Below are 284,206 nucleotides of genomic sequence, written 5' to 3' on the forward strand. Positions count from 1 at the left end.
CCACTGCTCCCGTAGCCAGAAACCCAGGTACGAAGGTCTCGCCATTCTGCATACCCTACCTCTTCCTTAGGGGCCTTACGGTTTTGGGTCTTCCTACCATTTGACCAGCCAGGCTCCTTTTCAAACTCCTCCTATTAGGACCATACCTTCTGTGGCAAACTGACCACCCAAATATTTGCAGATTGCAATCTAACTACCTACAACCATATTTTTGCCAAACATTTTATATCTGACTGCTCTTTTCCACTAAAAACAAAGGTATGATGATTTGCAGAAGCATTTTGTGTTTTCCCAATTCCCAAGCTCATCAGCAGAGAAGCTCTGAAGCACGAAGGCTCACACCCTTATTTTAGGCTTTCATAGTCAGAGAGAAACCAAACTGTGTACACAGGGGAGAAGCGCTACAGTTATTACACATGTGTCTCATTATCCCTAGTAGAGTATCGCACTGTCTGTATCCTAAATAAGTGTTTTACCAAAAACAAGTACCATAAAAACACTAAATGTCCCTTAGTTTAACCAAGTTTGTTGTTAGTAAGGGTTTGCTATTTGTTTCTTCTTCTTTGCTTTATAATTGTTTTCCTCCCCCTGGAATACTTTGATACTTCTTACTCATTCATATACTTAAAAATATTTATTGGGCATCGAGTCTGTGCTAGATACTGTATAAAGTGCTGGAGACACAGCAGTGAACACACCTGCCTTGTGGTGACCACAGTGTAATTATGTCTGTTGCATGGCACTCCCGCTTATTGTTCAATAAGCCTTCATTTGCTTATGTGTCCTAAGTGTCACTTCACCTGGGCAGCTTCTGTGACCTTATCTGAGTTAAATAAGGCATCCCTATTCTCCAGGCCCCAGGCATCTTGCCCATATATCATATTGGCGACCTCCCCAAAACTAAGATCCCTGAAGAGCTGTATCCTCAGTTGGAAAACAAGAAAAAACCCTAATCTACAGAGGGAAAGGATAAAGATATCTGACTGTCTTCACCTTAACTATGGATAGAATAGAAAAAAAGAAAACAATTCTCCTCTGCGAATTCCTAAACAAGTTTGCAAGCGTATTGTGGGGAGCCAGAATTTCACACTACCTGTGTGACGCAGAAAATCCTGAGCTAAAAACTATGACGGTGTTCACTTTAGTGCCCCCAGGAACCCTATATAAGCAAAAGTAAATCTTTTCTGGATATTCTACAGATAAGGTTCCAAGAAATATGACCTCATAATAAATTATCATCAAAAACACAAGGAAATAATGAACTTCAGAATAATACCTGCAATGACTGCAAATATTGTAGTTCAGATACAGAATATAAAGAAAGTATATGTGGGACATTGATATAAGGTTCCTGGCACAGAGCTCCTTGTGATTTCTTGAGTGATAGGGGTAAGAGGAGTATATTTTATTATTCATAACAAGTTCCTTTTCATCACACCTGAGTTTAGGCTAATGAGGTGATTTAAGGTGTGGCCCCTAGACAGCCTCAGGATGGGGCTGATGCCAGAAAGACCAAATGATTAGAGGGTGGAACTTTCAGCCCCACCCCTGACCTCCAGTGAAAGGAAGGGAGCTGGTGATTAAGCTCTATAAAAAAAAATTTCTTTAGAGAAATAGAAAACTTTACTGTATGTGTATAAAAGGATTATTTAGTTGCCTTACAAAAACTTTTGAACAAGATTTGATGAGCTTCTGGTTTGGTGAATGCATCTATGAGCTGGGATAGTGGTTCCCCCAAAAATCCTCAGAGACAGACGCTCTTAAGCTCAGGAACCTTCTGGATCTCACCCTATATACCTCTTCATTGGTTCATTTGTATCCTTTATAATATTCTTTACAATAAACCAGTAATAGAAAGTAGTGTATTTCCCTGGGTTCTGTGAGCCATTATAGCAGATTATCAAACCTGAGGAGAGGCTCATGGGAACCCCTGATGAATAGCCAAGTCAGACAGAAGTGTGGGTAACCTGTAGACCCACTACTTTGAATTGGTATCTGAAGTTGTTGTGGGGGGCAGTCTGGTGGGACTGAGTCTTGGGCTCCACACTAACTCCAAGTGGTTAGTGTCAGAATTGAATTAAATTGTAGGACACCCAGTTGGTGTCCACAGAGAATTCAAGAACTGTTTGGTGTGGAAAAACCACGCATTTGGTGTCAGAAGTAGTATGAGTAGATAAACAGTTTTTTCTTCAGTATGTTTAATATTTTTAAAGGAATTAGAGGAAACAAAAATAATAAGGGAATGAGAGACTGTCAAAATTCACCAGGCAGATTTTTGAAAAAAGCCAAATGAACTTACAGACTTAAAGAACACCGTTATTGAAATTAGAAACCCAAAGGACAGGTTAACCATCAGATTTGACAGTTAAAGGGAGAATTAGTTGACTGAAAGATCATCTGAAGAACTTGCACAATATAACACAGAAGGACAAAGAAATGGAAAATATGAAAGAGGTTGAGATGCATGGAGGGTAGGCTAAGAAGATTCAACAAATGTCTAAATAGAATCCAATAAGATGATATTAGAGAGAATGGAGGAAAGGCAATATTCAAAGAAATAATGGCTAAACATTTTTCAAAATTGATAAATGTCCTAAATTCTGGAGTACCAAAAATTGCCATGTTGAAAAAATAAAATGAAATCCACACTTAGTCACCTGACCTTAGTGAAAGGTCAGGATATCAGAGAAAAAGAGGGGATCCTAAAATTACAGCAAGAAAAGACAGATTAATCTTCAAAGAAATGACAATTTGGCTGACAGCTGATATTTCAACAGCAACAATAGAAGTCAAAAGACATCAGAATGTGTCTTCAGGGGCAGCCAGATGGCTCAGTTCATCAGAACACCAGTTCTCAACAACAAGGTTGCCAGTTCAATTCCCACATGGGATGGTGGGTTGTGCCCCCTGCATCTAAAGATTAAAACAGCAACTGGACCTGGAGCTGAGCTGCGCCCTCCACAACTAGATTGAAGGACAACGACTTGGAGCTGATGGGCCCTGGAAAAACACACTGTTCCCCAATATTTCCCAATAAAAAAAAAAATCAAAATGTATCTTCAGAATGTTAAGAGAAAATTGACATCAACTCCAAATTCTATATTCAGTGAAACTACATTTTAAGGATGAGAATAAAATACAAACATTTTCAGGTAATATAAGATTTGAAAAATCAGATAAAATTCATATTTAAAAAAAGAAAGACTTTACTACCAATCCAACAAATGTTCATTAAAGGTAATGCCAAAGGATGTGTACATATGGAAAAAGGAAAGTAATCCTAGAAGGAAGATCTAAAATGCAAGAAGTATTGGTGACCAAAGAGAATTGTAAATATGCTATAAACCCAAACAAACATTGGCTGTCTAAGATAATAGCAATAATGTCTAAATTCAACTATTACTGGATAATTTTACATATATTGGGAGAAGGTGAATGGAGTTAAAGTATATTCTAAGGCTTTGTGTTGTTTAAGGGGATGCTAAATACATCAAGTTTATAATTTGTTGAGTTAAATATGCATGTCAAAATTTCTATGTAATCACTAAAATAAATAAAACAATATGTAAAATTTCCAGTTTATTACAGGGAATAAAACAGAATGGGAAGAACTTAATTTAAAAAAATGGATAAAAAATTTTAAGATCAGGACAACTTGTAAAATAATAGCAGAAATAAATACAATATATGAGTAAATACAATATATGAGTAATAAATATATGAGTAATTACAATCAATGTGAAACTATTACCTCTTCAATGAAAAGGCAAAAAATGTCAAACCAGAGTTTTTAAGTGCAACTAAATGTTATGTACTGCAGACATACTTAAAACATAAGAACACAGAAGGGTTAAACTTCAAAAAAAAAAATATTAAAAGTATATATATTGGGCCGGCCCGGTGGCTCAGGTGGTTGGAGCTCCATGCTCCTGACTCCAAGGGCTGCCGGTTCGATTCCCACATGGGCCAGTATGCTCTCAACCACAAATTTGCCAGTTCAACTCCTCGAGTCCCGCAAGGGATGGTGGGCTCCGCCCCCTGCAACTAAGAGTGAACACAGCACCTTGAGCTGAGCTGAGCTGCCTCCCGGATGGCTCAGTTGGTTGGAGCGCGTCCTCTCAACCACAAGGTTGCCGGTTTCGACTCCCACAAGGGATGGTGGGCTGTGCCCCCTGCAACTAGCAAAGGCAACTAAGACCTGGAGCTGAGCTGCGCCCTCCACAGCTAAGACTGAAAGGACAACTTGACTTGGAAAAAAGGCCTGGAAGTACACACTGTTCCCCAATAAAATCCTGCTCCCCTTCCCCAATAAAATCTTTAAAAAAAAAAAAAAGTATACATATTTGTCAAACTCATGTAGTATACACATCCCCTAAACTTCATCAGTGTTACTCATACACAATAAAATGTGTGCACATAGGCATTGAAAGACATGTACAAAAATATGCATATCTGCATTTTTCATAATGGAAACTTAAGTAGCTATGAATGATAAATAAATTCTAGTATATTTATACCACATAATACTACACAACAATGAAAATGAACAAACTACAGCTACAAGTAACAACATGATGAATCACATAAAAATAGTTTAAATGAAGGAAGCCAGACCCAAACACATACTGTATGATCCCATTTAAATAAATTTCAAAAGCAGGGAAAACTAAACTGGATTTACAAGTCAGGATAGTGGTTAAAGAGGGAAGCCTTTTGGGGGAAGGAAGGAGTTAGTGATTAAGAGAGGAGTCATGAGGGAATATTGCACATCTTAACCTAGGAGAGGGTTGCATGAGTATATTCACTTAGGGACAATTCATCCAGCTGTATTCTAGGATCTGTACACTTCTCCGTATGTATTTTATTCTTCAAAAAGTTCAAAAACAAAATCCCATGTTGTTTTATTTTTAATTAAAGCTAAACATAATTATTTCTCAGAAAAAAACAAAACTAAACCATCACGTTTAGGGATACACATTTAGGTGGAAAACTATTTTTTTAAAAAAAGGCCAAGAAGTGATTCATATAGAAGTCATGGTAGTGGTTCTTTTGGGAGGAAGGACAAGAGTGCGTTATCTGGGTGCTAAACCATGTTCTATTTCTTGAGTGGTGGTTACATCGGTGTTTGTATTATTCTTGAGCTGTGTATCTTTGTTTTGGGCATTTTTATATATGAATATTTCACAATAAAAGTATTTTAAACAAACTTTAAAGGAAAGATAACAGAAGAATGTCTTCATGATTCTTAAACAAAATAAACTCTCTCACCACAGGGAAAAGATTGATAAATTCAGCTGCATTATATTTAACGCCATAAAGAGTGAAACTCAAGTCAAAGAACTGGAAAAGTTAGTTATAAAGCATTTAACCAAAAATAAAAGACTATTATCTATATTATATAAAGAACTCCCTGAAATCAATTTTAAAAATTTAAAAACAGATAATCCAATATGAAATTGCTCCCAAAAAACCCACTTTTTCGTATAGGTTCTGCACAGAAGAAAAAATCCAAATGACCAATAAATGCATGAATAACATTCAACCATATTAGTATCCAGAGATAAGCAAACTAAAATGAAATACGACCACAATACACCCACCAGAAAGGCTGAAATTAATGTCTGATAATGCCAAGTGTTGGCAAAGATGTGGAGCAATAGAATCTCTCATTCACTACTAGAAGGAAGACAATTTAGCATTATCCACTAATTTAAAGACATAAAAACTCTAAGCAATTCCACTCCTGAGTATATACCCTGGATAACTATGTGCACATAGGTACCAGAATATATGTGCAAAAATGTTCACAGCTGCATTGATTGTAATAGCCTGAAAATGGAAACAGCACAAAATTGCAGCCACAGAAGAACGTACCATACAATGTACGTACGGCAGTGAAAAAATGAGTGAACTAGACTAAACCTATAGGTAAGAGCATGGTTGAATTTTATTATATAGAAGGTAAATAAAATACAAAAGAAGCATATAGTATGGCTCTCTTATGTAGTTCAACATCAGACAAAACGCAACTATACTATTTGGAGGTACATACATGGGTGGTAAAACTACAAAGAAAAGGCAAGCAACCGATTACCATAAAAGTTAGGGTCGTGGTTTATTGCTAAAGGAGATAGGAGGTAAGTATACACAGGACCACAAGGGGGTGAGGGGTGTTCTCAACATCCTATTCATTGACTTGGTGGTGGTTACACAGGCGTTTGCTTTAGAATTCTTGTTTATACTGTACATTAACAGTTCCTGCCCTGATTTTACATGTTTATTTTTCAGTTTAAAAAGTTGGAAACAATGAGGAGCTAAAGTAGTAGTAGCTGAATTACCTTATTTACTCCTGATGTTCAACTTGGAAGTATTGATAAATGCCCATAGTTTAATGTCCAGAGAATACATTTAATAGCGACTTTGTGTCCAAACACTGTCACTCTATCAGATAAGGGTATTTATTCTTTTCACTTACTCAGAAAACAACTCAGCTTTGACAAAGATAGAGTGAGCCAGCTGTAAAACAAAAGGACACTAGTTTTTCAGATGGTGGGCAGAACAAGCATGTGACAAAGGAGTACACAGAGATGGCTGTGGTAGACAGAATAATGACATCCCGAAGATGTCCCCGTTCTACTCCCTGGAACCTGTGAATGTGTTAGGTTACATGGCAAAGGGGAGTTAAGGTCGCTAATCAACTGATCCAGAGAGGGGGAGATTATCCTGGATTATCTGAATGGCTTAATGTAAACACAGGGTCTTTATAAATGGAAGAGGAAGGCAACAGAGAGGTTGTAGTGATTAGATGTGATGAGAGGTTGGAGAGACTGACTCAACCAGCCATTTCTGGCTTTCAAGAGGGAAGGGGGAGCCAAGGAATATGGAAAGCCTCTAGAAACTAAAAAGGCAAGGAAATGGATTCTCTCCTAGAGGCCCCTACATTTTCGCCTAGAGCCCTGATTTTAGCCCAGTGAGACCCAAATCAGACTTCTGACCTACAGAACCATTAGATAATACATTTGTGAGGTTTTTTCATTTTTTATTTTGGAGTAATTGTAGATTTACAGAAAAGTTGCAAAGATTGTACAGAGAGTTCCCAGCTTCCCTTAATGCTAGTACTTAATGCCTTCTTTTAAAAACAGACTTTAGAGCAGTTTTAGGTTCACAGACAAATGGAGCGGAAGGTTCAGACTTCCCACACAGGTCTGCCTCCACATATAAATTTTCGTTGTTTTACGCCACTAAGTTTGGGGCAATTTGTTAGAGCAACACTAAAAAACTAATACAACAGCAAATAGCATTTTTAGGAGGAAAAAAAGAGAGGTAGATGATTGAGGGATACATACTTGTAATATGCTAAAGAAAAATAAGAGAATAATTCATCCAAAATTCAGTATAATTGTTACTTCCAGTGAAGGGTGTGAAGCACATCGGTGGGATCCCCCAGGACAGGGCTGTCCTAGCCTGTAAGTCACTTCTACACGAACTAGAAAAAGGATCGTTCTCTGGGCAGATGAGTCAGAAAACAATAAGCTAGCGGCAGGCAGAGCCTTTGCACCAAGGAAAAGGCCCCATTCTCCAGGAGGAAATCTCCCTCCGCTTGGCAAGGACCTCTGTGCAGTGCCCAATGTGCACCACAGTGCTGGATGCCCCACCACGGACCTTCAGAGGTTTTGTAATATCCTACTTCTCAAGCTAGGTGGACAGTACATGGGATTTATTTATTTTTTTGAATTTTTGTGAGTTTATTTGAGTCAAACTGACAACATATGCCAGGGAGCAAAATCTCAAATGCTCCCACATGGATTTTGTTTTTCATAATTATCCTTCAAACTATGTCTATATACACGATATACTCTTATGTAGATACTGTTCACAATTTTAAATGTTAAAATATTCAGCAATGTGATGAAATGTAGTACCATTGCATCCCATGCAGACCTTTGGCACCATTCCCCCTCTGTGTGCAATGTAAAAATAGGGGAGTTCTGAAGGATATTAAACTGATGCTTTTCTTAAGTGCGTGTAATCTCTTTTCAGAGTTGGGGCATGTTATCCAAAGGCAGGAAAACAAGATCCCCCTTTTTTCAGCCCCACCCCTATCTTAAATAAAAGGTTTTGTCTGTTTTCTCACCCAGATGTTGTGCACAGTGGTAGGAGCTAAATGTGCTAACCACAGAGAAGTTGGTGGGCACCTGTAATCCAAGAAAGCTCCCTGAGACCTAAAGAGGAATTTCATTGTTAGGAATCTGGCGTATCTGATAAAATCTGACATGCTGACCAGAGAGGAAGCAAAGAGACAGACAGATGAACTCGGAAGGTTATGTGCCAGCCCAGGAGCCTTGGAGCCTGAGGTACTGCAACTCTGAGACTGCCTTGACTATTCCAAGGAAGCCCAGGACTTGACTGTCTTTAACAGTGTACCCTGGGCAGGACAGAAGGCTACTAACACACCTCTCCGTTGCTCCCATGAAGTCCTGCTATTTTCAGGAGAGGTCACTTGGGTTCACTAGTCCAATAATCCAAGCCCCAAAGCATAAAGAGATGTTTCGCTTCTTACATACAAGCTGTTTACACCCTTCCAGAGCTAAGGAGTTCTTGGCTCCATCCAACTATGGTGTTGGATCTAAACAAGTCCTCACAAAGGGACTGAGAGTTGGTCTAATTCATACCACCACCATTTTTTTAATAATTGTTTTTCAAATACAGTAAGTCCTTGCTTAATGTCATCAATAGGTTCTTGGAAATCGACTTTAAGCAAAATGATATATAAGCCAATTTTACCATTCATATAAACAAGAGTTAAGTTCCTATGGCATATTTCTGGTGACAAAAACATCACCAAACTTCTAAATAAAGACCTCCAACACTTCTACTATTAAACATAGACATAAATGTGAGCTATATACACATTTAAGAAAGATTAACAGGGCAGCCGGATGGCTCAGTTGGTTATAGCCATGAGCTATTAACAACAAAGTTGCTGGTTTAATTCCCACATGGGATGGTGGCCTGCGTCCCCTGCAACTAAGACTGAAAAAAAAAAAAAACGGCGACAGGACTTGGAGCTGAGCTGCATCCTCCACAACTAAATTGAAAGACAACAACTTTACTTGGAGCTGATAGGTCCTGGAAAAACGCACTGTTCCCCAATAAAAAATAAAAATTTTTAAAAAAAATTAAAAAGATTAACAAAAACAAGTAAGATAATTATTTTCCAACAGGCTTATTCCAGTTCAGGGTCAAGAGTGGCCTGAGCCCATCCTGGCATATCAGGGTGTAAGACAGGACCCATGCTGGACAGGATACTCTTCCACTACTCACACGCACACACACACACATGCTGGGACAACTTAGACACCCCAGTTCACCTCACGTGCACATCTTTGGGATGTGGGAAGAAACTGGAGTAAGCGGAGAAAACCCACACAGACCTGGGGGACATGCAAGATCCACACAGAGAGTGGCCCTGGCTGGGAATCGATATTTTTCCTCGGTTTTGTAATAAAACAACATCGAACAAATGACGTTGAGGATCTGCTGTACAAAAATGATATATAGTCATTGGAAAATTTCAAAAAAACTAGAAGAATAAAGAATAAAAGGCAAAATTCTCTCTTTATCCTGTAATCCTACTCCCTAAAAATAAATTTTATAAGATATGTACTCTCAGACTTCTTTTCACACAATTATAAAATGCACACACTCACACAATTGTTTTTCTTAACATAAGTGGAATCAGACAATAATGTTCTATAACATGTTATTTACACATAATATTCTATAGAAATCTGTCCATATTAGTAAATTTAAGTTGTTGCCAGTTTTCTCTACTAAAAACAGTAGTGCAATAAATATTTGTATACTCGTATATATTTGTGTATAACAAATTTCAAAAAACAAAATTGTTGAGTTAAAGATTAACATATTTAAAATTTGATAGATACTACCAATCTACCTCGGAAGGGCTTTATGAACAGTATAGGAGAATGACTATTTACTTAAACTTTCACCAACAGTGGATATTATGTATATTTTTGCTTTTCACCAATTTGATAAGCAAAAACAATGGTGCACATTATTTAACTTGCATTTCCCTAATTACAAGTGAGATTTAGTATACTGTATTTTGTCACGTATACTGCACTTTTTTGCCCAAATTTGTGAGGGGAAAATAAGGATGCATATTATACATGGGTAGTACTAATTCCATATCTATGTAAAGGTTTTTAATTCTTTTATTTATGCCTATGAGTTAAAAGTGTAAAATTAAATAAATAAACGCAAAATTCTTTTATAATACAAAAAGCAAGTACCTAAATATAAACAAATAAAAATTTGAATTAAAAAATTAAAACAAAAGATTTTTCCCCCTGAAAGTTTGGGCCAAAAATGTGGGTGCGCATTATACACTGAAAAATACAGTATTTTTTATTCAGTGAATTACCTATCCATCACCATTGCCTGTTTTTCTGCTTACAACTTCCTTATTTTGATCATAAGAGTGGCTGCTATATATTGAGCACTTGGTTATGCGCCAGCCACTGCACTAGATGCTTTAAAATATTTTTTGTCTAAAACAACCCATTTTGCAGGTGAGAAAGAGGAGAAACATATAGAGATCAAATTCAAACCCTGTTCGTTTTTACTGGTCTCTTTTACTCTAAGGCTGCACTTTCTCCACTATATCACTCTACCAAAAAGCCTCATTTTACCCACACGTGGAAACACCAAAAGGAAGTGACTTACCCAAACCCTCACAGCCTCATAGCTACGCATATGTCTCAGTCAGGACCACTGGAAAGCTTTTCACCACCCTGGTCTTCCTGGAAAACAAGGTTGAAAACTGCCAAAAGACTGTTCGGGCAAATATATTGGATTTGACTGCCTATTATCTGTGTCTTTAGAGATAAAGAACCAACCCGAAGGACAAGGGTCGAAGATAAAATAGAAACACCAGGAAACATGGAGACCTTGCCCCCATTCCACCATATCACAGTCAGAGCAGAGAGCTGATGGCCAGACCAGTCAGCCCTAGGAACGTGTATGGTTTCCAGTCTCTTCCCAACACCTACCAGCCATGCTAATATTTTTTTAAAAAACCCTGAGGATGGACGAACTATCAATCACCAACATGAGCAGCAAACAGTCCGTTTGAGTTTTTGCTCTTTCTACAATCAAGATGTTTATTTTATAGTCCTTTTATTGACCCAGAATGAAAAGTGTCCCTAAGAATTTCACCTCTGTTTTTCTCAAATGTAATTAACGTAATGATTCTCCTATTTCAAGGCAGTTAAAGTGGGTCACAGAAAAGGAGCCACTTTCCCAGGATTAGGTAGCAAAATGGAGTAAAATTTCATTCCCTTCAACTCCCAGAATCTCATCCTGTGAAGTACAGGAAATGTAATTTTCGGATTTTATTGTTCATGTTTATCATAATCTTCAAGAAAAGGAAAAAAAAGGAGGATGGGGTTTAAATGTCTAAGAAACTGCCAAACTCCCTTCCAAAAGCATTACTTAAATGCCTATGTAATGAGTTGGTAAGAGCTTGAAGCAGGGTATGTGTAGGTACATCAAACTAGTCTTTCTACCTTTGTATAATTAAACCTTTCCAATAATAAAAAGTTGTTTTTGTTTTGTTTTAAGGCCTATGTGTCACACAGTGGGCTGGGCACTGGAGGTCCAGTGAATAGAACATAGTTCCTATTCTTCTGAGGAGCAAAACTCCCTTTCGTTATCATGTTAACATGTTACAAAACATTTTCACATGTTTTATCTGGTTCATCCTGCAAACACTATTATGATTGCAAATTCAACCTGAAAGCCTCCTACTTTTCATTCTTCATTTTCTTCCTGGTCTTTCTTTGTTCTCTGTGATATATCTAATCTAGGGAGGGCCAGATCTCTAACAGGGAGGATTGTGGTTGGGGGTGGGAGGGGTGAATGAGACCAGCATGGGGAGACCTTTATCCTATGGGCGGAGTTAGTTTCAGGATGCTTCAGACAATATTATTAGAATCTTAAATGCCACCTCCACCCTTTTAAATACTTAGGGTGAGCCTTTCACTCACAAAATCTTCCTTTGAATTCAGGGTGATTCTCCTATTTCAAGACAGTTAAACTGGGTCACAGAAAAAGAGCCACTTTCCCAAGATTAGGTGGCAAATGGAGTAAAATTTCATTCCCTTCAACTCCCAGAATCTCACTATGTGAAGTTCAACCATGAAGGTTAGAGGACTGATGCTTAGAACTAAATTATGTTTCAAATCAGATCAATCGCTGGCTCCACAGAGCTGCCTAAGTAATTCATTTATTTTGGAATTCTGTCACCCGCTGCTCTCAGACTCCACAGGATATGTTCTGCTTCAATTCTTTTTTAGAAGTTTCTACCTAATAATTTTTTCCCATGTGGTTGTAGGGTCCTATTCAGGTGTACAAATGTTCCCTTCTTAACAAGTTAGCCCTGAAAACTTCTTCAGAGAGTTCAGCCATACTGGGTATACCCTCTTGCGTCTTTGTTGTCTAATGCTTAAGTGTGAGAAAAGGAGCATGAGTTTAAGCACAAAGATTAGTCTGGTTGTCAAAGACAAGCACTCACCTATTATCCCCACCTCGTCCACAATTACTTCCCCTTCCAGCCTCAGTTTCCATATTTGCACACAACCTAGAATCCAATGCTTCCTCCCACCTTCCCAGGAAGTTTAGACAGATTTTGATGTAAAAGGAAGGCCAAAGATTCTCCAAGTCCTTTCAGCAACACAGCTGAACAATTGTTTCTTTGTCCAAAGGTCTACACCAGTCATGACAATGCAGACCACATAATTTCCCAGGACGGAGGGAGACAAAGTAAAAGGCAATGGACAGAGGTGAGATGGCTGGAAAGATGCCTCAGTTTCCCCCATCATCACTCCTCCAGCTTTGTGGGGGAGCTATAGAGGCAACCAGCCTGACTCACAACCACCGCTGCTACTCCTGGGCCAAAGAGGGTTAAGAAGTAACACACTGCTGGGCCCCAAGGTGGCAGGATGACAAGCATTATGGGATATAGTCATCCTGTATGACTGGCTGGCTTTTCTCTCAGCTCCTCGGAGTTTAGCATCACATGTTCTCTCATTGCACACATGGTCCCAATGCTGAGAATCCTAGTTGCTGACAAAGGGATGGGGACAAAGGGCCAGACTAGAAGACACCCCTGCAGCCCCAGGTAGAAGAGCTGGCTCAAGTTACAGGACATCGAACTGCTCGAGAAGGGGAACCTGAGATTTTCCCCAGTGGCTCTAAGTACTTGTCTAAGCACCGTCCGTTGACAGCAACTCGCTGTATTAGCCATGCTACCGGAAGGTTCCATACAGCCAAGTGAATGGCCCGAGAAAAAAGCTCCCATTATCCCTAAAACAAGCCCACTTCACTTCCCAGCCTCTGGGAGAACACCAAGTAAGGAGAAGGACAACCAATGAAGTGCGGGAAGAAAGCATTACCTCACCAGGGTGAGCCCCCATTGGCTGACATTACTATGGGCAAGGCTTTCACGAGAGTAAATTAACCCTCGTCTGGAACACAGACCTCACGGGGACCCCTTGCTCCCCTACTGCTCCTTATTTTCAAATTTAAAAAAAGGATGGATGGGGAACAATAGACTTTTTCCTAACATTTTTCTTAAGCATACGTAGTGTACAATGGTTATAAGAAGGTTTAGAACTCCTCACCCCAAAAAATTATTATTTGGTGACTTTTGGATGAAAAAGGAGCTACCTGCAACAGATTCATAAGGGAGAGTCAGAGAAGAGGAGGCAAAGTCAGTCTTGTTCTAAATCTGCAGTGGAACTGTCAGAGGGACAAAGACCAAAAGGAATAATAAAAATCAAAACACTTTGGACGAGGGGCCGGCCCGGTGGCTCAGGCGGTTAGAGCTCCATGCTCCTAACTCCAAAGGCTGCCAGTTCGATTCCCACATGGGCCAGTGGGCTCTCAACCACAAGGATGCCAGTTCGATTCCTCGAGTCCTATAAGGGATGGTGGGCAGTGCCCCCTGCAACTAAAAATTGAACACGGCACCTTGAGCTGAGCTGCCGCTGAGCTCCTGGATGGCTCAGTTGGTTGGAGCACGTCCTCTCAACCACAAGGTTGCCAGTTCGATTCCTTGAATCCCACAAGGGATGGTGGGTTGTGCCCCCTGCAACTAGAAACGGCAACTGGACCTGGAGCTGAGCTGCGCCCTCCACAGCTAAGACTGAAAGAACAACAACTTGAAGCTGAATGGCACCCTCCACAACTAAGATTGAAAGGACAACTTGACTTGGAAAAAAAAAAGAAAAAAGGCCTGGAAGTACACACTGTTCCCCAATATAGTCCTGTTCCCCTTCCCAAATAAAATCTTAAAAAAAAAAAAAAAAAAAAAAATTGAAAAAGAAAAAAACCACTTTGGAGGAGATTGGCAAGAAACTGACCTTGTTTTTTTCTTTTTTTAAGATTTTATTGGGGAAGGGGAACAGGACTTTATTGGGGAACAGTGTGTACTTCCAGGACTTTTTTCCAAGTCAAGCTGTTGTCCTTTCAGTCTTAGCTGTGGAGGGCACAGCTCAGCTCCAGGTCCAGTTGCCATTTTCTAGTTGCCGTTTTCTAGTTGCAGGGGGCACAGTCCACTATCCCTTGTGGGAGTCGAACCGGCAACCTTGTGGTTGAGAGGACGCACTCCAACCAACTGAGCCATCCCAGAACTCAGTGGCAGCTCAGCTCAAGGTGCCGTGTTCAATCTTAGTTGCAGGGGGCGCTGCCCACCATCCCCCCTTGCGGGACTCGAGGAATTGAACTGGCAGCCTTCGGAGTTAGGAGCATGGAGCTCTAACCGCCTGAGCCACCGGGCCGGCCCTGACCTTGTTTTTGAAACATATTTTTTTGCAGCTATCATCATAGCTACAGCCTCCATTTTTAGTGCAAGCTGCCAAAAGATAGACTCTTTTGGTTTTTTTTTTAAACCCAAAAAGTTCTAGTTTATGACTTCAATCCTATAATGAGCAAAGCTCTCAGTAAACCCGTCTTCTTGCTACCAAACCCCATGTTTCATAGAACCAAGAACAAAGGATTGCTCTGTGTGTGCTTCAAAAACGGCATTTACTGATTAAAGTCAGGGGAAAGGAAGACACATCTTCTAAGACTGACTTGTTTCCATGAAGCAGAAGTTATTAACACTCATCTAAGAACTGATTTGCAAACAAGGCACGAAAACCACTCATTCCAAAGACTGAGAGCTGAGTATTTGAGGAGACAGTCCTGTTTTCACTGTAGGCAGAGGTTATTCTGGGATCATAATGTTTTATTCTAAATTGATTTAAACTTAAAATTGACAGAATGTAGCAGAGAAGCCTGTTGTGAGTTGTTGTTCTTGTTTTCCTAAGGGCTGAAAAACAGCTATTTCTTAGTGAATGAGGCTAACCCACTGACTGGTTCACTCACATTACAGTGTCACTCACACTCAAGACTCCTTCCATTTTGTGTCCTGGCCCCTTGGAGCCCAGCCCAGACTGCAGCCAGCAAGTCTCAAACATGTCGGAACTTGTGTTCAACTCTTCAAACGAATTCTACAATACAGCAATTTAACCACATTAAAACAGGACTAAAGACCGAAACCCTCTGGAAAGAATGAATTCTGGCTTGGAGAAATCCTTGAGCAATAAATTGTGCAGGGTATAGGCTGTGAGGAAGAGACCCCGAAAAAAAATAATTATTCACTTTGGTGATCATATCCAAGGTGCCTCGCAAAGCCTTTTATCTGTGACACCTTTGCTCATTCAGCTGATCTTTATTCAGCACTTCTCCATGGCTGGTGATGTTTTGATAAAGATTCATCTGCCCTCTTGATTCAAGCTTGGCTTCCACCACTTCTAGAAACCTGTTATAAAAGATAGCTCAGTGTTCCCTCGTGCACGCTTCCTTAATAATTTTTACCATTTGTTAAACACCTATTGTGTGCCCAGTACTTTCCCTACATCAGAGGTTCCCAAATGTTCTTTGTTCACAGAGTCACAGTGTCTAAGTAAGTTTTTCCATCATTCCCTTAGGCCAAAAGAAATACCTAACAGCTCCATTTATTAAATAATTAAATCCAAACAACTTAAAAAGCATTTATGTATATGCTAACAACATAGTTGTTTGGGGGAAAAGATGATACATGTAAATTAAAATAAAAATATTATTTTTTATTCTTAAATAACCACAATTACTTATTCATGGGATTGTGTACCTAATGCACACTGCTCAGTTTCTTAATCAGATTGGACACCACCACTCCACACTCATTTCATGTTTCATGTTGATTTTTCACATGGTACTTGCTTTAAATCACACTGGAAACCCAGCTTTGTGAAGATACAACATAAGGCATCAAGGAATGTAGCACCATCAAATGTTGAAACTGTGAACTACCTCTTGTACCCAACAGGTGTCACTGTATTTCCCTCAAAACAATTTGCACTATCCTGTAGTGGTACCCATGTGAATTCACTACAGAGCCGTAGGGCATCTCAACACAGTTTGGGAACCATGAACATACACTACTTCATCTTTACACCAGACCTGCTTTGTAGGTACTACTCCAATTTTATAGATCTGGGAATTAAGACTGAGGACATTAAATAATTTACAAAGTTCACATAGCTAGTAAGTCATGGCACTGGGATCTAAACCTAGGTCTGCCTAACTCAACACCCACATGCTCTCCCTGTTAGTCAGACTACTTATCTCACCACCTTTACAGGATATAAGAATCACAGACCACCAGAGCTAGACGGGATCTCAGGGATGACCTATTCCCAGCACGCTGGTTTTGCCGATGAGAAAATCAATGCCTAAGAAGGGAAATGATTTGACCAAGACATGCACTGGTTAAAAGCAGAGCTGGAGCACAGGCCAGGTACTATGTTAAGGGTTTCACGTTTATTACCTATTTTAATTTAATATTTTTAAGTAATTTATTTTAAAATACATATAGAAAATGGCATATACATGTATGTATGTGTATATATATCTTTACAAATAGTTACACAGAAAAACCCATGTATCCATCACACAGATCAAAAGGCAAAACAGTACCAGCATCTCAGAAGCTCCTCTCCCCACTCACAGGCCTCACCCTCCATTTTAAAGATGACTTCTATCCTGGCTTCTATAATCATTTCTTCATTTTTCTCTATAATGTTACCAACTGTTGCCATAGGTATAAGTAACACATGGCTTAGACAATAAACAGCTTCCCTCCAGAGCCCAGCGTCCTGCTCCAGGCCTCCCTGCTGCTCAGCAGCTCTTATTCAGACTAACCTTCTCTCTTCCTGGCAGATCCTCTACTTCCTGGATCCCTCATCCAGTTGCTCTTGAGAAACAGGGCATGGGAAGCAAAAAAGAAAAAAGTCAAAACTATATATTTGAAATGTATTGTGTCTGCAAATTTCGTTTGGCTCAGAATAGAATTTTATGTTAGAAATCGATTTCATGGGATTTTTCAAGGCATTTCTCCATTGCCGTCTATCTTCTAATGGCATTTTTGAAATGTTTGATGTTATTCTTATTCCTGTCCTTTTGTGGACGCCCCGTTTTTCCCCTCTGGAAGCTTACAGGATCTTTACTTCATGCCCGGTTCTGGAGTTTGAGAGTGACGTACGCTGTGCTCACTACCTCGGTCCCCCTTCAGGAATGCAGACTCACTCCTCCAGCTTCTGGGAATGCTGCCATGACCCTCAGCTATCAGCCCTGTTTGGAGAATGCCTTGGCTGAAGAAAACTTCCAGGACCAGCCTGTACCCAATAATTGATAACATGGATGGTCTGAAGGCCCAGCTCCCTCACCTCAACTGGTAACAATTCTGAAGGCCCATCCCAGCTCTAGAGCTCCCTGTGGGTTGTCAGCTGAGGTCTTCACTGGGCCTGTGTCAGAGCCCAGCTTCTTCCGCCAAGTCCTATTTCCTTTCCCTTCTTTCGACAGGCGTTGATCCCAAGAGCACTCTCTTACAAGTGTCCTGTCTGCAACCCTCCATCTCGGAGTTTGTCTCCTAGAGAACCCAACATGCAACGACAGCATACCTCTCTGTGGGTCTTATTTTCATTCATCACGTTGAACAATCAAATCAGTAGGCCCCATATTATTGCTAACGCTTGCCTTCACTGTAAGTATGGTGGCATTATGCCCATTTTATAGAAGCCCAAACTCACGCTTTGAAAGCAAAAGAACTTGCACAGAAAAGTCAAACAGGTAGTCAGTGGTTGAAAAGGGATTTGAAACCAGGTCTGTGTTAGTGCAAAACCAGCGCAGTGTTTATTTCTGGAGTGGCTGTGGGAGTTTAGGTGACACACATGAAGTCCCAGGCTTTCTGAGGAAGGAAAGAGGAGCAGACATCAGAGCGAGTGGAAACACAGGAGCCAAGGACATGGCATGAACACAGCCATCCATATTCTCTCAGTGCAAGCCATTTTGTTCCTGTGGGAACAAGCTGTTTCTGCCTGTTGTGCGTCTGAAGGATGCTGTACCTTCAGATACCAGGGCATCTGCTCAAATGCAAGCTGAGCATTTCTACACCAGAGGTTCTGATAAATATTGGGACAGGAACAACTGGTAAAGAGAGAGACAGAGAGAGAGAGGGAAAATGGCGAAACAGCGGTCCTGTCTAGTGCTTTCCATTCCTGACAAAGATTTCATATTTAATTCTATTGCCAACAAAGCTCATCTGATATTGGGAATATTCCTTCTCTCTAGGCCTCAGTTTTTCCTTTGTAAAAATTAAAGGGTTAAAATAGATAAATCCCATGGGCTTGAAAAACTTCACAAATAACTGCATAACTCTTTGAATATCTATTCCCAAGACACAGACTGTCATTTGACAAGTATTTGTTACATGCCTGCTATGAGCGAGGCACAGTTCTAGGCACTGGGGTTACATAAGTGAGCAAAACAAATGAAAATCCTGTGCGGAAGGACCTGGCACTGCACTATAACACTTACAGAGTGCTCACCGTGTGCCAAGCAGAGGTCTGAGCACTTCACACACAGCAGCTCGTCTAGTCCTCGTGACATCTGCATGAAGTAGGTACCATCCACATCATCCCCATTCTACAGATGAAAACAGAGGTATAGAAAAGTGAGGGTATTAGTCAGTCGCAGAGCTGAGATGTGAACGCAGGCAGGCAGTCTGGCTTCAGGGTCTAGGAGCTTCTGTTATGCCTCTGCTAACTCTCAAAAAGTGCAATGAAACTACTTTCAAAATTCATTGGTTTTGAAATTCTTGCCAAAAGATGATGACCTTATAAAGCTGGCATAAAAGGGCAATTTCAAAACAGTATGTACTTAGATTTACAACAGAGAAACAGTTTCTATTCGATATTAAAAGACTGAGAGACAGAAATCATTCTTTTAGTAGCCAAATAAAATTCTGAATAGAAATTATAACCACATATAATTCCAATACGATTGTATAGGCTATAATTTAAATGAATATAGTGCCCGCTGAGAGCTTTGAGAAATTTATTTTTCTTACTAACTTTCTTCTTTTTAGTTTACATATTCCTTGAAACAATCTGACAACTAGGAACAATAATCTTCACTTTATTCTGTACTTAACAACTAATAACTATAATACACTGTTTGCTGATGTTAAATGTCACAAAAGAATCTGTAAGAAAGGAGGGTCTGTGGAAGAACTTGCTGGTCCCTGAGCCTTTGGGTGCGCCCTCTGGTGGTAAGATTGGTTCTGCCCAAGTTCAGGGCAAGCTCCAAGAGAAAGTCCGGATGTTAGGTAGCCTGGACAAATTTCCAGATTGTTTCATCAGGGCTGGAAGGGCTCTTCCATATCATCTTCTCCAGGTACCCTACTTTACAACTGAGAGGAAACTCAGGCTTATAGGAGAAGGGAGTTAATGACAGATGAAAAGCTAGAGCCCACATCTGATGGGATGATAAACTGTCCCAGTTTTCCCCAAAGGTGGGACTTTCAGTGTTAAAATTGGGTAAGTCCAGGGAAAAATGGGATGAGTTGGTTACTCTTCCTCTTGGTCCTGGCTGTCCACTGTTTTTTAAAAATACGTATTTGAGGAAGTAGCATCATTCCCTGCTGGTCCCAAGCTCAGGAAGAACCTTTGTCTGTTTCCTCGAACTTCCCTTTCGACTTCTACACAGAATTTTTAAGACCGTAACCTCCTGCTTTTTGCCCATTTCTCTTTATCCCCTCTCCGTTGTTTTCTCTGGGACAGCTGAGTTTGCAGGGCAAACAGGGTTATAGTCATTTCGCAATTAAGAGGGAATGATTTTTATCTCTAGAAAACCAAGACTTCCAATTTCCACTACCAAATGGTCAAAATGATGTCCAGAGATTGAAGCAGTACTGCTCACATCACATGGAAGGTAAGAGCGGGCCTCTGAGGAGGAAGACAGCTCCCGAAAAGGTGTGATTTCAGAGCCAGAAAAGTCTGTCACTATCCTCTATACCAAATACCTCTTCTTCCTACTGACTCAAGCCAATAATTCCATCATCAGTTTCATTCCTGCAGCTGAAGCCAAACAAAGGCTTTACTCTTCTAAAATGCAAATTCCCCTTGCAAAGGTTATAAATCAGCTGTCAATCTCTCCACACGAATGACTTTCTCAAGAAACTCCGACCACTTTCCTGCCTTTCCAATACATTCATCCTAGTCTGTGTGTTCACAGTTCAGGCTCACATGCTCATGCAGTTGTTAGAGACCCTTCGACAGCCTGCATTTCCTCTGCATACACTCCCTTCCATATCCCCTGCAGGCTGGGGACATCTCTCTATCCAGCCCCCATCATAGGGCCACATGAGAGCGACATCCCACAGGATAAAGTCTACACTCCTCTGCTTACTTGGGGAGACCTGGCTGATTTGCTAAAGGGTAAGCTCTGGAGGCTGGGGCCTTGGTCTGTTGGTTCACTGATATGTTCCCAGCACCTACCCTGCTGCCAGGTACACAGAGCTGTTCAAAAAATATATGTGTTGATCAACAAACTGACGCAACTCTTTCTACACACATTTATCACCTAAGACTTCCTGGCTGGAACCCTCCATTCACAAACTTGAACAACTCCCTGACCTGCTCATGCATTCAATGGTCAGAATTGCCTGTTGAACCTTGGTTCTTGCACTTTTTACTCTGGGAACTCCCTGACTGCATGTCCATCCTCCGTCTACCTGTCTCCAAGTCCTGTTTCTGCCGTGAGCCTTCCTGAGAACACCAGCCTGCCATGACTGCCCTTTTGCCACACAGCTACAGCGTCATCACTCGGCTGGCCCTCACTCCCCCCTCAGCTTACGTTGTCCTGGGACTCCGCACTTCCTGGGGCTGCAGCCTGACTCTATTCATCTCCCTTTCTTTGCTGGTGTCGCTTCACTGAGAATCTGTCTTTGGACCTCTGCGCCTTTCTCTCAATTCCCTCCTCGGATGCCTCATACAATCTCACAGCTTCAACTATTTCTTCTCTGCAAAAGACTCCCAAATTTAGATCTTCAATAATATGTCCTTTCTCCCCAACTTCTGAGCCAAGTTTCCAATGACCAACTAAACATTCCCACTGGGCTCTTCTACCATCACCTTTCTCACCAAATGAAGCCCTGACTTCTCAGGCGATACCATCACCCTTCTCCCCAGTCACACAGGCTGGAAAATGCTGAGACTGAGGTGCGCATTGGGGATGAGGGAGAAAGGTAAATTAAGTACCAACAAATCATCAGTTCTTTTTGAGAGAGAGATCTCAATCTTTCTGGCCCTTCCCCCAATTCATTGTCCACACAGCAGCCAGAATGATCTTTTTAAAATGTGAGTCAGGTTCCCCTTACTCCTCAGACATATACTTAAAACCCTACAATGACTTCCCATTGCACCTAGAATAAAGGGGCCATGTGATCTGGCTCTGTTGCTCCCCTCACCTTTCTCAGCTCTCTCCTGGACCCCATCTAGATCTCAGAGCATTTGCCCTTGGGGTTCCTCTGCTAAGGAGCCTGCTCCCCCTAGTCTTTGCATAGCTGATGCCTTGTCTTTAAATACCTGCTTTACTTTAAACTTAATGCCTAAGTATTTTGAGAAATATCAGAAGGGCTACTTATTATCTTCTATATACAAGGTTATAGTTGAGTTTGTACCTGAAGTGACCTGTGTCCACCCTTCTATCCAGTTCTTGTTTGTCCTTCAAAGCCCAGCCAATATCTCCTCCTGCCTGAGGCCAAGTCCAGACATGAATCCCATGGAACTTAGGGTCAGAGCCATCATTCAGTACTTGTCAGACCCTCTCCTACTTCAGTATTGTCAAGTTTAAAAACGTTTCATGTATATTGTTATATTTTCCAGATATAAATTTCTTCTGAGAGCAAGGATCATTCTTTGTATCTTGAATAGCAGCAATCCTACTATACCTAACATATTTCTTCAACACTTTAAGATAATTACTTAGGAGTGGCTGGATGGCTCAGCTGGTTAGAGCACAAGCTCTTAACAAGGTCGCTGGTTCAATCCCCACATGGACCAGTGAACGGCATCCTCCACAACTAGATTGAAAACAACAGCTTGAGCTTGGAGCTGAGTCGCTGGTGGGCGACCGGTTTGCTCAGTGGTTAGAGCGCAGTGCTCACCAACTTGACTTGGAGCTGAGCTGCGCCCCCCACAACTAGATTGAAAAACTACGACTTGACACCCTGGAAAAACACACTCTTCCCCAATAAAATTAAAATAATAATAATAATTTTTAACCTAATGGATATATTAAATTGTAATAATTTTAAATGAGTAATAATTCACATTTGAAAATCAAAATAATATAAAAAGAAGTCTCGCTTCCATTTTGTCCACATCTACCCATATCCTACCTACCTTATCTCTGAGCCTATAGAAAACCACTTTTATTAGTTTCTCATGTATTATTCCTGTTTCTTTATGCTAATACGAACAAATATTAACATATATTTTTCTTACTCCCTTCTTTTTTTACATTTAGTTGTTATGTCTCCTTTTTTTCTTTTAATTTATTGGGGTGACAATTGTTAGTAAAAATTACATAGATTTCAGGTGTACAATTCTGTATTACATCATCTATAAATCCCATTGTGTGTTCACCACCCAGAGTCAGTTCTCCTTCCATCACCATATATTTGATCTTACTCCCTGTCTTGATACAAAAGGGGCACACTCTTCACACTGCTCTGCACCTCACTTCCTCACTTAGCAGTATGTCCTGGTGATCTCTCCATAACAGTACATAGAGAGGGATAGTCCTGACTACTGTTCTAGGGCCTCAGAGTATACCATTGTGTGGATAGTTTATTTTATCCATTCTGTTGCTGGGTTGTTTCTGTCTCTTGCTATTATAAATAGTGCCCCAATGAAGAATCTTGTACATGTGTCATTTCGTACTTGTGAAGTTGTATCTGCAGATAGCTTCCCAAAAGTGGTATTCTGGAGCAAATGGTAAATGCATCTATAATTTTCAAAAATACCTCCAGATTTCCCTTGTCAGAGGTTATGGCATTTTTGCATTCCTTTTAGCAATGGGAATGAGTCTGACTATTTCTCCACAGGCATACTAACATGGCATGTTATCAAACTTTTGGTGTTTTGCTAGTCTGATAGGTGGGAAATGGTACCTCAGGGTAGTTCCTATTTATATTCCTCTTTTTGTGACTGAACTTGAACATCTTTTCATATGTTGAAGTGTCTTTTTTTTTTTTTTTTTTTTGACCTTGAATGGTCTATCCATGGCCTTTGTCAATTTTTCTATTGAGTTGTGGTCTTTTCTCAGTTTCTATACTATATTAGGTAGATTAGCCTTTATCTGTAATATGAATTGCAAATCTTTCCCCTCAATTTTTCATTTGTCTTTTGATTTTACTTATGGTATAATCAATTATTTTTTATGAATATATAAATTACCATAGCTCAATTACCATAAAAGAAACCAGAAGAGTTTTTAAAGATCAATTTTAAAGAGAATATCAAGTTCAGAGAGTTTTATTGGTAAGTTCCATCAAACTTCCATGAAACAAATAATTTCTATATTATTATATTTTTAATTGTGGTTTAAAAAAACATACATAACATCAAGAGAATGCAAAGACAAGCCACAGACTGGAAGAAAATATTTGCGAAGGACGTATCTGATCCAAAATATAAAAAGAACTCCTAAAACTCAACAGTGAGAAAAACCAGGCATCTACGGAGTCCTGGAAGCTGAAAGAAGCAATGGTTACAAGGAGAGCAGACCACCCATATCAAATACTGCTGTAGGATCAGATAAAGTGTGGACTGAGAACTCACCCTGGATCTGACAATGTGGAGATCTGAAGTAGTTGCAATGGAATGGATGAGAGTGAAGGACTAACTGAACTACGTTTAAGAGAGAAGGGAAAGAGAGAAATTAGAGACAGTACGTAGGGAGAACTGTTTCAAAGAGTTTTGCTATAAAGAGAAGAAGAAAAATGGAGTGGTAGTGGAGAGAGTAGTAGGATCAAGAGATGATTTTTTTTTAATGGGGGAAAGCTATTTTTATATGCTGATAGAAAGGATCCAATAGAGACGGGAGAAGTCAGGGATGGGACCTGATATTGACCTAGACTGACTACTCTAGATAGAACTAGATAGAAGCACCCTTCATCCATTGCCTCAGAAGAGAGGTTCTAGCGCATAGATACAGCTAAGTGGATGGAAGTGGTGATGGAAGCTCATGCAAGTCCTCTTCTGATTGTTTCTATTTTCTCAGTAAAATAGAAAGTAAATCGATTGAGAACGAGAATAAGAGAGGAGGAATTAGAGATCTGAGGAAAGAGAAGCTATGAAAGAGTCATCTAGAGAGTGGGAGAGTAAGTGTACTAAGGAAACAAAGTAGGAATGCTGGGCAGTATTAAGAGGCCACTTTAGGTTAGTGGTTATGATTGTAAAGTGAAACCAAACAGCATGACTATGTGTTTCTCTCCAGCCACGTTGTTATGCAATTATAGGAATGGAGTAAGCAAAGAATTGGATGTGATCAAGGTTTTATAAAAAGAAATAATATAAAGGTTGGAAGATGAAGTTAAGGAATCCTCCTAGATAATAGAACAACAAATTTTTTTTTAAGATGGAAAACAGGAAAGAAGAGATAAAATGAGAGGATCAGTCCAGGAGGTTCAATACCCACATACGTACACACGCAACAACTGTAGAAAAAAAGAACATAGAAAATGAAGGGAAAGAAAGTATCAGAAATAATACAAGAACGTTCACCAGGACAAAAAGACATGTTTACAGATTGGAAGAATCCATGAGTACTAAATATAAGAAATGAAAAAGTTCTACACCAAGTCACATCATTGTGAAATTTCAGTATGCTGGGAATAAAGAAAAGTTTCTAAAAGCTTCCAAAGGGGTGGGAGTAGGGAGAGAAGAACAGGTTATCTATAAAAGACTAACATTCAAAATGGTATAAGACTTCTCAACAGCAACATTGGGAACTAGAAGACATTGGAACAATGACCTCAACATTCTGTAGGAAAATTATTTCCAGCCTACAATTCTATTCCCTACCAAAATAGTAATTTTTTAAAAAAATTTTAATATCAATCAAATGAAAGTAGAATAACAATTTTCAGACACGCAAGGTCTCAAAAATGTTGCCTTCTATACACCCTTTCTCAGGAAGCTACTGAAATATCTATGTTGTCCACCAAAATGAGGGCGTAAAGAGAAATAGAAAGACATAGGGTTTAAGAAACAGGATGTGCAACAAAGTGGAGAAGCAAAGCAAACCCCCATCCCGATGATGAAAGAAGATACTAAGATGACAGCTGTGCAGTGTGTAGAGAAATAACTAGGGCAGATTGGAGCAGGTCTGAGCACTAAATGTCTTGAGAGGTATTTTAGATAAGTGGCAGAGTTTGGGGTTGAAGTGGTGATAATTACATAGAAAATTAAGCAAACAACAGAAGAAAACTATTCATTCCACAGAAAACAAAAAGACTTGTAGGGAAAGAAAAGTAAGCCTGGTTTATATTATAAATATGATTTACATGATTATAATGTAAACACTGAATACTGACCTAAGTAAAATTACTATTTAACTATATTGGGAGATGGGAGGATAAGAAAAATGCATTTGCATTTGGTGGGTGAGGAGAAAAAAGAAAGGCAATTCCTCATCTTCATGGTGGGATGTCAATAGTTACCTAAATACCTAAAATTGACAAATGAATAAATAGGATTCAAATAGGTTTTTCAGAAATACGGAGGTAATACTAATAGCATCGGATAAAAAATTGAAAGTTGTTGCCTCTTAAGAGGAAAATGGAGATAACAGTTAAAGAGGACTGTTGCTTTTCTTATCAAACCTTATAGAACTATGAACACTTACAGAACTAAGAGAATGCTTAATTTTGATTTAACATAAAAATTAAGAGAAAACAAGGTAGATTGATATGTAGTGTCATAGAAAGGGGCCCATGATATAAAAGTTTAAAAATCAAGTTGAGGAATAACAGCACAATTCTATTTTTAAATTATACTATAAGCATTTGTATATGCAGAGAAAAAATCCACACTAAACTGTTCATAATGGTTACCTACAAGAGAGTGGGATGCGGAAGACTCTCATTTTTTACATTATGTATTTCCATTTTATTTATTTTTTTTATTTTTATTTTTTGTAACAAGCATGAATTACTAGCACACTTTTTTTAAGCTCATTTGTTCACGTGTGCACATCAAATATTTGTTGTTTGGTTGATAACTTTTTCAATTATCCACAAGCACACTGCAAGTTTTTCAAGGACAAAGATCATTTTAGGAGCTTTACTGTGTACCCACCATAGTGCCAACCCTGAGCGGGCTACCCATTAGGCAGGTGCTCAATAAAGGCTGAAATTGCAGTACTGAATCCCCCAACAAAAAGCCTGCCGTACCATTCACTGCCACCAGATGGCAGGTCCCTATCATAAGTCTTCTTCTATGGAATTGCCTCATTATTGTCGCTGGCCCTCCAGCCTTCCCACAGAGTACTTTATCTCACTGCAACTTTATAACTTATTGTTATAAGCAGTTTTATACTTTTCTCTCTCAGAACAGACTAAGAGCTCTGTTCTGAGGATAATTCATCTTAGACCCATAAGTGCTGGGTACTGGCCTGAACTCAGTAGGTAAATATTTTTAGAATGAACAAATGGATGTGTGGCTGAATATTTCTCTGAAAACTAATAAAATCCCACAATTATCTCCATACTTTCTTCCCCAATGATCAATCAAGAATCATTAATTGGGAACTTCTGGGCCCTATCCAGTGTTCAGAGATGGGAATTTAGAATGGAAAGAATTAAAAAATATAATAAAGGGGTTTTAGCTCACTGAAATCTCTCCTTGGAGGAGCGCCTCCAACTCCAAACCTTCTTAGGCTGATGGTGAAGATGTAGCTTCTGCCATCAGGGCACCTCAGTCTAATGGGAGAAATATGCTGCTATCCTTGGAGAGAGCCCGCATGGTTGGGACTGACAAGTCCTAGCCCGAGGAAGCTTCCAGATTGATGAAGGAAACACACCTTCAAACATGAAACAGATCTAGTCATGGCTTGCAGACTATCCCCTCTAATGTATCACAGCCCTCACAAGCCCATGTGTTCAACTGACCACCAACTGCTCCCATTTTCCACTCTGGGGGGCCTCCTCCCTTCCTCCCTATACCAGGAACCCTGGATCTGAAAAAGAAAACTAAAGTATCCCCCTCTTCTTTCCCTGGGCATATTGTTGAGGAACTTTGCAAGTCACTGAGGCTAAATTGGGGGCCAAAGGGAGGGTCAGGAGCTCAAGCAGCTGTGGCATTTGGACTGGGAGTCAAGTATCCCCAGGGGGTGGGAAGAGACAAGCTTCCAGGGAGGAGGGGTGGAGACCAGAGATTGAAAATCCCTGAGTTATGCTCAGTGTCACAGTTCCAAAGAATATGCATGGAGGCTTATTCTCCCCCTTCCCACTCCCACCCCCCCTTATCTAATTAGCAGGGGAGTGTAAAAAGTCAGAAATCCTATCTCTTCTGGCATTCTCCAGCCACCTCCACCCTCCCACTCCACTCCCACCCCTACCCCCACCAACTTACTCTACAGTCTAGCAGCCCTTGTAGGCTCAGAGCCCTGGAAAGAGCCTGGAAAAGAAATGTGGAGAAACCAAGGCCTTGGGGAGTTCAGTGAGAGTGCACATTTGGAAACAAGCCTCGGCCTGCCATGCACACCATCACCCTCACACAGTGACCAACCATCCCAGTTTGCCCAAGACTCTCCCGATTTAAGCCCCTAGAGTACACCCCACAGGAAAGCCCTCGGTCCTTGGCCCAAACTCACTGTGTAACCCTGAGTAAGCCCCCTCTCTCTGGACCGCAGGTACCTCCTCATAAAATGGGACCATCTAGCTCAGACCCCTTAGGCCATTCTATGAAGAGCCTCTAGATTTCCTGAAGCTGGGCACAGCAAGGGTGACGCTGGCTTACTCCTCATTAATTAAAGTCCTTAGTGCTTCCATAGGCTCCCGGGAATCTCAACATCCTGGAACATTAATGGTGGAAGGGGACTTTGGGATTATCTGGTCCTTCCTCCTTTCTAGCTCTGTTTCTAGAAATACATGCATTTATTCACTGTATTCCACTTACCACTTTCTGTCCTACATTACATTACGGTTAGACACATACCTTATCTTCTACTTACTAGATTCTAATCTCCTTGAGGGCAGGTAACAAGACCTATGACTCACAAGTATTAAAGACTTATACGTGATTGGAACAGATATTTTATGTTAAATTCCACAAAGAGATCTTCTGCACTTTATCTCCCAGTGGCCCAGAGGGAGGACACAGGGCTCCAATGGTGTGCTGGGAGGTAGCTCCCGGCTCAGAGATCTGATTGCTAAATTTTCAGGAATTTTGCAAACTGATTGTTAAACACAGCCATCATTAAAAATTAAATTATATAAACTTACAACTAAATTATAATAAAAACAAAGATAACAAGTACTCAAATTTCATCACTTCCTAATTATTTTACTACATTTTACCATTATCTATACTCTTAAGGTTATTTACATCTATTATATCTACGTGATAGAAATACTGTATAATGAGGGGCCCACCCAGTGGCTCAGTTCCAGAGGCTCAGGTGGCTGGAGCGCCACACTCCTAACGCCGAGGTTACAGGTTCGATTCCCACATGGGCCAGTGAGCTGCACCCTCTACAGCTAAGATTGTGAACAACAGCTCTCCCTGGAGCTGCCATGAGCTCCCATGGGTTAACGTGTGCCGCCATGAGCGGCCAGCTGGCGAGAGCTGCTGTGAGCGACTGACGACTGGCAACCGACTGCCTCAGCAGGGGGTGGGGGGGCACAAGGCTCCTAATACCAGCGTGGGCCAGGGAGCTGTGTCCTACACAACTAGACTGAGAAACAACGGCTTGAACTGGAGTGGAGGGGGGAGGTGGAAAAGGGGGGGGGGAAGAAATACTGTATAATGATGCGCGACTGTTCATCTCTTCCCAAGTCCACACTGGTTGTTTGAAATTGGTTATGGTGAGAGTATTTACACCACGAAAATCAGCAAACACTGCCAGCCATGGCTTCTGTTACACGAAAGGTGGTTGTCAAACATCTACCAGTACATCACTGGTTCAGAGACACTATTCTGTCTGTCTTATCACAGTCCCACCCTATCTCCACTGTCATCTTCTGCTCTAATCTTCAATTCCAGATTTCCATGCCAGGAAGAGAGAAACCAAGGGTTGGATCATCACTTAAAAACTAACACGATAACAGAGCTGGGGGTAAGGAAATGGATGCACAGGTTGGCTGTAAACGATGTATAAACTCCAGTGTGGAGTGCCTGTCTCCGGCTCTTCTCTCACAATGAACGACTTTCGTGACGTCCAGCACAGAGGTCTTGTGGAGACAGAGCCCCAGAGGACTCTGAAGAAAGCATTGGTCGTCCTCCAGGTATCCAACTTACAGGTCTATCCTGATGGCCAACTGAAGGATTCAGAGATAAGATGATTCCCATGCTGACAGACATTACTTCCCCATTTCTAGCCTACACTCACCTCTGGGATTAATAAATTCTGCAAATCTGAAAATTAGGATTACAGCATGCAAGAGAGCTGGGGAAATCTTCAGAGGTCATTCAATGTTCCACATTGTCCCGACTCCCTCATTTTACAGATGAAGAAACTGAGTCCATGCAGTAGTTTATAGCTTGCCCAAGGCCACACAGATTAGGGGCCAAAGTCCTAATGAGAGCTCCCAATACCTGGCACACGGGCCTTTCCTCAACATCTTAAATTCCTTTTAAAGAAATATGATCTTTAGAGAATCTGAGCAGGAGCAAGTACAAAGCTTGCACACAAAAAGCACACTAACTTCCCATCTGCTTCCTAGAAAAACAAAGGAACATTTTCATAGAGTACCCACTGAATGCCAAGTGCTATGGGGAACACAGAAGAATAAGACCCAGTCGCTCAAACACAGGAAGTGAATTTGAAGTCATTCCTAAAACTCTTTCAAGGGAAGGGACTACCTTGGGGTTTATGCTAACCCTTTTCTGATCCCACAGTGAGTGATATGGAAATCAACCCTGCCGTCTTAGGAAGTAAAAGTTAAACATTAAATTCTGATTGGGAATCCTAGGGAACAGAAAAAAGCCACTGACGCAAACTCAGTGGGCTTTTCCCAAGTGACTCAAGTCTTAGACACCTCTTTTCCCCAAGGAGAGAAGCCCACAAGCAAGCAGAGGAAGAGATCACTGGAATGAAGACATTAGTCCATTAAAGACATTTTGCATTTGTGACACTTGCGCCCATCTCACTAGAAAAACGAAAAAGGAAAAAAAAGACATACAGAATAAGAGCCCAAATTTCTTACTATTAGTTCAACATATCTAAAATTACTCCATCAAATTGCCATAAAAATTTCTAAACACTTTCATTTCCATACTTATCTTCCCACAGAACGATAACAGTTTGCAGACCAACACCAATCCTGACCCGGCCTTTGAGTGTATTGCCCTAAAAAGGCCTGGGGACTGCTTTGCCCCAGAACTCCTTTGGTGGGGAGATGTCTGAGACCTTTTTCTCATCCAAGTCAGGTTTGGGGTGCTGAGAAGTGATCTGGATATCCATGGTCACAGGGTAATGAGTGAGGACTGTGGCTTCCTGTTTGTACTTGCCTCAGAATCTCTCCAGTCTGCCTTCCCCAGCTCTAGGAAAGAGCTTCACCAACCAGGGAAGATCTCCACCCCTTCACTGTAGTCTCCAATCCTACCTAATGGTGCCTGGGGTCCCTACTAGGGATCACAAGTTCATTCATTTGTTCGTTCCTTCATTCATTCATTCATTCATTCATTCATCTTCTTAGGCACTAAGAATAAAAACTAAATCTAAAAGACTGTTTCCTGCCTAAAAAGCTGGTGTCCTTGCAACAAAGTGGTATCTCAAAGAAAGCCATCAGTCTTTTCAAATATAGCCCTGGGTGGTCCAAAGGTACAAGCAGCTATCAAACTGGAGATCTAACCCTCAAACACAAAATGATAAACCTATTAGAAATGAAGGAAATTTACCAGAACTTACTTTGGTAGAATGTGCTAGAACAGTCTTACTTTGATAGACTGTTTCAGAGATGGCCTCTGAAGTGTTTCTGCTTTATGTCCCATGATTCCATGACTCTACAATCACCAAGGGAGGAGGCAGGAATAGTGCACTTGCTTACTTGGGTAAAGTATAGAATTATTAACACCTTAGGTAGGAAGGCAGGACAAGGAATGGGGTCTGGTTGTCAGATGAGGACACTGTAGCTCTAAGGGACGGGTGATCTACTTTCAGGGTTAGGAGCCTCATCTGCTCCAGGCTACGAGATTCTGGAAACAAGTCCTCAGGAGGAAACAGACTTAAGTCTGACTTAGAGAGGAAAGAAACCTCCAGGGGATGGAAAGACTTCAGACCCTCTGTCAGCCTGGGAGGCAAGAAAGGCTGCAGGGGCGGGGTGGGGCGGGTGGGGCAGGGAGGGGCGGGGCTTTCCTTGAGGCTTTGGGCTGGGTCCCTCCTCCCTGATCCCCCATTGGGGCAAAGGCTCCTGCAGCCGGGCCTGTGAGGGACAAATGAGAAGAGCTGTTGATTTTTCCCCCTTGGCCATTCAGAATTTTCCCACATAAATACTGAGAAAGACACTGCCCTCTTCTTACTTTTTCTCTGGACTTGTCCCTGGGCTGAATCGGGTCCCCTAAGGGTGGGCAGTGCCATGGGGGACCTGTTTATGCTCAGGGTGACTATGGGCATATGCTATGTCACCTTAAGTGCCTCTGCCTGGTAAGTCCTTTCCCCCACCCCGTACTCCCTGCCAAGGAAGCCCCCATTCTCTCATCCCTATTTACCATTGCCTTACTTTTTCTCTTTTTGGTTAGGTCAGTGAACAATTTCCTGATAACAGGTCCTAAGGTAGGATGGTTTCCGCTTCTGTTTTTACCCATATGGTTTCCTACGGGAACTCTTTTGGGGAAGGAAGAGGGGAGGGGAAACAGTGCCAGAAGTCCCCCACCCAGAGGAATCCACGATTGTTCCTTAATGGAGAGCTAACCCATTTGCATCCTGCCTTGTCCCCCAACCTGAGCCAGGGCTGAAGCTCACAGCCCTTTTCCCTTTGCCAGGCCTACCTGACCTACACCACCAGCGTGGCCCTGGGTGCCCAGAGTGGCATTGAGGAGTGTAAGTTCCAGTTTGCTTGGGAACGCTGGAACTGCCCTGAAAACGCTCTGCAGCTCTCCACTCACAACAGGCTGAGAAGTGGTAAGTTTGTGTACCTGTACAAGGGGGTCTGTGTGCATGAAGGTGGGCTTGCAGTAAGTTGTATGTGGAGCATGTATGTGCACAGTGAAATGAAAAAGTTACTAGTGATCTGCTGACCTGCCACTTCCTGGCTGTGTGACCTTGAGTGACTTACTTCCCCTCTCTCAACCTCAGCTTGTCATTTGGTCAATAAAGCCAGCTCTATTTAGCTCACCAGGAGTATTATAAGGGTTAAATGAGGTGAATACAAAGATATTTCTACACAAATGGAATAATTATTCTACTTTTAATGCATGCCTGTATTTGTGTGTTTGTACATACTTATGTGCTCATTTGCATGAAATAAAAATGCAGAAAACTTCTGTGTTTGCAGCTGCTGAGGGAGTTTCCCATCTGCCCAGCTCTCACAAAACCCCAACAGAGAAGCTGGGAGATCCCAGTGAGCTGTGCCTCAGGTGGTGTGTGTGTGTGTGTGTGTGTGTGTGTGTGTGTGTGTGAACTTGTGCAGCTGTTTGTAACTATGTGTAACAGATTGCATAAACGTCACTTATGTTAGGAATAATAAAGAGTTGCCTGAGAAGAGTTGGGGGAAGGAGTAAAAAAGATGAGGACAAAAAGAAATATCTCCCCATGGGGTATACAGACAGAGTGGGGAGTTTGTGGAAATGAAATGGTACATGTTTACAGTTTAATAAGATACGAGCTCAGTAAGTGATAGCGTTGATCGTTATAATTATTACATGGCTCTAGCTTCATGTCAGAAAGAAGAAAAGGTCCTTCTCGCTTTCCTAAGACAGCCTCATGGCCCTGAGTCCTCACTGCCGGAGGACCAAACGTAGTGGCTAATGGACAAAGACCCAGGCTGGGCTTCAGGAGGAGAGTCCTGGTCCCGACACCGCAGTTGGTGAGGCAAGCGGCCTTGCTCTCATCACTCTATCTCTGAGTTTTACTTTCTCCATCTGCAGCATAGGGGTGCCCGAATGAAATAAGAATGAAGTAAAGGAGATATGCACTGTTCTCTCAAGTAGAAGAGCATTCTCTTAAACCCAAAGAAGGCAGGGGTCAGGGGAGAGAAACAGCACTGCTTTTCCATAGCCTCTGCTTTGGGTCATCAGGGTCAAAGTCTCCAGTGCCCCTTTTCTCTCCAAAGCCACCAGGGAGACGTCCTTCATTCATGCCATCAGCTCCGCTGGGGTCATGCACACCATCACCAAGAACTGTAGCATGGGCGACTTTGAAAACTGTGGCTGTGATGAGTCAAAAAATGGAAAAACAGGTAAGCTGGCCGCTCTGATAGGAGGAAGAGGTGAAGGGAGCAAAGCTGAGTGCAGGCCAAAATCTCCCAGGGAAATGCTGAGGGACACAGCTCCAGCTCCCTCAAACCCCTGAACTCCAACAGCGACCTCATGGGTGGGAACTCCTGGACCTAAACTCTCCTGAGACTTGAGCCTGGGTCCCTGATGCCAGAATCAGCAAGCAGCACTGAGCCCTAAAACCAACACGGCATCTAGGAATGAGGAAGCCAAAGAGTTTAAAGCAAACCCTCATATTTCAGGCTTAGAATGGCTTGTCCATAATCCAGAGCTACTCAATGATTTGTCACCTAAGAGACTTATTCAGATTTGTCACTAATGAGGGAAGAGGTGACTCTTAACAAGACTTGTAGGATAATGGTGCAGAATCCAGACCGTCCAAGCTGCCAGGAACCTTTGAGATCATCTGGGCCATTCCCAGTGTGCCTACTTTTACTATGGGAATAGAGACTAATTGCCTAGAGCTGGGAAGTGCCTGATGGGTGGACAGTTAGTTGGCTTTGGGAACAGGACTCCCCCCACTTACACCAAGTACCTCCATTTTCCTGTCTTCCCTTCAGCGACGGTTCTTGGGGATGGCTTGGCTGTGTCAGCCAAGATGACTGTGACTTCTTCTCCTGGGACTTAGCAGGGAACTGTATGCAGAACTTATTCTTTCCTTACGTGTAGGAGGCCATGGCTGGATCTGGGGAGGCTGCAGCGACAATGTAGAATTTGGGGAAAAGATCTCCAAACTCTTTGTGGACAGCCTGGAGAAGGGAAAGGATGCCAGAGCCCTGATGAATCTCCACAACAACAGGGCAGGCAGGCTGGTGGGTATAGGAGTTAGCCAGTGAGCCTTCAGGCTCAGTACTGGCAATGGCCTCACATCTGTTCAGCCCTTCACAACTTACCATGAGCTGTCTCATATCCACGTTTCATCCTCACACTACCCAGCAGGACTGGGATGGCTACCCCATTCTCTGGATGACAAAGCCAGTTAAGGCTGAGCCAAGCGGCTTAGCCAAGGCAATATACCTAATAAGCATCAGAGCCAGGAAATGAACTCAGATCTTCTGGTCTAGTCCTCTTACCACTAAACCTTGTGCTCTGGCCCCTCCACAGGCAAGTTCTGAGAACACAGAATAATACAAAATCAAAGCTTTGCTTCCGCGACTTAAATTTTTAACCCTTTCAACTGTGTGTTCTAGGAAATTAACAGGGGCTTATTATGCAGCCCCTGTCCTAAAGTTAGTTAGTCTGGGCTTCAAGGCATTGGGACTGATCTAGGTTTCTCTAGAGGGTCTAGTCTCCCCTAAGACTTCTGGTGGGGTGGCAATCCCTGAAGTGTTCTGAACTCAGATCTGGAAGCAAATTGGACTTAGAGGTCAGAGCATAGGAATTTCCCCTTTGAACCTATACCTAGATGTCCTGGTTCCCCAGGACAAGGGGAAGAGGTTTCCAAGGCAATTACAACCATGGGTAATTGCCTTGGGGCAGGGGTTCAGACTCCAGGAGATTTCTTCCCTCTGGGAGAGGGCCCAGAGCACAAATCCAGACCCCCACAAATACTCTAACCCCGAGCTTCAAGACAATAAGAGTGCCTATGATCACCTTTTTCTTTACAATTTATACAGTACTTTCTTGATCATTCTTGATCCAATTGGGCAGATAAAGAAACAAGCTCAACAAGTAATGAAAGTTGGGCCTGAAGCCTATGTTTCCTGATTCCAGTAACCGTTTCAGGACTTGCCTGGCTTTCCTTAAGAATCACTCAGGGACACTAAAATCACCAATACCGAGGCCTTTAAATCCTTGAACATTCTAATTGAGAAGCTCTGAAATAGTGCCCAGGAATAAACATTTTGCATGGGCTTCCCCAAGTAATTCTGATGCTCTTCCAAAGTGAAGCAGCACACCTCTAAAGTATCCCATTGAATGCCTAGCCTTTGGTGTTCCCTACCCACAGCCATTCTCTCATTTGTTCTCTCCCTGTGAAGGCAGTGAGAGCCACCATGAAAAGGACCTGCAAATGCCATGGCATCTCAGGGAGCTGCAGCATCCAGACATGCTGGCTGCAGCTGGCTGACTTCCGGGAGATGGGAGACTACCTAAAGGCCAAGTACGACCGGGCACTGAAAATCGAGTTGGATAAGCGGCGGCTAAGGGCTGGGAATAGTGCCGAGGGCCGCCGGGCACCCACTGAGGCCTTCCTTCCTAGTGTAGAGGCTGAGCTGATCTTTTTAGAGGAATCACCAGATTACTGTACCCGCAATTCCAGCCTGGGCGTCTATGGCACCGAGGGTCGGGAGTGTCTGCAGAACAGCCACAACACATCCAGGTGGGAACGACACAACTGCTGGCGCCTGTGCACGGACTGTGGCCTGCAGGTGGAAGAGAGGAGAATGGAAGCCACCAGCAGCTGTAACTGTAAATTCCAGTGGTGCTGTACAGTCAAGTGTGACCAGTGTAGGCATGTGGTGAACAAGTACTATTGCACGCGCTCCCCAGGCAGTCCTTTGTCCAGGGGCAATGGCAGTACCTGATAATGCCCCACGAACTCACTTGCATGACAATGGAGGGGATACAGCTTCTCTCCTGGAGAGAGGAGATTTGAAAACAATTGGAAAATCACAGGGTTGGTGTGATATAATTCTCTTGATATCTGCCATACGTGGGGAAATTGAGGCCCAAGATTATACAGCATATTCTTGGCAGAGCTGCAATGGGAACCTGGGCTTCCTAACTTGGGCAGACCCCATTTCATCTTCCTCCAAGTTACTTCCTGGTCTCTGTGCCTGTACTTTTATACCTTGTGTGGTTTGGTGCCATATCCAGAGGGACCCGGTAAGTGTCAGACTACGTTACACCAGCTGTGCTGCTGAGCATCAGAGGGAATGGAAGCAAAAAGTGAGAGTCCTGTCCAGGCTCCTGAAGGAGCAAGCTTCCCCTACTCTGGCTCCAGAAAGACCAGCTTGCAAGTTCACGCAGATAAGTGGGGCAGAGACCAGGTACCTGGGAGGATTTTAGGGTGTTGGGTTTTTCACCTGAGTGTATGCACTTTAGAAGTTCTTCCCACCCAACCCTGGGGAAACCAGGACCCAACATTACCTGAGGACTTTTCCAGCTCAGAAACCACCTCTGGAGCCATGGAAAGGGGATAATAGTCGTAGTAAGTGGACAGGGGACTACAATTTATCCAGACAAGCCTCCCCAAACCCCCGAGAGTTTTCTCCCAAAGAGCTGTAAAACGACTCTATTTTGTTATTTTCCCAGATTGGGAACTCAACTTTGTTTTGCAATAAATGCTTCTAGAATATATATATATATATATATATATATATATATATATATATATATATATATATATATGGCTGAGAGCTTTTATTTTCTCTTTGGAAAACTTAGAATCGGAAAAGGAATAAGAACCCCTGCTCTTGTATCCCTATGCACATGGCTAAGGGAGAAACTGAACTATCCAACCCCCCTGGTATCAGTGTTTGACAGATAATAAAACTGAGACCGAGGAACTGGCCAATAGGTAAAGAATCCAGACTCCCAGATTTAGAAGGTGTTATTTTAATGCAACCTAAGCAACTTGAGAAACAAGGGAGCCCTTTGAACTTGAACCATATTCAAAGTGTGTTTACTCTCTTAACTTGGGCTTCCTGGGGTGTCTGTACACCAAAGACCTGGGCCCCAGGGCAAGAGACCAGGAAAGTTGTGGATTCTACCGTCCTCATTTGCACTTCTACACCTTCCACTGGCGATCTTTGGGGGAGAAGTAGTTTTCCATAAAGAGAGCCCTGGGGGCACAGTCACTGGTCTAAATCTGAGCATCTCAGCCTTGGGGGTGTCTCCTCTGCGAGCACCCTGCAGGGAGGAGGTATTTTAGGTATGTGAATAAACAAGTAAAATGACTGATCACCAAGAGTGGGAAAATGCTCTCAGCTAATGTTTTAAATGAGAAAACAATTTAAATATTCAACAGTAGGGCAAACTAGTTATATTATGGCCCCTATAATGGAATACTAAGCATTAAAATATTCTGGAGAAATATTTAGTAACATGAAAAACATGCATGATATAATTAAGTGAATAAAGTTTATTACAAAACACCATGTGCAGGATGAACCCAATTTTGTTTTAAACGATATAAAAATACTTGTTAACAGGTAATATCAAAATAGTGGTTTATTTTTCTTTTTGTGTTTTTCTGTATTTTTACATTTGGCAACAATAAATATTTTTGTCACCAAAAAGAATAATTTATTTTTTTAAATGCCTACAGGGAATACCAAGCCTTTTTTATTTTATTTTTTTGAATGAAAGGAAGGTAAAATGTTCATTAAGGAAGTTGGCATCTCAAGAGAAACCATGAGCAGGTAGTTTGAGAGTCCACTCTGCTCTCTATTACTTCTGGTGCATTTAAAACGGCCACAAGTGCCAGAAAGCAGAGACAAGAAGAAATCCATAAAAATTTAGCCTACATCAAAAATAATGGAAGAGGGGCGGCCGGTTGGTTAGAGCGCGGTGCTCTTAACAGGGTTGCCGATTGGATCCCCACATCCCATGTGAGCTGTGCCCTCCACAACTAGATTGAAACAACTACTTGAGTTGGAGGTGATGGGTCCTGGAAAAACACATTTAAATAAGTCTTTTTAGAAAATGGAAGATTTCCTCTGCCTCCCTCCTTCTAAGGAAGGTAACACACACACACACACACACACACACACATTAATGACAGGAAGTGTGTGGGCATGTGTGTATTTGTAAAGATAGTAGAAGGGGGAGTGCAAGAGATACTATCTAAGCACAAAAAATATGGTAAAGAAATTGGTAACCAAAAGGAAAGATTATTTCCCTGCCACTCAGAGAAACAAAAACACATAAAATTACCTGGCCTTGAGGTGAAACCCTCAATAAACACATAACAACCATGAAACCTGAGTCACGCTAGGCAAATGAACAACCTAGATTTTCTGTCTTTATTCCTAACTAAATCTCCATCCAAAGAACCCAGATAACTGATGCTTTGACATTTTCCCCAGAACCTTGCTGGGACTCCCAAATAATCTTAGAGGGTATTTTCAGAAACAAAACCATCCCTGCTGCCCTGCCAAACTGTCATTCAAGAATATGCCTTGTGTTTTCTGGGGGTTTATATCTGAGGTTTTCACTAATGAAACCCAGAGCAATTGGGAACTCCATGAAAAGTTAGCCTACTTCCCAAAAAAGCTCATAGTCCCACTCCTTCCAAGCCTCTTCCATTCTCATTCATCTTAACCCTCGTGGCAATCACATCAACCAATCTTCCCAAATGGACCCTGGGCCAGAAACTAAAGGAATTCAGATTTCTCTACATCCATCACCTTCTTGTCAGGGATTCGTTCCAAGGCATTACAGTGTCATTCAGACTCATTAGTTACCACCCTACACCCCTTGCCTTTTGGCTCATCCTTAACAAACTGACTGTCCTTAAGGTGACAGAACAGTAAAACCCCCACGTTCAATAGGTTCAGGACCCAAGACAGACAGATGGGACACTATCTGATGGTGGATCTTAAAGAATTGCTGAGAAAGGACTCAATTCAATGAAAGAAACCTGTCCATGAGCCTATTCCCATATTTCAGTAAATCCAAGCACCACTTCACATCACCTGCAGAACAGAAGTCTGTATTTTCTCAGTCTAGATTAAAACGGAAAATATGCTTATGCTTATCAGGCCCCTACAAAGCCTCTTCTCCTTTGCCTCCTTGCCTCTTTGCCGCCTCCTCCTCCTCCTCCTCCTCCTCCTCCTCCTTTCCATCTGACCTTTGCTGTGGGTAGAATTAGAGATGCCTAAGAAAACCCTGCAGCCCTTCCCTAGAGCTCCTACAGTCCCCTGTCAATTCCCTCAGGGCTTGCTGGTGGGTGATCATACAGGTAAGAGTGAAAAGGAAGTAACTAAGCACCTACTAAGTGTCACATACATAATGTATACTATCTCCTTCTATCCTCAGAAATAGCCAATTAAAGTGTTACAATTATCCTCCTCTTAGTACTGAGGAAACTAGCTCAGAAGCACCAAAACTAAAATTAAATATAGGGAGATGGATTTGAATTCAGGCCTTCTGCCACATAAACCCATAATCTCTTATACATCATTTACACTCTGGGAGCCCAAGGATCTCTGGCTGATATTAACTGTCTTGACGGCTTTGTAGAGTGACTGCTATTCATATGCAGTGAAAGGTGTCCTCTTCCTCCCTCAAATAGGAGAGTCACATTTCTCAACCCTCCTCTAGAATGAAGAAACTTAACTTTTGACTTGCAAAGGCCTTCCTTAGAATGATAAAGCAGATAGCCTGGCCCCTGCTGGCGTGGGAGGGCTGAATCCTAGTTCTCCGGGGGGTACTCAAAGAAAAAGGCTAACCTTTAGGGTCTATATTAGAGGTCAAAGTTTCAAAGAGAATGTCAAAGGAGGGGTGTTTATTTTAGAGGACAAAGGAAGGAAAAACAGGATCCAGAAAAGACAAATATCTAGCCCCAGATCATAAACTACTCATAACCCTTGATCACAAAAGACAGTGACTCAGAGCCCAGATAAAGATGTTTGGGTTGGGAAAAATGAAATGAAAGCAAGGACCAGAGCAAAGACTTCTAGAAGAGGTTAAAGACTTTTGGGTAGGACTAGAGCTCCAAACCACGTACTCCTGAGGCATTCCTACCACAGGAGGAAAGCGAGGTGTAGAGGAGGAAAGTATCCTACCTAATATCATCAAGTGAGATAGCTAAAGAGATAACTAGACTCCAGGGCCCTCAACACTCCCCATGGCTGGTGCTCTGCCCACCCTGTCAGGCTGCCCTCTTCATCAAGAAAGGGATGAATGATGACCAATGGGAAACACTAAGGAAATTAGGCCAGGCCTTTAGGAAGCCTGACTATACCTGGCCAGTGAGGGAATAGGGACGCTATGGGTAGTGGAAGTGGGGACATGGGCAGGGGAAAGGCCTGGTGGTACACTAAGTGCCCAGATTTATTCCCACTTTCCTCTCAGATTCTCAGATACCTGTGCAGACCTGTAATGGAACTTGGTGATCCTGGGAAGATCCCTTATCTTTCCTTCACCAGGAGCTTCTTGCAGTCTATATGAGATCATTTGATTTAGCCACTTTCTTCTTAACAGGAGAACTCCTAATTCACAGCTGAAGGAAGAGGAGCACATTGTATACTCTGTTTTGAAGACCACCAGGGAGAAGGAAGCTAGTCCTCCCCTGCCTGGGATAAAGTGCTTATGAGGACATTTGCTGCACGTCTAACCTGCATCCGCGCCGCTGTATCTTAAGCCTACAAAACGTTCTAGGACCTCGCATTATGGAGTCAGGCATTCAAAACGTCTTTTCTCCAAGCTAAATAACCCTAATTACTCCAGTTTTTCACCAGTTCCCTCTCACACTCTTTTTCCTAGACTGTCTCCAAATGCACCAACTTTGGGTTTCTGTGAGGAGTTAAGTAAGAGGGGTGTGAACCCTTCTCAATCCTTAACTGCCATCATTTCTTTGCCTTCAACTATCTGAAGAATCTACCTATTCTTGGCTGTTACAGAGCTTTGATTGCCCTATTAGGCTCCACTTGCATTTCTCCCTGGTCCATGTTCATTTCTAAACCCCTCCATTTCAGCCAAGGAGCCTTGCTTCTCAGCTCCATCAGCTGGGACCTCAGTCATCAAGGTCCTCCTGTGCTGGGGACTGGCAGTGGTATAGGGGCAAGAATATGAAATTGACAATCAGGACATACTTCCTTGTCTGCTATCACCTGTGGAGAAGTTACGTACTCTAAAACTCTGGTTTTATTTCCTTGCTGATGACTCCTAAATCCTCATCTCTGTGCAAGCTCTAAGTACCACAGTTCTAATGTTTCATTGGCCATTTCTACTTGAGTGACAATGGATTTTCTCTTATGACATCTCTGTTTCCATCAGTGGTCTAATGAAACTTTGAGGGACCGAGGCTTACTTCTGAGTTATCCTTGATTCCTCCCTCTGCTCAACTTTTCATATTTAGTCATCTTTCTTTGGTTTGGCCTCCAAACCTATTCCCTCCTCTCCTTTACCTTTTCCTCCACTCTGGACTGACTTGTACCTTGTACCTGATTTTTGTACTAACTCAATAACTGGTATTTTGCCTCTCAACTCTCCACCTAACACATTGTTACCATATTTATCTGACTAATACATCACATTCAATTCATCATCTGATTTAAAACAAACAAACAAACAAACAAACAAAACTTGCAATGTCCTAGGGAATAAAATCCTAATTCTTTGGCCAGACATTTCAAGTCTCCTCAACTTGACACTATCCTACAGTAAACATTAAAATGTTTTCTAGGGGTGGCTGGTTAGCTCAGTTGGTTAGAGCATGGTGCTGATAACACCAAGGTTGCCGGTTCGATCCCCGCATGGGCCACTGTGAGCTGCGCCCTCCTTAAAACACTAAATAAATAAATAGATAAATTAATAAATTATTGCAGACGAAGTGTCATGACAAAATTAGTGGAGTTCTTATAAAAAAAGTTGTCAGAGAAGGCTCTCTGTGAAGTTGACATTTAAGCTGATACCCAAAGGATGAATAGGAACCAGTTGCAAGCGCTTCAGGAAAGGATATTCCAGAGAGAAGCAACAAGGAATAAGGCACAAAGCAGAAAACAGCTTGGGAAAATTCCAGGAAACGATCAAAGTTTGAGGTCACTAGAGCATGGTTTGTATGTGGTAGCATGAAATGAACTTAGAAAAGTATGCTGGGGCCAGATCATGCAAGATTCAGTAGGTCACAATAAAAAGTCAGAATTTTGTTCCAGAGAAATGAGAAGCAATTAAAAGATTTGAAGCAGAGTGGTGATAGGATTTTATTAACCTCGTAAGAAAACTCATACTGGCTGGTATATGGAAAATGGAGAGAGGCAAGCATGGAGGCCTGGAGACAAGGAGGCAATTGCATTAGGCCAGGCAAGAGCTGATAGTGGCTTGGACTAAGGCAGGGACAGAGTGCATGGAGAGAAGAGGGAATATGAACAGTATGTGTGCAAGAGGTAGAACCAACAAAATTGGCTGATGGGTTAGATGTTGTGAGTGAAAGAGAGGGATCTAGGATGACTTCCAGTTTTCTAGCTTTAGTAACAGAGTGGCAGATGGTGCCATCTACGGACCAAGGCAAAATGAGAGAGGACCAGGGTAGGGCTAAATGAGAAAATGGGAACCAAGAGTTTCATTTTAGGCATGTGAACTTTAAAATTTTTCTGACATTCAAGTGGAGATATCAAGCAATTAATTTGGGGAAAGCTGGCTAAACAAATTAGAGAAGAAATATGAGATGGAGATACAAATTTAGGAGTTAGCAATTATATAGTTTCTGAAGCCATGGGAGTAAATGAGATTTCCCAAGAAGAGGAAATGAAGGGAGGAGGGCACAGGTCCAAGTCCTAAGAAACCCCACACCTCTCTCATTGCCCAATGAGGAAGCTGAGCAGATGAACTTCTTCTTGATTCTGGGAATAGACAGGTACAGACTTCTGGAACGTAGGGAAATAGATAAGCTAATCTTTGTGGGGGGCCTCCATCACTATTCATTCAATGAACGCCTTCTGTGGGTCAGGAACTACTATGTTAGATGCCCGTCAGGGACATAAAGATGAAGGGACATAGTCCGTCTCCATCAAGAAGGAAAGCACACCTGTGCCCATAATTATGTGGTGTGATGAACACTCTAACGGAGGTGTGTACAGGTGCAGTGGGAACACAGGGATGAAGGCAGCCAATGTCTGTCTGTCCCAGAACTGAAGGAAAGCTCATCCAAGTAGTGAAAGGTTCTGAACATTAATTACAAGGGAGTTCTGAAGCCAGAAAGACTCCCATCTACACCCACTTCTCTTTGTTTCTGTTTTGTTTTACAACACAATTTGTGCTTTCTAGGATAAATGTAAAATCATGACAGGTTGGTGGGGGTAAAAATAGACGCTTTGGTTCTCTGACCATTGACAGTAGAGGACTGCCCTTTCCAGTGAGCTTTCATCAGGGGTGGGGTGGGAATGGGGGTTAGAGGGAAACATGGAAGGAGAGAGTGGTTTATTGCGGTTCACAAAAAAAAAGCAATAAAATGCTTTGCCCTGAGCTGCATAAGGGTCATAATCGGTATGATAAGCTATCATTTAACATGAGGAGGAAATTGAAGTTTCATTTCCTTGCTTTTGTGGCACCCCTTGAATTGGGTTGATGACACCATTCAGTTGGTCAGCATGAGGCCTGCCTTACCAATTTTGTTTTGCAAAACAAAGCCAGTCACGGTCAAACTCAGTTGGTCAATTCCATAGATTAACACCAGAGGCCCCAGGAAAGCAAGACATCTGGGATAGCTCTGGCTGGGAAAAGATGGGGTTAATCCTGGGCCAGCTTGGCAGGGAGCTCCATAAGATCTTTCAGGCCCCTGGCACCCTCCCACTCCTCACCCCTCCATGAGCTTCCCACACTCACCAGGGTCCTGGGGTTGACTCTAAACGATCTCCAGAGTTTGAAGGACAGGGCTGGGCTGAGGGTATGGATGCACTTCTCTATTCTGTCATATAATCCTCAGCCTGATTTCTTTAGACCCAGCAGTACGGTGTGATAGAAAAAAATCTAGCTAGAATTTGTGTGAACACAAACTGGAAAGAATAAATTTTCTTTAAAACATGAAAATAATACAAAATTTCTCCTAAATTCTGGGCTCCAATAGGTATACCTACACAACCCACAATCTAAAAAAAACCACAACTAACAAACAAACAAAAACAATGGGGATGAAAATATCATTGAAGCTCTACTGAAGAGTCAGGCATTTTTGTTGCCTCTGGCGAAGATATTAGAAAACAATTATTTATTCTCTTAGAGGATGATCCAAGTCCATTCCGATTCCTCTTCATGTCCAGAAGTTGCTGAAAAACAGGCCACTTTAGAGTAGATCACAATCTGTACTTTTCAAAGTTCCTATTAGCTAAGAAAATTCCATTATTCTCTCTTTCTGAATTCTGATATTTCTGGTGAAAAAAACAATTCAGCAAATAACACATAAATACTATATCAAAGAGCCAAGAAAATTTGCACATGCAGTGAAGTTGCCTGAATAATAATGGATTCATCTCCCAAAAGGAGATTAAGGTAATGTGTAATTTTAGTTCCCTAAAGGTTATCTTACATATTTCCCAAAGGATTTATTCCTGCAGTCTTCTGTGACTATCGATCCAATTTAATTTTCAGGTAATCAAGGAAGGCAATTTAGTTTTGTGGGAAAAGTGATGCTAATTTTGCCACATATTTTGCTATAATGCCATGCAATTTACTTTCTGGGCTTCAAAATCTTTATTAGAAAAAGAAGTGGATTGGATTAGATTGCATTAGACATTCACTGAATTTTTAAATTCTATTCTGAGACTCTTCTAAGTTTCTCTATCCTGACAGTTTTGGCCTTCCTATGATGTCTCATACCAACTGCCATAAAGAATAAATTAGAACTACTTCTGGTTTCTAGAAACCGATAGCCTGCAAAATAGCAACAGTCAGATGTTCTTCACATACATATGGTCTCATGATTAGATTTCACTAATTTGAATTTTGTGCTGAAGAAGCTTATTTGTATATTATATTTTAAAAGGGTTTCCTAATATTGACACCACAGATAAGAGTTCAGGTGGAGGTTTCTAACTGCCTATGACAACAATGTTTTCAAATACTGCTTCTCAAGGGGCTCCTGACAAAATGAGTGGCATTCTGGATGTGAGCCAGGAACCTGGATCATCAACCATTAGCTTAATATGTGACCTTGGGCATGTCTCTTAGCTACCCTGAGCCTCATTTGCTATATGTATAAATGAAAGGGTTGAATTAGGTGGTTTAAAATTAATTGGCAAAGGTTTTTTTGGGTTTTTTTTTTTTTTTGGTGTTTTTTTTTTTTAAGCAGATGAGCAAGAGCCAAGTAGTGGTTAAGTGTAAATAAAGGCATTAATGCCTTATGGAGAACGAAAGGGATTTGGTGGCGCTTCATGAGTGATGAAGGAAGAGAACTTGTGATTGTCAGCCACAAACTGCCATAGCATAAACTGAATAAAGCTCCAAGTTCCACTCCCTTGACTTATACACAATAAATCCATTAAATGAATGAACTTGATTTGTACACAACACTTAGTAGTCCCTATGAGGAAAACAAGAAGTTTCCCATGTCTTTGAAAAAGCACCATGAAGTAATGGAAACGTTTGAGAGCCAAGTATAATTAGGTCAAAAGCCTGGCTCTCATAATTCCTAGATATGGCCTCTAGATCGAACTGCTTAAACCTCAAGATTGTATTGAGAATTAAATAAGATAACATAGATGAAATTGCCTCGGTGCTTGGCATATAATAGGTAACAATAGATAGTAATACTTCCATTAATAATGGGAACATAATCCATACGTAAATAAGTTAAAAATCCATGACGTAAATAATAATAGCTAACATCGACTGAGTGCTCCCTCTGTGCCATCAGGCCGTGTTCGGTACTTTCACATACACTATTACATTTAATTCTGACAACAACCCTGCAAGATAGGCACTATCATTACATTATTCCCAGTTTATAGATGAGGAAACAAAATCAGCGAGTTGAAGCAACTTTTTCCACAGTCACAAAACTGGGAAGTCATAGTTAGGATACAAAGCTGCTTTGCTGTTTCCAAAGGCCATTTCAACATACTGTCCACGACATTATTTCAAAGGTATATATTATTAAGCTCCAGAGAAGTCAGAAATTAAGCATATGAATAAGTAGGTCACAGGCACAAGAAATAAGCATGCATTAGAGCAAAATTACAGGAAATTACCTTCTAGGCTAGGAACAGTATAAGCATAAAAGAGGAGTGTCTTCCAGGGTCAGTGATGAGGGGGAGAGGAGTAAGGGAAGAGAATGGCTTCAGCAAGTGTCCAGAGGTAGGAATGAGCAAGGAGAGCAAAGAGGACCACTCTAGCTACTTCAGTGCCCACACAGGCAGGTTCTGGGGAGACACGGTTGGAAGGATAAGCACCGGCCAGCAGGTGGGAGTCCTGAATGCCTGATTACAAATATATAATATTTTTTCACCATATTAGGTATACACTAGATATTAAATAAGTATTTGTTGACTGGCATAGAGAGAATTAATTTCAAACCTAGCTACCCAATGGAAGTAGGAAACTTGGTTTCAATACAGGCAGTACCCATTCAGTTTGAGTCTCCTGGCCAACCAGACAGGAAGAACGCACGTTAGCACACTGTTTTAAACACCTTCACTCGGTGATGTTTCATAGTTTCAAAATCTTCATAGCAGCTCATATGAAGGTCAGGAATACCAAATTCACCTGAAACCAATATAATATTGTATGTCAACTATATTTAATTTTAAAAAATGAGTACAGTTTACAATTAACAAATGCAAATGATAAGATGCAAGGGCATGGAATCCAGTGAAAAGGCCAGCTCAGGTGGCTTAGGAGAGCCCAGGGTCAAGCTTCAAAGGTAGGTAACTACTGAGGAGCCAAGAGGGCAGAGCAGTTGGGGGTACCCCCAACCTATAGGAAGGTGAAACAAAGGGTTTGGCTTCCTACATACAATAGTGTGTTCAGGTTGGGACCTACCATATTAGCAACAGAAAGAGGGATGTAAAAAGTGATTTCACCGATGGGATAATATCCCTAACAATATTACTATTTTACTTGATTTAGTATACTGTTTCTTACCATAAAGATCACAACGATTTCAAACATTACCTTTTCTTAAACCAACCCTGGGAGGCAGGAAGGAATTCATAATGGTTTGCCATTTAAGTGTTGAACTTGTATCGCTGAAAGGTGCAAACAAGTGAAATTAGACTAGAACTTGGGGGTCCTATTAAATATAGTATTTTAATTGAACATTAAAATGAAAACTGAAGCTTTAGTCAAAATTTTCATTGGGGATGTTTAGTCTGTAGCCAGTCATCGGATGGTTAGAAGTTTGGCATGACTAATTCCTCACAGTCCATTTGCTAAATGACACATTATAAAAACAAGCACCGCTGAAAAGGGATGTGCTTGTTTCCAAAGCCTCAACCTCATTGTAGACTGACTGTTTTATACTGGTCCTTGTCTAACCATTTTAAGGTGCAAGAGGTTCTACCACATATATACGTTAAAGACTCCTTGAAATGTTCTCACATTGGCAAGGACCAGAAACGAGTGATAAAGTCCAGAGAGGTTGTCATCCTGGTCCCAACATGAAGGCCACCCAGAAGGATCAGGATCTTACAATCCTGATTAAGATTTACTAACCCCTGAGATGCTTATTCTTATAAAGCAGCCTAACCTCTCCATCCCCCAGTTAGAAAACTTGTGTCCAGATCCCAGAAGAACTGAGAATGCTAATTAGGTAAACTCAGTAGAGCTGTTTCAAAATAAAAGAGCTGAACATTGAGATCCAAACTCTGATGATAGTTTAAAGAAGGATCCAGAAATTTTAGTTTAGGTTGACATATTGTTGGTAGCTTTGTGTCTTGCAAGGGCTTTGTCTGTTTCATCTAATTTGTTGAATTTACTGGCATAAAGTTGTTCATTATATTCCTTTATTGTCCTTTTAATATCTGTAAGGTCTATAATGATTTGACAATATTGAGCTCAATGAGCAGAATGGGTTTGAAAAACAAAAAGGGGTGGGGGAGTGAGGAATTTGAGGCCACTTTTGATGGACAATATGAAGCCATAATTTTCCAAGAAGCATTCCCCCCACCTCCGCTGAGAATTGCAGATGAGGCAAGTGGGAAAAAAAAAAAAAAGGAATTTTTTTATGGTTCTAGTGGTGGGGCTGTTGGTCTGATTAGCCGCCCATTTGTCTGCAAGTTGCGTTCTCCTCCCATTCCGTGCTCCCTGCCATCACGGCACAGCTGCTGGCCAGGAAGCCTGAGGAAGGGCTCCCTCTGGAGCTAATGGCAGTGGCACTTTGGAAAGTGCTGGCAGGGGGTGGGCTATAAAAAACAATTTGGTCTGGGAACAAAAGGCATCAATCACAGCAGTGTCATCAACCCTTGATTTGAATTGGGGGGAGAGAAATTTCTGGGTCATGTTGGAAGCAGGAAAGGAACAGACATCAGTTTACTTAGTTATCTCCCCTTTCCAGCAGACTAAAGAAGAGTCCAATTAATTTAATAAGAAAGCTATGCATGACTGTTCCACAAAGATCTTTTGCTTTGGTGATGGACTTTGGTGAGGTGGGAGAAAGCTATCTCCTTCACAGTTGTTATGTGAAATTGCCAGAAATCACAGGACTCTGCCTGTAGAAGTAAACTTCTCTGTTAAAGGCTCTCATCAGCCTGGGAGTTTCTGAGATTTAATTAACTTTTGGAAGCAACTATTAATCTTAAATGAAAGGTGCAAAATTAGTATAAGGAATGTTATTAGTGAGGGGACCAATACAAATAAAGAACCCAAGAGAAGCTCCTGAGGTCACAGAAATAACAAACCAAGAAGAGAAGAACTGAGCCATCTCTGAATTAAAAAATCAAAGCTTGGGGGCCGGCCTGGTGGCTCAGGCGGTTGGAGCTCTGTGCTCCTAACTCCGAAGGCTGCCGGTTTGATTCCCACATGGGCCAGTGGGCTCTCAACCACAATGTTGCCGGTTCAACTCCTCAAGTCCCGCAAGGGATGGTGGGCAGCGCCCCCTGCAACTAAGATTGAGCTGCCGCCGAGCTCCCAGATGGCTCAGTTGGTTGGAGCACGTCCTCTCAACCACAAGGTTGCCAGCTGGATTCCTTGAGTCCCGCAAGGGATGGTGGGCTGCGCCCCCTGAAACTAGCAACGGCAACTGGACCTGGAGCTGAGCTGCGCCCTCCACAACTAAGATTGAAAGGACAAGAACTTGACGGAAAAAAGTCCTGGAAGTACACATTGTTCCCCAATAAAGTCCTGTTCCCCTTCCAAAATAAAATCTTAAAAAAAAAAAATCAAAGCTTAATCTAAATAGTTCTTATAAAGAGTCAACTGCAAAAGAGAAGTTGTAGTATTTCTGAGCTGGGAAAGAACTTCTCAAAGGAATCTGTGACACTTTCAAATCAAGCTAATCTGTGGCATCCTTAAACGAGGGCAGGTAAAACTATTACCTGGGCTCTCTTCTTTAAGCATGATTCCACTCTTCAAGCCCCCAAGTAGAAGCTGAGGTAGGTATGCCCAGGTTAGGTATGTTCCATATTTCTTGGCTAAGTATAAGAAGACTCGCAAGTAGCCTGGAAAGGGGATCTTCACCCCAGACCTAAACTTCTAAAGAAGTAAAAAAAATCTAAACTTCTGTTTAGTTTCAAGTCATAAGAGAGCTGCATACTTGCTTGCTTTCTTCTTTGGTCACCTTGAGTCCTGGAGAAAGGAACTAAATGAAGTGATATATGTAGATTAACAAGGATACAACACGCATTCAGTGAAGAAATGCATCAGATCACCAGCACTTAATGATGACAAATGTGTGTGCAGTACATACAGTTTATGTCAGAAGGCACTCTTCTCTCGTTTCTAGTTACTTAGGAAATAAACAAGAAGGCAGTCTTCTCGTTTCACTATTCACCCTATGCTACACTTTCCAGTTCTGGCCCATGAAATAATGACTTCAAATGTGTCCAAAATTAAATAATCCTATGGCTAACTACCGTATTTCCCCGAAAATAAGACCAAGCCGGACAATCAGCTCTAATGCATTTTTTGGAGCAAAAATTAATATAAGACCCGGTCTTACTTATAGTAAAATAGACCGGGTCTTATATTAATATAAGTAAAATAAGACTTATAGTAAAATAAGACCAGGTCATATAATATAATATATAATATAATACAATATAATTTATATAATAGACCAGGTAACATAATATAATATATATAATAGACTGGGTCTTATATTAATTTTTGCTCCAAAAGACGCATCAGAGCTGATTATCCAGTTAGGTCTTATTTTCGGGGAAACATGGTATATTATTTTCTATTTGCACGTTTTTTTGTCTATTCTACCTCCAAAATACTTCTCATATTAGTTTGTTTTCTCTATTTTTCCCTCCAGTAAAAAAACCCACAAAAACAAATGGCAGGTCTGGGGACTGGAGCTGACTTCCAGTATGGAATTTTTCTGCCATATACACTACTGCCTCTTTTTTCCACAAGGGGAAGCTCTTGTGGTGGAAATGACCTCCTAAAGCTGGCACACTGGAATCCCATTGTAAAAACTATTTGCTTTTTCCCATACAGGTATTGCTCAAAATATAGCAATCTATTATTTATCTTAACATTTATCTTAAGACTCTAGTTTGTCTTCCCAACACTGAAGCTAAAAGTGTTCTGAAATACAGCGGGCAGACCAGTCTCAGGAGAGGAATACGTCCAAAAATTCAGACAAATGTCAGCACTGAGAACTTGTAAAATATCTTGGCCATAGATAGCTTAAAGAGTCTATTAATAAAGAAGTATTGCCAACCCTTTTGAAATGGACCTCCATTAAGACATTTATCTTTTTACTCCTTAAAAATAACTACAAAAGCAGTAACATGAATACTGTAGAAAATTAAAAATGTATCTAAGCAAAAACAAAAGAAATAAAACAGCATAATGTCACCATCCAGAGACTGTAAATAACTTTTGCGTGGCTACCCTTCTACATCTTATTCTATACGTGCATACACACACACACACACACACACACACACGCACACACAACCTTTAACCAAAGTGAGATCACACTGTAAACATTGCTTTGTAACATGTTTTTTTCAGTTAATAATCTTTACCTTCCAAGGCAATAAATTTTCATCTCCCATTTAAATCTTCCCAGTTGTCTCAAAAATATCCTTTGTAGAGTATCTGCCTAGACCTGGGTCCAAGCAAGAAACAACTATTGATTCTGATTATACACCTTAAGTCTCTTTAATAAAAAATAGTTATTCTTATGATACCAATTTGTTGAAAAGACCAGGGCAGCTGTCCTGCAGAACATCCCTTCTTCTGAATTTTTCTGGCTGCTTCTTTATGGTTTCCATTAGGTCGCCACTTTATCTCCCATACTAACGTATAATGGAAGTTTGGCTTAAAGAAAGGTTTGATCATTTTAAGGTACACATTTTTGGCTGGAATGCATCCTAGATGATTAGTATATTTCATTTTTTACCAAATCAAGAGCTCTTTAATAGCTGAATGACTCCTATCAATTATGTGAAAATCTGCCCCCTAGATTATGGTGATGATAGTCAAATCTTTACTCTTTTTCCCCCAACCTCATTTATGAATAGTTTTAAAGTACAGCAAAGTGGAAAGAATAGTACAATGAACACTCAGGTGCCCTAGTCTGAATAATTGTTAATATTTTGCTAACTCTGCTTTATGTATACATGTAAAAAATTATTTTTTTACTGAACCATTTAAGTTGCAAACATCACAAACTTTATCCCTAAATATTTCAAAATGCATCACATAACTATAGTGACATTCTCCTATCATGGCCATATTATTTTGACACTATGAAATTTAGCAATTATTTCATAATATCATCCAATATTTACTCCATATCTAAATTCCCTTGTACCCACAAAATCTTTTGTAGACTTTTAAAACCAGGATCCAATCAAGATCTACTCATCACATTTGGTTAAGATGTCTCTTTAGTCTCTTTTAACCAGAACAGTTCCTCCCCATTTCTACTTTTTGTTTTAAAATAACATTGAGTTTTTGAAGAGATGAGGTCGGTTTAAGTATATACTCTTAATAAAAGTGCTTTACAACCTGGATTTTTTTAAAGAAAGTCAATTAAAATTTCTTTTAAGAAATGATCCTTTTACTTTTTTTTTTTTAAACTAGTACCTCATCACAAAAACATAACTGGGAAACACTAACCTCTGGACTCTTTGGTAGAGTGACCGATCGTTCCATGTTGCTCAGGGCTGAGGGGGTTCCCAGGATACAGGATTTTCAATGACAGAACCAGGAAAGCCCCAGGCAATCCAAGATCAGTGATTGGTCACCCTTGGAGGGCTCTTATTAAAGTTGAGGAAATAGTTATGTAAGTGGTTGATTAAAATCATAACCTGGTTCTGCCCATTTTCATTATGTCAAATAATTAGTTATATACTTACATATTTTAAACTAAACTGTCTGAACTGTGCATTAATTACACATCTAGACATAGGATACACACTTGGGAAAATATAACTAAAATTCCATGTCTTACTCCTCAAACTTAAAGCAAAATGTCATCATATGCATTCTTTGTGCAAACTTGCTGGGAGGAACACAAGAAAAAGCACCCAGCTGCTTCAATCACCTTCTCAGAGTTTTCCAAAAAGTTCTGAAAGATGGAAGACCATCTCTGCTAGAGAAAGGAAACTTTGAAGATACAGCAAAGCAGACAAGGCCCGTTATAAAAGAGAAATGAAAACTTATATTCCTCCTCAAGGGCAAACAAAAAAGAAGTTCAAGGATCCCAATGCACCTAAGAGGCCTCCTTCAGTCTTTTTATTGTTCTGAATATTGACCCCAAATCAAAGAACATCCCAGCCTATCCACTGGTGATGCTGCAAAGAAACTGGGAGAGATGTGGACTAACACTGCTGGTAAGCTGAAGGAAAAATATTAAAAAGGTATTCTTGCATAAGGATATGCGGCAAAAAAGGGAGTCATCGAGGCTGAAAAAAGCAAGAAAAAGGAGGAAGAGAAGGAAGATGGAGAGGATGATAATAAGTAAGTTGGTTCTAGTTGTCTATAAAGTATTTAACCTCCCTGTGTACCACTTGCTCCTTCTAAAGAAAAAAAAAGAAATATAAGGCTGTGTAAGACTTGTTTTTAAACTGTACAGTGTCTTTTTTTGTATAATTAACATACTATCAAATGTGTTCAATACTAGCCCTGTCCTGTTGGTATTTTCAATAGCCACTAACCTTGCCTGGTACAATATGGGAGTTGTAAATTGGCATAGAAGTTTAAACCAGACTCTTGGTACATAGGACAAATTAGTTATACATGAGGATGGTAGCTTTTTCACCTTCATTTGTCTCTGATGCATCTTATATGAATTCAGTGCTGTTCTATTAACTGAATACCACTTTGTAATCACACACAAAAAAGTTGCAGTTGTTCTGTTGACATTCTAAATGCCTCTAAGTAAACATAATTTTCTTATTAGAAAAAAACTCATTTCCTAAACCTGTATTTTAACATAGAAAATGTTATCTACTGCACAAAACACAGTTATTCTTTTAAAACTTATTTTTAAGAAATCATTTATTTCACATGTAGTTACTTAAACCCTTAGGAATCATGGTTTGTTTGTTTGTTTGTTAAGTAGAAGCATGCCTTTTATAATGAGATCATTCATGATTTGTTCTTTGGAGGACTTTATTTTAATTAAGTTCTTCTTCAATTGGATGGTAACAAAGTTTAGGTTTGTTAGGATTATTTTTCAACAGCCAATCAGCTAGCCAAATCTATGGACAAAAGAAAAAAACCTTCAGTTAATAAATGTTAAATATTTTCTACAATATATATTACATCAATTTAAAACTTAAAACAGTTTTCAAAATCAGTTTATAAATGAAAGAAAATGACCATTAAAAAGTTAAACACAAGATGGTCATGGGGGTTTGAAAATTAATTTGGGGAACGTACAGAGGGATAGTGGATGGGGGGAGGGGGGTTCACACAGTGTGAGGGATATAAATGATAAACGTCTAAGTTTTGCTTTGTCTTGTGCACCTGAAACTAAAAAAAAAAAAAAAGTTAAACAGTAAGTTTTACATTATGCAAATCAGAAAGGAAGAAGTAAAACTGTCCATTCACAGATGATATGCTCCTATATTTAAAAAAATCCCAAAGAATTCACAAGAAAGCTAATATAGCTAATAAATGAATTTGGCAAAGTTGTAGGTTACAAGATCAACACATAAAAATCAGTTGTGTTTCTATTCTATACAACAGCAATGAACAAACCACCCAAAAAGGAAATTAAGAAATCACTTTCATTTACAATAGCACTGAAAAAAAAAGTATCTAGGAATACATTTAACTAACTTGTATATTGAAAACTATAAAACATTGCTGAAATAAATGTAAAGATCTAAATAAATGGGAAGACATCTGTGCTAATGGATAAGAAAGACCTAATATTTTTAAGAGGTTAAGATGTCAATACTACCCAAAGTGATATGCAGATTCAACACAATCCCTATCAAATTTCAAACATTTTTGCAGAAATGGGAAAGTCAATCCTTAAATTTCTATGGAATTTCAAGGGGCTCTGAATAGCCAAAACCATCATGAAAAAAAAGAACAAAGTTGGAGGATTTTCTGACTTTGTTCTTCCCAATTTCAAAATCTTCTACAAAGCTACAACAATCGAAACAGTGTGGTACTGGCATACAGATAGACATATAAACCAATGGAACAAAATTGAGAGTCCAGAAATAAACCCTGACACATAGAAAAATTAATTCAAAATGGATCAACAACTGAAATATACCAGCTAAAATCATTAAAATCTTAAAAGAAAACATAGGAGTAAATCTTCATAACCTTGCATTTGACAATGGATTCTTAAATATGACACCAAAAGCATGAGTAACAAAATACAAAATAGATAAATTGGTTTTCATCAAAATTTTAAAACTTTTGTGCATCAAACGGCATTACAAGAAAGTGAAAAAACAACCTACAGAGGGGGAGAAAATATTTGCTGATCATATCTCATAAACGCATAAAGAACCCCTACAACTCAACAAAAACAAATAAACAAAACAATTAAAAAATGGGCAAAAAACTTTAATTTGAAAAGACCTTTCTCCAAGAAAATATACAAACGGCCAATAAGCATATGAAAAGATGCTCAACATCATTAGTTATTAGAGAAAAGCAAATCAAAACCACAATGACAAACTGTTTCACGTCTACTATAATAATAAAAATGAAAATAGAAAAGAACAAGTGTTGGCCAGGATGTAGAGAAATTGGAACTCTCATACATTGCTAGTGGGAATGTAAAAAGCAGTCACTGTGGAAAACAGTTTGGTGGTTCCTCAGAAAGCTAAACACAGCAATTCCACTCTTAGGTATATACCCCCAAAGAATTGAAAACAGATGTTGTACACCAATGTTCATGCAACATTAGTGTTTTTAACTTACATCTAATACTAATGTGGGTGGGGTGAAGTCGGAATTATACACATTGGTGACCCCGATGCAAACTGACATGGCCCTTTAAGAAAGAAGTATGATAGTATGTATCGTGACCTGAAAATATTTACAGTAGAAATGATAATGCAAAAAGAGGCAAGACAATTCGAAAAAAAGTAATTGAGAGGTTTAGAACTACCTGATTTAAAAATATATTATAAAGCTTTAGTAATTAAAGCCATGTGGTACTTTCAGTGAACAGAGATATAGATAAAAGAAACAGAAAAAAAAATATACAAAAATAAACCCAAATGCATGCAGGAACTTTAGTATATGTTAACAGTAGAATCTTAAATATATGAGGAAAGCATGGATTGTTCAATAAATGATTTTGTTCAATTAAGTAACCAAGTGGAAAATAAAATAAAATGTGGCTCCCTATGTCATTCTCTATAGCAAAATAAACTCCAGATGGTCAAAGGAGAGATAAATGAGAGATAAAAAGTACTAGAAGGCAACATGAGAGAATATTATTTATAATCTTAGAGCAGAAAATCTTTAAATATGACCAGAAACCTAGAAGCCATAAAAGAGCTCAATTCAACTAAATTAAAATTAAAATATATCGTGAAAATAGTCAAAAGACAACTGATAAATTGAGAAAAGCTACTAAATCACAAAAGGTTAATTACAAAAGAAGCAAAAGAATGGAAAAGGTAATATAAGAAAAATAATATAACTATTAAAATAATCTCTATAAAATATATATTTAAATATAGCAACATTTATGGGATATTTGTTTACGTATAGTCATATAAAAATAAAGCCTGAGCAAAGGAAAGGATTAGAAAAAAATAACAATAGCAACTAATATTTGAGCACTTATGCACCAGACACTTTGACTAAGAATTTTACATGCATTTATACATTTAATCCTAACAATATCCCTACTAGGTAAATAGGTACTAATATATCTACCTTTTACTAATGAGAACAGAGAGACTCAGAGAGAGGTTAGGTGTCTGGAGTGAGAGTTGAATCCTGGCAAAATGTCTTCAGAGATCATGTTTAAGAAATGGAACCAAGGGTATCTTTTTCTTCTCTTTACATTTTTCAGTAGTTTCATGTTTCTTATAAATAAACATATTATTTTCACAATGAAAAAAAGTTATTAAAGAAATAACCTATCTTTTCTTTTTGGTAAGTGACAAAGCAGGAGAGATTAAATCTTTTGTCTTCCAAAGGGGATTTCCTTTGAGAATGGTGGTAACAGAGGCTAGACATATTATTTTGGTCGAGCTGGTACTGAAATAACCTTACCTGATTATCTCTGAGTCTTCAAAAGGGTGGGAGTACCTGTAAAGAAGGCCCTGGATAACATTGGGCCCTGGGCAACCATCCTAGGTCCTCCTACCTAACCATTCTCCCCCTAAATGAGCAACGTTGAGGCATCAAGGGATGTGAATAAATGTAACTTTTCTATTTAAAAACTTTAGATATCATGACAAACAAAATGTTGAACAACATTTAAATATATATGTAATTTTATTATTTGATTATATAAACTATACACTAAAACAATGCTCAGCAATTAAAGGATGAATAAATGAAAATGCATTTAGAAACAATGTGTTTTAAGAGTTAAAACACAAGAAAATAAGTAGTCAAAAGTCATACATAAAGTTTATATTAAAAAAGAAGTATATAAAATGAATAGGTTTTAAAACGATTCTCAAAACTTTCAGTTTCAAAGAATACGATATTTTAGATATGAAAACCATAGACAATTCATTCTTTAGTATGAATAAAAAGATTTCTTACATAAGGATCCGCTGGTTTTTGCTTACAAAGCTCTGTAAGTCCTTCAAGTAGAGTTGGTGTTACATATAAATTTAAATAGTCCTTAGCAGCTTGTCCAACTGGAATGGGTTCAACAATCACTGAAAATACAAATGTATTCCCATTAAAGCTAACATAAATGATGAAATATTACACAGTCACTCAAAAGGATAGCTTCAAAGCAATTTTAATGGCATGAGAAATGCTTGAAGTTTTTAAGGGAACAGAAGTAGTTACATAGCATAATAATTTGTTCAAAAATACACAAGCATACACAAAAAATAGTAAGACTACTTAAGACTGGCAAGAAACTTATCAAAATACTAATAATGATTCTGATTGTTTTCTTTTTTCTTTTATTAAACTTTATTGGGGTGACAATTGTTAGTAGTTACATAGAGTTCAGGTGTACAATTCTGTAATACCTCATTTATGCATCACACTGTGTGTTCACCACCCAGAGTCAGTTCTCTTTCCATCACCATATATTTTGATCGCCTTCACACACAGCTGCCATCCCTCTCCCCCCTTACCCTCTGGTAACCACTAAACTCTTGTCTGTGCCTATGAGTTATTATTTCTTTACTTGGTTGTCTTGTTCTTTTGTTGTTTTTCAGTTTTACATGCCACGTATCAGTGAATCATATGGTTCTTGGATTCTGATTGTTTTCAACTATATTCTTTTCTGCATTTCCATTTCCATGTTTTTTACAGTGAATATTATAACAATGTTATAAAAAAAGAAAATATTAATGAATATGTAAAATCGGAAATTAATTTCAACAATTCTTGCCAACAAAATGGCAGGCACTTTGCAAAGTGGTACAGATACAACAGTGAATTAGACATAGTTTTTGCTCTTCTAGACTACTGAATATACACATAAAATCTATGTCTGTCTATATAACATGTAGACATGTTATATATTCCTGCTCTTATTTTTCAGGGTTTTAAACAAATTATATAACTTTTGGGAAATTTTTGTCTTTTCAGCCTTATTTGAACTCTATGTAGGTAAACCAGATTTGCAATACAACACAAAATATATTTTATAAATATTTTATAAGTCTTATTAGGTCTTTTGAGGTTGATCTCCATCAGTGTGTTGCCTTTGATAAAGATGAGAAAGGGAAGCTACTGGTCCCAGGTCCAAATCCTCAATGGCCCAAGAGAAAGAAGGGTGGGAGGATAGATTTCTGTATGACTAGTGTACAGGCTCAGTCTCAATGAGACTAGGACTAATAATGGGAGTCCTTTGCCAGGACATCAGGAAAAACTGGAAGAAGCCACAGGTCTTCAGTAAAAGGTTTCTCTATCATTCTCATTATAGCACACCCTTCATATAATTATTGTTTAATTTTGATTATATAAATGTGTCATCTGTCTCTTTTACTTCATAAGTTCCATGAAAGTTAAGACCATGTTTATCATATTCACTGTTGCCTGTGCCCAGGCCCTCTATAGTATTTTAAAAATGAAAATCTGATTATGTCACTCCCATCCTTAAAATGCTTCACTGGCTCTTCATTGCATTTATAGTCAAGACAGAATGCCACACCATAGCCCATAAGACCATGTGACTTCTACTTACTTCCACAGCCTCATCTTATGTTTCTTTTACCCCTGATCTTTTAGTTTATAGAATGTGCCATGTTCTTTCCTGCTCATGACTTGAGCAAATGCTGTTTCTTCCACAAGAATGTTCTTTCTTCTCTTTGTTCTGGTTAACCACTACTTATCCCTTGGATCTCAGCTAAAAAATCACTTCCTCAGTCACTTAAAGTCTATCATGATACCCTACAAGTGCCTTGTGCAGCACTTAACATACAATAACTATTCAATGATTTGGGTCATTATGGTTTACAGGCTACCTTTCAAACACTAGACTGTAAAATCCATGGGAGCACAGACCTGATCTATTTTTTGTAATTTATTTTTTAAGTTTTGAGGTATAATTTCCATATCATAAAATTCACCCATTGAAGTACACAATTGTTTTTTTTAATTTATTGGGGTGACAATTGTTAGTGAGATTACATAGATTTCAGGTGTACAATTCTGTATTACATCATCTATAAGTCCCATTGTGTGTTCACCACCCAGTCAGTTGATGACAGCCATTCTGACTGGGGTGAGGTGATATCTCATTGTGGTTTTTATTTGCATTTCTCTGATGATTAGTGATGTTGAGCATTTTTTCATATGTCTATTTGCCATTTGTATGTCCTCTTTGGAGAAATGTCTCTTCAGGTCCTCTGCCCACTTTTCAATTTGGGTTGTTTGTTTTTCTGTTGTTGAGTTGCATGAGTTCCTTGTATATTTTGGATATTAGCCCCTTATCGGAGGCACTGTTTGCAAAAATCTTCTCCCATTCAGTTGGGTGCCTCTTTATTTGTCGATGGTTTCTTTTGCTGTGCAGAAGCTTTTAAGTTTCATATAGTCCCATTTGTTTATTTTAGCTTTTACTTCCCTTGCCTTTGGAGTCAAATTCATAAAATGCTCTTTGAACCCAAGGTCCATAAGTTTAGTACCTATGTTTTCTTCTATGCAGTTTATTGTTTCAGGTCTTATGCTTTAGTCTTTGATCCATTTTGAATTAATTTTGGTACATGGTGACAGATAGCAGTCCAGTTCATTCTTTTGCACGTGGCTATCCAATTCTCCCAGCACCATTTATTGAAGAGGCTGTCTTTCCTCCATTGTATGATTTTAGCTTCTTTGTCAAAAATTATCTGTCCATATTTATGTGGTTTTATTTCTGGGTTCTCAATTCTATTCCATTGGTCTATGTGTCTGTTTTTTTTGCCAATACCATGCTGTTTTGATTATTGTAGCCCTGTAGTACAAGCTAAAGTCAGGGAGTGTGATACCTCCAGCATTGTTCTTTTTTCTTAAGATTGCTTTGGCTATTCAGGGTCTTTTGTGGTTCCAAACAAATCTGATGATTTTTGTTCTATTTCTTTAAAAAATGCCGTTGGGATTTTGATGGGGATTGCATTAAATCTGTATATTGCTTTGGGTAATATGGCCGTTTTAACTATGTTGATTCTTCCAATCCATGAGCACGGAATGTCTTTCCATTTCTTTGTGTCTTCTTCAATTTCTTTCAAAAATGTCTTATAGTTTTCAGCATATAGGCCCTTCATATCCTTGGTTAAGTTTATTCCTAGGTATTTTATTCTTTTTGCTGCAATTGCAAAAGGAATTGTTTTTGTATTTCTTTTTCTGAGATTTTACTGTTAGTATATAGGAATGCAATGGACTTTTGTACGTTGATTTTGTAGCCAGCAACTTTACTGTATTCGTTGATTGTTTCCAATAGCTTTTTGGTGGAGTCTTTAGGGTTTTCTATATATAGCATCATGTCATCTGCAAAGAGTGATAATTCAACTTCTTCATTCCCAATTTGGATGCTTTTTATTTCTTTCTCTTGCCTGATTGCTCTGGCAAGGACTTCCAACACTATGTTGAAAAGCAGAGGTGATAGGGGACAGCCCTGTCGTGTTCCTGAATGTAGAGCAAAGGGCTTCAGTTTTTCACCATTAATTATGAGATTAGCAGAGGGCTTGTCATATATGGCCTTTATTATGTTAAGGTATTTTCCTTCTATACCTATTTTATTAAGTGTTTTAATCATAAATGGATGTTGTATCTTGTCAAATGCTTTTTCTGCATCAATTGATATAATCATATGATTTTTGTCCTTTATTTTGTTTATGTGATGTATCACATTGATGGATTTGCGGATGTTGAACCATCCTTGTGCCCCAGGGATAAACCCCACTTGGTCGTGATGAATAATCTTTTTAATGCATTGTTGTATTTGATTTGCTAGAATTTTGTTTAGGATTTTTGCATCTGTATTCATCAGAGATATTGGTCTGTAGTTTTCTTTTTTTTGCGTTGTCCTCACCAGGTTTTGGTATCAGGGTAATGTTGGCCTTATAAAATGAGTTAGGGAGTACTGTCTCTTCTTCAATTCTTTGGAAGAGTTTGAGCAGGATTGGTATTAGATCCTCTTTGAAGGTTTGGTAGAATTCACTAGTAAAGCCATCTGGACTTTTGCCTTTGGGAAGGCTTTGGATGACTGATTCAATTTCGTTACTGGTGATTGGTCTGTTTAGATTTTTCAGTTCTTCATGGTTCAGCCTTGGAAGGCTATATGTTTCTAAGAACTTGTTCATTTCTTCTAGGTTATTGAATTTGGTGGCATATAGTCCTTCATAGTATTCTTGGATGATCCTTTGTATTTCTGTGGTGACCGTGATAACTTCCCCTTTCTCATTTCTGATTTTGAATTTTAAATGCTTTTGTTAATTAGTGTCTTCTCTCTTTTTATCTTAGTGAGTCTAGCCAAGGGTTTGTCAATTTTGTTAATCTTTTCAAAGAACCAGCTCTTTGTCACATTAATTTTCTATTGTCTTTTTGTTCTCTATTTCATTTAGTTCTGCTCTGATTTTTGTTATTTCCTTTCTTCTGCTGACCTTGGGTTTCATTTGTTCTTTTTCTAGTTCTGTAAGGTGTAACATGAGGTTATTTATTTGGGATTTTTCTTGTTTCTTGAGATAGGCCTGTAATGATATAAATTTCCCTCTTAAAACTGTTTTTGCTGCATCCCCAAAATTTTGGTAGGATGTATTTTCATTGTTATTTGTTTCTATGTATCTTTTGATCTCTCCTCTAATTTCTTCTTTGACCTGGTCGTTCTTTAAAAGTATGTTGTTTAATCTCCATGTATTTGTGTTTTTTCCTGCTTTCTTTTTGCAGTTGATATCCAATTTCAAAGCCTTGTGATCAGAGAATATGCTTGGTATGATTTCAATTTTCTTAAATTTGCTGAGGGTCTCTAATTGATTTTTAATAAACGTTTAGTCGCACAATCACCGTAATCCAGTTTTAGAACACTTCAATCACTCCAAAAATGTTTCCTTGTGCCCATTTGCAATTTCCTGCTCCCATATCCACTCCCTGGCAACCACTGAGCTTTTTTCTGTTTCTAAAAATTTGCCTTTTCTGGGCATTTCATATAAATGGATATTATATGTGGTCTTTTGTGCCTGGATTCTTTCACCTAGCATAATGTTTTGAGGTTCATCCATGTTGTAGCATGTATAAGTAGTTTGTTCCTTTTAAGTAGTATTCCATTGTATGGCTATACTAAATTTTGTTTACCCACTGATGTGCAGTTGGATTGTTTTCAGTTTTTGAATATGTTAAATAGTGCTGCTATACAGGTTCACATGTGTCATTATGTAGATGGAGGTTTTCATTTCTCTTGAGTGAGCAGATTCCCCTAGGACTAGAACTGCTAGTGGAGTTACCTGGTAAGTTTAACATTTTAAGAAATTGCCAAACTTTTCCAAAATGACTAACATTTTACAGTAATATAAGAAGATCCCAGAAATGCTATATCCTTACTATTGTTTATGGCCATTCTAGTGCATATGCCATGGTATCTCATTGTGGTTTTAATTTGCATTTATCCAATGATTACATTGAGCACTTCATGTGCAGATTAGCCATTCATATATCTTTTTACAAAATGCTTACTCAAAATTTTGCCCAGCTTTCTTTTTTTTAAGTCTTTTTTTTTTAAATAAATTTTATTGGGAAATATTGGGGAACAGTGTGTTTCTCCAGGGCCCATCAACTCCAAGTTGTTGTCCTTCAATCTAGTTGTGCAGGGCGCATCTCAGCTCCAAGTCCAGTCGCTGTTTTCAATCTTAGCTGCAGGGGGCACAGCCCACTATCCCATGCTCAAACCGGCAACCTTGTTATTGAGAGCCCACGGTCTAACCAACTGAGCCATCCAGCCACCCCTCCAGAAGCTCAGCAGCAGCTCATTGTCTTCAATCTAGTTGTGGAGGGTGCAGCTCAATGGCCCACGTAGGAATCGAACTGCAACGCTGTTGTTCACAGCTCATGCTCTAACCCACTGAGCCATCCAGCAGTCCTTGCCCAGCTTTTAATTGAGTTGTTTCTCTTATTACTGAGTTATAAGAGTTCTTTGTACTCTAGATACAAGTGCTTTATCTGATATATGATTTGCAAATATTTTCTCCCAGTCTGTGGCTTATAGTTTCATATTAATAATAATAGCTTTTGAAGCACAAAGGCTGTGTTTTTTTTGGAGTTTTCTTTGGAATTTTAATGGAAATGATTCATACTAACATAGACTTCAATAAAATCAGTGATTGTATTTCAATCAAAACCTAAGGAGTCCTCCCAAAAGGAAAAGAAATATAAAGAAGGAAGAAAAAAGAAACCCTGTAAAATAGAAAATGGGGATAATAATTGGGGAAGTCCATATTTTAAAGCCACTAGGAAGCAAACTGTATATTGTGTTTTGCTCAAAAGGCTTCTAATTTTGATGTAGTCCAATTTATCAATATTTTCTTTTATGGATCATGCTTTTGGTATCATATGTAAGAACTCTTTATCCAACTCAAGTTCATGAAGATTTTTTCCTGTTTTCTTCTACATGCTTTTAGCTTTTATGCTTAGGTCTATGATCTATGTTGAGTTAAATTTTGTGTATGGTGTGAAACAAGAGTCTAAGTTCTTCTTCTTCTTTTTTTTTTTTTTGCATGTAGATATCTATAATAATTGTCCCAGCATCATTTGTTGAAAAGACCACCCTTTCCCATCAAATTGTCTAGGCACTTTTGTCAAAAATCAATTGACCATAAATGCAAGGATTTATTTCTAGATTCTCAATTCTGCTCCGTTGATTTACATGTCTATCCTTATGTCAGTACCACACGGTCTTACTTATTGTAGCTTCACAGCAAGTTTTGAAATCAGGTTAGTGGAAGTAACCCAACTTTGTCCTTTTTAAAAATTGTTTTAGCTCTTCTAGATCTTTTGCAATTCCACACAAATTTTAGAATCAGCTTGTCAATTTCTACATAAATGCATGAATGAACTCTGTTAGGAATTGCATTAAATTTACTGATCAATTTAGAGAGAAATGCCGTCTTGACAACATTGACTCTCCTGATCCATAAACATGGGATGCCTACTTATTTAGATATTCTGTAATTTCTCTCAGCAATATTTTGTGCTTTTCAGTATAGAAGAACTGCACTTCTTTTGTTAAATTTATTCCTAAATATTTTATTGTTTTTGATGGTACTGTGAATGAAATTATTTCCTTAACTTCATTTTTGAATTATCTATTTCTACCTCATTTATTTTTGCTAACCATTTATTATTAGTTTCAGGCACCTAGGGCTACACGAATTAATGAGAGAATAATGAGTGTTTCCACATTTCTTACATAGATGAATTTTCACTGCACTTTATTAATGCTTTTTAATTATATTTATAATTTATATATTGCATTGTATATTTATTTTTATAGACTTTTAAAATATGAGCATCTTGACAGCAGCAACATCTTCTTGTCTTTATATTTATTAAGCTGGTAAATTTATTGAATGATGGAATATAACAAAGCTTTGAATTAGCCAAACCTACTTAAAAAGGGAAGAGCACTACTTTTTTCAAGGGTTAGGAACATATCTTTGAGTATCTTTATAACTTGCTTTAGCTACTCATCATATAGTGTTTCGCACATAGTTCTTGACTGACTGCTAAACAAGACCGAGCTCATACCACAGGCTCTGAGAACTTTAAATAACTTCATATTTCCACAGCAGTAGATAATTAATAGTTTATATTTATAGAGGATTAATTAATGAGTAAAATCAAAAGCAATCTAAAATAACAGTTTAGGGATATAACCCAATGAGTTCCAGATAGATCTTCTACTTAAGATAAAGTGAGTTTGTATCCTATTTTAGTTAAAAGCTAGAGGAAAAGTCTAATTCACTACTAGAACTAAACCTAAAGCGCTACCACATTAAAAAGAATCTCATGTTTGAGATGTGCTTCAAACTGATATGGAAGCAGGAGAAATAGGAGTAGGGGTTATAGATGAAATAAGACTGATCACAATTGTGGAAATTAGTTGATTAGAGATTTATTATACTATTCAGTCTACTTTTGTGTATGTTTGAAGTTTTCCACAGTAAACAGTCCTGAAGAAAAAGATTATCTTAATGAAATGGATCTATGGCAGAAATTAAGATCAGTAAAAATAAATAGACAGGGGCCGGCCCAGTGGCTCAGGCGGTTAGAGCTCCATGCTCCTAACTCAGAAGGCTGCCAGTTCGATTCCCACATGGGTCAGTGGGCTCTCAACCACAAGGTTGCCAGTTCAATTCCTTGAGTCCCGCAAGGGATGGTGGGCAGCGCCTCCTGCAACTAAAATTGAACACGGCACCTTGAGCTGAGCTGCCGCTGAGCTCCCGGATGGCTCAGTTGGTTGGAGCATGTCCTCTCAACCACAAGGTTGCCGGTTCGACTCCCGCAAGGGATGGTGGGCTGTGCCCTCTGCAACTAGCAACGGGTAACTAGACCTGGAGCTGAGCTTCACCCTCCAAAACTAAGACTGAAAGAACAACAACTTGAAGCTGAACAGCACCCTCCACAACTAAGATTGAAAGGACAACAACTTGACTTGGAAAAAAGTCCTGGAAGTACACACTGTTGCCCAATAAAGTCCTGTTCAAAAAAAAAAAAGTAGGCAAACCCTTTTGTATACAAGTATCTACAAAACAGTTTTTGTTTGTTTAAGAATCAGGACTTTTAAATCTCCAAGACAGTTTTCAGTTTTGAGTACATCTTCTGTAGAAAATACTAAGGAATAGGTCTAAAGGAGTTAGAGAAAAGTAACATGCAAAAAAAAATTCAAAACTACCCGATGCTTTCCATTTTTTTCTTTATAATGAAAATCCCCAAATTTTCTTTCTGCTCTAAAATACTGAAAACAAACTAAAAATCTCAGTGTTGTCCTTATTATGCCCACTTCTAAAAGATTTACAACCTCTATAACAGGATGAAAACAAAAAAAAAGGCCTGAGAATTATTAATTTCACAAGTACATGAGTGTTTGTCAGGAAATAGTAAACTGTTAGAGAAAATGGTAAATCAATCATAATTTCTGAGGGAGATTCTTTTTTCATGTGTAACAAACTTCACTGATGCATTTAGGATAACCAAAAGGAATTATGTAACACAGAAGAGAAACCCTAAATACATCTCGTCCAAGAGAAAAGAAAAAAAAAAGTAAACTCTCCTCAAAAGATTTCCTAGAAGGCACAATTTAGTTGTGAGGGAAATGTTGAGTTTTCCATTCTTGGTTTCCAGTTTTTAAGTAACTACAACTTGAAAGTATGAAAAAAATATTGGAGAAAAACCCTGTTATCTTTCTTCCAATCTACATCCCAAAATAAAAGAAAAAGCAAATAATAAGGAGATAAAATTGACTAATTAGTCATCTGTAACTCACCGCCAGGAAACATGAATCGAATTTCTCTTTCTGCTGTGGCAAAATCATTACTCCCATGAAGTGCATTCCTTAGGTCATCTGTGCCATAAACTGCCCTTAGACTAAAAAGCAAGTTAGAGATGATGACCATCCAACCTGACATCCTTTTTTTACTTTTTACATATGCATTCTACTTAGGTATTTTACAGAAGCACTGCCACTTCTCACATATGGAGGTGTTAAGCTATTTTGAATTTAAGTTTAAATCTACCAAGATGAGGGTCAAATATATTTAAATCTACAGGAGGAATACACTGGGAAAATAGAAGTTGTCTCGGTGAAAAAAAGGTGCTGTTTTGTGAGAAGTGAAAAAGCAAGGTATTCAAAAGTGCAAGAACTTAATGTCCTCTGGCTTCCTGACGTTAATGATAATGCTGAAAATCTGGATTTCTGGTCCTGTGTTAATATTCTTTTAAAATACCATACCAATTTCCCATGAAAAATCCTACTGCAACAGCAGTTTAATTCCAGGATGAGAGAGTAAGGTTAACCAACCACAAAGCATTCTCTGAGGCCTTCTGTTGTACTGGTATTAAGATAGACATTTAATAGTTAAAACATGAAATGGACCTCTCCACCCCTTCACCCTGCCCCCACATACAGAAACAGTGGATTTAGGAAAACTTTCAAATGAAAGGAAATTCCTATTACAATGAATTCAGATTTTTTTCATTTTCATAGTTGTATTCTATTTTTCCCCTAAAAAAGTTACCTGTCTGGATGTGTCTCCTTAGCTACTAAGCTATTACTTGGTCCCAAAAGTTCTTTCCAGTAAGAGATGGCTTTATGTCTAGCTAATATCATGGCAACAAGTGGTCCAGAACTCATGTAAGCTGTTAAATTGGGGAAAAACATTTTCCCGTACTCTTCCACATAAAAGTTACTACATTGCTCAGGGCTGAGATGTAGTTTTCTTCTCTATAAGAGAAACAAAGTCAACGAAAGCATTTAAAATTCAATAATACCTCAGTTCAATAATACCTCATTAAGTCATTAAAACTTGAAATTAGTGCCAATCTGATTATACACTTAAGATTTACTTTTGTATTATGAGGAAAGGGTGAGATAAGAAAATTGCAGGCTATAAATAAAATTATAAGAATTATTTAACCTATTTAAGAAAAACTATTCCTGTTTAGCAGCCTCCTTCAACATATGGTTTGTTAATGACAAATTCATCATATCTCCTTTTTAAAGTAAAAAAACTCCAACCATCAATATTTTTTTGGTATGTACATTAAAGTAACAAAACCAGACTTTAGAATTTTCCAAATTCATCTTTTCCTATCTATTTGTGGCATTTTCCTATTTATTGTGAAATTTTCCTACATTATTTTAGGGAGCTGATCTCATTGTGGTACTGAGAAATAACATGCAGTATAATAATGCAGTAAACAAGATTTTCACTTGAACATGAAAGCTGTGTATTCTTTTTTTTGTTGTTGTTTAAGGAGGACACAGCTCACAGTGGCCGATGTAGGGATTGAACCAGCAACCTTGGTGATACCAGCACCATGCTCTAACCAACTGAGCTAACCGGCAACCCCAAAAGCTGTGTATTCTTTATTCCGTTTCTGCCATAAATACGTTGATTCGCTGTGATCTTAAGAAAAATTAGGGGCCGGCCCAGTGGCTCAGGTGGTTGGAGCGCCGTGCTCCTATTGCCGAGGTCGCCGGTTTGATTCCCACATGGGCCAGTGAGCTGTGACCTCTACAGCTAAGATTGTGAACAATAGCTCTCCCTGGAGCTGGGCTGCCACGAGCAGTCGGAGGTTGGCATGGGCTGCTGTGTGCTACCATGGGCTACCGTGTGCCACCATGAGTGGCCGGTGGCCAGCGTGAGCTGCCAGCAACCGGTGAGAGCTGCCGTGAGCTGCTATGAGCGGCCGACCAATAACCGACTGCCTCAGCTGGGGGAGCGCAAGGCTCATAATACCAGCATGGGCCAGGGAGCTGTGTCCTACACAACTAGACTGAGAAACAACAGCTTGAACTGGAGTGGAGTGGGGAAACGGAAGAAAGGGGGTAAAAAAAAAAGAAAAATTAGTTGGCATTAAGTTTCTCAATTTGAAAGATTATGAAATGTTTTGGACAAATAAATGTTATTTTCTTCACAAATGAGAGACTATGTGAATGAATCATTAAATTTTAAAAATCATAGAAGCTGAGTCAGTCATTCTTCCAATTGGAAAGCATCATACTTTCCCTAAAAGCAGTTAGTGAATGCTTTTTTAAAAAATCATACATTACTACTGTTTTTTAATTCCACTAAAGATAGATCATGAGGATAAAGGCTCAAAATAGAATAGAGGGGTTCAAAGTACAAGGAGACATCAAGGAAGACTTCTGGCTTGGAATAAGGATGATGAGACATGGAGATAATAAGTCTCAAGATGAAGGCTACATGTAATAGGCAGAAATCCATCTTTCTAAAATGGGTTAGAATTGACCTATCTCTTAATTAAAGTCCCTTCTGAAACTATCATTGTGTCCTCAGGTTTCAGAAACTTGGTAAAATTGCTTGGTTTGGAGCAAGCGATATAAACTGCCCAGAGCAAGAAGCATGGAAAGATGCTTCCTTACCTAGGTGGGTCAGTCAGAGCATTGCATGAACATTTCTACTGGACAAGGATAACACTCTCGCCAGTCAAGAACCAGTTACTATTAAAAAAAAAAAAAAACAGTTCCAACATCTGGTCTCATACTGAAATTCATATAGTCAAGAAATAGAACAAATTTGAGAAGTTACAAATAGGTTTAATATAATCCTTGATTCTATTATTTAAAATTAGGACATGCTAGTATTTGTGATTCTTATGCATATTGGTGTTGGTTTTGTTGTTGTTGTTGTTGTTGTTGCTGGGTTAAAAAGTAAAAATCTCTTCTGTTGCAATATAAGCCCTTATCTGACACATGCCTCTCAACAAACGGGAAGCTTCCTTCTCAGGTATGCTAGCTAATGCAGCACAATTATAAAAATTAAGGGCTCATCTTAAACTAAAGTTAATACTGAATCAAGGATTTCCTTGGTTACTTTAAAATTAGATCAGGTAAAGTTTTTTGGAATTTAGATGAAGAGTTTCACAAAGAGAAGCAATAATATTAAGTAATAACAGAAAGGAACAATTAGCTTGTAACAAAGTAAAGACTGCCACCTACTGAAAGGATATATCATTTTTCAGGTTTTCCCTAGATGGGACAAGAAAGCCTCAAGTTCAATGGACTCCCAACTAAAATAAAGCCTACTTTAAAAGCATACTATACAAAGGACAAATATTATATGTTTCCACTTACATGAGATATCTGGAATAGTCAAAATCATAGTGATAGAAAGTAGAATACTGGTTACCAGGGGCTGGGAAGAGGGATAAACAGAGAGAGAGTGTTTAATGGGTACATAGTTTCAGTTTGAGATGATGTAAAAGTTCTAGAAATGGATGGTGGTGATGGTTTCACAACTATGGGAATGTACTTAGTTCCACTGAACTCTACACCTAAAAGTGGTTCAACTGGTTAAGTTGCATGTATTTTACCACAATTAAAACCAAAAAAAAGCACACAATACATCAAGGCCTTCTTTGGTCTGAAATTTATTGCTCACTAGGTAAAATGCAAAATGTTAGCATTTATATTAAATTTTCATTTATGATTAACACTACCACTTAAGTATGTCACTAATTCTTTTTAAAATATGGACTTTTTAAAACATAAATAGGTTATCTTATTCATATACTTCATTTAATTTTTTTTCTAAAATTAAGGAATAATACACTTATAGGGTTAAAAAGTTCAAAGCAATATAAAAAGATACGTGCTGAAAAATCTCATTCCCATCCCTGTCCATGTACTATTCTTGCCCTCAATAGGCAAACATTTTTTAATGCTTATTTATCCTAGTGTTTCATTTTGCAAATATTAGCAAACATGAATATATATTACTTTTTTATTTCTATCACAAAAGATTGCTACACACTACTCTACATTTGTTTTTCCATAACAGGGCACTGAAAGGTTCCTTATTCTTTTTACAGTTAGTTGCACAGTATTCAATTTGGTGGCTTTGCCAGGGTTGATTTAACCGTTCTGCTAATACTGGAATGTTTTCAATCTTTTGCTGGTAAATAAACAATGCTGCAAAAAGTAACCTGTATATATGTCACTTGATATTAATACACAGATTATGGGTGGAATTCCCAGAAGTAGGACTGCTGGGTCAAAGGGTAAATAAATACATCTGTAATACTGATAAATCACTGTCAGGTTCCTTTCTATGGGGGTTGTGCCATTCACTTTTACAATTTTGCCATATACCGCAGTAGCTCAGTGTCACTTTAATTTGTTTTTTTCCCCACTTATTGAGAATCTTTTCATATTTTCAAGAAGCATCTGTTTTCTTTTTCTCTGATCCTCCATATGTTCTGCCCATTTTCAAATGAATTTTTATCTTTTTCTAGGAGTTCTTTATATATTAGGGAGATTAGCCCTCTGTCTGCAATATGAATTGCAAATCTTTTTTCCAAGTTTGTCATTTGTATTTTGACTTTGCTTATAGTTTTTATTTGGCCATGCAGAACTTTTTTAAGTTTATAATCTTATTAATCTTTTCTTTCATAGTTCCTAGACTAAGTCATAATAAAAAAGGCTGTCCTATTCCAAGAATAAAGAAACTCATCCATCTTTTATTCTAGAATTTGTATGGTTTAATTTTTTAATATTTAAAATTCCAATCCATTTGAAGTTTATCCCGGAATAATATAGTATCATACTTGAATACAACTTTTTTTTAATGGCTACCTAGTTTTCCTAACAACATTCATTAAAAAGTTCATTTTTACCTGGGTTTTTTAATGACTATATTAAATGTTTTCTTATAATTTCCTGTAAATTTTTCCTTACATTTTCTTGTACCATCCTTACCCTCAGCCTCCACCTATCCTAAGTTCAACCAAAATCCCATCTTTCCTAAAGACTGAAATTTTCTTTTTTATTTTTTAAAACACTGATTAAATAAGTAATATAACCCTACATAAGAGACTAAAAACCAAAATTTCAAATCAGGATGGTACAAAAAAGGAAGATTAAATATACTCAATTCGATTTGATAATCTTTATTCTTTTTACATTCATTTTCAAACCTCTACCAACTGCAGAACAAGCGTAAGGCTTAAAACATTAAATGTTTGTAATAAAGGAAAAGAATTCAAAAGTCTTAAAGTCCATCAATAGAGGACCAAATAAACAAATTGTGGTTCATCCACACAGGGGTATATGACACAAAAGTTAGGAAGAATGAGCTGCATTCAAATGTAATGATCTGAAATTGCTATCTGAGGGACTTTGTAAACGGGGTCAAGGGTGGGGCATTGTCCTATTTTATGGGGGAAAATGTCTGGGAATACATAGAAAAATCCTGGAAGAACAGAAAGTATTAAGTTTTTGCCTCTCTCTGGAGACTGGGATGTGGTGTGGGTGAGGACAGGTGGAGGGAAAAGGAATTTTATTTTGCATTTTATACACTTTTTTTTTTTTTTTAAAGATTTTATTGGGGAAGGGGAACAGGACTTTATTGGGGAACAATGGTCAAATTGTTGTCCTTTCAATCTTAGTTGTGGGGGGTTATGTTCAGCTTCAAGTTGTTGTTCTTTCAGTCTTAGTTGTGGAGGGCGCAGCTCAGCTCCAGGTCCAGTTGCCGTTGCTAGTTGCAGGGGGCACAGCCCACCATCCCTTGCGGGAGTCGAACCGGCAACCTTGTGGTTTGAGAGGACGCACTCCAACCAACTGAGCCATCCGGGAGCTCAGAGGCAGCTCAGCTCAAGGTGCTGTGTTCAATCTTAGTTGCAGGGGGCAGAGCCCACCATCCCTTGCGGGACTCGAGGAATTGAACTGGCAACCTTGTGGTTGAGCCCACAGGCCCATGTGGGAATCGAACCGTCAGCCTTCGGAGTTAGGAGCACGGAGCTCTAACCGCCTGAGCCACCGGGCCGGCCCCCATTTTATACACTTTTGAAGTGTGACAAAACTTTTAAATACTATCACACATAACTTTTATAGTTAGAAGAATAAACCTAAATTTAATGCTAAATTAATGCTAATACATAAACATTGAAAAAAAGGATCAATGAGAGAAAAGAACACAATGATCATGCCCAGAAGTTACCTGAACAATGGTGAATCCAGATCTGAGAATAATATCTTGTATCTCCTCCTCTTTGTCAACAATATCTGGTTTGATAATGGCCAGAGTTTTTTCTACATATATCTGAGGTGGGGGCATCGACAGCTCCATTGTGGGTTTTCAGGGTATAATTTAAGAGTCTTGACAGGTACCAACTGCAATGATATGCAATCCCAACCTCAAATTTAATGTAATTATGATTAAGAACAGCATTATTAGTCGCTTGATTTTATTCATTTATATAAACTCAGAAACTGCAATCTTTTTCTATAAGCAGTGTCTGAATACAGGCATACCTCGAAGATATTGCAGGTTCTGTCTCGATCGCAGTAAAGCGAGTGTTTCTCTATTTGATGGTGGAGAGTCTTGCTTTCAGTTTGTAAAACACGCAATACCTGCAAATCGCATAAAGCGCAATAAAATGAGGTATGACTGTAATACGATTTCTATTCTGCGCGTAAACTGTGCCTTGGGTTTTCCTAAACATTTTCATGAAGGTGGAGAGGCCCCAGGGCAATCCCAAGGCCTGGGACTCGCGCAGACTCTAAGGCAGCAGCTGGAGGCAGGTTGGCAACTCTCCGCGATTCTCCAGCTGCAGGTTGAGCGGCCCCGCCCCACCCCGCCCCGCCTCGCCCCGCCGGGACGGCTATTGCATAGGGTCAGGTCTGGTTGGAAAGTAGGATCCCTAAGTCCCTGGACCTCTCCCGGCTGCACCCGCAGATTCCGAGTCCGACCTTCCGTGGAGTACTCACCTCAGCACTCACTCCTCTGGTGCGACCGCAACTTATTGCTAGGAGACCCGAAGCCCAGGTGGGGGACGGTGGCTGCAGAGGGCCAATCCCAGCAGCGTTACTTCACAGCCTCTTACCGGTTCCTTTCAATCATGAAAGGGAGCCAGCCACCGGTAGTTTTATTCCCCTTAAGAATCTTAGAGCACTAGACGTTTTCTTACATTTTCCTCATAATTTATCTTATTTCACCCTCCTCCTCATTTTAAGGATGCTTCAATTATCTCCATTTTATAAATGATGAGACAAATCATAATCACCCCTTCCTCACCCCACCCCATCACTTTCCAGACAATATAAGTAAGAAAACCCATGTCAAATATCTTCATTTCACCAGATGATGCTATCCCCTCTATTCCCAGCTTCTGTAATCATTAAAAAGCAGTCTTCAACTTGTGGTATAACATTTATTTATAGAGCAGTAATAAGAGGTTTAAGCTAGTTACCTCTAAATTAAGCCTATGGAACAAAAAGATATGGGCAACATTTATGGTATAACCCCAAATCACAGCTTTCCCCTTTTCCCTTATATTTTGTCCGCAGGCACCTTTGGTTGTGAGTTAAGGCCTTATTATTAGAAAAGACAACAGGGAAATGATAAACAAGTGCTGGGACCTTCTCTGGGTCCGAGTCTCAGTGAGAGGTCCAAAATCCAGAAAGGGTCAGGGTAGCAGCTCCAGGTTAACAAAACAGGTTTTCCATCACGCACTGGGTTGGCTGATTTTCATTCTGGACTATTTAAGTCTCTTCTTTTGACTAACCAAGTACTCAGCACCTATAGGGTCAAGGCAGAAGCAAACCATGAGGCTTAAAAGCTACAGAGGTATGCATGCAATTTTATTTTTCTGCAATGAGATCTGACGTTTTTTCCTTTAAAATATGATGCTACCCAAAAAAGAAACCCTCAGATGTTTTCTGGTTACTGTGTCTTATCCCCCTATCAATGGGACAGTGTGAACATACATTAATATCAACAGATGTAGCAACCAAAAAACGGACAGTGACTCCAGCCTCTGGTTTGCATGTTTAGCCCTCTGGCTTGAGGCTCTGGAAGCAGGAGCTCCCATTACCATTACAGCCCTATTCAGAGTTCTTCAGCTGCCTGCCTTCCTAGACTACTTTGCTTCACTATTAACGCTGGTTCTACTGAGGCTCCAGGTTTTCCAAACCAGTACGTACAAGGTTAGTCCTTCAGAGCCTTGAATCACCTCTAAATATAAAATCTGGGAACACTTCAACATCACCCTTCTTCTCACACTTTCTAAATCAGGTTCCAGAGATTACACTCCTTTTTCGTGCAACTCTCTACATACAGTACCTGAATCTGCTCCAAGACTTCTCGCTGCATCTCCACAGCCATATGGTACACATGATGATCAGAGTCATTGTACATCACAGCATTTTGGAACATCAGCATCAGGTCCCGCTGAAACTGTGCCATGGTGCGAATCCGTCCCTTAGACAGATTCCTTTTCAGGGTCGTTAAGTCCATGGGTCTACAGGTGGCCAAGAGAAAGCAGAGGAAATCAAACCTTCATGTGGAACATGTGGTAACCTAATATGCTTTCTTGGAGAACCAGCTCTTAATGAAAACAATCCCCAACAGTTAATTAAAAAAGCAACAGCTTTTTTTAAAAAAAAAAATTGGACTGCTACTACTTACAATAGGCCAAGCACTATGTTAGGTAACTTTATATAATAACTCCCATAAACCTCGTGAGGGAACAGAGATCTAAAGAGTGTAAGTACTTGCTCAAGGTCACACAGCTTGGATTCCAATTCAAAGACAGCCTGACTCCAGAATCCACAGGCCCAGCCACCACATTCTACTACTACAGGAGTAGTGGTGACCCCAGGTACTAAGGTTGTAAAGAACTCCAATGATCAGTTTGTCATATGATAGTTAACGACTGTTTACAACGTGTAACCATATACTAGGCATTAACATACTTCTCTTATTGCATAATCAAAAGCTAGTAAGTTTTTTTCTCCTTTCATGGAGATGAAGAGTGAGAATCAAGCAAATATTAAGACAAATTATTAATGAGACACAGAAAGTGGGTATATAAGAGAAGGCACAGCAGTGTAGAAACAGAACTGAATGGGGAGGTAAGAATCTGGGGGTTAGTTCTAGCTCTGCTAGGCACTGTTATCACAGACAAGTCATGGTCACCTCTGAGCTTTAGTTTCCTCGTCTATAGAACAAGTCTGTCTCCAAATGTCCTTTCCTGACCTTTTATACTCTATTAACACACTGGTTTGTGACAGTATTTTAGATGAAATATGCTATAAAAATAAAAAATACTGCAATCAACCAATGTTGGTCACATCATTTGGATTATTATCTTTGGCCTTAGCATATGAGTACCTATAACGGCCAGAATGAATACAGTGTTCCTTTTAAAGTTTTGCTCCAAAAAACTGTCAAAAACTACCAAAGGCTAAGATTATAATGGATCACATTACTTAAAAATCAAGACTGGAAAAAAAAGAGCCTATGTTATCCTTGTGTTCCCTGCATTCCTTCTCAAAAGCAGACTGCACACCATAACTTTACAAACTTGTTCAGCTGTAAAATACATCTTGAGTTTGTAAGTAATGTAAATGAAATAAGAAATAATCTAATATATGGGAAATAAAGTAGGAAAAGACAGGTGTAAAAGCAAGAAACCTTTCTTGACCCCTTTTCCACTGACCTTTTCACCACATCCTTGTATCCTGGGGCCTGCCTTTCTGACACAGGCTTCAGAAATGGACCGCTGAACCTGTTAGGGGACAAACCCAGAATGGAAGAAGAAACCCTGGAAAGTCACTCTAAATAAGAAGAGTGTCTGTGAACACGAAGAATGGCTTGGAGACGTACCTGTGACTGGCAATCGTCCTCCAGACTGACAGGATAGTCTTCTTAAATAGCAAGTGATCCTGAACAGGCTCGCTTTGGCTTAAATCAGACCTATGGGATAACACGACATAAAAGAAACAGTAACTGCACAAAGGGCATTCTGCGTCCCCCAGGTGGAAAGGAGGTTTTCTCAAGACACACTGCTCCTAATTAACATCTGAAGAAATGTAACACCATAAGAATACGAAGATATTTAATGCTTCCATAAGGGATGCCAAACTCTTGTTCTCTTACTGATCACTATAACCCAATGAAGTGGTTACCTCTTATAAAATGTATTACAAATCTACAATTGCCTGGGCCTTTTGGTCTCTTGCTGATTTTGCTCTTCAGCACCTGTGACTCTAAAGAACTGGTCTATGAAAGTAGTCTTTGTTCACTGATGTTTCCCAACTGCCTGGCACATAGTAGAAGCTCAATTAAGTTTTTGATAAATGAATCTGGTCCCGTTTTATGCAGAAATATGCCACATTAATAAGTATCTCTCTCACCCATGTTTCCAGAGAACGAAATACTTGATTACAGATTCCAAGGAATTCTCTTACATTTCATCTGAATGCCACACAATTAAATATTTTTCCTTTTCATTCTCCTCTGTATAGTAATCTTTAAAACACCTAAGAAAAAGTAATTTATCTTCATGGACCTTCCTTCTCTGGGCTAAACTGTCGAATTTATTTAGTTTTTCTTCAGAGGTGCAATTGTTCAATGTTTTATTTCATTTTGTAATTTTCCCAGTTGGCAAGTTTTCTATTTATTTCAAAGTTAAACATGAGGTTACACTTCCCACTTTACCCACTGTACTATTTTTCTAAATGAGTTCTCTTCACACCTAAGGTTTCACATCCTCATTTTGCTTTATGTACCATATTGTGCACATCGATCTGAGCACAACTCACATATCATTTTATCTTTCTGCAATTTGAGCAGCTCCACATAACTATTCATTTTTGCCATGTAATATCTCACCTGCATCTAAATTATGTACCACAAAAATCAACTTTTCCTTAAACACAGAACCCTATCAGAACAAGGAACTTATAAAGCCCCCCCCGCCAAACCTCTTCGTTTCTGATTAGTCAACCAGAATGAACAATAACTCCTTGGTACTGGTGCAATTTAATTCACACATCCACGCAATAGATATTTAATAAGTTTCCATTGAAGAAAGAATCCCTTGCCAAGTAACTACAAGTAAAAGTGTGGGAGTGGAAAGGACCTGCAGACTGGGAGTGATACTCCAAAAGCTCTACTTCCTTTTAGGGCTGAAGAGTCAGTACAAACTAAGGGGAGCCAGGAAAGAGGGGCCTGGAGAAAGTCTATGTTCCAAAGTAGTTTTAAGCTTCCCTGTTGATAACACAGGAACTCAGCTTTCTACCTCCCCTTAAGCAATCTGGCCAAGCAGACTCAATTACTAATATCGATTGCTTTATTTATAAAGATTTCATGTTTAACCTAAATTCTGAGATGAGTGTGGAGTATACCATTCAAGATACTGAAATGTCATGAGATAAAATGTCCCAGATTAGAGATTTCCTGTTTTATAGTCATCATATGCCATCTGCTCATACTTACACAGCGAGTTACAGAAACGCAAAGGAAGCAATTCTTCAACAACCTATGGTTCAAGCTGTTATTTCATTTGTGTAACAAAAATTTGAAATCTGCTATTAAAAATATATATGTATGCATGGTTCAGTGTAAACCTTGAACCAAAAAAGGCTAGAATAATTATTGGTTTGCCTTCCCACAGATACGTGGGTGGACCTGGGATATAATAAAAGAAAAAAACCAGTTCATGTTATCTTCTCTAGTAGATATAAGACCAGGCCCAGAAAAGGAACTATTCATCAAAACAAAAATAACTTTGTTTTCTGACTTATTAAAAAGAAATTCACTTTACTAAAAAAAAAAAATTCTAAAATGTGCCCGTTAGCCCCATAATTACTTACAAAAAGATGAGATACCTACATAAACAATTTCCCAAGATTTGTGAAAAAGGAACAAGGGAGATCGTAACTTCAAAATAATTTTTAATTTCAAGTTAATTGGAGCTGTTTTAGTATTTTTAAAATGAAGTATAGTTTGTATAATATTGGACATGAGGGACAATCTGACTCAGCAACATTTCCTAAGTAAATAAAGATAGTAATTAGAGAGAAGGATTATTTATGAAAGAGATTCTTAATGTTGATGAAACAGACTTGTTTTATAAGAGAAAATCATATAGACTTCTATTTATACAATAACATTTTATTTAGTTCTATTTCCAGTGTTTTCCAACTTTAATTTCCTCTTTCAATTTATAAAAGTAATTCATGGTAACAAATTTAAATAGGCATAAACAGAGGTGAAAGTACAAATCTTAACACCCTTGTGTAAATATCTGTACTTACCGCTTTGAGGAGGGAGCGTGGCTGTAAAGCATATCCACCAGAGGAGCAGCCTGGACGCTGAAGCCAGCGGCACACTCACCTGTGGAGGGCCGGTCTTCCATCTCTGACACATACCCTTCACCCTGGTCCTCCCCTTTGGATTCTTGCTGAACCTCTCCCTGGAGTTACCAGGAAACAAAGAGAACTTTAGAAAGAGATTTACTATCGGCAAAGTCATTTTACTTGCATGGAGTATATGAAGGCTGACCTTAAGGTGAGAAGAGGTCAATTGTATAAAGCTATAAAAGAAGTTAGAGAAAGGTGATTTAACTAGACCTAAGTCAATGAATTCTTGCCAACAATCTTGCTGGAGAACTCTTAACATGGTACCCCCCAAAAAAAATGAAAAAGCAATATACTCAATTCTAGATGGATGCTGTATTCTTTTAAAACTGTTAATTAATGAAAATGGCATTCTAAATTTTACTGATTGCTTACTGAGCTAGGGACTACACTAAGTGCTTTACATGAATTGTCTCATTTAAACCTCAAACCTTTAAGGTAGGGGCACTATTATTCCACTTCAGAGAAAACTGAGATTCTAAAATGTTCACTAACATGCCTAAGGTCACACAACTAATTGGTGCTAAAACCAGGATTTGGATCCTGGTAGTTGAACTCTCTGGAGTCAGCCTATGTGCTCTAACCACTCTGCTCTGCCTCCCTGTGCAGAGGACCAATCAGACAGCTGGTTTGTTATTCACTAACCTCTTCATTCTCTGTGGGTAGTTCCTGAACTGCACAAGTATCTGAGGGAGCTGGGGCCACCTGTGGCCTTCCATTTTCTCCCAGTGACTTCTTCTCAGCTACCAAGGGGTCTGCCTTGGCTGAAAGTTCTTCAGGATCTCTGCAGGGCTCCCCTTCTCCTTCAATAGCTTCAATTTCCCTTCTTTCTTGTTGTCTGGTACCAGATGAAGGGCAGCAGCCTTCACATGATTCTTTGCTGCTAATGCATAATGGCTCCATTAAATAAGCTACCTGCAACCATAGTCTATTGTTAGATACATAGGAACACCAAGGGAAATCATCATCTACGTATCAATGATGTCACGATTACAATGCCACTGTGATTAAGTCTGAGATGGCAAATAGGTTAATTCACTCCATCACTTAAATTTTATTAAATATCTTATATACACAGATTAGTTGCTAGGGACCTAACAGTAAGAAAGATAGGTATGGTTCTTGCCTCTTCCAGGAGCTTATGTTCTAATTTTTCATCTCAAGTGTCAACTCTGATCAATTGGGAGTGACTAGCAAACTACTGAAAATTTTGTCTGCTACAATGCTGATAGAAGTGGCAACATTTGAACTGGATTCTTGCTGATCTTGGCGTAGGTTCTCCCAAGTGTGTGCAGTTGCTTCATAAATATAAACCCTCTGTCCTATTGTTTATTTCTGATACTCAGCCCATAACCAGGGTAATAAGGACACTGTAAAATACTGCCTTGAAGTCATATAATAATCTTCAAAGAGTTTGGGCAAGTATCACCTCCCATGACTCTGAAAGAATGAATTGCAAGAATACTCTTACAAGGCAGCCCTGAATACAGAAATTTCACTTCCTATGACTCAGGGTCCTAATGACTGGGATTTTAGAGTATTTAGTCAAAAGTACACATTTGGCACATATTTTGTGTTAGCACCAAGTGCTGAAGACACAGCAGTGAACTCAGTCCCTGCCACTGTGGAGCTTCTATTTCAGTCAACAGTATTAAGAATGGCAGAAATATGCATAGGTAAGCATTCTCTTCGAGCTTGAGACTCTCCCTACTTTGGAAATAATGGCTCCCATTACCTCAGAGAGAAAGTGGAGGAGATTCTGACTGCTGACTTGCTCTGCCTCTTCCTGAGACTCCTCACTGCCTCCGTCCCCCACAAGCAGCTCACTAGGTGCTCTCCCTGGGCTGCTTTCCTCTAGTTTCTCAGCCCCTGGCTCCTCAGTTTCCCTCCAGCTGCCCATATCAAGATCCAGACTGGAGTCCCAAGAGCTGAAGAGGGACCTGCAGTCGTTGCTCAACTCAGAGTCATTGGGATAGTCTTGTTCAGAATCCAACCAAACCCATTCACGCCCCATCTGTAAATACACAGAAAAAAATGCATTAAATTCACTCGAATCAATATTCCTAAGGCATTTGCTTCTCACAAGCTCAGTAGAAAGACAAGGGGCCAGAAATTTCTTTCTACTCATCAAGTGTAAAAGCTAGCTAAAGGGAGACATCAAGAGACAAAATGATCTCTTGTCATAAGGAATAAAGAAAAAGCCCATGTCAAACAGTATAATAAAGATTACCCAGTAAGTATTTTTGCGATTTCTTCATACTCCAAAGAAGGGAAAGAACTGGAGCATAAAGAGAATCCTCCACCTCAAATCACCTTTAAACTGCAAAGCAATAAATATGAGGGACAGGGGATATTTTCCTCATCGTAGACATTCTTAACCTATCAATCATTAAATCTTCAAAACATACTTTAAGATTACGTGGTATCCTTCGGGTCATACCCAACTCTCCCTTCTCAGAATGAGAACGGCAACATCAAGTTTTGTAAATATCTTCAATGCCTTAATTATACTACACTATCCTGGTTTTCTTACCCCCTTACACCTTTCAGTAAATTCATCATCTATGTTCTTGCTTGGTCCTCTGCTTCATTAATACTTCCTTTAAAAAAATATATACTTTGAGGTTTCAAATTTAATTTCTATTCAGGTGGCGCCCAAATCTCTCCACCTTTACTTCTTATGTGCATTCTGGTCGCATTTCTCTACGTACCCAAAAGTCAATGCCCTTTTGGTCCCCTACCACCTGCTTCAACTCAACATTTCAAAAACTAAAATCACTTATCTCCAAAATAATTTGCTCTCCCCAATTTCCTTATCACCATCAACACTATTTTCTTGATCCTGTTTTGACTCTTCCTTTTCTTGTATTCAGTAGGCAAGTCCGCATCTCAATTTTCTTCCACAATTTTTCTCACTGCCCATCCTTTGTTCCTGAATAAATGCCATAGCCTCCTGTTCAGTTTCTCTATCTTTAATTCAATCTACTTTCAACAAAGCCTCCCTATTCAAGGCTTTATAATAGCGATCATCTCGATACAAATTTGTCTGCAAGTCCTCCATAAACTCAGCCCATTCTGTCCTCTTGGCCTGATACCTGTATTTCACAATTCCTTAATACGATCCCTGTTCTAGTACTTGTCTGGTTACAGGCCCCACCACAGATGCCTACTTCAACTTCGCCTGCTGAGCTCCTTCAAACCACCTTCTCTATCAACCCCAAACCTGTCTTTTAATGGACCTCCTCCGCCACATGCTTCTCCAACTTTTAGGGCTTCATTGCTTATACCACATGCATGTTTATAGGTTGCCTGGAGAATATACTGTACTTAATTTTCTAACTCCTGGACTGAACTATTTTCTATCACCTCACAAAGACCATTTTCTAGCTCCTCAGCAGCCTAACAAGCTTTAAAAAGTTTTATTTAAATCTAAAAGATCAGTGACTTCTATTTATCTTTCTTAAACACATCTTTCTCAAGAAGGCTCAAAGTATTAGACAATACCCTATTACAGTAATCTCCATCTCTTTATATTAAAAGGCTCATAAATAGTTCATTTGACTCAGTTAATTTTTATTTAATAAGAGCAATTGGAACACAGGTGATAAATTTGGTAACTCTTAAACTGAGTTTAGCCTTCAAGTAACGTTATGAATTCTAAAATACACAAGAACCCTAATCATAGAAATAGGTAGGAAGGAAATGGTAATATACTGTCCTACAAATACCATCTGCAAAAACAGTATTAAGGACAAAAGTCCTAGATGAAGGCCAGTGCTACCTATGTCCATACTTTAATCTTCTTTAAGCAATGCCATGAACAGAACTCTGAAAACCTTTAAGTTTTCCCAAATATCCAAGAAAAGCTTAATAGGATAGTCTTTATTGCACAATACATTATCAATTCAATCTTGGTTACTTACCTTCTCCGAGCTGTAGCAGAACAGCTCATGTTTTAAGACAACTTTCCCTAACTGTATTTGCACAAATGATGAAAGTTATGCAGAAGAAGTCACAAGGTACACACACACACACACACACACACACACACACAGAAAACACCAAAGGCCAGAGTTTTCTTTCCGAGTTTATTGTGTACACACACACTTCACAGGTGTTTTTTTTTTTTAAAAAGTCTGTACACTTCACAAGACAATACAAATTAGCTACAATCTGCTAGCTACACATCAGGACATTAACATAGCCCATGACTTGTGCCCTAAAACAGGCAATTGTGTTATTCCAACTCTCTGAGAGAGATTTTCCCAGCTCATGTTGCATGGCCCAGGTGCCTCTTCTTCTGTAACTTCCACGTCTGGAACTGGGCCCACAAGCCCAAGCTCTATCTTGTTTACTTCTTTTCCATGTTCAGCTTAATGAGGGTACTCTGAGACTTCACTTTTTCATCTTCATATCTGCTTCAATGGCACAGCGGCGCCCTCTGGTACCCCCATCCTAAATGACAGGCAGACAAAGAAAGGAAATATGAGTGTGTTGTTTTAAAAAGTGAGAGAAGGTATAGGGATTTGGTTTTTTTGGGGAGAGGGGAATCAGCAGAAAAATCCAGGAAATGAGGGATGTATATGTCTTCCCATACAGTGGGCTAAAAATCACCTGGTAGTAGTTTGTGAGAGGATACGTAGTACACAGTACCTTGTTCCTGCCCACTACAGAGGTCACTGGAGTTCACCGGGGGTCCCACAGAATGACTATTAGTCATCCCACCCAGCCCCCAAATTATGTGCAAAGGAACAGGAAGAGTAAAAGGAAGGTGGGAGAGTCAGAAAGGGCAGTGGATAGGGAGATTCTTGGCTAACATACCTGTCCAGCTGTCGGTCCCTATAAGAAAGGCCTTTCCTGCAGACTGACCCTGGCACTAGTTCCCTAGCACCTCCTGACAGTTGTTTTCCATGAGATCTGGACAATCAGAAGGCTTCTTTCCATCTGCTGCTCTCTCCCTGTAGCCCAGCTCCTTCCTCTTGGGCAACACTTTGCTGTCTTCAATAGATAAAAGGTCCTATTAACCAGCTTTGCAACAGCCAGCCAGTAGCTTGGGAATCCAGTCACTGTTGCAGGCCAGTAAGAACGGAGATTATACTGTTCTGTCTGTGGTACAGGCTGAGGCCTGTAGGCAAGAGGAACTAGTGAACATTTTTGCTGGGCCAGGCCATTTTTACATTTCTAACATGCAAGGACTCTAGAATTTTTAGAGCTCACAAACACAAGTTGCCTTTGAGGCAACAGTAAGGACAAAGATGCCACCTTACGTTTGTAGAACACTTTAATTATTTTTCAAGCCAGTTCCATACCAATGATCTCATTTTATCCTCACAACATCCCTGTGAGGTAGGCTGGACAGGTACCTCATTGTATTAGTTCCATCACAAAGATGAGGAAAGCAAGGGTCCATGAAATAATCCAGGCAGTTTAAGGTCATGTGGTTTTCTAGCCTGAAGCCCTTTTCATTTGATCATGCCTCAGTACCCCATAATGAACAACACAGAGTCAGAGGGTCGTTCAATTCATGAAGGAAAGAATAAAAGTCTTTAGTTAGCTTTACTAAGCTTATCTCTAATTCCACCAGCCACTACTGTATGCAGTGGTCATTTTTATGGACATCTTTATCTTAAATTTTACTGAGTGTCTGTGCATCAGGAATCAGTCTTGCAGTTTAATGTTAGGGGAAAAGAAAAAAACTATGTGCTGAGTATCTGCCAATACGATGAACACTTTTTAAAAGCCAGCTAGTTGCTGCTGCTCTGAACAATCTTCTATTTGTAAGAAAAGAATTGGCAAAAGGTGGAGTCAAGAAACGAGGAGCAGGTGCATCCTACATCCTTATGAAGAATACCTCATTTCAGCCCAGTGAACTCGTAAAAAGTCCCTACCCAGCCCACACACACACACATGCAGAAAGACAGGAATGCAGAAGAGAGAGTTTCTTACTCAATGACCTGAATAAACAGAAGTTCATTGCCATAGTCTGCATGTTGGATTTCCCTCTGCCACCCACCCCCAGCAGGAGCTGAGAATCTCTGTGGCAACACCACCGCTTGCAGCCATTCAATACTTACAAAGAGAGAGAGAAGGAAGGCGGGAGAGCCCATGGGGACACTGTCCTGTCAGAGGACAAACAAACACTGATCAGGTTCCACGGAAACTCTCAGCCGCAAGCACCCCAAACCTCAGGACAGAGACACAAGCACCACACACACCGAGACAAAATTTTAAAACTCAAGAACAAGAGGAAAGAGATCCAAAAGCAATCTGGCCATTATGCCTCTGGAACGGGACCTGATGGTCCCCAACTGCTGCAAGCTGAGTCATTCCCCCACCTTGAGAGCACTGTCCCAGAGGAATTAGTAATCCGCTCCCTCGGCTCACAATGTCTCCCATGTGACTAGGACTTCCAGTTACAGCAGGTCTCCTCTGTTTGTATGGGAGAAACCACCACCATTCTAGGATCTATATGTACACCATTGGAATACAGAAGCCTGGCAGTAACATAAGGTTCTTTGGATGCTTCAGACTTCTAGCACTGGCACACAGGCCTTTCTTGGGCTCCTCACCTTCTCTGAAGCATCCTGTTTGCGGGTAGAATCTCTCCCTCGAAGACTTTTAGCACTGATCCCAGACTCAGATGTTTGCATAATCAACTGTGTGGCCAGGAATTGCTGCAGGGAGAAGAAACACAGTTGGCCCTAGACCTGATCCAGTGGGGAGGAATTAAAGACACCTTAGGTTTTGTAAATAGGACTTCATATAGTATCCTTCTGCAATCAGCATTTCAAATACTTCTTGACTGATTAGAAGTTTAGCATACTAAGTTTAATTCTAGTTGTGCATGCTCAAGAATTGGAAAATGCCTAATAGCTCAACTTTTTTTCTTCTTCCTTTTTTGCTATAATATAGGATCAAAATCTCTATGCTCTGAGAAAGAGAATAAAACTAGATGAATCGGGGGTGGCCGGTTAGCTCAGTTGGTTAGAACATAGTACTAATAACACCAAGGTTGCTGGTTCGATCCCCACATGGGCCACTGTGAGCTGCGCCCTCAAGGAAAAAAAACAACTAGATGAATCAAAGATCATCAAGTAATTTAAGTAACTTGGCAAACTCTGCAGAGACAGACCACATCCCTTCAAGTTCAATATCCCAAAGGGTACCTGGTAATGCAACTACATGACAGAAGCAGGTTATCTGTGATGAAAAGGGAGAGGATATTTGTTGATTGTCTAATATGTAGATACTTAACGTAATCAAAAATATACACTCACCATTTTATAAGAATTTTATTAAAAAAACTTCAGGAAACTTGCCCAAGAAAGGTAGACTATTCTCACAGCTCTTTTACCAAACAAACCAACATGAGAAAACTAACATAAATCCAACAAGAACAAAATTTCATGTTCCTAACTATTCCAAGTAAAAGCCACAGCACCCCTTCCTGACAGCAATATGAATCATTCCCTTATTTTCATTTAATCCTTGCTAAAACACTAAAGGTCCTCAAAGTACCTGGATCTGCTCCAGGACATCTCGCTGCATCTCTACAGCCATGTGATAGACATCATGGTCTGAGCTATTATACATTACAGCATTCTGGAACATCAGCATAATGTCACGCTGAAATTCAGCTGTGCTGCGGATCAGTCCATTTTCAATGTTTTTCTTAATAGTTGACAAATCCATAGGCCTGAAAAAAAAGGATTGGTAAATGGCAGCGGAGAAAGGAAGAGGACTCAACTGGATCCCTGAATATATTATTACCATATATAGGCCTTCTCATATATTCCTTCAGTCCCAACTGCCAGGATTCAAATACCAACCCCTCACCCTGAAACATGTACTTAACCCAAAAAACAAAGTCAGTCTGTATAATAAGCACTGAGAATGGTAATAACAGGGGTTAATTCTTTTAGACTATTATTGGTCATCCAGCCACTGAAATGATCAGTTTAGTACTTGATCACCTTTACTAAACTGATCTTTACATCAAAAACATTTGCTTTAAACTTACTGTCTAAAGCAAAATCCACTAAGACTGGACAATTTACAATCCAGAGAAGTCAGCATGCTGAATGGATTATGGCTTACCTCTGCACAATGCTGTGGTAGCCAGGTGCTATGTCATCTGTAACTGGCTGCAGGAAGACATTGGCATACCTGTCCAAAGAGAATAAGGTGCTATTACTGGCTTATCCTTCAAAAGCACAGGTGAGGGAACTTGACCTAAATAGCTAAAGGTTGTAAGAGCCACTGCCACCAGTCTTATATATAAGCCTACTCAGACTTTTTTCTAGTTACCAACAATGAGGAGGAGCAGGAGAAAATGTTCCTACTAACTGGTAAAGCCCGCACTCACCTGTGATTAGCTGCAGCTCTCCATACAAGCATGATGGCTTTCTTCCAGATTTTCTGTGCCTGAATAGCCTCCTGGTCCTCACTACAGACAGAACTGAAATAAAAGAAATACGTAAGTAGTTCTACCTGTTTGACAAGGCCTAAGTCAAAAACAAAAACAAAAAGCCCTAAATATTTCTTGTCAACTACAGGCATATCTCGTTTTATTGAGCTTCACTTTACTGTGCTTCATAGATATTTCGTTTTTTACAAATTGAGGGCAAGACCCTCCTCCACCAGCAAAAAGATCATGACTCGCTTTATTGCAATACTCAGTTTACTGCACTGGCCTGGAACCAAACCCGCAATATCTCCGAGGTATGCCTGCATTTGTTCCAAGCCAAGAAAGGGAAGATGAAAAAGTAAGATAAAAAAAAAAGATCCTCTCCTACTTCTCACCTTCACTGCCTTGACCTCGAAAAACTTCAGATACTCACAACTGTGAAGAAGCAGGGCTGCTGGGGATGGAGTCTGCCAGTGTGTGGGACTGCAGCGTAGCATTGTGTATGCTAAAGCCATCATCACTCTCGCTCACAGGGGGTTCATTATCCATCTCTGACAAATAGCCTTCTCCTTGATCTTCTTCCTTAGGCTCCTCTAGGCTGGCCGCTTCACTGACTCCATCTTCCTCCTCATCCTCACCTGGGGCATCCTTAGACACAGTGTGCTCCAGTTAACAAATGTAAGCACAGCTATCCAGCAAAGCGTCATTATAACATGATCTGGCTTTTGGGTCAGATCAGTTCTAGAAAATGGCCTCACACTGCTTCCTGACTGAGCCCTCTATCACTTATACTACCATCTACTTACAGACACTGATCGATGAAGTAAGTGAGAACCTGGACAAAGAAAAGACCAGGATCCTTTCAAAAGGAAGAAAAAAAAAAAAGCTACTTAAGACCAAGCTAAGAGGTGTTCCTTCTTTCCCCTGCTCTTGAGAGGAACTGTGACCCTGGGTACAAAGTTATCAAAAATAGTTTTTATTTTGTGTCTTATCTGATGGAGCAAGCTCACATCGCATTGTTTTACATCTGTTTGTTACTACTGCTTTAGTAATTCTAAAAAGAAAATTTTGGATGATTTTCTCTGGATAGTATAATTAATAACCTGATTTCTTATGTTTCCCTGGCTCTGATATCCCTATTCACTTCAAATCACTCGGAACGTATCAAAGCTTTTTGTGCAGTATATGCAAAGAAAGGTCTGTGGTGATGTTCACAAACTCTTTCAGATGGGAAGCACGTGTTGCCATCGACTGTTCTCCCACTGTGCCTGACTGTCCACTGCAGCTTTCCCCATGCAACTCCTTAACCAGTCTCATCTCAGAGAATAAAGATGCCAATTTACTGAAATTCATTAAAAAGGTCGTGCTATAGGGAAATCTAGTCACACAGCAAGAGGAATAAAGAAAAGTCTGAAATACCTTTATCTGGCTTCCAAAAATAGTCCCTGATTCTTCTTTCAATGAGTCTGCAGAGGAGAGAAAGACTACCTGAAGATTTTTCCACCTTAGCCTTCCCCTTCCTATGGACATTAATTCCCTGCAGCTCTCCTTTCCATGCTGACCTATTCTACCTCTCCTACTTGCCCACAACCCACAATCCCTCAGCAGCCAAAGCAAATGATTTCAACTTAGTTACAGAATACAGATTTCCTGGCCTTACTATTTACCTGACATTTCAAATTTGTGCTGAGACTCTCCCTCTAAAGGATCTTCAATGGGATTTGAGCCTTGTGATGGAGACAGCATGCTTTCCGGGGATGCCTGAAGACCAAAAAGAACAAATACCTTAAGTACTGGTAAATCACTACTTCTTACTTACACAATTTTATTCTTCAATGATAATAAGGCTATAGAAGAAATTCTATGTTCTACCCATGTAATATTCTAATGTGTACTGTAACAGAAAGAGGACATGTATATACCTATGCTAAGAACCGGGTCTTATATTAATTTTTGCTCCAAAAGACGCGTTAGAGCTGATGGTCCGGCTAGGTCTTATTTTCGGGAAAACATGGTACGTATAGCACTGATCACACCAATGGGCTTTAGATACATTAAACATGTCAGAACTCAGGAATGCAACAAACAAAACCAAAGGCCTAAACTGTCACTTCTTTCCTAAGGTGTAACCCTCCATCCTCCCAGCCCTGATCTTAAATACCTCGGTCTTCACAGTTGTAAGTGGAGTCTCATCGCCTTTCCCACTGGAAACTTCTGCTTCAGCAATCTCTCCATTTACAGAACTTCTGGGTTCCTCGTCTAAGTCCTGACTCCTGAGTTCTGGTGGCTCCATACTTGTGCCTGGAACAACTCCAGCTACGATTTCAGCCCCTGAAATGCCTTGTTCTGGTTCTGCAGGTTCCATTTTGATCTCAACACTGGGTTCCCTGATGTCCACCAGTTCATGGATTCCTTTGTTTTCTGATTCCTCAAAGTCCAACCTCTCTTGCTTGACCGTCAACTCTGGTGCAGGGAGAGCTACTTGCTTGTCCCGCTCCTGCTGAATAGGGTGTTCCCAGGGGCCAGGCAGAGACTGGGGATCATCATTCTCTTCACAGAAAGACAGTGCCGCTTCCACTGCCGCCACATCCAGCACTTCAGGATGATCATCCACCTGTCCCATAATACACACACTGCTGAAGTCACAGAAAAAGCCAAGAAGCCCAAGTCCCTCGATTTTGTTAGTACTAAATGAGATGGCCTAAACCTGCAGCTTCTCTCTCCCCCTTCTCTATGTAGTAGAAGCAACCAATGGACAGGCACCTGTCCTGTGTGAACCAGTAACACAGGAATGGTTGGGGAGAGGACTAGTATGTCAGTACCAAAGGGTTTTGGAACTATAGAGATGGAAGTTGGCAGAAGCAGTAGAGTTGTTTATGTAATTGTTACTACGAGAAGCAAGAAGAGGCTGAGGAGAGAAGCCTATATAGGACCCATGAGATTCTTTTGGGCTGTGCTGAATAGTTACCTTATCCTCAATGATGGCAATGATGTCTCCAACAGTTTCAAAGTCCAGCTCTTCACCTGTGTACGACACAGCAATATCCATCTTCTCAGCCAAATCTAAATCTTCCTTCCCATCTATGCTGGGAGGCTTTGATCCTCCAGAAGCCTCTGCCACTCCTGATCGGAAACATTCTTCTTTGATAGAATTGATGATCATGGAGATTTCACTGCTATCCATGGAAACAGTCACAGTATGTGGATCCCCCACAGCCTCCATGGGAACACAAGTGTCAGGCTGACTCACTGAATAACAGGAAGAGAAAATCACCTCAGAAGCTTATTTCGTACCATGTGACCACCTGGAGATTACACCAAGGCTGCAGACAGATGTCAAGTACTCATACACTAAAGCTCTGAAAAAGTTCTTACATCTACCTATGTTTTCTTCTGTTTTATCTAGAAAGTAAGGTAGGAACACATGTTCAAGCCCACTTCAATGTGTACACTTAGCCTGTTTCCCCCAGCACGTAAATGCCCACCCACTTCTTCTCACATCTTGTTTTTTCCTAAGGTTAAAGATGGCAAATGTCCATGGAGAACAGAACAGAAGCGTCTGAATTGGAGCTGATGCTCTTGGTCACCTGTCTCTAACTGAAGCTCAAGATGAAATTTTGGACCTAGAGGCTGCTCAGGGCGTGGGTAAGGGACGCACCTGGAGCTACACTCTCAGGAGTGGAGACAGCCGGAGCAGAGGATGGTGCTGGCAGCGCAGGCATCATGACAATGGTAGCCTGGGACACAGACTCTACAGGGGGTGGCACAAGTTTAACTGGAGGTTCACTGGCAACAGTAGTGAAGGAAGCAAGAGGTGTGGTGAACTGTGTAGGACCAGCTTCTAAAAGCCGGGAAAGAGTGGGAGCACCTAACAGACAAAGAGGTACACAAAATGAGGTAAGAAGGAAGCACATGTACAAGAAGCAATAGCCACTTTAAGACTCAACCAAGAAAATTTTTAGTCTCGAAGGATGAAAGCAACTCCTCTGTTGAGTAAGTTCATCATCTTTATCCTTACTTTCTCCAACCTTACTTAAGATCTTCTGCTAAGTTAGGAATGACCCAAAATACTGGAACACACAATGTATATGAAAAATGGGTGGCAATTTTTCCTCAGAAAATTAAACATAACAACAAATTGGTATGAATAAATCTGTCACTTACACTGAAGTTAAACGTGTCCACACAAATTCAATATGCCAACATTTAATATGTTTGGTATTTTGTCAAGTTTATTTTTTGGCTTTACATTTTATACTTAATTCTCACTATAGCCTTGTAAAGTATATATATTACAATTAATAAAAGAGGAAACTGAGGCTCAAAAGTTACCTATCCAAGGTCACAAAACCAGTGTGTGGTGGGCCTGAGACACAACTCCAGTTCTCCTGTTCCACACCTTAACCCCCATTCCATAGCACCCTTCCATGATTTTGCAAACCCCAGAAAAGCAGCCTCACTATTAACTTCACTAGGCCTCTCATCAATATCTATGCTGTGGTCATCCAGGGCTATCAATATTTCAAAGGTGGAATGGATTTAAAATCTGGGACACAATGCGGTTTAACATCAATGTAGCTCCAAGGTTGGGCTTTAAATCTAGGATTAACAGTTACTTAGTAACAAAGGCTAGAAACCACAAGGGCCATCAATGCCAAGCTCAGTATCTCTGAAGTAAAGTAGATAATGGAAAAGTGGTGACTTACCTGAGGCAGCAGGGGAGGCTGCAACAGTGCTGGGGGTTTGCTGCATCTCCCCACCATGTATCATGGGAAGGACCCCGCCTACCTCCAGGAGGACACCTGTACTGTTCAGGTGTCCAGAAGCCATTTCACTCTCATTTACCTACCAGGGAAGAATAGAGGTGAAGGCTACACTCAAGCTTTCCTTTACTACCACTTCCCAAAAAAAGCTCCAGCAGTTGACCAAACTTCATAAAACTAAAGTTAATATCCAAAGAGAATAATTTTAGACCCAAGGGAAACTCTAATTTTCAAAACTTTTAACAAGAGTTCTCTGGAGAAGAGAACCAAAATAACAATGGTTTCAGATACCTCAGGACCCAAGGATACTATCAACTTACTGTGTTGGGTTTTGTTTTTTGGGTTATTTTTTTTCCTTAATTAATGTTTAATTAGGAAATCTATTCCTGTTTTGAACTTTTTTTCCATGTCATATTTTAGGTCCCAGGCACTCCCTTCCAAAGTACTAAATCACCACAGCTCTCAAACACCCACAGAAGTCTCCATACCAGTCTGGGGCTAGTAGGCAGGAGGCTGCCCTTCTTCAAGAGCTCTGACAGCAGAGGGGAGGGGGGTGGAGTTGCTTTCTGTCCAAGCATCTTTTTCTGGGGTGAATCATCTGTTACTGGGGTCATGGGGGCTTCTAAGGGTGCAGAGCCTGGAGGAAGGGTGTCAGGAATCCCAGGAAACGAGGTGACTGGGGTACTCGGCAAAGTCCCAGGGGTTACCTAAGAGACAACAGAGAACCTTTATCTGACTTCTCAAACTCTGGAAGGTTCCCTACGAATCTGGATGGATTAGTGTGTCTAACTATTACTTTATTAGTCCTGAGAGGAATTGCCCAGAAACCCTCTACCCCTCCTGCTCTCAGCCACACCTTTCTTCCCCACAATTTTTTCTTTTACACTCTAACCCACAATGATCCAACCATTCTGCCCCACCTTCCTTTTACAATCTCCTTACCCACTACCAATATTATATTTACAAGGTCACAGTCCCTTATTTTAGCAGGAATTTCATAAGACTAGCACACTTAACACAATTCCTTGACATAGTCTTTTACCTATCTCTCAAAAGGTCAAAAGCTCTATGTTTTCAGGTCCATCCTTATCTTAGAGCACAAAACAAGGTAAATTAAGTCTTTAGTATTCAGCCCAAGAGAGGAAGTTGCCTCTAGGCCAAAAGTGGTTTCCTGATCACTCAGCTCTCTGCTGGCTTATTGCCCCTTTGCTGATTAATTCCTGCAGATGGAAATATACTCACCCCAGAAGTAGCCTCTTCCATAGTGGTTGCAGTCAAGTCCCCAAGTGGATAATCATTTCCTGGGGAGGCAGAATCTATAGGAGAGCGGACCATCACAGTAGGTAACCTCCGAGGGGGTGTTTTTACTGCTTGACGAGCTAGAACATATGAGAGAACAATTTCTAAGTCTTCAAGATTAAATGAATGAAACCAAACACTCCCTGACTATTATATAATAAAGGACAAATAGGGATGTTGCATTACTAAAACAGCATTATGAGTTGGACTAGAAAGCTTTAAACACTTCTACCAGTAAGGCAGGAAAACTCACCTAAGGCAAATTCTCACCCTAAGCAAACGTATTTAACTATTCAACTATCCCAAAGGTCCTTAGAGTAGGAAAGTGGTTTAAACACCTCTCAATATCCTCTTCAGCAACTTATTAAGATTCTGCTTTTAACAAGAGGGAAAGACCTCATTAGCTCACAGCATATATTCCTAGTTACAAAAGCTTAAGTCCCTCCCCTTATCCAGTGACTGAGCTAGTGTCACTTTTGACACACCTTTGACTTCTAAAATCTTAATTATGTTCACTGTCTTATCAAGCCTTTATGTCCTAAAAGATCTAGTGTGACCTGAGCAGAGCTCATTTTCTAAGTTTCTTCCTGGACATAAAAGGATGTTTTTATTCTGGTAAAAGAGATGATGACAGAGAAAAGTGTGCAAGTAAATTGGAATTAGTAAATTCTGTTACAAAATATTTTTCAACTGTCATTAGCATGCAGTACTGTAGTCAGTTGCTAAATAGTCACTAGGTTCAGCTTACCCTGATATGCAGCATCTGTAGCCTTCCTCTTTACTTCTGCCTCTTCTTCCTCTAATTTCTTTTTCCTAAAGGGGGAATTAAGGGTTAGATCCTAGCCAGCTCTAGCTCCTCCACCATTCTCAATGCCCTCAAAAGGAAATTTTTTGCCACGCTAGCACTTTCTGGATGAAAGGCCTAAAAAAGAAATCCTTATCAGCAAAACAGGGAATTTCGAGTGTACTGCTTAACTACCAGTTCTTCACCCACACAAACTAGAGCCACTTGTAAGTTAGAACAAAGTCATGTTCTCACATTGAAATGTTCCATCACATTATCTTCTAGAACTCATTGCCCCCTCCCAGCTACCAGGCCACTCTGCAGTTTTGCCCTTCCAGAATCTGTCAAGTCTAAAGGAATGACAGATGGAGGAAGTAAGCCAGATAACTCAAGGAGAGAAGGGGGTAAAAAGAGAGAAAGGAGTATAGATAGAACAATATAATATAACCCACATCGCAATGTCATTGCAAAGCTCATCCAGTCTGCTGTCCATGTGCCCAGCTTGAATTAGTTCTGCATCTCTTTTCAGCCGTCTGTAGGAAGAAATAATAGGTAGACTGGGTTTTTTAATCTGCTATTTAAAAAATTCTGAGCAGTATTAGAAGTCAGCCCCCTTTGTCTCTCCCAACCAATTGGTATCTCTCTGATAAGTACCTATATTTTTCCTGGGTTTCCTTTATTACTTTCTTTAGTTCCTCAACTCGTTCAGCAGTCAGTTTCCGAACAATGACATCTTCAACAGTTTCTACCACTTCTCCCTTTTCACCCCGTTTCCGTCTGTGGAAAATTAAAATAAACGCATACATACTTGAGTAAGAAAACATGTTTCTACTCCCATGTGCTTTCTTTGAGCTTTCTCTACCACCTAACCACAGGTAACTTCTCTTATACTTTTTTTTTTGCGTAAACCCTGTTGTTTATTGTGTGCAAGTATATACCACAGTATGGCCTCCCCCCAGCACAACCAGAAATCAACATAAAGAAACAAATATACAGTGAAAGACTTTTGTATTTAGAATTAGCCAACTGGACTCCGTGTAGGTGATCCCAATGTTGGCAACATCCAACGCATCATAGTCAGGTGCCAGGGGAACATATGTCTTCTTCTCTCCATCAGGCCTGATCCGGGTGTTGACCTTGGCCATGTCAATGTCATAAAGCTTCTTCACAGCCTGTTGGACCTGGTGTTTGTTGGCCTTGACATCCACAATGAACAAAGTGTATTGCTGTCTTCTATCTTCATGGCTGACTCAGTAGCTAGGGAGAATGTGATGATGGCACAGTGGTCAAGCTTGTTTCTCCTGGGGGCGCTCTTCCAAGGATATTTAGGCTGCCTTTGGGGCTGCAGTGTCTTGGGCCTTCGGAAGGTGGATGACATCTGGATCTTCTTTTTTGTGTGGCTGTGGACACCTTTCAGGACAGCTTTCTTTGCCTTCAAAGCCTTTGCTTTGGCTTCGGCTTTGAGAGGGGCAGGGGCTTCCTTCTTCGCTTTTGGCGCCATCTTCGTGAAAAGGTCTCTTATACTTTTATCATCCAGTAATATGAACTGATAGAAAACCAGACTTCCTCCGTAAACACTCTCCACTAAAAAGACTTAACTTAAATACCCGGCTTTGTACTCACTTTGGGGTCTCAGTGGTCTCTAGAAGTTCGGAGTACTGGGAAGCACAATGCTATGTGAAAAAAAGTGAAAATAGGATGAGCAAACCTGGAAAGGAATGACCTTTCAAAGTTCCAACATACTAGACTGAGGTTCAGAGAGGGGAGTTATATGTAACACGAGTGCTTTCTAGAAGAGCAAATTATTTTGCAATGAAATCAGATCAATGGCAAATATTTACAGCTAATATCTACTGAGTAATTACCACATGGCAAGGCACTGTGCTAAATGCTTTACAAGTATTACCTCAACTGAATCTCTAAAACAATCAGGAACAACTTTATCTCTACTTTACAAAAGAGAAAACTGAGGATCATGGCCCAAAGTTTTTAAATGGAGTCATCATACGACCTAGATCTGTCTAAATCCCAAGCTTGAGCTCTTAACTGTTACGCTACATTGACAACAATAGTTTGTAATACAAGCATATACTGATGGATTAGCAAACAAGGGAAAAGTATTCTCCTCTTCACGGTATTAAAAAAGCCTTGTGATTAAAGGGCAGGGACTGGAAGAGAACCCACTTCACATCTCAAAGACTGTTCTCAAAGAGCACTTGCTTGGGAACTTACTTTTTGAGAGAACCAGTCTGGAGGGCGGCCAGGTTCTGCAAATGGTTTGATTGCTCTGCTAACTGATACCCTACAAAATAAGAAAAGCCTTATGACACAACAGGAAAAAATACAGAGGAAAAGTACCCTGAGAGTTCAAGGTTTGGAGTAAAAACCTGCCACTGAGAAGCATACTGGAATATGTGACTATGGAAAATGACACAAGGACTTGAAAATCATTTAGAGGGAAAGAGTCATTGCTAAAGTTTTCCTAAGTGATATATTTCCTGGGTAAAGCGAAGGTATTAGAACCTAATAAAGCATCATTTCTGTTCATTTGGGAAAATATTTTTATATTGATTTTGTTTTTTTAGAAAAGATATGCCTTTTGAAAAGCAATCTGTAATTAAATATTACAGACCCAAAAAAGTATTTTTGATCCACTAATACAGCTCCTAGGAATGTAATGTAAGAAATAATTTAACGAAGGAAGCAAGCACCAAGAATGCACCATGTAGACTTGATCAGATTGATGAAATTAGATTTTTTCCTAAATGGCTGCAAGAGGTTGTTTAACTTAAGGCATTTCAACTCTAAGAAAGAGTCCGTAAAAATAACTTTGAAATATATATGATATGGGACATGTATAACATACTAATAAAAGGTGACATAATTTTCTGCTATGATGCATCATGCAACCTTTTTAGAAGTTGTAGGTATAAAGACTAAGGAACAGGCAAAAATGAAAATAGTTCCACTGGAATGGGATCAATGAAGAGTGTACAAAGGCTTCAATTGTATCTGTTTAAGAAAATCTGAAGGAAACATGATAAAATATTAAGATTTATATTCAGGTTATATCCAAGTACTGGGTACATGGCAATCTATGTTATTCTCCATACTTCTCAATGTGGGTGAAATATTTCATAACTTTAAAAAGTTTTAAAATTTTGTGTTGGAATAATGGTATCAGAGCTCCTTTCCTTTACAAAAAAGTTTACTTAACATTGTTATACAGGTAGCTATAAGCAAAAAATAAAGTTTGATACATAATTTACATCTTATACTGAGAAAAGCCCCAAAGGGATCAGATTTAAATGTTTAAAAAAATTTAACCATGAAAGTACTAGAAGAAATCACAGAAAAATTTTATAATCTCAGACCAGATAAGAACTTTCTATTTATAACACAAAATCCAGGGGCTGTGAAAGAAAACTATTAATAAACTACATTTTAAAAGTCTTAGTGTAAAAAATGTAAGCCATAGCCAAATGGCACATTGCTTTCAAAAGAATGCATCAGGGGCCAGCCCGGTGGCTCAGGCAGTTAGAGCTCCATGCTCCTAACGCTGAAGGCTGCCGGTTCGATTCTCACATGGGCCAGTGGGCTCTCAACCACAAGGTTGCCAGTTCAATTCCTCGACTCCCGCAATGGATGGTGGACAGCGCCCCCTGCAACTAAAATTGAACATGGCACCTTGAGCTGAGCTGCCCGAGCTCCCGGATGGCTCAGTTGGTTGGAGTGCGTCCTCTCAACCACAAGGTTGCCAGTTCAACTCCCGCAAGGAATGGTAGGCTGTACCCACTGCAACTAGCAACGGCAACTAGACCTGGAGCTGAGCTGCGCCCTCCACAACTAAGACTGAAAAGACAACAACTTGAAGCTGAATGGCACCCTCCACAACTAAGATTGAAAGGACAACTTGACTTGGAAAAAAATCCTGGAAGTACACACTGTTCCCCAATAAAGTCCTGTTCCCCTTTCCCAATAAAATCCTAAAAAAAAAAAAAAAAATGCATCAGACAGTTCAAATGGCTAATTTCCCCAATATATAAAGAGCCCCCCAAATTAAAGACGACTAATAAACACACGGAAAAATGGCAAAAAATCAGTTTACAGAAAAGATGTGGCTCTTTAACACATGAAGATAGTTAACCTCATTCATCACAGGATAAATGCAAATGAAAAATATGAGAAATATTTCTCACCTTTTATAACATTGCCAAAGATAAAAAAACACCTAACACATTCTATGAACCAGGGCACAGAAAACAGATACTCTGATATGTCACCAACAGGAGTATAAATTCAAACAATCTGAATACAGCACTTTGAAATATTTATCAAATTTTATAAACTCATATATTTTTTGATGCAATAATTCTTTCAGTTTATCTTTATAGCCATAAAACAAAACCATGCATGTTAAAAAAAAAAAGGGATAGATTTTCATATAGAGATATAAAACAATCTATAAAACATAGTACTAATTTAGAGAGAGGAAAAAAACAGCAGCAAGGTAAAAAAACAGTATATAACCATTTGTGCTTAAAAAAGAGGGGTAGAAAGAAAATGTATGCACATACTTGCTCATATATACAAAAGTAATGCTGGAGAAACACAAGAAACTGCTAACACTGGGAGATGAGGCACAGTAATGGGAGGAAGACACTGTACCATTTTGAATTTTGAACCTTATGACTTAGTACTTCCTCAAAAAATAAATACAATTTAAAATTTCAAAGTGTTTTATACTATTTTCCTAATAAAAATGTGACGAAATACAAAATTGCATTGTACTTCAAACCACTTAAACTGGTGGTTTGTTTAAAAGAGTTCAGTTTATAATGGGGGGTACCCAAAGAATGTATACACGACCTGTATTCATCTTTTATCAGTATATATTGAGTATTACAATTTTAATAAGTTTTTTTCTTTCCTAAAATGTATATACATTTTTTTTAATATCCTCTGTATTTGAGCTGAGATACATTTAAGTACAATCCGAGATTTATCAAATTAGTGTGATTCATTTTTCCTTGGGGTTTACCATTTATTTTGACTCAAGAACAGCTGCTATCTAGAATATCCTGGTTTCATCTTTGAAAACTTATTTTGTACATATGTAAAGTTGCAGAAATGCTAATTGTGACCAGTAATGGTGATTTGGAAACTCATTTGAATGGTTAAAGAAGTAGAGATACACCATATAAATACCATGTGTACATTAAGTAATTATAAGGCTTAAGACAATTAAAAAGTGTCCTTAGATCCTTGGGGGGGGGGGGGGAGAAAAATGTTAAAAATGAAAAAGAATGTATGTCCCGGTAGCAAAAAAGATTGGAAACTTACTATCTGGTACTTAAAAAGAAATATCTGGTACTTAAAAAGAAATATTGGGGGGCAGCCGGTTAGCTCAGTTGGGTAGAGCGTGATACTCGTAACACCAGAGTTGCTGGTTCGATCCCCGCATGGGCCACTGTGAGCTGCACCCTCCACAACTAGATTGAAATGACTACTTGACTTGGAGCTGATGGGTCCTGGAAAACCACACTTAAATAAATAAAAGTTAAAAATAAATAAATAAATATTGGAGTGTCAAGAGAATTCAATAAGCAAAGAATAGTCTTTTCAACAAATACTGGGTACTGGGACAGTAGATATCTACACACAAAAAAGACCCCTGCTTTGGAATATACACAAAATTACCTCAGAATGGATCAAAGACCTAAATGTGTAGAGCCAAAACTATAAAGCTCTTAGAAAACATAAAAATAAATCGTTTTTTAGCTATGACACCAAAGCACAAGCAAAAAGAAAAAATTGGACAAGTCAAAATCAAAAACTTTTGTGCTCTCAACGATACCAATCAAGAATGTGAAAAGACACACAAAACAGGAGAAATATTTTCAAATTATCTGACAAGGGATGTATGTCAGATAATATATAAAGAATTCTTTAAACTAAGTAATAAAAATAAATAATCCAAAGGATCTGAGCAGACATTTCTCCAAAGTAGATACACAAATAACTAAAAAATACATGAAAAGATGCTCAACAACATTAGTCGTGAGGGAAATGCAAATCAAAACCACAATGACATATTTCATATCCACTAGTATGGCTATAATCAAAAAGACAATCATGCTGTTTAACATACAGAGAAACTTGGCCCTCATTTATTGCTGGTGGGATTGTAAAATTGTGGGGCCACTTTTTGCAGTTCCTCAAAGTTAAACACAGACTTACCATGACCCAGCAATTCCACTCTTTTAATTCAGAGACTAGAAAACATATCAGCACAAAACCTCATACATAAATGTTCACAGCAGCATTAATTATAATAGTCAATAAAGTGGAAACAACCCAAATGTTCATCAACTGATGAACGGATAAACAAGACGCAGCACACCCATACAGTTACGTACTTATAAAAAGGAATAAAGTACTAATACATGCTACAATACAAACCTTGAAATTATAATGCTAAGTGAAAGAAGCCAGTCACAGACCAACACAAATTATCAAGATTTCATTTATATGAAATGTCCAGAATAGGCAATCTAGAAAGAGAAAGTAGATGAGTGGTTAAGCAAGGTGGAAAGGAGATTGTAGAGTGACTGATGGTTGCACAACTCTGTGAATATACTAAATTCTGTGAATCTACTGGGCTAATTTTATAGTCTGTGAATTATATCTCAATAAAGCTGTTAAAAGAAGTAGTGCCTAAAGGTTAGTATGATTAACTATAAGCTTCCATTAGTATAAAAAAATACCCAACAGTTTCAAAGACCCAAGAAATCAGACATCCTAGATACCTTACCAATTTTGATCTCCACTCCTCATGACAGAAGACGCTAAACACAGCTTCTCTCGGATGGACCATGGTTCTGTGGGGCCAGTACTCAGCAGCTTGTGTTCTGAAAGGAGAGAGGGCTTACAGGCAACCACTGAGACCCTAGTTCTAAGCCTCAAAGGGAAACCTAAACACCTAATACAAAACATCCCAACTTGTACGGACAAAGTGAGCTACTATCACCAAATATTGATTTTTCACCTCGCTAGTAAAATATCACCACTGGGGTGGTACCTATTCACTGCGTGTGAATTGCACTCCGAGCATCTGGCAAAATATTTTTTGTTCATGACTACTCTGCTTTATATATATAAAAAAAGAAAATGTCAGATTTAAGATAAAGCTGTATTTCCGAATGGCTCAGTTTTAAGAATACGTACCTACTTTATCCCCATTTGAACACAAGGGTTTTTTCCCCATGATTCCCAGCGGCCACTCCCCTACTGCCCCGCCTCCTTCTTAGCATAAACTTGTTTACTTTTTTTCAGTAACTCACTACCCATCCCCCCTTTAGTCGTCGGGCCTAAAAGACATTTTCAATCCATGAAACCGAGGAAAATGGCTGAGATGCAAGAAACGCAATTTCCCCAGTGGCAGAAAGGGCTCTTGGTTAAAACATCCCATTTCTGTGGAAGACAGGGTACGGGCCTCACAAACGTTGGTCAGAATATGAATGGCTCTCGGAGATATGGGCTGCTCCGTACGGCTCACAACACGTCTTCGTCTGCACGCCCGAGTCTTCCAGAGCACCTTTGTCGCTCACCCCACACCGCTCCCAAACATACAAGGATTCGCTGAGCTGCTTCTCTCAAATCTCCGCGGCCTCCCTGAGAAACAAGACCCTACAGTTCCGGACGCCCCCAAACATTGGCCTTCACAACGCCGACGAGCGCAGGTCGCTGAAGACCATGGGCTCTCTGGAAAATCATTTATCCTACTCCCTAAGCGTGTGACAGAAATCTAGTGCCTGGCCTCGGCTCTACAAAGGCCTTCCACGCAAAAGGAGCGCAGATACTTACTGCCCGTTCCCGCCGCCATCTTGGTCTCGAAGTCTCCAACCCTCGAGGACAGACAGCCTGGTAAGGCGGAAACCCGAAGAACTCTGGGCAACAGAGTCCGGGCGTTTGCTTGCGCTGCTTCCTGGGAAATGTAGTCCCCATCCGTCACCCCGAGAAGAACCAGCCCCGTAAACCAGTTCTCTTTTGCGCTCCTGGGAAGGAATGTGCTAAAGAAGGACAGAGGATGGCGGCTGAAGCCTCAGGACTTCCTTTTGGGTTTTTAGCAAAGAAATGCCTTACGGTTCAAGAAAAACTGTTAAGCGGGAATTAAGTGACCCAACCCCAAACTCCCAACAGTTGGTAACCCGGACCCACTTTAGAGTTGAGAGGTCAAACCGGAACAAAGTTTCTTCCAGTCTCGCCTGCCCCCTTTCCTTGTGCTGATTGGTAACTGCAGGCTTCGCTGTCTGATTGGCGGAACGAACGCAGCGCGTAATTTAAAACATTGTATCAGTAACAAAGGTACACTTCGTGGGGGAAATTGTGCTCTCCTACCGCCAAAACCCGGGTTCCGCGTCGGCGTGTGAGAGGGCTGGTACCAAAGGAGGAATAAGTGTCTCGTCTTCAGGTGAGTGTGCGACTGTGCTGGATCCCAGCTGGGGTATTAATTCTTGCCATCATTGAATAGGCTTTCAGAAAGCCGAGCTGCCGCCATCCCTTTTTTCTTAATACCTCTGTCCTCACTGTGGGCCTGGGGCGAGGCTGGAGAAGGAGCCTAGGGCTACTGACAACACCTCCACAACACGGATAGGCGAGGCACCCTACTTGGGGCATGACCTGCTTTTGGAGCCGGTATCTGTTCATTCCTGTTAGAGGTCGAAATGCCACCTCAAACTGGATTAAATGATTAACTCCTTCTCTTATCCCCTTCCCCTCTGGTAGTTGAAGGGAGAGGAAGTAGGGATTCAGGCAGAAACCAAAGTGTTCTGGGACAAGGCAATTGTTTCTTACCTAGAATTTTCAGCCCCTCTGTCCCTTAAGGTCCTCCTCCCTACCCACTCTTGTCTCTTTTTAGACCTAAGCTGCCCCTGCTGTCATGTCGCAAGGGATCCTTTCTCCGCCAGCGGGCTTGCTGTCGGATGAGGAGGTCGTAGTCTCCCCCATGTTTGAGTCTACAGCTGCAGATTTGGGGTGTGTGGTACGCAAGAACCTGCTGTCAGACTGCTCTGTCATCTCCACCTCCCTGGAGGACAAGCAGCAGGTAAAGGAGTTGGAGAGTGGCTTGGGGGGCAGAAAGTGATATCCTCAGCCTACTAGTTGTCCATACTGAAAGTAGTATAAGGTCACTAGCTACTAAAGGGTCTAAGAGATCAATTCAAAATTAAGAGCATGACAAGTAAAAAATGTAGAATTGTGTCTATAAGAGCTGTTGTTTGCATTGCATTAATGAAATATACTCAAGTGCATATTATCAGTTAATCCTACAAGGGAAGGATGATGGTTATTTCTCCTTCACCATGAGGCCCAGACACCAGATCATACTTCCTTTAAGTAGGTGGAATGTACATTCAGGCTTTAGTATCAACTGTAGCTTCTATTTGTGGAGCCTTTCTGCTAGGCTGGGGTTTCTCATTATTGACACTTGGGACCAGATAATTGTTATAGGGATCTGTCCTGTGCATTGTACGATGTTTAGCAGCATTCCCGGCCTCTACCCCTAAATGTTAGCACCTTCCCTTTTGTAACAACCAAGAAACCTGTCCTGACATTGCTAAATATTCCTTTGGAGGGAAATGGCCTTGATTGAGAACAACTCTACTCAGAAAGCTCATCTTTTGTAGAAAAAGTTTCATGAGAGTAGAAGCCTTGATAATGTCCCTCGTTGTGGACTACCAAAGCCTCTTAGAGTTCCTGGGCCATAGTAGGCAGATCTTTAAGTATCTGTTGAAAGAATTAGGTGGGTACTGGTATTAACCCCATCTACAGATGAGGAAAGTGAGGCAAAGAATTCAAAGAACTTGTTCAAGTTCTCATAGATGGGATTTGGACTCAAATTCAAGTGTGTCTGCCTCCATAGTGCTTAACTACTGGAATATCATATGCTGATTTTCATCCCAGTCTCCAGTTCTAACTCAGATGACGTGGCAAATCAGGTTTGCAGGATACTGAAGAGACAGGAAGGTGATAAAGTAGTGAAAAAGTCCATGTGAATTGGAATGATTATGGAACCAAAGTGTAGCTGCGCAGACATTTGAGGTGGAATGAGGGTAGCGTTAGCATGATTTCTAGGAACTGTGCTATGCTTGCCCATCTGCTCAGAGATAAGTGCTGAGATTAATCTATAGTTCCGGCCTGAAATTCTGCCATAGGTTCCATCTGAGGATACGGAAAAGGTGAAAGTATACCTGAGGGTCAGGCCCTTGTTACCTTCAGAATTAGAACGGCAAGAGGATCAGGTGAGTGTCTGAGGAGGGAGAGTTCAAGCTGGAACGATGCAGTACAGAAGGTTTCCAGGAATGTTTCCTTCGGTGTCAACTGTTTTCTCCCCCTTCTCAGGGTTGTGTCCGTATTGAGAATGTGGAGACCCTTGTTCTACAGGCACCCAAAGACTCCTTTGCCCAGAAGAGCAATGAGCGGGGAATTGGCCAAGCCACTCACAAGTTCACCTTCTCCCAGGTATGGAGTTACTGGTTGTGGACAAGGGACCAACATGTAGGGCAGCTTTATTCCCTTTAGAAGGAAAGACTTTTATTTGATTGTGAACTCCTTATATGTGTATGTCTATATATTGGGGGACCCTTGTTATAAGCTAGTCAGTGTGACAAGTACTTTATGTGCATTAAGTCACAACAACTCTATTATTTTCATTATTGTCCCTATTTTCCTGACAAGGACACTGTGGCTCAGTGAAGGTAATGTTGCTAAAGCCATGTAGCTAGTCAGTGGTAAAGACTTGACTCTATTAGGTTGGTGCAAAAGTAATTGCGGTTTTTGCAATTATTTTTAACCTTTTAAACCGCAATCACTTTTGCACCAACCTAATAGATCCACCTATCTCCAAAGCCCATGCTTGTGACTATTGTGTTGCCCATTGTTTGTGCAGCATTGGACTTAGTTGAGAGCACTTCTTAAGTATTTGTTAATTTAGATGAAAGGTGGACTGGTTGAGTCCTCAGTGCTTAGGGAGCAGCTGGCAGCACTGCAGGATGAAGCTGCTTGAGTATTGTCCAGAGCCAGCCACCGAGGAAGAGATGCATCTGCTAGTTCTGCACAGGAGGCAAGAGGGAGATGAAGGATGGGCCTCTGAGAAATTGGGTCTGTCTCTAGATCTTTGGGCCAGAAGTGGGACAATCATCCTTCTTCAACATGACTGTGAAGGAGATGGTAAAGGACGTACTCAAAGGGCAGAACTGGCTTATCTACACATACGGAGTCACCAACTCAGGGAAAACCCACACTATTCAAGGTGAGTAATAGGCCCTACAGGATTGCTGATTGACCTGTAATGATACAGCGGTACCTCGGTTCGAACGTCTCCATTGACGAACATTTCGGTTTACGAACGCCGTATATTTTATGGACCTATGGTATCATTAGATAGTAAAATTCATGCTAAATTTGCAGTTTTAGGGGTTGATTTTAAAGGTCTGGAATGGATTAATCTATTTTGCATTATTTTCTATGGGGAACCCATGCCTTGGTTTTCGAACGTTTCAGAACTCGAACAGTCTCTGGAATGGATTATGTTCGAAAACTGAGGTACCACTGTATTGTCTTTGCCCTCTGGTGCTGCCAGCTGAGGGAGAAAGGCACTTGCCTCAGCTATCCATCTTTCACATGCTTCCAGGTACTGCCAAGGATGGAGGGATCCTGCCCCGGTCCCTGGCTCTGATCTTCAATAGTGTCCAAGGCCAACTTCATCCAATACCTGATCTGAAGCCCTTGCTCTCCAATGAGGTAATCTGGCTTGACAGCAAGCAGATCCGGCAAGAGGAAATAAAGAAACTGGCCCTACTAAATGGAAGCCTCCAAGAGGTAAAGTATTAGTGTCCACAGATGAGGGGATGGGGGACAAGTCTCTGGAAAGTTTTGTATTATTTTCTCCCTGGGCCCCTCCAGGAGGAGCTGTCTACCTCCTTGAAGAGGAGTGTCTACATTGAAAGTCGGACGGGCACTAGCACCAGCTTTGACAGTGGCATTGGTGGGCTCTCCTCCACCAGTCAGTTTACCAGCAGTAGCCAGCTAGATGGTACGTACCATGACTGGGCTCTATGCCAAGTAATAATAGAAACCCACTCCCTGCTCCCATCAGCTGCGAGGGGTACAGGTAAGAGGTTGCAACCTGAGCTCTGCCTGCTGAGGCCCCTGCAGGCCAAATGGAAGGTGGACTACTTTATCCTGTACATCTGCTTCTTCCCCAGAAACAAGTCACCGATGGGCACAGCCAGACACTGCCCCCATAAGTGTCCCTGCAGACATTCACTTCTCCATCTGGATTTCCTTCTTTGAGATCTACAATGAACTGCTTTATGACCTGTTAGAACCACCTAGCCAGCAGCGCAAGAGGCAGACTCTGCGGCTGTGTGAGGATCAGAATGGCAATCCCTATGTGAAAGGTATGGGAAAGCAGGGAGGCTGGCCATGAACCCCGGAAGGGATTTGGGGAGACTAGGAAAAGTTAGGTGCTCCCATCTTATGTATGTTCTTCTCTCCTTGGCCTTAGATCTCAATTGGATTCATGTTCAGAATGCTGAGGAGGCCTGGAAACTCCTGAAAGTGGGTCGTAAAAACCAGAGCTTTGCCAGCACCCACCTGAACCAGAACTCTAGCCGTAGGTGAGTAGGTTGTGAGTCAACCCTTCACTGTATTCCATGAAATACTAGTCCTCTGCCTGGGTATGGAAGATGTGCAATGACTTTTCTCTTTTAACTTCTAGTCACAGCATCTTCTCCATTCGGATCTTGCACCTTCAAGGGGAAGGGGATTTAATCCCCAAGATCAGTGAGTAAGTTTTTCCATTTAGAAATTTGGGTTTCTTGGCTATAAATGGTAGTAGGGGGAGGGGGAGGGAGGTCATCAGAGGAATCACTTCTGTTAGATTCTTGCTCCCCTTCCTTGGGTAGAGATTCTTGGTGGGTTCTCCCTCTCCAGAACTATATGAGGGGTTGGGGGACCTTATGTCAGATCCTGTCTGTCATTTAAGGTTGTCACTCTGTGATCTGGCTGGCTCAGAGCGCTGCAAAGATCAGAAGAGTGGTGAGCGGCTGAAAGAAGCAGGAAACATTAACACTTCTCTGCACACCCTGGGCCGCTGTATTGCTGCCCTGCGCCAAAACCAGCAGAACCGGTGAGCTTAACTGAAAGCCTTGGGCTGGGATGGCCTGGAGCTCTGTGATTTACTAAGAAACTTCCTGGTCGCTGGGGATGATGCTAGGATACCCAAGGGCTGGAATTCTGCTCACAGCCCTGTTCTCTCTGATTCCCTGCCAGGTCAAAGCAGAACCTGGTTCCCTTCCGTGACAGCAAGCTGACTCGAGTGTTCCAAGGCTTTTTCACAGGCCGAGGCCGCTCCTGCATGATTGTCAATGTGAATCCCTGTGCATCCACCTATGATGAGACCCTTCATGTGGCCAAGTTTTCAGCCATCGCCAGCCAGGTAAGAAGCTGTAGTAGAGGTATGATGGTTGTACTCATTTTGGACTGGTACCTTTATTTAAGAAAGCTAGTACGGGCTAGTTATGGATTCAGTTACGATTTTTTTTCTCCTGCTAGCTTGTGCATATTCCACTGGTGCAAATGGGATTTCCATCACTACATTCATTCATCAAGGAACACAGTCTGCGGTCATCTCCCAGCTCAGAGACAGGAACTAAGACAGACCTAGGCCTTGATGACGACATTGAAAATGAAGCCGACATCTCTATGTATGGCAAGGAGGTGCGAATGCAAGAAAGCTTTGGTGCAGAAACTTGATGGCTACATTTCCCATGCTGCCCTTCAGATGGGCCTGTGCCTTTTGGGGGGTCAGCTGATGAACTCTGACCTATGTGTCCCTCCTAGGAGCTCCTACAGGTAGTGGAAGCCATGAAAGCACTGCTTTTGAAAGAACGGCAGGAAAAGTTACAGCTGGAGATGCACCTCCGTGATGAAATTTGCAATGAGATGGTGGAGCAGATGCAGCAACGCGAACAGTGGTGCAGGTACCAGCTGAGTGACCCCTCTGGTTTGTCACCTGGACCAGAGAGTGGGAAGTAGAGACTAGGATGGAGTTGTGCCTCCAGATCTGTCCTCCAAGCTCAGTCTCAGAATCATCACTCACTTTTCTTTTCTCCTCTGACAGTGAACATTTGGACACCCAAAAGGAACTATTAGAAGAAACGTATGAAGAGAAACTAAAGATCCTCAAGGAGTCACTGACGAGTTTTTACCAAGAAGAGCTTCAGGTGCGTTCCCGTGAACCAGCCCCAACTGGCTACTCGGTTTCCTGCTGCCTGCAGTAAACAGATTTTATAAACTGGTAGGGGCAGGAATGTATAACTCGCTTTGCTCTAGTACCCCTAGTGCTCTATATGTGTTAGTCTGTGTTTGGTGAATTTTTTAAGGGTCTCATTGGCCAGGAAATGATATAAGTGCTAACAAACAGGCTTTCAGGATGTATCAGGGAAGGTTTTTGTCCCATTTTTCAGTCACCTGCTCCTGCAGTGTTTGTCTGACTGTGGGTGCCTTCTGCTTCCCTCTTAGGAGCGGGATGAGAAGATCAAAGAGCTAGAAACTCTCGTCCGGGAAGCCAGGCAACAGCCAATGGCCCATCAACAATTAGGGTCTGAATTGTCCCTACGGCGCTCACAAAGATTGGCAGCTTCTGCCTCCACGCAGCAGCTCCAGGAGGTTAAAGCTAAACTGGAACAGTGCAGAGCAGAGCTAAACTCCACCACTGAAGGTGAAGAAGGAGAGTGGGCAGGAAGCATAACTGGCTCAGGAAGATCTGTTCTCCAAACTTGGGCCTTTTGACACCAATTCCAACATAACTTCCTTAACTCTGAGCTACATTCCCCCTCACCTTTCACTCCAGGATGCACGTGCCCTCACTTTTTATATTTGCTGCAAGCTATTATTAACTCAGTTAAAGAGTTAAGTCCAAGGTTAGAAAGCCTACATATTGAAGTTTCTTGTTTCCTTCCCTCAGAGCTGCAGAAATATCAGAAAATGTTAGAACCACCACCCTCTGCCAAGCCCTTCACCACTGATGTGGACAGGAAGTTAGAGGAGGGCCAGAAGGTAATCAATCGTCTGTCTATTACCAAAGCTCTTACTACCTCAGGCCGTTTTCCAACGCTATATCCCTGCCCTGGTTCGTGTGAGGATAAGGTGTTTTTTATGCACAGTCCTGGAGAGTGGTGACCTCACTTGTCTGCCTAGCCTCTAGTTTTACTTCTCTATGAATGGCTGGCTGACTCCTCCAGATCATGATGGCTGGTTGATCCTGGCCAGCTTAGTTACTACTCCTCCTTTTTTCAGAATATAAGGCTGCTGCGCACAGAGCTTCAGAAACTTGGCGAGTCTCTCCAATCAGCAGAAAGAGCCTGTTGCCACAGCACTGGGGCAGGAAAACTTCGCCAGGCCTTGACCACTTGTGATGACATCTTAATCAAACAGGTTAGGACAGCTTACATATCCCCCTCTTCCATCAGCCCACTCCCGAATATATATGAGAAGGAATGAGGAGCCGAAGAGAAAGGTAAAGATTTTCAGGCTAATCTTATAGTGAGGGGAATTCCTCTTCTTTACAAAATAAAAATGACTAGTCACTGTGCTAATTTATAGGCATTTTCTCTGTTACAACAATCCTAAGGTAGATAGTATCACATTTCACCCAAGATGCTTAGATTGTAAGAAACTATTATTTTATCTACCACTAAGACAAAACACTAACAATTAAGCTATGACATTTGTCATCAGTAAATACATCCTGATTCTAGAGATATTAAGATGTAAAAGAAAAAATACATCGTAGACTAAATATAGAAACAGGAGGTTAACTTATTCAAGCTCATATCACCTTGTTAGAAAATGTCTTTTTATCCAATGCTGTTTGAGTCTTAAATACTCCCTATTCAATTATAAGCTCTAACCTTAAAGAGTTAATCTTTATAAAAATAGTTTAGTAGTGGATGACATGTATTACCTTGCCTTCTTATTGCTCTAATATATCAGACATAAATGTTTCCTGTAACTCTATTGCTCTTCCTTAGGATCAGACCCTGGCTGAGCTGCAGAACAACATGATGCTAGTAAAACTGGACCTTCGGAAGAAAGCAGCGTGCATCGCGGAGCAGTATCATACCGTGCTAAAACTCCAAGGCCAGACTTCTTCTACCAAAAAGCGCCTTGGTGCCAACCAAGAAAACCAGCAACCAAACCAACAGCCTCCAGGAAAAAAACCATTTCTTCGAAACTTACTTCCCCGAACACCCACTTGCCAAAGCTCAACAGACTGCAGCCCTTATGCTCGGCTCCTGCGCACACGGCGCTCCCCTTTACTCAAATCTGGGCCTTTTGGCAAAAAATACTAAGGCTGTGGGAAAGGAGAGAGCAGTCATTGCCCTGAGGTGGGTCAGCTGCTCAGCTTAAGAAATAGGTCTCTTTTAAGCTTCACCATGTATACCTGGAACTCTATCCAGCATGCAATATTCAGACACTAGTTGTCCCCCCTCCTGTAATATAATCACCTGTGTAATCTCACACTTTTTTACTTATATGGTTTCTATGCACACAAAAGTTATATTAAATAAAGATACTGTTCACATTTTTATTTGAATTCCAAATTTAGCAAAATCATTAAAACAAATATAAAAAGGCAGAAAAGTTTAAAATCAAACACCATTCAGGCCCATGGGAACCTTGCACAGGAATGGCAATAGAGAGCAGTAACTAGTGTACTGCAACCTAAGAAAGCTTGGAAAGAAATGAATTCAAGGGACATTAGATATTCTAAACCTTCCTTAATATAAAATGAAGTGAGTGGGTAACTTGTTCTAGAAATAAGAACAAAGAAAGGCTAGGCCTAGAGCTCAGACTAATCCATAGCATCTACTGTACAAATTCATTACAGCAGACATAGTATAGTCATAGCATATTACCTCCTACTGAATATAGATGCACAGGCCTGAAACCCTCCAAGAGCACATCCAAGAATGATTCCCTTTACCTTGTCTCATCAGATAAAGGCTGAAAAGAAATTCTGTTGGGAGATAGAAGGAAAATAAACAATCACGTCAAAAATACCTATTGAAACAGACCAGCTTGAAGTGAGTTTATTCTTATCTGTACAGTCACCAGATATTCCCAAATGTCCATGAAATTATCTGTAATCCTGTCTCCTTGCTTTGCTTTAGTAGGGGTATAGATAACTGTAGACATCTCATGCCCTCAGTGGAGCCCTTCAGTTCCGTGCTCACTGAGACTCTTGCCCCTTTTTTTCAATCTCATTCTAGTAAGTTACTTCCAATTTGAAAGCTTCCAGGAGACTTTTCAAAACCATGTTTTGGAAGAATGTCTCCCTAGAGTAAGAACAAATGTATAGCTTCACTCCATTTAAACCCAATCTCTAACATCAGAATAGTCACACTTAGCAAATCCAAGAATGACGAGGTTATGTCTATCCAGTGCCCTGACCTTCCCAGGGTATCCAATGCCCCTACCATCAACAGAGGGTAGAATGGCAGACTTCTCCCTTGCTCACCTCTCTAAAGAACTCTTCCACTCCCAGCATCATTAAAACTTTGTTCTGTAGCCTTGCCTGTGCTAAAGTGCTATTAAAGGGACATTTTGCGGCGCGCTGGGCGTCTGGGAAGAAGTCCAAGATCTGTAGCCACTCTGAACAGAAGAAAGACAGAAGTGCTTCTAACTGGCAAAAGACAATGTCTCTTCCTGCCAGGATTCTTCTGTCTACTCTGAAGGTGATTCTATAAACTCCCCAAGGAGCTGTTTCCATCTGATAAAAAGCTAGGGCCTTGGAAGAAGACGTGGCCATTTTTTATATGGAGGTAAGGCTCTGGCAATGTGGTTATCTTGAAAGCAGTTACTATGGTGTGACTGAAGACAGGTTGAGTGGAGAGACTCTGCGTGTGGGAGTGTTGTTAGCAGACAGTGAAGCCGGGAGGAAAAAGGGAGCAGGCATCTCGGTGGAAGGAATCTCGCCTTGGTTCCGAAGCTGCAGGATTTGCCGGAGCAAGGCCTTACCTTCTTCCCGGGTCTGAAACAAAGGCAACTGTTTCTAAATATGGTCAAGGCTGGTCTAAAAAACAGGTTCTAAAATACTGATGTGTAAGTTCCACAGATCAAGGTAGCCTTTCCACTTACTTTCTTAACCACTTTCTACCCTCAGATCACGGTAAAGATCTTATTTCGAGCCTAAAATCCAAACCCTTTATTAAAGAATTGATACTCACATCATTGAATGCACAACACTTTTGGGCACAAGTTGAAGCTTCATCCCACAGCTTGCACTTAAAATAGTACTGTGCCAGATAGCGGAAAGCAGTGCTCTCCTCCAAGTGTTCCACTATTTCCTAGAGAGGGAAAGCAGGAATGACTGAGGTGGTAAGAATAAGATTGGCAACCCAGTTCTACTCATACCCCACACACATACCCCACAGGAATAGATATCTTGGATATATTTGATGTAACATTGGGCAGCCTGTTCTGACTCAGTCAACTGTTCATGAAGCCTACAAAAGAAATTGGTCTTTAAGCACAAATCAGAACTCAAAACAAGCTAGTGATAAAAAGTAAAAGCACACAATTAAGACCAAAAAAAGACAAAACTTAGACAAGTACAAATTTTGACATAAATGCCACACTGGGATCCAGAATTAGTGCCCAGATGTGATGGTTATTTTATCAAAGCTTAGAATAATTAACTCTGTTACTGGTGATGGAGGGAGAGTTAGTAAATACTTAACGATAACACACCTTTGTAGAAATTCTCTGGTAATACCAAGTGAGATTAAAAAAACATACCAAGCAATTTAGGTTTTTTTCTAAGAATCCAGAAAAGAACTGGCAGGAATGAAATCACATTTAAGAACTTCTTTGTTGACTATTTCTGAGTTATTCCTTATTTTCCTGGTCCTTATTAGGAGGAGATCAATACTTAAAGTAGTTTTCCTAGACTGCTCTGACATGAAAATTTCATTTCATTTCGTTCAATTCATTCTTGGCTCCTTGCCTAATAGGAAAGCAATTCTCCCTTCAAAGAGAAATGGCATTCTCTAGAGTCAAGACGGCTAAATTTCCGGACCAGTATACATACACCCTGCAACATCCCCACACTCATATAGACTTTAGAACATGCAGGACCCACCATACCAGAGAAGCTAAGAGAAATATCAGTAGCATTTCACTCCTTTCACTCACTTTGCGAGTTTCACCAGAGCCATTTTCTCCACATCGCCCACAGCGTAAGCTCTCCAATAACACTGTCAAAAAAATAAACTGGTCACTCTTTGACCAATGCCCCATGTGCCATGACTAATCACATAAAGGCTCACGTCCTACAAGCCTCCAAGAACTCCATATCTGCAGGATGCAATGCATTTTCACTAAATCTGATAGGTCCAGGCTATATACTGACATTCCCACTGATGATGTCACCCCCACTTTGTTTTTTAGCCCATGCACCTCTAAATATTCAGATTTCCCTATGTAGATATACCAGAATGAAGGAAAGTTAGAGCACAGATAGCCCAATCCTTCATCCGAACAGCAGATTTCCACTCAAATTCTCCAGGACCCAATTTCAGGTACCTTTTTGGCTTCCACTAGCTGATTGAGTTTTTCATAACATTCTCCTAAAGCAACCAGCATACGAGAATCATTGGGCCTGAAAGAGAATAGGAACAGGCAGTTTGAGCAAGGACTTTATAGAGAACTAGAGTCCTCCGGTGAGGAACCACCGCCATCATCACTACAGTCGTCCCCACTTGTCCGCAGTTTCACTTTCCAGTTTCAGTTACCGCAGTCAACCGCAGTCCAAAAATATTAGGTGGGTGCAAAAGTAATTGTGGTTTTTGCAATTATTTTTAACCTTTTAAACCGCAATTACTTTTGCACCAATCTAATAAATGAAAAATTCCAGAAATAAACAATTCTAAGTCTTACATTGCACACCATCCTGAGTAATGTGATGAAATCCATCCAGGATGTGAATCATGAATCATCCCTTTGTCCAGTGTATCCACACTGTGTATACTATCTGCCAGTTAGTCACTTAGTAGCCGTCAAAAGGAAAAGTATCAGCCCTTCCCACAATGAACACTGTCAAGTGGCCAGACTTACCGAAGCTGGTGGGCTCGTCTGTAATAATAAAGGCAATAAAATGGCATCTTAAGGATTTCATAGGTCTGCCCGAGGCCATACCAGGCTCTGTAGTCCCGCTTATTGACCTCAATGGCATGTCTAAGAAATGGAAAAGAGACTGGTAAGAGGGCAGAATCAAGGTTAGTGACTTGCAGGCTCAATAAAGGCTCCTAACATCACAGCCACCGGCTCCACCTCACCCCCCACTAGCTCACCTATAAGCCTGAATAGCGGCAGATGTGTTCTTCATTTCCATGTACTCATGTCCCATCAGTGTCCAGGCCCCAAGATACCGAGGATTCAATTTCAAGGCTCTCTGGAAATATAAGGCTGCTTTCTCATGCTGAGAACGCAAACTATAATAATTGCCTGATTGAAAAACAAAGCAAGCAAACAAAATATATATATGCACTTATACGGTGGGAAGTTCGCAAACTTAACTGTCCCACCCGTGTATTTGTGTGCGTGTGTGTGTGTGTGTGTGTGTGTGTGTGTGTATAAAACTAGAAAGGTAAAAATAAAAGTCTACTAAAATAGACGGCACTCCTCAGAGTGGGCATGAAACCATAACCCATTCCCCCAAAGTCCTTGCAGAACAGCCAAATTGTACACAAGGGGTATATCAGCATTCCCTTGGGAAATATGTATCATCTATCACACAGTCTGGTTTTTTTTTTAAAAAAGTATTCCCTAACACTGCAAGTTTTTCTTCATTTTATTTCATCTGAATATAGCATTTATACACATATTTTCTTAACAAAGGGTAGGAAATTTCTAGTTAGCTCTAGATTGGTGGTTTTCCAACAATATTCCTGGGTTCTGAGGACGTACCTCAAGGGTGAAATAGGTAGTTTTGAACTCCTTTCTCCCATGGAAATCAAAGCAGTTTTATTATCATTGGTCTTAAAAAGAGCAAGTGAAATATTTTAGGATTCTGTGAAAGCTTTTATTTGAAGAAAGGGTTTAAAAGCCATCTGTCTTATGTCAATCGGTAAATGAATAAACAAAATGTGGTATATAGCCAAACAATGGAATACTAGTCAGCAATAAAAACGAAAGAACTATTAATACATGCTACAATATGTATGATCGTCAAAAACCGCTAAGTGAAAGAAGCCAGACAATAAGGCTAAACACTGCAAGATTCCATTTGTATGAAATTTCTGGAAAAGGCAAAACTATAGAGATAGAAGATAGATCTGTGGCCACGAGGGGATGGGAGTGGGACTGACTGCAAACAGACCCAAGGAAACTTTTCGGGGTGAAGTGATGTTCTAAACTGGATTGTGGCTATGGTTACACAACTGTATAAATTTACAAAAACTCAGGAACTATAAATTTAAAGCAGGGGAATTTTATGGTGTGTAAATTATACCCCCAAAAAGCTATTTTTTTTAAAAAAAAAGAATGAATTAGAGCTATACCAAGACTTGAAGGGATTTTTTTACAAGATGTTGTTGAATGACAAATGTAAAATGTGGAGAAATGTATATAACAATCCTATTTTTGTAAAGCAAATATCCCATTAAACTCCACATATGTGTATATACATTTTTATGTGATATGGAACATACTAACATAAGTATCTTGAAGGAAGAAGGGAGCAGCAAGCCAAAAAAAACCCTGCACTTTAAAATATCTCCTTTATGTATAAACTGCATGTGCATAAAAAAATAAAAAGGTAAGTTTAGCTGTATATATACTAACTTGCAGAGATCATGATATACTGTCAGGTGGAAAAAGCAAACTGCAAAGAAATTATATGATTCCATTTTGATAAAAACCAAGTAACAAAACCTCCATATATGTTTTTTTTTTTAATCGGTCTAGATTCAGCTGTTAGTTTGATGCAGGAGAAATCATTTATAGCAATTGTCTGTATCCTATACCTGATCATTTAAGTTCAAGTTCATGTTCACTATACTAGGCAACTTACATTGTTATAAGGACTTTGTATATATTAATTTATTTAACCTTTGCAATAAGAGAAGCTTCTACTATTATCACTTTATGAATGAAGAACTACAGCACAGAGAGCTTAGGTCCAAGGTCACTCAGCTAGTTAGTAGCAGAACCAAGATCTAAACTTAGGCAGTCTGGTTCCAGAATCCGAATCTTAACTATGCTCTATGCTGATACATACATACATACATACATACATACATGTCTGCATCTCAGAGATTGGAACTCCAGAAAAGACAAAGAAGGAAGCAATCAATTCACATTAAGCCATAAAAGCAGAAGAAACAACTAAACAAGTATGAGATTCTTGTCATCACTCTATTCTTAAGTTGTTTCATTCTCTCTTAGGTCTTCAGTTTCTTTTTTTCTGGGGAGAAAGTGAAAGTTCCTTTCACGTCCTCTGAACTGGCTTTAATGTGAAAACTGAAGTGTATTTTGTGTCATATTTAATGTTTCTTAAGTTTTAGGGTAGGAGGGCTGAATTCAACAGACATATATTGATCATATGTCAGGAACTTTGCTGGGCATTACAAATATACTGAGAAAAAAACAAACACAGTTCATTAAGGAGTTCACCTGAAATGATTATTAAACGAACAAGAAATTCCTAAATCATTACTCTTCATATGTATGTCTCCTTTGATTTTAATTGGTTTTAAGTCAATAGGTTAAAAAAAAGAACTGCTCATTATCTCCCCTCTTGATACTACCTCTATTTCCTTTCTTCATGTAAAGGGCATTATTATCAATCTGGTTACCCAGCCACCAATTCCTGTTTCTTCTACTTCCTAAATATCTTCTAAATCCAATCGCTTCTCTCCATTCCTCCCAACAATACCTCCTCATCTTAGGCTCTCACCAGCCCTAGACTGGATTATTTCAAACGCCCCTAGTCTTGCCCTTTTTCTAATCCTCCCAGCACATTGTCTCCAGTCACCATTTAAAAATGAAAATCTGAAAACTTTCATCCCTCTCTGGTTTCAAATCCTTCAGAATACTCCTACTGCCTTAAGAATAAAATCCAAACTTTCCGCAAGACATAAAAGGCTCTTCAAGCTCGGGCCCCTTTTTGTACATTCCCACCTCCCACTCCATGCTTCAGGATGCTGAACAATTTCCAGCACAATGTCTGTTTCCCACTTCAATGCCTCTGCATTACAATGCCCTTCCCAAGTCAATCTTCTTCCTTATTGAACTGTTTCACTACTGCCCATCCTTCAAGCATCACCTTCCCTAATGTCAGACTGGACTACATACCTTTCCTATGGACTCCCTTAGCATCCTACATTTACTTCAATCACAACACTCGATCCACTATATTACAGTTGTTTCCTTATTGGCCTTCCTCAACAGGTAATTAGGATATGTACTGCAATACAAAGCACAGTGCCTGGCATTCAGAAGATGCTTGAAGGTGTTTTCTGAATAAATTGGAGTTCCACCCTCACCTTAATGGACTTTATACTTTATTCATAATGCCCTGATACTGAAAAGGTCAGTTGTTCCTACTCCTACCTATGTTCCCATGGGACTTACTACGTCTTTTTAATGCTTATTTCCCATACTAGACTACAACTTCCTCAGGGGCATGAAATATTTATTGAATGATTAATAAACTGAAACTCTATCAGTTTATTAACAACATCCTGACCTAGAGAGGTACGAATGTACGATCTTGATGCAGTGTCACCAAAGACCCAGAAACGGGTATCTCCCTTTCATCTCCGGGGAACCTAGGCTTTCAATAACAACCAACCAAGCTTACATTTACCCAGCAGTGGCCAGTCTTCTGTTTATGTCAACTGATTATCAGGCACACTAGTGTGGCCAAGTACATAGGACCATGGTTCTCAATGTGGGATGATTCTGACCCCAAGAGTTATTTAGCAATATCTGCAAACATTTTGGATTGTCACAACTGGAGGAAGGGATCTAATGGCATCTATAGGTAGAGGCTAGGGATACTGCTAATATCCTACAATGCATAGGACAGCCCCTCACAAAAAAACTGCAGCCCAAGATGTCACTAGTGCCAACAGTGACTGAGACACCCTGATACAGAGAAACATTTCACAGGACTGGGAATTCTTACAAACATTTCAGTAACACTAAAGTTTAAAATATACACACTTTTGATACTCACTTTTCCACTGTTTATGACAGAGGAATAGTTGCACAAACATGCAAAAATAAATGTACACATACTCAGATGTTTCCTGAAGCAGTTTTTATATTTACAAAACATTGGCCACAACTTATATAATAGAAAATAATAAAAATGATGGCACGTCTACATAATAAAATACTCAATAGCCATCAGAAATACAAATCTAATCAAATATATGGTGATGGAAGGAGAACTGACTCTGGGTGGTGAACACACAATGTGATATATAGATGATGTATTACAGAATGGTACACCCGAAACCTATGTAACTTCACCAACAATCGTTACCCCAATAAACTTTAACTAAAAAATAAATTAAAGGGGCCGGCCCGGTGGCTCAGGCGGTTAGAGCTCTGTGCTCCTAACTCCGAAGGCTGCCGGTTCGATTCCCACATGGGCCAGTGGGCTCTCAACCAGGTTGCCAGTTCAATTCCTCGAGTCCCGCAAGGGATGGTGGGCTCTGCCCCCTGCAGCTAAGATTGAACACGGCACCTTGAGCTGAGCTGCCTCCCGGATGGCTCAGTTGTTGGTTGGAGCACGGGCTCTCAACCACAAGGTTGCCAGTTCAATTCCTCGACTCCTGCAAGGGATGGTGGGCAGCGCCCCCTGCAACTAAAATTGAACACGGCACCTTGAGCTGAGCTGCCGCTGAGCTCCCAGATGGCTCAGTTGGTTGGAGCCTGTCCTCTCAACCACAAGGTTGCCGGTTCGACTCCCGCAAGGGATGGTGGGCTGTGCCCCCTGCAACTAGCACGGAAACTGGACCTGGAGCTGAGCTGCGCCCTCCACAACTAAGACTGAAAGAACAACAACTTGAAGCTGAACAGAACCCCCCACAACTAAGATTGAAAGGACAACAATTTGACCATTGTTCCCCAATAAAGTCCTGTTCCCCTTCCCCAATTAAAAAAAAAAAAAAAATCTTTAAAAAAAAAATTAATTAATTAATTAAATAAAATGTAATATTTAAAATGGAAAAAAAAAAGAAACAAATCTAAATGTATTAACATGAAAACATGGAAAAGATATATTGTTAAGTTAGAAAAAAATGAAGTTACAAAGCAATATGTATAACGACATTATTTTTCCAAGAAAATTGTATGCACACACCCACCCACACACACACTTTTTAGTATTCACACAGAAAAATATTCTGGAGTCATGATCACTAAATAATCTTGGGAATCGGATTACGGTGAGCTTTCACATTCCACGGTATATAATTTTGTTACCTTTGACACTTTCACAGTGTTGGTATTTTTACATTTATATTACTTACAATAAAGAGAAATTTTAAAAGAAAAATATAATGACTCTTACCAATTACACAGCACGTTTCTACACGGTATTTATCAATCTCACAGAGGTTGTGAGCCAGATAACTCAACTCAGATTTCATGCTCTAGAAGAAAAGAGAAAGACAATCTAAGCATGAAAAAGGAAACGCCTAAATTACTTTCCTTGTAGCTAATGCAACTGGATGACAATCCAACCCAGATGAAAGCACAAAAGAACTTAATCAAGTCCAAGTAAAGGAAGCAGCTCACCCTGACATAAAGAAGGTTGGAGAATGTGTCCATATTTTCAATCCTGTAAGGGTCTTGTTTCCTTAGCTCATTAAAAATAGAGAGGGCTTTGTCGATATCTGCAGAAAGAAGATAGTTCAGGAAACACAGTGCTACTTCAAGGTTGATGGTATTTTATTTTGTCCTTATTCACTCACCTCTGATATTGTGATAGGCAACTGCAATTTGGGAAACAATATATGAGCTCTTAGAGAAGCCCACATCAATGAGATTCTGATACTTTTGCAGGGCCTCCTCTATCAACTGCAACTCTGTGTATATATGAGCCAGAAAAAACTCTTTCATCCAGGTGTCTGGCAGAGACAGGAACTTCAGCTGGCAGCAGGAGAGAGAGGAACACACTTAATATACTTTGGCCTCTCCCAAATGAACATGAAGGAACTATTTTTATTGTCTAAAGGTCTTTATCACCAAAATTTTATTAGAGCACTTAACAATGAACACAAGGCAGTTCAGTTATTAGGACTTACAAGCACAATAGGGAGGAATGCCTAATTGAGGAAGGCTTCAAAGAAAAGATAGGATTTGAGGTGAGTCTTGGAGGACAGGTAGACTTGAATAGAAAAAAAGGGAGAGGAAGAGTAAAAAGACATTCTAGGTAAGGGCAACGACATAAATAGAGGAAAAGGAGTCATGATGAGTGTGGGCAGAGAGGATAAAGAAACGAGCTTTGTTTGAGGGGAACCTTTGTATTGGGAAGTAGTGGGAAAATAAGACTGAACTGGTAGGGTGGGTCCTATGGTGCAACAGTAAATGGGATGCAACAGGAAACCATGACATTTTTTTTCAAGAGAATGACATGATGACATGGATGATTTAAGAATAAACTTGGACATAAGGAATAGAGTCACTGGAACTGTAACAGCCATATATGATGTCAGAGGGGTAGTAGATTGGGGGAGGGCGGGTTATCACTTTGTGAGGGGTATAAATGTCTAACTATTACATTGTTTTGTACTCCTAAAACTAATAATAATAATAAAAATAAGCTTGGAAACAATATGCAGGGTGGCTTGGAAATAAGAGTGTAAAAATGGGAAAGCTAGAAAGAAAGTATTACTTAGAAAGAATCCAAATTGGAAATGAAAACCAAGATGGCAAAGGAAACCAAGAGAAAGACATGCAGAAAGAAACCATAGCAATGTCTAGTGACTGAGTAAAGGGAGATAAGAGACAAATATGACTCTAAGGCATTAAGACTGGGTGTCTTGAGAAATGGTGATGCTAATGAGAGTCTATTAAGTTGGGAGGAAGAACGAGAATCTAGTAGGTAAGATGAGAAATTTGGTTTTGCGTATTTTGAGTTCAGACATAAAACAAACTTTCAGTGAAAATCTAGTAGGCAATTAGAGATAGGTGAATACAAGTAAACCAAGATAAGATTTCAGACATGGATTTAGTAGCATATATCATTATTGGGGGGAAATTAATCAGCTTTTGGCTCTTTAGAGCAAACAAAAGGAAATGTGTTATCACTTTCATTAACTACTGAAGAACAGCAAAGTAAACACTATAGACAATGTTCTCTAATAATGACTAATAAAATATTACAGTTTATAAAGCAATGTCATATACATTATTTCATTAATTAACAAATCTTTAAATCTTTAGAGTCCTATGAGAGCTCAGCAGACTTTAAAAATGTTTTTATGGGGTGGTTGGTTAGCTCAGTTGGTTAGAGCATGGTACTGATAACACCAAGGTTACCGGTTCGACCCCCACATAGGCCACTGTGAGCTGCACTCTCCTTAAAAAAATAAAATAAAATAAAGTAAAAACGTTTTTAATACAGTTTTTGCTATCAGAGAAACCTTTACTATAGCAACTTTGGAATTAGGAAATTATCATAGCATTTGGTCTATAAAACAAGTTACAGTAAAACTTAAATGTGAAAACATGAATATGAAAAGATACCCTAGCACAAGTGGATGCAAATCCAACAGCAACTACCGAACAAGAGCTAGACAGGTATCTTTCAATTGAAGACCTGAATCCCAACAGTAAGAGAGACTAGAGAAGGAGCAAAGAGCTAGTTATAATCAAAGGCTTAGCAAACCTCTCTCCCCCCACTCCATTATTACAGAATTACAAAGACGTGGAGCACAGGGTTTTTCACTTAGCTCATCTCAATTTACCATCTCTTTGTCTGTAATCAAGTTACAGAGTTCTAGCCAGGCTCCCCAATGCAAAGGCAAAACATGAGTAGCCTCCACAAACACATCAATGGCCTCTTTCACCAAGTCCAGTTTTCGAAGCACAACACCATACCTAGGAAAGAAGGATTAATCACAGAAGTTAATGCTCTATAACATCTCTCTTTTACTCAGGAGAATATGTTATAGAAAGTTCCAAATTACTCTAACACTTACAGATAAAGGCCAAATCCATCAAGTTCCCGAGCCTGGTGTTTTTTGCTGAGCTCTACTCTCAATTCTCTAAGAGCCTCATTTTTTACTTGTCCTTTTTCCAGAGGGCCTACAAAAGAAACAAAGTCTCTGATCTAAGAGAAGACTGCTGGTCTTCATTTCATAGACCTAGATAATCCCTTTGGCATCAACCAGTTACACTTGAAACTTCTAGCAAACACTCACAAGTGCTCAATGATATCTTACACAATTCATTTACTTTATTCCAAAAATCACAACTGGTAACTGGTCTGCAATCATACTTTGTTAGGCTCACACAGGTTTTGAAAATTTTTGAATTAGTTACCAATGTTTAAAAATCAGAAGCCTCAACTAAAAATCTGAATTTCCAGCTTCAGGATACAGAGAATGGGGTAGGGCCAAGGGAAGAAAGCCCTGACCACACCAGGCCACAAGGCAGCCCTCGCTGGAGCTGGGTGACAACCAGCCAGTTGTGCTCTCCAATTTCCAACAGTCCTCCTCAGACCATTTCACACATTTATATTACTTGTCTGGCTCCTGTAGGCATTTGTATGTGCAACCCCTGCTTTAATCCTAAAAGTAAGAGAAAGAAATTCATACCTAGGCTATCAACTGTTTCATCGTCCTTCTTCTTTTCTCCAGACTGTAAAAGAAAATCATCAAATAGGTACTTTTTCAGTTTATTCTGAACTTGTTCTAAAACTAGCAGCCTGATTCTACCTAAAGGGTCCAAGTCCAACGAAAATGGCACCTCTCATTGGTCACTAATTTTAAACAACTATTCAGGGGCTCCCACTGGTCAAATCTGGAATAATTTGAGTACAATAATGAATTACAAACAATTGCAAATATAGGAATCCTTATCTGATACCACATAAACAGAAAAACAAATGGAGAAGGGAAGGGAAGGCTCTTGGTTAGAGTAGAACGCCAAGTGGTGAATAGTAAATGGAAAGAGTGCTGAAGAAGAAAATCATCATTTTGCAAGATATAAAGAATACTTCAGGGCCAGCCCGATGGCTCAGGTGGTTGGAGCTCGATGCTCCTAATGCAGAGGTCATCAGTTCGATACCCACAGGGCCAGTGAGCTGCGCCCTCTACAGTTAAGACTGTGAACAGCAGTTCTCCCTGGAGCTGGGCTGCCATGAGTAGCCGGAGGTTGGCATGAACTGCCATAGGCTACCATGTGCCGCCAAGAGTGGCAGGCTGCCATGGCGCCCCTAATACTAGCATGGGCCAGGGAGCTGTGTCCTACACAACTAGACCGAGAAACAACAGCTTGAACCGGAGTAGGCGTGGGAGGCGGAAGAGGGGGATTAGGGGTGTGGGGGGAGAGAACTCCAAATCAGGAATGAAAAAAAAAGAATACTTCAGGTAAGAATTAACAACGGATTTCCTGACTAATGCATATTTAAGTTGTTGACTTTTTTTTTTTAGCTATCACAAATAATACTTCAATGAAAAGCCCTGTATATATATATCTCTGTGCACATAATGAAGTATTTTCATTGGACAAGTTTTTTAAAGTAGAACTGTTTGGTCATAGTATTCCAAATTGACATACTCTGCCAAAATTGACTTCCAAAATGGCTGTACGAACTTTTACTCCTAAAGTCAGGTCTACGGCCCCACACCTTTGTCAATAATGAATATTATCAATATTTTTAACATTTTTTTATACTATCATTCTTTTTATTTTACTTCTGACATCTTCTTTATTATTGTAAAGTATAAAGTACATTTACCAAATAGATTGTTGTTAAGCTATTTAAAAGATTTAACTTTTTCCACTTGGTTCTAAATGTGGATGCTTCACTGAAGGTAAATGGCCCTCACCAGATATCTAGAATACATGTACAGGAAATAGGCTTTCTTGCTATTGCATCCATGCAGGAAATGTGCTGCCCGATCATACTCTTTAACATCAAAGTAAGCCTTGGCCAGGGTGTAAGCATCCATATCCTGGGCATCCTCCTAGAAAAGAGACAAATTTATGTAAGTGGTTGGGAACAGGACAACAAAAGTTCTAGTCAAAGAGGCATATTCATTAATTCCAAGATGTAAGAAAAAATAATTATGTTCCTCCTCCCAAAAACCTAATAGATTTATTTATCTACTTATTAATGAAGTAAGGTCATAGAACCTTTTTTTTTTCCCAAAATAAAAAGTTGGGGAAAAATGAAACTTTAAAAAACTAAACCAATACACCCAGAAACTTGTATTGTTTCTGCAAATGTAGTGGGAAGTTGCACAGGCTTTAGCATTAGGGACCTGGATTCAAATTCTGACTCCTTGATTTCCTGGTTTCATGACCTTAGTAGGGATGTTAACTTCGCTTCCTTGAATATTCATGTCTCCATCTGTAAAATGGAGCCAGTAACACAGATTCGATATGAGGAAAAAGTGAAAAAGTCATGGAAAATGTCTGGCATATTTGATATTCCCTTCCTTCTCCAGGCTTTTAGATTCCTACATAAATGCAATATATTGTGCAGTTATTTATACTTTTTGTATTTCAAGAAAGTTTTGGTATGTTAGTATCGCAAAAAGCATAGAACACAGCTATTAGTCTCTACGTAAAAAAATGCATATTTAAGTTAAAAACATACAATCCCCCCAAACTCTAGAGATAAGTTGACTAAAACTTTAATAATTTAATTCTCCTCATTCTTCTTGCCCCAAATATTACCAGCACAAAACTAGAACCAAAACATATTCAGCGTTTTTTTCATTGGATAAACATGTCTTAACTGTGCCCATTCAGCTTAGGATTCTGGTGGCCCTTTTCACATCCACTCACTATTTGCTTATTTCTTCCCCTGCCCTCTCTCACCTGCATTATACCTTTTGGAGTAGGAAATAGTCATTGTTTTTAAGTGGAGGTAAAAAAAAAAAAATCAAGAAATGGCATCTTTGGGAATAACGAAATGGGTTATGACGAAAAGGATTCAGACTGCACAGACTATGTAAACATATGTACTACAGATCATACATAAAACATATTCATATGTCATTTAAGTCTCTCAATAGCCCCATACAGTACATACTATTAACCGCATTTCACAGATGAGGAAACTATGGTTCAGGAGGTTAAGTAAGTTGCCAGTGTGGCTGAGATCTGAACACAGAGCTGTCTGAATCCAAAGCCAGTTTCGCTCTTCTGTAAAAACCTTTGCTTCTTCTTATCGTTAGGAATATTGTCTACAATGGGCTACAAAACCAAAAGGCTGAAATCTTAATGACTGTTTACTAATTCTCTCCAGCTTAAGAGCACCACCAAATCCTTCGAAGCTCAACAGAACCACTCATATAAAATCGCTTAAAGCACCCAGTTCTTTAAATGCTTGAATTTCCTCTACAAACATTCCTGCTAAGCAGTCTGCTGCTCCCCTCCAGTGACAGGTCACTCAGTACCTCTTGGGTTGATGGGAAGCGTTTGCTGTGAAGAAGTCCTTACCTCTGTAATAGGCGGAGGCGGCTGCAGCTCGGCCAGAGGCAACGCCGGAAGGGAGAAGGCCAACTCCGCGGACCTGGAACACCCCCGCAAACTGAATCAGCTCCACAGGACCCCAAGAGTAAGGATCCAAGCCCGGTCCCTTCCGACCCCAACATCTCACCATTTGCTACTGTGCAGTAGGCCACGCTCCCGGGTAAGGCCGGCGATGAGTAGCAGCTGCTTTTTAATTTCTCGCAAATTTGAGAAATCGCCGCTCGCTGACAAAACCTGTACCACCGGAGCCGTCAGGGCCACCGGGACTACAGAGGGGTTCGCAGCCATTTCCCCGTCTCGGCCACTCCAGCCAATCACCAGCGACAATACTAGCTGTGCGTCTGCTCCCAAAACGTCGGCCTGTTATTGGTGGGCTCTTGCTCCAGAACAACCAATCAGAGACCTCTCTTCTCTGTACGTCACTAAGAGGCCGGGAAAGAAGAGCCAACTACATTCCCGATTGGCCAAGAGCTACTGGGGCGGGAAAGTTAGAAGCAGGAAAGGGAGGGGAAAAAAGACACGATTTCTCCGCGGGACAGAGAATATGTGACTGGGAAGGTGGCGTGGGAGTAGGGGGCAAGAAAAAGTGCAGAAGGTGGAGTGCCCTGCACCTTAAGGGTGATGTGATTGGATGAAAGATAGAAAGAGTGTAGTTGTCAGCAGATCCTCTGCCACTGGATAACCAAGTGATGCATGTGTCTAGCAAAGATGACCCGTATAGTACTCTGGATTTTTTCTTAAAGTAGGGAGATCTATGGCCACAGGTGGAAAATCCTTCCTCTATTATCCACCCTCTTTCTTACTCCAGGGTGGGAAAGAGAGCTAACATTAACTGAAGGTTTATCCTGTGACAGGTTGTGTACTTTTACAAGCATAATGTAGTTTAACCCTTAAAACACCTAGTATATGATATTCGTATCATCCCAATTTTACAGATTAAAAAAATGGAAGCTCCAAATATATGGTGATGGAAGAACTGACTCTGGGTGGTGAACACACAATGGGATTTATAGATGATGTAATGCAGAATTGTACACCTGAAATCTGTGTAATTTTCTAACAATTGTCACCCCAATAAATTTAAAAAAAAAAAAAAAAGAAAAAAAAAAAGGAAACTCAGCGAGTTTCTATCACTTCCAAGGAGAGTCTAGATTATAACCTAGCTCTAACTCCAAAGTCCAGTGTTCTTAAACATTACATAAACATTTTCAATTTTTTTGTTTTTAGCCCTTTTGTAATATGATTTTACCAATTCGTTTGGGAATTTTTTGAACTTTTTGTTATATGGAAGTGATTTTAGGTAAAACATGTGTTTTAGATGAATATATATTATTAAAGATTGTATTACAAAGTCAACTTTATTGTACCATAAGACATATTAAGGCAAAATTCTTTTTTCTTGTTTCACAAGTAATGCACACTTTATATTCATTTTAAATTTAGAACTTAAAAAGCATTATTTATTAGCAAATACAAAAATTACCTTATACATCTACTCGTGTATATTCTGAATATAAACCGAATAAATACACGTAGAATGAAATGTAACTGTCTATGGTGACAAGGAGAGAATTCTGAGATATCCAAAATTAAATTACAGTAGGCCAGATGGTGGAAAAAAGATAAAAAGGGGTTAATCAGTTAACAACTGCAGTGCAAAATCAACGTAAGACTGCTTGCACTCAGTGTATTTTGGAATTATTAAACTAACTTCCAGGTGACTATTTCTGAAATTATCTAAAAAGAAAGACTAGCCAGGCACTGTGGAATCCCAGGAGCCTCTGCTTCTTGTTTACACATGAGCTTTAGGGACTTTGGTGCGGAGCCTATTCCAGAACTAACCCCATTCACCTTCTCCCATCCCCTTTGTCTATAGCGAATGTAAATCCTTTCAGAAGTTTACATCTTCTCCCCCACTTAATGTTATAAAAACCCTTGCAAAACTCCGAGATGGCATGTTGTCTTTCCTACATAGCCATGCTGCTGGTGGTTTAGACTCCAGGCGCCAAGACCGGTCTTTTTTTGCTAGCCATGGCCTAATAAACCCTTTCTTTTAAAAAGACTTGAAGCTGTGGAAGTTACATTTTTTGTTTAACAATGGCATTATAATAGTCAAATAATGCTTTTATGATTTGTTTAGAATTCTTCCTTTTCTCCTTTAAAATATAAAATTGTTTATTTTTATAATTGTATATAATTTTATTATTTTTAGTTTTTAAATAAAAAAAAATAGAGGGCATTTCAAGATGCTTTTGGCAAGTAATACTCTACAGATGACACATTTTGGGTGTAGCCAGTCTTTTCTCCCAAAGAATGAAAAGCTAAATTGGATATAATTTTCACAATTGTTTTTTTACAATTTTTAAAATCATAGTTGTTCTGACAGTATCATTACTTTGTGTTATGTTTTTCTTTATGTAATGTTATATAATATTTATTCCTCCCCCACCCTTCCCCACCACTCCCTGCTATTACATGGACTTTGTAGCTTTCTGTTTTATTACACATTTTTTTCTATTACAAAATAATGTATGATCAATACAGAAAACTTGAAGAATACAGTAACCATAAAGAAAAAATATATACCACTACATACCTATTAGAATGGCCAGAATCCAGAACACTGACAACGCCAAATGCTAGCGAGGATGTGGAGCAAAAAGAACTCTCATTCATTGTTGCTGGGAATGGAAAATGTACACTTTGGAAAACAGTTTAGCAGTTTCTTACAAAACTAAAACTCCTCTTGTATATGATCCAGCAACTGCACTCCTTGCTTGGTGTTTACCAAGGGAGTTGAAAACTTATATCCACACGAAAAGCTGAGTAGATGTTTATAGCAGCTTTATTCATAATTGTCAAAATATGGAAATAATCAAGATGTCCTTCGGTAGATGAATGGATAAATAAACTGGTCCATGCAGACAACAGAATATTATTCACTACTAAAAAGAAATGAGCTATCAAGCCATGAAAAGATGGAGAAAACGTCAATGCATTTACTAAGTGAAAGAAGCCAATATGAAAAGTCTACATATTATATGACTCCAACTATATGACATTCTGGAAAAGACAAAACTATGGAGACAGTAAAAAGGTCAGTGCTTGCCAGGGGGCAGGGTGAGATGAATAGGCAGAGCACAGAGGATTTTTAGGACGGTAAAATGACTCTATGAGACTATAATGGTAGATACTCGTACATGTCATTATAGACTTATCCAAACCCATGTACAACACCAAGAGTGAATCCTAATGTAACTAGATCCTAATATAAACTAGACTTTAACACTTAAGTTCACCAATTATAACAAATGCACCACTCGGTGGGAAATGTTGATAATAGGGAAGCTCTCTGCATGTGTGGAGAAGGGACTATAGGGAAATCCCTGTACTATCTGCTCAAGTTTGCTGTGAACCTAAAACGCACTAAAAATATAAATCCTATTAAATAATTGTAAATAAATACAACATTATCGTATAACTCTCACCCAAATGAAATCACTGGTTTCTGTGTTGTTTTCACCTATCTGTGTACATAGCTTCATGCTGTCTTGTTGCCCACCTTTGTCACCTGGTAACTCACTAGGAGCATTTCCCCAGGATAATAAATAATCTTCTACATCATATCCTTAATGGTTTCATGGTAATCCATTATATGGATGTACCATAAATATACATAACCAGCCCCTTGTTTTGGACTTGTATCTTATAATCATGATTTTTGAAGCTATATAATACTCAACTGAGTAAAAATAACATCATTTATTTTTTAATTTTTCTCATTGTCACATATTTATATAACTATTGACTTATTTTAAATCACAGTACATTGAGCATCTTTGTGCACAAAACACTTTTTTCTTTAATATTTAGGATTATTTCCACAGGATAGATTCATTAAAATAATGGTGGAGTTTTCTCATTCTGAAGTGTCCATTTTATTGAACAATTTGGAGGACAAGTACTTATATATAAAGATAAACATTCATGATTAGAATGAAAAATTCAAATGACTTTTTAAAATAACAATTTTATTGAGATGTAATTCATATACCGTAAAGCTTACATTTTGTGAGGTTTTTTAAAATTTAGATTGGGGAACAATGTGTTTTTCCAGGACCCATCAGCCCCAAGTCAAGTCATTGTTTTCAACTAGTTGTGGAGGGCGCAGCTCACATGGCCGATGAGGGAATCCAACTGGCAACCCTGTTGTTAAGAACTCATGCTCTAACCAACTGAGCCATCTGGCCGCCCCAAAGTTTACCTTTTTAATGTGTACAATTCAGTGGTTCACCACTATCTAATTCCAGAACATTTTCATCATTCCAAAAAAGAAACCCCATGCCCTTTAGCAGTCACTTCCCATTCTCCCTTGCCTCAGAACCTGGCTATAGTTTCTCTTTGTAGCATTAGTTTCTGAAGCCCAAGAGATTTCTTTTCCTATTTTTTTTTTTTTTTTAAGATTTTATTGGGGAAGGGGAAAAGGACTTTATTGGGGAACAGTGTGTACTTCCAGGACTTTTTTCCAAGTCAAGTTGCTGTCCTTTCAATCTTAGTTGTGGAGGGTGCTGTTCAGCTTCAAGTTGTTGTCCTTTCAGTCTTAGTTGTGGAGGGCGCAGCTCAGCTCCAGGTCCAGTTGCCGTTGCTAGTTGCAGGGGGCGCAGCCCACCATCCCTTGCGGGACTTGAGGAATCGAACCGGCAACCTTGTGGTTGAGAGCCCACTGGCCAATGTGGGAATTGAACTGGCAGCCTTCGGAGTTAGGAGCATGGAGCTCCAACCGGCTGAGCCACCGGGCTGGCCCCAAGAGATTTCTTGATGTGCTAGATAAGATTTTTTGATTAGATGAATGCAATTCACATATATGTTCAAGAAAATTTGCAGAATTATCATTTGTAAACTCCTCATTAACTTTCAACATCAGGTTCCTTATGCTTGGAGTCTTTAACCATTATCCATTGTGGATAAATTTTTAATGTATATATAACTCACAATAAAACACTACAACAGTGAAAACCACCATGGAGGCTTCCAGTGTCCAGCTGAGTAATAAACAGATTCATGCTTGTCTGATCACCAGGAACCACCTCACATTTGTTCTTTCAATCACTCAAGACTCACACTATTTTTCTTTTCAGAAGGAAAATACTTAAATAATTTTTATTTGTTAAATGTTTAAAAAGTGAAAGTCATAATTACCAACTTTAATGATGTGGACCCTCCAACACCTTTGTGAACCCCTGAACGCCACTTTTTTGCCCCCCAACACCACCAATTTCCACCCAATTCAAACGTGTCTCATTTCAAGCTAACATTAAGTATCTTTTTACCTTTCTTCTCCTCTCTCCAGAGGTAGAATGGTGGCAATGATAAGGGTTCTGTATTAGGAGGCAATGGAGTGTAGAGCTCGAGAATGTGGGCTCTAAGCCATACAAAGGTTCATACCCGAACTCAGCCATTAATTACTACCTCATGATCATGGAAATATCACTTATTCTATGTCCTTTAGATTGTTCATTAATAAAATAAGGATCATCAGAATTCCTGCTATTCAGTTGGGGTGAGAACTCAATGACATAATCCATGCAATATACGAATAACAATTTTTACCGTATAATAAGCACTGGACCCTGAAAGCTATTCTTGAAAACTTACTGTCTGCTGAGATTTTTACATATGTTATCACTAATTCTCGTGATAACACTCTAAGGCAGGTATCATTATCCCTATTTTACAGAGTAGCAAATAGACTCACATAGGCAACTTATCTGAGGTGACCTCAAACTCTGTCTAACTAAACCCCATATTCTTCCACTACATTTTCATAATGATAAAAAAATTAATAATTCATCTTATTTGTGTGTTTTGCCATTATAAAGAATTTTCAAATGTTCTTTTACTGACTCCTGTGAAGAAGACATCATTTCCATTTTTGGACAGATAATAAGACATATTTTATAGAGTTGCTATGATGATTAGAGATATGAGCACTTAGTGGCCATTGCTATTTCTACAAGGAGACAGACAGCATGGTTTAGGGATTACCCAGCTATTCAGTGGTAAAGAAACCAGGACACTGTGTTTCGAATTCAAGCCTCTTCCCCCCTATATAGCTGCCATCTAGAAGCAGCCTAGGTATCCAGAAGAGCTGAAAAACATCATGGTCTGAACACATCTGTGCAAATCTCCCCCACCCCCATTCTTCTACCCACTGGACCTCAGTTTTCCCCCTTGTAAAATGGTACTGCTGGGCAAGATGACTTCCAGGATTCCTTCTGCCTCTGATAATCTCTAATTGGAGATTGGGACTCTGATTGCCTCTATGAATGACATCCTCGGTTTTGGTTTATTAACAGTAGATAAGTAAAAAGGTAGTGATGCATGAGGAATTAAGAAGTCATAGTTATGGCTGGGATGCACATTTCCTCTCCCAGGGGAAGCCTGTGAGCCCCTTCCAGAAATCAGGTTCCGTTTAAAGTCAGAGACCTCAGTCTCGCCTTACCTCATCTACTTTACAACCAGGACCCTCCCCTCTGCACGATATTAGACAGATCCCTTGAAGGGGAGGAGAGGTGAGAGGAGACCAGAGTTCTAGCCCCCTGTCCCTCGGCAGATCTCTACACTTTAGTCATAGATTGTATTTTCACTTGTTTATGTCTTGTCACTGGTCAAAATGCTCCCTCTTAAGTGTGCACAAGGACACGCAGCCAAGCTAGCCCAGCAAACAGCCTCCAAGCTCAGGGGATAGTTCTCCGAGAGCAGACATTCACCCATACCCTGCTGCCCTGTGGCCCCATCCAGTGGCCCAGACCCAGGAAGGGAGATGACCCTAGAACTTCATTTCCCCAAGAGGGTTAGTGTCCTTGGCTTAACAGCACACCAGCCAGGGACACACTTGTAGTAAGTGTTCGATAAACACTTGCTGAACTAAATCTAGAGTTCAGGAGAAACTGCACAAGTACACAGCTGTTATTAATGACCCTGCAGGGAAGAAAATGTAACCTTATCAGAGAAAGAAGAAGAGAGGAAAGGAAATGTTTAACATTCACGTTAACTGATTACTGAGTACCTGATGTGTCATTTCTTCTGATCCTCATAATAGTCCTGTGTGGTCAACTACTAACCATCACTGTCATCACCCGTTTTACAGTTGGAGAGCTTCAGTGACTTGCATAAAGCCACTGCTCGTACAGAATAGAACCACAATTTGGACCCAGGTCTCTCTGATTCCAAAGTTCATGCCTATTTCTATTATACCACAGAGTTCTTCTATCGGAAAAGAAATTATTTTATTTGTAAAGATGTATGTACTCTGATGTTCATTGCAGCATTATTTATGGTGGCAAAGACATGGAAACAACCAAAGTGTCCTTTGATAGATGAATGGATAAAGAAGATGTGGTACATATACACAATGGAATACTATTCGGCCATAAGAAAATATGAAATACTGCCATTTGTGACAACATGGATAGACCTTGAGATTATTATGCTAAGCTAAATAAATCAGACAGAAAAAGTCGAGAACCATATGATTTCATTCATATGTGGAATATAAAACTGAAAGCAGGGGCCGGCCCGGTGGCTCAGGCGGTTAGAGCTCCATGCTCCTAACTCCGAAGGCTGCTGGTTTGATTCCCACATGGGCCAGTGGGCTCTCAATCACAAGGTTGCTGGTTTGACTCCCGCAAGGGATGGTGGGCTGTGCCCCCTGCAACTAGCAACGGCAACTGGACCTGGAGTTGAGCTGCACCCTCCACAACTAAGATTGAAAGGACAACAACTTGAAGCTGAACGGCACCCTCCCAACTAGGATTGAAGGGACAACAAATTGACTTGGAAAAAAGGCCTGGAAGTACACAGTGTCCCCAATAAAAGTCCTGTACCCCTTTCCCAATAAAAAAATCCTTAAAAAAAAAGAATAGAATTATTTAAAAAAAACCTGAAAGCAACAAAGGAACAAGATAAGCAAATAAAGAAACAAAAACTCAAGACACAGACAACAAGTTAGTGGTTACCGGAGGGTAGATGAAAATAAAAGGGGTCAAATATATGGTGATGGAAGGAGAACTGACTCTGGGTGCTGAGCACACAATGTGATATATATATAGATGATGTATTATAGAATTATACACTTAAAACCGATGTAAGTTTACTAACCATTGTTACCTCAATAAATTTAATTTAAAAATTTTAAAAAAGGAAATGCTGGAGCTGAATAACTCAATAAAAGAGATGAATAATGAAATAGCAAACTTAGGAAACAGAGCTGACCAGATGGAGGAAAGAATTAGTAATATCGAAGATAGAAATCTGGAAATGCTACATGTGGAAGAAGAGAGAGACTTGAGAGTTAGAAGAAATGAAAGAACTCTACAAGAACTATCTGACTCTATCAGAAAGAGCAATATAAGAATAATGGATATACCAGAAGTAGAAGAAGGGAACAGAGAGCCTATTCAAACAAGTAGTTGACCAGAACTTCTTCCCAAACCTAGTAGCTATAAAATGGCATAGTGCAAAAAGAAAAGAAAAAGAAGGAATTCTTTAAAAGGAACAGAATGGAAGAGAGAATGTAAAAAAAGGAGAGGAAGGGAAAGAAGGGAAGGGAGAAGGAAACAGATTGACAGTGTGTGTCACTTGGGGGAGGCTTTTAAAAAACTGATAATGTTCTATTTCTTAATCTGAATAGTGGGTCATTAGTGTTTCTTTTAATATTCTTTAAAGTGTACTTACATACTGTATGCTACATATAAGCACACCTATATACTGTATATGATACAATATATCTTATTTCACAATTTAAAAAAATAGAAAACAAGAAGACTAAAAAGTAAAATATTCCAAGAAGAATTAGAAGTTGCTAAATACAACTCTAACCACAAGCTTGTCACATACACAACTTCAGTCACGTGCTGTCCCACCTAACATTCTCCAGCTGCTCTTGGAGCGTGTGGTAAGATAACTATTGACATACCTGAGGCCTTTCTTGGGAGGCCTTTCTTGGGAAAAATTCGGTTGCCTTCTCCTGCTGTGATTCCTGCTGTGGCCAACAGATGGAGCCATTCCCTCCCTCCCTACTCTTCAAACTGCTTAAGCAGAAAAGCTGTTGCTTAAAAGCTTTGTAGTCCAGGGATGGGAGGACTCTGGCCATTGCCAGACACTAGAGGCCAAAGAAGGGTGAGGGCTGACTACTACCAGGAAGAATTTATTACATATAAACCCAGTGAGGACTGAAAGAACAGTCAGTTCCCAGCAGGGTTTCAGCATTATTAATATTTTGGGCTGGTTAATTCTTTGTTGGGGCTGGAGGAGGGCTGTCACGCGCATTGTAAGACGCTTAACATTCCTGGACTTTACCCACTAAATGACAGTAGCATGCCCCTCTCCTAAGCTGTGCCAACAAAAAAATGTCTCAGACATTGCCCAATGTCCCCTGGGGTGGGCAGAATCACCCTTAGTTGAGAACCACTGGTTCACAGATATTAATGGTGTTGGGTTAGGGTTTATATAGAATGGAGGATGTACTCTGAGGGCCACCTGCCCCCAAAGCCCAGTTACCAATGCTTGGGAGTTGGGGGAAGGCCCTTAACACAAGGAAACCAGCAGCCCTCACCTGATGAGTAGGAAAAGCTGAGGGAGAGAGCACGTGTGGAGTTGAAACCCTCATAGTTAGGATTGCTCTGTAAGGTGGGAATTATTTTTATCCACACTTTAAAGATAAAGAAACTGAGGCTCATAGAAATTAAGCAACTTGCCTGAGGTCAAACAGCTAGGAAGTGATAGAATTGGGATTCCAACCCAATCCTTATCTCCAAAGCCTTATGCTGCAACGTTGAGACTCCTGAAAACTTATCTTTCATTTATTTATTTATTTATTTATTCACTCATTCATTCATTCATTCATTCATTCATTCATTCATTTATCCATCCATCTGCTTATTTAACAACTACTTACTTAGCTCCCACTATGTGCAAAGCTCTGGGACTAGAGAGACAAATGAAACAGTCAATCCCTACACTCACGGACTTTGTTGTCTGTCTAGTGGAAGATAAAAACAATAAATGATCATACAGGAATTATTCAATAACAGTTATGATAAGAGCAGTGAGAAAAAAGCTTAGGGAGCTATGTGTGCTAGGATGTGGGCAAAATTAAAAAGTTGAAAATACAGATGGACATTAACCTGCCTCCCTCCCTGAAGCTTGGGAAAGGTCCTCTGGGGACAAAAGATATGAAGATGACAAGGCAGCCTGAGCACAGGGGAAAAATGTAATTTTAATAGCCGTGATGGTCATCTAAGCTATTATGGCCCCATCTTCACTGATCTAAGCTCATACTTAAATGGAAATTTACTTGAAAAGCCCTTTCTTTGCATAATGGAAAGGCAGACTTGTCCAATTCCATCTCCCCAAGGTAATGGCCCCAGGATATAATGGGAGGCCTCCTACCAGCCCTGCTTATCACGGGCTCACAGCCTGGGTATCCCCCTTCTCAGTGTCCTTCATCTCTGTTACTCAATAAGGTCCCCCTAAGGATGCATCACCTCCAAGGTCACTGCTGAGAACTGTTAGGAAGAGGGAGAATTGTCAGGCTGACATCACCGTGTTGCTCAACCTCTTTATCTCAGGAAGATGATCCAGAAAGTCTCCCTCTGCAGGGGCAACAGGCTGAGCCTGATGGCAGCAGGCTTCCCACCTGGCAGGCCAGAGAGGTGGCTTCTGCTGGACAACCACAGGACCCCACACCCAGGCCACCCAAGGTTCCAAGCTGGGTGTGGCTCTGTCTTTATCCAACCTGACAACTCCTGCTTTCTCTCCCGCGGAGAGGGCTAATTCAACAAAATTAACAATACCACAAACATTACAAAATCCAGAGAAGAATCATATGTTTGTATTAATTAACGGCCTGACATGCCTCAATAATCCATTTTTTTCCCTATGATTTAGGCTGCGAACTTTTTTTGTTTTTAATTTGAACCTTTCGCTTGATCAACCCTGACTCACAAGAACTTCCTTTTGTTTTTTTTGTTCTTGTTTTTTGGTTAAAGTACAAGATGTATACAATAAAATGTAAACAGTGTACTGATTTTAAGTGCACAGTTCAATGATTTTGTTACATCTGCACATACTCATATAATCACCACCAAGATCAAGATACATGTATTTTCAATCCACAGTTGGGAATCTGTGTATGCAGACAACCGACCTAAGTTATATGCAGATTTTTTTACTTCATGGTGGGTTGGCCCCTCATCCCCATTGTTCAATGGTCGCTGTAGAACATTTCTCACAGGTGTTTACTCTTATTACAGCTTTATTCCTAATAATACCATTATTAGCATTACCTGAGGTCCAGGTCTTGGGCTAAGTGCTTTATATACATACCGTCATTTGATCCTCGCAACAGAGTACTACTGTCATCTCCATTTAAAAGAGAAAGAAACTGAAGATTTGAGAATTTTAATGCCTTGTCAAAAGTCACCCAAAGAAGCAGGTGCCAGCCTGGCCCTTGAACCCAGGTCTGTCAGACTCCAAAGCCCACATATCTAAACACTGCTTTACCACGGGACACCTACTGGCACCACTTCAAAGTAACCTACTGTTTCCTCCATTTTTGTTTTATTTTGCTCACGTTCTCCAGAAACCTCTGGGCTCCCATTTAAAACTTGGATGGCATAATCTCCACTCTCAGCATACCCCCTCCTGCGAGCTCAGTGCCTGATTCTTGGCCCCTGAGGAAGACATCAGAGGACCCTGTATGAGCCCACGTTTCTGAAGGCCACAGTCACCAGTCTGGTGGGCCTGTGGGACCTCCCTGAGAAAACAGCACACTTCCCCAGCGTCCACAAGTGTAGAAAGCCCAGCTCAGAGACTAGCTCTTTATCTGGAGTCAGAGTGGAAAAATTATGGGCTTTGGAGTCAGATCGTCTTTGGTTCAAGTCCTGCTTCAGCCATTTCCTAGAAGTGACCACGTGCAATGTATCTCTTAGAGAGTTCCCTCGACTGAACTAGGAGAATATTAAGAAAATCTTGCTCATAGGGCTGTTCGGAGAATGAGATGAGATTGTGCTGTGCATACGGTAGGTACACAAAGGTTGTTACATTGTCAACAGGCACAACGGCAGGCATCTGTCCACACTTGCCAGATTACCAACTGGGTCCAGCTCAGAAAAGAATCAACCACAATACATTTAGGAGAGGTGGTAAATGAAAACAAGGGTAAGGGAGAGGAAGGGAGCCAGGAAGATGAAAGATCTGGGCAGAGAGAGACTGAAGTCCAGATTGAAAGTCCTGAGCCAGCACCACAGACTCGGAATTGAGTCTTTGCTGAGGTGTCCTGGCTACTGAGTGCTTAGGTCTCCCAGGCAGCTCATCGCTTGCTCCTACCTACTCAAACATCCTCCTGGTTGTTGGAGCCTAATGCTCCTAATTTTGGAGCCCTTATCTGCTTTCCCCTGGCTCTGTCCTTGAAGTTGAATCTGGTCCCAAATTTCCAGTAAACACATTTCCACATGAGTGGCCTTATGCTGAGGTGGCATCTAGCTCAGTCCAGGTTCCTTCTGCCAGGGGACACACAGAGACAAGCAATACCCCGCCTCCCCCACCACCACCACCACCAGGCCTCAATAAGAAAAGTGAATCTTCTCTCTCCTGCCTCTCTAACTTGGAGAGGCTGACAAGGATAAATCCCCTCCCATCCACACTGACCTAAGAAGAAGAAAAATCATGAGTTCCCATTTATTGATCCACGCTGGTGGTGGGGTATATGTGGTTGCCCAGTTGCCCAAGTGACTAAGTGCTAATTGCTTTGCCTAGTTTTTTCAAACCCTCGCGACAACCAAAGGAGGGCAGTGTTATTTCCTCCATTTCATGTGTGAGAAAACTGAGGTTTTGAGAAGTTAACAGCCATGGCACAAAGCCAGTGGGTGGCCAAGGCAGGATCCAAACCCGGGTTTATCTCTAAAAAAACTTGTTATCTCTAATACCTAGTACATTTCCATTTGAATTAAACTTTTGTAGTAAATGCTAATGTGCCAGACTCAGAAATGAAGAAACCAAGTCTCAGAGAAATTTAGCAATGTACCTGCAATCACATAATTTTTCCTTTGCCTCGTTAACTCTGCTAATCTCCCACATCCCTGTTGACTGCCCTCAAGAAGCCTCTCATTTGTTGCCTCAGATTGGAGCTGATTGAGTAAGTGTCCCATCTGCCTGTTTGCTCCCCCATGGTGCCTAATATGTGCCTGGCTGTAGCCTTCAAGCTTAGTCAGTGCATGATGATTGAAACTAATCCCAAGTGACTGCCAGAGTGCCTCCTCAGTCCCTGCCTCTGAGTGTCCCTTGGGCCCAAAGAAGGGTGATGACCTCAGATTGGGCCAAAGGCAATAACCAGAGTCTGCTGCATCTAGCCTGGGGGAGCAGCTAGAAGGCCCCAGAGCAAGTCTGATTTAATCCCGTAATGGAATGTGATTCAGATAAGGCTTTTATCAATCCTTCCTGGACTGTGGGGAAAAAAACGACTGTCCCAGAATCACGGAGGGATGCTTGGTGTCCTGGGGCCGTCAAAGGGTCTGTGAAGGCCTGGCTCCACTGGAAGGCCTAGGGGAAAGGAGAGGTGTCAAGGGACACTCAGGGGTATCTGACTCAAATTTTCATGACTGAGGGAACAAGAGGGAGAGGAGGAGGATGGGGAATCCTTATGTTCAGGTACAGAGGCCATCAAAATCTAATAACACTTAAAATTATAACAATAACAGGTATTATTTATTAGGCACTGTACTAAGCATTTAAATGCATTCCCATCAAGTCCTTACAATATGCCTGTACAGTAAGTACTATTATCATCCTTATTACAGAAGAGGGAATCAGACTCAGTCAGGTAAGTTTCCTGCCCAAAGTCTCCGGTTGCTAAAGAGGGAGAGATGGGATTTACACCTAGTCCAGTGCCCTCCATCCTCGCCGCGGTGCCCATTGCCCAGACACAATCACTCTCTGCCACACACTCCTTCACTCCCAGCATCTTTGTTTGCCAGCACCTCATTTGCTTCCTTCCTCTCTTCCTGGAAGAATTCCAGGAAGCTTTATGTAACCACAAGCCGCAGGCTTCCCATCACGCCAAAAGGGAAGAAATAAGGGATAAAGCAAGGGGAACTGACCAATCAGGAGCAGAGGGGCTACATACCCCCACCTCCCAAGCCCCAGGGGCAGCCGCACCAAAAGCAAAGTGAAGACTGGCCTTCTGCCAACCACTTTCTCTGTCCCTCGCCCCCTCCCCTAACCCCAGCCTTCCCACTCTCACTTCTCATTTTTTCTAGATCAACTTTACTTTCCGGGCCCTTATTTCACTGGTCTTGTTCCTCTAAGAACACTTCTAAGTACCCACTGTTAGCAATAGACTAGGAATTCACCTACCTTGCCAGAGAAGAACATGTACAATGCAATATTAATAGTCATAACAGCTAACACTGAGCACTTACTATATGCCAGTCACTTTTCTTTCATTTTGAGCTTGAAAATGCAGGCAGAAAAAGCAGTAGCTTTTATGTCAATTACAACGAGATTAAGTCAGACAAGGCAAAGGATTCAGAATGGGCCAAGATCGGGTTTCAAGCTATGCCTCAGTTGTATCCGAATTATTTTGAACTAAAGGCAACAAAGACCCTGCAGACTCTACAGAAACTTTTACTGCCCCCGCTTCACTGTCTAGAAGAATTTAAATAAGGAGCCTAGCCCCGCAATGAGTGAAAACTAGAAATGACTTTTTACCTATCTCTATGGCAGAACAAACTAACAATTACTGAACACTTGCTCACCCTGCAATTATCTTCTGAAGCCCCGAAGTGCGTTACCTCATCCCTAACTCAGAAGGTCTTATATACCCATTTTCCTTTTTCGTCTCTGAACCTCTCATGTATGTGAGGTCTCTGAGTCTCTCAGGTAGGTGGGGTTCCCATACATATGTATGTATCAAATTTGGCTATTTTCTCTTGTTAATACGTCTCATGTCTGTTTGATTATTAGGCCACCAGAAAGAACCTTGAGGGTAAAGAAACGTTTCTTCCTCCCTCACATAATATTCCATAAGCTTTCTCTATGTACTAGGTCCGGTACCCTCTCAGGAGACAGAGGAGCATGGCAACAAAGAACGTGGACTCAGGGCTCAGGCCAATTCGATTCTGAGGTCAGCCACATCACTGACTAGCTATGCATTTAGAGAAAGCTATTTCTGAGTCTCAGTTTCTTCATCTATAAAATGTATATAATAACAGTTCTTATCTCCTAGGCTTGTTGAGAAGATTAAAGAAATGATGTGTGTAAAGTGCTTAGCAAACTCCTTGGCCCCTAATAATCAATCAATATATAGCAAATATGATTACTTGTTAAAATAACGCTCAGGTGAAATAGCTAAATAATGACAAACTTTTTTTTTTTAAGCTCTTCAGACCTAAGCAGAATTTTTTTTGTTTTTCAATTACATAGTTGTAGCTGATTGGACTTAAAACTACCGTACGCATTGGGACCAACAGGTCAAGGGCTTACACGTCGCTCTGCCTACTGCTTGGAAGAGTCTTTGGTAGGAGCTGTTATAATGGAAATGGAATAGAGATGAGCACATATAGATCTAAATACCTGGACTTGGGCATGAATTACCACTGAAAGAGCCAGAGGGGCAGCATTTCTGCGTTTGTTTGCTTCATCTATTCGTTTTCTAGGGCTGCTGTAACAAAGTACCACAAACCAGGTGGCTTAAACAGGAATTTATTGTCTCCAGTTCTGGAGGCTGGGAGTTCAAAATCAAGGTGTCAGCAGGGCAGGTTCCTTCGAAGGGCTGTGAGAGAAAATCTGTTCCAGGCCTCCCCACTAGCTGGTGGTTTGCTGGCAATCTTTGGCATTCCTTGCCTTGCGGAAGCATCACCTCCATCCCTGCCTTCATCTTTACATGACATTCTCCCTGTGTGCTCCTCTATATCCAATTATCCCCTTTATATAAAGGACACCAGATGTACTGGATTAGAGACCACTCTATTCCAGTATGACCTCGTCTTAACTAATTACATCTGCAGTGACCCTATTAACAAATGCGGTCACATTCTGAGGTACTGGGGGTTAGGACATCAATGTATGACTTTGGGAGGACACAATTCGTGTCAGCATTCCTTGATTAAATTCATGGCCTCAAACTTTTGTAAATCGAAGAAGTTGTCAGTGTTTCTTCCTGTGGCCATGTTGAGCTTCTAAGTCCAGGAACCCGTACTCTCCACTCTTCTCATCTGTTTTCTTTTCAATACTTCTCCACCATTAGAATCCTTTTAAAAATCACCATTTTTACTTTCTAAAACTTTCAAACTGCTTTTCAGTCCTGTGATGACCATACTGAGGGCTCAATGTTAATTCAAAAAATTGAATAGACATGAAACTCTGAGAAAACCACAGTGACCATGACCCAGCCCCTCCCCTCGTAAAACTACTACTAGGTCAAGTGAATACCAGAGGATTTACTTTAATTTTAGAGTACTTTACTTTAAAATCTGGCTCCAGCAGCAAGCCTTGTCATATCTTCGCAATCATACTAGCTAATATGTCAGGCACCAGGCAATGAATTTTACATGCATTATTCCATCTAATACTCAGATCTACAGCATGAAGTGGGTACATTATTATCCCCATTTTACTGATAGGGATAATAGACGTTTAGAATTGTACATTCTCAGATAGCCTTTCCCCCCTTTCCCTGTTTCTTTATCTCAATGTAAGTGCTCTTAACTCCACCAATCCTTAGTCTCTCAACATCCTTTTAGAAACTACATGATCATGTAATGCAGTTTTTTGGAGAACTTCCAGGTGCTGTTGCAAATCAAACATTTTGGGACTTTCAGTATAGTTACAAAATTTCCAAGAAAACATGGGGAAAAAAAGGTTTGTGATTGACACTCTGTTTCATAACTGATCTCACTGATTTGTGCTTTCTAGTTTACTGAGGTAAGGGTGTGTATGGAGTATATAAGGTCATTTCTAAGACGACCACTAAAGTTTTTTTAAGAAGCATTTTTACCTCATAAAGGGACATGTTGCCCTTATCCTAGTGTAGTCTCTTTTGATTGTAAGGAATAGAGATGCACTTATGCTAGTACAAGAAAAGTTGAGGGGCGGCTGGTTAGCTTAGCTGATTAGAGCGCGGTGCTCTTAACAACAAGGTTGTCGGTTTGATCCCCACACGGGCCACTGCGAGCTGCACCCTCCACAACTAGATTGAAACAACTACTTGATTTAGGGCTGATGGGTTCTGGAAAAACACACTTAAAACAAATAAAAGTTTAAAAAGAAAAGAAAATTTGAGCATTATTGGTTGGGTGCAGACTGCATAGACTCCAAAGACAGGAAATCAGCACAGCTAGGCCTCATGGAACTGAAACATCATCAGGAACAGGGCCATTTCCATCATTTTCACACAGAATAAAGCTAAATCATCCATAAATTGTATACACTTCAAAATGGCAGTACTAATTTTGGAGTCTACATGATTTCCCACAATTGATTGGTTCACTTCCCAGGAGAGGAATCTGATTTGTCCTGCTTAGGTTAAGTGTTCATCCCTGGTCCAATCAATAGTGGTTAGGGGAGAGGATCCATGGTGCACACTTGGCTGTCCAGGTCTAGCTTTTCGGCAGGGACTATGAGTGAGAATAGTTCCTAGAGAAGTGGACCATGGGATGACAAAGCAAAACATGTATACCAGCGAGTTCTGGAGACCTGGTTCCCCAAACGCCCTATTTTGTTCCAAAATATTAGCTGGAAGATAAATTTTTGAATAATTTTAATAATGGCTACCATTTCTTAAACTCTCGCACCAGTAATTAATTTAATCTTCACAACAACCCTTCCTGAGAGGCATTATCATTCCTACCTTACAGATGAAGAACCTGGGGCTCAGAAAGTTTAAGTGAGAAGTAGTCAAGTCACTAGAATCAGAACCTGGATCTGTTTAACTCCAAATCCTGTGCTTTTAACTTCTAGGAGCAGGAGACTTATGCTATTGTGGTAAAAAGCAGTTTTCAGCTGCTGACCGAGCTTAACATCATAACCTCAAATATATTTGTAAGGTCTACAAACTTCCTCAAATGGTATTTACATCAATGACTCATGTGAACCCCCAGCAACCTGTGCAGTAGACAGGGCACTCAAATGAAGTGCCTTGTCCATGGACACAGGTGGGATTCCCAGCCCCAGGTTCTAGGCTGTGGGGGCTGAAGACCTGATCTGCTCTCTGCGGTTGTTCAGTCATCAGGGACAGTTTCTGGCCTCCTGGTTCTTCCGAATCATTGGAGATTGTGTAGGTTAAGAAGCTCCTCTTCCCAAATCCCATTGCCACCCTGAAGCACCCATCCCCAGCAAACTTCAGCCTCTGTAGCCCCTTTGCAGATCATAGGAGATGGTACCCCCCTTCCCGGCCTCCCCTCCAAGTTCAGAAAGGAAAGCACAACAAGGATTTCTGGTTCAGGGAGAAAACTACCTCCTTTACACTTGGCTTCTTTTCCATTAAGATTGAAAGCTGCAAATCAATCAGGAGAAAATTGCCCTCGGGAGCGTTGAGCAGACATCTTTGCTCAAATCAGACTCTGGATGCGTGTGTCAAAAGTACCTCACACTCTCATTCATTGCCAGCCAAGTCTCTGGGGCAGTGCAATTGATTTAGGAGCATTCACTCAGATCTAACATTCACTGCACACATCTTCTGTATATTGTAGCTGTGATCCAACCATATGATTACTACTTCTCACTCACTGGTCCAATGGGTAAGGTGAATCTACAATGTGATAAGGAGAATGCTAGGGACAGAGCTGCTGTCCTCCACACTCCAGGATCACGGAGCTAAGAAAGCTGAAGGTACTAAAAATTCTCCAGATGTTAAGGGGGTGGGGGAAAGAGCTATCATAGCACTTCTACCACATGCCAGATGTTTGGCATACATTAGTTGATTCAGTCTTTACAATAACTCTAGTAGGTAGATGCTCTTAATACCCTCATTTACAGGTATAAACAACCTTTTAAGTATGGAATATAAAATTTGTTAAACAGAATAATAAATTATGAATAGATTCTATGAGGGGATCATTATCTTTAAAACTAATTCCTCTCACAGAAAGGACCTGGGAAGAGCTCTCTGGGCATGGTGGTTAAATGGTTATCACTCTCTTACTGCTTGCCCCACTGTCATCTTCTGTAAGAAACTTTAAGCGTACTTTTGTGGTCAGACAGATCTGGATTCCAATCATGGCTCTTACGGTAATCAGGAAAATGAATTCACTGTAAGAGTGAATACGGAGAACTCAACACTGTGGCCACTCAGGTGATGGAAGAACTTAGAAGCCAAACAGGGGAACATGAGGTTACCCAGAGATTAGCAAGAGCAGGAAACCACTACCACTCCTGGTCTGGAGGCCAAAGGAAGGAGAGGGATTCAGAATGAGGCAACCCCTGGTGTGCCTCTGTGGTATGCAGATTGTTTTGAAGGAAAGGTAACCAAGACCCTGCGGGCTCAAGAGAAACTTACCCACCCCTTAACTATCTAGAAGAATTTAAATGAGGGGCCTGGGCTGTGATAAGAGTTATCACCAGAAATAACTTTTTATGACCTTTCTCTATTGCAGGGCAAACTGCTAATTACTGAACATGTGCTCTCTCTGCTATTACCTTCTGAAGCCCCAAAAGGCCTTACCTGATCCCTAGTGAAGAATGTCTTATCTACCTCTCTTTCCCTTTCTGTCTCTGAACCTCTCATGTATATGGGGTCTCTGACTCGCTCCTGCATGTGGGGTTCCCACATATATATGTAATTAAATTTGGTCATTTTCTCTTGCTAATCTGTCTCATGTCTATTTGATTATTATACTAGCAGAAAGAACCTTGAGGGTAGAGGAAAGTTTCTTCCTCACCCACACTGCCAAAGCTGGGGGTATCCTGGCTCCTCCTGTCCTCAGCCCTTCAAATCTTGTGCCAGTGACTCCCACTGGTCAAACCCAGACAAAACCCAGCTAACAAGGAAGCCTGGGAAATGCAGCCGGGTGGGAGAGGGAATGGGGGTAGTGGGAGTGGTCCACTGTGACAGAGCATAAGAAGGGGAGCAGTGGATCTGAGGCCAAACAGCCAATGATGGGCCCAGCTCTTGCTAGTTTCAAATTCCTCCTTTATAAACTATTTCTATTTCACAGGGTTGTGGTGAGAATTAAAGGGGCAAATCTAAATAAATGTTAGCACAATCCTTGGCATGCACTGTGGAAGCAGCTGTTAATTTTTCCCAGATGGGAAAACCAAGATTCAGACAGGTTCGGTGATTTGCACAAGGAAACAGTTCCAAGGCTGGGAGAACAGGGTGACCTTGGGCAGGTCACTGCATTTCTTTGAGGCTCAGTTTCCCCAACTCCCTGGGTTACCGAGGGGCTTCATTCTTCCTGCAACTATTTACTAAGCACCTGCCATATTCAGGGCTCTGTGGGTCCAAAGCAGGCCCCCACAATTCTTGCTCTCTTGCAGATTACAATCTGGTTCTGAGAAAGACATTGACCAGAAAGCCGTACGAGTGATGCCGCGATAAAGGCCATGAAAAAGACGTGAGTATTGGGAGGATGGGTTACACGGTGGCCCAGCCTAGTCCGGGCTGCTTCCCTGTGCTAAGTTCGCTGGACCTGAAGGAGGAGCGGAAGCGGGCTTGGTGAGGAGCCAGTGCAGAGTGCGCTGGGGAACAGCTCAAGGAGCATTTTGAAATGTTTAAACGGGTGACCCATCCATCGTGCCTCCAGTCTCCCCAGGGTCAGGTTGCGTTATTCTCCCGGTAGGACCTCCTGAATTCCACGCTCCGCATCCTGCCCGTCACAAGGACTCCGGACGGCACAGGCGAGGGTGCCCTTCTTCGGTACCTGCCCTGCCTGGCAGAGCACCGAGTCCTGCCCGGGCCACGGGACCCAGGCACAGCTCCCGCGTTAGGCGGCCCTGCGTCCCGAGCGGCCGCTGATAGTCCGCTAATGCGTATCGAATTTTTGTGGAATTCGGCCCATCGCCCGCGCAAAAAGCGCAGCGGCGGCGCTGCCAGAGCCTCTTAATTCCCTTTGCATCGATCCCGCCGTTAATGACATAACGTTCTCCCCTAATTAACTGACAACTGCATTTGGCCGCGCGCCTCCCCCGCACGCCGCCTGCAGCTTGCCCACCGAGATTCCGCAGGCGCCCAGGAGCCCGCGCACTTGCAGGGCGTGAGTCGCTGCAGTTACGCCCTAACTAAACCCAGGGTGTTGCGACTGGGGTGGGAGCCGGAGGGAATAGCCTTTCAGGTTTTGGATGCCCCTGCCATCCTTACCAGTCCAAACACGTTTGCTGTTATGTTGTTGCTGACTGTGTGTCAACACTGGGCAAAAAGCACTTAACATATTTTAGCTTATTCCTTACCACGACTCAAGAGGCAGAGAGGAAATTGGAGCTCGCAGGTGGAGGAGGAACAGATGCGGTGACCAAGGATATGCAGCAAACTACTGAGGAAGGTGGGACTCTCATCCGTCATACCCAACTTTGTGCCTTTAATTCCAAGGCTACCTACTACCCTCCAACATGTAACTGATACTACACTAAATACGGTATGAACTACCGTGTTTTGGGGAAAATACGACCTAGCCGGACCATTAGCTCTAATGCGTCTTTTGGAGCAAAAATTCATATAAGACCCGGTCTATATTATATTATATTATATTATATTATATTATATTATATTATATTATATTATATTATTATTATATTATATTATATTATACCGGTCTTATATTAATTTTTCCTCCAAAAGATGCATTAGAGCTAATGGTCCGGCTAGATCTTATTTCCGGGGAAACAGTACCTGCAAGCATGATATACTAAGGGTTTTGTGGTATGGTTATAATCTGGGCAAGACCTTTTCATACGCATTACGGATAACTGAAATGATCTGGCTGTCACTCACTGTTTTACTCTGATTCACTCTTCACCCTGGTTTTCCTGCCTTTATTTTCATTTTGTTGTATTATGTATTCTTTTTTATAAGCCACCTCAAATCTCTTCTGGGATAAGGCAGGATAAGAAAAATATATACTTAAAAATTAAACAGATGAAATAGCATTTCAAGTGTCTGGCCAATAAGTCATTAAGTTGAATTGGCATTTGAAGGTGAGGAAACTGAGGCTGGGCGAGGTTCACGAATTGTTCCAGCATGGCAATGACACTTCAGGACTGAAAACTCTGTCTGTGCTCTGTCTGCCATCTCCTCTTTTCTTCCACTTGCTGGGAGTCACCTTCCCACCCAAGTTCCTGAGATCTCATACTGTCCACTTCCAGCAGGAGAAATCCAGATTTGGCCAGTCCCTAACACCCAACAATTAAGTAAATATTTGGTCAGTAAATCCCCCAGCCAACCATTTCCTCTTCCTGTCTGACAAACCTATTAGGTGCCACTTTTGAGAAACAGGGTCCATGTTTTTCTAGATCAAGAGACTGAAGTGTGGCAAGATTAAGCAATTTGCTTGAATTCACCCAGCTAGTAAGTACAGTTGACCTTTGAACAACACAGGTTTGAACAGTGTGGGTCCACTTATTCATGTATTTTTTTCAATAAATACCTGTTGGAGTCACAGATGTGGAGGCCCAACTGCATGCATTGATCTATGCCATTTCCTATGGGGAACCTGAGCATCCTTGGATTTCGATATAGGGGGGTTCCTGGCACCAATCCTCCTTCGGATACCAAAGGACAACTTAAGTTTATGGGGAGTCACAAGATATATCCAGGTTTCTTGCGCGGGGGAGGGGGCAGGGATGTTAGCCTCCCTAACCCCCACATGAATCAAGGGTTGACTGCAGTTTTGCTGAGAGTCAAATCCAGATCAAGCTGGATCCACTTTCCAGTGTACTCTTTTCACCACAACATGCTTTCATTGAACCAGAGAGCTGCATTCCCTAAGACGTGACATGTAATTCCTGAGGAATTAAGTATATTTGATTTGGCCTAGGAGGGAGTTCATTTCTGGGCTCCCTCACCACAGACCTTCCCGTATGGAGAAGGGGGGGGGCTTGGATGCCAGCCTGAATCTGATGGTCTCTTTCAGAAGACACAAGGAGGCTTTGTGATGGAGATTGTTAAAAGGGCACAGGCAGAATCTGCCTGGGGCAGTTGGGAAATGAGGCAAATTTCCTAAATGTCATGCCCACCACCACTGAGAGGGAGGAATGAGGTGACCTCCCTTCTGACATCCCACTATGGGATACTGCCCGTCTCTATCTGTTGAGCTTCTCTTTATCCTTTGAGATCTTCCTAAAATGTTGCCTCCTCCATGAAGCCCCCCACGATGAATTAACTACACCTCCCTCAAGAGTCTCATAGGCCCTGGATCACAGGTGCTTTCACAGTGTGCACACAGCCTGCTTCAAATCCACTTGTCAGTGATTAGCTGTGTGAACTTAGACAAGATTTAACTTCTAGACATCTGTCTCTCCATCTGTAAAATGGGAACAATAGTGCCTGCCCTCAGAGGGCCATTAAGAAGTTTAAATTGAATTATGCATGTGACATGAAAAAATATTACCTATGTATATTCATGGCCGAAATCTCTCCTCTGAGAAGCATGGAGAGAGAGACAAGACAGAGTCTTTAGGGGTGGTTGCTTATGTATACAATACAGAGAGACAAATGGGAACAGAGAATGTTAAGTTTTGCTGTGTATTTTTTTAGACTGTGACAATATTATTTAAACTTTTTTCAAATATTATGGGATCAAATATATGGTGATGGAAGGAGAACTGACTCTGGGTGGTGAACACACAATGGGATTTATAGATGATGTAATACAGAATTGTACACCTGAAATCTATGTAATTTTACTAACAATTGTCACCCCAATAAATTTAAAAAAATAAATTATTTAAAAAAAAGAAATATTATGGATGCCAGATTGATACCACACGGAGATGAGACCATGAGGCAGTTCAGTTTTAAAGAGGATACACATGTAAAGCTCTTACTGCAGTGTTTGAGTCGTACCAAGGGCTCAAATAATGATGTCTCTCACTATGATTTGTCTCCACCACAAAACTGGTCTTCGTCTTTATGCCAACTTATTGCCTGCCCTTCCCAGCCCATAAGTGCTCAACAGGAAGAAGCCTTCATGGGAAACCAAAAGCCAACCCAAGTCTGGGAAGACCAGACTCTTAGAACAAATGCCCTGACACTTCAGCTGACCACAGCAATTGGTAGTGGGGGTGGGGTGGGGACAGCTCTGCTGGTGTCCCTCCGTGGGGGAATAGGCTCTCTCTTCCTGTTTGTCACTATTCCCAGCCCAGATACAGGCTCACTTCATCCTCTCACCTACATACACTGATCTCTGTGCTCTGGAATGTCACCAAGGTGTCGAGGGGCCATGGAGCTCCCCGTGGCCAGGGATCCCAAGCATGCCAGGCCAGAATCCTACATACCAGTTCTTCAGGACCCTGCCTGCTCCAAAGGGCGGGCTTTCACAGCAGCAGCTCTGCAGCTGGGTGTGCAGAGGAGACCTCTCCCTCAGGACTGTGGGATGCGGAGATGAGTGAGAGGAAGACTGGGGGGGCGGGGAGGGGGCGGGGGGGGGGGCAACTTCCTTCACAGAACTTCACTCACAGCAGACCACTTGTCCCCTCATCCCCAACACTCCCTGCCTTTTTCAGTCTTTGCATTTCCTCACTCTGATCTCTGGGGTGCCCTCCCCCATTTCTGCCTAATACTGTAAACCCTACTCACTCTAACAGGCCCAGCTCAAATACCTTCTCTTCCCGGAAACCATCTCTGCAGCCTGAAAGAGCTTCCTCTGACTCCATGCCCCTCATCGTGGCCTCTACTGTAATTTAGGAAGTGGGGGTCTCACCCCAAAACTGGATAAATATGATGTGGGTCAAAGAGTGTTCCTAGGAAGATTGAGGTTTGATTTCTGGATCAGCCACTTGTTAGACCTGTAACCTTGGACAAGTTGCTTGGTCTCTCTAAGCTCCCTGGTAAAATGGGAGAAATAAAATAGGATAGTTCTGAAAAGTAAATGAGATGATGCTCATTAAGCTATTAGCAGGGTGCTTTGCACACATTCAGCTCTTAATGTTAGTGATGATTGTCTCTGTCTCTCTTCCACCCTCACACCCACCCACGGTATGTCAGATAAGGTCATGACCAGCTCAATAGCTGAAGGTGGAATTTTACTGTAACAAGTCTGTCAGGTTCCAGATGTGAATAGGCTTCCACCTGAGAGAAGCAGAGATGCTGAAAAGAGACTGGAACTTCTGAGAACCCAGAGGTCCCAAGAGAGGATTGAGGGTGAGAGCCTATGGTTGTTGGTCAGATGGGCTATGTATAGAGACAAAGATGGAACGTTATCAGACAAGGATATAGCAATGATTTTGTCAGGGAGGAAAAACCTTTTCGTCTAACCTCTTAGAACTGGGGGCCTATGAATTAAGCTAACAAAAGACAGATTGATGGGATAAAAGGCACAATTTTTATTAATATTTACCTGCAAAAAAGAAGTAAAATTCAACTAAGACTCAGGGTTAGACTCGGAGCCTTATATACACTTTTAACAAAGGAAAGAGGGTTTGGGCTCCAAGGGAAAATAAATTGTGGGGAAGTGACTAGGAAATATACGGGGGAAACTAATGGAAGGTAAGGGCTATTTAAGTAATGTCTATTTATGCACATTCCTCTTGGAGTTGACTTCCCATCTTCAGTTATGCCCTGCTTTCTGGCAGATAAGGGGAGGGCAGAGAACTCTTCCCATCCCTATTGATTCTCAATTGCCCTCAAATCAAAATAATCCTTATGCCCATGTGGCATGTTTTGAAACCTTACTCTTCAAATGCAAGGACCAAAAATCTAGCAAGCCCCACAGAAGCAAAGCCTCCATCTGCAGCCATAAGGAACCTCCACTCAGATCTAGCTCCCAAGGTGGTTCTCAGAACCAAAGGAGCCACAGCACCTGGCCTGTGTTCATTCCGACATTCCCATCCCTTCAGAGCATCCAAGAAGGAAGCTCAGAGATGACACTCTGAGGCCAGGGAGAAAGCCACAAAAGAAGCAAAACTGGATCTCAGGTGATTGAGATCCACCCCTGACAAGAGCCTCTGCTTTTTGGGTCTTGGTGAGCCACAGTCTTCTCTGAGAACCGCCCTCCACTAATAGGCCTGGGGTCCTGTAGTTATGTTAGTAGCACGTGGATCCGTTTCCTTTACCCAGCTAACAGACCTGGGATGGACCCTCAACCCAGAAAAGCCAATCTAGAACCTGTGCATAGACAATCAGATTTTCTGTGAATTTTGAGTGGGGATGAGAGCTCATTTACCTGGAAAGTCATGCAGAGGAAGTAGGTCTGCAGAGAGAATGAAGTAGATGGTCCATGATGTCTAGAACTTCAACAGATGGGGCTCAAGATTGGTTCATGATTCACCAGTTCCAGCTCCCCCAAGGTCTGGCTGAACTTCCTGGATTGGGTTGCGTGACATTCCCCTTTTATTAAGTAATTTCAATGTTTCTGTTACTAACAGCCAAAAGGCCTTTGGCTCCATGACTTGTTCAAGGTTCCTGGCTTCCATCCTGGAGTTCAGATCTTGAATAGTGAGTCTCCCAGGGGCAGCCCCACGTAGAATTCAGCCCACGGTTAGAGGCAGAGCACCACTGTTGCAGGGCTGGGAGCAGAATACATAGTACCCACAGATCCCCTCCCAGAAGTAATAATAATACCTTTTACTGAATGTTCATCCTGTATCAGGCACTATGAGTATTATAATTATTTCCAGTCCTCAAAAACAATTCTGAGTGGTTTAAAATGTGTTTACTATTATCTAACTTAAATATACATGGAGCTCAAAACAAGCATAAATTCCTCATGCTTATAACCTTTTATAGAAATAGGAAGCCAAAAGATTGCCAACCAAAACCATTTAAATTGATATAAACATTAGCTGATATTGCCAGTTTTTTAGTTAAATAGTTGATACTGTATTTATTAAAAACAAAGCAAACAAAAACTGTAACCCTTTAAGTTAGGTATTCCTATTGGCATCCCCACTGTAGATGAGGCAATGGTAGCTCAGAGAGGTAAAGAGTATTTCTCAAGGTCACACAGCTGAGTTTTATAATCAGCCAGGATAACTGAAGCATCCAGCTGCCCATACTTTGGGCCCAGCTGCCAGAGTCCCGGGGCTGCCCCTTCACTGAAATGGCAGCTCATGAGTGGGCAGGAACAGATCTTGAAAAATACTCACAGCTTGGCACAGAGCAAGTGCTTGTTAAAGGCTCACTGACTGAATGAATGAGTAAATTTGAAGATAGTTGTTTAAAAGACTGCTATAATTCAGCACTCTCCACTTACCAGTGCTGCCAGCAGCCCTTCCCACCTTGTTACCCAGAAGCTAATCTAATGGCATTAACCATCCCAGCCAGCCAGGATACCATTAAAAGTTTCAGTCCAGCCACTGAGCCCCCACCCTGGGTCTTGGCTCTGGGCCCTGGTCTGGTTGTTTACCAGGAAATTTGGACCTTCTTCAGAGAAAAGCACAGATGACCTATTAGTCTAATTCAAGCACTTAGCGAGGAATAACTGTACCATTCACACCCTCAGCCCTAGGCTAATGGAACCAAAGCAAATGGAGAGGACTTCATGGCTCAGAGATCTTCCTGGGAGGGGAAGCAGGGAAGGTCTGGCCGGTGCCCCACTGGGGTTTGCAGGCACACAGGTTGTCTGGGCATTTCCCAGGACAGGGTGGGCTATGCGGATACAAGAATGTACAGGGAGAGGCTTCCCTATTCCATCCACCACTGTGGCAGCTCCTCTGCACATTCTACCCCTGGTCACTTCCTCATTGCCTTAAAACTTGCCTGGGAGAAAAATGGAAAGACAACCAAATATCCATCAATGCAAAACTTGTTAAATAAACTATGTATGTAGAAATACGCATTCATACAAGTCCATCTTACGCAGCTAATGAAAAGGATGATGTAGCTCAAGCTCTACTCATGGGCACTGAAAGATGTGCATGACAACACTTTGCTATGCAGGGTCTGCCTCCACTTATGTAAAAGGTATACATACCCACAGATTCTCATATGTGCAAGGAGCAGGTCTGGAAATTTGAGAGTGAGATTTTTAAAGACTTTTACTTTTGCCTCGATAATTATTTATATCATCCAAATTCTCTACAAAAACCTTATACTATAATTGCTAACTTTTTTGCGTTCTTACTGTGTGTCAGTCACAATGCTTTCATATGGATTATCTCATTTATTGGGAGGTGGGTTCTATTCTTTTTCTATGTTACAGATGTGGAAAATGAGGACCGGAGAGGTTAAGCCCAAGGTCACATAGCTAGTGACTGACAAAATCAAGTGTTGTTGGAGGATTAGAAGAATTAATACATGTACGTGCACACAGTAGGGGCAAAGTAGTACCTGGAACAACAACTGAGTGTTGTCATTATGATTATTGTATAGCACTTATCACACTGCACTTTAATTGACTGTCTCATCTGTTCCCCTGCTCTGGTTTGTGAAAGACTTGAAAACAGGATCTGAGCATTAATACCTTGGAATCTCCTGCATTTACCACAGTGCCTTGCAGAGCCAGTATTTATCAGGTGCTTATGGAAAAAGTGAGTGAATGAGTTAACAGACAAATGTCCACAGCTCGGTAAATATATTCTTCCAGCTACTTTGCACTGGTGGCTGTTTCCTCATCCCAGTGAGATCAAGGCCCAGTCTCCTCTTTCCTCTGGCCCCCTTTATAATGTGGAGCAGACCAATCGCACAGGCAGGTGCTCAATAAATGCTGTGGCTGACTAAGGACCCCCTCTCTCAGCTGCTGTGACAGATCCCAGGCAGTATCCCAAAAGTGGCTGGAGCTGGGAGAGATACCAGGTCCACAGCCTCACATAAGCTATTTTTAATTCCAACTCCATGTCAAGTACACAGAAAGGCTGAGAAACGTGCCTGAAGTCACACAGCAGTTGGTGGCAGACTTGCTGTGTCTCCCGGTCACCTGGTCTGGGTTCTGTCAAATCTCTGGTTCTGTATAAATTCACAATGTGAGAAAGGAGCAAAGTTTGAAGTCAAAACGTTTAATCATGATCCAAGAGGCTAAGGGGACTTTGGGACAGTGGCAGGAAGACAGCGAGGCCCAAATGCTCCTGGTCCTGATGCTCAAATGCTCTGTAGGATCCCAGGGCAGGGCAGGCAGTGGGTTCCCATCCCCCTTCAGAGGAGACAAGGAGGCAGGGGTCCAGCTTTCCTAACAATGGGGGGTGTCTTTCCAGGCTACCTAGGAACACAGCCCTGCTGACCTGGAGAATGCAATAGAGAACAACTGATTTCTTTTTTTTTAAAGATTTTACTGGGGAAGGGGAACAGGACTTTATTGGGGAACAGTGTGTACTTCCAGGCCTTTTTTCCAAGTCAAGTTGTTGTCCTTTCAATCTTAGTTGTGGAGGGTGCTGTTCAGCTTCAAGTTGTTGTCCTTTCAGTCTTAGTTGTGGAGGGCGCAGCTCAGCTCCAGGTCTAGTTACTGTTGCTAGTTGCACGGGGTGCAACCCACCATCCCTTGCGGGGAACCGGCAACCTTGTGGTTGAGAGGACGCCCTCCAACCAACTGAGCCATCCCGGAGCTCAGCGGCAGCTCAGCTCAGGGTGCCGTGTTCAATCTTAGTTGCAGGAGGTAGAGCCCACCATCCCTTGTGGGACTCAAGGAATTGAACTGGCAACCTTGTGGTTGAGAGCCCGTGCTCCAACCAACAACTGAGCCATCTGGGAGGCAGCTCAGCTCAAGGTGCCGTGTTCAATCTTAGTTGCAGGGGGCAGAGCCCACCATCCCTTGCGGGACTCGAGGGATTGAACTGGCAACCTTGTGGTTGAGAGCCCACTGGCCCATGTGGGAATCGAACCGGCAGCCTTCGGAGTTAGGAGCATGGAGCTCTAACTGCCTGAGCCACCGGGCCACCCCCCCCCCACCTCCCCCCCCCCCCCCCCCCGAGAACGACTGATTTCATAAAGCCTGCTGATCCTGCGGGGCAGGAGGAAGGGATCAGGAAACAGCTTTGTAGCTCTGGTCACCACCAGAAGAGATGGCTAAATGTGGTGACCAGTTCCTAAGGAGGAGCAACCTGAGTCAGAAGTGGAGGGAATGAGAACTTAGCCAGTCAGCTCCTACTGTGGCCTCATCTGGAGCAAACTGGACATGCGGTGGGGGGGGGGGGGGAGCGTTGGGGTTGTCACGTTGTGTACTGCACCTCCTTCCTGATGCTGTCCTTTCTTCACCTCTTATAGGCGGCAGGTCAGCCCTAGGTGTAGCAGAGGGGAAGAGGGCCTCCAGGGAAGTACAGCTACCCGAAACTTGGGAGCAGAATCAAGGCAAGTGTGAAGGAGAACAGAGACGGTACCCAGGGCTCTGGCCTCAGAGCAGGGCTTTTTTTCTGTGGAAGAAATGCAGTGGCGTCATCTCCACCCCTTTCACCACCTCAGCCTCAGTCAAGGTGTCCATTAGAGGTCTATAGTATCCAGGAAACAAAGTCACCCCCCTCCATCCCCTTGTCTGCCTTTCCTGGGTTCCCCCAGATGGTTTGGTAAAGGTAAGAGGAGTGTAATAGAGGAGGTTCTACCTGGTGTTCCATCACGGGTGAGGCCTGGGAGAAGAGTTGGCTATGCAAACGCATCTTAGCTGCAATGGCCTCCGCTGAGGAGAAAACAGAGGATAGACTGGAGGCAGGTAGATGTTGGAGAGCTCTCAGGCTCCCAAGGAAGGAACGGGAATGTCTCAGAGACCTGAAGACACAGAAGGGCAGGGGGGTGGCAGGTGGGAACAGAATATTGTCTTATTCTGCTTGCTTATTCCTTGAGCTGAAGAGTGTTCCTGGGGTCCAGACAGGTAGCACAGGCAGCTTGGGGGTCACTCAGAGAGCAGCAGAAGAAAGAAAGGCCCATGCTGGGGTGATGTAAGCCTACGCTGAGGAGGGGGCTGCTCCTAACAGGAGACAGATGGAGCCAGTGTGGCCCATCACGTTGACCTTTTCCTCTGTGGATCCAGCTGACCTGGCCACGGGGAGGAGGCAGGTGGACGATACTCACTGAGGCAGGAGTTGTGGGAGAAGGATGCTTCCAGCCGCTCACACTCCTCCTGCAGGTTACCACTGCCTCTGCAGGTACAACTTAAGGCAACACTGGTGTTGTCATTGCTGACAAAGTTGGGGGTCATGGCAGTGCCTGTGGGGTGAAGAGGGGACTGTGAGGGCCTAGGCCAGCCCCGACCTCAGCTCCCACCCTCTCCCACCTGACTCAGGAGCATTCCATATGGGTTCAGTAGCCAGAGCATTCTCACACGCAGGGCTGGACAACCTGTGGGCTCCCTCCACGTATATCCCAGCCTCACCAATCAGCCCCGTGTATGCCAGCAGACATCTGGACTTGTCCGTAGCACAGGTCCCTCGGCCGTCCATGGAATGGCAGTGGGTCTGAAAATCTGCCAGGCGAGATCTGGAAGAAGGAAAATTTCAATGGTCCCTATTGAGGGTCTGGCCTGTAGACGTCACCTTGGTGTCTCTTTAGTTGACATGCCTGTCTTCATGCCAAATCCTCCTCTGCCTTTAGAACCTGGCCCAGGGCTTCCTCCACAGTGAAGCCTGCTCCAGTCACAATGAAATGCATTACCACTCCAGTCCCCACAACATACCACTCCAAATCCTAGGATTATGGAGTTTCTTCAACCTTGGTTTCCTCCACTATAGAGATAGTGGATTTCTGTGAGAATGAAATAAGAGAATGTGTGCATAGCATTTAGCATAGTGCCTGATACTTAAGTGTTCAAAAAATGTGAGATGTTGTTATTATTAACATTCATTCTATAATAGGTAAAGCTGGTTATCTTTGGATGATGGAATTATGAATATGTTTTTCTATTAATGTATACATTTCTACAGTTTTCCTTACATTTGCTTTGTTAGATTGGTGGTTTACTCTTCTGTCACCCCCACTCAAATGCAAACTCCTTGAAGAAAGGAACAATATCTTAAACATCTAGTCCAGCACTTGTTATGTAACAGTAATAGTAATAACTACCAGCACAACAATAGGCAGTATGGCAGAGGAGTTAGGAGCACAGACTCTTGGCCAGACTTCCTTCAGCCCAAACTTCATTAATAAACCTGACTTACCACCTGGGTGAACTTGAGCAAGTTATTTAACCTTTCTCTGCTGTGGTTCTTCATTTGTAAACTGAGGATGATAAGAAAATAAAAATAGCACTTATCTTGCAGGGTTCTTGTGAGGTTTCGATGACTTAATACATGATAAGTCCTTAAAACAGGACCTTGCCCATAGTAAGTAGTAAGTGTTAGTATTATGATTATTGAGAGCTCTGACAATGTAATATTTCACAGAAGGGGAAAGTGGGACTCAGAGGTTAAGTAACCTGCCCAAGGTTACAGAGAAGTGAGTGATAGAATCAGGTTACAAAACAAGGTTGGTGTGATTCCCGGTGTCAACAAATGTCACTTGAATGGATGATGACTTCAATTTGGTGAGTGTTTTGTCCAGAGAAGGCAGAAAAAAACCAGATGAGAATTTGGTTGGAGAAAATGTATCAAACACCTTACAAATCTTCATGCCCTTTGATTTGGTAATGGCCCTGGTAGCAACAAATCTGAAGTAATAATTAGATTTGTGCACAAAGATTGATGAATAAGAGTGATACTTATCGCAGCCTTATTTATAGCAATAAAGAAAGCAACCTAAATACCCAACACTAGAGGAATGATTAATTAAGGTATGGGGCATCCTTGGAATGGAATGGAATACGAGGTAGGCACTTAAAAATCAAGTTGGCAAAGGAGAGTAAGGGACACAATAAGCACACCATTTCTTGAGTACTTATCTGCACCAGTAAGTTAAGCACTCTACACAAATTACGTAATTTAACTCTCGCCCAAATCCTACGAGGTCTGCATTATTATCACAGTTTCTACACAGGACTAAGTGGAACTTTAGGTTAAGGGAAAGAATTTTGGGTTAAGTGATAGGCTCAAGGTCACACAGACCCAGGATTTCAATTCACGCCTGTCTGACTTCAGAGCGGCTCTTCACCACTACTATTCCATACTGCTTCCACAGGAAAATGCCCATGAACTATGTACCATACGTGCAAAAAAGATACAATATAAGATAGAAATATATTCCCAAAATGTCCAATTTGTTTATCTGTATACAAAAAAGACGGGAAGAAAATGCTCCCAAAGGTATGGTAGATAGATTATCTTCAGGTGACGATTCGGAGTGATATTTTTATACATTTTTCTATTTTCTGAAGTTTCTACACAAAGAAAAAACTATATATTACTTTTTTGAGAAAAGCATTTCAGAAAATATCGAAGGTAGCTGCATGGTGACGTCAGTGCACGGTCCCTGGCGGGCCAGCCCCAGCGCCGCACGGGAAGGCTGCCTGTTAGGAGTGGTGCACACCCTGCCCCCGCACCCAGCCCTCCGCACCTGCACAGGACGTCGGAGAGGCAGCGGTGCCGCAGGTCCAGGCAGTTGGGGGTCCCAGCCGGCAGCGCGCAGCTGGGGGCGATGGTGTTGCGCCGGCGCTGCCCGCAGCCCAGGTCGGACGGCGCGCACGGGCACAGCAGCAAGCTCTGCGCGTGGGGCTCCGAGGCCTTCTCGAAGAAGGTGCGGAGCTGCCGCTGGCAGGTGTGGCGCTGGCAGCGGGGGCCAGAGCACGCTTCCCCGTAGGCCTTGCGAAGCCGGCCACACTTGCCATTAAGAGTGCACAGCATGGCGAACTTGAGGCAGAGATCCCAATCTGTGGGGAGAGGGGTACCAAGTCGCTAGTCCTCCGTGACTTGGTGCCACTTCCCCAGCAGCCCCCTCCCCACCCTCTGCTTTAACAAGCCTGGTCGTAGGGGTAGGAAGACAGGGAGGACTGCCCTGAGTAAGCCACCCCTAATCGACGAACTATATCTGGTATCCTCCCCATATCCTGCTTCTCAGCTTGATTAGGTTCAAAAAAAAAAAAAAAAAAAAAAAAGCCATGCACTATCTAACGCTCATTTATCTAGAATTCAAGCAGCCAGAAAGCTCAAATAACCAAAACCCTTTCCAAAATCCTGTGCATTGAGTGAGATGTCATGGTGGAAATCATTGCCCAGAGACCCTACAACAATCTGAGGCACTTTCTGAACTGTCCGAAACAGACGCAACCCAATTCTATTTAGGATTTTTGTTTTGTGTTACATCTGTCTGTTCTGCTCAGTATTAATATCACCTGCATGTCTTTTACTGATTGATGCACCCATGAAAGTCTCCCACACTATTGAGTCTTAGGAAATTAGGGTGATATTTCTACTAACAGAATATTCCAGAAGTCAGAACCATGGAGTAACAGGAACAGGTAATTCCTGGGTTCCTGTCACTAAGAGTTTTGTTATATATAAATCTCTGTGCTTTTCTTCCAAATTTCTAGTACATAGGACTGTATAACAAAACTCACATCTTTCTTAAAAAGAGAGAGTGTGTGTAATCCATTATAATTAACACGACAGTTTCCCTTTCCTGAAAAACATACATCCTAGTTCTTGCCAGACCAAGTCACCCCTGAGGAGTTTCTCTCTCTCTCTAATCATTTTCCTGCCCAGCACCTCACCCATCCCATTAGAATGGTAGAAAACAAGCAATTTCCTAGTCTTCAGGGACAAAAAACTACTTTTGTGGCTGCCTTGGATGAGGATAAATACTCCATTTCAGCACATTTTTTTTCTGGGGCTGCTGCCACTCCCACCAAACCCTTTGTAGAGAGACCCACCTTTTGAAACCCAGGAGCCCTAATGGGCTCCCTTCAAATGCCTCCCTAATAACTATCGCTGTTTGATTACTCTGGTGAGACCAGACCATGCCCCACAGCGCAGACTCCCACCCTACACAAGGCTGCTTTAGTTACCTGGAAGGTGGAGGACTCTGTCCCCATACAAGCCCCCCCCGCTTGTGTTCCCCACCGGCCACCCCGCCTTCAGTGTTCAGGCCTGGTCCTCAGGCCCCAGCCTCTGTTTGCCCTCCACACCTGGTTTGAGCTTCTTCACTTTGTTGGGATTCATTTTCCAGGGTTTTCTGGTCACTGTGTCTTCGTAGGGGGAGACATCCAGCTCATAGTCACCTAGAGACAAGGTGAAGAGCACCTGAGGACAGGGCTGGGGGCAGGGGCAGGAGAGGCTGAGGCTGCTGAGTCAGACCTCAAAGCCCTGTGGAAAAAAGGGAAAGGCACAGTCTCTACCTAACTACTAACTGCAAGCTGTGCAGGGGTGAGGAAGAAAAACAGGGACATAAAGGTATAGGCTGGACTTGATGAACAAACTGGGTGTAGTAATAAGAACAGTAAAGCTACCATGTTGAACACACTGTGTGCTGGCCTCTATGATGTAAGTGAAAACAAAATTCATATATATATGGAAAGGGATAATGTATTGTATACCATGTTTCCCCGAAAATAAGACCTAGCCTCACCTGGTCTCTCTCCCGCCACAGGGGACCCCCTCCCCACAGAGTGCCGGATCATGAACAACTGTATCCAGGCCAGGAAGAATTAATATAAGACCTGGTCTTATTTTGCTATAATACAATAGTGGGTCTAATATAATATAATATAATACAATATAATATAATACCGGGTCTTATATTAATTTTTGCTCCAAAAGACGCATTAAAGCTGATTGTCCAGCTAGGTCTTATTTTCGGAGAAACATGGTGTATGATCTCATTTAATCCTCCTGAGAAGGCTGTGGGTAGGTAAAAGAAACAGGATGAGAGCGGTTAAGTTACTCAGACTCACATAAGCTAAGAAGTGGAGCTGAGGTTTGAAACCTGACTGCAGAATCCCCGCTCCTAACCACTAAACGTATTGCCTGTGGGCCTATAAGCAGGCAATGGGACTCTGTCTTGCTTTCTGTTGCTAGTGGAGAAGGGGCAGTGTTGGACTGTGTTCCAGGCCTGACCACTTGGCTATGCAGATGCATTGCATGCTGAGGAGATGGAAGGGAAGCCAGATCCCAATTGAACCTGACTGAGAAAAGCTGAGAAGGAAGAGACAGTGATCTCAAAGGAAACACATCTCTCTCAGTCCCCCCATGGGGCTGTGGGCTCTTTAAGGGGGCTTACTAGGTCTTATAAAATCACTGCATAGCTCATCTGCATGGTAGGCGCTCACTAGATGTTGATGAATAAATCTTTTTGGAAGAGAGAGAGGTGAGAGAGGTGAGCTTGCAGGTCTGTCACCCAACAAGCCTTTAGGAGGGAAGGAATACAGATGATGTCAGGCAAATAGGAGGGGATGAGAAGATCTGATTCTCTTAAGGGAAAAAGGGGAGGCAAGAGAATCCAAGTAGAAGTCTCAGGAGAAGTTCTGAAACAGAAGTGGTTAGGATGAGGAGTGGAAGGCAGGGGAACAGGAGTGCGGTAAGTTGTATTGCTGTTTGCATTATTTGCCACCCAGCCTGTGGGAAGATCGTACATCCCCACCTATTGCCATGTGGCTTTGAGGCCCTCTATGAGAGGAGTCTACTTTCCCATTCCACTGTAAGGCTTTGCCACATGACTTGCTTTGGCCTATGGATGGTGAGCTGCAGTGACGTAAATCACATCTGAGCAGAAGCTGTAAGAACCATCACATAGTTCTGCTGTTGCTCTCCCTCTACCAGCCTGGATCCCCAGATGAAGATGGGTAGAGCCAAGGCAAAGCCAACTCACGGAAGCTTGTAGTAGATGTGTAACGTCAGCAAGAAATACGTTTTTGCTGTTGAAAACCAGAGATTTGGGGGTTGTTACTGCAGCATTACCTAGCAAATTCTTATTAAAAATGCAATTGGTATCTGGAAGTGGAGTGCTGCAATAACAACAACAAAAATTAAATATATGGTATTGGCTTTGGGACAGAGCAGTGGGTAGTAAACTTGGAAGAAAGATGACGTACTGAACGAGCTCGTGCTTTAAAGGGAAGAAACTGAGAAACAGAATATTACTAGCATGACTTGATTGCTATTGGCTGCATTTGGCAAGGTACTCCAAGAAAGATAGAAGCTCACAGAAGAACTCGCCAATTTGCAAATAGTGAGGAAACAGAAAAGGGAGAATCCAGAAACTCTAGGACTTGCAGGATTAAGAGATGCAACTGCTTCTCATAGTCAAAGGGTAAAAGATAACATTGAAAAATGCTTTGAGTAATAAGGTCTATTACAACTCAGCTTTGGAACAAAGAGCAAATCAAATTTGTGGCTATCATGCCCTTTCTGGCGATTTCTCATTGATTACGATGGTATCCAGTAAATCCTGCCAGTTGTACAAACATGCTCAGGGAAAAAAGACTAGTGGCTCTCCCACAGAAGCCTGATAAGGGCAAGGTCATTCAGTCTAGAAAGAGATGCATGTCTTGAAAAGAATTATAGAAAAAGGCCACTACTCGCACAGGAGGTGACAGAAATCAAAGTATAAAAAGTAATTATGTTTTGAGACAGTTGTACTGCTAAGAGTCACCAGTTTGGATTAAAAGAGACTGTGACTATTTGAAACTTAAAATGCCCCAACATTCCTCAGATAGGAAGCAAGCTGAGAATGCTGTCTAGTCCCTGAGCAGGTCAGAGTCTCTAATGCCCTTTACAGGTGTGGCCAAAGAAAATACAGTGGGTCCTTGAATAATGTCATTTTGTTCAATGTTCTTTTGTTGTAATGTTGAGGGGAAAAAATCAATTCTCAGCCTGGGTCACTGTCTGTGTGGAGCTTGCATGTCCCCCATGTCTGCTTGGGTTTTCTATGGGCATTCCAGTTTCCTCCCACATCCCAAAGGTGTGCATATGCGGTGACTGGTGTGTCTAAGTTGCTCCAGCGTGTGTGTGAGTGTGTGTGTGTGTGTGTGTGTGTGTGTGTATGCAAGCGCATGTGCACGCACCCTGCAAGGGAAAGGCATCCTGTCCAGGGCTGGTTCCTGCCTTGCACCCTGAGCTGCTGGGATAGGCTCTGGCTATCCATGACCCTGAACTGGAATAGGGGGTTGGAACATAATTATCTTACTTGTATTTATTAATCTTTCTTAAATGTATGCATAGCTCACTTTCATTTCAATGTTTAATATTAGAAGTGTTTGGGTCTTTATTTAGAAGTTTGGCAATGTTTTTGAGACCAGAAATATGCCATAGGAACTTAACTCTTGTTTATATCAATTAGTCTGTGGTAAAATTGGTTTCATGATATGTTGTTTCACTTAAAGTCAGTTCCCAAGAATCTATCGATGACGGCGTTAAGTGAGGACTTAACTGTAATGGAAAAGAAGGACCTCCCAGAAAGCTGGGCCAAGAGTCCTGGATAGAGAAGCTTTCCCTTGGAGCAAAAACAGGGTCTTATTAAAGAACAACACCTGCTCCCAGGGGAGATGGCCCTGGTAACATTTGTCTAGCAGGACTTCAGAGTTACTATGAATCAAAGTCTGTTGTATGCCTCGAATCCCTCCCCTTTCTGAGAGTGTTTTTCGTGGTTCTCCTGTCCCTGTTCCATAATTGTATATTGAGTATGTATGGGAGGCAGATGACTTGTCTTTTTAGTCCATACATTTCTAGATCAAGAGGAGCCATATCCAGAGCTGATGTAGAAATCATCACAAGATCCTAGACTTGGAGCCTGATGTCGTGTTTGAATAGAACTCTTAGGGCATTTTCCTTGGAAAGTGGGTAGGCACATTTTGCTTGTGGAAAGGAAGAAAATGAATATTTTGATCAAGTGGTGGACTATGGAGATTGCATTATTGTTTCCACTCATTTTGCCCTCCCTGTAAGATTATATATCCTCACTTATTGCCATGTAGTTTTTAATGTCTCCCTGTGGGAAGAGTAAACCTCCCCTCCCCAGTGATGTCAGGCTTGTGTGCTATGTGATTTGTTTTGTCAATGGGATGTGAGCAGAGTATTTTATGTAATGGGATGTGAGCAGAGTGTTTTATGTATCTGAGCAGCTTTTAAATCCATAACATGGTTTTGCCTTTGCTCACTTCCCTCTGCTATGAGAAGGGAACATCCCAGATAGAGGCTGCACCTCCAAACTGGATCCCAGAATGAAGGGGGCACATGAAAGAGCCAACACGGACATGAGCAAAAACTAAACCTTTGTTTTGCAAGTCACTTCTTGTACAAGTAAACCTTTGTGGCTACAGCATAGTCCAGTAAAAGCTGACTAATACAGAGGGGTCCATGGGAAGAGTCAGAGGAAGCTCTTCTCTTTGGCTCTTCCAGTGCCCTCTTTTACCGTCTGCCTGACTAATAAGTATCCTTTCTGTTAAAGGCTGGACCAGGACACTGCCTCCCAGTCTCTCTGTACTTATGGATTACATTGTATTTGGAGCCTGTTTGTGGGTTAAGACCATTTTCCTCCACCTCCTTCTCCATACCCTTCTGTTCTAGGAGCTCCCAGGTTGGGCCTTCGCCTGGTTTGGAGCTCTGCCAAGAAGCAGCTACATGCCTTCAGGTAAGAAAGGGGGAAGTAGAAGGAAGAGAGGACAATGTTGGGGGACCCAAAAGGATACTGCCAATTCCTCCCTCCACCTCTTCCTGATGTCACATGCAGAGCTTCATTGTCATCAGTCAGAATCTACCATGGGGCTCACATGCTGATTAAAAAACAACACCCAAGTGCCACCTTCCCTAGCTTTGTCCACTCTAGGATGGGGCCTCACCAAGGCTGCGGGCAGGGTGAACGGTCCAGTAGATGTCCAGGCAGGCAGTTTGGTTCTTCATGCGCCGTTGGCATGTACAGCTCCTCAGGGAGCTATTCCTGAGGCGTTGTGCTACCTCCAAGCAGTCCTCAGAAACTGAAGGCTCCTCTGCAGGTGATAGGGTGCTTGTACTAGAGGTACAGGACTTCAGGTGGTGGTAGGTAGCATTGCAAGTGGGATCGGCCTGGCACTTCTTCCTCGCCTGGATACAGTTGTTCATGAGCTGCCCTTCTGTGGGGAGGGGGTCCCCTGTGGTGGGAGAGAGACCAGGTGAGGCTCACATAAGGTCAGAATAGCTACCTGGGAGTACCACGTCCTAAGGTGAGGTTGGGGGGATTCCAGGTGAAGCCTTAGGCAGGAAGGTCTTGGGGGAACACACAAAAGGCCTTTAGGAACAAGTGTCAGGAGAAAGAAGCCTAGCAGGAGTGGAGAGTCTGCAGCTGTCATGATCTGGACAGAATAGATCAGGCCCAAGAAGAGGTGGGGGTCTCAAGAGAGGCTACTCAGCCTCCAGGGAGGGGGAGGCGGACAGGTGTTTGAAGCGGAGCCTGATGACCCTTCCAGGCACAGATACCAGTGCGTTGGGCAGAGCTATGTCATGGGCAGGGCTAGCCTCATAACCGGAGAGCTGACAACATGCATGGGCATGCTCAGTGAGAGTTAGCGACAAATCTGAGTCATTTAAAATATGCCTTACGGTGGGAACTGCTTAGGGTTGGAGTGCGGAGCTTTTACTGATTCTGTCACTCAGTCAGGAATTCCAAGGTTAGAGCTCAGTTCCAGAGAAAGGCCTTCCATCCTAGGACTTAGGGTCACTATCAAGAGGTAACATACCATCATCCCCCCAGTTTTTCAAGGCAAAACATCTACAAGTCATTCATAATTCTCTCTCTCCTTCACATCCTAGTTCAATCCAACAAGTCCTGTCAACTCCACAGCATATTTGGAATCTGTCCACTTCTCTCCACATCTGTTATTACTACTTCCTTAGCTCCAGCCACCATTAACTCTTGTCTGAACTACTGCCAAGATTCCTTGATTCTGGGTGGCCGGATGACTCAGTTGGTTAGAGCGCAAGCTCTGAACAACAGGGTTGCTGGTTCGATTCCCACGTGGGCCAGTGAGCTTTGCCCTCCACAATTAGATTGAAGAAAACAAGCTGCTGCTGAACACTCGGTGGGGCAGCCGGATGGCTCAGTTGGTTAGAGCGTGAGCTCTCAACAACAAGGTTGCGGGTTCGATTCCCACATGGGATGGTGGGCTGTGCCCCCTGCAACAAAGATTAAAAATGGCGACTGGACTTGGAGCTGAGCTGTTCCCTCCACAACTAGATTGAAGGACAGCTACTTGGAGCTGATGGGCCCTGGAGAAACACACTGATCACCAGAATAAGATTAGTTAACACACCCTTCACCTCACAGAGTTACTATTTGGTTGTTGTTGCAGCCATCTTTTTTAATGACTTTTTTTTAGGCTGGAAAACATTTTTATTAAGGTAAAATTCATGCAACATAAAATTAACCATCCTAAAGGCTACAATTAAATGGCATTTAGTACATGCATGATTGTTGTAAATCATCACCTCCACCTAATTCCAATACATTTTTATTACCCCAAAAGGAAATCCTCACTTTAATGGGAAATCCACACACCATTCTACTTTCCTCCTAGTCTCTGGCAACCACTAAACTGCTTTCTGTCTGTCTCTACAGATTTCCCTAGACATTAAAATGTAAATAGAATCATACAATATGTAATCTTTTTTAAATTTATTTTTTTGTTGGAAGCAGCGTGTTTCTCCAGGGCCCATCAGCTCCAAGTCGTTGTCCTTCAATCTAGTTGTAGAAGGCGTACTTCAGCTCCAAGACCAGTTGCCTTTTTCTTTCTTTCTTCTTCTTTTTTTTTTAAAGATTTTATTGGGGAAGGGGAACAGGACTTTATTGGGGAACAGTGTGCACTTCCAGGACTTTTCTCCAAGTCAAGTTGTTGTCCTTTCAATCTTAGTTGTGGAGGGCGCAGCTCAGCTCCAGGTCCAGTTGCCGTTGCTAATTTCAGGGGGCACAGCCCACCATCCCTTGCGGGAGTCAAACCAGCAACCTTGTGGTTGAGAGGACACGCTCCAACCAACTGAGCCATCCGGGAGCTCAGCAGCAGCTCAGCTCAAGGTGCCGTGTTCAATCTTAGTTGCAGGGGGCAGAGCCCACCATCCCTTGCGGGACTCGGAGGAGTTGAACCTGCAACCTTGTGGTTGAGAGCCCACTGGCCCATGTGGGAATCGAACTGACAGCCTTCGGAGTTAGGAGCACGGAGCTCTAACCGCCTGAGCCACCGGGCCGGCCCTCCAGTTGCCTTTTTCAATCTTTAGTTGCAGGGGGGCGCAGCCCACCATCCTATGTGGGAATTGAACCAGCAACCTTGTTGTTGAGAGCTTGTGCTCTAATCAACTGAGCCATCCGGCCGCCCCTACAATACATAATCTTTTATATTTGGCTTCTTTCATCTATAATAACATACTGTTTTTGAGGTTCATCCACATTGTAGCATGTAACAAGTACTTCATTCTTTTTAAAATGGATGAATACTATTTCATTGTATGAATATACCACATTTTGTTTATCCACATATCAGTTGATGAATATCAACTGGGGTTGTTTCCTTTTGTTGTTGTGAACTGTGCTGCCACGCACATTCATGTACACGTATTTGCTTCAATATTTGTATTTAATTCTTTGGGTGTACGCGTATACCTAGGAGGGGACTGCTGGGGCATATGGTAATTCAATGTTTAATTTTTTGAGAAACCACCAAATTGTTTTCCATAGTGGCTGCACCATTTTACATTCCCACCAGTAATGTACAAGGGTTGCAATTTCTCCATATACTTGCTGACTCTTGTTATTTTCCTGTGTTTTAAATAGCCATCTTAATGGGTGTGAAGTGGTATCACATTGTGGTTTTCATTTGCATTTCCCTAACAACTAATGATGTTGAGCACATTTTCATGTGCTTGTGAGCCACTTGTATGTTTGGTAATAAATTATTTTGTTGACGTATAGCATACAGAAGAGTGCACAAATCAAAAATGCACAGTTCAATGAATTTCAAATTGAATATGCCTACTTAACCAGACCCCAGATAAAGGACCAGAACATTGCCAGCACTCCAGAAACCCTTTGCCAGTCACCATCCCCTCAAGGAAACCAGCCTCTTTATTTCTAACATTAGAGATTAATTTTTCCTGTCTTTCAATCATGCAACATGTGCTTTTGGTGTCTTGGCTTCTTTAGCTCAACATTACGTTTATGCAATTCACCCACACTGTTAAGTATAGTTGTAAGTAGCTTATTTTCGCTGCTGTATAGCATTCCATTGTGTGAATGCAACAATTCTAATGCTGATTGGCGTTACATGGGATCAGCTCATTTCTCTGCTTAAAGTGCTCCAGTAGTTTCCACTGCACTTAGGTTAAGATCTAGTTTATATACCCTGGTTTACAAAGCCTTGTGAGACCCGGTCCTGGCCCACTTTTCTAACCTCACCTCCTAGCCCTTTCTTCCTCTCCCACTTCCCTCTAACCACACTGGCCTTCTCTGTGGTTGCCACTACCCAAGACAAGCTTGTATCCACCTTAGGGTTTTTGCCCTAGTCTTTCTTTGTGCTTGGAATGCTCTTCTCTGTGATCTTCACATGGCTGTCCAGCTGTCCTCTTCTGGTCATTCAGTTTGCAGTTTAAATGACATCTCAGAAAGGACATCCCCAACCAACCGTTGTGAAATAACCTTCTAGCAACTCTAACACATTATTACTCCGATTCTCTGCATAGCACTTATTACCACTTGATTTTTTTTACTTGATTTTTTCTGATTATCTCCCCCTTTAGACTTCCATGTCTCTCTTATGACTGTTCTGTCACCAGTGCCAAGAACACTGCTTGTTCTTTGTGAGCTCCTGCTATTGAAGAAATAACCAGATAACAGAGACATCCTGTGAGCCACCTCTATAATTTATCTGGGCTCTTTTCGTCTCCTTACAATCAGAGACCCAAAATTAGGAGGGGCCTCAGAGTTTAGTTAGTCCAACCTCCTCTTCCAGTCACCTGTAATCAATTAGATTACTCAGTAAAATGCAGATTTCTGAGCTCCATCCCAGAATTACTGAATCAGAATCTCTGGTGATAAAGCTTGAGAATCTGAATTTCAGGAAGTTCACCAGAGAGTAGCTTGAGAATTGGTGCCATATCCAATGCATAAATAAAGGCAGTCTCAGTAGTAACGATTTTTCCTTTTGCTTCAGGCTCCAATATGCCTCAGCAGGACATTGTTACTCTTTCTATTTAAAATTTTGATATTCTGTTCATCATGAATTTGGAAGCATTAATTTTGATTTTTAAAAATATTGCATTAAAGTATTCTTTATCTTGACTGCTGAGTTTCTTGGCACCCTCTTCACTCACCTTACCTTAGTCCCAGCCCTGCCTAGGATATTTTACTTCACTTTCTGGACCTTAATTTCTCAAATGTAAAATGAGGAGATTGGATTAAATCAAAATTTCTCAGTGGAGAGGATGGAGAAGAGAAAGGTTAGGCCCCTTTAGGGGTATATCAGAATTTTCAAAGGAAATGTATGGTTCAAAAAGCATATTTGAGGGGCAGGCGGATGGCTCAGTTGGTTAGAGCGTGAGCTCTCAACAACAAGGTTTGCGGTTCAATTCCCACATGGGATGGTGGGCTGTGTCCCCTGCAACTAAAGATTGAAAGCAGCAACTAGATTTGGAGCTGAGCTGCGCCTTCTACAACTAGATTGAAGGACAATGACTTGGAGCTGATAGCCCTGGAGAAACACACTGTTCCCCAATATTCCCCAATAAAAATATTCTTTTAAAAAAAGCATATTTAATAATTTTATATGTTGAAGATAAAAAAACAGCTTTTGAAGTTTCAAAAAAATTATTTAAGGAAGGCACAAGATTTTTATCTTTACCAAAAAGGGGACATGAATTTAAACAGTTTGAGAAATAAAATGTTTCAGATGTTACTTCTGGTAGGCACCCAGTAAGTACTTGCTGAAAGAAATGTAGCAGGTCCAAGTCTTATTGCTTTAAATGGACTAAATATTGAGTTGTAACAATTTTCAAAAGTAAACCTCTCTAATTTTTTTATCTGATAGTTCACCAATTCTGAGCAGTGGTAGATTTAGGGGCATTGCAGCTCAGAAGATGATAGGGGGCCACATTAAATTTCCTCATGACACGGTGGGGCTTGTTCCACTTAATTGGTTAATGAAGATTATTTAATATTTACCCCTGATCCTGACATGCAGCCATACCACTAGCATTAGTGAAATTTCCTGGGTCGTCAAATCAAATCAAATCAGTGATGTCTCGCTGCCCTGATTTATTGAGGGAGTCATTCGGTACAAACTAGTCCTTTCCCTCCTTCCTTCCATACCTGTCTTGCAGCCAAGATTACGTTTCTCCAGTACTGACCCTGTGGGCTGAGATCACCAGTCTACACGCGCTCTCTGCCTCAGGATTCCCTCCATGCAGGCTCTGGGCAGGAGCCCAACGATGGGATTCCACACACCGGTCCTACTCCCAAAGCCCATGAGCACATTCCCTGGGATCATGGATCCCAGGCTGCCCTTCCTTGGGGGAATGACATGGTTCTAAACCCAGACCTTGAATTACATATTCCATAAAACACCTGTGTATCTATAATTGGGGAAGGCACTGTGCTGGTCAGCTTTCAGGGGAAGGCCGTCTTGCCCAATAGGAGTTTTCTCCTCTAATTAAAATAGTTAACAAAAACTATATCCTGAAGGGAGTAGGCTGGTGCTGAGCAATATTCTCAGCAATACAACCACATAACGATGTTGGCATGTTCTGGCAGTAGCTTACAACCCTAATTTTGACAAGGCAGTTCTAAGGAAAACTCCGTTTTCTTTATCTGTACCCAGCGTCCACATCCCTAGTCCTTACAGGGGTAGAAGAGATGAAGCCCGCATGGAGCAAATGGAGCGCTGCTTCCGATTCTCCCCGCCCCCAGACATGCTGTCCTGGAAGTGGCCTGGCAGCTGGTAGTTCTGTGATGGTGCAGACGCACCTCAAAAGAGGGACGAGGGAAAAGCTGGAGCAAGGAGATGCTGGGGTGCCCTGGCCACTGCTGGCACTCCATCTGCAACAGCTCAGACACTATTAGGCATGGAACCCACTTCTTCCCGCACCCCAGGCTCCCTTATCTAGTTCCCCAGGCTCAGAGGGACAGACGCCTGGGACCAGGTGGCAGTGTGGTGTCTGAGCCCTCTGGGTAGAGGCAACCGGGGTCCTGCCTACACGGTCCCCTCCGCTCCCCTTAACACCCTGTCCGTATTGGGCTCTGTGTACCCACAGACGACACTCACCGGCTCCGGGCAGTAGCGGCAGTGGTGGCAGCAACAGCAGCAGGAGTACAGGTGGCGGTGGTCGCGGGTTCCGGGGGCGAGCCATGGCGGGGAGCGCACGCTGGTGTCCACCCTCGGGGCGCTCTGTCTGCACGGGGTGCCGGGCTCCCCTCGCTCCTCGAACTGGAGCTCTGTGTGCCGGGGGCACCTCCCACCGCCGTCTCCCGCCCCTCCTCGCAAGCGGCGCCGACACTCTCCCACCAGGGTCCTGGGCGCCGCCCTCCAACTCCAAGCGGACTACACCACGCGTCTTCTACTGGACGGAGAAAGCGGCCGGGGTGGGGGCGAGGGAGCACAAGTGCCCCAGGAGGGGCACGGAAGACCGTGCTCTACCAGGTCCGCCCACCTGTCGTCGGCCGCCCAGGCCACTTAGGGAAGAATTCGGCCTGAGACGTTGGGGAAGCTGCCGCTGGAGACTCGCCATCTGGGGCATCCCCATCTCTATCCAAAAAAGCACCCTTTCGCACACCCCCACTGCACTACCACCACAAAATGAAATCTGGTGACAAAATTTGAATAAACCCGCACAAGGGCATTTCTAGTATATTTTTTTCTTAGGATTTGCACACATCTATGATTTCATTTTCCTCTCATAAGTATCTTAAAGGGTAAGATTCATTCATTGCCTTTCACCCCCAAGATTTTGTAAAGATGGGTACCAGACAGGTGAAATTGCTTTGCTGGGAGCAGACCAGGGGCCAGATCCCAGGACCTCTGCCAGACTAGACTCCAATCAAATTCGGCCCCTTCAGTGTCATGAGGGTGGATGGAAGGATTAAACCCCCTACCCCCAGACTAAATAGCAGGGATTCCCCTGGAAGAAAGGCAAGATCACTGAGGAAGTTGACTAGCGAGACCATTTAGGAGCCTCATCATTTTAAATAGCTAGGAAACACCAAAGCACCCAGAGCCCAGGATTTCTATCCAGAGCCACAAGGGTATTTATTGGGCCTAGGGCTGATTCCCACCTGCTCCCAGGGTAAAGATAGAGGCAAAAGGAGTTGAATGAGAACTAAGCAGTGCTCAGAAAGAAAAAGAGGTTGATGAAAGGACGTAGAGTGTTTCATCCCCTAACTCTCCAACCAAGCCCTTTCACTGCCACAGCCAACCTGGCGGAGGTCCAGGAGGGAGGGTATTGAGAAGCGCAATATAAACCTTTGAGATTTATTGGCTGCTGCTTCTGAATATGGCCATCCTGCTGTGGCCTCTGGGGGGCATTTGCAGATGTAATCAGCCCAGAAAGAGAGTCATTCCAGCCAGGGGTGTAAATCACCCTTCACAAAGCTAGGAGAGAGACATGTGGGCCTAGATAAGGAAGGAGACTGAGGTGGCCTCTTGTGCCCTTTCCTCCCTTCTCCTGCCCAAGGGGAGCTGGTGCCTGAGCTGTAATGCACTTTAAATGGAGTTTGTGCTTCATTTTAATCTATATCTTCTCTGCTAGTCTTACAGAACTGTGAAAGTGAACATCTGGCTACTCAGCTTTTGCACAGGGCCTGTGTTCCCCCAGCTCTACCCTACTTTTAATGTACCTTTCCCAATGTACCTCCCCTCCGGTAAGGTTAGAAAGCCTGTACCTGGGGAGCTAATAGCCCCCACTTTCCACTCTGACAACAGTTTCAAAATGGAGTTTTGGGAAAGAGCTGAGACCTACAAGTCAACAAGGATGTGGTATGGTAAAGGGGTGCCACCTCTGCTCTCCTCTCTTTCAGCAACAAAGCCAAATCAAGTTTAGGGTCGGAGGGTAAGTTGGGGAAAGGCGTTTGCTCAGGGTGCCTACTCAAAGTCTACTCAATGCTATCCCCATGGAATGAATGGACCAGGAATGGAATGAGGTCAAACTGAAGGGCTGAGAGCAATGCCCAAATCCACCTGCAAGAGATCAACCTTTTTGTGAGAGTAAATGAGATGCCCGACGCATATTTTGGGGCACTGGGGTAGAGAGCCTGACATCACTGGGCCTTGAATGAGGAATGGTAACCAAAGATAGGGGAGGGTTGAGGAAGCCTCTGCAAATAAATATGACTCCAAGACTAATATTGACAGCTCTTGCAGCACACCCTCCCCCCACCAACCATGTTCTTTATGACTGCCAACACCTGCTAGATAAGCAGCATTGCCGCTGGGAACCTTGTGGATAATGACAAATGAGCCAGTCCTTTCTACAAAGATGATGTTACTCAGCCATCATTCAATTCAATAATGTCTTTTGAGACTGATTATGGGTCCAGCTTTGTGCCAGGTACAAAAATGGTTAAGACACAAACCCTGCCATGGCAGGCATTGCAATCCACTGATCGGGGCTCCAAGGTCCAAAAACCCTGTACCTTACTCCTCTTTGACTTGTAATCTTAGTTCTCGGCTTTCTATCCAGCCTTCTTTCAGAGTTAAACTTTACTTCCTGCTGCGACCCTAACCCAGGATATCAGCAATACAGTGAATAATAGTTAAGAGCATGAGCTTTACAGACTGCCTGGGTTCAAAGGCCACTTCCAACACATGCTGGGTGACCTAGGCACATCACTTGGTTTTTCTATGCTTCAGTTTCTTCACCTGCAAAATTAATGATAACAGTATCTACTTTATATAACAGTCATGAGGATTAAACAAGTATATATTGAGTAAAGGGTTTAGCACAGTGCCTGACACATAGCAAGCACTGAATGGTGATATCATCCAGGGCAGCACGCAGGAGTTATTCTGTGAACTTGGCCAGCCCCACCACCCAATTGCTGCGTTGGAGCTGGAGGCTACAGTTCTTCCTTTCGCTGAATATGTTAGTGGGCCAGGGGTGGGAACAAAGAATCATTTTCTACCTTGTCAGTATCTTGAGGGCAGGGACTGTGTCCTATTTGAATATCTGTGGTACTTAGAATTGACGACCTCAGATATACGTGTTTACAGGAAGTGGTGTCTTCTTAACACTCGTCTGAACTGAATGGGGAAAGAGAGTCTTCCATGCTTCCCACTTTATGCTCCTGAGAAGGAAAGGCAAATGCTCCTCCCTTCTTTAAGGCAGAGGTCAGCCAGGTCTGAGGCTGATGACCAGAAGCAGTTTTTAGTCCCCAAAGTTTCTATGCTTTATTACTTGACCTCATGATGGACAAATACTAGTTGTGCAAGAACTCCAGAGCAGAACCCCCTTAAATAGCCTTGTGCTAAGGTCTATGGGTGGGGGTCTTAGTGTCTGTTCTCAGCCTCATCTCCCAAGCCCAGCAACCCTTATGGCCCTGACTTCTCAATAACCTGTAATTGAGGCTTACATGTTCAACACCCAGTACAATGCCAATTCTAGAAAAGCATATTGTTCTTTGATGAGAACTTGGTAACAGCAAAATCCATTAAGTGTACAGACTCTGGAGCCATATAGCCTGTGTGTAAATCCCCACTCCACCACTCACTAGCTGTGTGATCTTAAAATAATTTCTTTATCTGTAAAACGTGTATAATAATCAGTATCTGCCTCACAGGATTGTTGTGAAAATTAAATTAGTTTATATATACACGAGTTCATAAAAAGTCTTGCATGCAATAAGTACCTGAAAAGTGTTAGAGACTATTATTATTGTTCCTGAAAATAACATGAATCAAGTCACATGGTATCTATACAATGGGAGGATATTATAAGGAATTATATGGGAAAATGTTGCCTTTTAGGCACATATAATTTTTCACAAAGTAGATAACTATTAAGTTTTTTTATTTTTTTATTTATCTAGTTTTTTTATTTTTCACTTATTACTAAAATATAAATGCATGTTTACCAGTCTCTTCCCAGGTGGGGGCTTGGTTCTACCTTTCTGGGGAGAATTATCAGGATAGGTAGGCAATGAGTCAGGGACCCCTCCTCACACTTTGAAGTGGAGGTGCTTCTAGCAGTTTCCTTCTCAGGCTACAGGAGTTCCTGATTGGTGGGAGTAAGTGTATGGGGGTGGGCCAGAGGGGCAGCATCTTTCCCTCAGCCATGCCCCCACCTAATGTAGCAGCAGCTTTCTCTCCTTTTCCCCCCAGCCCTTCTGAGCTCTGAGCTCAAGGGCTCAGGGAGAAGGCTGGCTCCAGTAGCTGACTTAGAGAAGACAGCAGTGCCCTCTGCTGTGAGGCATGCACGCGGCACTCCAGGAGAAGGGCACTGGAGAACCTGGCAAAACTCAGTCCAGCTACCACTGCCCCTCCTTCTCGCCCGCTGACTTTTAAAGTCTCCCTGCTCCAGAACCTGGGAAGATGTCGTTTTTTGCCTATTCCATCTCAGCCTAGGCTTCAGGGCCCTTTGTCCTTTTCTGGTCCTGGGCTATCACTACTACTAAGTTAATGCCAGAGAGTGACAATGGTTACAATAAATTCCGCTGCCACCCCAGGCCAAATACAGCTGGGTCTCATTAAGCAGACAAAGCATACTCACCTTAAAGAGCTCTAAGGAAGGAAAGCCTGGCATATTGCTAAAGAATACTGTTTAAACTGTCTTTCTTAAGTCTAACTGACCTTGCTTGGCACTTTTTATTCTCTTATTCCTATCTTCATATAACACAAATCTCTACTTCCAACCACCCTAAATCCTGACCTTGCCTTTGTAAGATGGGCAATGGAGTGGAGAAAAGTTTGGAAAATGGGAGAAGTCAAAACTCCATTGAGGCTGTAGATAAAGAGCCTTCAAGACAAACTCAGACCTATCGCCTGCCTTAGAGAATGCCACCGATCTGGTTTCTGAGCCTAGATACCAGAGTGCTGAGTCTAGGTATCTGTGAGTTACTTTTACATAACTCGTAGCATGGAGTTATGGAAAGGAAAAGCCTGGAATAATGCTGAAGAATGCAGTATAAAAGGTTTTCTTTAATTCCAGAGCAGTGGATCTCAAGTCTTGGTGTGATTTTTAAAACCCAGATTTCTGGGCTCTAACCTCAGAGGAGTAAGGCTGAGGTGGGGCCTGAAAATTTGCATTTGAATCAAGTTCAGCCAATACTGATGGTCCAGGGTCTAAAATTTGAGAACCACTGGTCTAGAGAAAAGTGCCTTCATCTTGGTTCTGAATTAGAGGTGGTTTTATCTTTATGTCTGAAAGTGTTTAATTTGGTGATCATTATTTCCTTGTATAAATCTTCCAGGAGCATAATAGGCTATCATTCTACATCTCTCATTCTACAATGTTTATTTTCCCATTTTAAAAAAGAAGGGAGGGGGGAACAAAGAAAGGAAGCACAGAGAAAGAAGTTGGGCAGCTCTGTTGTAGAGCCAGAAGCTCAGGGAGAGAAGCTGGCTGGCTTGTGAGAAGACACAGTAGTTAGGGAGAGAATGCAAAAATGCTTCCTGAAGCAACACACATCTTGGTGCCACCCAAGACAACAGCCTTAGAGAGCCAGCTCTAAGACTTCACCACCAGCCAGCAGAGCTGCTCTTCTGAAACCTAACCAATCCTCAGGCCTAGGATTTCATCAGTTTGGCAGCCTGTTGGTTTGCCGACATCTTTTAACAATCTTGAGTTTAGCCACATGGAAGATGGTCTCTTTTTGCCCAGGGTTTCTACAGTATCTTTTGGTGACTCCTAGGCAGCCAGCTGCTGATCTGTTATCATGGGCTCACATCCTTCACCAGTAAGGCAATCTGCTTCTGCAGCTGTCGCTCCCCTTCCACTGCTTTGCTCTGGCTTCGACACCTCAGCAGGTCAGCCTTATGGTCATGGTGATGCATAGGACAGTAGCCCTGTGGTTCACACAGCTCCTGAAAGGTCAGGGACAGAGTAAGGGATGCTCTAGGCTCCTGAACTCTGCCTATGAATAGAGAGGCTTCTGGGAATGGCCAAAAAGGAGCAGCAGTTTCTTCTCGGAAGGCTTTGCAGGCCCTGGGAGTTGCATGCTGAAGTTGGCTCCCCCAAGTCTGAGCTTCCCAGTTGCCCCACATGCCCCATCTTTACCGTATATTCTGGAAAGAAGTCTCTGTAGCCCCCATTGAGGATATATAGCTCTGGATAGTACAATGCAGGATACTGGTTCAGGGCCCTGTCCTGTTCTCTCAGACAGCGACACCTTTAGAGAAAACGCAGATAGGTGAATAGAAGCCAGGTGAGCATTCCATGGGCCATTTACCAGGGAAGGGGAGAACGAACAGACTATCAATAACCCCAGTGAGCACCTCCAGAGCTCATTCTTTTCGCAAAACAAGATCTAAGTAGCACCATTCTTTCCCCTTTCCTCTATTGGTGCCTAATTCCCAATACTTTTTCTTTCACTGCTCCAAACTTTTGAATTGTAGAAACCCCTTTCCTCCACCTCCCTAACATTCTCCAAACTATAGTGAAGAGTATGCATGCATTCATTCTGTCTAAACTGGTCTGGGAAGGTTCCCTGTCTGTAAGTCCCAACTCAAGATCAATTTCCATCACCCACCCTACCCTGTGTAGACACTCACATTCGGGGTCCTCTCTCTGAGGAGAATTCACAGTGGAACACGATGATTATTCTTCTCTGGGTACCCAAAGGGACAATAGGTGTCTTCAGAAAGAAGTTATACAGTTCTTCCTGACTGTACAAGTTTAAGGCTCCCTGTAGAAGAATTTTAATAAGTATTTTCTCAAGGCCTGTGGATAGAGCCAACATTTAGAAATAACTGGGGTATCACCTTGGAATATTTGGGCCGAGAAGGTTAGACTATAAGCACTTTCAGAAGAGAGAACTAATTATATCTCTTTATCTACCTCCAGGGCCTGGCATAGAGCTTGGTATGTAGTAGTTGCTCAACAAATGCTCGGAGAACTAAACTGCCTAATGTGGAGGGATCACAGTGAGGAATGTGTGTGAGCAGTAAATGTTTACAAAGGGCTTCTCGGTCCTTGGATTAATGTTTTTATTTCCATGTAAGAGCCTTGGGCTCCTACAGAAAAGAGGGAGATTGGTCTAGGAGAGAAAGGGAAATTGCTCAAGGTATACAGAATTAGAACAGGAATGAGGACTTACAGCTTTGATATGCTCCAAATGTATATCTGCCCTGGTTCTAGAGTTCATAGGACTATTTGTCCACAGACTCTTCTTAATAAAGAGCTATCGCCAGCCCCTGCCCTGCTAATTTCCCCAATGTAACCTCACCTGAATGTGTCCTCCCAGGTACTCATATGGATAGCGGCAATCGATGATATAAAACTTCTCAATCAGACCCTGGAATTTCCCCGACAGTAAGGCAGCCACCTGCACAGAAACTATGATTGAATACCCTGCTCACTGTTAACTCTGAGGGAGAGAAGAACCAGTCACACAGTTTCCGATTTGTACTCCCTTTAGTCACCTAGGATTTCCACTGTATGTCCAGCCTCCAAATTCCCCCTATATTTGAAATGTGGCAATGGTTCAGTCCTACCCCACATAAGAGGGTGAAATAGGAAGTGACTTTTTGGAGAACCAGAATAGCTGGTATTGCCAGGATATCAGGGAAAACCATAGTGAAACTACTCATCTGGAGGCAGGCATGGTTGAAATCAGTCTCTCAAAGACACTCAAGGACTTCTTCACTGGCATAGGTAGTAGCTAGAAATCCCAATTTTGTAAGAAGAGATGGGAAATGGTTCCCCACCCTCAAATGTGAAGGAAGAAAGCAAATGTTTTTGAAAAGAATATGGAAGAAAAAGTTTGATACCCAGAGGAGGAATCTTAAGCTACTTGTAGGAGTATAATTTGGTTCCTTTATGGAGAGAACTTTGAAAATACATATAAAAATAAATGTAATTATACTTTGACTCAGCACTTTCTTTTCTAACATCTTAAGTAAACCGAAAAGTAAACGAAAATGTGGCATGATAATATTCATCTCAGCATTGTTTTAGGTTATCAAAATATTACAAATAACGTAAATATTCAAAAATAGGGATTTGGTTAAATAAATTACACATGTCAACATAATAGAATATTATATAGTCATTAAAAGGATAATATAGATATCTTTTTATTGACAGAGAAAGATGTTTATAATGTCTTATTAAGCTAATTGCAACACTGCATGTTCTTCATGACCCTGTTTTTGTAAAACATACACCAGAATAAAATCAGGAAGACCATAAGGAAAACATTAGTAGTGGTCATCTCTGATGGCAAGATCATGGGTGACCAAATAATTATTGCACAAACTGGGACACTTTTCAGAGTGAAAGAGAACACTTTAATAATTACCTGGCACTAGCAGGTGTAAATGAAATTATAACATGTAAACCAGGATGTAAGGTCACCCAAATTGAGTGATGATTCTTTTTTCCTTTTGGGGTTTTTGCCTTTTCTTTTCTTTTCTTTTCTTTTCTTTTCTTTTCTTTTCTTTTCTTTTCTTTTCTTTTCTTTTCTTTTCTTTTCTTTTCTCTTTTCCTTTCCTTTCTTGCCTACTTTCTTTCTTTCTTTCTTCCTTTTCTTTCATAACAAGTATATATCACTTGTTTAATTAAAAATGAAGGTGACGGAAGCATGGGATAAAAGGGAGTCCTTTAATACAGCTTCAGCTGAATAACAAGCCTATGTTAATGAACACAGTGAAAGAGATACAAATGGAAATGGGGATTTTCAGGACAGAACAGACCAGATGGTAGCTTATGTAACCAACTACCATCTCCAGAAATCTGCTTACTGTTTCTGGGTTGATGTACTTCAGATCTTGGTGTCGCCCTGACACGGTTGGCAGCGCACATACCTAGAAATACCCAAGAGCTGAAATAATAGCAAGTTTTTTTATACTCAAATTTGAGATCAAACATCCATACATTTTCTTTCTTTCCAAATGACCTTTAAAACCCCAGATGACTTAAAAAAATTGATTGTCTCTATAATGTGCATTCTATTTCTAAAAACTGCAACAGTTCTATTTCTAAGGACTGATCCCAAGGAACTAACTGAGGAAGTGTACAAAGTTTAGATTTCACTACAACTATGCCCATTGTGGTATACTTCACAAGGAAAAATTATAAAAGTAAATTATTCTACAAGAAGGAATTTATCAAGAAACTACAGGCAGCCAAAAAAATGAAATATTGTGCTATTAAAAATGATGAAATGATGAAGCAGACATGAGGGGAAAAAAAGTTCCTGATATAGTAAATGAGGAAGAACCCCAACAGATCACAAAACAGTATAAACTGTTTTTGTAGAAAACCAAAAAATGTATTTGTGTGTATACATGTGTGTTTGTGAAAACAGATAGAAAAATGTCTGAAGGGATATACACGAAGAGGTTAAAAGCAATTATATTCTGGTTGATAAGATTTGGGATAGATTTCATTTTATACCTTTTCTGTAATAACCAAACATTATTTATGTAATTTAAAAAGATATTTTTAAAAAGAAAAAACTTAAAAAGCCTCATACTTTCCCCATTGCTCTGGATTTTCCCGGAATAAACAGGAATATGTTCTCACTGGAAAGGCTTAGGGCCTAGAACTGCCGCCATAACACTTTCAGGTTATCAGAGAGTACTTGGTGAGGATGTGTAATTAATTATACCTAGTGTCTGTCCTCTGTAAACAGAAGAAAAGATTCAGGCTCAAAATGAATAGATGTAATATAGGAGGCGTACAACCACACTCACCTGGGAGAAATCACCTGTCAGGTACTCCTGCTTAGAATCTTCCTCCAGCACCTGAGTGATATTAATGTCACAGAGAGAGACTGTCTTTAGAACTAAGCTCTGGAAATGACAAGATTCTCCCCACCCCCAATTTTCACGTTAAAGTTTTAAAAACCAGAGGATGGAAGGAGTGGAGAATCATTAAAAACATGCATACTCTTTGATCTAAGAATTCCACTTATTTTCCTAAGGAAATAAAGATATGCACAAAGATTTTGCTATAAGGATGGCTATCCCAGCATGTTTATAATAGAGAAAATTATCAATAAATTAAATGTTCAATAACAGGGTCTTGGTTAAACAAACAAACAAAAAATACCAGATATTATAGATTAATATTAGGCAATAAAAAGAATGTTGTATATTAATTTCATTGACATGAAATAAATTTATGACATCATTAAGTAGGTTAAAAATATTTTGTAATACCACTTTAATAAAAGAAAAACAATGGCATAGAAAAGTGTCTGGAAAAACATACATCAAGTGCTAACTAATTATCTGTGGCCTGTGGGATTATGGGCATTTGCAACAGTTTCGTTTTGCTTATTTGCATTTTTTATACTATCATATACTGATTTTATAAAACAGCCAAATATAATTAGATTTTTAAATTTTTTTAAGGAAGGTTATTTTGTAAGCTGAGAAGGCAGCCCCATTTCCTCATGGCCTATACACTCCTCAACACACAGAGGCCAGCTACTCTCTATACCACTCTACTGCTCTTGTCAAGGTTATCAACAATTTTCATGTTGCCGTATCTAACAGTCACTTCTTTAGCCATAATCTTTCTGAGCCTCACAGTGGCTTCCACTGACTTGGCTAATTCCTTCTTCCTTGGCTTCAGTGGCACCTCCTAGTTTTTTAGTTTCATTCTAGTATAGGCAACACTTATACTAAAAGAACCGTGAGGCTTCTACCTCTCTGTTGCTCCTTTTCAATCTTCTTTGTTGGGCCTCCTCACCTATCAAACCTCTAACAGATGTTGGATTAATCAGGGCTACGTTCTGGTCCCTTTTTATCTCTTCACCCTTACCATAGGTGATTTTTTTTTCCCACCCATAAATTTAAATTTTTCCTCTATGCTGATGACTCTCAAATTTCTATCTCTAGTCAAGAGCTCTGTTCTTATTTCCAGACTTCCATATCCAAATACCTGTTTAACAATTTTTGAGGAAATACTAGGTGATATGGCAGTGAATAATAGAGTAGAAGAGACAGACAAATAAATATACTCTATATTTGTATGTAGTGATAAATGTTTTATGTAAAAAGCAAAGAAGGATAAAAAGATAGAAAAAATATTGGAGCTGGAAAGCTTGTCAGGAAAGGTCTTTCTGATGAAGTGACATATGGGGAGAAATGAGACTGAAATAAGGGAGAAAATCATGTGTTGCCTGTGGGATGAGAGTTCCCGGCTGAAGGAACAACAAATGCAAGGGCCCTGTTGAGAATAGTAAGGCCAATATGGCCACATTTAGTGTGGTACCATTTTTAGAAAGCTCAAAAACTAAGTGAGGCAATGCTATAAATCAACTATACATAACAAACATCGATAGAACACTGCACCTAACAACAGCAGAATATACATTCTTCTTGAATATATATTCTTCTCCAGGACAGACCATATATTAGGTCATGAAACAAGCCTCAATAAATTTTAAAGTACTGAAATCATACAAAGTATGTTCTCTGACCATAATGGAATAATTAGAAATTAATAACAGGGAAAAAAAAATCTGGAAAATTCAGAAACATGTGGAAATTAAACAACACACTCCTAAATAATCAGCGGGTCAAAAAAGACCACAATGGAAATTAAAAAGTACTTTGAGATGAATGAAAATGAAGACACAACATACTAAAACTTATGGTATGCAACTGAAGCAGTGCTTACATGAAAATTTATTGCTGAAAATGTCTATAATAAAAAATAAAGATTTCAAGTCAATGACCTAATCTTGCACCAAAAAAGAAACTAAATCCAATACAAGCAAGAAGAAATAAGAAAAATTAGAGCCAAATTTAATGAAGTAGAAAATAGAAAAACAATAGAGGAAAACAACAGAACCTAAAGTTGGTTCTTTGAAAAGATCAACAAAATTGATAAAACTTTGGTTAGACTGAACCAAGAAAAAAAGAGAGAAGACTCAAATTACTAAAATCAGGAATGAAAAATAGGACATTACTACCAACCTTACAGAAACAAACAAACAAAAAGATCATAAGAGAATACTACAAACAACTATATGCCAATGAATAAGAAAAATTAAATGGGAAAACTCCAAAAAAAGACATGAATTACTGAAACTGACTCAAGGAAAAACAGAAAATCTGACTAAACCTACAAAAAGTAAAGAGATTGAATTAGTAATTTAAAAACTTCCCACAAAGAAAGGCCCAGGCCCAAATGGCTTCACTGGTGAATTCTGCCTAACATTTAAAAAAGAAAAACCAATACTACACAAATTTCCAGAAAATTTAGAAAGAGAGAATTCTTTCCAAATAATGACATCATTGCACTGATATCAATACCAAAGATACTACAAGGAAAACAAAACACTAAAGACCAGAATCTCTCATGAACACAGATACAAAAATTCTCAACAAAATTTTAGCAAATCAAATCCAACAATATAGAGTAACCGAATGGCTCAGTTGGTTAGAGCATGAGCTCTGAACACCAGGGTTGCCAGTTCGATTCCCACATGGGCCAGTGAACTGTGTCCTCCACAACTAGACTGAAGGACAACGACTTGACTTGGAGCTGATGGGCCCTGGAGAAACATACTGTTCCCGAATATCACCCCCCCAAAAAAAAATTCAACAATATATAAAAACAATAATACACCACGACCAAGTAAGGTTATCACAGAATGCAAGGTTGTTTTAACATTCAAAAATCAATGTAATTCACCATATTAGCAGGTTAAAAAAAGACAACTCATACGATCATCTTAAGAGATACAGATAAAGTATTTGACAGAAATCTAGTGTCTGTTCCTGCTAAAATGTCTCAGCAAACTAGAAATAGAAGGGAACATCCTCAGTCTGCTAAGGGGCATCTTAAGAAACCTGTAGCTAACATCAGACTCAATGGAGAAAAACTGGATGCTTTTCCTGTAAGATTGGGTACAAACGAATGGGTGCTCAATAACTTTTAGATTGTAAAGGAGTCCTGATACCAAAAAATTTGAGAACCATTAGTTATGAAGAAAGGAAAAAATTGATAATACAGGAGAGAGAAGTAATACTACAGGGACAGACAAGAGGAGATACTTCCATCTCAGTTTTTGCAAAGTGTTTACAATGAATGGCCAACAAGGCTCTACGTGATCTGTCCTCCTGCCACCTACTCCCTGGCCTCATCTCCCACTCTGCACTTGCTCACTTTGTTCCGGCCACACTGGCCTTCTTGCCATTCATGAACATGCCAAGCATACACCCAACTCAGGGGCATTGCACTTACTTTTCCTTCTGCCTGATAACTCATTCTTCCTGATACCTATTTGTTTTGCTCCCCCTCTGCTTCAGATGTCTGCTCAAATGTCATGCTCAGAGAGGTCTTCTCTAATCTATGCAACCTATCAAAAAAGATCAACTCTCACTCCACCCCACCCCAATCCAGGTTCTCCCTATTCTCCTTACCCTGCTTTTTTACCGTTGTATTTTTACCATCTGCCGTATGATAAATGTATTTGTTTATCAGTCTGTTTCCTCCTGACTAGAATGTAAGCTCCATGACAGCAGGGACTGTCTTGTGTTGTGTTCACTACTGTATCCCCGGCGTTATGAAGTAAACGAATTAACAGAATGCAGTGTGAAGAAGGGGTGGGGGGTTTTGTATAGGAGCAGGGCCGCTCCATACCCTATAACGAGAGGGATGGCAGGTGATACGGGTATCAGGGCAGAAAGGGTGCTACATTTGGTGAGAAAAGAAGGTAGTTTTCATCTGATTATTTCCGTTTTCTCTTTGAAACAAAACACTTCAAACTTAGCATGTCTAAAGTCATCCTTGATCCCATCCTTCCTTCACAGTCTATAACCAACCCATCACGTCCTATTGAGTCTATATCCAAAACACATTTTGAATTCATCCATTTCTCACTGCCTCCATACCCACTGCCTTAGTCCGAGCTACTGGGCTACCGAGCTACCAGCTCTCACTGGGGCTATTACAATAACTCCCTACACTTCCCTGCTTCCAATTCTTTTCATTTTTTTGTCCTTCTAACTCTTAGTCCTCTCTAACCCATTCTTCATCCAGGAGCAAGAGTGGTCTTCATACAACAAAACAGATCATATTATTCTCCTGAATATGCTTCCCAATGCACTTGGAATAAAATCCAAACACTCCCCAGAGCCTAAAGGCCCTGCATGATGTGTCTCCTAACTACCTCTTCTTTCCCACCTCAGATAACTCTTCCCCTCACTCACACTGGCTTCTCAGTGTCTTGAACACCAAGATCTATTCAACCTTGGGACCTTTGCACTTACAATATTCCCTCTTCATGGAGTGCTCTTGCTTCTACCGTGGTCATGTACAGTTCCTTCACAACTAGAGTGGCCAACTCATCCCAATTCGCCTGGGACTTTCCCAGTTTTAGCACTGAAAGTCCCATGTCCTAGGAACCTCCCCAGCTGCAAAAAAGCTGTTCTCAACTAAATATCTCCTGCTCAAGGAGGTCCTTCCTAATTATTCCCACGTAAAGCTTCCCTTCTCTGAGTCTCTATCTCAGTCTCCATTTGTTTCCTTCATTACACTTGGACAATTTGCAATAGTTAAATTATTTCGGTTGTTAAGGCAGTCATTTGCCATTTGGCTACCAAGGATCCTATTTTAGTAAAATCTCAAATTAGATGGAAGGCAGCCCTGCCTCCTGATAAGGAGACCAAATGGGGACAGACATTCTTTTTATCATTTTCTTATAGCCAACTAGACATTCCTGCCTGGATTTCGAACCTTGAGGAGAAACACAAAAACACAGGGTTGGTTGAGACTTTTATGGTTGCGGCATCATTGTGAAGAATATAGTGGGTGGCAGCAAATGTCCCTGAGCAGCAGAGTCCAGCAGCAGGTCAGGTTATGTTGTGTCAGGGGCCAGTAGTGGTGACACTGAGTGTCCAGCCAGCGAGTGGTGGCATCCCGATCACAGTGTTCCCACAGTAGCATTTGGGCCAGGCTTTACCTGGTTTTCCAGTCTTATTGATTATTCTCTGAGTTCCTCAATACCCTCCAAAAAAATCTTTTCTCTGTTTGATGTAAATAGAATCAGTTTCTGTTATTTTCAACCAAGAACTCTAACTGGAACATCTATTAACTTGATAAACATTGTTTTTTGTTCTTTGATGTCTCCCTGACAAAAATATAAACTCTAGGAGAGCATCAACCTAGCCTGTTTTGTTCACCATTGTATCCCCAGTGCCTAGCACCATGCCTGACATTTAATTGGCAAGCAATACATATTTTTTAAATGACCAATCAGAAGTCACTAACGTTTCACCAGTCTCTGAGGAGTTCACTGCCTTATAAGGTACCTATTTCCATTTAGCATCAAAGAGGTAAACCAATAACAAAAAACCCATACCCCTTTTCTAATCTAATTAGATGTTAAATCTAATCAGAGACCAAAACCCGCCACTATGTATGTTCTTCATCAGTGTGCCTTCAATTTGAAAATGACTTTGTAAAAGTCACAGTCCAAGAAAATGAGCCTACCATGGGACTTAATATTTTTTTAAGACCAACAAAATAAATACTTAACAACCATATGCTATTCTTCCACATTAACCAACAAAACTCTCAGAGTATTTCCTGGGGTCAGTCTATTTTAAATCCACTTTCCTACACTGTCTATTATACAATACAGACAGATGTTTCTGAGTCTATGAAAGACCTTCAATCAGCAAAGAAAGATTCAATTATGTTCACTGTACTATACTTCTAATTTCATAAAAGCAGATTAACACACTTTAGACAAATTTCCAACAATAAAACTGAAAATATAAGATCTTTCTTTTTAATCAACATTCAATTCAATTTATTAGATTAATACCAGTTGAGATCTGACCATGTTCATTACATTTTACAAATATGAACACTAACATATATTTGCAAAAGCAACACAAATATTTATTTCACATTGTTCTTTTTTTTTCTTTTCAGAAAGCCTAACAACCTTTTCTCCATGCTAACTATCCCTAACTTGCTGTTTTTCCACAGATCTCTAATCTCCATTATCAGCAAGTCTTCAAAAATGTTTGTCTCACAAAGGTCACTGTCAATTCTCCCAATACCTATCCTGCCCCTTTCGATTTCCATCTTGGGTCTATTGTTTTCCCACAGACCAATGAAATTAAAACAAAACAAGATTTAATACTGTTATAGAGTAGTGGCTCTCAAACTTTAGTGCATCAAAATCACATGGAGGGATTGGTAAAACACAGATTACTGAGCCCCACCTCCAGTTTCAGATTCAGAAGGTCTGGGCTGAGCCCATAAATTTGCATTGCTAAGAAGTTCCTACCTGATGCTGCTGCTTCTGCTGCTCCAAGGACCATAGTTTACAGAGGGTTCTTGGCACACTGATGAAGACATACATAGTGGCAGGTTTTGGTCTCTGATTAGATTTAACATCTAATTAGATTAGAAAAGGGGTATGGGTTTTTTGTTATTGGTTTACCTCTTTGATGCTAAATGGAAATAGGTACCTTATAAGGCAGTGAACTCCTCAGAGACTGGTGAAACGTTAGTGATTTCTGATTGGGCACTACCCATTATGTAACAGTAGCCAAACATGGCTATTTCCATTAATTAAAACTCAAGAAAATTAAAAATTCAGTTTCTCAATTTCACTAGCCACAGTTTAAGTGCGCAATAGCCACACGTGACTCGTGGCTACTGTACTGAACAGACATAAAAATCATTTCCATCCTCTCAGAAAGTTCTACTGAACAGCATTGTTCTAGATAACTGATTCATCATCCTTTTTTTTTTTTAAATTTATTGGGGTGACAATTGTTAGTAAAAGTACATAGATTTCAGGTATCATCATCCTTTTAGCACTTTAGTTCATTCAACTTTCCCAACCCTATGCAAAAAGCAACTAGCATTATTTTCTGTCCCCAGGACAATTTTTACCTCCCAGGTATGTTCAGCAGGAAAGGCCATACTATTGCTAAAAATATAAGCTCTGGAGTGAGGTAGATTTTAGTTTAAATCCTGGCTCTGCCACTTGCTAACTTTGTGACCTTGGGTAAGAGACTTGACCTCATGGCCTATTGCTCTCCTCTTACAAACGGACAATACTACTCATCTCTCAGGACTGGTGTGAGAATTCAATGTGATGATGGCTGTAAACTGCTCAGTGCACGGTGCCTAGTCCATTCTAAATAGTCAATAAATAGGAGCTATTATTATTACCTGGCTCTCATTTTTGCTTTCCGCTCCAGTGCCCACTACTACCTTCAACACTAAAGCCCATACTAACTCTTCACACTCGTACGCTGTTCACTGACAACCCTATGGAGAGTATGACTTCATAACTCCTCAAATCTTTGCACCAAGCTTCTCCTATACTCTACATTAGCCTCTCAGCAAACTGGGATTCAAAACAAAAAAATTTGCAACCATCCTCTTACTTCACCACCATGAGTTCAAACTTGCCATGTTTTCAAACTGACTAAAATCTCCCCTAGTTCTCAAAAGTTTCTAAACCAGCTGCTTTATAACTACCTCCTCAGCAACTTGCAATCACATTACTCTTCTTACTTTACCAAGTCTAGGCAGAGACATTTGGCTCCTTATTCAAGCTTTGATTCATCATCGTCTATTTCTCTGCTGCCTTCACCATCACCTAGGCTGCCTGGATCCCCTTTTCATCTCCCACTGGCAACCTCCAACTCTCAATCACCCCTGGAGTTCCAAAGTCTCCAATATTGCTTTCAGGCAAGAACACTCTTGTAGGAAGACACTATTCCAAGCCGGTGTATCTTATAGGACCTTACAAACATCATTTTATCAGCCTTTTAATAAGTCCCTTCCAGTTTCCAAAAGTTCATTATGACCTTCTCCACGCTCTTCAAGACCCTCACCTCACAATCTCCTCTGAGTCATCACATTACTTCAACTTTCACTTTGTTGAGGACATCAAGGCCATTGAGCATCTCTCATCAACCTGTCTTCCTAACGCCACACATTTTGGGCCTTATACTACAATGATTAAGCACTTACACTATACTACACTATAATAATTAAGCACTATCAATTGGCAAGTATTGTTCTAAATGCTTTATGTGTAATTAACTCATTTAATTCTCACAACAACCCTATGAAATAGTTATTAAAACTATTTCATTTTTCTATAATAGATCAAGAAATTGAGGCATAGGGAGAGCATATGATTTACCCAGACAGGTAAAAGTGGCAGAGCCAAGCTATGAACCAGGCAGGGTGGCTCCAGAGTCTGTACTTTCTAGACCACTATGCTCTAGACCAGTATTTCCAGACCTCCATGGACTCCCATGCTCTTGACTTTTCCTTCTAATCCCAGATAATCTCAATGTCACCCTTCATTTTGGGCTGGGAATGATGATCAGACAGGGTTAGTTAGCCTTAGCTATTATGTTTTAATTTTTTACAAGGAGAATATATTCAAGTATAATGTGTGCAACAAAAAATGTATAAAAGAAATCACTGCAAAATTAAATTAATCAAAACTGTGGGACTGGTATAAAGGCAAACATATACACCAATGGAATAGAATAGAGTCCAGAAAAAAACCCCTAACATATATGATTAAATGATTTTCAACAAGGGGGCCAAGACCATTCAATGAGGAATAGACAGCCTTTTCAATAAGGGGTGCTGGGAAAACTGGATATCCACATGCAACAGAATGACCCTGACCTAACACCATCCACAAAGTTAACTAAAAATGAATCAAGACCTAAATTTAAGAGTTAAAATGATAAAACGCTTCAAGGAGTTTCTGTTTGGGGTGATGAAAAAGTCCTAGAGATGGATAAGTACATTCACAATAAGATTAAGGTACTTAGTGCTACCAAACCATACGCTTAAAAATGGTCAAAATGGTGAATTTTATGTGTATTGTATTTTACCACAGTAAAGAAATACATAAAATGAGTAAGTACATAAAATTGATCCCTCTGTGTTTATTTGTTTACTTACTTACATTGTTTATCTTTTTGACTATAAAAAATATAAATAGGAGCTCCATGAAAATTAGGAATCTTGTCTGTCTTAATCATGACTCTGTCCTCAGTTCTAGTACGTTAGTTAGTTTCATAATAAATATCTATTGACTATTGTTTCAGCTTACATTAGTTTTTATTAAAGATTATAAAGCATGTGGAGTGTTACAAACTGCTTTTAATACTTTATCATAGTCACAACAATCCTATTAAGGAGATATTTTTTATTATTATGCTCACCATTTCATAAATGAGAAACTGAGGCCTAGAGTGATTAAGTGTCTTGCTCAGGGTCATAACACTAAAGAGAATAAGGACTAGAATCCAAGCGTTCTAACATCACTAAATCATATTTGCTTTGCATAATGAATAAATTTAAAAACACACCACCACATATATTTGTTCCAAAGAAATGAAGTTGATTCAGAAATGCTAAATGCCTCAGAAACCATCTTTAACATATTAATACCTGGTCGATAAGCCATAGGTTTCAGATACTCCTCTCAGTGATATGGGGAGGAAAAAAGAAAACAAATAAATATATTGTAAAATACCTGAAAAACCATGCTAGACATATTCTGTCCATTACCATTATTCTGGAGGCATCGCTTACACCAGATTACACAGATAGTAATCTACTCAAACTACTAACTAGAACCTTGTCATCCAGCGGTAGGAAGGGACCCATAGTGACCTGACAGCCGATCAGTCAGGTAGCCCTTAGAGTGTAGAGATCATATCTTCTACATCTCTGCAGACCTATCACTTAGTACAATAACTGAAACGTATTAGATAAGTAATACTGTTCATTTAAGAATAAAGGAATGTGAAAAATGCAAAGATACCACCAGAAAGCACATACCTTGGCCTCTTCTTGATCTTCTAGGAAAAACTCTGTCAATTCATCTGAAATCTCCTCTGCCTGGTCTTCTTCTAGTTCTGGATTTTTGTCCAATTTTGGAATAGTAGTGATGGGACTGCCCAGATATTCACTTTCCACCAAGTTTCCATTGTCCTGTCAAGTATATTGACAATATTAAAAATTATCCAGAACCCTTACCTTACACCATATACAAAAATTAACTCAAAATGAATCAAAGACCTAAATGTAGTAACTAAAACTATAAAACTCTTAGAAGAAAACACAAGGGGAAAGCTTCATGACATTAGATTTTGCAATTCTTTTTTGGATATGATGCAAAAGCACAGGCAACAAAAGAAAAAATGAACTTCATCAAAATTAAAAACTTTTGTGCATCAAAGAATACTATCAAGAAAGTGAAAAGGCAACCTACAAAATGGTAGAAAATATTTGCAAATCATATATCTGATAAGGAATTAATATCCAAAATATATTTTTAAAAAACTCCTACAACTCAACAACAGAAATAAACAGGACCTGAATAGATATTTCTCCAAGAAGATATACAAATGGCCAATTAACACATGAAAAGATGCACACATAACTATACTGATTAGAGAAATCAAAATCAAAATGACGATGAGATACCACTTCATATCTGTTAGAATAGCTACCATAAAAAAAAAAACCCAGACAATAACAAATGTTGGAAAAGATATGGAGAAATTGGAACCCTTGTGTATTGCTGTGGGAAATGTCAAATGGTGTAACTGCTATGGATAATAGTATGGTATTTCCCCAAAAAATTAAACACAGAATTACCATATGATCCAACAACTTCATTTCTGGTTACATATTCCCAAAATTTGAAAGCAGGGATTTGAATTGAACAGAGATTTGCATACCAAGGTTCATAACAGCATTAGTCACAATAGCCAAAAGATAGAAACAACCCAAATGTCCACCAACATATTCATAGATAGACAAAATGTGATATATACATTCAATGGAATATTATTTAGCCATAAAAATGAATGAAATTCTGATACACATTACAACATGGATGAACACTGAAGACACTATGCTAAGTAAAATAAGCCAGACACAGAAGGACAAATGTATATGATTCCACTTACACAAAGTACCTAGAGTAGTCAAATTCATAGAGACAGAAAGTAGACTATAGGTTATGAGAGGCTGGGGGGAGGGAAGAATGCAGAATTATTATTTAATGGGTAGAGAGCTTCAGTTTTGAATGATGAAAGAATTCTGAAAATGGATGGGGTGATGGTTGTACAACATTATGAATGTACTTAATGCCACGGGATTGTACACTTAAAAATGGTTAAAATGGCAAATTTTATGTTATGTATATTTTACCACTTAAAAAAAAATACTAAGGGCGGCCCGATGGCTCAGTTGGTTAGAGCGCGAGCTCTGTACAACGGGGTTGCCGGTTCAATTCCCACATGGGCCAGGGAGCTGCACCCTCCACAACTAGATTGAAGACAACAAGCTGCCACTGAGCTTCTGGAGGGAAGGCCGGATGGCTCAGTTGGTTAGAGCGCCAGCTCTCAACAACAAGGTTGCTGGTTCAGTTCCTGCATGGAATGGGGGGTTGTGCCCCCTACAACTAAAGATTGAAAAAGGCAACTGGACTTGGAGTTGAGCTGCGCCCTCCACAACTATATTGAAAGACAACGACTTGGAGCTGATGGGCCCTGGAAAAACACACTGTTCCCCAATATTCCCCAATAAAATAAAATAAAAAAATACCACACACATAGACAAAAAAGACTATCCAGTAATTTACCACGCTCCAAGTCTTCCCTTCCTCCATGAAATAAAAAAATCTGAAACATGATCAATTTTATCTACCTAGGATGGTATATGTTAAAACGGCTTTCCCATAGGGTTGAGATTAGAATTCAATTTCTGGAGTTATCTTGAGTTCATGGTTTACTAGAAACAAATGAGTGTCTGGATAACTTACTACTCCAGTAGCTAAATGGACAAAGGACACAATCATTCACTAGAGAAAATATACATGGCTAATATTCACATGAAATCACTACTAATTAGTTTTAATGTAAAATAAAACATTTTACCTAACTAATTAGCAATTTAAAAAAAAAATTTATTTAAGTGTGTTTTTGGACCCATCAGATCCAAGCCAAGCAGTTGCCTCAAACTAGTTGTGGAGGGTGCAGCTCACAGTGGCCCACGTGGGGACTGGACGGGCAACCTTGTTGTTAAGAGCACTGCACTCTAACCAACTGAGCTAACCGGTCGCCTTCTAATTAGCAATTTTTAAAAAACTACAAATAACTTATCCAAATAAGTCATGAATTACTCAAAAAAATATAAATTCTTATAACTTTTTTGGAAGGAATTTGGTAATATATATCAAAAATCTTTAAAATATATTTATACCCTTTAACCCAGTAATTATAATTCTTGATACTAATCCTGAAGAAAAAAATCTGAAATGTACTCAAAGATTTATGATCAAAGAACTTACTTGATAGCATTATTTGTAAAAGCAAAATTTGGATTCCACTAAGTGTCCAATAATAGGGAAGGACATATGTAAATTACGGCCTATTTATCAGAATAAAAACATCCATTAAAAAAATAATGCTTTTTTACAATAGCCAAGATTTGGAAACAGCCTAAGTATCCTTTGATGGATGATTAGATAAAGATGTGGTACATATATACAATGGAATACTACTGAGTCATAAAAAAGATGAAATATTGTTATTTGCACCAACATGGATGGATCTTGAGAGTACTCTGCTAAGTGAAATAAGTCAAACAGAAAACGACAAGAAGGGTAAGAATACACTTAAATGTGGGATATAAAACAAAAAGCAGCAAAAGAACAAAACAAAACAAAAACCAGAGATACAGACAATAGAATGGTGGTTACCAAAGGGTAAGGGAAGTGGGGGGAGGACAAAGAATGTAATGGGGGTACAAATACATGGTGACGGAAAGAGATTAGACTTTGAGTGGTGAGCACACAATAGAGTATACAGATGTTGTATTATAAAGTTATGCACCTGAAATTTATAGAATGTCATTAGGCAATGCTACTCCAATAAATTTAATAATAAAATAAGTTTACTAAGAGTTTTAACTTAAAAAAATAGAATACAAAGTTATAAATATATGACTTCAACTTTGTAAAACTGTACAACATAGTTAAAAGATTAAAAAGAAATGAGGTAAAATGTTAATAGTGGTTTTTCTATATGAGGTAGTGATTTTCTTTTTTATACTTTACTATATTTTTAAATCATTTTCACAATGGGCACATAGTACTCTTAAAGTCAGGGGGAAAACACTTAAAGAATAAAGTAGAAAATTTTAAAAAGGCCTAAGAATTCTTTCTGCTCCTTAAATTTAAACAAATAAAAAGATCACAGGACATACATCTCCTCTCTTTCCCAGCTCAAACTATTTCTCCAACCCCTTATCTCACCCAAGACGGCTTAGAAAAATTCGAAGGGTCATAAGTCCAGATCTGCCACGGCATACCCCACAGCACCTCCGCTGACCCTTGATGAGGATGGCCAGTGACTCACCAGTAGAGAAAGGGGAGACATGTAAGGCCCCCGTGGTCTCTTTCGAAACTTCAGGTTCCTGGGCTTCAAAGTGTTTTCCTGCATAAGAAAAACTACATTGGCTAAAGGAAGAGAAGTGTCAGTAGGCCCTGCCAAAAACATTTCATCCCATGAAACCATGAATAACCCTCATGGAACACATTAAAAGTAATCAAGTTTGACCCTATATCCTAAAGATACAAATTATGGTTTGGAATTGATGTGTGGTATATAGATTTGCTTTGGAGGATACTAATTTTATGTTCACAAGCCAAAGGAAGGGAGGAAAAAGAGAGCCTGACTGGGAAGGGGATGGTGAGACTTTTATAAAGTGAGTAAGGGAGATGAGGACAGTATTAAATCAAGAAAAACACTAATTAGGACAGCTGAAACCATGGGCATAACTTAGTTAATGTGAGAAAAGAAAAACAGCAGCTATCTTTCATGGATACTGACCTGGAGGACAGGGTGGGAGGCAGGGAAAAGAAAAAGATGGCTAGAAAAGTAGATAGTTGAAGAGATTAGTTAGAGAATTATCTTAGTAATTAATTAGGTGGCTCTGGAGAGGTCAGTTTCAACTTGGAACTGAAGGATGGCCTGAAGTTGAAATAAAAAAGTACCATGGCTTTCTCTGAATGGGGCTACAAAGCTAGACTAAGGAAGAAATAAGAAATTATTATCTGGCTTTTTTTTTTTTAAGTCCTAAATTCCTTACACTACAGTAACAGAGATTTCGTAAGTATGACAACCAACTATGGAAGACTTAGAGCTAGGTTTCCATTCTAGGGTCAAACCTTAAAAAGAAACAACAAAACAAACAAACCATAAAGAATTTTTTTACCTATAGTGATACTGTTTGCTTGCCTAGCATACTGAGGCATAAACAGCTCTAGGACTCATGAAACAGATGAGTTGCTGCACTCAGATGAAGAAAACTGCTAATGTATCTAGGTTTCCATTAAACACTCACATTTTCTTTATTGGTAGATGAGCTACATATCTCATCTTTCTTCCTGTTACCATGGTCCAAAGCATTCGGAGTGCTACAAAGCAGCTGTGCCTATAAGATACAAGAGATCATTTTCTGAGAATATCTAGCATCCTCCAGCGCAGGTGACCTAGAAACCCTCTGCTTCCCACCTGAGAAACAAACCCAAACCCAAGAAAGAAGAGCTACTCACTGGGCTGCATTTTATGAGGTGCTGGTGATGATTCCTGCAGATCAAAAAAACCACCATCGTTTAAGCCCCAAATACTGTTTGGTTGTTCATCTGTGGCTTAGGACATCCCAATTTTCCTTTCTTCCATGCTAGGAGCCCTATACCTAATTGATATGTCTCTTCCAATAACAATATGTAGGGTGCTATCTGTGGTAAATATTAAGACGTTGAGTGACATCCTGGGGATAAGGCCTTCATTTCACTTGCATAACCCCATATACAGATATCAAAGATAATGAATTTGTCCTTCATTTTATGTAGACATCACTAACAATTTATGAAGTTCCCACTATTGGGAGCTAATATTTATTTTGTCATGAATTTCTATTATCCCTCCCAGGAGTTCATTAGTCTACATGGGTCAGGACATTTTAAGCAATTCAAAGAAAATACAAGCAATACAAAGTGAAATTTTCACATGTATTGATAAAAATAGTCATGGAAAACCTTCCCTAGTGCACAAAAATGACACCTAGTTCACCTAAACATTGAAGGATAACGTTCTAAAAAGATTAAAACAGTCAAATGAAAAACTTACAGTAAGTTTAAGAAGTCGAATTAAAATTACCTTTCATTCCGTGAGTATTCCTTGACTGAAGATTTTAAGATCTCCAACAAAGAATCCTCATGAGTAATAACAATAAACATGATAAAATGCTTGGAAGGTGCTAAGGATTAAATTTTCATTGGCTAAAGGATTAAATGAAAATTTAATCCTCACAATAGCGGTTTATAAGAAGTACTGTTATTATGCCCATTATTATTATTTCTTTATCATTAAAAAAGAAACTGAGGTGCAGTGAAGTAAAGAAACTTGTCAGGGTCACAGTTAGTGAAGTACTAAGCCACTGGAATCCAGACACTGATTTCAGAGCCTACACTCAGCACTGTTAACCACTAAGATACTGCACTGCTCACATGCATGTAACAGCGTATAGCTAAGTGCAGTATATACCATTTTCCTCCATTTTTAAAGATAACACTGATTGTGTGTGATAGTTAAAATGAATAACCCTCATTTTCATGACACTATTTAGCTCTGGGAAACTTAAAAACCTTTCAACGGAAAGACCTAGGCCTCCAAGCTCATTATACCCAAAGTGAAATGTTCTATACTCTGACGAGTTTGCATAGGATAAAATCCACCTGCCAGTGCTGAAAAGGCTTTAAGCATGAGGTTCATTTAACAAAGAACTCACATCAGAGCTAACTGTATTTCCTGAGGTCCTGAAGAATCCAAGTGACCTGCAATCAGATATGAAGTTATTCTTGTCCATGCATCCTGTCTTCCTTCTGATTTTCTTTTTTACCAGTAAGCCATGTTAATTTCAAAAACTGACTTTTTGAACACCAAGGTTTTTGATAACTATTAATTTCATGGTACAAGGTATAAATTAGTAGAATCTTAGGAATTTGCATGTGTCACTTAAAGAAAAAATGCTGGGAAACTGTACTAATTTACAGAGATTTTTCTTTTTTCATGAATAGAAAAGAATGCTTACCACTCTGGAAATCTGAAATTAGAACAAATACTAAAACAGTTGACTAGTAAAAAATTCCTTTAGGGCTGAGACCCTATAAAAACGCAAGAATTAGCTGACAAAGTATTTATGTTGGTTTCTGTGCCTCTGCTAAGATTACACTAGGGTATAAAATTGCTCCTCTTAACTACTACTTTCATTCCCATCAATCAGTGAATTTCAATTTACACCATCAATCAGTCAACACAGTATACCTTCCTGTTCTAATTTTTCAAATGCAAAGTGACTCCTATTAATGTTATTATCTTTCTCTTCCCGTTGGCTTGATCATTCTCCTCAAAAATCTTATAGGTACCCACAGACTTCCAACTTCAAGGCTCTCTACTTACTTTTATTACCTTCCTATTACCCTGTCCTCTCCCTTAAAAGTTATTCTTTCCCTTGAAGCCTTTACCATCCTTCTCCCTACCAGTTTCATCAAGGTGTGCAGAAGTGGTAAGCTGTGTGGCAGACATCTCCCCACTGCTAAGATTCGAAAGATCAAGGCAACATCTTGGGGTTCCTCTGTTGAGACATAATAGTACATCAAGATTCCCATTAGGATGTAATATCCTTAAAAGGCAAAAATCATGTTATCCTCTTCATTTGAAACACCCCTCAATGACTCTCATATAACCTGAACAGTGTCCGAATAAATCTGCTTTTGGAAATATTTCAGACTATGCTGAGAAAAATCTCCCACCTTTTCTCTACTCCAACAATCTGTATCTCATTTTCTCCTCACCAACATATGGTATTGAGACAGTATAATTTTTTTTAAATGAAGACCAAAGTTTATTAACAGAGGTGGGTATTGACCCCACATCGTCTGTCCTGTGCACCATAAGCACACAGATTTGATTTCTCCCTGGAGTCTCTAGTACTTCTCAGGTCTACAACTCTCCAATTTTGTTTGCTAGCTGAGAATCAGGGTATGGCATGATCGGAATTTAAAGTACAATAACAATACCACTAATATTAATACTAATAAAAGGACCAATGCACAATGCAATAGAGTTTTCAAAGACTTTTCCCAGACATCACATCATTTGATTCTCACAAGATCCTAGTGCGGTAGGAAGAGATGATAATTTCTATGTCACAGAAAAGAAGCCTGAGAGTCAAAAGGGTCACATCACACGGTTAGCCAAGGGCAGAGCTAAGACTTAAACACTGATCTTTGAGCCAGAATTTTATTAAAAACTCATTAGCTGTTTAGAAAAGCAAAGGAGTGAAGGTGTGAAAAGTAGATTTACCTAGACAAAATGCTTAGGTTTGCAAAATCACCAAAAAGTTTGTCCACTGGAGTTCTAGGAAGATCTGGACAGATGGTAAAGGAAGTGTTTTTCTCCAGGAGCAGGTTTAATATCTTCCTCTGATGGGACCTAAAACTGGGTCCTGACTCAGGACTTCCCTCTTCGCTTGTGGATGAAAAGAGTTCGGCAGACATGGTGTCCGAGTACACACTGAGAAAAAAATAAAATCTGGCTAAGAGGAGGACGTCACCTATATACATACATCACAGATCGTCCATAATATAATATAACATAACATAACATAACATAACATAATAATATAATATATAAGCAGCGGCCAAGTGGTCAGTATTTGTAGGAGAGTCATCCCCATACGGTGACAACACTTGGCTTGAAGGTTAACTTGCCTGAAGCGGCTTGGCCTTTTTGTTGGAACCTCAATTTAACGAGAGGTAACCCCAGGACTCTAAAGAGGAAATGAAAAAGGCATTTGTCTTGTTCGGGGCCACACAGCTCGTGACTCCTGACCGGAAGGAACTCAGGTCTCCTAACTCTCGACAATGCCAATTAGGTCCCCTAAACTTCCGTCTGTGGGGCCCCGACGGGGCTCTGAGGTGACAATGGGGTGATTCAGGCGCAAACAGCTCCGAGCTTACCTCAGGTTTGAGTCTGAGATTTACCTTCAGGAGGAAGGGAAGTGGATGTAGATGGGGTCAACCACAAGCGAAGACCAGAGCAGAATTAAAGGTAATCTGGGGAAAGGTGGCAATTAACCAGACTACAATTCTGCTTTTTCACTGGGTAGGTCGGAGTCAGACTTGGCCGCTTCTCTCGGGTCGAAGCCTCGGAACAAGAATATAAACAGCCACAGGCCTTGACCATTCAAACCTTCCGCCCTCCCAATAACCTATCCCGCTCGCCTCTAAGCTGCGTCAGCCAATCTCCGCACGCACGCCCAGAACCCCCTCGGCCAATCGTTTGGCTGGTATATCAACCGGAGGCGGGAACTTGAGCTGGAAGGAATACAATTTACCCCGCCTCACACCCAGAGCAGAATGCCGATTGGCCCACTAGCGTTCGGCAAGGGGCTTAGTAAGCCCCGCCCCACACGGAGCCTGGAGCACCATTGGCTCTGCCTCTGGCCAATCGCCACACCCATCTTGAGCTCTCCGTTTGCTCAGCCCCTTCGTCCCCGGGAGATTTAAATTGCACCTTGCTCCGCTGTCCACTCTTTAGGTTAATACCTGAAGACATTAGTTTCGATACGAGGCTGTTTTATGCGTTTCTTTTTCCTTGGTTCTTTCTTGTGTTGTTACATGGACCTTTCCCTCTTAGTTTGCTAGCCTTCCGCTGGAAGTGGAGCATTTGCCGCCGGTGTGGCAGATGTGGCGAGACAGGTGTGTGTCTGTTTATGCTAAACGGCATTGGCCCCTTCCAAGAGGTTTCCTTGTTGGGTGTCCCTTTTAGCGTCCAGCATCTCTGAGATGCTAGGTTATGTGAGTAAAGGCAATTCCTTTTTACGGAAAGCAGAGGAGTTGAATCATCTCTTGGCATCATCCTCATCAAAGTCCAAAGGATCCCAAACTTTGGTTGTTTATGGAAATTTGAACACTGGCTAGGTGATAGTAAGAATTTATTCTTAATTTGGGGGGTTTGCTTTTAAATAATCCCATGGTAGTGGTGGTGGGTATAGATGAAACAAGACTGGCCATAATAATTGGTTGATGGGTAACCAGGGGTCCATCATGTCAGTTCTCTCAAAGTTTAGGCTGCATACTAATCACCTGGGGGATTTTGTTAAAATGCAGATTCTGATTCAGTAGGTCTGGGTTGGGGCCCAAGATTCTTTACATCAAACAAGCTATCAGCTGATGCTGATGCAGCTGCTACAGGGACCATACTTTGAGCAGCAAAATATTATGCTATTCTCTTTACTTCTCTGTATGTTTGAAATTTTCTATAATTAAAAAAAAATGTTTAAAATAATCTTGGGAGCTCTTTAAAATACAGACCTCCAAAATGAAGATTCAATAGGTCTAGAGTGTGGCTGAGGAATTATCAAGGTCCCCAGGTGCTACCCCTGCAGATGGCTTGCCGTCCACACTTTGAGAAACATATCAGAAATGCAACTTTTACCTTTTAGAAACAGTAAGTCAGAAATACAACCTTTATCTGGTGTCAGGATCTTGGTGGTAGTAGTAGTGGCTGAGAGGTGCAGTGTAGCCAGCTGGATTTTGCCCTAACACAGATTCATCTGTAGAATCTGCTTCCCCAGGAAGGAGGTGTGTGAAGATTCTTTGTCCTCTAGGATAGAGATGGTAAGTGTGGGAGTCAGCACAGAGCCCTGCCATGCCAGGTGAGTGAAAATCAGGCTGGGGATTAAGGGAGGGTGGGATGAGTTGATTTCTGCTTTGATAACTATAATCACACTTCATGGAGCCACTATATACTTCTCTGCAGGTGGGAGGTAGAGACAGATGAAATTGTCCTACAACGGAGGCAAAAGCAGATAGATTATGGCAAGCGCACACCTGGTTACCAGTGCTTTCTGCAGCAGGTCCCCAAGTGAGTGCCGTTGTGCATAGTCACAATAAGAGAGTCAATCAAGTGGCTTTGGTTCAATGTCAGGTGATGGAAAAATACTAGAATCTGAGTGCTCTCACAAAGTTGCAGCATTACTAAAACGAATTATCCTGCAATCTAGCCCCCAAATTAAGTTTCCAAGATTTTTTCCAAATGGAACAAGTTATACTTGGCACATCAGACTTTTTAAAAAAGTCTATCTTTAAAAAAAAAACTACCCATGTTTTTGGATAATGAAGTTTCTTTCTTTCCAATCATTTTTACCTCATGCCTCCAGCTGACGTGGCTAATTGCAACATACTTGCCCAATTACATGTAAATTTGCATGCTTACATACAAACTAAATGTATGAAAAGGTAGAATGTATTTGAACAGGATATCGAATACTGTCTTTTATATCTATCTTGACTTCTGAGGGAATTGGAATATATAATTTACCATTTCCAGAAGAAAGAATATTAGGGAATTAGGAAGGTGATGTTTAATCTGATTGAAGGTTTATTTTTTTCTGTTGAATCAAGAGAATTGATCATACCTTATTCTCAGAGACTCCCTAATGAGTCTCCTGTTTCACTGTGATAAGCAGTGAGCCGTGCCCCCTCACCTTGACCTCATTCTGACACATTTGTCATTGCCAGGACACAGCGACAGCCAGGACTTCACCCTCAAACACCAAACAAAAACAGGAGGTACAGCCGCCGCTCCTGGGATGCCCAGATCAGGCAGTGGAGAAGAGCCCTACATTCCTGGGATCCCCCCAGCCAGCCTCTGCAGGGCATGGGAGCTAAAGGGTGTGTGCACTATTCTTGGTTCCTTTCTTGAGTGGTGAACTGAGTCCTACTTCTCCCCCACTTCGCAAAGATTTAGCTTTCACTGGCTGTAAAGGGAGAGCCTGAATGAGATGCATGTTTCTCTGACTCTGCTGCCTTCCCAGGCAGGAAATGAAGAGTCTCTTAGAGCCAATGGATTCCACCCTTTTGAATAACCTCCTGGATGACTGGTTCCAACCCCTGGAATCTTCACAATATGGATGGAGCCCAGAGGGAGCCCAGGTAGTATCCTCTGCTGAAATCCATTGGAGCAGGCTCAGAGATGGGGTCTGGTCCAGGAGGTCACAATTAAGATGGGCTTCAAGGTAGTAGTCCAAGAACAAAACAAAGAAAATGGGGCAGCAGGAAAAAAATAGCATGACATGAATTTAAAAACTTGAGAAAAGTGACATAAGGAGATTTAATTATAGTTAGTAACAAGGGGAGTTGGGCTGCACTGGGGGCTATTTTATACTTGATGAAAAGTGTATAATTTTCCTTTGAAGTGAGGCCTGAAACTTGACTTGCAGGGCTTGTTGTTTTTTAACTGCCTCAATTTCTGTCAATGTTTTGCAAATGAGCCAATGCTAACTTCTTATACTCAATCATTTTAGTAAGCATGGTTAATAATAAAAAGGGGGATCACCTAGTGCCGAAGACCAAGGGCTTTAGAGCTTCAGACTCCTTTTATTTTTTTAAATACTACCTTTGTCCACCACATGGACAGTCACTTATCATCTGTCAAATAAGGAGATTTTGTCTCATTTGATGATTGTAAGCAAAAATGAGAATACATATTTAAAGTGTCTGGCACATAATAAGTGCTTTACAATAGCAATTATTGGAAACCATGTCTCCTGTAACTTCATGGCCCCTACCCCTGCTCCTTCTTTTGCCAAGGGAAAATGTGCAGGGCAAGGAAATGTGAAGTACATCTTCCCTTCACCCACCATTTTCTTAAGTACCCACTTTTCCTCTTCTTTTCCAGTTTGCAGACTTGGTGGCTCCTGCCTTCTCCCTTCCCTGGCTCTGTGAAGAAGATCCCCACCACTGGTTCTACGTTCTGGCTGATCACAGTTACTTATCTGTCCCAGACTTGAGTGAGGCACAGAATATTTAAGGAAAACAGATGTCTTTCCGGGGCCTTGTTGCCAAGTGTAATAGTGAGGGTTTACTTGCATTACTGTTACTTTCCAATTGATTAAAAAAGAAATCTAAAATCCTGCCCTACAAAAGAGATCACAACAGGGAGGCATTGTTTAAAACCTCTCCTTTTTCCATCTTTTTGCCTGTCTCTCTAAATCTTCTTTGATAGCTGAGACCAGAAACCATCTAGCTGTTCGCCAACCTCTTCACCTACTAACGGCTACATTCAGTCTCTTCAGAAAGGACTTAAACTTTGGCTGAGGTGGGAGGTGGTGGCAATGGTGGAGAGGTAATAAAAGGTGGTTTCCTCTTCCTGAAGAGGAACTATAGCAACATCAACATCTTTTCCCCATCTGCCTGTTTTCCTCCCTCCTTCCTTCTCTTAAGGAAAGTGGTCCAGCTGTAACCACCGTACTCCCCCCACCCCCCACGCGAGCTACTGAACCGCCTATGATGTCATAATCACAATCCCATTACCTCATCCTGTTGGGGGGGGTGCGTAGAGGGAGGAGAAGGAGTGAACAGCCCTGGGCCCTCCTCAGCTTTACTAGGTGTTTTGGGTAAGGGCTAATTACAGAACCAAATGGAAACGGCCCCGCAACTGTTACAAGTCCTGGATTTATGAGGTTCGAGCCGATCCGGCCCCTGGAAGAGGGGCTCCTGGGACACAGAGCAGGCCCTAATCGGCGCTTGGACTACCCTTCCCAGAATCCTTCACGTCACGGACGGGTCCTCTGCTGGGGGAAGGGGGATTCCTTCAGTAAGGTGGCCCTAGAAAGCGGGACCGGAGAGCAGGTGAGAGGAACCTTGGCTAATTGTAGTACGCGGCCCGAACCGATTAGGGGGCTGTACTTGGGCCCATGTAGGAATGGAGGGTGGGGGCTATGGCTTTGTTTACCTTCGTCTGGTACGGCCTCCCCCGCGGGTTTCGAGGTATGCTTCCAACTAGGCCGGTCCACCTTCTGCAATATTTTGGAGGGGGTGACTCGATAATGAGGAAACCGTCCTCATCCCTAAATCAAGAAGCCGGGCTCGTTCCTGACAGCGTTATCCAAGAAACACTTTGACAGAGAAACAACACGGGTCTCGAGCCTCCCGAGGTGGTTCAGGAGAACTCTGTGAACCGGAGCGATCCCCCCACTCTCCTCAGAGGCCTGTTGGTTCGCGCCGGCGCCTTTTAAGGGCACCGTGGGGCTAACGGAGCGCTCAGAGCTGCTCCGGCCGCGGCCCTGGGAGCTGAAGGAGCCGCGGTAGGTGGCGGAGGGCAGGTAGCGCTGGGGCCTCGGGGCGGGCACCTCGGCCGTCCGTCCCTCCTTCCCCTCCCCCAGCCCGGCCGCCTGCGCCGCACGGCTTCGCTAACCGCCTCCGCGGGGAGAGCACGGGACCCGGTGGGGGAGGGGGTGGCGGAGTGCTAAGTCCCAGACCTTCTCCATCCCCCGAGTCCTGAGTTCGCTTCTCGCGGCCAGATGATGGAAGCTGATTGGGAAGAGGCGAACGACACCCCCTTGAGCGAACCCTGGCGCGCCCCCCCCTCCCGGGGCCAGCGGACGCCCCATGCCCCACCCCGCGGGGACAGGCAGGGCAACCGAGGGAGAGGTTTAAGATTGGAGGGGGGCCTAGCCTTTTGCTTCTTCATCAGGGTGGGGGGAGGGGTGCTCCCCACTTGTTACCCCATCTCCCCCAGAGCCATATGGGAGAAAAGCAGTCAAGTCCCCACTTACCTGTTCATGCACCTCCCTGCTTCCCTCATGTTTTCTTCCAGTCTCTCCCGGAGGTGTGGGGCTGGGACCTGGGGAAGGGTCCCCAGGGGATTTGTGACTCTCCTCCCCCTTGGCCTGACTTGATCCTACCTTCTCCAGGTTTCAGCACAACCTCAGCATCCCTGAAACCCGAATGTCAAGGGTTACTGCCATCCAATAGGAGATGGGGTGGGGGTCCAACCTTTATTTTAGGAGGCCGATGGTGGAGGGAAAGCCTGGATTGCGAGTTGGGCCTGGTGGGGTTCTGGGGAGGGCCTTGCGGCCTGCTGCTCTGTAGAGGGCTGAGCCCCGTGCCAGTTGTTAAGCTGAGAAGTTTTAACTTGTTTAGTGAACGTTCAGGGCTGTCTCTACCCCTCAGATATACAAAATGGAAGGGGAAGGAAGGCGGCATGAGAGGGCTTCTTACACATTTTTCTACGCCTGCCTGAGAAAGAGGAGGCCCCTGGCGGAGCTGGTTTGCCTTCTTTTGTGTCCTGGTTTGATTCCTTATGGCTTCCGTTCTGTTCCCCCTCTCAGCCTGGCCTGTTTTAGGAAACTCAGGCTGAGAGTATCAGTTGCGTGGTGGTAGTTGCATTGTTCCAATTACCGCCGTGTGTGTGGCCACATCCCAACAATTAAAATGCAGAAAAACACGAAATCACTCTCTTCTCTTGATCCCAGGGAGGGCTGGGAGTTTGCTGTTTGGCCAAATGCCTCATGAAAAGCTTGAAAGACTTTTGCTTCACTCTCTGCTCCTCATGGCTGGTCAGTCAGAGGTCTGGGCTCTCTGGGGTAAAAGCCTGCAGTTAGGTTCCCTCTCTGGTTGATCTTTGAGGGCAGAGTTAAGAAACCAAGAGCAGAAGTGATATAAGCTTTAGCTTCTCCCACAAGCACATAGGGGAAGCAGCTGAAGGGAGCTCTCAGGAAGCTGGAACTTTGTTCAGGGTTGTAATAATTATGCATGAAAATGATAGTTCACTATAATGACGATTGACTTCTCTCACACCTTTCTTCCCCCAAACTCCAAGTACATCCATGTGTATTTCTTTGATTCCTTGTGGCCTGCTTCCCTCTGAAGTGGGATTGGGGTAGAGATGAGTCCTTCTATTTTGTAAAAGTAGAAAGTGATCTGCCCCCAAGGTCACAGAAGAGCCCTTTAGGGTTTCTCTTGCTATGTAGGTGACATCCGACCAAATAGATAAACCCGATTGATTGCCTTCTTGTCTTAATGATATCATCACTATGGCCTTCTGAGGCCTTGTAGAGCAACAAATGGGAGGGGTGAGAAACTGCAGCCTATGTGGACTCTTGGTTTGTACAGGCCAGATGGTATGCTTTTTACATTTTGATATTTCATGTTATAGTCCCTGTGACAGATTCAGATTATATTATATGTTTTATATGTGGGTCAATTGGGACCAAGAAAGGTTAAATGATTTGCCAAAACTGCCACAGCAAATTGGATCAAGACTTAGATTTCTTGATAGTTCTCTCTACTAGCGAATGCTACCTATACCCTCTGGTGAGCTGTCTGCTGCTGGTCATTTCTGGGAATAGGCAGAATAGTATGGAGACACTAGGTTAACCTCCCCTCCTCCCTGGAACAAGGCCCCTCAGGCAATGGTGTGGGCTTGAAGCCTGTTCTCTAATAGAATTAGTTTGCTTCTACCAAAATTAACCTGAGAAAGAGTCTTGATTAATTGTATTCATGGTCTTAGATCAAGCTAAAAACTTGCTTGAATGAAATCATAGAGTTGTTTTTAACATCTGTAGAGTTGAAATGTAATTGGAATTACCCTGGTACCGTTTCCTTATCTTCTCATTTTATAAGAGAATATGTACAGTGTGTTAGACAACTGTAATACATCAGCTGGTCAGGCTAAGGAAGAACTTAAAACCTTATTTACTCTGATCGGTCTGAAGCAGAAAGTCATTCCTTGCTGCTCCTCCCTGTTCCCTATTATTATTACTGTAGTTTAGGAAAAGGGTACACTGCTTTTGACTGGAAAATAAAAATATTGGGCTAATCAGGATGGAAGTGACCATTTGGGCATTCTTCTCACTCAAGCTGTTTTCTAAGTGGTGCTGGTATTCTGGGTAGACAGCGGAGCATGAACCAGGTTAGGAGTGGCTAATAGGTTTCAACTTGCCACCTCCAGTTCATTTTTCTGCATATCTGGAGTGCCAAGTTTAGAATGTGTCTACGGCTGTGTTTAGGCTTAACAGGAAAGAACTGTGATCAATTAATGATGTCTGCCAGAGGCCTGGCGTAGGGATGCTGTGGTATGTGTGCCATACATTTTCCGCCTCTGGACCAGGTACATCTCTAATATCACTTGGGGCCGGTCCCTCTGTAATTGGCAGACTCAGCAGGCATGACTGGAGAGGGAAGTCCCAATGGTGCTAGAATGGTGCTGCAGTGGCAGAAGACGGCTCACGAGTGAGGTCTGGAAGAACGAAAGGGAAGACATCCATCATTTGCTCCAAAGTGTGCAAGTCAAATCCTGGGGAGAATCATGATAACCCTGATCACTGAGCAGCTACAGAAGCAGACTCTGGATGAGCTGAAATGCACACGCTTCAGCATCAGTCTGGTAAAAGACCAGTCTTCCTGCTTCTCCACAACCCCATCCCCCTTTTTTCTGAGGCTGTTTGTTGCTACTATTTCACCCTTGTCCTGTGCTATATGAGTTATGGTACTTGTACTGGAAGAGCCCACTGAAAGCTCAAAACCCAGCCCAAAAGGAAGGGGGCAGGGATTTTTCCACAGAATGAGAAAGGACACCAGAACTTGGGTGGAGAAGGGTTTGACATGTTGGAAAATGTGGAATATTGTTTTTACTCACTAACTTCAGGAAGAAAAAAGAAGATGAGAACACTTAAGAGTCCCTAACATCCCAATAGCCCAGCAATTGCAGGGGTGAGCTGAACAGGGCTTCCTGGAAATCTGTGTCCTGAACCTGAATCATGATGGGTATTCTCTCTCTCTCTTAGCCTTTGCCTGATCATGCAGACATCTCCAACTGTGGGAACCCTTTCCAGCTTGTGCCTGGTAAGGTGGTGTGTTTGCGTCTATGTGTGTATGCCCATGCCTCCATCCACATATTTCTTGCATTGGTTTCCAGTGTCTAGGACTAGGTAGCCTACCTCCACAACTTCCTTGCCAGGGTCACCTTGTGAGATGGGTACTTGTCTCCGTTTTACATATTAGCATGTTACGTTACATTCTTGTTTTATACAGCTGCATATTATTGCACTGTGGGGTTGTACCGTAGTTTATGTAACTGATCTGTTGGTGCACATTAGGTTATTTCCAATCTTTTGTTATGACAAAACCATAGTGAATAAATAACCTTGTACGTGTCATTTTTCACATGTAAAAATGTATTTGAGGTATCAATTCCTAGATTATGAATTACTTGAAGGGTCTGATCATGGGGGCATTTGGATGGAGGCATCACTAGAGTACAACCAGAACTCTTAACCCGTGCTGCTGGGCCGCTGTACAGCTTGTTTTCTTTTCTGGGAGACCTGGCAAGGGAAGTGTGTTGGCAAAAACCTCTTCATTCCGCCTTTTCCTGTGGTTTATTAAATGCTTACTGAAAGCCAGGTATTTGCTGTAAGTACTGAGCGGGACACATGGTCCCTGCCCTCAGGAAGGTTAGTAAGGGGCAGAACTGTTGACCAAAAATGTCAAGTGTGGTTTTCTCCCTCATCAAGTCTGACTCCATATGCTTGCCAGTTGCTCCAGATATCTAGCCTCTGCAGAATTGCAGCCAGCTAACCAGAGGAGCCTGCAGTCGGTCCTTTGTCCCTTGATGAGCTGTTGCCCAGAAATCAGTTTTGGTTAGAATGCAATGAGGACCATTCCTTTTAGTCCATTTCCCCTTCCATCCCTTAGTCTCCTAATCTGTTTGGATTTCAGAGCAGGCCTAGGGGAGTGGAATCAATGTATACAGGTGGCCAGACTCGAACATGAGTGACATAAAGCCTTAGGGTTTTGCAAGCACGTTTCACCGTCAAAAGGCCTTCTGCACCCTATTTGCCCTTCCTAGGAATGAAAATGATCTCTTACCTGCATGATTACCTCTTAATCTCTTGCAGTCCTAACTCCTGTCTTGGTGCTTTTGACACATTGGAAGGGGAAAGGCTAAGGAAGGAGAGTATAGGCCTGCCTTTCACAACCTGGGGCTAGGGGTTTGGGGAGCAAAGTAGGACTAGGCTGAGTAGAGTGCGGAATGAACAGGACACACACACACACGTTTCTCTTGTTTTACATTTGAGAGGAAGTGGCAGGCTGTATGAGATTATAGTTTCAATTTCATGTGATTCTTCATAATGGAGACAGAATAGCAGAGTGGTTAAAAGACCCAGCCTTAGCATCAGACAGACCAGGGTTAGAATCCTGCTTTGGTCATTTGATTGCTGCATGACTTTGGGCAAGTTACTGAACTTCTCCCATCTGTGAAATGGGATAATAGTACCTACCTCGTGAGGTTTTTGGGAAACCTCCTATAAAGTTCTCCTTACATTGTGGGGTTCATAGTAAGCCCTTAAAAAATCATTAATATTATTTTTATTATGAATGCTTTCCAGAAGGTGCTTCCTGGAGGGGCCTGCCCGGCTGTTCCTGTGCCGAGTTCCAGGACAGCCTGAACCTCAGCTACCACCCCTCAGGCTTGAGCCTGCACCTCAGACCACCCAGCCGGGGAAGTTCCCCACCGGAGCAGCCCCTCTCCCAAGTCCTAAGCCCTGAGCCCCCAGACCCAGAGAAACTTCCTGTGCCCCCCGCCCCTCCATCCAAGAGGCACTGCCGCTCACTCTCAGTGCCCGTGGACCTGTCTCGCTGGCAGCCGGTGTGGCGGCCTGCCCCCTCCAAGCTGTGGACTCCCATCAAGCACCGGGGCAGTGGTGGAGGGGGTGGGCCGCAGGTGCCTCACCAGAGCCCCCCGAAGAGGGTCTCCAGCCTCAGGTTCCTCCAAGCTCCCAGTGCCTCTTCTCAATGTGCCCCAGCCCACAGACCCTACAGCCCCCCTTTCTTCAGCCTGGCCCTGGCCCAAGAATCCTCTCGACCCTGCGCTGCCTCCCCCCAAAGTGGCTCCTGGGAGAGTGATGCCGAGTCCCTGTCACCTTGCCCACCCCAGCGCCGCTTTTCCCTGTCGCCCAGCCTGGGCCCACAGGCAAGCCGCTTCTTGCCCTCTGCCCGGAGCTCCCCCGCATCCTCCCCAGAACTGCCCTGGCGACCTCGAGGCCTCCGCAACCTTCCCCGAAGCCGCTCACAGCCTTGCGATCTGGATGCCCGCAAAGCTGGAGTCAAGCGGCGCCACGAGGAGGACCCCCGGCGGCTGCGGCCTTCCTTGGACTTTGACAAGATGAATCAGGTGCGACCAGCAGGACTGGGGAAGCCTGGATGGGAGCACAGGGACTCTGTTCCATAGTGTCACTTTTGAGCTGCCCTGGTTCTATGCCCCCCTGGCAGGGCCTCCCCTGGAGCTCCTTTCTGTCTGAGCTTTTGCTAGGGTGATCCACCATCCCAGTTTGCCCAGAACTGTCCCAGTTTTAGCACTGAAAGTCCCATGTCCTATGAAACTGCTCAGTCCTGAGGGTTCCACAGAATCTGGGGTGAAACCAATGTTAAACCTTCCAACAGGGATCCCAGAGTGTCCTGGTGGAGGCACCTTCTCTCCTCTCTGAGAATGCATAAGCCACAAAAGTGCCATCATCAGTGCCCCACCCCTCCTTGTGCTCAAGTCTTGTTCTGCCACTGGCCCTTCAGTGCTTTAAGAGGGTCTGTGAGAGCTGAAAATGGGCTGCTGCAACATTCATGTGTTCAGCAAATGTGTTTTGTCTTGCCAGTGTGAGTGCAATTACATGTACTTGCCTACTTTTTCATATTCTTCCTCCTAGACCACTGGGTCACAAACCGCTTTGAGAACTTACACACTTATTTAGAGTCATTTGTCCAACCAGCAGCAAACATTTATTGAATGCCTACTATGTACCAGGCTCTGACTAGGCCCTCGCAGCATGGTAGTTAAACAGGCAGACGATATTCCTGCCCACGTGAAGCTTATAAACGAGCTTCTAATCTTGAATCTGATAGAAACTCTGGGCTCTTTTCTCAAAGAAATGTACGTGTATACTAAATTTTCCAAATTTTTTCAGGGAGTTCACAAACCTCACCCTAAAGCCTAACACTTCTGCCTTTGAGGGCAATTAAGAAGGACACTTTGAAATACAGCTTGGCCAGGGCGCTCTGGGATGTTAGTATCTTCCTTTGCGTTGTTAACTTTGTTGTTTGTTTGACAGAAACCATACTCAGGAGGTGTCTGTCTCCAAGAAACAGCCCGGGAAGGCAGCAGCATCTCTCCGCCGTGGTTCATGGCCTGTAGCCCCCCACCCCTCTCTGCTTCCTGCAGCCCCGTTGGGGGTTCCTCCCAGGTGCTGAGTGAAAGCGAAGAGGAGGAGGAGGGGGCCGTGCGGTGGGGGCGGCAGGCACTGAGCAAGCGGACACTGTGCCAGCAGGACTTTGGGGACCTGGACTTGAATCTGATTGAGGAGAACTAAAACTGAGAGGCTACTTCCTGGGGCCACACAGACTGACTCTCTTATGGCTACTAACAAGTGTCGAGGCCCCAAGACCAGGGGCCCAGCCTGGGAATGGGGGTGAGTGGAGGGCTCCGACTCAGGGCAGCTGGAAATCTTCTCGCTCCAGGAAGCTCGACCAAGCTGAGAGACTGGCCGGGACAAGATAAACGGAGCTGGTGGCGGGAGGGACATCCCCAGAGCAGACCCCTCCCATGGCGGCCCTGAGTGTGAGTATCCCTGCCACCGAGAGAGCGATGGGCAGGGAAGGAAGGGGTCTGCTGACCCCAGCTCGGGGAATTTCACTAGCCCCTTTGCTTCAAAGGGCACTTGTGTCTTAGAATTTGGCCAGGGTGGGGGGTTCATTCAGCCTCCTCGGAGAAATTGTGTGAGAATGTGTGTGTGTGCATGGGAGTACACTTGAGGAAAGATGTGTTTGTGGAGCCTTAGGGAAGGAAGACAGTTGCTCCTTAACAGCAGAGCAGCATGATACCCCCCAGGATCTTGGGTTTTCATGGGACAGTGCACTTGTTCAAGGAGTTAGAAGGAGGGCACCAAGTTTTTCTTTTTTCTAAGTAGCTCTGGAACCAGGCTTGTAATACGTAAGCACCACTGGCTCTGCACTGGATTCTGCTTGGGGGTACTGCAGGTTATTTTAAGTGCTGTGACCTCAGCTAATGGTCTTTTCCTCAGGCCCACCCCCTCTAGATAGATTTAGTACTGGGGCTGGAGAGGGCTCTCCACATTGATTCTGAGCTGGCCCTTTTTTCTCATCAGATTGCCTAGATTGTGTACAACCTGCCTCTCTCTCTAACTAGATGCAAGCACATGTGGGTAACTGAGGCAGGGTTGAAGGGCTCCATCTCTCTTTACTGACAGGACCTTTTCCCCCTTAACCCTTTGACCTTCGAGGGTCAAGAACAAGGAAGGAAGGCTCTTTATTGCCCCCAGCGTCTACTGAGGCCGACCTGTAGCAGGAGAAGTGGCATTTAGTCCCCAGCAGGCATGGGTGAGCTTATCCCCAGCACTGCCCTTTGGAAGCAGACTGCAGGGAAACCTGTTGTTGTTATAAGATCTGCACCCAACCTCTTTCTGAGCTGCTTGAGAAATGAGGAAGGGGATGTCAGCATTTACTAGTTTGCTTGTCTTCCACTCCTGCCAGGAAATGTTTATTTGCCTCTAATTAGCCCTGAGAGACCTCCGGGAGGTTGGGGCTCACTGAGGGATTGGCTGAGGATGTGTAAAGCTAAGGCTGTGAGAAGCAGCTGGGAGTTTGTTGTTGTTGGATTGAGTTTCCTTTTTTGTTTCTCACCCACAACCGGAGTCAGGGCAGCAGGTCCCAGTGGCCACACTGGTAGCTTGAAGGACTGTGGGAGCCTTGGTGGGGCTGGCACCAGTGGAGATGCGTACTGAGGCTGCCGCCACAATAGCTTGTGAGGCTTTGCCAGCTTTGGTTAGAGCCTGCATGAATGGATTGGACCTGCCCTTCCTGTTTGTTGGAAGAAGGGCACTTTCTCTTCAATTTCTAGGGTTTCTTGGGACCCAATTTCTCATGTTAGAGGAGACCAAAGTCTATTTGTTTCTTCCTCATGAAATTGATCCTGTCATTTTTCTGGGTCTCCCACTTTTGGATAGAAGCATCAACCAGGCTCCAGCCTCCTCACCTCCAGTCCAGAGGCGTTGGTCATTTCTTCTCGAGCTTCTGGCCCTCAGTGGTTCTACCCTTGCAGGGCTCCTCCCCTTCTGCTAGTTACCATGTGTTACCAGTGAGCTACTAGGTCTCTAGGGGCCTGAGAGAGGCTCTCTGGAGAATCCAGGGAAACTGTGAGCCCAGGATTTGCCCATCCTTGGTTTCATCCCTCCCCTGGCTCTTCTCCCTCTTTAGGCCATAAATTCCCTGGTGCCAGCTTCTTTTCCTCCTCGGGCATTCTCATCCCTGGGCTCTCTGTTGCAGATTGTCTATGCCAGCTACCAATAGGCCACTGGCAGTGCCAGTGGGCTCTCTGCAGGTCTATGCTGAAGAAGTGAGGGCTGTAGTTCTGCCTCCACCCTGGCTTCCCCAGACACCTAGGGCATCATCCTTAGGTGAGAAGGTCTACAGATAACCATATTTGAATTCCATTACTTTTAAGACCTGGAAACTTAAACTAGCTGGAACTGTCATCTTGCTTCTCAATCTAAGCACCCATGACCCTGGGACAAGCCTTTTCAAGAAGTGGTTCATTTTGCTTTACACAATAGATCTGTTCCAACAGTTCTGTGTAAACCAAATGCTATTTTTCGATGCATTTGGACTGCTGACCATTAAAAGCAGCCTGTGATTGCTTCTTTTGTAAAGCAAGCAGCCTCCCTCTCTACTTTAGCTGTTTGACTATTTGGATTTTCACATATTGGGCTTACCCAGAGTGGCGCACACCTCTACAGGGCTGTGGTTGACGCTGGGTAGACATCTGCATTTGTGTTGTGCGTGTGGTGTGGCTGACCCGTAGGTGAGTATTCCTGCGTGTGTGAGTGAAGCCACTCCCAGGCTGGTGCTCTCCTCCTGTGCCCGGTGACTGCCCAGTGGCAGCTCCAGCTGCCCTTCACTCCCACCTGCTGCCAAAGTCCCTGTGCTAATGGGATTACAAATACAAAAAGTGGAAAAAAATTTTTCGTAAACTTTGTTTTATATTAAAAATCCATAAGTCTGTGTGTGTGTTAAACATGAGGTCCTGCCTCTGTGGCTGTGTTTGAAAAAATAAAGTTTTATTAGAATAATCCATTTTCCCAAGCAACCTTGTGTACTACAGTGTCTTTTTCCCTTCTCCACAAAGAAAGGTGAGGAGGAAACGGAGAAGGCCACCTAACTCTCTCAGCCCCTTCCTCTACGGTATGGCTGGGCCTTTGCCCTTCGAGGGCAGTCTCTGGTCCCGAGGCTCTTTGCGGCCACAGCAGTCATAGCCTGTGGCCCAGGCTTCTGTTAAAACTTTGGCTATTTCTGGCAGTCTGGTCTGGTCTCTGTTTCCTTATACCCGTCTCCTCTTCCCTACTATCACTCTCACTTCCAGCAGGTTGAAGTCAAGTATTAATACATTCTAGCTCCCTCAGAATGCTTGTTGGTGCAGGCAAGGACTTGTCTAGATTGGTTTGTAGGTTTTGGGAAGTGGGGAGAAGGTAGCATGGAAGACTTGACCAGGAATCGTTCTTATTTAAAAGTTTTCACATGTTATGTCCTGGGGAGATGGAGATTAGTCAAAAGAATTTAGATTACAAAGACCTAGGCAATATCTCCATCCTAAATATATGGCTTTTGTAAAATTATCCTACCAGCAGAGCTGCTCTTTTGCCCTAGAAGGTGGTATTTTCCCTAATGCTTCAATTTGGAATGTTCATTTGCTGAAAGAAGCTGTGTGGCTCACTCTCTTTAGACCTTTCTATTCCACCCTTTCTTCTCCCTACGCTAGCATTCTTCCAATGTGTGTGGGTGAAGTGTAGTTGCTTAGAGATCCAGGCAGGAGCCTCTGTCCCTAAGGCATCGCCTTTCTTTGCCGGTTTGGTGCTGACTTGCCAGCCAGCCGGCAAGAAGAGTCAAGTTGCTTAGCCTCCGTCCCAGTTTCCTGCTTCAAGTTGGTGGCACTCATCATTGAATACCAATGAAGTGTGCAGGACAGGATTGGCTTGACTACCTGGAGCAGGACCATTTGAGGGAATGAAAATACACTCTAAAAAGAGTGGGAGTTGTCACCTGCCCTGGAAACAAAGGGGAGGGGCTTAGAGGAGGTGGGGCAATGGCATGTGGTTAAAGAAGCTCAGTATTACAGGTGTTTTCCTTCAAAATTGCTGTTCATTTCACCTGCTGTTTGAGCAGAGGTAAAGTTTAAACATCGAAAATAACTCCCACCCCTTCTTCTGTTCAGTTTTTTTGTTGTTGGGTTTTTCCTACTGTTTGTTTTCTGTGAGGCCTAGTGTGATTTCATTTAGCATTCCTGAGGTCCTGCTAATGTAGGAACGAATGTAAACTCTCTGAAGACCAGCGTTTTGTTTTATTCAGTGTTGTGTCCCAACACTTTGAAAAGTTACTGGCACATGAAAAATGCCTGCCATGTTTGTTGAATGAATTTCCCACCTTTGCCTTCCAGTCCCTGAGCTTAGGCACATTTCTGTCTCTGGTACTGGAAGAAGCCAGCTTCAGACACTGGGGCAGTAATTAGAACTCCATATGGGAGAAAATCGCACTGGTGAATTTTGATAGAAAAGCTGCAAGGCAGCTAGGTCCTATATGAATTCACCGTGATTCCACTTCTCCCAACTACAGCTCATGGACCATGCGCTTTAAGAGGTGTCTCTTAGCCCAGAAAAACATTCTGAGTCAGGCCTCAGGTTGGCTATGGGAAATGGAAGTTCCAAGGAATAGGGAGAGAAAAATCCAAGGAAATGTTTACTTGGGCTCCACAGGGTTGGTTTTCGAATGACTTCCCTATATGTTTTGTAGTTTACTAAAGTCAGTACTTGGTACCCACCCCCCACCTCTGCCCCCAACCTTTGCTGCAAGAAAAGTAGGTCAAGGGTAAAGACAAGGTTATGGACAGATTACTGGGTAGGCACATAAGTCTTGGAGAAAGAACCAGCTACTGCTCTTTCCTGTCTGTAGGGCAGATCATTAGAAGAAATAGCCACTTTTAGGGTAACAATCATGGATTATTACTAGACCCTTTATCTTTCTAGTTTGTATACTCAGTCTGTGCATCCATAAGACCATGGAACCTGTGCTAGTCTCTGACATGACCAACTTAATTATTGAGGTCTCCCATTGCCTGATATGAAAACCCTCTAGGCAAAAAATTCAGTATCTCTCCGTCTCTACAGTCCCTTTTCTAACAGGAGCTTTCAGTCTCCCACACCTGTATTAAATGAATTCAGCTAGAAGCGGTGGGGTTTTCTCTGTCCCCAGCCCCACTATTTCCATGGTAAGATAAGGTGCTATTGGATCAGAAAAGAATCTCTTTACAATTGGTCTCTTTCCAATTCTTCTAAAACTTGAGTTGAGAAACACCTGGACTTAATAACATTGGTAGACTTGGAAAGGGGAAGAAGCTCTATGGGTTCAAGTCACAGTACCAAGATGTTGGAAGCATGTTGGCCTTCAGCCAATGGGAAGACTAGCATTATCACATCCAATGGATGTAACACATTGGTCAATTGGAAAGGAACCTATGAAGTACTGATAGTACAGAATGGGATGGTACCGTGTTATGGGCCAGTTAGAAGAAAGATATTGTGTCCCTTGGACCAATGGGGAGAAAGTTTCTTTAAAAAAAATGACAGAAAGTGTAGTGCATATTTTCAGGATAGGAAACCAAAGAGCATGGGGCGCTAACATCTTAGCTCTAAACATCCACTGTCTAAGTACCTTGCCACTCATCCCCCGACCCCAGTAAAAGTATCTGGTGTTCCAGGAGCGTAAGCTAAAGCCTTCTCAGATATGGGACCCCCTGAAGGAAGGTTGGGACCATGATGGTGCCCTGGGGAACTGAAGTACCCGCCCAGTTCCCCACCCCAGCCGAAACTGCAATTCCCCTCCCTAACGCAGGGGGCACTGCAGGCCCCGGGGAGATTGGGGCGGAGCGCTGCGAGGGGCCCGGAGCTGCCGCCCCGCTCCGGAGCGCGGGGGGCGCTGTGCGGGGCCCGGGTTGCGGCTCCGCTCCCGGCCACCGGGGGCGCTGCGCGGCGCCGGTGGTTGGTGGTAGCTGTTGGGGGGGTGGGGGGGAGCCGCGGCCGCGGGTGGTGCGGAGGGAGGCCTTGCGGGCGGATCGGGCGCTCGGCGGAGAAGGTGGTGGGAGGCGGCGGGCGGGAGCGCGGGTCAGGCCGGCCGGCCCTGGCGATGGCGGACGCAGCGGCCTCCCCGGTGGGCAAGCGGCTGCTGCTTCTGTTCGCGGACACCGCGGCCTCGGCTTCGGCCTCGGTCCCGGCGGCGGCGGCGGCGGCGGCGGGCGGAGATCCGGGGCCTGCGCTGCGCACTCGGGCCTGGCGGGCCGGCACGGTGCGGGCCATGAGCGGGGCGGTGCCCCAGGACCTAGCGGTGAGTGGCGGCCGAGGCGGGCACTCGAGGCCGGGGCTGCGGGGCCTGCGGGCGGCCTCCCCGGGGGCCTTTGTGAGGGGGCGGTGGGGTGAGGGTGACCCAGTTCCGCGCCCCCAGATCTCCTCAGCGCCCCCCACCGGCTCCTCAGCACCCCGAGCTCTGGCCGGCATGGCTTCCGCGTCGGGGTGTGCGCCCCGGTTTCCCCCGGGGGGCGGCCAGGGCGCCAGAAGCTGCTGCCTCCACCCGGCAGGCCCCGCCTCCTGAGCGACCCTTTTTCAGCCTCCCCCCCCCCCCAACACGCCTTTGGAGCAGGCTCCCGAACCCTGGGCTCCCGGGCCCCTCAGAGTTCAGCGGTTGCTGCCGCTGTCCCTGGAAGACGTGGACCTGTAGTCCCCAGCCTCTCCCGGGAGACCTGCGCCCTGTTCTCTTCCTCCCGGAGCCCCGAGTGGGGCGGGAATGTGGGCAGTTGTGGGAGGCACAGAGGCTGCAGTTGGAGCTGCTTGGGGCTTTTTTATCTGGCAGTTACTTCCTCCTTGTCTGAGCCGGGCTCGGCCTGGCGGTCTCCAGAAAGACCAGCTCTCGGGACTGTCGCGCTCCTCTCTCTTTGCGCTTCTGGGTGACAGGAGCTGCAGTTGTGACTGTTTTTGATAAGTTTGAGATCTGTCTTGGTAGCCGAATGGAGCAGCTGGGTGGTGCTTTTTTGCTCTCAGCTCGGCTACTCCCCCAACCTTGGGAGAGGTTTTGTTTTGAAACTTTGTTGGGGCTTGGCCGCTTTTGGATACTTGCCTTGGTGTATTTTGTGATTAAAGTTGTTTAGTGTTAGAATTTAACCAGCATTCGGGGCTAGGGTGTGTTATTTTTGTTAATGTGGCGGCAAAATATGGTCTGAGCTTTGGCAAGCCTCCTTAGTTCCTCATTCTGATAGCGACCCTAGCTTTTCTGTTGAGATCAGGCTAATGAAAAACGGGGATTCTTTTGGAATGTAATAGGTCATCAGGCAGAAAGTTAATTTTCTTGATGAACTTGCTTCTGCAGATATTTTATTCGCTATAAACAGGAAGGCATTTTGCGAGATTTAATAGTAGTATTGTAGGTTTCTATTATTTTTCTACCTAGTGAACAGCGGTGTTCGACATTTTTTCCCCGTGGTAGGCTTGCGGCTGGCTGAGGCTTTGCTTCTGCTGCTTCAGTTCCCTTGCTTTGATCTTTCTCCATGCTCCATAAGAAAAGGCTGCTTGGACATTGATGAGGCTTCAGTGGCGCAAATTTGTAAAAAGATACCAGGAATCTAAGGGTGTGACGGTGATGATTAAGGAGATTTGCATTTAAATTCCTCTGTTCTTTCTTTAGAAAGAAGATTGCTTTCTAGGTTGGGATGGGGGGGGGAGAGGTGTCCCTCTCAGGTCCAGTAATTTACTCTACCCGTTTGAATGGAAAACATACTTAAGATCCACCATTATATGTAAACTTGGTCCAAAGGCCTAGTCTGCTCTAGCTTTTCATGCTGAATTTTATTTTCTAGTTGTTTCCTCCATTAGATGAATTGCGAGTGAGCTCTGCACCTGAAATGGCCACCCATTCACTTTGTTGTTTGCTGGGTTCCCTAAGGGCAGAGGTTTTTGAAGCTCACTGAAATGCTGGACACCTTCTATGCTAAATGCTGAATTAATTTTACTGCTGGGCCCATGGAATTGGTTTCTCAAACCAAGTGCGAGTTGCAATGATTCTTTGTAAATGTGTCTTGTAAATTCTTGTGCATTACAACTGTGTTGAGGTCTTGCATGGAACTGTATGCATATAGCCAAGGCGCATTTGGGTTTTGAGAAGACACTACGATTGTCTTGTATGGATAGCTAGGGACATAGATGAGAAAACAGCCACCAAACAAAACTTATAGAGCCTTTAGAAATTTTCACCAGCTTGCAAAACTGCTCAAGAATTGCTGTGGCTATAATGAGATTCTGTTAATGACAATGAGCAATATAGAATTAGAACTGGCCGTTTGTTTTCCTTTTTCATTAGAGATTTCCTTTGGACCCTAGACATGTGGGCCTTTCCAATTTGTACCACACACGGTAGTAAACACAACCGTCTTCCAATCAAAAGTGTTCTTCCTGTACTCAAGGGTGGAGTTTGCAAGCTGCTGGCCTGTGATTGGGCAGATTTTCATTCAGTTATGTTTAAGATGTTTTCAGGCATGCTTGGTTTTGAGTAATGCATAGCAGGGCGCCCCCCTGTTAAGGATGAGTAATTGAGGGTTGGATGAATGAGTTTTTGAAGTGATTGAAAACACTTCTCAATTTTAGGCTGCATTAATATCCTCTTTCTAAATACTTTCTGATTCAGAAATCTTTCAGAATATTGTCCTGATCCATTTCATGAACCCCCCCCCCATTTTTTTCTTTTTTTTTGAAAACTGTATCAAAGCCATGTGCTACCTTAAGATGAAATAACGAGAAAAGGAAAGTCAGGATCCTGTTGATTGGGAGTTTTGTTGATAGGTGAGCATCTTCATGAAAGCTATGCTGACAAATAATTACTAAGTTTTAGATTAAGTAGGAAAACAGCTCTTCCTCACCTCATAGAAGAGTAGCTTTATTTATATTGCAAAACAGGCCTGTTTGTTTGTTTTAAGTCTTGTTGCAAAATTAGTTTAATGGATTTTTATGTGTTTATCTCTAGTTCTTTTCTGTCGTCTTAGTGTACCTGAATCATTACTGGTCCATATAAATTGCAGAGACCTTGGGACCTTCACAAATGTTGGTATTGTTATAAAACTTACATTTTGCACAATGTCAAACAACCGAAAGTATACACAGGAAAAGCCAATGATATCCATCCTTAACCAGCTCTCACTTACCAAAGAAGGCTTTGTTCATCTTTCAAAATTTAAAGGCATTCATATACAGAGGGTTGCTTTTTTTAAGCAAATGCATAATATGTTATTTTCTTTTTTCCATTTAACATTATACCATGAGCATTAGAACCTATAGGTCTTTATCATCCTATTAGATAACTACATTATATTCCATAGAATGGCTATACCGTAATTTATTCAGTTGTTTCCCCCATTATTATGGACATACAAGTTATTTTAAAATGTTTGGCACTACATACAAGATGAAATAACGAGAAAAGGAAAGTGCAGTTAATATACTTGTACATATACAAGTATCTTTTTTTTTAACTTTTTTATTTTAAGTTTGTTTTTCGGGACTCATCAGCTCCAAGTCAAGTAGTTGTTTCAATCTAGTTGTGGAGGGCGCAGCTCACAGTGGCTCATGTGGGGATAGAACCAGCAATCATGTTGTTAAGACCACCACGCTCTAACCAACTGAGCTAACCGGCCACCTCCTTATACGAGTATCTTTATGTAATCATGGGTTTGTTTCTGTAGTTCAGCCATCAAGGAGTGGGATTGTTGGGTTAAGGAGTATATGTATTTTTTATTTTATTAGGTGATAACGGGTTATTTTCCAATAAGATTATAACATTTCATACTCCCACCAGCAGAGTATGCATGTAGTGCTTGTTTCCCTTCATCCTTGCCATCACTAGTGTCGTTTGTCTTTGTCATTTTTGGCAATCTGATGGGTGAAAAATAGTATCTAGCATTGTCATAACCACTAGTGTTTTTCTATATTTATTGGCCTTTTACATTTCTTTTATGAGTTATTTATGCCTGTCCTTTGCCCATTTGAAAAAAAGTTGAGTGGTATTATCACTCTGTACAGGTTATGTGCATATTTGTGATATTAACCCCTTTACCTGTCGAGTGTGTTGCAGTTATTTTCTCTCATTTGTCTTTTGACTTTGTTTATGGGTTGCTTTGCCACACAAAAATAAAATTTTTATATCATCAGATACTCTTGGACTTTTCTTAAAGGCTTCTGTGTTTACTTGCTTGGGAAGAGTTCCCCCACCTTGAGCCCATATAATTTTTCTTCAAATTTTCTTTCTAATGTTTTCGTGTATTATTTATTTTTACCTTTAGATCTTTGGTTCATCTGGAATATTTTTATAAATGTCATGTGAGGTGGGGGGGGCCTAATTTTTTTCCTACTGAGTAACCAATTGTGGCAGCACCAGTTTTATTAAATAAACCATCTTTTCCTTGCCGTATGGTAGAATTAAATAATGCTTTTAGTAGCATTAATTTGTTTTAAATATGTATCCAGAACTTGCATGAAAAGTGAAAGCATATCTGCCTTATTTTTTTATCCCTTAATCTTTCATCTTTATCTAGGGAAAAGGTAGACTCTAAAATACTCCTTTCCTTTGATTTGAGATAATGTAATAATTGTAGCAGTGTCCGGGCTAGTACTATGTTTCTTCTATCTGGGAGTCTTCCAAGAGGAGTGAAAGTGTATCTGCCTTATTTTTTTACCTCATCCTCCAACCTTTCCTCTTTGTCTCAGGTTAGGTGGCCTTTAAAATACCTCTCTACTTTGTTTCTAGTTATTTAATAACTATAGTCAGGCCCAGGATAGTACCATGTTTCCAGTGTACAATCTATTAGTATTTATTCTCAACCTATGTTCAAACAAACAGTATCCTTAAGTGTCCTTTTCTTGCCTATAATTCCAAAAGTTAAATATCTGAGTGATGTCATGATATCATGCTGTTTATTGAAGTAAATAGAATATGTTTTTGTGGGTCAGTACAATTTAGAGAACTTCAAATAAAAATGAGATTTTATAAAAGAATATTTAACGTTTAAGTGTGAACCCACCTAAGCACACTTTTCATCTTAATGCTCCTCTTACAGCAAGGGGTCTATTGAAACATTGAGCCCACCTTTGAGTTTTTCAGGTAGTCAAGTATAGTTCATTTTTTACAAAAAGTTTGTATTACGTGTAATTTTTTTTGCCTTAACATTTTTTTTGCCTTAACATTACTCACTACTAATTTTTTTTGCCTTAACATTACTGGAATCATATTTGGCACCCCAATCCAAGGTTGATGATTTTTAATAGCTCTATCTTAAATTGTCTTTGCATTCTATTTATTTCATTGCTGTGCACATTAAACTCTGGTCATTTTGTCCAGAGTCCTCTCCCTTTACTTCACAACCAGATCTTTTCTCCTAATTAATTGCCCATTTGTTTCTAAGAGTTGCTTCACTAACTCCCCACCTGCCAAGGACTTACTACTATTCCCTCCTTTAGTACTCATTTGCCTAGTTGTCATCCCCAACTTGTTCTGTTTAGTTTCTCCCTCCCCCCCCCCCCAAATGATGGATAAGTAACTGGCGTTTTCTTGTAGTGGTTTTCTCAGCAACAGCTGGGGTGGGTTCCTGCAGGCTGTGCTTCCACAAGGCCTGGGGGACATAACACCTGTTGCTGCTTCTCAGTTTTCCACTGCCTTTGACAGCTTGGTGGTTTTTAAGCCCTCTACACCCCACTAACCCTACTGCCAAAGTGTCTTTCACCTTTGTTCTGTACATGGGTGGTACAACCTGCTTGATAGTTTAGTAGTGACTCGTATAGTATGACCTCTCTGACTTCGGCAAGGGCAGAAACTCGAGTTTTCGTGTGTCTTCAGGGGTAATCAGGCACTAGGGGACTGAGTCTCACTAACCAAACTCTCTGGAGACTGATTTGTAAATCCACATGTAAGGTTATTAATTTACAGTGGTAAATACACCTATCCAGAGATCTGCACAGAGCCCCCTCCTGGTCTGCTCAAGAGACCAAATTACAGATAAGAAGGATCCTTGGTGTGTGCAAAGAAATCAGACAAGGAAAATTGGGTGTTATCAAACGGATATTTACAGCAAGCAGCCCTGATTTAGAGATCCTCCACTTTCCTAGTACTTTTTGGTTTCCATTGCTTTGTTACCCCTTTTTTATCCTTTGCTTTTAATGTTGTCGTCCATCGGAATCCTTTAAGAGAAAAGAAAGCTTATTTTTTTTTAGCCACCCACCTCTATAAAGCCATTCTTAATCTCCACTGTGTGTGTGTGGTGTTTTTTCCCCTTACTCCTTTAACATTTTGTGGGTGCCTCTTTTGGAATATTTATCACAATTTTTCTTGTTATAGATATATAGTTTATCTCCCCTACTAGATTGTAAGTTCATCAAGAACAGGAAACATGCATTTTCTATTATTATTTTAAAAGGCCTTCTTTGACCACCCTATCTTAAAAAACATTTAGAAGCCAGCATTAGGTTGTTAACTTTCACTTCTGATTTATTATGGAATTTCTACTCTGTGGCCACCTGGTATAAGGTATTTATATTTATCTTTAAGCCTTTTTCTTTTATATATGTTTATTAATATGGACTCACTACTAATTTTTTTTGCCTTAACATTACTGGAATCATATTTGGGACCCCAGTCCAAGGTTACATTGTCCATTGGTTTTTGCGATTTACACCCGAGTCAGTTTGTTTTTCTGATTCTCAAGTAATGCATGCCTATTATACAAAATGTAGAAATTATTTTCATAAGAAAAATATGGTTTTTGTAGTGTCACAACCAATTAGAAACTGCTGTTTATATTTTGATACGTATTCTAAACTTTTTTAGTATTGTTAAAAGGTGAATGCTATATTTTCAATTTTGAGTTTTGCTTTTTCACTTAATGTGGTAATTATTTTCCTGTATTACTAAAACTCTTATACGATGGGCGATTTTAATTTTCTTGGTGCTTTTCTGTATTTTCCACAGGTAACATGTATTGTTGCTTTCATAATTGAAAGGAAAACAATAAATGCTCTGTAAGAAAATCCTATAATTTTTATTGGCTGGATAATTTATTTAACTAGTGACCTTTCATTGGATATTGAAATTGCTTTAGATTTTAGGCTTTATCATTAATTCTGTGATGAACATTTTTATGAATAAAGTCTTTTCTGTGTTTACGGTTATTTCCTAGGATTATTGCCAGGAGTGGTATCAATGGAAACACAGAGTATACACGTACTTAAGATTCTTTATATTTATCTCTTTCTATATATATATATATATACACACACACACACACTCATATATATATACATATAGTTTTCTTTTTTTTTTGACGTCATACCAATTTATAATTTGACTAGTGGTATGAATTTGTTTAAGGAATACATGTTTATCAGGGGCCCATAGTCTGCTACTGTAGGCATTTTGCACTTTAGTTTAATCCTATGACAATCCTGTGAGGTGCTTAGACACTCCCTATTTATAGGAAAGGAAGTGAAGCTCAAAGAGGCTAAAGTAATTTGCTCCTAGCTACATGCTCAGAAATGGGGAAGTTGGGATGCAAATCTAAAGCTTTGTGATTCTAAAGCCCCTAATAGCACTATGTATACTTAAGTTTTGATTGAGGTTATCCCTGTGCTATTCAAGTATTTAACATTTAATTTATTGAGGATGTGAGAAAATTGGAAAAAATTGGGGATAATTGTTAGAAAGCAATTTTTGTTTTTTAATACACTAGTGAAGATGTGCTCTCAGAAAGCTATCTCTTGATCAAAGACACTATGGAGAGAAAATTATTTTTTATTTGAAAAGAGCAGTGTTCAAAAAAGAAAGAACAGCAGTATTCTAGATATGCATCATTCCCTATCTTGGCTGTCAAGATATCCTAGTTTTGTAAAATCACTTGTAGCAGAGTTTATATTTTGTTTAGAATGTAGGTAGGAAAACTGGAAAAGAAAATTTAGGAACCTTGGGAGTTAGCCTTCCATTTCTCTTACTCTCTCATAATCATCACCATATCCAGTTATTTTTATCTCTAATTCCTCAAATGTACTTTGCTTTTCATTCATACAGTCTTACTGATTTAAGCCTTTTTCATCTCTTTCTTGGGCTATCATTGCTTTGTAATTGGTCTCTCTGCCTCCAGTTTCTTTCCTCTATAATTTGTCTTCCAACCTGACCCCAAAGTTGATTCTTTCCCTTTTAAAAAATGTTAATTATACAATAAAAGTAATATATGAATACATATTTTAAAGGAAAAGGAGGACTATTTACTGATAAGGTTAAAATAGCATTACCCCTCCAATCCCAATCCTCCTGTACCCCCAACTCCCTAGAAATAATCTGCAACTTGTTGTTTTCCACATGCTATATCTTGGAGGTCTTTGCATGTTAGTTTATTTGATACACCTCATTTTTAAAAATTCCATGTTAGTTCATTGTATGACTAAAGGCTGTTTAGCTATCCACCTAATTATAAAATACTTGGTAATTTCTATTTTAATTTCGTATTGAAACTGAGTATTGAGACGTTTCTCCTCCCAGGTGGCAGTATCTTTCTAAAACACATTTTCCCCCCGCCTTCCCTTAAAGCTATCAGTGGCTCCCCCAAGGCCTGTAGCAGGCAACATAAACTCGCATGTGTCCAGGGACCAGGCTGTGAGAAACAGCTGGGTGACAGACCAAAGGGTATAGGGGAGAATTGGCAACTCCAACGTGCAGACACTGCCTAAAGATGTTTCAATACATATTAAAAACAAACCAACAAACAGACACTCTGCTGGCTGAACAACACAACTTTGCCACCAGGTTTCAATTTAGTACCCATTAACATCCCAATCAGAGCCCTTTACAGTTTACTCTTTTCCTCCTAGAGCACTCAATCTGCTTTTCTGTTTCTCTGCCTTTGCACCTACTGAAAAGTCTTTCTCTACCTTCTCTGCCAGAACAATGCATCTTATCTTGTAAGACACGGCTTGTCTACTACCTCCTCTCTGAAACCATTCTAGTTTCCCAAGGCAGATGCCTTCTCTAGCCTAACATAGCAGGCTCAAATCTTTATTAGTGCCCTTATTACATAGCTCTGTACCTCGTAATGATTTCTGTCCCTATTGGCTTATCTAGGGTGAGTCCCTCCTGCCAAGTGTTACCTTATTCACCTTGATATTCTTGGTACTGCACACACATACATAAAAGGCATTCTGTTTTTGTTGAGTGGGTGAATAAACATAATTTTATTTATTGTAAGAATAGCCTTATCGAAAACCAGACTCCAAGCTGATAACATGATTACATGATAAACATGAACGAACGCCTGTATTACTCAGATTACTGCTGATTTTACCAAACTTTGGGTAACTTATTTGATTTTTAAAGAATTTGAGTTTAATGTCACTAAAATGAATGTAAATCACATATAGACCATAAAAGGAATTTTGAAATGAAAACACAGTTTTACCAACTCTCCTTGATTAATGAAATATTTTGGGTTTTAGCAGTAGCATGTAGTACTATTTGCTAGTTTTACTCTAATAGTAGAAAAATTTTAAAGACAAAAAAAAAAAAAACCCAAAATGTTTTAATCCTGTTCTGTTCAGATGATCAACCTGCCTTGGCCATCTCTGACTCAATCCAACCACTACCATTGATTTTTGTTAGTGTACAGCCTTTCTTTCTGACCTGTGGCCTGGCTACTGTTATTTTAAGTTTACATTCTATGTACTTTGATCTGAAATGATTCTTTACATGTTCTAACTCCTTCCATTTCTCTTGTTGGAGGTGAGGCACAGTGCTAGGACTAGAAATAAGCCTCACTGGTGGGAGAACATGTTCACATATATCCACATTCCATACTGCTATCCAAACTAATTCATGTTGTTAGCCTGGAGCTGTTGTTTGATCCCAGAACAAACAGCACTCCGTTGTTGTCAAGTTAAACGTTTTATTCCCTATCCTTTGCCCAGGCAGGTTAAGAGATAATTGCCCTTATATTAGATGAAGTCTGGCTTTCAAATATTTCAGCATTTCCCTGATTACTTCAGATATGTGATAATAGGATTCCTGAATATTAATTTTTAAATGTTTAAGTTCTTAGTACAAAGAATAAATATCATTGACTTAGTGTTGTTCTTGTGTTTGTTTGTTGGTATGACTTAGAATTTTGTGACTCCTGTTGATTTTTAAAGTGATTGGCAGATGAGGACTGCAGCACAGCTCCTAGCTGTCAGTCACCATGGAGCCTCAACCCCTGGCTTTCTAGTGATGCCCAGTAGAGTACTGTCATTCAGGGTCAGATTTTAGCCTGGGCATTAAACAGACTCCATATGCTCCTTTTCACGGCTGGCAAGGTCTCGTCTGTCTTCCAGCCATCACCTCCTCCTGACATTAGATAATCTAATGGTTCAAAATCCAGGTCATTTAAAAAATGTCCCTTCCTAGATATCCAGCTAGTCATGAAGCTCGCTGATAGGACTCATGGAGTCTCATGAGCACCAGTACTTTCCATCCTAGCCTCACTGTTCCCACTCTAGGTCATGTAAGAATACCTTCTATTCCCCCTCCACTCTAATCCATCTGCACCCACTGCTAGCTAGCTGAGCTTGCCTAAAACCCGCAGCTCTACTCAGAGCTTGACCTTAATGAAACCTCTTAATGGCAACTGCATATATACACACTCACATACTTACCCACACATCTCCCATGGGCAGCTGCGTGAAGCCCAATTTCTTTATCCCGGTACTATGGGTCTTTCACACTGACTCTTAGTCTTTTCAGTCTGATCTCCCACTCCTTCCCCTCTGTCTGAAGCTCCTGCCCATCCTAGAACTTAATGGGACTTTTTTGGCCTCAGCCTATATCAGTCCCTCTGCACCCCTGAAGTGATCTCTCCTGCCTCTGAACATCCCCCACACTTTATTTTACTTTATTTCTATTTATCTTACGATTTCTTTTTATCCAAGTAGTGCTTTCCAATTGACCAAAGTGCTTTCAAATCCATTACTTTATTTAATTTTTACAACTAGTCTGTGCAATAAGTAAGATAGGTATTGCTTATCACAAGGGAGGAAAGCAAGACTTGAGGAGGGAAAGGTGACTTTCCCACGTTTTACAGTTAATGGAAAGTGGAGCTGAGACTCTAATCCAAGCCTCCTGGAACGTAAGCCCCAAGCTTTGTTCATTATGCTGCTACCTTTCTTGGTGCCTGAGTCTGCGCTTAAATGTAAGTTTGAATATATCTCTTTCCAGTTGCCTGCAAGTTACTTGAAGTTGTGTTTTACTCCCCTAGAAAATACATATGTGTATGAGTGAGCCCATTCATATATTAAATACAGTGCAGTTCAGTCAGTGTTTGCCTTTTTCTCTGTAAAAATCAGGCTTCCCTTTTCGGAGCTTTGTTTCCCCATCATGTTTGTTTGCTTTTTAATAGAAGTGAAACTCATACTTGGTATATTATAAATAATAGAACTAGAGCTTCATATAAGGAATTTAATTTCTGGCATAACTTTTCAACAGTGCACTTCAATTCACAAGTATTTATTGCCTGTGAAGAGATTAAGCCTTGCCAGGCTACTGAGCAATAGTTCACACTTTTCAAGTATAAATAGGCTGAATTTTCACTTTAACTATAATTTTTATGTTGATTGGATGAGAACATACATTCCAACAAAAGCTGTTATGAATTCAGTAACGATTTTAATGGATTTGAATTTTATTCATTATATAATCTCATATTTGAAAAATAATACCTACATGTACAAGAGCTCTAGTATTCAGTCTGCAGGAAATACTTGGGGCCCCTAGTACCTACAGATCTTCTGGTAACTCCATGGTTTCCAGTTGGGAGTCACTGCTGTGGGATTCTGACAGTGCCCTACATCACTCATTATTACCCTAGGAAACTTCATGTGAGAAATTTCTTAAGAGAGCCAAGTGGGTGGAAAAGCGTTGCTTCCCTGAGTAATTGCTTTATGTTTTCCTTTTAGACAGTGAGAACTATGTAGCTGACCTTCTCTCCATTTTCAGATTGGCCTTCAAAAGGAAGCTCAGAGCTAAATATATTACTCAGTTATATAGCTGTATAAAATCTTTATTGCCTGCTTAAGTTTTCCCTTTTTACACTTTGGTAGTGACTTCCTGTTGTAGTTTGCTTGGCCCTGATTTTTTAATGTATATTTTATCGTTTTATTGTGTGTGTTTCCCCAAAGCCAATTAAAATTCTTTGAAAATGAAGTGGAATGTAAATAAATACTCTAGCCCTTCTTTTGTGACCAGTTATATTTTAGACACTGGACAGGTCCTAAATATTGATACTTATATGCATATATCCGCCTCTTTATGCTGTATTGAATATGCTCAAAAGTCAGAATTTATGTGGTAAAGCCAAACCTAAGCATACTATTAGAAAAATGTGGTTTCATTTAATATGAATTGCTTTAAAAAACAAACAAACATTGCAATATCTACTTAAGTATATCCCAAAAAGTGGAGTGTGTCTTCTCAGAGGAAGCAAAGCGTTATTGTGACAACAGCATGCCTCTGCTAGCAGATACTAGCTCACTACTGGCAATGGCACTTAAATCCATGGGCAGGACTGGGGAGGGCAACTATTTTTTTCCCAGTGTTTATATCCTTTTGAATTTTGCACCATGGTGCATACACGTATTACCCATTCAAAAAAATTAATAAAAGAAGTTCATGGTCATTTTCAGTAAAAGTGTAAAAAATTTCTCTTCTTGCTTATTAGACTGTGAGCTCCTTGAAACCAGGAAATGTGCTAGATTTCTCTCTGTATTCCTGAACCTAGCACAGTGCCTTGTACATAGTAGGCCCCCAGCTAGTGTGCACAGATGTGAATTGGAAACTAAAAGTTATCAATTTCAGTAGGATCACAGTTAAAAATTACTGACTGAATAACTCATGCCTCCTTAATTCTGACCCCCCTTTTCAGCGTGAGGCTTTCCTGGCTCTGCAATATAATTGGTTTTTATTGAAATCCATTTTTTTAAAAAAACCTTGTAAACAAGTTAGGATTTTTTTCTAGTCAGTTGTTCAAAACAAGGGGTTTATGTTTGTTTACATATAATAGTAAGATTTTTCCAAATGTGACCTCCAAACTGCTTGTTATCTCTTTTTGCAGATCTTTGTAGAATTTGACGGCTGTAACTGGAAGCAACACTCCTGGGTTAAAGTTCATGCTGAAGAAGTTATTGTGCTTCTGCTGGAAGGTTCTCTAGTATGGGCACCCCGGAAGGACCCGGTTCTTGTCCAAGGCACTCGCGTCTCAATTGCACAGTGGCCAGCCTTGGTGAGTGACTTTCATTAGCTAGGAACATGTTCGGTCTTTACTCCTAACTATAACTGGTATGTACCCAATAGCTAAATTCTGTAGAATTCCCAAAACTCCACTCTTAGTCCTTAACACACTTTTATTCTGAAGTTACCAATGCAAAAATAGGGAGAGATCTTTTCTTCTGTGTCTTCTGAAACTTTTTATGTTAGGTATTTGATGCTTTTTGTTTCTAAATAACTTTTCACCTTTAGTCTTATAAGGCTATGAAACAATGTTTGTAATCCTTAAGGTCTTTTTTTCTATAGAAACTTTTTTTCCAGCTTTGTTGAGATACAATTAACATATAACATTGTATACGTTTAAGATATACAGTATAATGATTTGATATACATATATATTGTGAAATGATTACCACAATAAAGTTAGCTAACAAGTAGTCCATTGACTCAGGTTTTACCTTTGTGTGTGTGGGGCCCAGGGTGAGAACTTAAGATTTTCTCTTTGCAATTTTAAAATATAAAATACAGTATTATTTACTGTAGTCACCATGCTATGCATTAGATGGCTAGAACTGACTTATCTTATGACTGAAGTTTGTACCCTTTGATTTCCCTCATTCCCCCCACCTCTGGCAACCACCAATCTACTCTCTGTACCTATGAGTTCAGGGTTTTTTTTAAGATTTTATTGGGGAAGGGGAACAGGACTTTATTGGGGAACAGTGTGTACTTCCAGGACTTTTTTCCAAGTCAAGTTGTTGTCCTTTCAGTCTTAGTTGTGGAGGGCACAGCTCAGCTCCAGGTCCAGTTGCCGTTGCTAGTTGCAGGGGGCGCAGCCCACCATCCTTTGCGGGACTCCAACCGGCAACCTTGTGCTTGAGAGGACGTGCTCCAACCAACTGAGCCATCCGGGAGCTCAGCGGCAGCTCAGCTCAGGGTGCTGTGTTCAATCTTAGTTGCAGGGGGCGGAGCCCACCATCCCTTGCGGGATTCAGAGGAATTGAACTGGCAACCTTGTGGTTGAGAGCGCACTGGCCCATGTGGGAATCGAACCGGCAGCCTTCGGAATTAGGAGCACGGAGCTCCAACCGCCTGAGCCCCCGGGCCGGCCCTATGAGTTCAGTTTTTAAGATTTCACATATAAGTGAAATCATACAGTATTTGTCTTTCTTTTTCTGATTTATTTCACTTAGCATAATACCCTCAAGGTTCATCCATGTTGCAAATGGCAGGATTTCTTCCTTTTTTATGGCTAAATAATATTCATGTATACACACACAAACACACAACACATTTTCTTTATCCACTCATCCCTCACTGGTGACTTGGGTTGTTTCCATGTCTTTGCTATTGTAAATGCTGCAGTGAACATGGGGGGGGGGGGGGGGAGGGTGCAGTATCTCTTTAAGATAGTGATTTAATTTTCTTCAGATATATATCCAGAAGTGGGATTGCTGGATCATATTTTTAATATTTTGAGGAACCTGTACTGGTTTACCAATTTACAGTGGCTTTACCAGTTTACATTCCCACCAATAGTGCAAAAAAGTTCCCTTTTCTCTGCATCCTTGCCAGCACTTAACCTTATGTCTTTGATGATAGCCATTCTGACAGGTATAAGGTTATATCTCATTGTGCTTTTCATTTGCATTTCCCTAATGATTAGTGATGTTGAGCCCCTTTTCATGTACCTGATGGCCATTTGTATATCTTCTTTGGAGAAATGCCTTTTTGGGTGATTTGCTAATTTTTTAACCAGTTTGGTTTTTTTGCTATTGAGTTGTATGAGTTCCTTAAATATTTTGGATATTAACCCATTATCAGATATATGACTGGATATATTTTCTCCCATTTTTTACATTGCCTTTTCATTTTGTTGATCATTTCTCTTGCTGTACAGAAGCTTTTTTAGTTTGATGTAATCCCACTTGTTTGTTTTTGTTTTTGTTGGCTTGTGTGTAAAGGTTTTTTTTAGTCTTGTTTTCTGAAGTCGACAAAATTATGCAACAGCATTTAATTCTAAGAGTATCCATTTGTTTGTATCTATCCTTGTTAGCAAAGTATTGGCATAAATAGTTAACATTTTTAACAAATCTCATTGTTCTGTGGCTAACCAAATGAAATAAATAACATTCAAAACATATTTTCTATCTATTGATTATCCATATCATCACTTACTACACTCTTTTTTCATTTGTTTTTAAGGCCACTTTCCAATTGAACTTTTAGAAGAAGCTCAAATGGATATGGGCCCCTGGGTGACTGTAGGCTATTTATTTATGAAACAGTAACATGAATTTACCCATGCATATTTATACCAGTGATTATTTTAGAAATCTCATAAAGATTTCAGGAGTTCTAGAGATGATAATGGTGTAATTCTTTACTCAGGGAATTTACTGTAATTTAGCCCTCGTGAAGCTATGCAAGATTAGTCAGATCTCTAGAGAAAATGAGGAATTTCTTATTCTTCCTATCCTTTTTAGCTGCAAATAAGAGTATTGAGCTGACTTTCTGCTCTAGTTTGCTTTTTATGATTATTTGTGGGGCAGATGCTGGGTTGGGAATGTTTCCAAGGACTTATGCTTTAGTTCATCTGTATTTACTGAGGTGAAAGATATGTTTATAATGGATATTTTCTCTGATGTTAGAAATTCAATTGAATTGTTATTTTATTTTCCAAACTCTAATCAATTTCTTGTCATTGTACTTCACAGACTTTCACTCCCCTAGTAGATAAAATCGGTTTGGGTTCTGTGGTTCCAGTTGAATACCTTCTGGACCGAGAGCTTCGTTTCCTGTCAGATGCTAATGGGTTACATCTGTTCCAGGTACTTAACACTTGCTCTAGTCCTAAGCTTATTTCTGTCCTTGCTAATTTCTTTACTGAGTATGAATACGGTTTTTCCCCTTTTCTTTTAGCATTGAAACAAAGTACTTCCTCTCAACAATTCCCTGTGCCTTTTACAGTTTCTCTGCTCCCTTGCAAAGTACGTTTGATGGCTGAGGCTTCTTTCCTCTTCTACACACCCCACCCGACCCTAACACCACACTTAAGATCATAATTTTACTCGTCTCCTCAAAAGAGGTGGCTTCCCAGAGGTGACTGCTTCTATAACTGGAGTCTGAGGGGCCTACATTCATGTCAGTGGCAAGGAGGCTGGGAGTTTGGGCTGGTCCTGGGCAGCATCAAATATTGCAGAGCTCAGGTATCGCTTTAGTTACAAAGAAAAGGGGTAAGTTAGTAGTTTAAACAAACTAGCATCTGAGTTAGAGTTTCAGAATGTATAGATGGTAATATTTGTTACTCATTAGTAAGGATTATCGTCTGAAGGTTAAAAATTAGGAGACTTCTAAGATTTGCTGTTTTATTGAGGCAGCTAAGAGAAATACGATTATACCTAAACTGTTCTATGAAATATTAATGATGATTTCTTTGTTGATGTTTTCCTCCCTCATTAGGCCTCCCTCCCTTTCAGCAATCTTGCTATTCAATATTCAAATCTTTGTAATCCTAGTGCTTATATGAGTAGGCACTCAGTAGATGTTGGGTAAATATAAAAATAAGCAAAAAGATTTACATGGAATAAAATGTTTTGTGGTCTAACAAGTATGAGAAACACTATTTTTTTCCTACATGTATTCTCAGAGCCTTTATATGCTCTTGTAGAAAGATACAGTATATAATATTTCCTACACATAATTGATCTTAGCATCTTTATTTTCTCCAGAGCATCTCATGAGACTAGGGTTTCTACAGAACATTCTTGGACAAATGCTGATATGGAGCTCCTCAGGAGTATGGTTTTTCTCACCTGGTTAGATATTATTGTAATTCATTTTAATATTCAGTTGTTTTCTTTTATTTTTACCAGATGGGAACAGATAGCCAAAACCAGATTCTTTTGGAACATGCTGCTCTGAGAGAAACAGTTAATGCTTTGATCAGTGACCAAAAGCTGCAAGAGATATTCAGCCGAGGTAAGACTAGGTAGTCTTCTGACCCTGAATTCTGAATCAGGTGTGTAAACAATGTTGAAAGTGATAGAATAGGGAGGATACTGTGCAACTCTAAACATTTATTTGTGCTTGTCTTCTTTTTGTGGGTAAAGAGTATCTCCAGTTAGCTCGATCTGTAGAATAGATTAGAAAAATAGGATCTCACTCAGACTACTGTTTCCTCTTTATATTGTGTTTCACATACACAGTTTTGTTGTGGTTTTGTTTAGTTGTTTTTTCATTTCTTAAATATTCATTAAGGAGCAACCTTAATAAATATGAGCTAGAATAACTATGAACTAGAAAAATCTCTGCCCTTGTTGAGCTTACTGCCTGTAAGGGTCTCAAGGACTAAAGACTGTTAGCACCAACAAAGAACAACTTAGAGTGCAAGGTGTATTCATAAAGGAGGCTGTCCACAAACTCATTCGCATTAACAGCATGCTACTTTTTAAGAGTGCAAACAAGAAAGAATGTTTAGCTTTTTCCAGTTCAGATACAGATTTGCCCAAGATTCTACACAAAGGGTAGACACTGCTTCATTCATCTTTCCCTTCATGTCGTTCATCCACTCTCTTCCTTTCTGAACCTCATGATGATCAGGATTTTCAGTGAAATACGGTCCTTGGTTCTCTTTTGTCAAACTAAATCTAAACAGGTAGAAGTAGGAACACTGATCTATTTAGAGAAAGAGAGTATCAGGATAAAATGATGTTTAATCAAGGAAAGGTATGGGGAAGAAAGAATGTGAGGAAAAACTGATAGAAGAAATCGAGTGGACAGAATGAAAGGTCTAGAGATGTGTATGAGTATGTATAAAATTAAGCTTAATTAGAGCTCTGAGAAATACTTTAAGTAAGGATTTAGCTATATAGTCTCAAATGTATAAGTTATGCAGGAGAGAGAAACTATCCTTTGAGGACCCGCTGAAATTACCAGCTGATAAAGTAATATCTTGGAAACTCAGAGTTCCTAGGAAGATATGCTGTATTTGTTTGGACTATTATTAGTGCAGAGGCTGGAAACCTCACAAATTGAACTGTGCATCTACTATTATTGAAAGTTAAAGAGCAGAGTAAAAATGGTTATATCATTCCTATGGTAACTTAACAAAATAGTACCTTCAACTGACTGGCCTCCCACTTTTATTATGTAGGTGTCAGACAGGTCTGAGTACATTTTCATACTACCTGTAGTTTTTGATTTGTAAGCTCTTTTCTCTTCCCTGTATTACTTCTAGAATGGGAAGACTGAGATAAGGTGGAATCAGAGGCCTGAGAGAGTCTTAAGAAATCTCTAAATAAATTAAATTTACAAAGGTCACTGGGGAAAACTATTTGGTTTGTTTTTAAATTGCCAAGTATGGTAAATCTGAAATTGCTCATTTATTCAACTCCATACAAGAGAACTGAAAGTGCCAGATATTTACACCATATAGTTTTCCTTCTTCTTTTAGAAACAATTACGAAATACTTAGCCAAAAATGTTCAATACTGATTGATATTCAATACTGACTGATCTCTCCTTTAGGTCCCTACAGTGTTCAAGGTCATAGGGTCAAAGTGTACCAGCCAGAGGGGGAAGAAAGTTGGCTCTGTGGTGTTGTAAGCCATCAAGATTCCATCACCCGTCTTATGGAGGTGTCTATAACTGAGGTAAGGCTCAGTGCTACTTCCTCTAAGGTTCATCCATCCCCTTACAGAGGGTGGTGAATAGAAAGGGAGCATTTCACATGTGTAAGAAGACTTGGGTTCCATCTGTGGCTCTATCACTTAATGACTGTATGACCTTGAGAAAGGCTGTTCAACTTTCTTAACCTCAGTGTTCTCGTATATAAATTAGAGGTAATTAGGGAACCCCATACACACACACACTGACCTCATAGCATTGTTTTGGGAAGTGAGAATGTATTTGAAAGTGTTTTGAAATCTATAAAACAATATACAATTGTGAAGTGGTATTATTTTATCATTTGTAAAGGTTAGTAGTAGTAGTCAGTATTTGCTTTTGCAGTGCTTATGCCACTGTCCCTTAGATACTGAAAAAATTGTTTCTAATGAAGTAAACAAAAAAACAGCATTTAGAGTTATCTGGAGAATTGTATAGGAAAAACAATAAATGAGTGTTTTGAGGCAAATAAATACGTATTTTTGATATATTTGAATAGGTTTCAGACTTGACCTTAGCAGTCACATGTAATATAAGCATACATGATTTTATTTATTTGAGTTTTTAAAAAATTATTAATCTTTATTTAAAAATTTCAGACAATGCACATACATAAAGTAGATTTTGAAAGCCATCCCTTCCCCTTCGCAAATATCACTACCCTCAGTAGTAACCACCACTAATAGTTTGATATATGTTACATATTCTTCCAAATATCATGTGTGTATAATATTATCTATTTGTTATATAAATCATACTTTAAATTAACATCTTTCTGTGTAAATATATGTAGACATCTGCCTTGTCCTTTTAAAATAGGTGCGTACTATTCCACTGAATGGATGTATCATGACTAATCTAAAATTAATGGACATTTAAATCATTGCCAGTATTTTTACTAATACAAATAATGCTGCAGTGAATATACTTGAACATATATCACTGTTTCACATTATTGGAATAAATTCATAGGTGTGGAATTGCTAGGTCAAAGAATATGCATATTAAATCCCACCATGTCAAATTGGCCCCTCCCTAAAGCTTTTATTTTTTAATAGTAGAGTGGTGCTTTTAATGATTATTGGTTCTGAAGGTTTTTGGTTTCTGTAATGTACATAATAGGAAGGTTTTAGAGATGCAGAACGTGAAATTAACATCCCTAAAAGAGACTCTTGGGCAGTTAACAAATATTTGAATGCGAATGCTTACCATACTCCAGACTTTATTTCAGATGTTATTCTAGAGAGTAAGACAGTTGAGATCCCTGCTCTGGTGGAGCTTTCATTTTAGTAGGGAAGTAGAAACAAATAAAGAGATCATTACATAGATTAGAAAAATACATAATTATGTTTTTGGTGGACAAAGTATTAAATCTTCCCCCCCCTCTTTTTCCTATAACCTGTTATCTTGCTCCTGCTGTAGAGTGGTGAGATCAAGTCTGTAGATCCCAGACTGATTCATGTGATGCTGATGGATAATTCGACGCCTCAGAGCGAGGTACAGTAATGGACTGTGTCTGAGCAGACTCATGCGCTTGCATTATGTTATTATGTAGATTCCTTATGTGTGTGTTATCCATGGATGCCCTTTGGATTTCAGCTCTGGCCACTGTACATCTTCCTTTCTCCACAGTCTTGTCCAGTTAAGGGAGGATAGTCTCAAGAAAGAGACCTAGTCTGGGCAAACCCTTTTAATCACGGCTATATTGCCTAACTCTTTTAAAATCCATAGCCTATTTCTTCTTACATTCTTTTAGGATAGGTATATTTGAAAGATACAGTAGACATTTAAAGCTGTAGTAAGCAGTGGTAATATTCATGATCTACCCAGTAATAAGAAATGGAGAAGCTACAGCCTTTTTTCTTTTCCATTAGGTGGTAGTGAGCTCCAATGGAGTCTGAAATTTCGTATCCCAAGAAAATCAAATCAAACAGGTGCCTAGTTCAGTGCTCAGCACACAGTGGATTACTCTATAATTACTGTGAACCAGGCCAACTCTTGGTGCATTTAAAATTATCGTAGCCCACAAAAATGTACATTGTAAATCAGTGCCTGAACCAATCAAGGAATTCTATGTGATTTTCCTTTAGTAGAATATTGACAAGTACAGCCAGCTGTCCACATATTCTCATAGTCTCTTAGCGCCTCTAATATTGATGCTTTGGCCACTCCTGCTAAGTAGACAGTTCTTCCTCATCGTCTTTATCCAGTCATGCATGGCTTCAAGAAGCAAGATAAGGGAAGAATCAGGGTTAAATGAAATCGTTCTTTACTACATATTATATTACCACAAGTAGGATAAGTCTCTTGACTGTGTTTACATGGCTGAAAACACCTTTTTGATGGTGTGTTGGGCCCCTTTTTGCTTCCTTATTCCATTTATTCAGTAAGCTACTATTATATGCCAGGTACTGTTCAGCTGGCTAGATATAGCTGGGGAGTACTGGTATCAATGTCCTAGGCTGTCTGCTCACATGTGAGTAGCTCACCGTAAGTAGGACATTGAGTATTTACTATAAGTTGTTGCTCAGCGGGGTTGCTGTGAGCCAGGCTCTGCTCGTTGGCCAGGTGAGTTAGAGGTGAGATCTGTGGTTTTCAGCAGCAGGTCTGGAATCTTCCCTAGTCAGCTTTGGCCATGACGTGACTACCTTCTTAGCTCACAAAGCACAACTATTATTGACAGTTCTGCCAAGTTTTATAGTAACCCTTCTTAGAGATCCATAGTCAACCTCATCTCCTTGAACAAGTGAGCAAGAGGGGAGATTTCACTGATCATACTTTTGTAGTTTACAACAATGAAAACTGGATGGTGATAGAGGTTGAAGAAGGGATAAAAATGTTTCAAAAGGATCAAATGAAAATAATTCTTAGCAACCAAAAATAGTTCTTGAATGAAAGATTTAGAAACTTAGGTTAATATTACCAAAAGTATGTGGGAAGTAGAACTTTGAGCTTTGATTAAGAGTTGTAGAAGGAAATTAAAGGAGAAAAGATGGAAATGAAGGCAGAAAAAGAGAAGGGAGGGAGGGAAATACAGGAACTAGAACTGGCAAAAGAAATCTAAAATTTGAAAAAGTTTGTTGTAACAGCTATAATAATGATTACAACAAAGCTACAGATCTGCACAAAGAATTTATAAATATTCAAGGGCAGTTAAGAGTAGATTTATTGTTAGTAAATATTAATGGCTAAATAATTGTCACTAGCTTACTGCCACCCCCAACACATTATCAACAAAGTAAACGATCTGAAAGTTACCTGAAAAAGCTAAAAAGAATACCTGCTTCATGATGGGATACCAATCTAAGAATGTTTCAGACAAGTTCTTGCTGCACAAAGGTTGCTTGAGAGAATGTTAGCTGTGTCCCAAGCCCCTCCCCCTTTGTACTTCTTAGGAAAGAAGATGGGAATTGCCCCTTCTAACCTGTATCTTTTAAGCTTATCTGGCCTCTCAAATAAGACACAAGTAAGATATTATGAGATAGGCTGAAATTATTGGAAGAGCTAAGAGATTTGATTGTTTGGGCAATGAACCTGCCTTTTTCGCTTTGCTCTAATGCTTTGACATAAGGTCAGGAGATATTTTTTTTGCTTTTTTATAGTGTCTTTAAGAGCAATCCAGACCTGTCTCTTTTGGGTTCACTTTTCCTCTGGTCAGACTCAGAAATGCTGGTTTTCCTATTGTTGTTACCAGTTTTTAGTGACTTCTGGAGGAAGAGATTTTATACTTCAATATTTAAAATGCCAGTTTCTGTCAAACAAGGAGATAAATATGAAATAAAGTGTTTTTCCATCAAGGGACAAATGAGATCCCAGCCTAGCTTTGGCAGTCTATGTTCTGCAAAAGAAATTCTACAAATTTTTAAAATCTTCAAAAAGTTCATTTGAGGAAGTAGTACATTTTATTTAAGGGAAGGTTTGCCAAGTGAGTTAATCTCTAGTGACCGTTATCTTGAATATGTGTGTGTAAATTGAGTCATAGTAAGATTGGAGCTTTTTCACAAAGGGGAGGTCTTAGAGCTGGCATTGGCACTTGGCAATCTGTGCCTGCTTTGATTTTCTGCTTCTAGACATGGGAAAGAGCTAATGGTTTATGGTTTTCACAGGATGGAAAGTCCCTTGTAATAAATCTCTTTTGAATTTTGTTTTGTAGGGGGGTACGTTAAAAGCAGTAAAATCTTCCAAAGGAAAGAAGAAGAGAGAGAGCATAGAGGGGAAAGATGGCCGGAGGAGAAAAAGTGCTTCGGACTCTGGGTGTGACCCTGCATCAAAGAAATTAAAAGGAGACAGGGGTGAAGTAGACAGTAATGGGAGTGATGGAGGTGAGGCGAGCCGAGGGCCCTGGAAAGGAGGGAGTGCCAGTGGAGAGCCAGGGCTGGATCAGAGAGCCAAGCAACCACCGACTCCATTTGTCCCCCAGATTAACCGCAACATTCGCTTTGCCACTTACACCAAAGAAAACGGCAGGACTCTGGTGGTGCAGGATGAGCCTGTAGGTGGGGACACACCTGTACCTTTTACTCCATATTCTACAGCCACAGGTCAGACACCTTTGGCACCAGAGGTGGGTGGAGCCGAAAGCAAAGAGGCAGGAAAAACACTGGAACAAGTTGGCCAGGGCATGGTGGCTTCAGCAGCTGTGGTCACTACCGCCAGCTCTACCCCAACCACGGTGAGGATCTCAGACACTGGCCTTGCAGCAGGGACTGGGCCAGACAAACAGAAAGACAGCCGGTCGCAGGCCCCAGGAGAGGTGAGTTGTTTCAGGGGCAGATGTGCAAGATTTGGGTTCACTCTTTCACCCTACTTTGTTGTTAACACATTAAAAAGTATCTCAATTGTCACAGGGAAGGAGTATTTCTGAGATGTGCTTAAATTGAACTCTGGATAGTCCTTTAGTGCTCATTGGGCAAATGTGTATATTTTAATAACCTTTTCAGCTCTTAAAAGTCACTTGAACAGTTAGGCTAATCAAAACTGATCATACAACCCAATTTAATGAAATAAGAGATTTGGTGGAGAATCTTCTTAATTCAATTATCTGTTTAGTTCACATGGTGGTTGAGCCTCCACCAGGATCGGGAGAGGCAAGGTTAATGAATTACAGTGATGGTAGTAGTCAACACTATAATTAAGGCTACGTGAAAGCTCCTGTTACCAACCCATGCTTTCAGTTCATCATTTTCTATGATATTTTCCCTTGAGATTGGGCTTCTTTCCATGATTTGATATGGCCCTAAATTTTTCTTAATCTTTTTAAGCTAACTTAATCTGTTTAAGCTTTACCTGGAAAATTTGATAGAATTAATCACAGTAGTATCCAGTTTACTGTTTTCTTTAGCTGATATGCATGTATCATTGCTGAAATTGAACTTTTGTTAAATACAAATTAGCATTAAGTTGACTCCCCAGTCAAATTTGAAACAATATCAAAATCAATTCACATAGTCTTCTGACTCTTACTTTGGTCACCAAAGTATGATTCATGATGTTTAGTCATATTTTTTCAAGCTGGAATATGAAATACAAAGATAAAATGCTAAATGATTTTTTAAAATTATATATAGGAAACTACTGTGTGCTAAGTACTGTATATTTTAAAGAATTGAAATCGCTATTTGAAGGAGCTCACATCCTAAAATGGAAACATTTTAGGTATAACAATGCCAGGTAAAACATGGAGTATGCATTTCACCTGATTTCTTCCCCTCCCTAGAAAATGCAGTTTGTCAATCCCTAGTGTGTAGGGATGGGGAGAGAGGTGAAATGTTCAGGCAGAGAGAAGAAGGCCTGTAAATGCAAATTTCACACTGTTCATGGTTTGTCCTCTTAGTTGACCAGCATTCCCAAGAGAACAAAGTGAGGTCTTATGTGGATTTCCAGTGTGTGTGTGTTGTCATATTGCCCAGATTAATTAAAATCAACTCCATGTCGAAGGCAATGTCAATGTAAATGGGGATTACAAAATAGACCACATTTTACACGCTGCAAGGAGAGCTTCACTGAGTGCTGTTATTGTTGGGAGTAGTAGCAAAGCTGAATAGATGAAATGTGGATTCAAAGGGCATTTTCCATACAGGTTGGAGAAATTTCTGTGACCGCATCAGTAATTTTGTTAATGTGTCAGCCTAGGTATTCTCCTTGGGATAGGATTTAAAAATACAGACATGGATGTTTCCATTATGATGTCAAATCAAGAAGTTTATAAACTTCTCGCACTAAAAACTTGAGTTGAAATCAGCTTGTCATCACTTTCTTATAAGAAAGGGATTTGGAATTTAATCATTTGAAGGAAAATGAAAGACCATCCAAATTGGTCTTCATTCATGTGTGTATTTATTTTTAAAGGGTAACTTTAGTAGTGAAACCTGAGCTACCCATGCTGGTTCCTTGCAGTCCTGCAGGTGTCAAGGCGCCTGGCCAAATCCTGCTAGCGAAACAACTGCAAAGCCTCAGGGCTGTGTCTGTCTATTCCCTTCTTTTTTAATGGGAATGGTTGTTGGTTAGTGGGAAGGAAAAGAAAAAAGAATAATGAACTCTAAAATGCCCTGAAACTGTCTCTGTAGCAAATGTCAGCTGGTGAGCTGCCTGGTCCTCATGCTTCTATGCTGCCCTCAAGCGAAGTCTTAAAGTAGAATCCTCTTGCATATTTAAAGAATACCTTAGGTAAATTGAAACTTCCCCCTTTTTTAACAAAGCCCTTTTGTTTACCTGGAACTTTTTTTTAAATTGTGGCAAAGTAACATGTAACATAAAATTTGCCGTTTTAACCATTTAAAGAGTTCAGTTCTGTGGCATTTAGTACATCCCCGATATTGTACAGCCATCACCACTGTCTAGTTCCAGAAATTCTCATTGACCCCAAAGGAAACACCATATCCATTAAGCAGTCATGGGATAATTTTTATTTCCAGTGTTTCAAAGTGAATGTTTGGGGGGACCATCCTCTACTACCTGAAGGTTAATTGTTTTTAGTACTCTATGGTTCGTTAGTCAAGTGTTAAGACCTGGGTTTTATTAAATTAATAAGTATTACATAAGTGCTCATACCTACCTACGGATGTTTCTGTGTATGTACTGGTATATGGGTGTATAATATATGCCCTTCTTTACACACACACCGTTTATTCATATGCATAAGTTAACTTTTTCAAGGTGAAAGAAGGAAAGTATTTTTTCATTGTGCAGTTTGTTATGCTTAATGCTTTTGTTGGGTGGGCATATCAGCATCTACATTGTTTCCTGTTTGGAGACTTGTTAGATCCTGGTGGTAACACAAGGGTTCAGTATGCTTTCTTTAATTTAGCATCTTTAGGTCTAACTTTATTGAAACATATTCAGCTTTTAGATTAACTTGGACCCATAAATGAATTGCCAAATTCCAAAAGGACCCATCTTTGGGAGTTTTAAACTAATAAAAGAATACTTTTCCTTAACGTACAATGGGCTCATGGGGCTGAAGTCACTTTTGTAAGATGGGGAATTTGCAGTAGCTTAAATAAATCAAAACTTCAACAATAGCCCCTAAGGTCATTGAGGTAGATTACTATTACATGGTCATTTGGTATATTTCAAAGTAAAAGCTGATGTCTGTTCAGGAATCCTTTTCACCAATTCCCTGGTGGAGCCATTATTTCCAAAGAGATACTAGGAAGCCTACACAGCTTCCTAGTGCTGTGACAACCAGTTCACTAACTACCAAGGGAGTGGCAGGATAAATGACATCCTGCTATGTCTAGCTCACTTTGCTAAAGATGCTCTCTGTGTGGTCTGTGGCAGGTTTGTTCCCTAATGCTGGTGAAATCTAGTTATAAGAGCAGTTTTCATGGAATTGTAGGAGAGAAGTTGATTGACCTTACAAGAAATGTTGGCCTAGGTCCAAGAAAGAGATCATACGGTTATAAAGAGATGCCAGCATCACTAACTCAAGCTGTCTTCTTTTCAGAATTCAAGAAATTCTGTTCTGGCCTCTTCTGGATTTGGAGCGTCTCTTCCAAGTTTATCACAACCTTTGACTTTTGGAAGTGGGAGGAGCCAATCCAATGGGGTTCTTGCCGCAGAAAACAAACCTTTGGGCTTCTCTTTTGGTGGGAGCTCTGCACCAGAGTCTCAAAAAGACTCTGATCTCTCCAAAAACTTGTTTTTTCAATGCATGTCCCAGACTTTACCCACCAGTAACTACTTCACTACCGTTTCGGAAAGTTTGGCTGATGATTCCTCCAGTCGAGATTCATTCAAACAAAGCCTTGAGAGCCTGTGTAAAGGCAGATCCACTCTTGGAGCAGACACTAAATCAGGCTCTAAGGCTGGCAGCTCTGTGGACCGGAAAGTGCCTGCAGAGTCCATGCCCACCCTCACACCAGCCTTCCCACGGAGCCTCCTGAATGCCCGCACCCCAGAGAGTCATGAAAATCTATTTTTACAGCCCCCCAAACTATCCCGAGAAGAGCCCTCTAACCCTTTCTTGGCATTTGTGGAGAAAGTTGACCATAGCCCTTTCAGCAGCTTTGCATCTCAGGCATCAGGTAGCTCTTCCTCTGCTACCACTGTCACCTCCAAGGCAGCACCCAACTGGCCCGAATCTCACTCCTCTTCAGATTCGGCATCTTTAGCAAAGAAGAAAACCCTCTTCATCACAACTGACTCTTCCAAACTGGTGCCTAGTGTTCTGGGCTCCGCTCTTACCACCGGGGGTCCGAGCCTCTCTGCCATGGGGAATGGCCGCTCCAGTTCGCCCACCAGCAGCCTCACCCAGCCCATTGAGATGCCTACTCTCTCCTCCAGCCCCACGGAGGAGAGACCAACTGTGGGGCCCGGGCAGCAGGACAATCCCCTCCTCAAAACCTTTAGTAATGTCTTTGGCAGGCACTCAGGCAGCTTTCTGTCCTCCCCAGCAGATTTTTCACAGGAGAACAAAGCTCCTTTTGAAGCTGTGAAAAGGTTCTCACTGGATGAGCGAAGCTTGGCTTGCAGACAGGACTCGGACTCCAGCACCAACAGTGACCTGTCAGATATGAGCGACTCTGAGGAGCAGCTGCAGGCCAAGACTGGCCTGAAGGGGATTCCAGAGCACCTGATGGGGAAGCTGGGCCCCAATGGGGAACGCAGTGCTGAGCTGTTGCTGGGCAAAAGCAAGGGGAAGCAGGCCCCCAAGGGCCGGCCTCGGACCGCACCCCTGAAAGGTGATCCTGCTGGGGCTCTATGTATGTGGGATTGTCTCTGGCACAAGTCTCCACTGCCTGTTGTGTTGTTGGGCAGCTGAGGCCCTCCCTGTGGAAAGTTCTATCGTCTCAGAATCACATAGCCAGAAGGCCCTAACAGAGGCCCCCTCACCGGGCCTGTTTCAGGGCAGGATTGTCTCTAAATTGGCACTAAGAGGGGGTATGTGCCCTGCAGAGTGATAATCCCACAGAGGAAGATCTGTGATCTTCTTGGTAGTCTGTCTGGTCAGAAACTTCTTCCTTGTGTTTTTCTGCTTCCTTTTGGTCCATCCTCTTTAATTTACTTCAGGGGAGTTACTGAGTATTGGTCTCCATTCTCACATAGCAGGCTTTTACTGACTGGAAGCAAAGAGAATCACTCCTCACTTTGCTTCTATCTGGCACATATATCAGGTTTTAATGCCTTTTCCAAAAGCCATTAAATCCTGTGGTGTGAGGTCATGGTCCAGAAGTGTATGCAGGCTGATTGGAAAAAAAAGTGAGGTGGTAAAAGTAGCTGTTGTCATTAGAGACTGGTGTCCCATGAGAGCCCCCGGGCCCTTGAGTAGTAGAACAGTCATCCCGTGAGGAGCTCGAGGCAGATGGTGGCTCCCTTCTGCCTTCTTGGGTTTTCCTCACATGTGCCCACAGTTGTTTCACTATAATGGGCCACTTCCCACAAATTCTCCGTGGTCCTTAGCTCCCAAGTGAAGCCTCTTTGCTCCCTCTGCTCCCTTTCTGTTAAGGATGGCCCTGACGGGCATACATCTAAGCAGTGCAAAGAGGAGTGACCCAGGTCAGGACAGGTGTGTCCGCAAAAGGATCGTGTTATTGCATCTCGTCTATACCTGTCACAGCCAACCATTTCTCCTCCCTCCCTTGACGTAGTTGGCCAGTCAGTCCTGAAGGATGTGAGCAAAGTGAAGAAGCTGAAGCAGTCCGGAGAGCCCTTCCTACAGGATGGGTCGTGCATCAATGTAGCCCCTCACCTGCACAAGTGTCGTGAGTGCCGCCTGGAACGCTATCGGAAGTTTAAGGAACAGGAACAAGACGACTCGACGGTCGCCTGCCGCTTCTTTCACTTCCGGAGGTACCCAGACTTCTCCTTGGTCTCCTGCCCAGCTCCCACTGGTGATGTGTAACTCCCATTGTTCCTCTGCATCTGGAAACATCTCACCATCTTTCTCTTCGTTTTCCTTGCTCCTCTGCTCTCAGAGTCCACTGCTCTGTCGTAGTAGCCACTTAGTTGTTTGGATGGCGAAATGCCATGTGGCTTTGTCCGTGAGAATTGCAGTTGAACAGTCTCGGCTGCCAGCTCCTCAGCTACATTGAGTTATTCCTAACTTGGGTTCCATTTGAAACCAGTGGTATAGCAGCAGCAGGACTCCGTTTTATGTTTTGAATCTGCCTGACCACTCACTCGCCTCTTCAGTGATAGAGTAACTGGAGTCCCTTAGAAAGAAGGGAAAGTAAGATTAGGAGAGAAAGTGAATCATCTTTGAATTAGAGATAACTGATAAATCCTAGGAATATCCCCTGATTTTACCAAACCACAGCTATTTAGTTACTTTTCTTACACTTGATAAACTTAGAAGAGGAATTTCTTCTAAATGATCTTTAAGAATCTTTAATTTTTAAAATAAAGAAATCCAAATGGTTTATCCACACGGTGTGGATTCACTTATTCAGCAAATGTTATGTTGAGCACATAGTGTGTGCTACTCATTGCTCTGGACACTGAGGGTATTAGTAGTGCACAAGACCTCAAATTCCAGTCCTTGAGAGGTTTGCATTATAGTTGGGGAGGCAGACAGTAAATAAGAAAAAAACTTAAATTAATGGTATGTCATCTGATAATAAGTATGAGAAAAATAAAGAAGGGAAAGAAGATTGAAGTGTGGGGAGACTTAGAGAAGCTATGGTGTTAAAGAGGATAATTTGAGAAAGTTCGATCTGAGTAAAGACCTGAAGGAGGTGAGGGAGTTGGCCACACATTTTTCTGGGAGACAAATATTCCGGGTAGAGGGCACAACAAGAGCAACTGTCCCAAGGCTAGAATATCCCTGGTGTGTTTATGAAGCCAGAGTGACTAAAAAAGTAAGCAGGGAGGAAAGGAGTTGAGGCCAAAGAGTTCATGATGGGTCCAGATTTTAAAGGGCTACTCTCAGGGCCCTGGCTTTTATGCTGAATAAGAATCATTGGAGGTTCTGAGCTGATGAGTGACCCTGATGAATGTTTTAAAGCAGCACTGTGACAACCTTCTTGAGAATAGATTACATTGAGGTGAAGGCAGAGGAAAGAGGTTATGGCAATTATCCAGGTGAGAAATGATGGTGGCTTAGTGCAGGGAGGTAGCGATAGGGGTGATGAGAAGTGGTTGGATTAAGGATATATTTTGAAGATAGAGCCCACATGATTTTCTGATGGGTCAGTTGTGAAGTATGAAAGAAAGGAGTAAAGGATGATTCTACAGCTTTTGGCCTAAAAACTGGAAGAACGGAGTTTCCATTTACTGATAAGGAGATTTCTCAGGGGAAAGTAGGTTTGGGGAGGAAAATGGGGAGCTTTAATTTGGGCATGTTAAATTTGAGGTGCTTATTAGATTTCCAAATGGAGGTGTTGAAAGGGCAGCTGGATATACAACTCTAGAGCTGAGAGAAGAGGTCTAAACTGGAGGTAAGAATTTGGATGTCACCAGGTATTTAAAACTGTTTGAGTCTAAGCCTGATTGATAATCGTGTAAGAAATCACAGTGTAAATAGAGAGGAGAAGCAGTCCAAGGACTGAGTTCTGGAGCTCTCCCACATTGAGAGAGGGGGAGATGAGGAGGAGCTAGTGCAGACGGCTGAGAAAGAACAGCCAGCGAGGTATCCTGGAATACAACTGAAGAGTTTATCCTGGAAGGTGTAGTGAACCGTGGCAAATGCTCCTGATTGGGTCAGGTAAGATAAGAACTGGAAGAGACCATTAGATTTAACAAGAGGGAATGACCTTGTCAAAAAGCTTTGGTAGATTGGTGGGGGGAAAGCGTGATAGGAGTGGATTAAAGGAAAAGAGAGCTGGCAACATCAGTATAGACAACTCTTCCAAGAAGCTGCTCTAACAAGCAAATAGATGGGAGCAAGAGTGAGCTGATACGGGAGCACGAGGATTTTTGAGAGAGCAAGTACAAATACTGACAAGAATGATTCAGCAGAGAGGAAAATAGATGATGTAGAAGAGAGAATTAGTGGAGGGATGCTTATGAAAGGATAGGATGTAAAGCATAGGTGGAAATATTGGTCTTTGCTGGGACCTAGTTCATTCATTGTAGCAGATTAGATGGAGTCCATGGGCCCAGCTGCAGGAAGGTGTGGTAATGTGGCCAGAGTTTGTGGGAGTTCTCTTCTGGCTCTTTGTATTTTCTCAGTGGAACACTTAACAAGGTCTTCCAGGGGAATTTTGGAGGTTTGAAGAGAAAGGAGAAGATACGAAACGGGCATCTAGGAGAGGGAGTGCACCCTCTGGATTGTGACTGCCAGGCAATAGTAAGGGAACAGCTGATGTAGGTAGACATGAAGTTACAGTGTGACAGTGAGCCTGGCTCTGAGTTTTTCTCTGACCTAAGTATTAGCCAACCTTCTTATTAGCACAAAGAATGCATACTATTAGGTTGGTACAAAAGTAATTGTGGTTTTTGCAATTTTTTCCCCCTTTTTCCGCCTCCACCCCCCTACTCTGGTTCAAGCTGTTGTTTCTCAGTCCAGTTGTGTAGGACACAGCTCCCTGGCCCATGCTGGTATTAGGAGCCTTGCGCTCCCCCCGGCTGAGGCAGTCGGTCACCAGTCATCGGTCGCTCATGGCAGCTCTTGCCAGCTGCCGGCCACTCATGCTGGCCACCGGCTGTTGCTGGCAGCATGGCAGCACAGCAGCCCGCGGCAACCCACGGCAGCTCACGCCAACTCTGGCTGCTCACGGCAGCCCAGGTCCAGGGAGAGATGTTGTTCACAATCTTAGCTGTAGAGGGCGCAGCTCACTGGCTCATGTGGGAATCGAACCGGTGACCTCAGCGTTAGGAGCACCGCGGTCCCACCACCTGAGCCACTGAGCCTGCCTGCAATTTTTTTTAACCTTTTAAACCGCAGTTACTTTTGCACCAACCTAATATGTTGGTCAGATATGGTGAAAGTTCTTAATTCAGCCTGATGCCTGTTAAGTCTCATTTTATTGTCTTTTAGGTCCTAGGATTTTAGTGTATGTTACTTTGCATGACTGCTGCTATTTGACTGTTTTCCTTCCCATCTCAGGTTGATCTTCACTCGAAAAGGGGTGCTCCGTGTGGAGGGGTTTCTGAGTCCCCAGCAAAGCGACCCTGATGCCATGAACCTGTGGATTCCCTCTTCCTCCCTAGCAGAAGGGATAGACCTAGAAACCTCAAAATACATCCTGGCCAACGTTGGGGACCAGTTCTGCCAGCTCGTGATGTCCGAGAAGGAGGCCATGATGATGGTGGAGCCACACCGTAAGGCACCCTCTTGCTCATCTTCCATGCACTCCTCGTTGAAACTTTCGTTTTCTTTTAAAGGGAGGAGTGGAAGGACTGGCAGATGGCATTTTCTATAGAATTAATGAGTGATAGGACTCCTTTGTAGCAAACTATATAGGCCCAAAGTATTTAGGCCCTAACTATATCCAGCAGACCTCACTCCTTCAGTCTTTGACAGTTAAACCAAAAACTTCTTCCCTGCTTACCTTTCATTTTTGTTGCACAGCTACCATAATACGCATTTTGATCCCTGTTTGGGTTTGGTTCTGAATATTTTCAGCTCGCTTTGAACCAGTTTGTATTACTAAGCAATACTCTCTGATTTATGCATAGATGAAGTGCTGTAGGGTGCCATGTTTCACACCTAGAACCTGCATTATTCAGACATTTATGACATTTCCATGTCTGTGAGATACTGGACCCTATTTCCAGACTAAGGGAAATTGTGCTATGAAATTATGCCCTACATTTCAAGAGAAGAATCTTCTTATTTCAAGCTCCCCCAAATTAAAAATGTTACGATATTGTAAGTGATACCATGAGGCATTCATTCTCTATTGACCCTTGTTCAGAAATATTAGAAATTTCATGTATTTTGTTTCTCTTGCAATTACAGAAACATACCTCATGAATTTTTTAGTTTTATCATTGGAAAAAACAACTTGAGTAGGAATCATTGTGTCTCTGGGGTTTTTGCTATTGTTGAGGATGGTCAGTGCCAACGATATTTCTCTTCGTCTTTCCACCAGAGAAAGTGGCATGGAAGCGAGCTGTGCGTGGTGTGCGGGAGATGTGTGACGTATGTGAAACAACTCTCTTCAACATTCACTGGGTTTGTCGCAAATGTGGATTTGGGGTCTGCCTTGACTGTTACAGGCTCAGGAAAAGCCGTCCACGCAGTGGTAAGCAAATATTGTACTTTGCAGTTCTAAAGGTAACCTGTCAGTGTGTAGCACTTGGAAATTGAAGCAGGAATGGGTTTGTGCCCCGTCTTTAGCTGTTTCGCTTCATTCTTTACAATTGCCAGTACTTCAGCCTGGTTGGGAAGGCTAAAACAATCCAAGAAGGGTTATTACTCATCTTCCTTGTTCTGTTTTCTTTAGTAACATCTTTACTGAGATAGAATTCACATGCCATAAAACTCACTCTTTTAAAGTATACAATTCAAAGATTTTTCCTATGTCCTCAAGGTTGTGCAACCATCAACACTATCTAATTCCATTGTTATCACTCCAAAAGTAACCTCGTACCCACTACTAGTCTCTCCCCATTCCTGAGTCCCCTTCAGCCCTTGTTAACCACTAATATACTTAACTGTCTCTATAGATTTGCCTATTCTGTACGTGCCAAATAAATGGAATCATACAGTATTTGGCCTTTTGTGACTGGCTTCTTCACTTAGAATACTGTTTTAATGCCCCATGCATGTTGTAGCACATATCAATAATTCATTCATTTGTATTGCCAAATAATATTCCATTGTATGAGTATACTACATTTGTTTATCCATTCATCAACTGATGGGCATTTGAGTTTTTTCCACTTTGGGCTATTATTAAAAGTGCCACTATGAACATTTATATACAGATTATTGTGTGGACATATGTTTTCAGTTCTTTTGAGTATATATATACCTAGGAGTACAATTGCTGGGTCCTATGACAGTTCTATTTTAATCCTTTTTGGAAGTGCCAAAATGTATTTTAAAGTAGTTGCACCATTTTATAAACCCACCAGCAATGTATGAGGGTTCCGATTTTTCCACATCCTCACCAACACTTGTTATTGTCTGTGTTTTTTATTATAGCGATCACAGTGTCTGTGAAGTGGTATCTTCTGATGTGGTCTTGATGTGCATTTCCCTAATGACTAATGACATTGAGCATCTTTTCATGTCCTTTATGGCCCTGTGTTTATCATCTTTGGAGAATGTCTATCTAAATCCTTTGCTTCCCTTTGTTCTTGCTTTATCTTATGATACACCAAGAATCCTTGCTCCGTGACCTCCTCATTCTTCCCTCTTCAGAGATATAGTGTAACCGTTGTGACTGGTTTAGAACTTAGGCTACTGAGATTTGAAACCTACTACCACCAATATGGTGTCTTGGGCTAGTTACTTCACCCCTCAGAGCTTCAGTTTTCTTATCCATAAAAACAAAGATAATGTGCGTACTTCTCTCACATCTCTGTTGTGAGGTTTAAATGAAATATATATGTAAAGTGGTTAGCACAAGGCCTGACACCCACTACTTACTACATGGTAAGTAGCTGTTAGATATTCCACTCCTGCCCATGAATGATTAACTGCTAGGGAATTGCCCTCCTGCCATACACAGTAACAACAGACAAAATATATGCAACCATGGTTTAAGACATTGGACAACAGGCAGCATGAGTCTGCCTGTGAGAAGGGAAGAAACATGGTAAACACTACAATTGCCCCAGTTTGCTGCCTGGAGGCAGTTTCCAGGCTGTAGCACATGGAAAGGCAACTAAAACAGAGTCTGGCAATCTCACAGAGTTGAGAAAGAGATCAGTCTGAGAACATTGAGGCAGAGTGCTAAAGAGGTCGGAGCTGCATAGAGAGAGAACCCCGAGGTCTACAGAGAGATCACCTCCATTTTTTGGCTATATAGTGATCTGCACATGCATGAGATGAAACTCCTCAAGGCTTAAGAAAGAACCCTCAGAAAGCAATTGGCTGAATAACTTATAGAACTTGCAATTTGTATTCCCTCCAGCCAGAGTAGAGAGACACTGGGTAGAGTCCAAAAGGGTCACACCTTAATAGTGGAATAAAGGTTTCTCTGGGGCTTCCATAACAAGGTATAAAGCAAGCCCTTGAAGGACCAAACTGATCCACAAGTTACTTTACGTGCCAGACTAAAACCAAATATTCTTTCAAGGATCACAACAAAATCCAATACTCAGAAACATAAATGTCATAAAGCTCTGTGTTCAGTCAAGAATTATCAGATATGCAAAAAAGCAGAATATTATGACCAGTAATCTGGGGGGAAAAATCAATAGCTGCAAACCTAGAAATGAAGGTAGTGATAGAATTAGTATAAAATGACGTTAGCAGCTTTTACAAATTTTATAAATATGCTTAAGGACATAGGAAAACGTGAATATGACAAGTAGAGAAATAGAAGATATTTAAAAGACTCAAATGAAACTTCTAGAGATGAAAAATATCTCAAAAAAATTAACATCACATAGGATTAATAGCAAGACACTGCAGAAGAAACAAACAGTGAGCTCACAGCACTAGAAACTATCCAAAACTAAGCACAGAGAGAAGAAAGACTTCAATTTATACATTGAAGGAGTACCTTACTGAACTACAGGAAATGGTAGGCAGTCTAGCAAACGGATAATTAGGGTTCCAAGAAAGAGAAAGGATGGGAGGGCAGAGACAAAAAATATTTGTGCATTTGTAGTATTTTGGCTTCATTAGCCAAAACATTTCCAAATTTGAACAAAATTATAAAACCACAAATCCAACAATCTACCTCAAACAGAAGAAACGTTGAGAAAACCATACCAAAGCACATCATAACCAATTTACTGAAAAAAGTTACAAAGGGAAAAGAAGCAGTATATCCACACTACAAAATTAAAAGCAGTCATTCAGGCAGAAGTAAATGATAAGGAAATTTGGATTTACACAAAGGAATGAAGAACAACCTCCATGATCAATATGTGGGTACATATAAAGACTTTTTTTCTTATCTTTAATCTTTTAAAAGATAATTGTTTAAAGCAGAAGTTTTAACAGTGTATTACAGGGTTTACAATGTATATAAAATTAAAATATGTAATGACAGCACAAAGGAAATGAGGGGAAAATGGAAGTATGGTTTTATAGGGGTCTTATACTATATGTGAAGTGGTATAATATTTGAAGATAGAATGTGATAAGTTAAAGATACTACAAACCCTAGAGCAAGCACTAGAAAATAAAGCGGTGTTGCTAATAAGCCAAAGGTAGAGACAAAACAAATCATAAAAATACTCAATTCAAAAAGAGGAAAACCAAAACAAAAAAATGAGACAAATAGCAAGACTGTAAATTTATACCCCACAATATAACTACATTAAATATAAATAATTACATTCAATATGAATAAACACTAAAAGAAAGATATTGTCAATTTTTTTTTTAAGAATGAAATTGGAGGATTTATACTACTTCATTTCAAGAGAACAAAGTCTAGAAACAAACCCACACATATACAGTCAAGTGATTGTTGACAAAGTTTCCAAGATAATTCAATGAGGAAAAAGATAGTCTTTTCAACAAATGGTTCTAGAATAATTATACATCCATATCCAAAGAAATAAAATAAACTTCTGTTTTTATACCATTGCAAAAAAGTAACTCTTAAGTAAATCATAGTCCTAAACATAAAAGCTATAAAACTGTAAAAACTCTAGGAAAAAAAATGGAAGAGAATCTTTGTGTCCTTGGGTTAGACAAATATATCTTAGCTGGGACACAAAAAGCAAAAGAAAAATTTAAATCATCAAATTTGAAAACTTTTGCTCTTCAAAAGTGTTAAGTAAATGAAAAGGCAAGCCACAGACTGGGAGAAAAGATTTGCCAATCACATATTTCCTGAAGGACTTCTATCCACAATAAAAACCTCTTACAACTCGATAACAAGAAGTCAAAGAACCCACTTTTTATTTTCTCTTTTTCAAAGAACCCAGTTTTTAAAAGGGCAAAAGATTTAAACAGATTCAATAAGAACATGGGAAAAAAGATATCATTATTCATTAGGGAAATGCAAATCAAAATCATAATGAGAGACCACTGTATCCACTAGGATGGCTAAAATTTTAAAAATTTACAGTACCAAGTGTTGTGAAACATGTGGAGGAACTAGAAATCTGAAACACTGCTGATAGGAATGCAAATCACTTTGGAAAACAGTATGGCCATCTCTTATAAATTTAAACATAAATTTAGCATATGATCCAGCATCCCACTTCTAGGTATTGGTAAGAGAAATGAAAACATGTCCATGCAAAGACTTGTACTTGAATATTTATAGCAGCTTTATGCATAAGAGACAAAAATTGGAAACAATCTAAATGTCCACCAGCTGAAGAATGGGTAAACAAAATGTGGTATATCCATACCAATACCACTCAGCCATAAAAAGGAGTGAATTACTGACACATGCAACAGTATGGTGAATCTCAAAATCATGATGCTAAATGAAAGAAACCCAACATAAATGAGTACATACTATATGCTTCCAGTTACATGAAATTCTAGAAAAGCAAAACTTGAGTATTAGAAAGCTGCTCGGTGGTGACCAGGGGTTGAGGAAAGGGTATTCACTGTGAAGCACTCAAGGGAACTTGAGGAAGAGAGATGGAAATGTTCTATATTATGACTGTGATAGTGTTTATACAACTGTGTACATTTGTCGAAATTCATTGAAGTGCAGACCTTAAATCATTGGACTTATTGTATGTAAATTATATCTCAGTGAAGCAGACTTAAAAAGTTAGCTGTTACCTTCTTTGGTCCCTGAGAAAACTGGTCTTTGGAGTCTAAGAGGGCTACATCTTGTGACCCCATAAAATAAGTAAAGGCATTTCATTTCTCTTTCAGAGACAGAAGAGATGGGTGACGAAGAGGTTTTCTCCTGGTTGAAGTGTGCAAAGGGGCAGTCCCATGAACCAGAGAATCTCATGCCCACGCAGATCATCCCTGGCACAGGTAAGGAAATTCCTTTTTTAGATTTGGTGGGGAAATGTTTTTAATTGAGATAGAATTCTCACATCATAAGGTTTGGTGAAATGGTTTATCTCAGCCTGATTTTTTTTTTTTTAAGCCTCATCAGATTTTTCTGAGAAATGGAATCTTTAGACGTGTGTTAGAATGTATGCAGCCACTGCACACACTTTCCTTCCCCTTTCTGGTTGGAGATGTTGGTTACTGTTCCAGATACCATTTTACATTCCCATGGTTGTCAGGACCAGAATAGAAAAAGCCAGTCCCCACGTTGCCAGAAAGACCTTTGGTTTTAGGTTCATAAAAATCCAGCTGAAGCTAATCAAACCTCCGAATCAAACCACGAAAAAGGTGACTTAACAGTAGGAATAAGTGGTTGTGTGTGTGTCACAGCCCTAGTTTACTTCAGTGATTCCTCCAGAAAGTCTTTCCAGCTTGCACACTTCCACTAACACACATGCATTGAAGGTGGTTAATATGCAAAACTACTGCCCATGTTCTTCTCCTCTAAAGAAAGCCTGGGGTGTAGGGGGTGGGAGTCTCTGGATCCTTTATACCCCAGTGCTTCTAAGCAATAGAACAGTAAAGTACATAAACCTCAAGTGTACGTCTCAAAATGTTTACTCTTCCACTTTAAGGAATCTACCCCTAAAGTTTCTTCTGGCGGACACCGGGTTAAGTTTTCCAGAGGAGGGAAAGAGTGTGCTTTAGTGGTTAAGAGTACACAGAACTTGGGGCTAGGAATACCTGGGTTAAATACAGCCTTAGTGCTTCCACTGACCAACTATATGTACTTGAGCAAATGATCTAACTTCTGAGTCTCAGTTTCATTGTCGAAAACTGAGGGAAAAGGCTGCTGTCTCATGGAAATGTGGTAAGGATTGATGGAGATAATGTTAATAAGGTCTTTAGCACAAGACCTGGCACATACAAGCATTCTAATGTTGTTATTGTTGTCTTTCTCCCAGCTCTTTATAATATTGGAGACATGGTACATGCTGCCCGCGGCAAGTGGGGAATTAAAGCAAACTGCCCTTGTATTAGTCGGCAAAACAAATCTGTGTTGAGACCTGCTGTCACCAATGGGATGTCGCAGGTAAAGTGGTGTGTGTTTGGGTAGAGTTGAGTGAAACTTAAGTTCTTAGGAAATGCCCCATTTTCTCCTCTGTTGTCCCAGGTTTTCCTGCAATTCCTGAGGATTTAGGGAATGGTGAAGCCTTTCTATAAAGAGCCTAAGAAGAGTTACTCAAGGGACTTCAATTCCCCCTGAGTGGTACAAGTGTCTCTTCATTCATCTTTAAAACCAATCCAGGCTTAGTTAATAAATGGCACAAAGAGATTCTTTGCTTCTTGTCAAGATTTATACCTTAGGGTCCTGTGTAGATGAAGAGTACAGGCAAGGTTACTAGGAATACAGTCCTGTCTATGCTTGGTCCCTGTCCTGGTCCTGTTAGGTACGGAGATACGAAGATTGGCCTTCTGAGCCAGGATCATCCTGCCCTGAAAGCATTCCCAAGCCTCCAGACCTCCAAAGAGAGCAGTGGTTTTCTCATTGCTCTCTCAGAGGTGGAGGTCATTCCAGTTTGATGGTGGCTATTTTGAACAAGAGGCTGGTTTTTCAACACACACACACAATTAACTGCATACATTTGGAGGCCCTTCCAGGAATGCTCCCACTAACACAAGGTCAATAAGAGGCACAGGGATTGATGCTGATGGACCTCGAGATACATTATCAGTAGAATTGCCATGTTAGAGCAAATGATATGTAAAATTCAGTAACAGAATAACATTTATTGAGTTTATGTGTGCCCGAAACTATCCTAAGCTCTTTGCATGTACTATCTCATTTAATGCTCAGAACAGCTCTGTAAGGTCGAGTTCTAATCACCGATTTGCCATTGCAGAATTTGAACGTCAGATATGCTAAATAAAAATTTTAAAAAAAACAAACCTGTTTTATTTCCAAGGCTTGTTTACTGCTCTTTCCATAGAACCTAGTGTAGTTTTCTGTCACATCGTAGGACTCAATAATTATATGATGAAGGAATGAATGAATGAATGAAATAGCAGTTTATGGGGCAGTTGCAGATTGTTTTTCCAGACCTATTTTGTGTGAGCAGGTATTGCTATTTGTGTTTTATTTTTTCTGCACAAGGACTCCCCTCTAACCATGTTGGCCTCCTGTGCTTTAGCTTCCTAGCATAAACCCTAGTGCCTCTTCTGGAAATGAAACCACCTTCTCAGGTGGAGGAGGAACTGCAGCGGTAACAACTCCAGAGCCCGATCCCAAAGCCGACAGCACTGACATCAGAGCCGATGAGCCTCCCAAAGCAGACAGTCTGGCATCAAACAGCAATAGTGAGCTAAAAGCCATCAGGCCCCCTTGCCCTGACACAGCCCCACCCTCCTCTGCCCTGCACTGGTTGGCGGATTTAGCAACTCAGAAGGCTAAAGAAGAAACAAAAGGTGAGATGAACACAAGCCTCTGCCCTGCCTGTGGGTGGAACACTTGAGTTATTCTGGGATTCTTCCAACTCACACATTACCATCCACATTTATGAAACATGCCACTTGCTTTCTCTGGCTGATCACATAAAATGAGGGAATCTCTTTCAACTTCTTTGTAGAAGTGGAGTTTTTTTTTAAAGTCGCATGGCTGGGCTCTACCCCAGACCTCTTCAGTCAGAATTGATGCAAGATTTTTAATAAGCTTTCCAGGTGGCTGTGTTATGCAGCCAGAATTGAGCGCGAGCCCCCGTGTTCAGTGGGCACCAGAATCACCTGGGGAATCGTACAGAATGCAGACTCCTGTGCCTACCAGCACTGTCACGTGAGGCTCTCTTAGAGTGAGACCAAGAAGCTCCGTTTTTAACAAGCACTCCAGGGGATTCCAATACAAATGTTCTGGAGACCCACTTGAAGAAACACTGTTAGACAGGGAGGGAGACTAAAGATGGATGGGAACAAAAGAAAGTTTGAACTCCAGATCTGGAAGAGAAAGGAAGAAGTAGGGGAGCTTCTCCTTGGCCATAGTCATAGCTCATCAGGCTTGGCCCAGACAACCCGTATGCAGTTTTGGGGGGCAGGGGAGGGAGGAGTCTTTCCTCCTTCCCACTTGGCTGATTTTTAGGAGTCAGTTGCCTGCTGGGTGTTCCTTGTCGTGCCTAATGCTGTTCCCGGTTATGTTCTTACAGAAGCAGGGTCCCTGAGGTCGGTGCTCAGTAAAGAGTCTCATTCACCCTTTGGGCTGGACTCGTTCAACTCCACTGCAAAAGTCTCTCCGTTGACTCCAAAGCTTTTTAACAGTCTGTTACTCGGTCCCACTGCCTCCAACAACAAAACCGAAGGCTCTAGCCTTCGAGACCTCCTTCACTCCGGGCCCGGAAAACTTCCTCAAACCCCCTTGGACACAGGCATACCCTTCCCCCCGGTCTTCTCTACATCCTCAGCAGTAAGTGTCTCCTCTATACTTCGAGCATTTCCTGCTTTTCCGTGAAAGAAACTTCACAGAGCTGATAACTGGGTTAGAGGGTACGTGGGTGACTTGTGTTCTCTCCATTGTCCAGCCAAAAGGTCTTTAAGTTTGGGGAATGTTTGAGGTCCTTTTAAATAGTGAACCTTTTGTGCCACATTAGGAAGTTGGTAGAAATTGAAGTATTGAAATTGTTAGTCATCTGTAGAAATCACTTTATTTTCTTGAAAGACATTAATTTTTTTTTTTTAAACCTAGGCAGTACCTATTGTAATCTCTTGGATATCTAAGAGACACCTCAAACCTAACATACTTAAGACCACGCTCCTGATCTGCCTGTAAGCTATCTCCTCTAGTTTCCCTCTGTTGGTCAGTGGCATCTCCATTCTTCCAATTGCTCGGCCAGAAATCTTAGAGTCATTGGGACTTCCCTCTCTCAACGTTTCATAATAGTCTGTCAGCAAACCCTGTCAGTTTGATGTTCAGATGTATTCAGAGTCCACCTATTTCTCATCAGCCCCACGGCTTCCTCTCTGGTCTGTGCCAATATCCTCTTGCGTGAATTTTTGCAGTAAACTCCTTATATAGGTCCTCTTTATTCCTTCCCTTTCCACTCTAGTCTGTTTTCAACGCAGCGGCTAGGAGATCCTTTAAGTCAAATCATGTCACCTCTGCCTAAAATCTTTCAAGGGCATCCTGTTTCTCTCATAAAGCAGAGTCCTTTCAGTGAACTGTAAGGCTCCAGCCCTCTCTCTGCATCTTCCCCTCACTTCTCTGACCTCAGCTACCACTTTTCACTCTTGTTCAGTCTGCTCTGGCCGTGCCCAGCTTCTTGCTGTTCCTTGAATATGGCCCAGCAAGCACCCTCTTCAGAGCCTTTACACTTCTCCTTTCCTCCACCCAGAACTTTCTTTCCCGTGTAATCATGTGGCTTGCTTCATCATCAGCTTCCTCTCCTCCCTCCTGAAATGTCACCTCCTCAGTAAGACTTCTTAGATCACCCTTTTTAAAGGTCCATCCCACTCCCATCCTCCACTCATAACTATTTTCTCTACACTTATTTTTTCCATAGCACTTCTTTCCATCTGACTTACTGTGTGTTTTATTTATTGTCTGTCTCGCCTCTTTTTAAAGGCATTTTTGGCTGTTTTATTCACCATATCCCTAGTGCTACAGTGCTTGGTTCATAGTAGGTGTTTAGTAAGCATTTACTGAACAAATGAATTCACAAGGTACACAATTTTAAAGAAACAGTGAAGTCTCCTTCCCACCATTGTCTCCTAGCCACCTGTTTCCCTTTCTGGAGGTCACTGTTGTTTCATGAGTAGTCTCTCTGTGATAATAGCATGTGTATATAGCTTTTTCCCCCTCTTTTTACACAGAGGTTCTACACAGTTTTTCTGTTTTCAGTTTATATATGTCGGAGATCATTTCCAACAAGTACATAAATGTTTTTCATTCTGTTTTATGATTAATGGCTGAAATTTGATTAGCTGTGGGTGGTTGGGCCCTGTACAATGTGGGTTATTTGTTTCTCTTTTAGGTAAGTGACGTTAAAAAAATTACTTGGGCTCTATTTTTTTGTACTTGCTCCAAGCCCCAGTTTTCCTTTTTCTTTTTCAATTTTTCCAGAATGTTATATGATCACATGTACTCTGCAGAAATAATGGTTAGTGACACTTCAGGCATAGGATTATCAAGTTGATAAAAGCTCAAATATTGCATCCCTTGGGCATGCTGGCCATAAAAAAATTGATAACCCTCCAAGTGAATGATGTTTTTCACTCAGTCACAGCATTTTGTGATCCCTGTGGTCTATGTGCCTATGCTTAAATGCAGAGCTATTTTCTTAGGTGTCAGATCTCTTGAGGCAGAAGGGATCTTCCTGTTCTTTCTTTCATAAATGTAAAGCAAATGAAGGATAGGGAAATTTAAGATACTGACTTAATAGACTCCTCCTTCCAATTATAAAACTCATTTCAACAATTTTTATGAACTCTAATGAAGTAGATCAGAACTCCTTCATATGAACACAACTTGCAGACTTTTGAATGTTCTTCTCATGTGGCCTCCGTCAAACTTACCTGATGGATTTGTGTCTGGCAGGGAGTGAAGAACAAGGCCAGCCTACCCAACTTCCTTGACCACATCATTGCCTCAGTGGTGGAAAATAAGAAAACCTCAGATGCTGCAAAGCGGTCCTGTAACTTGACTGATACTCAGAAGGAGGTAAAGGAGATGGTGATGGGGTTAAATGTGCTGGACCCCCACACCTCTCACTCCTGGCTCTGTGATGGGAGACTTCTGTGTCTCCATGACCCCAGCAACAAAAACAATTGGAAGATCTTCCGGGAGTGTTGGAAACAAGGCCAGGTAAGCAAGAATAAGAAGTTCCCTGGGCTGGCTGCCTGCCTGCCTGCCTGCCACACCTACCAGGAGAGTTGCAGTTCTCTCTGGGAGATCTTTGGCCAGGGAGATTTAGACATAAGTAAGTTCATTGTACACAGCCTTGCTACTTCAGTTTTCTTGGGTTTCTAAAAATCGGAAGATTCCTAAAAACACATTATGGATTTTGTTTCTAAGCTGTGTGGCTCTGTGTTCTTAATAGGGCAGTTGAATTTCTGTTAGTTGGTGATCTGATCTTAATGACACCTTTAGAGGAAAATCCTTAAGTGTGATGTGGGGTGCGGAGAAGGTGGGTGGAAGCAGGTGGTACTTTTCTAGGTAAATGTTTCAAGGCCATACAAGGTTGTGCAAGGTTGTGTGATAGTGTGATAATACTGGTTTTTTTTACCTTAGCAGGTGCTTAACAAAGGGGGAAGTTATGGAATTGTCTGGATAGACTTTTTTTTTCATTCTCAATGTGAGGAAGTATTCTCAAAGGTGCTTTTATCTTCTCACCTCAAAATAGTGGTAGATACTAGGGCAACAGAAGTGATTTCTATGGTATGTTCCTAGGGTGTGAATTGAGTAATAACTGAGTAGGAGTAGTTTCCCTTTGCTGCAGCTGATATGTTGAAATCCATAGATTCTGAAACTGAGAAGGAACAATAAATCATCATGGAGAAGAAGAGGTGATCCCCAGGAAATCTTTCTATTCCGTCCCTTAGTCCTGAGCTAAAAGTATTTCCTAAATGGGGTATTTTTGTTTCCACAGCCAGTGCTCGTTTCAGGGGTACATAAAAAGCTCAAGTCTGAACTCTGGAAGCCAGAAGCCTTTAGCCAGGAATTTGGAGACCAGGATGTGGATTTGGTGAACTGTAGGAACTGTGCTATAATTTCTGATGTGAAAGTTCGGGATTTCTGGGATGGCTTCGAGATCATATGCAGTAAGTAGCTTTGATATCTAGTTTAATAATGGAAGACTGGGAAATAAGCATGTATATGCCCGCCCCCCAGAATAACAGACTATATCCTCTTGGAGGGAAACACATTCTTTCCTGGTGCCAATCAGGTAGCTCACCTGGCAGTCACTTGGCTCCCAGAGCACACCTGAGCTTAAGCACGTGATCCCACAGGGTTTGTGGAGCACTTTCACTCTAAGAGAGGGGGATAAATGTAGCATGTACTAAAGCAGTGCTAACAAGGCCCATCTAGTCCGTTTTGGGAGTTTACAAGTTCGAAAATAAGAGCTGAGTCTTCTAAAACTTGTAGTCACTGGAAGATCAGGCAGCAGCCAACCCAGCAGATGTTTATGGGAGTGCTTTCTGTCTTCCAGAGCGATTAAGGTCAGAAGATGGACAGCCAATGGTGCTCAAACTCAAGGACTGGCCTCCTGGGGAAGATTTTAGGGACATGATGCCAACAAGGTCAGTGAACTTACAGTGGGTCATCTTGAGAGACTTTTTTGCCTTGCCAAAGCCATCCCAAAAGTAATCACAGAAAAATGAACTTTGCCTCTTCGCTTTTTTGCTCCCGGTAACAAACTAAGTCATCTTTCCTGTTTTTTTGTAGGTTTGAAGATCTGATGGAGAACCTTCCTCTACCAGAATATACCAAACGAGACGGCAGGCTCAATCTGGCCTCTAGGCTACCCAGCTACTTCGTAAGGCCCGATCTGGGCCCCAAGATGTACAATGCCTATGGTATGAGAGCCAGACCATGGTGCCCTTTTGGGACACTGTTGTTCCCATTTCACCTTGAGAGGGAGTGTAGAGATGATAGAGGCCAAGTGCAGGTGCTAGGGAAGTTCACAGGATCCAGGAGAGTTTTGAGTGTGTTTGCTTTTGTCATACTGGTTTGCGTAATATCTGTATCAGCCCAGTCCATAAGCTTGTAAGTCTCCAGGAGTTAGAAAGTTTCCTCTCAAAAACTTTATCCAAGGAGATAGGATTCTTAGTTTTTAAGAGATGCCGTAAAATAACAGTGACGAAGTCTGGGTACCATGCTACCCAACCAGCTCTTTGTGAAGTCTCAGTAATGTTCTAAGTCACTGTGAAAGCCAAGCTTCATTTGAATGTCACTAATGCCCATATCTGTTTTTCTTTTGAAGAAGAAATCATGGGGTGGGGGGGAGTGGAAATGGTTCAGTGGCCAAAGCTAACGATAGTGTCAACCACCAAGCTAGAAGTCTTAAAACGGTAGAAAAGAAATGAGAATAATTCCTTGATGAACAGCTATACTTCATTCTCCCAATGTTACTCATTTAAGAACATCTTTGAGTATGTTTTCACTCGCAGAGTTTCTATGGATTCTTCAGAATATCTCCTTTCACTTTGCATATCTTCCTTTTACCTTCAGGCTTGATAACAGCGGAAGATAGAAGGGTTGGCACAACAAATCTTCACTTGGATGTGTCTGATGCAGTTAATGTGATGGTGTATGTTGGGATCCCCATCGGGGAGGGTGCTCATGATGAAGGTACGATTTCTAGAACCCCCACTGCTTCAAGATGGCGAGGTTTGGCCTCGGGAGTAGAATTGGGTATTTTCCTCCTCAGTCAGGGCCAGTGGCTTTTGCTTAAATCTCGACCAGGCTTGATTTGTAGTAGGTGCCCAGTGAATGCTGCTAGACAAAGGGAGGGTCTAGCAGAGAAGAATGCTACTTGTGTATCTCTGACCAGTCATTCTCCTGGAAGTGCTGCCTTTTTCCACTGAGTGTGTAGCATCACAAAGGGATGAAGAAGAAAGGGGAAACCAGCCTACATGGTCCATCAGCCAGATCAGCTGTCAGGTGACAGATGATAAAGCCAGGTCACTTGCACAGAAATGAAGCATGAAAGTGATATTCTGCTGCATTTGTACTCCGTGCTATCTGAGTTTAAGATTAATATGTGTTAATTATGGAAATTATAGAAAACATAGGCAGTTTTAAAGAAGAAAATAAGTAACTCAAAATCTCAAGGTTCAGGGATAATCAGTGTCATTACTTTGGTACATTCCCTGCCACACATTTGCTTTTGATGCCACACACCTGCAGATCCCTCCGTTGTGTCACCTTTAAGGGATTATAACAGATAAGCATTAGAAGCTGGCCCTCTTAACTCGCCAGAGAAGCTTTACACTTTGTGGCCTTAACCCCATAGAATCCTTAGAGTTCGGAGAGGTCTTGAGAAAATATGTAGAGTCCATCTACTTGCAGCAGGAAATAATCTGTAGTTTGAACATAAGATATGGCTCCACAGTTTGAACAAGAAATATGATTTAAAGGAAAACTATACCTCTAAAAAATGCTGAGCCTCTACTAAGTAAGGAAGATTAATTACGGTCACTTCTCCTATGTATAGGAAACTTAGACCAATATGAGTTTTGATTCTACCTTATATTACTCCACAGAGTTGAGAATAGTGGAGATGAAACTCGTTTGAATTAGACATTTTGCTTCACTCAGAGGTACTAGTTACATTGAAAAGTGGCATTTTGTTCTTTTCAGAGGTACTCAAGACAATTGATGAGGGAGATGCTGATGAGGTGACAAAGCAGAGGATTCATGATGGGAAGGAGAAGCCTGGTGCTTTGTGGCACATCTATGCAGCCAAGGATGCAGAGAAGATTCGGGAGCTGCTCCGAAAGGTATGCCCCAGAGTGGGCTACCAGTGCACAGGTTAAGGGTCTGGGGGTGCTGAGACAACCTGCCTTGGGTTTCTTGTGTGGAGTCCCTTAGCATTAAAGACCTGTACCTCTTGTCAAAACTCCCCAAAGGTCTGAATCTACACCTAGAACAATGTAGAATGGAGTAAAGCAGAAGCTTTGGCCCACTATGGACATTGCTGTAACTTGTTAGATTTATGCTGTTAATAACTTTTATGTATTCATTGATTTTTCTGTCTTTGTGTTTGGTCATGGCTTCAGGTTGGAGAAGAGCAAGGCCAAGAGAATCCCCCTGATCATGACCCAATTCATGACCAAAGTTGGTACCTGGACCAGACCCTCCGTAAACGACTCTATGAAGAGTATGGCGTGCAAGGCTGGGCCATTGTTCAGTTCCTGGGAGATGCCGTCTTCATACCTGCTGGAGCCCCACACCAGGTGGGTTCCATCTGGTGGCTGGGTTCCACAGTTCCATGAGCTTCCTTATTTCTGAGTTTCCTGCTAATCTGGCCATAGATACAAATGTCTGGGTTAGACAGATTGCAGATTGCTCTTAAACTACTACTTATCTTTTGCTTTTTAATTTTCTTCTATGTAATTTTAAATGCTTATTAAAAATTTTTTAGACAATGGAAGTCTCCAGCTCAGTTCCCTGTGTCATACCCCTTTTAAATCTCCTCATCCTGCCTTCCTCAGACATAGCCTACTGTTAACAGTTTGGTATATATTTTTCCAGATCCTTTTCTGTGCAAATACTAATGTTTTTATTTATAAATTTATACTTAGAGTTTTTCTGCATGTGTTATTTTTATAAAAATGGACTATTATAAGTATTTCTAAAGTTTTTTTTAATTTTCTTTAACCTTGTCATGGACATTTTCCATGTATTATTGAATCTCTAATGCCTGATATTTTCCCTCTGTCCTTTTCCCCTTCCAGGTGCACAATCTATACAGTTGCATAAAAGTAGCAGAAGACTTTGTTTCTCCAGAACACGTAAAGCACTGTTTCCGCCTAACACAGGAATTCAGACATCTCTCTAACACTCATACAAACCATGAGGATAAACTGCAGGTAAATAGCTCCTCTTTCACTTCCACTCCGTCGTCTCATCTCCTACTCAGCTACACACACAGGAGGCACATTGTGCTTTCAGAGCGTTCTCTAGGAGGTATAACTGGGGAGAGATGATTAGGGAACCTGTGTGCGGGTATGGAGTCCTCCCTCCAGGAAGTATTTAATCCAGGACTGATTTGGTTTTAGAGATGACTCATCTTTTAACCTAATCATTCCCAGTGTGACAGTGCTCTGTTTCTCTGCCCCTGGGAGCTACAGTGTTTCGGTGTTAGTAACTATGATTAGGCGACTTCCCCCAGTCAGGCGGAAAAGCACTGTGGCAATTTGTTCTGAGCTTGTTTCTGAAAAGGGCCCATTTCTCTGAAGCTGCTTCTCACAACAGATTTCTGTGCAAACTCAATTCTTCAGAGCCCTGCTAAGGACTGCTATCTATGTCCCTAAAAATTGTATTCGCAAGGGTGAGGATTGTTTTCCTCTTAGAGATCTAAGCTAGACAATCAAATTAGGTTTTCCTCTGCTCCCTAATGGATTGGAACTTTTAGGGCAGAATTTCATTGTTAATACACTTGGCTGCTTTAGTAGCAGAAAAAGAAGAAAGAATAAGGAAGCACGGTTCCCCGCACAGAACTTTAGCAATCTGAATATGCACTCTCCCAGCCTCTCACTTGTGGCCTGTTTCCCTCCATCATGCCTGTGGCTCAGGTGTGTCTCCTTTGGTTAGTGACTGATGAGGTTGGAGATTTTCCTCGTTTGCTGATAGATTCAATCACCTCCAACCCCTGAGTCTGATCTATTTTACTATTCCTTTTTCAAAATTACGGAACATTTCAACCATAAACTTCTTATACAAAATACAGTCACATTGATAAATAAATAACAGTGATGTTGTAGATATAATGCACATATTCAGGCATAAATATTTCAGACCTTACCTCCACTAGGTCTCTTACGTCTCACAGGTCACCTCCAGCATTCCCAATCCTCTGTCACTGCTGTATTTTGTTCTGCAGTACTTTTTACCATCTAACATACTTTGTATTTTATCTGTTTGCTTCTATCCCTACTAGAATCTAAGCTATTTAAGCTCCATGAAAGCAGGTATTTTACTGTTTTATTCACTGAATTTCCCTAGCATAATATCAGACACATAGTAAGTAGGTACTCAGTAAATATGTGTTGAATTAATACAAAAAATTTAATGGAGAATAGCACCAGGGGGCTTGTGTGCCCATCACTCAGCTTAAGTAATAAAGCATCATATATGTACGCACATATGTACAACATAAATACACACAACTACATTGCTGAAGTCTCCATGTCCCCTTCCCATTCCATCTCCCCACTTTCCTTCCCCAGAAATCACCATCTTGGTTTAAAACTGTCTTTAGCCTGTTCATTGTAAACTGTCTTTCGGCCATTCACTTCAATAACGATTACTGTGTCTTCCTACTTCATACATAATGTGTGTTCCTTTTAGTCAGTAATCCTACTTGCCCACTGTGGTTTTATTGAATTATTAGTTACAGGACCTTAGGCAGGGTTCTTAACCATGGAACCTCGGCTTCCTCAGTTTCTCTTCTATAAAATGGGGATAATAATAAAATCTACCTCACAAGATTATGATAAGGATTAAATGAAAGTCCGTATACAGAGCTTAGCAGTAGTGCCCAGCACATAGTAAGCACACAGATGGTGGTGATTATGTAGTCTTTCAAACGATTTCATCATTCTTTTTTGAATATGGACCTTACATCCTACATGAGTGGTAAATAACCTATGGGGTTGATTTGGGAAGCACGCAATCCTGGTTGGGGGATTTCCTCACTAATCAGTAGGCTTATAGTCAGTGTAGAACGTACGTTTTCATTTGCAGAAGACAGCATGGGGCTGCCACACACTGACTGCTGTTTGCTCTCTGCAGGTGAAGAACATCATTTATCATGCAGTGAAAGATGCTGTTGGCACCCTCAAGGCTCATGAATCCAAACTGGCAAGGTCTTAGGCATCAAGAAATTCCAGACTCCCCTGTGAAGCAGGTCTTTCACTCACACACATACAGGGAACGGCAGGGTTCTCTGCTGGAGCAGAGGCCCTTCACTCGGAGCCAGTGTGGTCAGTATTACAAACTCTCCAGCCACTCTCGTCTACGCTGCCTCAACACTGAAGGTTGACACAGGAAAGTCGCACTGTTCACACACACAGTTTCAGACTCCAAGCCGAGGGTGCCACATTCCCATCCTGTGGCCTTCTGGGACTCTGAATTGCCTGAACATCGCGGGGCTTTCCTACATTCTTGTGATTTGAGATTCATGGAAACCCGGAATGTGGGCACACCTTTCTTTTCTTTTTCTCTTGTGCCTAGTGAAGTGGGAATGTGTTTGGAGGTAGAGGGAATTATATAACTGGTACAAGTAGGGGCTCATTGCTAAACATGCCTGGTGGAAGCCTGACAGTGTCTCTGCACGTGACCTCTGACACAGCCCATCCCAGGAGACGGGGTAAAGCCATTCCCCACAATCTCTCCCGTGAACACTGGAGTCTTGCAGGACCCGGGGAGAACCCACTGCTTTTCCCAGGAGGCTCCAGGATTAGGAAACGTGTGTATTTAGTGAAAAATAGGTTTGTAGTGAAATAGTTACTATTTCATGAAAGTAGATATTTTTAGAATTTTTGAAATACCACAGTTGTTTTCCTGGTTTATGAGGAAAGGCACATTACATTTAGTCTTCCTTTCGATAAAACTCTTTGAAGAAATATGATTTTTAGAAATCAACTGCCCATTATAGCACAAAATCAGCCAAAGCAGAATTTAAAAGAATTGGCTTTTTAGGATTCTTTTAGTTTCTCCCCCTCCCATCTCAGTCCTATCTTGAGGGAACAGCCACCTAAGAAAATAACTTTGTCATGTCTGAGCTGTGGTATTTTCCACACATACACACACTTCAGGAACCATTTCCACCTACTACCAGCGTTCCCTTGGGACTCCTCTTACAGTTCCAAATTCGAAGGAAAGTTGCATTTTCCTACATGAGGCTTTTTGTTTTTTGGGTTTTTTGTCCAGAAATATTTTCAGCAAAACTTTCCAATTCAGTGGAGTTTTATTAAGAATTTATTTGAAAATAATGGAATTCATTGGCCCATGGGTACATTGGAAAATGTATCTATCTTCTTTCCAGCTGTACTGTAGTGCCCTGCAGGCTTGTTTATATGTTCACACTTACTTTTTTTTTTTTTTAAATAAAAGTCATTTACTGTAGAATACTTTTAATTTCACTTTCTGTATTTTAATTTTGTTGAAGGGCTGATTGGGATTTCCATGTTCTTATTAAAAATCTAACAAATCTGTTTGGAGTGGATTAAATTTTTCCTGTGCCAGCTATTAAAATCAAGGCCAGGTGGAGGGCAGGGTTGGAGGTGGAAGATGGTTCATTTTCAGATCATTACATTGCTGCATCCCATTATTAACCTTTGCTTCTGAAGTTGTGCCCAACTAGGAGAGGGAAGTGCCAAGTCATTGTGGTTTGTGAGAGCTTGGGGGCAAGGGTAAGGGACCACATGAGTTACAGGGTGGGACGAGAAAGGTTTCCCGTAGTTTCTGCTCAGTGATTGGAGTGGGAAACATGGGGTCCTACCTTCCTGGGGCAGTCTGGGGGGAAAAGGTCATGGAGGATGACCTGAGCGAGGCTTTGAGCCATCAGTGGTGGGGTTCCTCAAAGCAGGAGGCCTGGGCTGCTTACAAAAGAAATGTGGCTCTAGCTCCACCTGGGAGTTGGTGGGGGAAGACCCAAATGGGATTTATTTTTGTTTATGAAGCAGCAATGAAACGGACAGATGATATTCCAATTAGAAAAGGCCTTTAGATGAGGAAGTTGTAAAGAATAGCAAGAGGGGTCATTTGAGGCTGTTTCTCTGGAGCCTGTTGGAAAACACCTTCCAAAGAATTTGAGCTTAGAAATACAATTATCAGGGTGGACATAGGTCATTGTATGGTTCAAAGATACTGCGTTTGAATAGGACCATAACTGAAATGCAGAGCTCTGAGCATGTCCTTTCAGCCTGGATGGGCATGGTTGGTGCTGTGATCTCCAGGAGGATTACACCTCCACACAAAGGCGTGACAAATGCAAAAGCTTTGAAATGGGACAGGAGAGGAAAGCAATGAAGGGAAGGGAGTGGGGGTTGGAGGTTTGTTGGTTTGGTAAAAATCAGGAGGCCGGGTAGGCTAGCCTACATTATGGATATAAATGTCTTCAGAATTAGGGCATCTACGGCTGCCAGTGCTTGCTGATGGGGGTGGAACTGGAGCCCCTGGCTCCATCTGCAACCTAGGCCCAGGCCTTTGAAGGTCTGACTCCCGTGCCCCAAGGTATCCACCTTGAGAGCATAGTGTTCCCTGCAAAGCTTAGGAACTGACAACCCTGAACAGGTCAGATGTGGGGGAGGTTCTCACAACTGGGTGATTGCTGAAGGTGGAGAAGGGCTGAGGTGGACAGGTGCAGCTCTACCTTTGACCTCAGGAATTCTTGGACGGGTGTCTTTACAGGACCTGTGATGGGGGAGGAGGGTTTGCTAGTCAGCAGTTGGGAGAAGTAGCCTGTTTAAAGTAGATGGGGTTCAGAGAACCATGACTTAGTGGTTTTGTGACACTTGGCAAATTACTGAACCTCCAGAAGCTTTCCGTTTCCTTATCTTAAAAATGAGGATAATTATAACCTCTGCCTTAGAGGATGGTCGTGAGGGTTCACTGAAACAATGCAGGGGAAGCACTGAGCATAGGGCCTGGCACACAGTAAGCACTCAAGTCATAGCTGTTCTTCCTCGTGGATGTTGAAGCCTTTCAGCCCAAGGTGGGCAGGGCAGGAGAACGGCTGGGCTGTCAGGATGGAACCGTGAAGGCTTGGAACCCAACAAAAGTGAACGATTACCGGTAGAAGAAGGCCGGGCACTGAGGGTCAAAGGCGCATGCCCGGCGACAGCAGGTGCGGGGGGCGCGCCGCCGCTGCCGCGGCCTCCCCTTTAAGAGCCGCCACCGCCCACGGCCCGCCGCTGCGGCAGGGACCTCCCCTTTAAACGGCGGCGGCTCAGTGGCCCCCGCGGCGGCTGCTGCTGCGGCTGCTGCTGCTGCTGCGGCTGCTGCTGCTACTGCGGCTCCTGCTGCCGCCACCGCTCGACCTCCGGCAGCTGCATCCTCGGCCCGGGCCGGGTCCCCGGCGCGCGCCTCGCCGCCTCGCCATGGTGTCTTGGATCATCTCTCGGCTGGTGGTGTGAGTGCGGCGGCGGCGGGCGCGGCTGGGTGGGAGGAGGGTGGGGGTAGGGGTGGGAGTGAGGTGGTGCTGAAGCCCGGGGTGGACCACTCCGTGGCCTCAACAGCACGGTGACATAAAGGCATGTCATCCCTATTTGGGGTCCCCAGGGACATGGAGGTGTGGGACCCCGGACTGGAGGGGGAAATACTGAGGAGCGTGGCAGGCCTGGCTTCCCACCCTTTTTAATTTCCCTGCTCCTTCGCCTTCCCTCATCCCAGGGGCTGAGCACTGCGCTTGATTTATGAGGGGAGGCGGGCATGTCCCTTCCCCCACCTACCAGATCGGAGCTGGAGGAGCTGCTCAGACCTGGGCCCTCATCTCCCTGGAGCATAAGAGCTAATGGAAGAGTGGGAGCAAGGCAGGGCCTTGTCATTCCATAGCTTAGGGCCATAGCAGCAGCCTTGGTCTCCCCAAAGGGCTCAGTTCTTCCTCCCTCTTCCACTGACCATCAGGAGATGGGGAGGAGGGCATATGCTCTGAAGGCCCCCCAGGGACGATGTCTGAGCGTCAGGAAGCAGAGATGCTCGGAGGACAAAGTGTGGGAGGTAATGGGGAGGGAATATGAGTGTGCTCGGGATTGTGAAAGTCACAGAGGGGAAGGCGTTAAGTGGCCTTCTTTCTAGGCTCTCAGCCACATCTTGGAGCTATGCCCCTGCCACCTCCCTCAGGCTCCAGGAGGGAACCCTGCTCCCACAACCCCAGACTTTGTCTGAGGAGTCCATCCCCACCCCATCTGCACAGGCCAGTTCGGAAGTATCCTGCCTCTATGAGGTGGGTCCATGGGGAATAGGCAGTACCCCCACATTGTCAAGGGGCTGGGCCTGGCAGGGGCTCCACATGGACCTCAGCCAACCCCTCCCCCAGCTCAGGACCCTGCCCCTCAGCCTCCACCATGGGGGCTGACACCCCAGAATCCCCTCCCTGCTGCCTTCTTCCCATTCGTTGCTGTCATGTGCATATGTCCTGGCTTCCTCTAGACCCGCTGGAGTCTCCTTGCTTCCTCTCCTCCATCCCACCCCAGAGGGCGTCCAGGGGGCTCATTTCATGTGGTCTTCAGAGTGGCTGCTGCTCTTATCTCCATGTGCTCCCTGAGGGGCATTAGTCCTCTCGTCCCCTCACCTGCGACCTATAGATGGTCTCTGATGGAGTCACCATCAGGTCTACTCCAGCCAGGGTCTTCAGCCCACGGCCCTTCCCTGAGCCTGGTCCCAAGAGTGTTTACATGGGGGAATACTCCTATTTGCCCTTCCCAGGACCTCCTGCCCCTATGTCCTCTGCTCCCCAGGTCCCCAGGGCCACAGTGTTGTCTCTGACTGCCAGATGGAGTGCCCCGCTAGGCAGTGTCAGGTTCCCTTGCAGACCTGGCCCTACCCAGCCGGCTCTGCGAAAGGGAGGTAGATGGTTAGGGCAGAAGAGTGTGAATGGACATGGTGTCTGGAGAAGACCCCTCTATGGCAGTAACTAGATCCCCACTCCCATATGTTTGTGCATAACCAAGGATCATGGCTGAAGGGACTATATTGGACCCGCTGGGTCTTTCTGTATCTCAGGGGCTGGAGAAAAACTGATCAATAGAGGGGAAAGGGCATCACCCTAGCTGGCTGGGACCTCCATGCTTACATATCGCCTGAGTCTTGACTGCTTTGACCTTTACCCCTGACCTGAGTTCATCAATCCAGCTGTTGTGGCACTCTGGAGTCCTGTCCCTGCTCCCTTTACCTATCCAGGGACTGATGCAGAGCTGGGAGGGACAGGCCACCGCTCTTGGCCAAGGGGCCCAGTAACCATGCCTGCCTCCCTAGGCTCATCTTTGGCACCCTGTACCCAGCCTATTCTTCCTACAAGGCCGTGAAGACAAAAAACGTGAAGGAATATGTGAGTGTATGACCCTTCATCTCCCACCCAACCCACATGGCAGAGATAGGGGAATGACAGTGGGTCACATTATATGTGGGGTAACTTTGTACCAATGCTGTTGGCACTAACGAGACCCTGGTTCATAGGAAGTTCCTGTATGTGCCTTCCCCCTGCCCTGGTATGACCCTCAGGCAGAGTTGAGGTCCTGAATATCCCTTCCCTGCAGTACCTCCGCACAGTTGACAGGCAGAGGCCCTCCAGGCCCCAGCCGACGCTGCCCTCTGTACCCTCAGGTAAAGTGGATGATGTATTGGATCGTCTTTGCCTTCTTCACCACGGCTGAGACGCTCACGGATATCGTGCTCTCCTGGTGAGGTCCAGCACGCCCTCCCTGCATCTTGGGCTCCAGGGCCTCTGACTTTCTCCACCCTGCCAGCAAACAGAAGATTGAGACCCAGGGTGGAGACCGCAGTTCCATGGCTTTCTGGATTTCCACACCCCCCCCCCGCCACGCCCACCCCGATCCAGGCCTTGTTTGATCAGCAGAATAAGAACAAACATAACCCCCACATTTCTTTCTGGTGGCAGCCAAAGCACCACAATAGAATTCAGTTTCTGCCAGACCTTGGGCATGTCACAGCTCTCTAGGCTCATTTTCCCTATTTGTAAATGATTCAGTCCTAAGCACATTGGATGCTTGTATTTCAAAGACATTTTCCAGGCACAACTAGATTATGTGTAAACACTTTGAAGACAGGGAATGCCTTCATCATCTGTATATTCACAGTAGGAGCTCAGAAATGTTTATTGAATGGACAGATGCCTTTTGGAAGCGAGAACTAACATAGCACAGTCCATTGGGAGTCAAGAAAAGAGCTTTACAGAGAGGTAGAAGACAAAAGATCATTGCATTTGCAGATTACAGTAAGTCCTCACTTAACATCGTTGGTAGGTTCTGCAACTTTAAGCAAACCGATTTATAGCAAAACCAGTTTTACCACAGGCTAATGGATACAAATAAGAGTTAAGTTCTTATGGCATCTCATCGATGTTGTAACAAAACGACGTTATTCGAGGACCTGCTGTACAAGGATCTATGTCCTTTGAGAAAAATAGTTTTAGCAGAGCAAGGTAATTGGGTTAAAAATTGAGGGCAGTGAATGTAGCTGCCTCTTGACTAACAAGCAAAGGAGAGAGCTTTGTTGGTGTTTTTGTGAGAATGTATGAGACCTGCCTGCAGGAGTTTGTGGCCTGAGAGAGGGAACCATGGGAAATGGAGGATTCTTAAAAGCAGGGGCATGTCATGGCAGTGAGGGATGGAATCCAGAGCACAGCTGGAGAAGCCCCCATCTTCTTCATGGGAGGAAGGGCAGGAGGAGAAGGGGGTGAGGATGCAGGAGTAGATCTAGAAGGTTAGGGAACTCGCCTTGGAGTTGACCCCAGGACAGAGGAGTTGGGGGGGAGGTCTTCTGTCAGGTTGAGAGGGCCGAGGCTGAGAGAAAAGGGCGAGGGAGCCACTGCTGAGGGGAATTCCTGTTGGGCTCACTTCTCACCTTCCTGCTTGGGATCTCAGCCAAGCCTCCCAGTACCCTTAAGATTAGAAATGACCGGTCTCCTGAGCCACATGGGGACCCCAGTGCACTGAGGGGTGGGGGCCGGCCAAGGTCGTGCAGGGGATCAGGACACCTGACTCTCTGCCTCGGCACATGCCCCTTGCCTCTGTCCCCTCAACAGGTTCCCCTTCTACTTTGAGCTCAAGATCGCCTTTGTGATATGGCTGCTGTCCCCTTATACCAAGGGCTCCAGCGTACTCTACCGCAAGTTCGTGCACCCGACACTGTCCAACAAAGAGAAGGTTCGCCCCCACTCTGCTTCCCAGCCAGCCACAGGCCAAGGCAGCCCAGTGCCTGCAGCCACGCATATGCCTGGCCCTCCCTGTGGGTGCCCAGAGCCTGAAGTGAGCTGGCAGGGCCTGGCCTTCTGTAGCAGGCGGTGCCTTTGTCCAGGTGTGAACAAGGGCAGGGTAGGGCCTGGCCAGTAGGGCCCACCCCCACCTCTTCCTCCTTCCCCTTTGACCTCTCAGGAGATTGACGAGTACATCACACAGGCCCGAGACAAGAGCTATGAGACCATGATGAGGGTGGGCAAAAGAGGCCTGAACCTGGCCGCCAATGCTGCGGTCACAGCTGCTGCCAAGGTGAGATGGGGGTAGACCCACGCTCCTGGGGGCCCCCCTTTTTCATCTCATCCTCCTGGTCAGGCCCTTTGCAACCACCCTGTCCTCAGGGCCGTGAAGGTTTGGGGCTTGTGCAGCTCAGGGTTCCAATCCTGGCTCTACCCCACTCCAGCTATGTGACTTCTACTCTTCAAGCCAGTTTCCTCATCTGTCCAAAGGGAAAGTATGGCCCCTGTCTGTCAGTGCTCCATAGGACTGGGTGAGGACAGTGTGGGGAAGGCACTGAGCCCAGTGGTGGCCCAGTGCCCCATGGTGACCTCTCTCTCCACCCCGCCCCTCCCTCCGGTCCTCCCGGTGCGTGGTGGTGACCCTAGGGCCAGGGGGTGCTGTCAGAGAAGCTCCGAAGCTTCAGCATGCAGGACCTGACCCTCATCCGGGACGAGGACACATTGCCGTTGCAGGGGCCTGACGGCCGCCTCCGACCCAACCCCGGCAGCCTCCTGGACACCGCTGAGGACTTAGGTACAGGCAGGGCCTGCCGTTTGCTGGGCGGGGGGCGGGGGGCACCAGGGCTCAGAGGCGGCCAGGTGGGAGCAACATCCAAACCCCTGTTCTCCTTTGTCCCCACAACCAGGAGATGACACTGCCCTGAGTTTACGGTCTAGCACACATCAGGCAGATCCCCGGACAGAGATTTCTGAGGAGGATGTGGGAGACAAGGCCCCCAAGAGGGTCAAGTCCATCAAAAAAGTGCCCAAAGCTGAGGTGAGAGCCCAGCCAGAGTTTGGGGGGAGGCGGAGGGGGTTGTGACTCCAGGCTGAGCACTCTGTCTTCCTCCCTCCTTCCCACAGCCACTGGCTTCCAAGACGCTGAAGACCCGGCCCAAGAAGAAGACCTCTGGCGGGGGCGATTCGGCTTGAGGTCCCAATGCCCACAGTCTACAGAGCCCCTGCTCACACTGTGTGCCCACGTGTCCCGGCCCCAGGCCCCTCAGATGGCTGTTTCTCTGGAAGGGCTTGGAAAAGAGGAGGGAGCCATGCTGGGGGGTGTGAGGGTAGAGGATGGACCAGGAGCTGAGGACTGAGCCACACAATGAAGTGGGGCCCCTCAGAGCCTGAACCGCCATTCCAGCCCTCCCCGCTCCAACCCTGCCCGCCCACCCAGTGCCTTGCTGAAAACCATGGCCATCTGCTTCTTTGGGGTCATAACATGCCCCTACTGCTCTCCCTGGTCAGGGGTGGGAGGCAGTCACAGCCCTGATGGACCAGAGTTGGGCCTGAAGGCACCTGGGGGCGGGGGGTGTGGGGAAGGCCTCAGGGAACCTGGGCAGGGGCTCCAGGCCACAGCTGTGAATGGAGCAAAGGGGCTTAGTGTGTGCGTAAGTAACCAGGATGGCCAGGCCAGAGCTGTAGCTGGGGGTACTGGGTATTGCTCTGTGCTATGTGTCCCCACTAAAAAGAGGTGGAGTTCCAGGGATGTGAGATTGAGTGTGTGTGTGTGTGTGTGTGTGTGTGTGTGTGTGTGTGTGTGTCTTTCTGGGTCTAAGGCTGAGGGGATTTGGAATAAATGACTTTCCCTCCAGCAACAGCCACCCCCCACCCTTAGCCCCACAGTCAGCTGTCCCTTTTCTCCCTCTCAGCCCTCCTTCCTAGTTTCTGAGGCTCAGAGGACCCCAGCCCATGAGAGAATGGGGCTCCAAGTGGGGGTCCTCTCCCCTCCTCCTCTGCCCTCAATTCTTTTCTGCCTCCTCTCATTCCAGCCCTGCCCCTAGACTGGAAGGTCTATAGAGGCCCCTGCTGAGCCAGTTCCTTTCCTCCCCACCTAGGGGCCCATCCTCCTTTCCCCCAGTCCTCTCCCTGTGCTAAGCGGAGTGGGGGCATGTGAGCAGACCCCTATCAGAGCCCAGCCTTTGCCCCACACCCTGCCCTAGCTTCTGCCTGTGACTTCAGTCAGGGCCAGGAGGAATGTGGGAAGAAGAAAAAAAAGTGGGGGAGCCAAGGGGCTCCCGATTTTGTGGAAAGTGGATGCTCATTGGGCCTTTGGCACTGGATGAGCCAATAAACCAATCTCTGGCACCTCATTTATTTTGGCCTCTGTGCTTTGTTCTTATCCTACCCAGTCCACAGGTGGAAGGGACCTGAAGTGTGAAGCAGGGCCCAACTGTGGGAGGAAGGAGGGAAATGGTCAAACTGAATGCAGGGAGCTCTCATTTCCAAGATAAAAGATAGGCTTGAGTGGGTTCGGTACGGCAAAATGGTTGTGGGGTTTAAGATAGAGCCAGGGGACAAGGAGGGCTACGAGCCCCAACCCTCGTCCTTCAGAATCTTGCCCTGAGACCCCCTTCCCTGAATAGGCTTTCTGGTACACATAGAAAATGCCAGGTATAAGTTCTAGTGACAAAGACCCCAGGGAGGCTTCCCGGGGAGAGGATGGGCTGCTGGGCAGGGCTGGAGGGTTGGATGGCCATAGTGCCTAGAAAGGCAAAAAAGTGATGGAGGGGAACTGTGAGCCAGAGACTCTGAAAGGAGGATGCAAGTGGGTTGAAGGGAGAGGTAGAGATGGGGAACCAGCCCCCTGGTTCCTGTCTGACCATGGGAACAAAGAGGACAGGTACCCAAGTACTAGGGCCAAAGAGGTAGCCCATGTGGCCCCAGAAGGGAGAGGTCGAGCCCTGAGCTGCAGGACATGGGTTCTGAGCCCTTGGGAGGGAGAGCCAAGGCCATAGGGGCCAAGAGGCACAAATAGCTCGAATGAGACCCTGGAAGGCAGAACTCAGGAGAAGGGAAAGGATAGCAGGGAAGTAGAAGCAGCATCTGAAGATAAAAGAGTGGAGAGGGAGGCAAGTAGGAAGGAGGGAGAAGGGAGCAGAGAAAGAGCAGCTCAGCCTTGTGGAAGGAAAAGGGAGGAAGCAGAGCATGGGCTGGGGTGGGGGGGTGGGGGTGGCAACCTAGCCCTAGGCTCTGGCCCCAAGGTCAGCAAATGCCCCTACAACACGTCTTCCTCCCCCCTCCCTGGCATCACAGCAATGTCCTCCTGCCACACTTGAGCCAAGCCGGCCAAGAACATCCAGAACTGAGGTCACAGTGGAGGTGGGGGGGGTGAGATAACATTTTCATCCTCCCTGGAAGCTTCCAGTCAACAGCCCTCTCAAGGTCATTCCTTTGGGCCTCTGAGCAAATGGCCCTTTTCTCTCTCTCAGAAAGAAGAGGCAGTGTCAGGGCAGAATTCAGGGGAGAGACTCTCGTTCTAGAAAGCTCTCCAGAGAGTAAGATGCTGCAGTCTCGTGCTAGCAGCTACCATATGGTCAGGAAACCAGGTTAGGCCCTGTCTAACCTAAATCCCATTGGCTGCACGCACACACACACACACACACGCACACACACACACACTCAGGTACACACTGGTACCCACAGTGACCGGTAGTTAAGGATGTCACTGCCAGATTCTGCATTGCCAGGATCTCCGTGCACATCTGGCTTTCCCTGTGTCAGTAGGAATATGCTCAGATTTCCAAGCTCATTGGTCCGTTGCCATGGAAACATTCAGCCTCCAAGAACTCGGCACAGGGCCTGGCCCCTGTGGTGCAGGGGAGGAGAGGAGAGATGCAGGGTGACAAAAAGAATGGGTGGAAAGGCTCCTAAGAAGAAGCTGGTGGGACACATCTGGGTCTAAGTGACCATTTGCTATCTCATTCCTTGGGACAACCTGTCCTCTCCCCTCTGCCTCAGTAGATCCCTTTAGGCCAGGGGAGTGGGGAAGAAAAGCCAGAACAGAGGTGTCTGGCTAGAGATGTTTGAAAGGTGCTTGATCACTGCCTGGGTCCCCAGTGGATATTAAGAGATAATTAGCTTTGGAGTGGGGGCTGAGGTCTAGCCCTGTGTCCCACACCCAGACCATGTTGGGGAAACCGGGCAGCCCTCCAGGCCTGAGGTTTCTGGCTAGAATGGCCTCAGGCATGGAGCTGCTTCAGCTGATTCCCCCTCCCTTTCTTCTTTGTGCCCCATACCCAGAGAACCTGCTTAAAATGGGATTTCCAGGCCATGACGTCAGAGGAAAGCCAGCATCTCCAGCTTGTTACAGCTCTTCCTTCATCAGCAGAGCTGAGCCCAGCCTTGCTCAGCCTGGAGGAAAGGGGGTGTAGACAGAAGAGGCAAGGGCACTGGGGGTGCTGGGCCACGGTCCCCATATCTGTGGCCTCCAGGAAAACAGGGAGAGACTGTTTCCAGGCCAAAATCCACTGCTGGCTTCCCCATTGTCTTCGATTTCAGCAAGTACGTGATCATCTCCCTCCCAAATTACCCCAGTTTTTCTCTCTCTGAGCTGGGTTAGGCCTGCCTGGAGAAGGAGGGCACCTCAACTCTTAGAGCCATTTGAGTTATGCCTGAGAGCTTGTCCCTTATCTAGGCTGGAGGCAGGTGGGAGGCTTGCCTGCAAGGAGGGAAAAGCCCACTAGGTGGCGCAGCTCCCTCCCAGTGTGGAATTCCCTGGCCTCTGCAAGGGACAATCTTTCCTGCAGCCATTCCACCTACCATCTGGTGAGCAAAGTGCCCCAACTCCCTGGAGTTGGAGGTTCATAAAGAAAGCTTTCTTGCAGGTAGACAGGACAGCTATAGATTCTCAAGCAGTCACTCCTTAAGCCCAGCCTGTGTGCACAACCCCTGCCCACTCCCCACAGGAGGTCAGACTCAAGGGCAGGTACTCCCTTTAGGTAAGAATCAGATACCCTCCTGGGAGCAGGGAAATTGCCAGGCTGACCCAGGGAGGGCGCTGCAGCCTAAGGGACATGGCATCTAGAGAGGCTACTGGAACTGATTTCAGGGGTCAGGTGGGGAGAGAACTCAAGAGGTGGAAATGGTAGGAACTTGGGAGAGGCCAGTTGGGTCCAGAGGGAGGGAAGCTCATCTGGCTGCAGGATTCCCTGTATATGAGCTCCCTGATGGCCACAGTGACAGTCCCAGGCCTGCCCCTGCTTTCTCGGTCCCCTGCCCCTTCCGTTGTTTTCATCTGGGGTACTGTGGGGTTAAAAAAGAAGACAAAGGGGGCCGGCCTAGTGGCTCAGGCGGTTAGAGCTCCATGCTCCTAACTCCGAAGGCTGCCGGTTCCATTCCCACATGGGCCAGTGGGCTCTCAACCACAAGGTTGCCGGTTCAACAAATCAAGTCCCGCAAGGGATGGTGGGCAGCGCCCCCTGCAACTAAGATTGAACACGGCACCTTGAGCTGAGCTGCCACTGAGCTCCTGCATGGCTCAGTTGGTTGGAGCGCATCCTCTCAAACACAAGGTTGCCGGTTTGACTCCCGCAAGGGATGGTGGGCTGTGCACCCTGCAACTAGCAACCGCAACTGGACCTGGAGCTGAGCTGCGCCCTTCATAACTAAGATTGAAAGGGCAACAACTTGACTTGGAAGAAAGTTCTGAAAAGTACACACTATTTCCCCACTAAAGTCCTGTTCCCCTCCCCCAATTTAAAAAAAAAAAAAGAAGATGACAAAGACTCTAATCCCCAAACCCTGGAATCCCAAGGTATTTTTTCAGGACCCCAGGCTGGGGCTCCTCAGTGATTTATCTTTCCTTAACCTTTCCCAAACTGACCCCACCAGCCCTGCATCGCCAATAAGTTACTCTCCTTTTGTCCCAGCCAGATGAGTGATCAATAAATAATGCTGCCTGAAATATTGATGACGAGTTTTACACCAGAATCCCTTAGCTGTGCCTGTCATTGAGTAACTTGAGAGCTGAGAGAGAAATGCATAACCCCCAGAAAGTTCTTTCCTGTCTCTGCTAACAGAAGGTCTTCCTGATTTCGACCTGTTCCCACCTCAGCCAGAATCATGATTCACTCCTATCAACTAAGAGGAAAGGTCCCCCAGAGACCGACTCATCCAGTTCCCCCATCCCCAGGGGGGGAAAGGATGGGATAAGCTAAACCAAGCAGAGACCCTTCTTGATACCTGTGTCTCCTATGATGCTATTGAGATCCCATTTCCTCTGTTCCATGTCCATCTTTGACCTGCCAGGTCCAGATTTCTGACAGGCAGCTCAGGACACCTGCAGCTTCCCCATCCCCACTTCAACTATTTACATGCCGAGCAGAAGGGACTTAGGGGCTCCCAGACTTCTCTGGCCTAGGTCACTCTTATCTGGTTTTGTTCTCCCTGGAAGAAGAGGAGTAGAGAGGAGCTGGAGGAGAAGATAAACGCTCTTGAGCCCATCTCATCTGGAGTCAACGCTGTTTGCCTGGCCCATTCAAATCTTCGCATGCACAGTGCCTTCTGCCCAGCCATTCTTGTTCTCCTGCATCACTTGGTCAGCCTCTGCACGTGTTGCAACTTTTAGCTTAAATGTGACTCCCTCAGTCCACTCCATCTAGGCACCTCTCTTCCTCCTTGACAGCACACATTACCCTGTTTGGTCGTTGCCTGATTCACCACCACATTGAAAGCTGGGGCATCGGTGATGGCTCTAGCTGGTTCACCACTGTTTCCCCAGCGTCTAGTACAAGGCCTGGCATACAGTAAGCACTCGGCACATTTTCATGAAATGTTCGAATGATGTCCCTGCCGCACTCCTGGAAAAACACCAACCTTCAAACCTCAGCAACTGTCTGCTGAGCTGTTTGCCTGCCCGAGGATGGGTGTCTGTGTAACAGCAGCGGCCCAGATCAGACCCCTCCCTCTGATTGCCACGGTATGTGCTCAGGCTCACCTGCTCTCCTTTTTTCTCTCTCACACACAGATGGGAGTCAGCTTTCCAGCCACATTCAGTTCTCACTTTAATTCAAAAGCTAAATTAGGAAGAAGAGCAGCTTCACACTCCCAAT

At 41.9% G+C, this 284,206-nt stretch overlaps 12 protein-coding genes, 3 long non-coding RNA genes and 2 pseudogenes across 34 annotated transcripts; 7 read left to right on the forward strand and 10 right to left on the reverse strand.

Annotated features, from left to right (window-relative positions):
- Window positions 1-10,679: 10,679 nt before the first annotated feature.
- Window positions 10,680-17,629, reverse strand: LOC141567126 (uncharacterized). Its single transcript, XR_012489520.1, has 3 exons — window positions 17,608-17,629; window positions 17,314-17,365; window positions 10,680-10,826 (listed from the first exon to the last, which is right to left on the reverse strand). It is a non-coding gene; the product is annotated as an uncharacterized LOC141567126 (long non-coding RNA).
- A 14,628-nt stretch (window positions 17,630-32,257) lies between these two features.
- Window positions 32,258-37,271, forward strand: WNT8A (Wnt family member 8A). Its single transcript, XM_074312192.1, has 6 exons — window positions 32,258-32,325; window positions 32,421-32,454; window positions 32,664-32,802; window positions 33,953-34,078; window positions 34,785-34,927; window positions 36,095-37,271. The coding sequence occupies exons 1-6, from the start codon at window positions 32,258-32,260 to the stop codon at window positions 36,638-36,640; spliced, it is 1,056 nt and encodes a 351-aa protein (XP_074168293.1). The 3' UTR covers window positions 36,641-37,271.
- LOC141567116 (uncharacterized) lies at window positions 33,362-36,456 on the reverse strand. Its single transcript, XR_012489511.1, has 3 exons — window positions 36,364-36,456; window positions 34,651-34,809; window positions 33,362-34,049 (listed from the first exon to the last, which is right to left on the reverse strand). It is a non-coding gene; the product is annotated as an uncharacterized LOC141567116 (long non-coding RNA).
- A 15,928-nt stretch (window positions 37,272-53,199) lies between the features above and the next one.
- Window positions 53,200-54,116, forward strand: LOC109451745 (high mobility group protein B1; annotated as a pseudogene).
- Window positions 54,117-54,374: 258 nt separating this feature from the next.
- On the reverse strand, window positions 54,375-74,526 carry NME5 (NME/NM23 family member 5). Its single transcript, XM_019740199.2, has 7 exons — window positions 74,437-74,526; window positions 73,981-74,079; window positions 73,667-73,839; window positions 68,222-68,427; window positions 67,471-67,571; window positions 58,098-58,216; window positions 54,375-54,595 (listed from the first exon to the last, which is right to left on the reverse strand). Exons 3-7 carry the CDS (start codon window positions 73,793-73,795, stop codon window positions 54,512-54,514), a joined length of 639 nt encoding a protein of 212 aa, XP_019595758.1. The 5' UTR covers window positions 73,796-73,839; window positions 73,981-74,079; window positions 74,437-74,526; the 3' UTR covers window positions 54,375-54,511.
- A 551-nt stretch (window positions 74,527-75,077) lies between these two features.
- LOC109451814 (bromodomain-containing protein 8) lies at window positions 75,078-82,133 on the reverse strand. Its single transcript, XM_019740332.2, has 7 exons — window positions 81,608-82,133; window positions 80,518-80,787; window positions 79,771-79,928; window positions 77,336-77,425; window positions 77,169-77,237; window positions 75,791-75,968; window positions 75,078-75,247 (listed from the first exon to the last, which is right to left on the reverse strand). The coding sequence occupies exons 1-7, from the start codon at window positions 81,998-82,000 to the stop codon at window positions 75,197-75,199; spliced, it is 1,209 nt and encodes a 402-aa protein (XP_019595891.1). The 5' UTR covers window positions 82,001-82,133; the 3' UTR covers window positions 75,078-75,196.
- A 1,808-nt stretch (window positions 82,134-83,941) lies between these two features.
- On the reverse strand, window positions 83,942-103,131 carry LOC109451813 (bromodomain-containing protein 8). 10 transcript variants are annotated; one of them, XR_012489789.1, is made up of 22 exons: window positions 102,992-103,131; window positions 101,940-102,036; window positions 97,358-97,427; window positions 96,749-96,798; window positions 95,780-95,902; window positions 95,578-95,658; window positions 95,090-95,154; window positions 94,285-94,421; window positions 92,986-93,124; window positions 91,938-92,147; window positions 91,248-91,528; window positions 90,441-90,893; window positions 89,947-90,040; window positions 89,699-89,745; window positions 88,713-88,927; window positions 88,238-88,330; window positions 87,970-88,038; window positions 87,391-87,568; window positions 86,442-86,546; window positions 85,947-85,991; window positions 84,694-84,997; window positions 83,942-84,327 (listed from the first exon to the last, which is right to left on the reverse strand). XR_012489789.1 is itself a non-coding variant. In XM_019740325.2 (22 exons), exons 1-22 carry the CDS (start codon window positions 103,008-103,010, stop codon window positions 84,268-84,270), a joined length of 2,850 nt encoding a protein of 949 aa, XP_019595884.1. In that variant the 5' UTR covers window positions 103,011-103,130; the 3' UTR covers window positions 83,942-84,267. The 10 variants fall into 10 exon arrangements, 9 of the variants coding, with proteins under 9 accessions (XP_019595884.1, XP_019595887.1, XP_019595886.1 ...); XM_019740325.2 differs by lacking the exon at window positions 84,694-84,997 and adding an exon at window positions 93,531-93,749 and having other exon boundaries at window positions 102,992-103,130; XM_074313578.1 differs by lacking the exon at window positions 83,942-84,327 and adding an exon at window positions 93,531-93,749 and having other exon boundaries at window positions 84,832-84,997.
- On the reverse strand, window positions 95,959-96,742 carry LOC109451815 (large ribosomal subunit protein uL23; annotated as a pseudogene).
- A 329-nt stretch (window positions 103,132-103,460) lies between the features above and the next one.
- On the forward strand, window positions 103,461-111,782 carry KIF20A (kinesin family member 20A). The gene is made up of 19 exons (XM_019740373.2): window positions 103,461-103,598; window positions 104,046-104,231; window positions 105,340-105,426; window positions 105,527-105,646; window positions 106,298-106,436; window positions 106,818-107,005; window positions 107,090-107,219; window positions 107,392-107,586; window positions 107,694-107,805; window positions 107,907-107,975; window positions 108,174-108,317; window positions 108,461-108,626; window positions 108,743-108,907; window positions 109,031-109,170; window positions 109,311-109,413; window positions 109,712-109,910; window positions 110,157-110,248; window positions 110,489-110,626; window positions 111,223-111,782. The coding sequence occupies exons 2-19, from the start codon at window positions 104,067-104,069 to the stop codon at window positions 111,541-111,543; spliced, it is 2,673 nt and encodes an 890-aa protein (XP_019595932.2). The 5' UTR covers window positions 103,461-103,598; window positions 104,046-104,066; the 3' UTR covers window positions 111,544-111,782.
- A 476-nt stretch (window positions 111,783-112,258) lies between these two features.
- On the reverse strand, window positions 112,259-127,238 carry CDC23 (cell division cycle 23). 2 transcript variants are annotated; one of them, XM_019740375.2, is made up of 16 exons: window positions 127,050-127,238; window positions 126,890-126,962; window positions 125,269-125,406; window positions 124,033-124,075; window positions 123,415-123,520; window positions 123,181-123,313; window positions 121,183-121,360; window positions 121,007-121,104; window positions 120,780-120,861; window positions 115,546-115,699; window positions 115,310-115,429; window positions 114,779-114,854; window positions 114,389-114,450; window positions 113,622-113,700; window positions 113,422-113,541; window positions 112,259-113,225 (listed from the first exon to the last, which is right to left on the reverse strand). In XM_019740375.2, the coding sequence occupies exons 1-16, from the start codon at window positions 127,208-127,210 to the stop codon at window positions 113,055-113,057; spliced, it is 1,794 nt and encodes a 597-aa protein (XP_019595934.1). In that variant the 5' UTR covers window positions 127,211-127,238; the 3' UTR covers window positions 112,259-113,054. The 2 variants fall into 2 exon arrangements, with proteins under 2 accessions (XP_019595934.1, XP_019595935.1); XM_019740376.2 differs by lacking the exon at window positions 126,890-126,962 and having other exon boundaries at window positions 127,050-127,221.
- A 4,127-nt stretch (window positions 127,239-131,365) lies between these two features.
- Window positions 131,366-136,071, reverse strand: LOC141567117 (uncharacterized). The gene is made up of 2 exons (XR_012489512.1): window positions 135,900-136,071; window positions 131,366-131,745 (listed from the first exon to the last, which is right to left on the reverse strand). It is a non-coding gene; the product is annotated as an uncharacterized LOC141567117 (long non-coding RNA).
- Window positions 136,072-156,043: 19,972 nt separating this feature from the next.
- On the reverse strand, window positions 156,044-173,606 carry GFRA3 (GDNF family receptor alpha 3). Its single transcript, XM_019740198.2, has 8 exons — window positions 173,128-173,606; window positions 166,690-166,977; window positions 162,043-162,135; window positions 160,476-160,788; window positions 158,365-158,468; window positions 158,064-158,198; window positions 157,598-157,671; window positions 156,044-157,411 (listed from the first exon to the last, which is right to left on the reverse strand). The coding sequence occupies exons 1-8, from the start codon at window positions 173,210-173,212 to the stop codon at window positions 157,322-157,324; spliced, it is 1,182 nt and encodes a 393-aa protein (XP_019595757.2). The 5' UTR covers window positions 173,213-173,606; the 3' UTR covers window positions 156,044-157,321.
- A 4,683-nt stretch (window positions 173,607-178,289) lies between these two features.
- On the reverse strand, window positions 178,290-202,659 carry CDC25C (cell division cycle 25C). 4 transcript variants are annotated; one of them, XM_074313583.1, is made up of 15 exons: window positions 201,105-202,659; window positions 200,832-200,890; window positions 200,425-200,634; window positions 199,599-199,693; window positions 198,848-198,893; window positions 197,610-197,643; window positions 197,399-197,488; window positions 196,411-196,488; window positions 192,821-192,973; window positions 182,707-182,757; window positions 181,753-181,815; window positions 180,237-180,335; window positions 179,563-179,696; window positions 179,069-179,180; window positions 178,290-178,875 (listed from the first exon to the last, which is right to left on the reverse strand). In XM_074313583.1, the coding sequence occupies exons 3-15, from the start codon at window positions 200,616-200,618 to the stop codon at window positions 178,726-178,728; spliced, it is 1,299 nt and encodes a 432-aa protein (XP_074169684.1). In that variant the 5' UTR covers window positions 200,619-200,634; window positions 200,832-200,890; window positions 201,105-202,659; the 3' UTR covers window positions 178,290-178,725. The 4 variants fall into 4 exon arrangements, with proteins under 4 accessions (XP_074169684.1, XP_074169683.1, XP_074169685.1 ...); XM_074313582.1 differs by having other exon boundaries at window positions 201,081-202,659; XM_074313584.1 differs by lacking the exon at window positions 200,832-200,890.
- A 66-nt stretch (window positions 202,660-202,725) lies between these two features.
- On the forward strand, window positions 202,726-205,170 carry LOC141567270 (oocyte-specific histone RNA stem-loop-binding protein 2-like). The gene is made up of 5 exons (XM_074313588.1): window positions 202,726-202,780; window positions 202,885-202,989; window positions 203,646-203,798; window positions 203,942-204,059; window positions 204,805-205,170. Exons 1-5 carry the CDS (start codon window positions 202,740-202,742, stop codon window positions 204,934-204,936), a joined length of 549 nt encoding a protein of 182 aa, XP_074169689.1. The 5' UTR covers window positions 202,726-202,739; the 3' UTR covers window positions 204,937-205,170.
- Window positions 205,171-205,536: 366 nt separating this feature from the next.
- FAM53C (family with sequence similarity 53 member C) lies at window positions 205,537-216,060 on the forward strand. Of its 3 annotated transcripts, none has more exons than XM_019740348.2 (5): window positions 205,537-205,757; window positions 209,066-209,295; window positions 209,696-209,753; window positions 211,298-212,082; window positions 213,011-216,060. In XM_019740348.2, the coding sequence occupies exons 2-5, from the start codon at window positions 209,218-209,220 to the stop codon at window positions 213,266-213,268; spliced, it is 1,179 nt and encodes a 392-aa protein (XP_019595907.1). In that variant the 5' UTR covers window positions 205,537-205,757; window positions 209,066-209,217; the 3' UTR covers window positions 213,269-216,060. The 3 variants fall into 3 exon arrangements, with proteins under 3 accessions (XP_019595907.1, XP_019595906.1, XP_074169686.1); XM_019740347.2 differs by lacking the exon at window positions 205,537-205,757 and adding an exon at window positions 206,080-206,212; XM_074313585.1 differs by lacking the exon at window positions 205,537-205,757 and adding an exon at window positions 206,181-206,230.
- A 2,934-nt stretch (window positions 216,061-218,994) lies between these two features.
- KDM3B (lysine demethylase 3B) lies at window positions 218,995-271,392 on the forward strand. 2 transcript variants are annotated; one of them, XM_019740206.2, is made up of 24 exons: window positions 218,995-219,344; window positions 232,171-232,338; window positions 235,040-235,153; window positions 236,198-236,303; window positions 237,852-237,976; window positions 239,412-239,486; window positions 242,143-242,742; window positions 245,935-247,171; window positions 248,078-248,279; window positions 251,476-251,690; window positions 252,464-252,616; window positions 257,344-257,451; window positions 258,435-258,562; window positions 259,662-259,935; window positions 260,664-260,920; window positions 263,048-263,314; window positions 264,099-264,270; window positions 264,660-264,750; window positions 264,896-265,026; window positions 265,682-265,801; window positions 266,813-266,952; window positions 267,232-267,408; window positions 267,910-268,044; window positions 269,969-271,392. In XM_019740206.2, the coding sequence occupies exons 1-24, from the start codon at window positions 219,147-219,149 to the stop codon at window positions 270,047-270,049; spliced, it is 5,274 nt and encodes a 1,757-aa protein (XP_019595765.2). In that variant the 5' UTR covers window positions 218,995-219,146; the 3' UTR covers window positions 270,050-271,392. The 2 variants fall into 2 exon arrangements, with proteins under 2 accessions (XP_019595765.2, XP_074169682.1); XM_074313581.1 differs by lacking the exon at window positions 242,143-242,742 and having other exon boundaries at window positions 219,037-219,344.
- Window positions 271,393-273,105: 1,713 nt separating this feature from the next.
- On the forward strand, window positions 273,106-279,466 carry REEP2 (receptor accessory protein 2). Of its 4 annotated transcripts, XM_074313586.1 has the most exons (9): window positions 273,124-273,311; window positions 273,806-273,898; window positions 275,156-275,228; window positions 275,504-275,580; window positions 276,945-277,065; window positions 277,294-277,407; window positions 277,761-277,908; window positions 278,021-278,151; window positions 278,238-279,466. In XM_074313586.1, the coding sequence occupies exons 4-9, from the start codon at window positions 275,513-275,515 to the stop codon at window positions 278,304-278,306; spliced, it is 651 nt and encodes a 216-aa protein (XP_074169687.1). In that variant the 5' UTR covers window positions 273,124-273,311; window positions 273,806-273,898; window positions 275,156-275,228; window positions 275,504-275,512; the 3' UTR covers window positions 278,307-279,466. The 4 variants fall into 4 exon arrangements, with proteins under 4 accessions (XP_019595939.1, XP_074169688.1, XP_019595938.1 ...); XM_019740380.2 differs by lacking the exon at window positions 273,806-273,898 and having other exon boundaries at window positions 273,106-273,311; window positions 277,767-277,908; XM_019740379.2 differs by lacking the exon at window positions 273,806-273,898 and having other exon boundaries at window positions 273,113-273,311.
- The last annotated feature ends 4,740 nt before the right edge of the window (window positions 279,467-284,206 follow it).

This window comes from Rhinolophus sinicus, linkage group LG10 (assembly GCF_036562045.2).
Source record: "Rhinolophus sinicus isolate RSC01 linkage group LG10, ASM3656204v1, whole genome shotgun sequence".
NCBI classification, from domain to species: domain Eukaryota; kingdom Metazoa; phylum Chordata; class Mammalia; order Chiroptera; family Rhinolophidae; genus Rhinolophus; species Rhinolophus sinicus.

Bases quoted from the DNA above. Each gene is read 5' to 3' on its own strand.
- WNT8A (XM_074312192.1), top strand. From the start codon at position 32,258: ATGGGGGACCTGTTTATGCTCAGGGTGACTATGGGCATATGCTATGTC. The intron at 32,455-32,663 runs GTAGGATGGTTT...TCCCTTTGCCAG, and splicing joins TCCTGATAACAGGTCCTAAG to GCCTACCTGACCTACACCAC. The intron at 32,803-33,952 runs GTAAGTTTGTGT...TTCTCTCCAAAG, and splicing joins TCACAACAGGCTGAGAAGTG to CCACCAGGGAGACGTCCTTC.
- NME5 (XM_019740199.2), bottom strand. From the start codon at position 73,795: ATGGAGCTGTCGATGCCCCCACCTCAGATATATGTAGAAAAAACTCTG. The intron at 67,572-68,221 runs GTAACTTTTTTA...CTTGCTTTTTAG, and splicing joins AAGGAGACACATCCAGACAG to TCTAAGGGCAGTTTATGGCA. The intron at 54,596-58,097 runs GTAAGAAATCTT...TTTTGTCCATAG, and splicing joins AAAAACCAGCGGATCCTTAT to ATTTGGCTAGCTGATTGGCT.
- LOC109451814 (XM_019740332.2), bottom strand. From the start codon at position 82,000: ATGAGTAGAAAGAAATTTCTGGCCCCTTGTCTTTCTACTGAGCTTGTG. The intron at 79,929-80,517 runs GTTAGTGAATAA...TGGTAACTCCAG, and splicing joins TACCCACAGAGAATGAAGAG to GGAGAGGTTCAGCAAGAATC. The intron at 77,238-77,335 runs GTACGTCTCCAA...GTCCCCTAACAG, and splicing joins AGGACGATTGCCAGTCACAG to GTTCAGCGGTCCATTTCTGA.
- LOC109451813 (XM_074313577.1), bottom strand. From the start codon at position 102,121: ATGTTTTGTATTAGGTGTTTAGGTTTCCCTTTGAGGCTTAGAACTAGG. The intron at 88,928-89,698 runs GTATTTCAGACT...ACTGTGTCTAAG, and splicing joins TTTTTGGAAGCCAGATAAAG to GATGCCCCAGGTGAGGATGA. The intron at 88,039-88,237 runs GTGAGTGCGGGC...CTCTTTGGACAG, and splicing joins AGAGCTGCAGCTAATCACAG to GTATGCCAATGTCTTCCTGC.
- KIF20A (XM_019740373.2), top strand. From the start codon at position 104,067: ATGTCGCAAGGGATCCTTTCTCCGCCAGCGGGCTTGCTGTCGGATGAG. The intron at 106,437-106,817 runs GTGAGTAATAGG...ACATGCTTCCAG, and splicing joins GAAAACCCACACTATTCAAG to GTACTGCCAAGGATGGAGGG. The intron at 107,220-107,391 runs GTACGTACCATG...CTTCTTCCCCAG, and splicing joins CAGCAGTAGCCAGCTAGATG to AAACAAGTCACCGATGGGCA.
- CDC23 (XM_019740375.2), bottom strand. From the start codon at position 127,210: ATGGCTGCGAACCCCTCTGTAGTCCCGGTGGCCCTGACGGCTCCGGTG. The intron at 114,855-115,309 runs GTAAGTCTGGCC...ATTCTCTTTCAG, and splicing joins AGACGAGCCCACCAGCTTCG to GCCCAATGATTCTCGTATGC. The intron at 113,701-114,388 runs GTGAGTGAAAGG...TTTCTTTTGTAG, and splicing joins GCTCTGGTGAAACTCGCAAA to GCTTCATGAACAGTTGACTG.
- GFRA3 (XM_019740198.2), bottom strand. From the start codon at position 173,212: ATGGCTCGCCCCCGGAACCCGCGACCACCGCCACCTGTACTCCTGCTG. The intron at 166,978-173,127 runs GTGAGTGTCGTC...CTCCCACCACAG, and splicing joins GCCGCTACTGCCCGGAGCCG to GGGACCCCCTCCCCACAGAA. The intron at 157,672-158,063 runs GTGAGTATCGTC...TTTTCTCCTCAG, and splicing joins CTCCCACAACTCCTGCCTCA to CGGAGGCCATTGCAGCTAAG.
- CDC25C (XM_074313584.1), bottom strand. From the start codon at position 200,618: ATGTCTGCCGAACTCTTTTCATCCACAAGCGAAGAGGGAAGTCCTGAG. The intron at 198,894-199,598 runs GTAGGGAGAAGG...ATCTGATTGCAG, and splicing joins TGCACACCTTGATGAAACTG to GTCACTTGGATTCTTCAGGA. The intron at 196,489-197,398 runs GTGAGTGTTTAA...TTTCTTATGCAG, and splicing joins CATCTACCAATAAAGAAAAT to GAAAACACTTTGAAGCCCAG.
- LOC141567270 (XM_074313588.1), top strand. From the start codon at position 202,740: ATGGTAAGTGTGGGAGTCAGCACAGAGCCCTGCCATGCCAG. The intron at 203,799-203,941 runs GTGTGTGCACTA...CTGCCTTCCCAG, and splicing joins CAGGGCATGGGAGCTAAAGG to GCAGGAAATGAAGAGTCTCT. The intron at 204,060-204,804 runs GTAGTATCCTCT...CTTCTTTTCCAG, and splicing joins GGAGCCCAGAGGGAGCCCAG to TTTGCAGACTTGGTGGCTCC.
- FAM53C (XM_019740348.2), top strand. From the start codon at position 209,218: ATGATAACCCTGATCACTGAGCAGCTACAGAAGCAGACTCTGGATGAG. The intron at 209,754-211,297 runs GTAAGGTGGTGT...AATGCTTTCCAG, and splicing joins CCCTTTCCAGCTTGTGCCTG to AAGGTGCTTCCTGGAGGGGC. The intron at 212,083-213,010 runs GTGCGACCAGCA...TTTGTTTGACAG, and splicing joins ACTTTGACAAGATGAATCAG to AAACCATACTCAGGAGGTGT.
- KDM3B (XM_019740206.2), top strand. From the start codon at position 219,147: ATGGCGGACGCAGCGGCCTCCCCGGTGGGCAAGCGGCTGCTGCTTCTG. The intron at 219,345-232,170 runs GTGAGTGGCGGC...CTCTTTTTGCAG, and splicing joins CGGTGCCCCAGGACCTAGCG to ATCTTTGTAGAATTTGACGG. The intron at 265,027-265,681 runs GTATGAGAGCCA...TTTTACCTTCAG, and splicing joins CAAGATGTACAATGCCTATG to GCTTGATAACAGCGGAAGAT.
- REEP2 (XM_019740379.2), top strand. From the start codon at position 273,280: ATGGTGTCTTGGATCATCTCTCGGCTGGTGGT. The intron at 275,229-275,503 runs GTGAGTGTATGA...CTGTACCCTCAG, and splicing joins CAAAAAACGTGAAGGAATAT to GTAAAGTGGATGATGTATTG. The intron at 277,909-278,020 runs GTACAGGCAGGG...CCCCACAACCAG, and splicing joins GGACACCGCTGAGGACTTAG to GAGATGACACTGCCCTGAGT.